The sequence below is a fragment of the Lissotriton helveticus genome, chromosome 6 (assembly GCF_964261635.1).
Source record: "Lissotriton helveticus chromosome 6, aLisHel1.1, whole genome shotgun sequence".
Classification (NCBI taxonomy): Eukaryota; Metazoa; Chordata; class Amphibia; order Caudata; family Salamandridae; genus Lissotriton; species Lissotriton helveticus.
Window position 1 is genome coordinate 2,077,212,182 of NC_136067.1, and position 288,358 is coordinate 2,077,500,539.

The window sequence follows — 288,358 nt, forward strand, 5'->3', positions numbered from 1 at the left end:
TAGATACATACATATATACATTTGACTAATCGTACTCAACTGGTGCTTCTAACCACGCCTACCCCAGTGTACCTGACCTAAGCCTAATACGTGGGCGGGAGTAGATAAGTAGCAGTTTAAGTTAAGTTTGTTTTGCCAAGGGACTGACTCAAGAATTCTCTGCAAGGGGTTATTCAGTTCTGTACCTGAGATCTAGAATGGTGGAGGGCTGGTATCTCTTATCCCAGGTCTTGATATTCCAGCTGCCTGCGAGGGCTGCTTGGAAGCGCCGGAGCTGGATTTCTCGGCAGGAGAAAGGCAGCGTTTCGTTCTCAGCGCGTCAGGAAGGCGGGGCAGCGCCTGTGGGCTTCGCTCTCTGCTGGGCTCCTCGGCAAGTCTCGCTGCTCCAATCTCGTCACCACTGCGTGTGTTTGCTTAAGGCAATGTCGGTAATATTTATACCTGAAAGGTGCCGAGATTGACGTAAGGATGGACATATATACGTCAATAGGGATGTCATACGAACGGGTTCGTTCGCACATTCTTTTACTGAAGTTCCCGGTGAAATCAAAACAATGGCTACGGGAATTTCCCAGGTCGCTGTAGGTTTGATTTGTTTTGAGAACTCCGTATTCCTTATCAGGGGCTGGAGGAATAGTGCTTGCCTAATTAGATGGCATGCGTTAGTACGTAATCAGATAATGCGCTTCTGTGCCGTGGTGTGGCTTAATCAGATAACGGTTTTTGCACCGTTGGATGGCTGCTAGTTAATTATTAACCAAACCAGGGTCAGGAATAGGGGAATCGATACAGTACCTATAGAAATACATCACAACAGGAACACTTTTACTCTTGGTTATTGATCTTCTGCTTCATCCCGGTTTTGATCCTCCTCGTCAGCTGCGACAACACTGTCCAACCAATCCGACACCTCCTCGGGATTGTCAAAGAACCAGGTCTTCCCCTTGAGCTCCACTCGGAGTCTGCTGGGAACATCATTGCATACTTTAGCCCCTTGTCCCTCAGTCTCCTCTTAACTGCTAGGAAATTCTGACGCTGTTTTTGAACCATCTGGGTAAAATCCGGAAAAAAGGAAAGGGTTGCATTTTTGTACTTCAAGGGGGGACCATTTCGTGCAGTTTGCAGGATCACGTCTCTGTCTTGAAAATTCATGACCCTTGCAGTCATGGGACGGGGTGGGGCCCCCGGTCGTGGTCTACCTCCCGGAACCCTATGCGCAAGCTCAACTATGAAGAAGTTCATGAGACCTTTAGGCTTAAGGTGATTAAGAACAAGAGTTTCGACAAACAGGTCTGGAGTCTGGTCATCTGACTTCTCGGGTATTGCAAGGATTCGGATGTTATTGCGTCTGACCCTCCCCTCGTAGTCGTCAAGCTTGCGACCCGTAAGAGTCTTAGAAGTCTGGAGGTCACGCACCTCTCGCTGCAATTCGCTCACATCATCGACTAAGCTATTGGTCTTAAGCTCGACTGATTTGACCTTCTCGTTGGTCTTTGCTATGTCCGCTCGAAGCAGACCCATCTCAATCGTGACCGGGTCCAGTTTGGAATATAAGGTCTCCATCTTCTGGCCCAACGTCTCCTGCACTCCGTTAATGGCGGCCATAAGATCTGCCAGCGTGGGCTCAGTAGGGGCGGTCCCGGTCTCTTCATTGACCTGCGCTGACTTCTTTAGCTCCACCCGTGACCCCTTTGGCAAGGTGTATCGGTCCAGTTTATTTGATTGGACGAGTCTAGAGCCTTTGGAGGAGCGTGGCGCAGGCTTATCCGAATCTGGTTTGGTTGCCATGTCGTCCTGTCCTCTCATAACAGGTCAGCGAGAATGAGCTTACAATTGCGCTCGGGCATACCACCAACTTCAATGACCATTCAGCGAGCCTCCCCTCGGCCGCAGGCCATCCCGCCATACGAAGCGCTCTCAGACCACTTCGCCTCACCCAGTTAACAAGTCCAGAGTGGAAGGGGTACATCAACATCTAATGCACTTCAGACTGGAAAATAAGGGTTCAGACCCACAGTTCAAAGTAGCACTGCTCATTTCACCAATACATCGCCCATGTCTGGCCCGCCTCCACCATCTCAAGTAGTAGAATGGGAGGATAGGGCCCCCGACAGAAGTGCAGAGTACAGCCATGGCACCTCCCTTCACCCAGCAGGGCACCAGCAGAACACTCGTGGGCAACTGTCTAAGTGAGGCGAAACCGTTCACCGTTTTCCAAAAATAAAATTCACCCCCTAATCAGCATTATAGCTCAATTACCTGTATCGGTGTGGGGTCAGCAGCCACCTTCGGCACTACCGCGGTCTACCACAACGCCGTTGTCATAAGCGCGGCTCATCGGCAGACCGAGAGTTCGCTGGAGAAGATATGCACAGCAAAGTATGAGGGGGCCAGTAGCTCTCCCACCCCGTCCACACAAAGCCGCCTCGCCAAATGCCCGCACTCCTCCTAACGAGGACGGACCTCCGTGCAGGGACTATACATCAAGGCAATGGCTCCGGGGCATCAATTCCACTTTTTGGGTCGGGCCGGCGGGTCTCGGCGGACGATGGTCTGTGTTGTGACACTCACGGGCGGCCTTCCAGAAACCATCGAGGTCCCGGCTTCAGAGCCAACCAGGACTCAAAATGCCGGGCGTTCTAACTCCGCAGCCAAAGCACAGAAAGGGTCCGGGATACCACCCAGGAGCTGCGCTCACACTCAGGTAACAGGGAGCGTGGCATGGGCACAGAATTACTTCAGGATAGGGACCCAAAGAGCGGTGATCGTCAGAGCCGAGTTTCTAGGCAGCCATCTCGGTTGCCTGCTTGGCTCCTCCGATTGACATTGTAAAGGACACTGGACTCCATCTGAACTGGGTAAAGTTCTTCCTGGATATTCCAATTAATTTAGGTGTCCCCTTTTCTAGCCACAGCAGTCAATGTAAAAAGTGTTCCTCAAGTGTCATCCTTGACACCACATCTGTTTAATAAAAAAGCTAATATACATGCTAGACTACTGATTAGGAAATTAGGCACAAGAGATTGCTGATTAGATAACTATACAGACGATTCTCAACTATGGCTCCACCAAGATGACACTGCAATCGCAAAACAGGAGTCAGAATGCTATGCATTTTTCAGGGAGTAGGAAGGGATCTAACCATCTGAAAAAAACACACAGTTAAACCAGAACGAGTAATTCTGAATCTCAAATTGAACTTCAGAAATGGGCTGCACTCATATTGCCAAGATTTTTGTTTAACGTCTTGGTGTTACTGTGGACATTCTTCATTACACCATAGATTGATCTGCAGTGTCTAAATGAATATATATGTTAAAAATGATTAGGACAATAACTTCAATTTTACCTCACAAAGAGCTAGAAATTGCACTAATATCTTCAAGGCTTGGTTATTTGGGCCTACCTAACAACATGATCCACAAGCTGCAAATGTTTCAAACAAGGTCACTCATTTAAAATGTAAAGTCTCTTGAAGCTCCCATGCCAACTGGCTGTTGAAGCAATGCCATTGATTACCTGTAAAACAAAAAGAAAATCAATGTAAAGCTTGCTGTTTAATCTTCAGGGCTTTCAAGGGCACAGCCCCACCTGGTTTAGCCAGGAGGATTATGCACTACACATGAGCTCACATTCTTCGGTCATCTTATTCTATCTAATCATAACAAGACATCAACAAAAGGTATGGGTGGACATAGCTATTCAGTGCAAATGCTATCTTTGCAAACTCAGACCATTAAGGAAAAATGTGAAAACAAAGTTCTTTAAAAAAGCTTAGCATTGCTAACATACCACTTGTCACTTATTTCTATTACAGCTCTATTCAGTTTCTACTCAGCCAAAAAAACATCTGTGAACAAGATTGATTGACATTACATATTTCTTTGTCATTCATTTCAATAATGATCTAACCAAGCAATAGGGATTGGGTTTTGAATGTGTTTTGAATGTGTTTTAAATGTGGAGTGCTAAACCTAGGTACAAAGTATTTCCTTCCTTGTGGCTGGATCCCTAGACCTCTTGTTTTTTGTTGCATGTCTATAGCAGACATGCTATTAATTCATTTTGCAGCAGTTGAGTCAGAGGTGGAATATACCCCGGTGTTACAGTCTCCCAATATTGATGATTTCTAGAGCTTTATGAAATGGTCACTGCGGTGAGTACTGTATCGCAATAAAGGAAAAAGAGAGAAGGCAGGGAGGCATTCCTCCCACTCGAATAGAACTAGGCTGACTATGGTGTGTACATGCATCAAGGATCTTCCCCCTCCCTAATTTCTCCCTCCTCTAAACTATGACTAGGCAATTGTCACTTTTGAGATAATGAAGTTCCTGGATCTTCCCCTGCTCCCTTTCCTGAACTGATATGTTTCATCTGTTGAACACCCATTCAGCCTTTCACAAGGCCTAAGCCTCCGTCTCTTTTTTCTGGAAATAGTATGAACACCTCATTGAGGTCAAATATAGGTGGAGCAGCTACTGGAAAGCTAACGCAAATTAGCCTCTAGGTGCTTGAAGCTGGGAAAATGTACCTTTCTGAAAATCAGTTTCCCAATCTATTCATTAAACATCTGACTTCACTGTTGAATTGGACTTTTTAAATTTAAAGTATATTGGAAACAAAATTATAGCATACATGGGGAGAAAAATAGTATACATTATAGAACAAAAATTACACTGTAATTAAAGGAAGGAGAGGGAGAAGGGAGAGGGGAGGAGGAAGGATGGGGGTATCATAATAAACAGTATCACATAAGAAATGTACCTGAATTATAAAATCCATTACATCAATAAGAAAACATTAATGAATTAACTATAATGTATAAATTCTAAAATTGTGAAAAATTTTAAATGCAAAGGGAGTAATACCAAAATCTGAAAATAAAGAGAAAAAGACAACAGAAGATTTATGGAGGTTTCCGAACTTCATCAGGGGTGGTAACCAAGGTGGCTGAAGATAAAGCTATGTCCGTTAGGTAGGTGGAAAGAATGAGCCATAAAAGATCCCTTTTAATGGACAGAGATATAGGAGTGACATTGCTCGTGTCTAATCTGTGATGAAAGCAAACAGCATTCCACCAAGCTTTTAAAGTAACGTTTTCAGCTTGTTTCCAATTTGAGGTTATTAAATGAAGGGCTATTGCTAATAATAAGTCGATCAAAGAGGGATTGGGAGTCGAATGTGGCCAGGAAGGCGGGAGGGAGCCTAAAAAGATTGTGGAAATAGAAAAGGGGATTCGGGTGTTAAAGTTTTATTAATTTTGGGACCAGACTAATTGCCAAAAACAGGAAAGAGAGGGAAAATCAAAAATCATATGTTTTAGATCGGCTGAGGGACCTTTACATGACCAGCAATATGAGGACAAATCAGTGGAAAAAGAGGCCAATTTGACTTGGGTGAACAGGAGGCGTTTGTAGATAAAGTAAATAGTCTGAGATATGTTAGCTGCTCTTGACGTTTTATTCATTTTTTACCATAATTTGTCCGAAAAGAGTGCAGACCAACATTCTGAAAGATCTATTTCCCAGGCCAATTCAGATTTCACTTTAACCCTATCCGAGGAAAAGAATACATTCCTATATAGAGAAGAAGCTGATGAAGTAACAGATAATAGGGGGAAGAGTTTAGAGCATCTGGTAGGAATGTTAGGGTGAGGTGGTAAGAGAAGGAGGTATTGTGAAAGAGGAGTGAGTTATATTGAGATTTACAAGAAGAAGGTAAAGAGAATTTTAATTGAAGATCTGCAAAGGATAAAGGAGTATTCTTAAATATCAATTGTGAAATCCATAGTAAACCTTTGAGCCTCCTAGTTTTACAATAAATAGTATGGCCTTTGACGCGTAATAAGTGATTGTTCCAGATAGGTTGTCGCTCTAACGAGATAGAAGGATAGGAGGATGGAAGAAGAGGAATCAAAATCTTACGAGTATGGGAGATTACGAAGAGATATTAGTAGTAAAAGCAAAAGCTTCATTAAAATGAAAAGGGGCTATAAAATGTTTTTCAATATTTAACCAGAGAGGAGGTTACACACAATGATCTAGAGAAATCCAACGAGAGGACTGCCTCAGAAAAAAAGCATAATGATATGATTTAAAGTCAGGAAATTTGAGACCACCAGAAGTTTTATCAGCTTTGAGAGCACTAAGAACTATTCGAGGAGCTTTATTTTTCCAAAGGAATTTGTTTATTATAGAATCAAGTTTTTTTTAAATAAAAATTAGGAATGTGTACTGGAATCATAGACAATAGGTAGAGAATAAGTGGGGAGAGCATAATTTTAATAGAATCTAAACGACCCCACAAAGAGAGGAAAAGTGGATGCCATCATTCAATAGATTAAGATAAAGTTTTAGAGAGATTGTCAAAGTTTCCTTCTAACGTTTCTGGAATAGTGGGGAAAAACCATAAACCTAAACACTTAATTTTAGAAGTTTTCCAAGAGAAACCAGTAGAGATAAAACCCTGTTTCAAACAGAGAACATTTAAAGGGAGAACCTCACATTTATCCGAATTAAGGCGATAACTGGACAACTTGGAGAAAGTATCAACTTGAGAAAGGAACCCCAGAAGAGAAGTAGATGGATTTGAACAGTATAAAAGGATATCGTCAGCATAAACAGCCATTTTAACCTGGGTAGCGTCAATGTTAAAACCAGTAATTCTGTCATCTAATCTAATTTTCGTAAGAAAGGGTTTTAAAGCAATTATAAATAGAAGAGGGGATAAAGGGCAGCCTTGACAGATACCTCTGAAAAGAGGAAAATAATCATAGAATTTCCCATTAACAAGAATAGAATCTTTGGGGCCAGAGTATAAGAGTGAGATAAGAGAAATTAATTTAGCAGGGAGTACAATACATTTAAGTGCTTGAAACATAAAATCCCATCCAATCTTGTCAAATGCTTTCTCAGCATCCAGTGCTATTGCAGCAATGGGATATTGTAGGGAGGGAGCTTTACTTAGAATATTAAAGAAAACCCTGGAGTTGTCTGAAGATAAGTGAACTTTGACGAAACCGGATTGTTCCGTGCCAATAATATTGCGTAAAATGGGATCAATACGAAGAGCGAGGATTTTTGCTAAAATTTTATAATCTAGATTATCTAAGGAAATTGGACGGTAATTTTTACAAAAAGAATGATCTTTATTTTCTTTGGGAATTAAACAGATAACAGCTTCTTGAAAAGAACCTGAGGAAGAACCCTCTGTAAAAAAGAATTCATAAAGTAGTAAGATGTGAGGAAGTAATAAAGACGCAAAATGGGTATAAAATTCCATGGTAAAACCATCAGGACCAGGTGCTTTTCCCTTTTTCAAAACTGATACAGCATGTTTAATTTCGGATAAGGTGATGTCCAAGTCAAGGGAAGAAAAGTCAGTTTCAGGAGCAGGAGGAGAATGAATTGATTGAAAGAAAGAGGAGAGATCATCAAGAGAGGGTTGTTGCTCCGGCGGATATACATTTTTATAGAAAGAGACAAATTCATTGAAAATATCAGTGTCTTTAAAAAACGAATCACCAATATTGTTAAGAATGGACTCAATTTTAGTCTGCTCTCGACGAACCTTTAAATAATTGGCAAGAAGTTTACCCATTTTATTCTGGCCCGTAATATCTACCACTGCATTTCAAGAGATAAGAGGTTGCGGCTTCCGTAGAAGATTTATTAAAATATATTTTTGCCTCAATAAGCTGTTTTAGGGATGTTTCCGAATTTGAGCGATAAAAGCTATATTCAAGTTCTTTAATTTTGGTTAACTGCTAGGCAGTTTTCGCTGCAAAAAATGTCTTCTTCCTTGAAACAAAGTCTATGATAAACCCTCTAGCTGCTGCCTTAAAAGAGTCTCAAATCATTAACGGGGAAGAATCTGGGGTGGAATTAATAGAAATGAATTCAGAGGCAGAAGAGGTGACTTGGCCTGTGAAATTGGGATCTGAAAGTAAAGCTTTATTAAAACGCCACCAACAGCATGAGGGGAGAAAGGAAGCAAATCAAAATCAACAAAAACAGGAGCATGATCAGAAATTAGGATATAGCCAATCTCAGCATGCGAGACAGATTGAGACAAGGGTTTACTAAGAAAAAGATAATCTATTCTGGATTGGGAGTTATGAGGGGGAGAGCAGAGGGTATATTCCTGGAGATCCGGATTACATAGCCGCCAAATGTCAATTAAAGCTTTACGGCGTATGGCAGAGGTAAATTGTGAGTGCATCTTGGTGTTGGAGAATTTCACAGAGGAGTGTCTATCCAAAATGGGGTCCATAATTTGGTCACAGTCACCTCCAAGAATAACATAATCCTCATCAAACATAAGAAGTTTAACAGAAGTTTGATTCCAAAACTTCTAATCAATGTTAACTGGTGCATAAATGTTAAACAGTACTAAGGGGATGCGATCTATAAGTAGTTTGACAATAACCCAATGACCATCCGGATCAGTCTCTTGATGTACTACTGAAGGCTGATGCTTCTTATGACATAAAATAGAAGAGCCATTTTTCTTTCCTAAAGCAGGGGAAGAAAAAACAAGCCCAACCCAACCTCTCTTCAGTTTGGCTGCTTCATCTTCTGATAAATGGAATTCTTGGATAAAAGCAATATCAGTATTTAATCTAGCTAAATGGGTTAATACACGTTGTCTTTTTATAGGATGATTAACTCCCTTAACATTCCAGGTTACAACTCTAAAGGTAAACTATTAAAAACAAACATATTCAAATGTTATAAAAACAGTAAAGTGAGTGTCTATCAATATGAACACAAACAGACATTATGCAAATAGAACAAAAATTCAGGAAACTGTGACTTGAGGAAAAAAGGATAGAGAATAGATGAAAAATTCAGGAGAGAGAAGAGGAAGGAAACAAGTAAAAGAAGAGCACTGAAAAAATAGAGGAATAAAGGGAGAAAGAGAGAAGTGAAAGGGATAGGAAGGGAAAAAGCTGAGAAAAGGAGAAACAGGAAACATGAACACAATGAAAATCGAATAATAAAAGACGAAAAAGGATATAAAAAAGACATACCACAGGACAACAATAAGACTGGGGATGGTGGAACCACCGGACATGGGATTCCATCGAAACGTGGCAAAAGGAGAAAGACCTTCAGGTATAACATAAAGGACATATAAAACGATCAAGGGACCACAAAACCTGCATCTAAAAGAAAGAAACTGGAAAGAAAAAAATTATTAATGACTAATATAGTAACAAAAAACAGAACCAGAACTTGGAATACATTAAACATCAGGTAAAATAAAAGAGCAGGTATTTTGACATAACAACTCAACCATAAGCATAAGCAGAGACATTTATGGACAATAATTATGCATGAGGGATGTCCATAGATTCAGATCTGCAGGAGTCTAGAAATTGTTGAAGAAGCATCGGATCCTCATAAGTCGTCGTCTTGTTGTAAGTCACTTTAAAGAGACAAGGATGGAACAAGCCATAGCGTGCATTCAAGGAACGTAGAGCAGGTCTCATCTCTAGGAACTTTTTGAGACGGTCTGCTGTGATTTTGGCATAATCTTGAGCAATGACAAGATTGGAACCATTCCAGGTAATTTTCCCATTCCGCTTGGCAGCATGTAAAACTTTGAGTAGCTCTGTGTATTCCAAAAAGTATAGGATAACACCTCTAGGTTTTACTGAAGAAGAAGAGGAGGAGCGGGAAATGGAACCTAAGCAATGAGCTTGTTGGATGTTTAAAGGAGGAGAAGTAGGGAGACCAAGAAGAGTGGGCAGGAAGGATTGGAGAAACGAGATGGGATTGAATCCTTCAAGGCCTTCCGCAAGACCGTAAATGCGTAGGTTTTTACGCCTGTTTTGGTTTTCTGAATTTTCAACTTGCTGCTTAAGATAAGTAATCTCCTCATGCATTGAGGGAACTTGGTCAATGACCGGTTGAGCTGAGACAAAACATTCTTCAAGAATCTCCAACCTCCTCTCAGTGTGAGACCAGTTGTCTTCAAGGCTTTGAAGTCGAGAATGTGTTTCCGTCATGTAGGGCTTGAGTGAACGAATTTCCTCCAGTAAAAGTTCCATAGGGATGGAGGAGGACGAGCTGGTGGGATATGGAGGATTCGCCTTGACTCTTTTTCCTGAAGTAGAAGCAGCCGAAGAGGGAGTTTTAGTAGACGGTTTTGAGGATGGACGAGAGGTATGAGGAGAGGTGCATTTGACGACAGATGCATCGCTTGTAGAGTCATCCATAGTATCCTGCAGAACACTAAATGGATTGTTGTCTTCCAGAGATAGTTTGAGTACATTTTTTTGTTGAGAAGAGTTCCGGTTAGAGCGTGACGTCGCCATGGAAAACTGGAAATAGAATAAGAATACAAGTTCATAAAACTCAAGATAACAATTGGGGAGAGTTCAACAAAAATGTGTTATGTTTAAATTGCGATTTCCAAAAGACGTAGCTGAAGAGGAGGAAATGAAAAATAGCACACCAGTAGTGTAAAAAATCACTGTAGTAAGTAAGTTAGAGTACAACAATGAGCTGCAGAAAAATGAAAATATCCAAGAAAGAAGAAATTCTCTGTAGCCACTAGTCAAAATGAATAAAGTTCCAGGATTGAGGTATTTTTTGAGAAAAAATACTGCATCTCATGATGGTAGCATGGAAGTCAAAAGGAGGAGTCTGCTATTAACCAAAGTAAAGGAGACCGCATAGTACTGCAACACAGCATGAGTGACAAGAAGTTGAAGCATTAAACTGAATATGCTGTGAAGAGCGTTTAATTGGTCAAAAATGGATATTTCCTCATGGTTGAGAGAATCGCACACCAATGTGAGAAGACTGAGGAGACATTCAAAATGGCAAGCACAGCACAACACAGTTCGTCATTACTTTGCACCCTGCAGTGCTGTGGAAATTTCTGCAAAAGTGAACTGAAATTCGCTGAGAAAAAAGAAGCCTTATAGGCATATAAACGTGGTTTATGTGCATAGGAAGGGTATTCTGAGGCAGAGTTCGTCGCGGTGTGGGAGAGGGCCGGAGGAGGAGTCAAAATGGCGGACGCGCCTCAAGCGCGATCTGACGATACTCAGATGAGGCAAAAAAGCATTTTCAGCTCACCCTGCATCTTCAAAAAGACATCACCCGTTGCCGCCGGTATTGCGCTCTGCAGGTCGGAGGTGCGTTGAATTGACCTGGAGAGTCTCCCGTCGCTTCACGTCTCGACGGAGCTCCACAGGTCCGCGGCCATCTTCTCCGGCACCGTAGCCACACCCCTGGTCTTTTAATACATATTAAAAATAGTGGTTGAGAGAAATCTGTAGCTGGTCCCAATCTCAAGATAGCAAAATTAATATTTAAGATCCTTTCCTATTTTTATCTATGGGCCCGTCAGAGCCTTCACAGTGAAAATAGAATTGAGTGCTAGTGTCAGTAGAAACATATTAACTTTATATTTCCATAGTATCCTACTTGTAGATACTAAGAACGCTACCTTCTAGGCTACAGGGCCTACATGTGGATTTTAAAGGCAGAACCTTCTCCTCTCCAAAGAGTTATGATAGGTCAGACTGCAGGTTTAACCAGCAGCAATCAGGCTGCAATGAGAGGCCTGACCCCATATTACCCTTGCGTTTAAATCCATGCAATTTTTCAGGTAATGGGTGGCAGCCTGTAACAACAAGCTTTATTTGTTTTTATAAAAATTGTAGAATTATAAAAGCAAAGACATGCAAAGCCATATATCATGTTTAAAACACCAAAGATGATTAAATCTATCAAACATAAAAGAAATTTCAATAACAAAATGCTTATAACATTTTTAAAAGCACTACAAAAAATATAAAAAAGTTACAATTTAATAACATTTCATGGATAATCAATCAACATCCCGCACACACTTATAACATCGGAATATGATATGCAGTTACTTCTCCACTATTTTTCTCAGTCTAATAGCTCGATTGATGAATTTATAAACCATCAAAGAGGTGTATTGAGATGACAGCAGTTGTAGTTGTTGCAGAGCGGGCCAACATTCCTTAACTTTGAGGGCCCCAAAGAGTGGAAGTAAAAATGCCTCCCTAGAGTAACACATAACTTGCAATAAAAACAAGAAATTAAGTTTTGTGGCCAGAGCTTGAGTTACAAGGATATGGCGTGAGCTTGGATCCATAAAAGTTTTGCTAGGATACAAGACCAGGAAGTGCACTATATTAAATCGTACCAACCCAAACAAAATCACTGTGAGTGCTGTAAAGGAAAAAATAGATAAATGTTCCATCTGTTCCGTAGTGACTAGTGGGATCCAGTCGGACAATTTTTGCTCCCCCAACTCCCTGGCTTGCTTTTGTTGCCTGAAAAATCTATCTTTAATTGTTGTTTAGAGAAAGATATAATATCTTGTAAACTATCAAAGGATCAGCTCTCCCTAGCTAGGCAAATTTGCCTTTCACACAAATTAACCAGGGTATAAATTGGGTATTATCTAAACTTAGACAATCTTTTATAACCTCTTGTTATAAGGCCATTTAATCTTTTGCCCACACCCAGTGTCAGAGCTTAAGTGGTGCCAGCTTAATCTGGTCTTCTAGGTTTAACAGGCCTAGTTCCATTTGACAAAGGAATGATGGCAAGGATTTAGGGACAGACAAAAGCTTTGTGACAAACATATTTTAATTCGCCTAAAGGAGGGCAGTGTCACACTAATCCACACCCCAGCGCCATACACCATAGCAGAGCAACACCAAGCTATAAAGATTATTCTTATGGCTTCCATCAGCTTGCACCCAAGCGCATTCCTGTGAAAAACGCAGCAACTGCTTTGAAAGGGGATTAGAGATCTCCTTGCAAGGGGATGTCTGGAAGCGTCCATGGGACCCCCGTACCTCCTCCAGAGGTCTATTCCAGTAAATATTCAAGTAAGCATGTACCATAAACTGTATTTCCCATAATGCTAAGGGGCTGTGCTGGGATGTGAAGCGGTCTGCTCCAACCCCTTTCAGTTTGAAAAGACATTTTTAGAATGTTTTGAATGATGGCTTGCTTAAATTGTATGATTATTTTGGGGACAGTAGTTATTTGTTTTATGGTTCAAGAGGTCATAGTAAGCATTGCTTTGTTAATTTGGCAGTAGGGCATATATAAAATACAAATGTTTTGTTTTGACATACACCATTTAGAGTATATAGCCGAGTGAAACGTTTCGGACATATTTTGAAGGGATCACTGAAATATTATCGACGGCCAAAATATCGAGTTGCCAAAATATCGTTGACTAATTATCGACTACAAAAATATCGAGTGTATATACTTATTTAACTAACTACAAAAATATCGAGTAAATAATATCGAGTCTATAAAATATCGACTTCAATAATATAGACAAACAATATATCGACTACAAATATATCGTTTGTAAGCTAAATAACCCTAACACTACAAAAATATCGACTTTCAATATATAGACTACTAAAATATCGTTTTTGTGATTTATCGACTTCGGATTATACACATATTGGGGTCGATTAGGAACGCGGACGGACTTGCGTCCGTCCGCGACCCCAGAGCAGGAGGGAACCTCCGCATGGCATGCGGAGTTCCCTCCTGTGCAATTAGGATGTGACCGCAAGGGTTGCGGTCACATCCTCTATTTTTAACATTGCGGCGGGTGGAGCTTCAAGCTGCACCCGCCGCAATGTTAAAAATGCACGCATTGCATTTGCATGCAGTAAGAGGCAGGCACCGAGCGGTGCCTGCCGCTTTCTGCATGCAAATGCAGGGGGGTACCATAGGTACCCCCCATGTGCACCCCCCACCCCCCCTTCACCTAGGGGACCCGCAACGGGCCCCGCAGTGAAGTTCCGTATGTTTTTCCACGGCGGAAAACCCGCCGCGGAAAAGCATACTTTACAGGCCATCCTAATATGGTGGACGGTGTCTGACAGACACCATCACCATATTAGAGCTTTTCCGCCGCGGTTGTAAGCCAGCCGCGGCGGAAAAGCTGCGGACGGAAACCAGGACCCACCAGCCATCCTAATGTGGCGGTGGGTCTTTGGTCAGTCCGCTGAGGTTTTTCCGCATCCTCTGGGACGGCGGTGCCTTCCGCCGGCCCCGAGGATGCGGAAAAACCGCGATCCTAATGACCCCCTATATATGTAAAATGATACATAAATAGTCAAGTAAGTATTGTAAAGTATATATTAATTTTTTAAATGTAAATTAATTGAAACTAATATAATTTAATTTAATTTAATTTCATTTAATTTCATTTAATTTATTTAATTTATATTTAATTTTATTTTATTTTTACCCTGTACCCCTGTACCCCAAAAACCCAAAACTGACCTGGCCTGAACCCTAAAAATACCCCTTTACCCAAAAACTAAAAACTGACCCTGAACCCTAAAAATACCCCTTTACCCAAAAACTAAAAACTGACCCTGAACCCTAAAAATACCCCTTTACCCAAAAACTAAAAACTGACCCTGAACCCTAAACATACCCCTTTACCCAAAAACTAAAAACTGACCCTGAACCCTAAAAATACCCCTTTACCCAAAAACTGAAAACTGACCCTGAACCCTAAAAATACCCCTTTACCCAAAAACTAAAAACTGACCCTGAACCCTAAAAATACCCCTTTACCCAAAAACCCAAAACTGACCCTGAACCCTAAAAATACCCCTTTACCCAAAAACCCAAAACTGACCCTGAACCCTAAAAATACCCCTTAAAAAAACCCAAACATATTACATTTTAAATATAATTATATACTTACCAATACTTACGTTGTAATGGTATGCGTTGTAAAGGTACCTACGTTGTAAAAACATGCCTTGTAAATACATGCGTTGTAATGGTTTTTGTGTTGTAAAAGTTTCGTTGTAATGGTAGTGCGTTGTAAAAGTTGCGTTGTAAAGGTTGTTTCCCATTATAATTTACTATTCCAACTCCAGTCAGGCATATATCAGGGTAGGTGTTGGACACTGATTCTAAATAAATGTTCCCACATATTATTTGTGATTTACACTCTAAATAATATATTTGATCATTTAGTATTTTTTATATAAAAATGTTTATTTTTGGTAATAATTTATTTTAAAAATATTACTTTTAATTAATATTTTTATTCTAAATGTTTTAAATTTATGTGACCTATTTTTGTAATTATTTTTCACATATTTAATTATTTTATTTGTGTTATAAAATAATATTTATGTTATTTACTGATATTTTTTATTTGTATTTTTATCCTTTTTATTTTTTTATAATCTGTTTTTAATGTATCTGTATATTGTTCTAAAATTAAATAGATTTAAATATTTCTTACATATTTTATGATTGTAATTCTTATATCTTTTTTCTTCTTCTTTTATTAGCAACATTTTTTTATTAATATTTGATAACATTATTAATAATTATTTTTAAATAATATTTTATTTTATAAATATTTGATTAAATGAATAATTATTATTTATAATTATAATTTTTTTGAAAGTAGTTGATTAAATTATTAATATTTATTTATAAATATTAAAATAAAAAAGTAATTTTTTTTAATAAATATTTATTTTTATTTTTAATTAGGTATTTTACATATATTATCCCATATTTATCTATTTTTTTCCTATTTTTGTGAAGATTTTTATATAATTTTTGTAATTTTTAATAAATATTTTATATAAAATAATTATATTTATAAACATTTGTATTTTTTTAATTTTATACTACATTTATAGATTTTTACACTTTTTATTACATATTTTTAAATTACTCCCCACCCTTATCCCCTATTAACCCAACATCCCGCTCCTAAACATTAACATTAATTTCTATATTTATATAAATATGTATCTAATTTTCTAACATATATTTTATTATTTTTTTAAGTTTTTTCCCAATTTTTGAGTAGATTTTTATATTTTAAAATAAAAAAAACATTTTTTCTGTAAACATTTTTTTTTAATTTTTCTTTTTTAAATATACAAATATTTTATGGATTTTTACACTTTTTATTACATATTTTTTAATTACTCCCCACCCTTATCCCCTATTAACCCAACATCCCGCTCCTAAACATTAACATACATTTCTATATTTATATAAATATATATATTATTTTTTATATTTATTAATAATATTTTATTAACATTTTATCTATACTTTTTCGATATTTTTTACTATTACTACATATCGATATTAATACTACTCGATATTTTTGACTCGATATTTTTGTACTCGATATTTTTTTCACATGAAATAATACGATATTTTCTACTTCGATATTCTTTTTTTCGATATTTTCCTATACTCGATATTTTTGACTCGATATTTTGTCCTTTCGATATTTTGGAGTCGATATTATGACTAGTTACCATTTTGAAGGCTTCATCCATCATCCATGATTTACATTGGCTAAGTTTCTACTAACTTATCTGCTGTAGAGAATGTTAGGATTTGTTTCTCATTATTTAGGTTGCCTTGTAAAAGGAAAACTTCCTTGTTATGTGTAACTGTTAAATATTCAGGCAGAGTTTTGTCTTAGTCTCTTCTGGAGGCAGTCGGGGCTATGCTCGTGGCTTTTTTTAGTTTGTGCAATTAAATGTTTTAAAGTGGGTGTAGGTGGTAGTTAGACTATTAGGTGTTCAGCTACTTTAGGTACTAAGGGGCCCATTAGGATCACAAGCGGATCGCCACCACCCGCATGGCAGTGGCGATCCGCCCATGATCTGACCCCGCCCGCCACCCATTTCCCCCGCCATATTACTATGGCGGGGGGACCGCACCAGACGGAAAGACCGTCCGCAACTTTTCCACCTGGTCAATGCGTTGACCAGGCGGAAAAGGGTTTAATATGGTGGCGGTGTCTGTTAGACACCGCCAGCTATAGTACCATGGGTGCTGTAACAGGCCTTTTCGTGGCAGCATTTACGCCACGGAAAGGCATGTGGGAAAAGACTGCAGGGCCAGTTGGGGCCCCCAGGGACTCTGGGGGTCGGGGGTGCACATGGGGGGTACCTATGGTACCCGCCTGCAGTTCCATGCACAACATGGCAGGCACCGCGCGGTGCGCCATGTGCATGGAAGTGCACAACATGCCTTCCTTGCATTGTGGTGGGCGGTGCTGAGTGCACCACCTGCCACAATGACAGGAATGCATGATGCACCCACCACTGTGGCGAGTGCATCCTAATTGCCCCCACGGGACCCCCTCCCTTATGGCGGGCGGTCCCGTTTCCCGGTAGGATGGCGGGCAGACAAAGTCCGCCCGCCATCCTAATGACCCCCTGAATCTTTAAGAATATTCGAAGTGGGCTCCTGGAGGCCAGTGTTTGCCTCCCTTATCTTATAACAATGAAGGAGGAGGGGAATCTGCCTAAAAATGATAGTTATATGGGCTCACATGGAGTCCCGAATGAGTGTAACTGGTCATAAGCCCACTAGGCCAACCCTAATCATGATATCAAAGGAAACATGATTGAAAAATTACTTTCATATTTATTGAGTTTTTTTTTAATATATATATATATATATATATATACACATGTTAATTCAGACATCAATAGAACAATATAAACATTTATATAGACATAAAAAACAACTCATTCAATCCCAGTCCCACAACTCTCTTCAGTCAATCATATCAAAACACACCTAATCACACATTCTTCATTCATCCTTCTCATGCGACAACCATGCCAGTTGTTATAGATGAATTCCAGTCCCGTAGGGTCTCAGATGGAATGGAGACTGGATGGAAAAAGTGACGAGACAATCTTCAAGCGCAGACACGCGTTTCGTTGTTAAGCCCAGACTTGAGCCACACCTTCATCAGGGCACAAAGTGGGAGGGAGGGGGACAACACTATACATCTCAAAATCCAGTTAGATGATTTTGTGAAAAAAGGATAGGTAGAACGGATCAGATTGAGGTATCAGCTTCAATTAGACAGTCTTTCATATTGTGGGCCATGGCGATCCCGCCAGCGATTTTTTTTTGGGAAATTGCACATGGGTATATTTAGAGTTGCTACACCTGAATTGAGGGAAAGTTGCAGGGCGTGTTTAGTGGAAGCTCCCCCGCAGTAGTCGGGAAGCCTCTTCCTAACAGCTGACCAGGATTTGCCAATATTGTTAGTCCGGGCTCGGACGGAGGACAGACTTCAGGTTCTTTGTCGATTCAAACCCAGCGTCCTGCTACCCAATCCAGCGTAGACTGATGCTCCCGCTCGGTGCGGATAAAGACGGGTCCGATGGCGTAGCGGGCAACTAGTAAGCGTCTAATCATATGGAGCCAGGCTGAAGACGTTAGCTATATCCTGTAACAAATCCTTTACTTTTATTTCTCACACATTTGGGGGTCATAGTGCTATTTTATATTAATTACATCATGTTTTGTATTTGTCCACCCTTAGCATGCATTATAATAATATTTAGCACATTTTCAGTTTATGTTTTCTGATGATGCACTTTCTTGACTGTAGGTGAGCCCATGTGATTTAGTAAGTGCTTTCAGTTGTGTGAATTGATATACTTTGCAGCTTCTGTCATTGTATCAGAAAGCAGTGTAATAATACAAATGCTTCTGTTTTGTACACTTACATGTATATTTTGCATTGATATTTCAAACGGTTTTGAAGCTTTTCCATTTGGGTGTTCTAATGTGGATCAGGCGTATTCTTTTCTGTTATTGAAAGAGAACATACGTTTCATTTGAAATGTCAATTTGTTGCTAGTTTGAAGAAGTTGAGGATGTTAAATATATGTTTACTTGCTGTTTGGGTGATATTATCTTACTTTCTTATATCTTTTGGGTGGTTTGTGATAGTTGTTATTTTTTAGCAGTTTATGGTTTTTTAAGTGGTAGTTAATGTAAGTGAAGAGATAGAAGTTGGAGAGTGTTTTAATATGTATTTGGTATTTTAGATTTTCAAATTTAATAAGAATTCCATTTTAGTTTAAATATACATTTTATTTACTATGTTAGGAAGTTGTTTAGATGAATATAGTTTATTTATTTATAAAGATTTAAATAGCGTGAACTTGACCCAAGAGGGTATCAGAGCGCTTTACATTTAGGATCGTTGCGTTAGAAGTTATATCAGATACAAGAGCATAGTAAGGTACCGTACACATGAACAATCTTTCAAGAATTTGAAGGAGGGAGGGGAGGAAGGAGTAATAGCGGGGAGACAAGGAGGAACTGTGCCCAATGTTCGGCTGGGTAGGTGACGGTCAAGGGGTAAACCAAGGGCCAATTTCCTCATTAGCTGACGCGACTGAAAATCACGGAGGCACTTTGTATTGTTTGAACTACTGCGGCATCTTTGGGGACGCGACTGAAATCACGGAGGCACTTTGTATTGTTTGAACTACTGCGGCATCTTTGGGACCTAAGCCCACATCTCGCAGCACCCGCTCCGCGGGTGCCGCTTCGTTTCACAAGGCTCCAGGGTAATAGCTGAAGGGCTGCATCCAGGGTAACCGGGTGAGTGTGGTCAGCGGGGCTGCGAGCGTGCAGGGGACTCCAGTTCCCAGGAGTCCCTGCAAGACCATCTGCGACCTTCCGGTCCGCTCTCCCTGCTGCCACGCCCCCGTCCCTGTGTGGCCTCAAAAACTTCCCTGACCTCTCCATCTGTGGGACGCGACTGAAATCACGGAGGCACTTTGTATTGTTTGAACTACTGCGGCATCTTTGGGACCTAAGCCCACATCTCGCAGCACCCGCTCCGCGGGTGCCGCTTCGTTTCACAAGGCTCCAGGGTAATAGCTGAAGGGCTGCATCCAGGGTAACCGGGTGAGTGTGGTCAGCGGGGCTGCGAGCGTGCAGGGGACTCCAGTTCCCAGGAGTCCCGGCAAGACCATCTGCGACCTTCCGGTCCGCTCTCCCTGCTGCCACGCCCCCCGTCCCTGTGTGGCCTCAAAAACTTCCCTGACCTCTCCATCTGTGGGACGCGACTGAAATCACGGAGGCACTTTGTATTGTTTGAACTACTGCGGCATCTTTGGGACCTAAGCCCACATCTCGCAGCACCCGCTCCGCGGGTGCCGCTTCGTTTCACAAGGCTTCAGGGTAATAGCTGAAGGGCTGCATCCAGGGTAACCGGGTGAGTGTGGTCAGCGGGGCTGCGAGCGTGCAGGGGACTCCAGTTCCCAGGAGTCCCTGCAAGACCATCTGCGACCTTCCGGTCCGCTCTCCCTGCTGCCACGCCCCCCGTCCCTGTGTGGCCTCAAAAACTTCCCTGACCTCTCCATCTGTGGGGCGCGACTGAAATCACGGAGGCACTTTGTATTGTTTGAACTACTGCGGCATCTTTGGGACCTAAGCCCACATCTCGCAGCACCCGCTCCGCGGGTGCCGCTTCGTTTCACAAGGCTCCAGGGTAATAGCTGAAGGGCTGCATCCAGGGTAACCGGGTGAGTGTGGTCAGCGGGGCTGCGAACGTGCAGGGGACTCCAGTTCCCAGGAGTCCCTGCAAGACCATCTGCGACCCTCCGGTCCGCTCTCCCTGCTGCCACGCCCCCGTCCTTTAAGCTTCCCTATATATTGTTCCAACTCTCCCGCAGCGCGGGACGCAGCCCGGGGCGAAGACCGGGCAAAGAGCGGGCCGTTTGAGGCCGTTCGAGGTCGGAGCGGTCTGGTCTGGGCCCTTCCTCTTTCGCCCTTCCCTCGCTCCTTGGTATTTGGTATTTGTGATTGCTCACTATTATTGGCCTGACTGGTTGTTTCTGTTTGCCTGCATGTGTACTCGTGTAACTCGCAATAGGGCGGCCAAGGGGGGGCTGGTCCACAATGGGCCTATGGATGATTTCATTACACGTACGAATATCGCCATAGATCATGAAATTACCAAACTTCAAACTAGAGTGTCCCTTGACTTGGAAGCTGCTAGGAAGCTGTCACTTGAATTTGCTACACGCAAGAAATCCTCTCTAGGGCACATAGCATCTGCCACCACTCCAAACCGTGTACACAACCCACAGGGAGTATCAACGCTGGCCGATGTTCATGACACGCCAGTTTTGCTTACCCCCTCAACACCTCCATGTTCATTTGTTCCGCCTGAGGGCTCGCCCTTCATTGAGGGAAGCCCTCCCCATCCCCTCATTTCCACTTCATATCGCTCAGATATTTCTGCTGCATCCACTTCTTATGGTGGTCTAGATAGCATCCCGGTCAATTTGACAAGAGAAAACGTTCCCCCAGCACCACTTCCCCACAAAAAAAGATCAAAAACCAGGGGGTTAACTTGTCTAGTGAGGGTAACTTAATAGCTGCTGGGAGCGCCGGAACGCCCTACACTCCCTCCCAGGTTTCTTGGAGTAGCAATAATGTGGGGCTACCTCCAGCGGCAGCTGGAAGTACTTCATTAACTGAGAGAGAAGACCTTGTTCCAAATGACCAGGAGGGGAGGGAAAGGGAATTCATAGGAGTGGTTTGGGACACTCTAAAAAGTCTTCTATCTCCCCTGGATTTAAGGCTCTCTCGAATTGAGAACAACCTCCTAGAGATGGAGAAAAGCATTATTGCTTTGGCCACTCTTGGCCTGAGGGGTCTTGAACACCAGGGTTTGATAGAGAATAGTATGGCTCCCCAGGTTCCTACCCCTTCCTCCACAGCTTTGCCCGGCCCGTACCTCAACCCTATTGCACCTTGCCCCACTCAGCCCATCCCTAAACCACGCACCAAGAGAGTCGTCACTACAATCCCGGTACCCCAGCCCAGGGTTGACACCCCAAGTGTTCCCACTTCACGACCACATAATCGTACTAAACTGGCTGCCCCGAGGTCACAGAATCCCACAAGCTCTAGCTTCCGTTCCACCCAGGTCCCCCAGAATAAAACCTCTATTCGTTCTTCTGGGGGTCCTCATACTAAGAGCAATTTCCGAGGGGGATATATTGACCTCCCGCCTGAAGCCAATGATTATGTGGTGGTCTTGACGGGTGTTCCGGAAATAAAGAATGGCCTTTATGAACACCAGCATTCCCTACACAACAAGGTCATGCATTGGCTTAACACCTATAGACCGATTCCTAATGGTAGGAGGAGTAGAGTTACAATGGTACGCAGAGTCCCGTGGGTGGGAACAACAAGGAAACTCATCCCCGGTGACTGCATAGTCGTAACGTTTGACGATCTGCTTACGGCTAACCATATCTGCTCCTGGGTGAGTCAAGATGGGGGCTCTTCCATTGCCCCGAGGCCCTTGTCATTTTTCTACCCACCTCGCGTTGCATATCCACAGGGGGGCAATTGGTCCACGGTTCCCCAACAGCCCAGCTGGGGGTACTCCTCCAGGGAGCAGAATCTAACTAGTGGCTGGCTTGGTATCACAACCTCCAACAGGTTTGGCAGCCTTGAGGACGTTGATTGACTCCCAACGTCTCCAGCTCCGGTTCCACAAAGTCAACCCGATGCCTCTCCGTTGGAAGCTGTCACCTGCCCTCGGTTGTCTACCCTGGGCATGGCTAGTACTGCCCCTCTGATCCAGGCTACGTCTCAGGCTCCCCCTGTACAGGGCCTGCTGCACCTTCCCAATTCTGACTGCACTACCAGTACTCTCGCAGTTGTGAGCAAGATAGCTCTTGATCCGTCGCCACCCATTGCCCCTCTCCAGCCCTCTTGGCCTGGCGGGCCTCACACTGTACTTCCAGCTCCTGCCCCCCAGTCCTGTAAAAGTCCTGCAGGCAACTCCCAGCTTAAGATTCTAAGCTGGAACGTGGCAGGGCTTGCTCGAAATTTCGACAAGCCAGACTGGAATTCCTTTGTGGAGCCTTTCGGGATTTGCCTCCTACAAGAAACTTGGTGCATGGAGCCCCTGCACAGGGTGGGTTTTACGACATATTTTGTACCAGCTTCTAGGTCCAAGGGCAGTAAAGGCCGCCCCTCTGGTGGCCTTCTTATCTGGGTCAGTATCTCTCTGGGGCTTACCGTAAGTCATATAAATACTCAATCCCCAGATCTTATGAGACTTACTATCCAGTGCCCAGGGGGCAGGATCTTGGAAGTGTTCAATCTGTATCTCAGAGGGGCTAGGGGGGGGAATTCCTCCTCCCTATCTTTAACCGGAGTCGAAGAGGAGCTTTGCGGTTGCAACATTGACTCCCTTATTGTCTTGGCTGGGGATTTTAATTGCTGTTTTGAACCGCTGGCCAGTGAAGACATTTTGGACACCTGGGAGGACGATGCTAAGAGAGGCATCCCTTTGCTCGCTCTTGACCCTATCAAAAAATGGTCACAGAATGCTATTGACATTAATTCTCTCTGTTTGGAATATGCCCTCAGAGCCACAAATGGCCGTTCCAAATCAGATACCAGGGGCGCGCACACCTATAATAGGGTGGGCTACTCCTCGAGAATAGATTACATACTGTTAAACCATAACCTTTGGGACTACTTCCAAGACATGGTCATCCAACAAACATCGGATAGTGACCATAATCCTCTGGTTCTATCACTTGCCCTCCCGTGGGAGACAGGGGTTTTAGTATCGCCTAGGTCTAATTGGAAATCATCCCACAAAGTTGTTCCTTCTAATTGTGGGAGGCGTCTAAAATGGGCGAAAGTCGCCTCGGACGATTCAAGAATGACCCAAGTTGGGACTATAATGTCAGAAGCTAAGTATCTCTTGTGTGCATTGGATCCTGATAATGCCGTTCTCACGACATTTACGGAGACCATCGCATCACTTAGCAACCTGTTCTTAGTTCCCAAGGGGAGGGCCAGGGCCAAGCGGAGATCTGTGACCAGGGGTAGAGACCAATGGTACTCCCCTGCTTGTCGCACAGCCAAAACCGAACTTATCCGGGCGGTTGGCAAGAAAGACCCCGCCCTGATCTCACTCGCCAGGAAAAATTATAAAAAAGTCCAAGCTGAGGCAAAGGTCACCCATGAAACAAACTTCTGGAGAGATCTAATGGATGCCTGCTCCAGTAAAGATTCAAGGGGTTTTTGGGCCTTGCTTAGAGGTAGGGACAGGCCGGTCGACTCGATGTTGACATGCAACATCACAGGGGAAGCCTGGTTGGCTCATTTTTCAAAACTCTATTGTAATCAATCGGGAGCTTTGGACCAGACTAGGGGGCCCAGCTACAGAACACCGGACATTAGTCCATACTTAGACCCCATTTTTACATCTAAGGAGGTCGAAGTAGCGATTAGATGCATTGTGCCTAATAAGGCGGCAGGCCCTGATGGCGTCCCTGGCGACTTGCTTCGGATAAACATGGAGGTGTGGAGCTTATTCATTGCTAAACTTTTGAATGAGGCCATGAAGGGCGGAGGCTTTCCAGATTCATGGAGGGGTGCGGAAGTCGTCCCTATTTTTAAAAAAGGGTCCAGGGACGACCCTGCTAACTACCGACCTATAAGTCTCCTTGATTCCACCCAGAAGGTAGCAGGGAAGGTTGTCCTAGGGAGGATTTTGCAATGGGCTGAGGAAATGCAGGTCTTGTCTGACTTTCAGGCCGGTTTCAGAACTGGAACTGGCACGATTGAGCAGACATTTCGTTTCCTAATGCTTTATTGGAAAGTGGTCAAACTGGGCAAAGGCAGTCTGTACCTCGCCTTTATAGATCTGCGGACTGCCTTTGACCTAGTCCCACGCAACCAACTGTGGGCTGTCCTCGAGGGACTGGGCATGCCCTCGTATTTGTTGGCACTGACTATTAAATTCCATGAAAGCAATTTTGCACAAGTCAGATGGGGCACGCAGGGCCAAAAAACACCGCGTATCTCTGTAGACAGGGGTGTCCGCCAGGGGTGTGTGCTAGCCCCCACTCTGTTTTCATTATATCTAAACGGAGTGGTGGAGCATCTTCTCCAATCACCAGCAGATGCACCGTCCCTGGCGGGCAGGAAGATACCAACTCTCCTGTTTGCAGATGATACCCTGTTGATTTCGAAATCCCCGATGGGCCTCCAAACGCTGCTATCAAGGTTCCAGGGCTTTTGTGTCTCCAGGGGCTTGGCCATTAACATCAGCAAGACCAAGTTCCTGGTGCTGAATCCCCCTAGGAAGACAGTTCACCCCCATCCCTTGACTCAGTCCCATTAGAAAGGGTAAGGGAATTTGATTATTTAGGAATCCGTCTCTGTGACTCTATGAGTTGGAAGGCGCACCACCAAAAAATTATTCTGACTCACAGAAGGATAACAGGCGCCTTACTAAAAGAACATCGTGCCTCTCCCCTTAAACCTATTGGGGCGATTCTAAATATTTATAGAGCAAAAGCTGTGAGTGCGGCACTGTACGGGGCAGAGTTGTGGGGCACTCAGAAAATCGACACACTGTCCCACCTGGAGAACAAATTTTACAAAGACCTAATGAGGCTCCCTCATAGTTCTCCCACTCTTCCTCTCTTACTTGACACAGGCACACGATCCATAGCCGAGCAGGCCAAGTTACGCCCCCTTCTTTTATGGGCCCGTATATGGAATGTCCCTGAACTCTCAAGCTACGCGGATGCACTACGTGAACTCCTCTCAACCCCGGGATGGTGTAAGATCAGTTGGCTCTTGGAAGTAAAGCGCCTCCTTTGTGAACTGGGTTTGGGAGACGCATGGGCCAATAGATCTTCACCACCTAAACAGTTGCTAAAGAAAATATTCTGGTCGTGGGTGGAAAATGAGAGAGTGAGCCACTCTAATCTATGTAGATCTGCTGCTGAGTTTTTGGTTATTAAAAACCTCCCTTTTAGAGAACCTTATCTGGATGTAATCTCCAATCCAACAGACAGGGCGTTGTATTTTAAATTCAGGGTTGGAGTTCTGCCTCTTGGCACATGGACAGCTAAATGGAAACCCTGGCAAACTATAGCAAACTATAGCAACTTGCCCTTTCTGCATCAACAGGGACGAATCCATTCCCCATTTAATGTTTGAGTGTCCAGCATATGCGGCTCCTCGCCGCAGGTGGCTGAAACCACTCTGTCTGAGCCTGGGCACTCGGTCTTATTTGGAGGCCTTACAGATGTTAAGATCAGACCCTCACCCCTTGTTTGCTTGTGGCCTGGCGAAATTTCTGGGATGGGCGTGGAGGATAAGATCGGTGAGGAAAATGATCCTCCAGTAAGGTCTCATAACCTGATTTTACTGCCCCTAGTTATTCATTGTTGCGTCCCTTTCACCTCTTCAAGGATGATTCACTATGTGTGTGTTCAAATGTATTTTTACGACTGATCCCTACAATTGTTGTATATTTTATATTGTATTTTAATGATCTGTTTGTTTTGATGGTCAAACTGCAAAACTGTTTGCATTTTTGTATCTGGTTTTATATTGTGACGCTTTTATGAAATGATAAATATTTCGAAATAAAGCTATACAACAACAACATTAGCTGACTAGCAGCTCCACCGGTCATCAGCCATGTTGCTCAGGTCTCAATGATCAGGAAAACCAGTTTTAGTCCATTTGATTTGAGAAGGCTATATAGCGCTATCTAGACCCTGAGGTATCAGAGCGCTATAACAGAGGAACATTGCGTTATAAATTACATCAGTTACAATAGGGTAGTAGGGAAAATTAAACAAACAACAAGGTTGAGAGAATTTGTAAGAAAGGAGGAGAGGAAGGAGCCATAGCAAGGAGACGGGGAAGAACTGTGTCCAATGTCCGGATGGGTAGGTGACAGTCGAGGGGGAAACCAGGGCCAATCTCCTCATTAGTTGTCTAGCAACTCCACCGGGCATTAGCCATGTAGCACAGGTCTCAACGCACGGGGAAAAACAGTTTTGAATAGATACATAGGCAATGAGGTAAAAGAAGGAGGTGGGGGGAGGGAGTAAAAACAAGCCAGAGCTGGGGCTACCACGTAGGCCGATGGGGGATGTGATAAAGGTCTGTCCGGAATCCGGTGGTAGGGAAAACTGTGGCAGCTATCTTGGGGTCAGGTAAGGGATTATGACCGTGGAGACAGCCGGTAACCATTTTTAAACTTTCACTCGAGGGGGGCCTCCGGCTGGGACATGCCTGTATCTGGACGAGTAGCGCCAGGATTAGTGATGTGAAAGAGCTTCTGGCCACCATGTTAATGTCAGGCACGTCAGGCGAGTCCCCGGAATGTCACTGAAACCCAGGAGCAAACCGGTCACTCAAAGTGCAGCCCCCCTGCCATCATTTGAATCCTCATGGGCCGGTTTAGAGATTTAATATTCTGCTCACCTGCATGGTTGCATGCTAATTGGTGCCGGGGTGGGGGAGAAGGCTTCAGGGACCCGAGACTGTTATGGGCGTTCAAGCCGCCCTGGCCGCCATGTTAAGGTCAGGTGGGCCTGAGGCAGAGACAGTGAACCAGCACGGCCTCACCAGCAGCAGTTCATGTGGGGTGCAGCAGCCTACCTCCTCACAGTGGGCAATGACCTCTAGATCCATGGCCACAGAGCTCTCCCCACCACGCCACGACCGCGAAAGCTGGCGGGCTCTATCTTAGAGTCAGGTTTCCTCCGCGGTTCCAGAAATCGTGGCGGAAGTGAGAAAACTGGAGAGCCCCCCGCTCGACGCCTCTGAGTATTAAATAACGGATCCCTCTTCACTGCGGTGGCAACATGCGGCACGAGTCGCGCACCCGGCTCCTACCAGCGGGACGAAAAGGGCAGTCTCTTGCCGCCGACCCAGCTCCCCAACACCTCCTGCAGGTTGTCTCTAGAATCTGCGCCTCCAACCATCAGGTCGGTGCCCTCCGGTCACCACCCTGGGGGCCGTGCTTCGCTCTGGGGTCGGGTTGCAGGTGTTTTACGGCCCAGGGGGAGATGGTCACCATCTTCTTTAATCTTCAATGTTCTTCTTCAATGGTCTGGAGAGAGAATCTGGCAGAGTTTCCTCATCTTGGAGTGTTTTTCGATATGGAGTATTGAGTTGTTTAAACCAGTGTGCAAATTATATTGTTGATTTAAATTTTGTTTGAATCTATTGGCTAAAGTTTATTTTTATTGTTGGTTTAGTTTTAAATTCTTTTCATCAGTTGATTCCTTTGATGATAAACCATAAATTAGATTTAACTTTTGTTGTATGATACATAGATTGATAGTGTTGAATATACGTTTATTCAAACATATTTATTTATTTATTTATTTTTTGTCCTCATCTCACCTTTAAGCGTATTGCAGAATGTTACAGCCGTAATTATGGACCTGGGATTCCCTCCGGCCAACTGCACATGCTTAGGTCCCCCGACCAACTCCTTACATTGGAGTTTTAAGGTGTAATCATAGGACTGGGACCCTTCACCCTTTACCTGCACAGTCTCAGATCTCTGCCCATGATAATAAGAGGTTGCCAGAGCCTAGTTGAAATGCTACTGGAGCTGGCAATATCAAGGCGAGCCATTTCAAATGCTGAGTTCAGCCATTCTTCCGTTCTTGGGGGGTTTGGGTCTTTCCATTTCAGACAAATTTCCCTGCGGGCTAACAGAATAAGACACAGTAAGACACAGTAGGAATCCTCTATCCTTCGCTGCCAAGTTCTTTGTTGAGGAGCAGTCCTCCGCGAAAAAGACTAGAGTCCTATTGACCATGATATTTATACCGAAAATCCTGCGCAGGTAGCCCTCACTCCCTTTCCAAAATGTTGCCAGCTCTGAGCATTCAAAAAAAACATGGATGTCATTGGTTTTAGGGGCCATGCATCTATAACATTTCGGCTTAGGGGTTGGGGCAAATTTTGCTATTTTAGCTGGGGTATAATAGATACGATTGATCACAAAAAAAAAAAATTCTTTAACCTGGCTGATTTTGTATATTTGTAAATAAGTTTTAAGGAGGGCTCTAATAACTCCTCTATAACAAATTGACTCCATACTAAAGCCTGAGATGGAATATCTTTATCGTCTGCTTCAACCAATTTCTTGTACAAAATTGATACCTCTCTCTTTAACAGATAGTCTGATGTAAAGAGAAGCTCAGTATTCCAATCTCCCATTATACCCCCACTCTCAGCCTCGAACTAGGATTTCAGTTGTAAAAACTTGAATTTAGATAATCCAGGGCCTATCTTAGCTCTCAATATTTCCCACAAATGCACCCCATTAACATCCCCCAGATCTGACCAAATAAAAACTCCAGCTTCCCTGATAGGGGCAATCAATCCATCTTTTAGCCATAGAGGAGTCCCCGGGGAGTCCTAAATGGGGGCATGGTCTGAATAGTACTCTATCCCACACCTTGTCCTTACTTTACACCAGATTTCTAGTGCGTTTTTCAGGACCTTCAAGCGCACCTTCTTAAAAAATGTTGGTGCTCCAAATTTATAAAGAAACCCTTCTGTTCTGCCCCCTTCATCATTGTTTGTCAACTCGCTAAGCAGAAACCCCCAAGCTGAAAGTGTGGGTTTTGTTAAAGGCATCCAGATACCAACTAATGTCTGGGAGAGCTAACCCGCCTTTGAGCAGCCTCCGCCTCAATTTCATCCAAGACAAACACACTCCTTTGTCCCCCATATAAAACTCCCGATCTTGCCCCGAGGGAACCTCAGGGGAACAGCATTAAAGATATATGTCAGTTTGAGGAGGATAGTCATTTTGACTAAGTTTACCTTGCCAAAAATAGTCAAAGGAAAATTCTTCCACCTTGCAAACAAACGATCCAGTTCATTGATGACTTTTTTCAAATTCAAAGGGGCAATTCTATCCAGCTCGCTGACTATAGTAATGCCAAGATATTTAAACTCTATACTGATCTGCCCAGTCCAGTGTGTTATATTCCAGCACATTACCTCCGTCTTGGAGGAGTTGGCTAGTTATCCAGAAAATGAGCCAAACTCCCCTAAGAGGGTCTTAACCCTTGGCATTGTTACTTCTGGGTCGCTAGTATAGAGGATAATGTCATGTGCATAAAGTGCTATTTTTGATGAATACTGATTAGATTTAAAAGGCAAAATCCAATTGTCTAACTTTATTGCCTAGGTCAAACAGCAGGGGGGCTATGGGCCTAGTTCCCCTCTGATTCTCAAAGCTGGAAGTAAGCGACCCGTTTACCATGATTTTTGCGGAGGCTCCCTGATAGCATTGTCTGATGGTATGAATAAACACAGGGCCTACGCCCATGGCTTCCAAAACCTCCCAAAGATAGGACCAGCAGACCCTATTGAACGCCTTGGCGGCATCTAAAGCGATTACCGCCAAGGGTTCGGATCTTGCTGTGGCCAGGTCAATATTGCTGATAAGGAGCTGTGTCTGTTCCTGGATGAAGCGTCCACTAATAAACCACTTTTGATCAGAGCTAACCAGTCCAGGAACCAGTTTGGCCAATCTCCCTGCCAAAATATCCATAAAGATCTTATAATCGGAATGTAGCAGGGAGATTGTCCGATAGGAGTCTGCTCTCAAAGGATCCTTCCCAGGTTTAGGTATTAATGCAATGGTCGCCTTTCTCCATGAACTGGGAATTTGCCCTGTTGGACTATAGATTGACTGAAATAAGGTTCCCAATGTTGGCGCTATCTCATCCTCCAGAAGTTTGTATAACTCATTCGGGAGGGCATCCAGACCTGCTGCTTTTCTATTTTTAGATAACTTTATTTGGGTTTGTATTTCCTCCAGCGAAATTAGGGAGTCCAAAAGGTCTCTACCCTCCTGCGTTAGAGATGATAATGATTTAGTACTCAACCAGGTCTGTATTTGATTTTTTGAATGTTTCAAGTCCTCCTTATAGAGGTCTGTAAAGAGGGAGAGAAGGAAGTTCTTTATGTCCTCTATATCTGTGGATTTATCCCCACTGCTATTAATAACTAACTCGCTTATATTATTTATTTTTTTATGCGGTCAGTTCTGACCTTCCATGCCAGCAAGGTGCCAGCCTTCTTGCCGTATTCATAGTTCTCCATATTTTTATTTAACCATTGAGCCCTACATTTCTCATCTAACTTCCCTCTAAAATCAGCCCTAGGCCTCTCCAGATCCTCCTGTGCTTTACCGACCCTTTCAGGTGAGCCACCTATTACCAAGAGAAGATCAACTTCTAGCTTCTTAATTTTATCTTCTCTCTGTTTTAACTCACGGGCTTCAACTTTGTTTTTAAAGGATATAAGGCCATGTAACCTACCTCTGAGATTGGCCTTTAAGGCGTCCCAGACAACCCCTATGGACGTTGAGCCGATATTAATCTCCAAAAACTCCAAGGAGGAGGCTTTAATGGTTGAGATGATTTCAGGGTCATTCAACATTTTGCTGTTAAATGTCCATCTCGTCTGGATTACATTTATTGTTCTTTTACATGAAAACAAGACAGGGGCGTGATCCGAGAGGTGGCTAGGGAGAATAGAGATAACTGAGGTTTTAGACAAGAGATCTCTACTCATAAGTATTTAGTCGATCCTAAAAAAATGGTGATGTCTTTTGATGTAAAACGTGAACCCAGCCACCTCTCCCATCACGTCCCTCCAGACATCCACCAAACCTATGTCGTGCATCAGGTTTTTCATTGCACGCCGAATATGTGGTGCCCTATGTAGTGGCATTGATTTGACCTGTCCTTACAAGGGTCCAAGAGGACATTAAAGTCCCCCCTACAATTATTGGGGGATTCTCCAGGATTAACTTTGAATACGATTTAGAAATATATGTTGGGTCATCCACATTTGGGCAGTAAAAGGAAGCACAGACTAAGTCCGTACCCGCTAGGTCCAAGCGTGCAATGACCCACCTCCCAGTTTGGTCTGTCTGAAAAGATTTTATAAAACACGCTGACCCCCGTTTTATTAGGATTGCAACTCCGCGGGTGTTTGTTGTTTGGCTAGAGGAACAGAAACTCTCGACCCCGGGGGTATTAGAAAACAATTTTCTGTATTCCTCAGCAGTTAAGTGCAAGATGCATACCTGTGCCTCAGAGAGTTCCAGGTACTTCATTACCAGTCTCTGTCTCCTTAGACATCTCAATCCATTGAGATTCCAGGAGACAAAGCTATTCTGACTACGCTGGGTCGCTACTCCAGCCATATCCTCAGAGTTCCTTGACCTAGAGCCACCAGCCCATAAAGTAAAGTCCTAAAGTGAGATGAGTATTTTTTCATTTTATCCCTTTGCCCCCTTCCCAGTGCCCCCACCCCACCCACCCATCCTTCTGTGCCCCTTCACTCCCTTGAGGAACCCTCCCTTCCAGTTAGGCTGAGCCTATTTAGTCCCGCCCACCTCAACAAGAAAAATTACTGAAAAAATAAATTAATTAACAAACGATCTTACCTTCCGTGGTTAAGAGCAATTCATACTATCTTCATACCCCTAAAAATGACACACTCCCTTAGTTAGTTCCCGGGTTTCCCTCCTCTGATCTTCGCTATAAACTCATCAACCTCTTCGGTAGTGCGAAACGGATGCATTTGGTTATTAAACATAGCTTGTAACTGAGCTGGAAACTTCAGCTGGGCCTGAACTCCTAAGCTTTTTAATTCTTCTGATCTGCTCCCAAGTTCCCATTGCCTGGTAGCTGTTGTATGGGATATGTCCGATCTTATTTGAAAAGTAATTGGTTCTTGCCCTGTGAGTGAAAGGGAGACAGAGCCCTCCTTAAGACCAGCAGACAATGTGTGTTCTTTAACAGCATAGGAGAGAAAATTAACCAAAATCTTCCGGGGCTTATGTTGGCCTGGCTTCTTCCTAAACGGGTCCCGGTGAACCCTTTGGATCTCTTGTGCTAAATTTATATCCGTACAGCTTTTGAGTACTGTCCCCTGTAACAACGAAATAATAAATCCCTTCAGATCGGACCCTTCGGGGAGTGATTCTCTAATCTTTCTAGATCATCCCTCAGCGTCTTATTCTGAGCTGCCAGCTTTGCCATTTCTAATGTGGCAGAGCGTATTGCCTTCTTAATGACTGGGATCTCTGTCTCAATTTGGTCTGTTCTAGCTACTACCTCCTCTAATTGCTGGGCCAACGCCTCACAAGAGGATTTAATTGCCGCTTGATTTGCTTCTGAGACAGAGAATCTTCTTGCTAGTTCGGCTTGATTCATTTCTGAGACCTTAAAGCCCGTTATCATCTCCCCTTTCATTGCAATCAAAATGTCAGACAAAGAATGCGCCACAGATCCGTTATCTCCAGTGGTTCCGAGTTTTTCTGGCTCAACATCCCCAAGCTCGGGTTCAGGGTCTGATTCGGTAATAATAGTCATATCATGAGAGGAGACCCCCCCAAAATTAAAGTTGCATTCACCCTTCCTTGTGCACTGTCAGTATCCAAGGGGGGGTTGTGCTGGTCCTGAACTTCCAAGGCCTTGAATCTATAACACAGCAGAACATCTGGGTGAGGTTGAGAATCAGAAAGGATCAGAGATGCATTTACATGAATTGATACATTAGATTGTTTAGCCCCCCTCTGCTTACATTGCTGAAATGGGGTCAGCAGGGGAGGAGAGTCCTTGTCGGCATCTGGTATCTTAGTTTTGGCCTTGGTTTTAGATTTAGAGATCCCACCTTCCTGCTCTCCTTAACTACACGTCTTGACCGCATGCTCGGACTAGTCGTGGAGGACATTATTCTCTGATAGGTTTTCAGCGAGGGGGTTATTCTGGTCTTTAAAACAACCCCCTTCTTTCCCTTGCTCTTCCCTCTACTTTTTGGAACCTCCCTTGATCTTTATTCCCCTTCTTTCGTGGTGTTCTGCTTCCTCCGCTGTCCCCTGATACTGGTCTCAATGATAGGGGGGATTTCCTTGGGGTCACCATAGGCTGAGTTATATCCAAATGCCGTACTGAATGGGCTGCTCTTGCTCTAAGAGTATAGCGCCCTACTTTTGGAGAAGATATAAGCCCTTTACGCTCCTCAGCCAGCGTTGGTTCTTCGTGGTCCCTTCTCCTTTCCTCCATACAATGGGAGAGATTACCAAAGAAAAAAACAGCCTCCCAATGCCCATATAGCGGAAAACAATCGTGTCTCCAAACCCCCTCCTCTAAGAAAACCAACACCGATTGGCTCACCCACTCCGAGTTCAACACTCTGGCTTTTGGTGTTATTTGCCTCCAAGAGACATTCCACAGCTTCAGCAGCAACAGCGACCTCGCAGGAGCCGACACAGCACACCGGGCACCACTGTTCCCTGCTCCAAACCGAAAGCAGAGGCAGGCAGCGTCCCAGCGCTTCCGCAGCCGCGCTGCCTCCTCCCACCTCCAGTCACTCAACACGCTTGCTGCAGTCGCTGGACAGAGCAACATCAAGAACCACCACGTATTTGCCGAAGAAGGGGAGACCAATCAAGAAAATATTCCGGGGGTAGTCGAAAATCAAAAAGAAGCCCCCACGCCTCAGTATTCAATCGTCATTCTATAATTCACTGCGAGTTGAGGTGAGCGCGACCGCGGCCGCTTAGCTGGCGGCCACCATGTTCCTCATTCATACATATTTATTAACAATTATTCAATTATATTGGTAATAATATTGTTTGCCATATTGTGCAAATCAATATGTCTGACATATTGTATTTTTATTTAACAATGATATTTCCGTTCTCAATATTGGTGTTTTTACTAGATAACTATAGGAAGTTGATATTTTTGAAATTGTCATTTATTTTCTGATATTTTAGTTTCAATATTGCATGCATTAATATTATGTAAGTAATCTCTCCTATTGTCTTGCTAATAAGGTATCCCCATGCCTCAAAATAAAATATAAATTAGCACTTAATTTAAGTTATGGTTTGGTAGGAGTGATTACTATTGAATTTGAACCTTGTGAATGATGCATTGCCTCACAAGGGGCCTGATTCACAAAGGTAAAGTTAGACCAAAAGTCTAAGGGTCTTTTTTACGATAGTCCTGTGTCACTTTTGCACCCTGTAAAGTGGTACATATGTGATGTAGGGCTCTCAATCAGATTTATGAAATCACTTAAAGCCACCCTGCGTGGCTTTGAGTGGCCTCATAAATCATGAGTAAGGTGAGGCAGTGCATATTGCTGCATCGCCTTACCCTGCTGCAAAGATGCGTTCCATGGGCATTGCAGTGGGTTTTCCCATTCATAACCCATGGAATTTGACGCTGCCCTTAATTTACAAAATCATGTAAACCTGGGGAAACACCAAATATGTACACCTCCCAAAGTGAGATTTAACAAGAAGAAATATATGTATTTCTTCTAAAAAAAATTCTATGTGTGCTGTACTCTGCAGAATACATGGAAAGAGGAGCATGCCTCCTAGGATTGTTTTTTTGCAGGCAAGTGCCCCTTCTGTACAAAAATAATCATGCACACAATGGAAACATGCTTGCACCATGGTCCAATGAGTGCCTACATTGGTGCTAGGCTGCCCAAATGGCAGCAGTGCAGCGAGGAAGAACAGGAATGTCTTCTCACTTTAGCACAGGGATTCACAGCAAGGTGCCTTGATGCGCTACTCTACATCAAAATCCCATAAACTAACCCCTACGTTTGGACCCAAAGTTAATTTTACCTTGGTGAATCAAACCCACAGTGTTTGTCAAAGTGGGAAGGCTAAATAGGCAATCCTCCTGCATCACCAAACGTGCAGGCAATTTCCTCCACACATTCAGAAGTGAGGTCACTGTTGTGTGAACTTTATAGAGGCTCTACTGGCTATGCCAATTATACATCCTGACCTATTGGTCTGTTTACCACAGGAACTCTGCATTATATTGTTACAGTTTCCATAGATGTACAGGAAATATAAAGAAAAGAACCCATGTCAGGCAGACAGGTATAGCTGCAGCAAGGCTGCATAATTTTGTTCAGTTAAACAAACTCTGATTCAGGAAGTTTGTTTTTTATGAATAAATAGGTTTAACAGGTAGGCACTTCATACACGGTACAATTCCAGGCAGTTTCTAACCATGTCTGTCCCAAGAAAACTATTGCCTAAATTAGTACGAAGTAGAACATGGTTAGTGGTGGATGATGACAGAGTGCAAACTGGAGCTCTTCAACCACAATTATGTCTTTGACAATGTTGGCTTTTCACATGCAAATCCTTCTGCAGGATTTCAAAACCAAAAGTCGCTTTCCACCGACAGGAACTACAGCACAGTTAACAGCTTGTTCACTAGTCAGCCATTCTTTGTCTCTGAGTCTATTTCCATAGATACACAGAGCTCACCTGGATCCTCCTTGGATTTAGTTTAACAGCTTACGACTTGATTACAAGTCTGGTGAACAACGGACCACCAGACTCACATGGGCACGGCAGTGTAGGTCTTCTGACTGCCCTATTACAATTGCCCTGCAGGTAGCGCTGTTCGCTGGTGGTCGTGCATAGGTGTGGAGGCACTAACATACTTGGATGGACTGCCGCGATCCATGAAAACTGAAGAAACAAAGGAGTCCCTAGAGGGCTCACTGGTGCCTCAAGCCATTTTAAGGCACACACGGGGGCAAAACATGTGCCCCCCTATGTGCATGCGCACCAGTTCATGTTGGACTTAGCAGTCCATGCTGTACGGGAACTGTTTCAACGTTCCCATTCGGTACCCATTACTACCACAGCTTTGGCGTGTGGCAGAACCGGTGCAGCACCACCAAACTCGTAATCGGGCTCTTAATGGTATCTTGCTGGAAGGCTAAAAATGGCAATATTGATGAACCCAAATGCCAATTGTTTCATCTATGTGTACCTGCAGGTTGCATAGTTTGTGGTTCGTCCTATTGAGCAAACGTAAACATTTTTAGATTTCAATTAATTTTCTTTGGTCATACTAGAATTGTATCTAAGGTTGAGTCAGACTTAATTTTGCTTTCAAAGGAATATTGCTCCTTCGCCAAAATCTTTGAACCCCTTGTTCAGTTTCCTCTATAGGATTAGTTATCTACTTTATAACCTGTCACTATACTGCTATAAAATGATTAAACATGTATTATTCTAACTACACTCTTTATTAATTTGTTATGCTTATCATTCCATCATCTTCTCTGATGATGTAAAGTGAACACAGGACACTCTTAATGTAAAGTTATTTCCTCAGTAGACTCTTCTGGGTCATGTATAGTTTAGCCGCTGCTCACAACAAGGCATTAGCATCTTCCTCTTACTCTCTCAGAGCTGGCCTGTGATGTACCTGTTTAAGAAAGCATTTCAGAGCATCTCAGGGTAATTACAATGGGTGACAAACCACACCCATCAATGTAATACTATTAGACCTATTGTTCAGGTACAGTTTGACTGTAGAGAAGCTGTTTTACAAAACATGAAAGAGGAACTATTTTTGTATTGACACCTTACAGATATTCAGTGTGGGTCTGAAAATGGACCACATATTTTAGACTGTTCTTAGATCTTAAATATTATAGTCATATTTAGGTTTCTGTAGTAATAGAATGTCAACTCTGTCAGCATGGTGGACACATATGAAATCCTTAAACCCAGAGAATGAGTTGTTTTTAACAGTATCCTAAGATAGGCTCTGGACTAAATGGCTATCATGCAGGAACACAAAGATCTTGTGAACTGAAAAAAGTCTGGTAGCTGGGAGGTAAATTAAGATGATTTATTTAGTCTTAGACGCAGGTTGGTAAATCCATAGAGAGAAGCCCCTCTAGGAGCAGGTTGCCTGTTGCTCAGCCCATAATCCAACTGTCACACCTCACAGGCACCTACATGTTCCATTCATCTTTACCACTCCAACATTCCACACAACACATTCACACTGGCAGCTAGGGCACAACGCAACAGGGAATAAGCATACATACATATACAGGATATTACATATCCTCCACCTTTATACAACACAATAAAACATTAAAATGCTAAATAGAAAAAAGCATTGACAGCATGAAACATGACAAGAGCAATTGCATCCAGAACACACAAAAACAAGTTAGAATAACACATTAACCTGGAGAACCATAATAAAGCATTCAGAGAATAAAGAAGAGGCGCAGATAAATATAGATGAAACATATCATACATCCTCCCACTTTGTGATACTCATAAACATTTAACAGAAGTAAAAACATTTTCTCTATCACACAATGCTAGATAGCAGACCGAAGAAGAACCCTAGCAGTCCCATATCAGCCATATTATCACCACCATTTACTGGCCAGACTAGCATGGGTGATGATACAACACAGCTTGACAATAACTACATTTTGCAAACCCTTACACACATAAACAATAGAGAGAGTAAAATATAAAAAAATCAAAGAAAACATATAATTACATCGAACATTTAAATAATATAGCTAACAATGTAGAAATGGGTGACTTCCACTCATAAATACAGTCCTCATGTAAAGGCAGCAAACTAAACATGTAAAACGGGTGACCTACACCCCATTCAGTCATTCCTCATGTAAGGGTATAAAATGTAAAGTGTAATGATTGGTGCTTAGCAACCCATCCAGACATCCCTCTAGGCAGGGCAAGCAACAAAATATATAGAAATGGGTGACATCCACCCATGTAATGTAGATATGGGTGACTACCACCCATACAGTCATCCGTCATGTAAGGGGTGTGTAGTGTAAAAGGTTGAAATGGATGGCATCCACCTATATTCATTGGCAAAACAATTGGAAGGTTCATCTTTGAGGCCTCTCCTGACTGTGATCGCTAGCAAAGCGCTACCCACCTTATCTTATGCAAGTGTTGCAATGCATGGCAAGGATTCTGAAATTCTTAACAACCTAATGACAAAAATGTATAAAAAGGTCCTCCAACTTCCCAGTTCAGCCTCACCAGCGCAAATGCGATTAGAATTCGGACTAATGAACGAATCACTGGGTAGACTTTACACATGCATAAAGGTGTGGTATCGAATCAAGCAAAGTGCCAGTGAAAATAATCTCAATAAAATCCTATGGCAGGAACTAGAAATGCAAAAAAAATCGGAGGCCAACAAATTCCTGACCAGTGCACTGGAGTTAACATGCTCTTCCAACCTGTGGAATAAAAATTTGCCATTTATTTCATTCAAGCAGGCACTAAATAGAGCCGCCAAACTTCATTCGTTGCTCACAGATAAAGACATTTTTTCTCATCGCTCCCACTCTTGGACTGTGATCAATAATTATAAAACTCTTATACCGGCGGCCTACTTGGACACAACGTATTCCATTTACATTAAAAAACGATTAATGGCCTTGCGTTTTGGCAAATTTCCAACTTTAGCCGATGAACCATCTTGGAAACACATTGAATCAACAGATTGCCGTCTCTGCGGAAATACAAAGGAAGACTTAATCCATATAATGTGCCATTGTAAGAAGCTGCACAGGGAGCGAATATTTTTTTTGAAGAATGCCTTTCTGGTAAAGAGAATACGTACGTGCAGGACAGCTATTATTGGTGGCCTGAATCCAACTGATCCCCAAATGAAGTGCAAGATGATAACATTTTTGCTAGCTTTTGAAAAACGCTTGAAAGCAAGCGCATCTATAACAAATTAACATTATTAAGCCCCTTTAGCACTGCGGACTAAGCCTGAAGGAACTCTCTTATTTTTAAGGTTTTAGGAAAGATAACGTTTGGAAGCAATTTTATTGAAATTTATGTTTACTGTTTGCGTTGTTTTTATTCAAGTCGTTTTAATCTAACATTGGTCAAACGCTGTCAAGAAAATTTGTTATGGTTTAATTAACTAAACAATAAAGCAAATTACTTACTATAGATCATCCCTCATGTAGGGGCATGTAGGATAAAATACAGAAATGGGCAATTCCGACCCATAGAGCAATCCCTTGTGTAACTGGCACTTTGTCTAAAATGAGAAAATATATCAACAACACATAGAATTGTAGTGTAAAAGGTGATAAAAAAAAGAATAGCAATATCACATACAAATGTAGTGTAACATGAACATTTAGGAATTCTATATACCAATAAGTGATGATGCTCTGGACCATGCAGAACAGAAAGAAACTTCACAGAACAGAAATAGAATGTCCTAACATCACCTCAGTAGCAACACCAACGCAAGGAAAAAGCACTTGCACACTGAATAAAAAGAAAACACTGAAAATAGGACTGCTAGAATGCAAGAAATGCAGCAGCAGCAGTAATGTATGACATTGCAAGGCATTTAAAACAGCAACACTACCAGGCACATAAAGCTATAATTCTACAACAGTAAAACTCTGCGCCGGTGAGTGTACTTGCACACTGCCCAAAACAATATTGTGTGCACTTCTGACCTGAAATAGTGTCCCCGGACAGACCATCACCTCTCCGATCTGAAAATGCGGGTGGCAACCCAAAGGAATGTACTGAGATACTTCTTGGTAACAGTCCGGAAAGGGAAACAACCTTTACAACGCAACTTTTACAACGCAATACCCATTGCATACCATTACAACGCATACCATTACAACCATACCATTACCCTAACACTATCCAACACTTACCCTACTGTTGCACCCCCTGGAGTTAGAATAGTAATTTGTACCCTTATACTATCCAATACTTACCAAATATGCGTTGTAATGGTATGTGTTGTAATGGTATGCTTTGTAAAGGTAGTATGCGTTGTAATGGAATGCGTTGTAATGGCAGTTTTAGGAAATTCGTTGTAATGGCATGCGTTGTAATGGAGTGCGTTGTAATGGATGTTGCGCTGTAAAAAATGCGTTTTTAAAGGCATGCGTTGTAAAAGTATGCATTGTTACGTCATACAACCGTCTGGAAATAACCTTATCTATATCCCATTACTTAGTTTTTTTGTTGTTGTTTGTTTTGAAAGTTGCCTTTTGATCCAGAACCGCAGTAAGTTTGTGCTTGCACATGTCACTGGTTTGACCTGCGGATTGCTTCATGTCAAAGTAGCATCAGTGATGTTAATCAAAGATGGCGTCAAAGATAGCACACAAGCACAGCGCTAGGTAGCTCCACCAACAAGGGGATGCGAAAGCCATGGTTCCTCAGCAAATGTCGACATCAACACTAGTCGCATGTATCGCGCTGCAACAATGGTGCATTATTTAAAGTTCAAATAACTACATCTCTAAAATGGAAATTGAAGCAATGCACTCACAGATTATAAACTTCGTGCACCAATGAAAATTTACTGAAGGTGTGAATTTCTTGCTACGTGGCTTTTAAACAGTCCATAAAATGTAAAATTGACATCATGCCACCAGTATAGGTGGTCCTCAAACTCCGCCAACTTCTGTTAAATAAACACTAATGGCTACTTTCACAAATAGCTCAGTGCACCCGACGTTGTGTCCTTTGATGTAGAAAATCAGGAATGTGTATGACAGAAACACGCCCTGGTTTTGGCCGTCTGTTTTGAAGGACACTGGTGGGGCTTTCAGGAATAGTGCTTCAGTCTTGCGGCATGTTTCTTGACCCTTAAAGTGTCTGTTAGTTTCTGCTAAGTAGTTCTTCGAATGGTTTATTTGCACGCGTAGTTCCTATAGAGTCAATCGTCGAATTGTTGCCAAAAAATCATGTAAAAGAAAGTCTGGTAAGCAAGATGTAAATTAAGATGATTTATTTAGTCTTAGTTGCAGGTTGGTCAATCTATAGAGAGAAGCCCCACCAGGAGTATCCTTCCTGCTGCTCAGCCCATACTCCAACTGTCATACCTTCCTTCACTGGCACCCACACATTCCATTCATCATCACCACTCCAACACTCTGCACAGCACACTCACACTGGGTGAGCAGCTAGGGCCAAAGCAACAGGGGATACGCATAAATACATATACAGGATACTACACCTTGCTAGGAAAAGTTGTGGTATTTACTTTGTTATGTTATGTTATGTTATGTTATCTTGGTTTTGTATAGCGCACGGCTACTCAGAAGAGTGTCCCGGCGCTTTAGTTGCACACCTATCTCACAACATAACAAGAAAGAGAACAGTAAATGCTTATACACTAGGGGCCATATGTATCATTGAAATTCGCATTCGCAAAGGCCGAAATTCGCAGAACTTCGGGCTTTGCGAATGCGAATTCTGAAGGAAATCCCGATGCAAAATAAGGAATTGCAAAATTTGCGATTCCTTATTTTGCGATTGCATTTAAGAAATCGCAAATTTTGTGATTCCTTAAATGCAATGTAAGAAGGCCAAAAAATTTGCTAGATGGCCTTAAGGAATCGCAAATTACCACCAACTTAGGTGCGAATTTCTTGAAAAATGCACATTTTTGCATTTTTCAAAGTGCCATGTGACACATATACATGCCCTTAGGTCATGTATGTGCACCACATGTGCACCTATGCTTATTTCAGGGGTGCAACAGGGTGTCCTTTGGACACCCCTGCACCCTTGAAATTATTCTCAATTTGCGATTAGCAAATTGCGAATCGCAAATTGAGAGAAAATTCCCATTTCTTCCTATGGGCCTCCTGGCCCATAGAAATGAATGGGAAAGTATTCATTAATTGCGAATTCGCAATTTGCGAATTCGCAATTAAGGAATATCAAGAAATCGATAAAAAAATGCATTTTTCTTGATACATACCAATTTGCGATTCTGAAAGTGCGATTTCCTAAAAATCGCTATTACAGAATCGCAAAATGGTTCCTTGATACATATGGCCCTAGGTGATGTGTCGTATATACCTCCTATTTGAGAAGAAAAAGTGGCATACCACTGGAGATCAGTGTTTACAACAATATGTTTGACATGGTTTGTCTTTTATTCTAGTTATTTTCCCTTAGTAAATTTCAGTAGGATTTACCAAGCAAAATCTATCAGAAGACACATGCAGAGTTCAGATGAATGCCTCAACACTAGGAATTAATGTGTGGGAATGGGTCACACTCGAAATTCGACTTGCAACCAGAGCCTAAAGTGGGTTTACATAATCACACCCAATCAAAGTAGACAAAGGTGTACCAAATTAACCCCTTCGGGGCTCATGACGAGCTGAGCTCGTCATTAGCGTAACGTGCCCTACGCTGATGACGAGCTGAGCTCGTCATGTAACGCGGGTTTTTTCAAATCGCAGCGCGCAGCGGGAAAACCGCTAGCGCGCATGCGGTTAATTATTATAGAATGATGCAATAAATTGGCAACTTACTCATATCCCGAACAATAAAGTGCTGTTTCTCAGAGCACACAATGGTAAACATTGGGGTGGTTTGCTCAGTACCACTATTTTGAGGATGTAGCATTTTCGTTTTTTCCCTCTCACAAACATAAAAAGCAAGGCACTATTTTGATATTTTCTCTGACACAGTGCTCAAGTAAGCCCTTTACAAATCAGTTTTACGAAGTACTTTCTCTTTGTGATCTACTTCAGTATCACATTTTAAAGTGACTATGCTTATATTACAACCTTTCAAGAAAATATACAAATATACACTCAACCTGAGGTGTTTCATTGCTTACATTATTTTCACTATCAAAGTTTTTTTTAAATTATATTTTAAAATGATTTCGTGAAATTTTAGTAATGACTCATTTATGTTGTTCTTTTTTGGTTTTACATAACCTTAGAAATGCGTCTTTTGGAATACTAAATCACTAACTATATCACTCACGTCTACTCATGGATAGCTGAAAATAATTTGGGGTTTTTTGCCTTTCATTCTTGAAAAAATCAACTTTGTGTGGAACATACCATCTGAGCACAACTAGAAAAGAGTTCTATGGGTAAAATTTACGAAGCAGCTGTGGCTAGCAACACACCACTCCAACGTCAGTCCTATATTTCTCTCCCCAAAACAGAATCCCACTGCTGGCCATGTGCACACACTGCAACCAGTTCAACAGTTTTTTGTCAAAATATCGAATAAAAAAACATTGAGATGCAGAAATCTTGAGTTTTTATTATCGTGATCCACTAATATCATTATACAGGAATATTGAGTTTCTAAGAAAAGTATTATTGATGTAAAAAATATCTACATTGTTAATATGTTTAAAAAAATATCTATGCTGTGAATATCGATGTTAGGAAGATCTATGTTGTTAATATTGTTCACAAAAATATTGTAGCTAATAATATGTTTTTAATTGCTTTTATAAATTTTAGTATATGTGTTAATTGTTATAAGTTGTTTATACATTATTGTTAATGTTTGTAGGTCAAGACTGAACCAGCGTGCATGTGGTGGAGTGGTGAATAGAAGCCACACCCACTCCCGCCCATATTTGCCATTGGCTTGTGTCAGTGCCTGTCCTAAATGCTGCCTTTTGATTTGTAAATAGGAATGTTAGTCCCTCCTTAGTGCCTCATCTTCATTAGCGCCTCTCATGGCACCTGACCCCTTTACTTTGAGTGCTACATAGTACGTGTTATTTAATCTGTGAGAACTCTTTTCTTTAATATTGATAATAATAATAATAACCTTCTTTACTCCGACTTTCCCCTGCCCGTACTCCCATTGTCTGTGCCTTCTCGCCCCCCTCCCGCCGGTGTCCGTGCCTTCTCCCCTCCTATTGTCCATACCTTCTCACCCTTGCCCTTGCCTTCTCTCCTCCCCACGCCCTACCTCCTATTGTCTGTTCCTTCTCTCCTCTTCCCCGCTCTCCTTCCCGTTGTCTGTGATGCCAACCATTTACAATGCAATAGGTCTTGGTAAATGCGAGACCTGTTGCATTGCAAATGCTTGGTTTTTCCAGGGTATCGGTCCACGCCCATCAGCCTGTGGAAGCTCGCCCCGTGCTCCACCTGCAAAGCAATCCCGTGGAACGAGTGCCAGTCAGGGCATGTAGGAGGAGTTTGGCGGAAGGGGCCGGAGCCCAAGTGCGGCTCAAGTGATTAGAGCTGACTCGAGCGCTGAGGAGAAAGGCCCGGAGCAAGGCGCTCGCTCAGCCTGGTGCATGTAAACTGCACCCTGGGTGACAGTGTTTCCCCTACCCCATTTGCGTCTGCCAGAAAATCCATAATTCCTGCAATCCCTGGGGAGCAAAAGAGGTCCCGGCCATCATTACTCCTAGGCAAATGGAACTGACTTCGCTGCACACCCTAAGTTGCTTGCCATAATTATAGGTCGTACGCCCCTTTTGTTATTTATAAAAACACTTTTTTTCTTATCGATAATAAATGGGATGCATTCAATCATGCGGCTGCCATATTTTGATATTATGGAAATGCTAATGTGAGCTATAGAGAGCACCTACTCCTTATCGGCAGGTCACGTGGTCTATTAGGTAGCCAGTGGCGAGCTTCAGCTCCAGTGCCTATGTAAATGTCCAACTGTACTTCAGAAAGAGGGTGGGCTGGGAATTCATATTTTTTCCTAGGCGGCAGATTGACAAGCACATTTATTTGATTCTCTCTTTGTGGGACCAAGTCAAGCGGAGGTGGTTGTAGAGGGTCCCTCTTCCCGCGCTCCCTTTTCAGATCCCTAATTGAAAGGCACTAAATAAAGACCAGAAAAGAGGAGAATTACAGGCAGACACAACTTAAAACAAGAGGAGAGAAGGCTGCCCCTCCATGCATTCAGCTGACTGTTTTTCCAACTTAAACCTGTTTTATTAATTATGTTTGACATTTCCTTAATTAGTTTCATTTACATCTCATCAGTCCCTACCAGATGATTGCCCCATACATCATCTTACCAGAAGCCTGGCACGATTGCAGAATATAAATATAAAATAAGTAGCTATTTCTTGTTTCCTTGAACCAGTACTGCCTGCGGTGCTCCTTGACTCCTGAAGCTTTAGTATTTCCCTGTTCTTGTACCAGCACTGCCTGCAGTGCTACCATGACTGCTGAGCCTTAGCTCAATTCTTGTTCCTGCCCCAGCACAGCCTTCTATGCTACTTTGTTTTCTTGATTCCTGAACCTGCACTATCCCACTGTACCCTTGAAGCCTCCCTTTCTGTATGTACTTTACCAGCCCCTGCATTTCTTCCCATTTCCTTGGCTCCAATTCTATCTTGCTGTCTTTCTATTCTGCTGTCTTGCTTCTGTTACCTTGTAGGTGTATTACCTGCGTTCTGCACAGTGTGTCCTGTGCTTTCCTTCTTTTCCTGTTAAGCACTCCTCCTTGCTAGCTCCTTGTCTATTGTGCTTGTGTTTAGTTCGACCCCTTTGCCTTGTGTGTTCCTGTTTGATCGCCAGGATCCGTGGGCACAACTGACTACCTAGGTGGTGATTCTTGTTCAGTGTGAGTATTGTCTTTGAGTTACAGTTATAACGTCACCATAGGTATAAGCTCCACAGACGCTGCCTTTGCATACATATCCTATATGTGGGTATTTGCAGTCAGTATCTGTAACAGAAATTGTGGGTGAGGAACTTACTGAGCTTCAGTCTTACCATGTGGAGCTCCTGAGTGCTTTACCCCACATTCCCTTTATTGCTAATGTTGTTTTATATTAATGTCTTGCACGTCCATCCTGGGTGAAGTTAGTTTGAATGCTAAATTGCCTCGTGAGTGCCCTTCCTTTCTAAATCTTACCCATCTTGTTCACTTGTACAAGCTTCCCCTTTGGATCCCTTTTTCTCCTCTGACTCCTTGTCTGATCCTGGGCAGCGCTGTAGTACTCTTTCTGTGCAAGGTATGTTTTTACCCAGTCCCCAGTCCATGCACAAGTCCCTGACTGTGTTCCCGACATAGTCCCGGACAGTCCCTGACATCTACCAACCAGAAGGACAACAGTTTTGTACATTCGGTTGGTAAGAAAAAAAGCTAGGCTGTTCTTGTTACCCATGGGAAAACATTTGAATGAATATTGTATTCAGTTCAAACAAAAGGAGGTAAGATACTTGCTTTCAGGTGCTGTATTCTGACAAAAAATCCATATGAGATGTCTGGGGTTGCTTTGCAATTTTTGTGTACTAAGCTCTTCATTAAATCGGTGCTGAGTGTTTTGCGCTGCTGTTAGGTGTTGCTGTTAGGCATGGGGAGATTACGTGAATTGCCCAGAATCACAGGATATTCAGCGTCATTGCCGAAACTCGAACCCGGTTCCCCACATTCGAGGTTGACCGCCCTAGCGCTTAGGCCAACTCATCTGCATGAGTGTTTAATGTTCTATAATCTAAAACAGTTGTATAGGAGCCATCAGATCTTGAGACAGGAAAAAGAGGAGTATTCAGTGATGTAAGACAGGGCTAGTATGCCCTGGTATAGCAACTGATTTCTATCCTTCTTATCTGGTTATCATCCATGTGGGACATGTAGTGTGTGCAACCTAATCCTCAGAAGTAAGAGGATAACATTCGACAACAACACCGATTGGGAGCAACACCATTTCACAAATTGCAACACCAATATCATCATATATATGATAACTTGCCCTTGCCAATCACATTATATTGGTGTGACAAAGCGAATGGTTACAACAGGCATCTGTGAACACCAAAGCAACCTACATTGTGAAAGTGCCAACCAAAATGTCTGCGCATTACATGGATAAAAAAAAACCAGTGCAGGACCTACAGTGGACCGTCATCGACACATTCCCAATGAATCACAGCCGTTTGAAAAGGAACAGCGGTGGGTTTTCTGATTGAGTACCCACACAAAAGGGTTAAATGATGGTATTCCTTGGAGCCAATTTGCGTGAACAATGACCATAAAGCCAGGTTTAATGAAATGAGAATCTCTCTACTGATAATTAACACCCTCTGTAACTCTCTCTCTTTTTTACAAGGACTAAGACTCAGCCTACGTCTTTCCTTAACCACACTAAAATCTTTCTTAAGCATTAACAACATAAGAGTAAGTCTTGTCACTAACCACATCCCTGTAACCAGGCGATTGGTGAGAAGTTTTCCTAGTCTGATTGCTATCATTATAAAAAAGCCAGTATGCAGATGTATTTGGGTTTAATACAAACCATTCCTTAACCAAGTACTACTTTTTTACAAAAACCTGGCGGCAACACATGCATCTTCAGACATCATGGGTAGTCATGTTGTGGCATTTCAACCAAGTACGTTTTTTAGTAATACATAAAGAAATTATTCATGGTGAGCACGCCTATTTGAAAAGGCTCCTTTTTTTAAGCATAATGTCCATGGGAGCACCCCATTGAGACATATACGGGCAAATTTCTGAACAAAATAGTCCACACCCCATTAAATGATATAACAAGACTATCCACTGATGCAAATATGCACACTACCAAGGCACTTTGGAAAGTCTAGGACCTTCCCAAAATGGTATTTTTCCCTAGAGTCCTTGCAGATCACGCCATACACTCTGAACATGATCTCAAAGGTAATTTTCCACGGGATAGCGATGTTCCGGAACTGCAACATGTTCACCTTGATGCTTTGTTGTAAGAACACAACAATTTCCCTCACCGGCTTGAGGTAACGATCTATCTCCTTCTCTCCATGCCTGACTAATAACACAAAGCTATTCTTCTTCTTCCAGCTGCAACATAAAACATGAGAAAGAACAAAATCCAGAGCGCTCATGACATGCAGACTATAAATTCTTAAATTGAGAGCTTCCAGTGAAATTGCATTTCAGGCTGCAAATTGAGCAAACGTAAGAAAAATGACATGTGAGCAATACAAAATTGCATAGGAAATAATGCACACTTGATTGCTACATTACCTAAGTATGACACGTCACACTTAATGAACACATTTAATAAATGAATGTCATTTGCACAACACAAGTTCTTCATGCTAATGTTTTACATTCACTTTCTACGTTAATTCTCCATGTTACTATTCAATGGCCTATACACATCACGTTACACATTATTTCATTTTGAAATTCTAACACTTCCTGTTAACACGACAAAGGACTATCGGCTGGGATCCATTCAATTACAATGCAGAGCCTAACTAGAGAAGATACAGCTGGTTTTGAGCATTTACTCACAACCCCGATGAAGTCTGTTTAGGAGAAAAGACATTAGCTGGGCTAAATTCATGTTTACATCAAGATTCCGTGACTCCTGTGTATTACTAATGTATACTCCCATAATTAAGGCTTGGATACTTTAAATATTTGGTCTATACTAATTATGATGTCAAGGCATCATCAATGATGGAAATGTAAAGTTTCTAAAATAGATTAATGATATTATCAATGATAACACTTGTGTAGATAATAGACACTCCTGTCCTGTTGGTGCTAAGTAGTTGTGTGCAGTGATTCGTTGGCAGTAGAATCACAAACAATTGAGTGTCTGAGTCAAAGTAATGAACTAATGTGGATAAATACTAGTGTGACTGTCCTATAGCCCTAATGCCTTACTTTGTCTTATAACCCTGAAGGCAGTCTCACCATTGTACACAAAAACAACCACCATTTCAAACGAATCCTTACCCCCATGGAGCATCTCCACTTCTAGAACCAGATCAACCCCAGAACGACTCTACACGGAACTCTTGCCTACAGACCTCCGCTCGCCACTACCATCACAGACCTTTTTGCACCCATGCCCTCACCTCCACGTACGACGTGCTGCTTGGAGACATGAAGTTCCACCTTGAGAACCTCAGCGACCCCCAACTCCATTAGCCTCCTGGACAACCTCACCAGCATTGAACTTAAGCAGCTCATCACCGCCCCACCCACATGGCAGAACACACCCTTAATGCCATCTTTGCAAAGAGGAACTTTATCCGGGACAGAATCCTCTCAAACTCCTGCAACTCTTATGAACTCTTCAGCATTATACAAGAATTCACCAACCCACCCTGGGAAACCTCCAACGTCCCTCCCTCCCAGGACCATTGCAACAAACTTGGCTCCTTCTTTCATCACAAGTTCAGGACTCTCTGCTACAACTTCGACGAACAGAACCACGGCCCTGACACAACACAAGCCGCTAGCACCACCACCCAGCTTACCAACACCACCTGGACCCGTCACCACTGAAAAAACCACAAAGACCATGAGGAGCATACATCAGGAGCATCCACCAACCTCTGCCCACCACACATCTTCTACAGAGCCGCCTTTGCAATAGCACCTGAATTACAAAGTACAATCAACTGCTCACTCGAAACAGACACTTTCCCCGATGACTGAATCACCCAGAAGTCAAACCCCTCCTCAACAAGCACTGCGCCGACCTGACGGACCTAAAGAACTACAGGCCCATCTCCTCCTCCTCCTCTGCGCAGCAAGAGTAACCAGGGAAATCATCAACAATCAGCTCAATAACTTCATAGACTCCAACTCAATCCTCAACACTTCTCAATCTGAAATTCTGCAGCAACCACAACACAGAGACTACCCTCCTAGCCATCACTGATGATCTCCTCGACCAAGGCCACACTGCAGCACTCATTCTACTAGACCTCTCAGCAGCCTTCAACACCATCTCCCACCGCACACTAGCCACCAGACTCCACGATGCTGACACACAGGGAACTGCCCTAGACTTGATCCGCTCCATACTTTATGCCTGAATTTAATTGAATCAGACTCCCACCCTTCCTCTCCAAACCCACAGAGATCAGATGTGGAGTGCCCCAGGGATCCTCACTCTTCCCCATGCTCTTCAACATCTACATCACAACTATTATCAGAAAACACGGACTCGGCATAGTATACTACGCCAATGACACCCAGCTCTTCCTCTCCCTCACCAAGGAGCTCGACATCACCAGATGCAGCTTCCATGAAGGAAGGAAGGATGAATGTTGCATCCTGGATGAGCAGCAGCTGCCTGAAGCTCATCTCAAACACAGAAGTCTTCGTCCTCTGTCCTATCCCCACTGTGTGAGATGATACATGGTGGCCCCCACCCTTGACAACCCTCCCACACCCACGGACCACACCTGCAACCATGGCATCATGCTCAACTCCTCCCTCACCATGAACCAACAGATCAATCAATCAATCAATCAATCAAGTGTCTCAAGGCACTGAGGGAAGGGGGTGCTGCTACTGCTCAAAGAGCCAGGTCTTGAGGAGCTTCCTGAAGGTGAGCAGGTCCTGGGTCTGCCGCAGATGAGTGGGGAGGGTGTCCAGGTCTTGGCGGTGAGGAAGGAGAAGGATCTGCCGCCGGAGGTTGTTCGTTGGATGCGTGATACGGCGGCGAGGGCGAGGTTGGCGGAGCGGAGCTGGCGGGCGGGGGTGTGGAAGTTGAGGTGATGTTCAGGTAGGCTGGTCCGGTGTTGTTAAGTGCTTTGTGTGTGAGGAGCTTGAAGGTCATCCTCTTGTTGATGGGGAGCCAGTGCAGGTCTCTTAGGTGGGAGGTGATGCGGCTGCGTCGAGGGATGTTTAGGATAAGGCGGGCGGAGACGTTCTGGATGCGTTCCAGCCGTTGTAGGTGTTTGGTCGGGATTCCTGCGTAGAGTGCGTTGCAGTAGTCCAGCCTGCTGCTGACGAGGGCTTGGGTCACCGTTGTTCTGGTTTCGGTCAGGATCCATTTGTAGATCCTGCGAAGCATGCGGAGGGTTTTGTAGCAGGAGGAGGAGACGGCGGTGACCTGCTTCGACATGGAGAGGGAGGAGTCGTGGATGAATTCTAGGTTGCGTGTGTGGTCCGTGGGTGTCGGTGATGTTCCCAGTGTGGTCAGCCACCAGGAGTCGTCCCAGGCAGAGGGGGGGGGGCTGAGGATGAGGACTTCTATCTTGTCCGAGTTCAGTTTCAGTCGGCTGCTCCTCATCCACTCGGCGACGGCCTTCATTCCGTTGTGGAGGTTGGTTTTGGTGGTGTGTGGGTCCTTGGTGAGGGGGAGGATGAGCTGGGTGTCGTCGGCGTAGGAGATGATGTTCACGTCGTGCTGACGGGCCACTTGTGCGAGGGGGCCATGTAGACGTTGAACAGGGTCGGGCTGAGGGATGAGCCCTGGGGTACGCCGCAGATGATGTCAGTGGCTTCGGATCGGAAGGGTGGGAGACGGACTCTCTGGATTCGGCTGGAGAGGAAGGACTTGGTCCAGTCCTGGGCCTTTTTCTGGAGTCCGGCTTCTTGGAGGCGTGTTCTTAGTGTCCGGTCGCAGATTATGTTGAAGGCGGCTGACAGGTCCAGGAGGATGAGGGCTGACTTTTCGCCGTTGTCTAGTTGGCGCCTGATGTCGTCTGTGGTGGCGATGAGGGCTGTCTCGGTGCTGTGGTTTCGTCTGAATACGGACTGGGATGGGTCTAAGATGTTGTTGTCCTTGAGGTGGCGGGTCAGCTGTATGTTGGTGATTTTCTCGATGACCTTCGCCGGGAAGGGGAGCAGGGAGATGGGTCGGAAGTTCTTGAGGTCTTTGGGGTCTGCCTTGTGTTTCTTGAGGAGGGCGTTGATTTCGGCATTGCTTCCAGCTTTCCGGGAATGTTGCTGTGTTGAAGGAGATGTTGATGACCTTCCGTAGTTGGGGTGCGATGGTTGCATCTGCTTTGTTGAAGACATGGTGCGGGCATGGGTCAGACGGAGACCCTGAGTGGATGGAGTTCATGACCTTTCGTGTCTCGTCGCCATTGACGTGGGACCAGGAGGTCACTTGGCTGGTGCAGGTGGCATTCGGGGTGGGGTCTGTCGTGGTCGAAGGCAGATGGGGTGTTGAAACTGTCGTAGATGTCGTCGATCTTGGGTTTGGAAGAAGGTGGCCAATGAGTCGCGCAGATCTTGCGAGGGCGGGATGTCGTTGATGTTGGCATTGGGGATGGAGAGTTCCTTCACTATGTTGAAAAGCTCTTTGCTGTCGTGTGCGTTGTTATCCAGGCGGGCTTTGAAGGAAGATCTCTTGGCTGTTCTGATGAGGTGGTGATGTTTGTGGATGGCGTCTGTCTGGTGTGCGGTTGTGGAGCCATTTCTCCTCCAGCTTCCGGCATGTACTTTTTTTTTAGGTCTGGAGTTCTTTGGTAAACCAGGTGGCTTTCTTGCTGGGGTGATTGATGCAAGGTTTCTTGAGCGGGGCGAGAGTGTTGGCGCAGTCGTCGATCCATTGTCTGAGGTTAAGGGCGGCGACGTCTGGGTCGGTGGGGTCGGTGGGTGGGTTCTGGGTGAGGGTGGAGGTCAGCTGGTCCTCGGTGACTTTGCTCCAGCAGCGGCGGGGCAGCTGTTGGGTGCGGTGGTGCGTGGCTGGTTTCTTGAAGGTGAAGTGGATGCAGCGGAGGTCGGTCCAGTGGAGTTCGGTGGTGTTGTTGAAGGCGATGTGGGTGCTTGTGGAGAAGACGGGGTCGAGCGTGTGGCCGGCGGCTTGGGTGGGTTCAGTGACATGCTGTCTGAGGCCGAGGTTGGCGAGGTTGTCGATAAGGGTGGCGGCGTTGGCATCGTTGTTGTTCTCGAGGTGGAAGTTCAGGTCCACGAGGAGGATGTAGTCCGTGGAGGCGAGTGCTTGGATGCTGGTGAGGTCGGCGATGGAGTCGCTGAACAGGGTCCATGGTCCATGGGGTCTGTAGACGAGTGTTCCTCTGAGGGTGGTGTTGGGGTCGGTGTGGATTCGGAAGTGGAGGTGTTCAGCAGAGTTGAGGGAGTTGTCTGTGAGGGTGTGGCCCTGGAAGGAGGACTTGTGGACGATGGCTATTCCTCCTCCGACTCAGGGAGATCTTGTAGCCGTCTGGGATGGCTATGGCATTGTCAGGCGCCAAGGAGTCTTCCACCAGGTCTCAGTCAGGAAGGCAACGTCTAGGGTGGAGGTGTTGAACAGGTCCCAGAGCTCTATGGCGTGTTTGCGTGCAGAGCAGGTATTGAGGAGGATGCATCGAAGGTGTTTGGGTCCGGTCCTTGGAGGCTTGGTGGTTCTGTTGCAGGTGAAGTTGCAGGTGTGGCAGGAGAAGGGTCCGTGGGTGCGTTTCGGGGCGGCCTGGAAGCAGCGGTGGTCTCGGCCGGTGTTGAGAGCGTGAAGGTTGTTGGCGTCGTATCGGAGTCTGGCATTGTGGAGAGCGTGGGGTACAGGGGTCCTGGCGCTGGGCGCGGTCCAGGCGCGGACGGGCGCAGACGGGCTTGCCTTTGGCGCGCAATCGGCACACCCACTGCGCACGTCCGCCGCGCGTTTGAGCGGCGGCCGCCATTTAAGGAGTGGAGGGAGGGGCAGCTGGGAGGTGGGAGCGGGGCGGCGAGGGGGCGTGGCCTCAGGGGCAGTGATGAAAAAAGAAGCAGGAAGAAGAGCGAAAAAGGGGCGGTGGGGGGTGTTACTAGAGCGAAGATGATCCGAGGCAGGCAGCGGGTGCGATCACGCGCAGCAAAGGAGCAGGCACTTGGCGGTGGAGTTGTCCGGCAGCGGGGGGGGTGACCTGACCTGCAAGCAGGGTCAAAGGTCACTCCTGTTGCCGGGCGGCGGCTGCCATTTAAGGAGTGGAGGGAGGGAGGGGCAGCTGGGAGGCGGGAGCAGGGCGGCGAGGGGGGTGGCCTCAGGGTCAGTGGCGAAAAAAGGAGAGGGAAGAAGAGCGAAAAAGAGGGGGTGGGGGTTACTAATGATAGTTCAAAGTTTCTTTATTCGTTTAAAATTTAAAACCATCAAAGCAGAAATCACATCACAACAAGCTATTATACATTATACATTATAAATACGACAAACATTAATACATAGACCATATTTAAAAAGTACATTTGCCGTTCATAAGTACGCTCCCCAACCAAAAATACCCCTGGCTTTCAAAATAATACATTAAAAAGTTTGTCACACACCAAAATACATGGGTTTAAAACTCTCATTTTACATAAAAAGATTCAAAAGGAAGAAGAGAATCAACACTTTGATTGAAATGTGTTCCTTCGCCTAATTGCCCCAGTAATATAGCTACCCCAAAGCATACAACCGGGGAACCGAGCATTTGCAAAAAGGCTAGTGCTGGCCTGACTTGCTCAAAATTTGCCCCTCTCAACAAAGGTAAAATAAAATTCCTGCGCAGTAGTACTTAAAAATCACAGAAAAAAACATGTGGAGGGTATTCTGCTCTGAAAAGTTATTCCAAGGGCAGGGACCCAACGACCCCTCTTTTGCAAAGCCTTTTGGGAATGACAGCAGCCAGGGGAGCATGTTATGCTTGAACCTTGTTAACACAAACAAGTGATAGGGTTTGTTTATATAAGTTAGGTATGGCTGTATCTCTCTACCTAAACTCAGCATAACAAAACTCCCCACCAAAGGTTTTACTAGCTCAGCTTCCTCCCTAGCTGACATTACCCTCTTTAGGAACTGGGACTTCAAGTCTCTAATAGCCACCTTGCCAAGAGCTCTAGGTTTTAAGAATAAATCAGAACAGCCCAATGAGTCCAATTGTGTCCTAACATAGCGAATCCAAGGAATATCAGATCCTTTATCTAAAGACACGCAATCCTGGATAATCAACTGATTCAGATTTGGTGCTGGCTGCGCCCAACTTCTTAGCCAGCATAATAGTGGGGCAACCTCAATCTGATCTGATATAAATCCAGCACCTAGGTCCTCATGGAGATTATAAATTGGGGTAGAGTTTGGCAGCGATAACAACTTGCAAAAGAAATAATTTTCTGCTGTCTGTATGCCACCAGTCTCAGTATAGCCCCATATATCACTCCGGTACGTCACCATCGGGAGACACTTAGCATTATAAATTTTCATGAGGGCCGGGAGTGGTTTAGAACCTATCCTTCTCGCGAAGCCTAATAATGACCCAGTTGCTCTGGCTAATGTATTCTTTTTATGAGCACGCTGCATAACCCAATATCGTCTTTCATCAAAAAACACGCCCAGGTATGGGAAAGCAGGGACTTTCGTAAGTTCAGTACCCTTACAATAGAATTTACTCTTTTTAGCCCGACCCTTTACAATAGTCATGGAGTGTGACTTTTTGAGGTTGGTAATTAGATCTAAAGAGTCCATAAAATCAATCAAACAATCTAAAAGGGAGTGTAACCCCCGCGACGTCCTAGCCACCAAAACCGCATCATCTGCATACAATAATGCCGGGATCATTTTTGAACCTGCTCTGGGGAGGCCCTTACAAGAAGAGATCAGGGCATCACCCAGTTTGTTAATGTAGAGTGTAAACAGCAGGGGTGCGGGAAGGCACCCCTGTCGCACTCCTCGTTTGACAGACCATGCCTCAGTTAGGCTTCCGTTCTCTTTATAGCGAACGGCCGCCGACGTATTTTCGTGGATGGCTGCAAAAAAGGAAATCAACGCTGGTTCTAACCCAATGCAATGGAGAGAAGCCCAAAGTTTTTGCCTGTTTACAAGGTCTAATGCGGTGGATAAATCCATAAAGGCTAAGTGGATGTCCCCACGCTTAGCGACCGTGTACTTCCCTATTTCTAGGTGTAGATTAAGGCATTGCCCCGTTGTGCCCTTTCCCTCCCTAAACCCATACTGCAGGCCCGATATGATGCTGTTTTAATCTAACCAGTCTGTTAGACGTGTTAGTACGGCCTTCCCCATTATTTTAGCTGCAGAGTCCAAGAGAGAGATCGGTCTATAACATGCCGGTTCCTCTCTTGCGCCCTTTTTAAAAATTGGAATTATGACAGCTTTGGCCCAGGACTTGGGGAAGCCGACCTTAGTCGCAGCGTCAAAAACGCGTGTCAAAATTCTGGCCCATACAATGGGATCTGCCCTATAAAGATCTGCTGGTACGCCATCTGGGCCTGGTGCTTTACCCTTTAATGTCGACATAATCGCCTCAGTCACTTCCTCCTCTGTAAATGTCACATTTGAAGCATGGATGTTTTCCCCTTGTACAACAAGTGACTCCTGGCTCATGTCAGTATATAAGCCACTAAAATGTTCAACCCACTTTTCTGGAGAGATAAGACAATCCTTGACAGAATTGGTGTGTTGTCAAACATTGGGCTATTAACCACTCTCCAGAATCTGGTGCTACTAGACAGGATGCTTGTTTGGCTAAGTTCCTCCCAAGCCATTTCTTTTAGCTGTGATTTTCTTGTTTTAATTGCAGATTTACACGCCCTTCTAGCCTGCTTGACCGTATTTACATCCCTTATGGGTTCCTTCAGGGCCCTTAAAAGTGCAGTGTGCGCACTAATGCACGCTATATCAAACCAATTTTTGTATTTTTTGGGCCTTGCTTTGCAGCGATGCGTCAGATTGGACGCTACCTGCTTCATTATGCGGTCAAAAGCACCTATGATTATTAGTGGGTCAGAACCCAAATTTGAGCATAAACTGAAATCCTCTGATTGCCCTCTATATAAATTTTCAAGAAAATTATCAGGGCTAACTGCCTCCCATTTTAATCTCCGATCTTGATCTTTACTAGCAATGTTAGAATTTGAAATATGTGTCAGAGGCTTCCCGGTTTCAAAAGCCTGGATACATAAGCTCAAAGTAAGGGTATTGTGATCACTCAAACAGCTATGCATAACACAAAATGTGCCCAATAGTTCAATCAACGGGCATGAGAATAGAATATAATCAATAGTGCTTCAATGTCCCTGCCCAGTATACGTCGGGACTGCAGGCGAAGTTTCTGTTTGTTCCGGGCAGAATAACTTATAAACAGATAAAAGACTCTCAAGATATGCCCCACCAGTCGTGTGTTCAAAGTGGGTTATCCCATGGGGTCCAAGTTCCTCTAAGATCCCTTGCATGCAATTGGTTGGACAAATATCAATGTCAAAATCACCAAGTATTAATATTTGGTAAGGCGCATCATTATCGGCCTCATAATCCTCCAAAAAGGTAGTTAGAGATATTAAATGCTCCAAATCATCCGCTCTTGTGTAAGAGTTGTAAAAATTCACTACTAATAGACCTGGCAGGTTGTCACCTGTAAGTTTGACAGCTAAAATATTAGGAGTATGTGTCGCTATCAACTTAGTCCTATAAAGCAGTTTAAGGCTAACCAATATCAAAAGTCCCCCCCTGGGTCTCCCCATTAGTGAGGGCACAGCCTTTTTTCTAAAGGAGCAATACCCGTCCAGGAGGTATGGGTCAATTGAGTCCCAGGTTTCCTGCAGTGCGATAATATGATGCTTTGAAAGTAACAATTCCCAATTTATGTCCCCCCTTTTTGAGCGCAGGCCAGCTATATTCCCTGAGAGGATTTTGACTTCTAATTCGGTTTCTGGCCGCCCCGATTGATTACCTTAAATTTCTGGCGATTGGACAGAAGCGGGATATGTAATATTTAAAGGGACCACTGGTGCGTCAACAGGCTTTGTCAATCGGGGTTCCTTTTCCACCAGAGTCCTCTCTTTTGGGGGCTCCTCTATCTGTATGTCACTCGCTTGCAGTCAACCCTGGTCATCTAAGTTGGACAAGGACTCAAACCTATTTGAAACTACAAAAGACAGGTTAAACTCTCCATATTATCTCAGAGGAGGCCGATAAAAGTACCCCAGTGGTAAAGCAATAATGGAGGTAGCGGGAGTTACTAGAGCGAAGATGATCCGAGGCAGGCAGCGGGCGCGATGACGCACAGCAAAGGAGCAGGCACTTGGCGGTGGAGCTGTCCGGCAGCAGGGGGGGTGACCTGACCTGCAAGCAGGGTCAGAGGTCACTCCTGTTGCCGGGCGGCCGCCGCCATTTAAGGAGTGGAGGGAGGGAGGGGCAGCTGGGAGGTGAGAGCGGGGCGGCGGGGAGGCGTGGCCTCAGGGGCAGTCATGAAAAAAGGAGCGGGAAGAAGAGCGAAAAAGGGAGGGTGGGGGGTTACTAGAGCGAAGATGATCCGAGGCAGACAGCGGGCGTGATCACGCGCAGCAAAGGAGCAGGCACTTGGCGGTGGAGTTGTCAGGCAGCAGGGGGGGTGACCTGACCTCCTAGCAGGGTCGGAGGTCACGTGCGTCCACGTGCTATAACACCCTCTGCATACTCTCCAAGACCTTCAAGTTTTTTCCACCGAATCCAGGAAGACCATCAACCACCCACTCATAACCAGCAGACTCGACTAAGGGAATGCCCTCTATGTCGGAATAATAAATATCTACTCCACAAACTGCAGACCATATAGAAGCCACAGCCAGACTCGTCCTGAGCATCCCGGCACCTACGAGACCTCCACTGGCTCCCAGTCGAAAACAGAGTGACCTTCAAGCTGCTTACACATGCCTACAAATCCTTCCACAACATCATAACCCAATAACTCAACAGGCCAACGCTTTCTACCTAAATGTAATAGTATTGGACATGCTCAGCAAATATTTATGCTTTTCAGAAAGAAAGCTCAAAGGAGGGGTGCGGTCCTAAAATTCCCTCTTTGTGACTGCCAACCTTTTCACAGTCATCCCAAACAGGAAATATACACATCGGAAGCACATCCCTAAATAGGGAGACCCTTTTAAAAGTCTTAAAAGAAAATTGAGAAATCATGTGAATAACTATGCTCTGACTAAAACTCAAAAGGTCAAGATAAAACCTTCAGCACCATTTTACTCCATAGACCTCTCAGACAACAAATGGTCCATCTGAAGGCAAGACTATGGGCCATATGTATCATTGAAATTCGCAATCGCAAAGGCCGAAATTCGCAGAATTTCAGCCTTTGCGAATGCGAATTTGCAAAATGATATGTATGAAGGAAATCCCGATGCAAAATACGGAATTGCAAAATTTTCGATTCCTTATTTTGCGATTGCATTTAAGGAATCGCACATTTTTCGATTCCTTAAATGCAATGTAAGAAGGCAAAAAAATTTGCTAAATGGCCTTAAGGAATCGCAAATTACCACCAACTTCTAGTTGGTGGTAAGTTGCGAATTCCTCGAAAAATGCACATTTTTGCATTTTTCAAAGTGCCATGTGGCGCACATACATGCCCTTAGGGCATGTATGTGCCCCACATGTGCACCTATGCTTATTTCAGGGGTGCAACAGGGTGTCCTTTGGACACCCCTGCACCCTTAAAATTATTCTCAATTTTCGATTAGCAAATTGCAAATCGCAAATTGAGAGAAATGAATGGGAAAGTATTCCTTAATTGCGAATTCTCAATTTGCGAATTCGCAATTAAGGAATATCAAGAAATCGCTAAAAAATTGCATTTTTCTTGATACATACCATTTTGCGATTCTCAAATAGCGATTTCTTAAAAATCTCTATTACAGAATCGCAAAATGGTTCCTTGATACATATGGCCCTTAAAATGGAAGAAAAACAGAAGCCTCATAGCATGAAGACAACTCATCATTAAACAAAATGCTATAACAACACCATCAACGAAGTTGCTAACAGAAATAGAACACACTTCAAGATAATCTGTGTAAGTCCTTCAAGGAATTCTCAATTGACAACTTATAGCTTGAACTCAATGGTCCTTTTACCTCTTGCAGTTTTGACATCAACATCCTTCTAAGGACTTTAGCATATTTTGTGAAAATCATGTGAACACCTGTGCTCAAACTAATACATGCAAGTTAACAAAGCAAACATTATCACCCTGATAGGCCTAGGACCTCATCAATAACAAATACTTTATCTACAGACAGGACATTAAAAGGAAGAAAAATAGAACCCCTGCAGACTTCACACCAATGCAGCATAATGCATAGTACACAGACAACTCATCACGTCCATCAAAGCACATTATTAAACCAATATCATCAATGAATCTGTCAATAAAACAAGAATGCACTACAACACAATTAAGCACTTCATGAGACCCCTGACTGACCATCCTATCCTACACTCAAAGGGAAAGTCAATGTTAGTAACTTGTTTTCAGTAAACAAAATACAGATTATTTGACAACACATCAACAACACTAAGCCTGCTTCATCTCTGTTCTTCAATCCACAATTCTCAAATCATGCCAACATTCTGAGTTCCCTCAAGGCTATCACCTATGTAGATGATGTCTTAACCTTATCCTTTTATAAATCTTCCCCGGACAAGCTCTCTACTACCGGCTCACTATTCTCAATTCATCCATCACAAAACCAACAATTAGCTCTGTAGTTTAAAGGGAGGATAGTAGAAAAATCAATCTACACACAACTTAAGCATGACATCAGTCCCACCAATATCCTGCATGACTTAGTCAAGCTTCAGACGTTCAGATGTAGATAAATACCTTACAAATTAGAGATGATAAACTATTGACCACTGATAAAGGTTATCCTTACCCCTTTGGCATCCCACCCTTATCTGTTTTCAAAAATCTCAAATGAGATTCACTGGCAATTCACATCCCTGGTTTTCCTCCTACCTATCCAACTGACCTCGGAATGATTTAATTTTACTTGAAGGGAAACATTCAAAGATGGCCATCAAACAAGCTCATCAATGGTGGATGTTCTTATTTGAAAATGTCAACAGTGCTTGTTAGATTTCAAACTTTGTGAATTTCCATCAATTGATTACATGAATGTAGAGGACATGGACGATGCAAATATTATAAATTACTTGTATTCACCTTCTCAATCCTTTTTTGTGATCAATAAAACAATCCCTTCAAAATTAATAAATGAGGCATCAAAGCAGAATAAGTCATCAACATATGAGGCTAAGTATTCCAACAATGAAGAATTAAGAATTAGGCCAAATCATTGCAGAAGCACTGCACAATAAAGGGACAAGAGAGGAGTAGGGCATGAAGGTGAACCAACTGTCATGGATCAAGGTGAATATGATAAAAGAATAAAGTTGGCAGAAATATTGATTGCTTTGCGGGATATCAAGCTGAAACAAATTCTGAGAGATAGCAAAATTCATGTGTCTCAGTAAGCTTTATGCTAATATATTATGAAAAAGATACTGTAAATCGGAGGGAGGCTGAAAGAATAACTAAAGAATGGGTCCCACTGTACTATTTGTATAATGATGAGATTGTGACCTTAAAACCCTTCATAGCTGGAAGTGTAGTGCTGATGTAAGAACAAATGTATTTTGTGGGCGTTTAAAAATATTTTATGTCAGAAAGTGGTATGAAAATAATCTACAAACGCAATCCACAAATAAAAAACAATGAAAGTGATAGATTAGATTCAGGCATGTCAAAGGATTTGATCAATTGTAAGGCCATTAGATAATTGATTTTACCCAAAAGATGCAAAAGATCTGTGGTATCTCTATCTTATTGTTTTAAGTATCTCTATTCATGCCATCCATGGCCCCTTGACTAAAAATGCCTGTATCATGTGCCTTCATTTGATGGGACATTCTTCTTGGAAAAATGCTTTGGAAGCTCTAAAAGTCTACTTTTTACAAGACCAATAAGAGTTTGGGAACAAACTTTTGTGGAGTTGGAGAAAGTGAAATTCTGCTATTAGACTAATTTGCTTTAGAGTAACGAGGCATACGGTTTACTATATGAATGCTTTATTTTGCAAGTCATTATTAAATGGAATTTCTGAGCGTGATTTACAAAGATAAACCTGGACCAAAAGTCTAGGTTTGGACCTGAAATTATGCCCTCTAACTCTTAAAACACAAATCCCAAAATGTTAAGCATATACCATTCAGATGCTGCGTGTGCACAGCAAACAGGGCAGCACATGGCAGCTATGCAGCTGCAGCTGTAAAAAAAAGCACGCAATATCAGTCTCCTCACGGAGAGTGTGCAAGAACTGACCACAGCGGTGAGGGAGAGTAACCAGCTGATTGTAGCGCAGCAGGACATCACCCGCAGATGCCACAGGCAGCCGCTCACACGGCTGTCAGCCTACACCCGTTCAAATCACCTGATCGGGAATGCCACATCCCAGCTCTCAAGAAGGTCATTGGCCATGCAAATGCAGATGGTCCATTGCTGTGCTGACATAGCAAGGGCCTTGGAACAGGTCACCAATGCTGTGGAGCACCAACAGACGGCTGACCATAGCAATGCAAGGGGGGGAGGATGATGCCAGTGAAGAGGTATCTAGCCTCCGCAGCCTTTCTGTGCCGGTGCAAACAGACAGGAGCCGCAGTGCCCAGCCCAACACTACATCCCGACAGAACGAGCCTAACGTGGAGGGTGAGAGGCGACAGGGTGCGCGCGGCAGGAGGTGCTAGTCACATTACATTGCAGGCTGTTGCATGGTGAAGCAACCATGCACATCAGCTCAGGTAACATGACCTTGGATTTTTTAAAACCGTACCCTTATTTGTTGCTGATGGAAGCACATTGGGACTGTGTGAAATAAACACAAGCTTTATTTTGCAAACAAATCAATCTCATGTCAATCTTTTTTTTTTTTTTTTGGTTAAAGACTTTTATTGAGCAATAAAATAAGAATTACAGAGATGGGCCCACAACCACACGGGCTGGCCGCTAATAGCAACGCATAACATAAGAAGCAAACGATCACTTCCGTGGCCAGGCACAAAGCATATACCAATTATTGCTCAAAGCATAGGACAGGACATAACAATTTTCTGTATTAGTCATAAAAACAACAAACTCTAAACAAGGCGAATGCACATTAATCAAGTCAGCCCAGAAGGCGGAGGGGAAAGCCACTAATCAGGAAGACAAAAGCAAATCAATGGGACTCGGCAAGGCCGGGGGGGGGCCAGCGGGGAGGGCAGGAAAATCCTAAAACAACATGAAAAATTTTCGGGAACGTCAGCCTAGGGAGATAGGGTAACATCGGGAGTGTCAACCAAGGGAGGGGTACAAGTATCTCCACGATATGCATTCCACTGACCCCAAATCTTCGTCCACGCCCTGGGCCTGCCCCTAGCCACATAGACGGTCTTCTCTCGGAACATGGACCAGTCCATGTTATTCTCCCACACCGAGACTTCGGGAGGTCTGGATGCGCCCCAGAGTTGCGCAATGTCCCGCTTCGCGACCATGTATCCCAAGGTCGCCCATCTGGTCTGGGCCACAGAATAGTCGGTGGGTTCCCATACGTTCAACAGGCATCGTCGGGCCTCAGGCCGCAGGGTAATACCAGTCACAACAGTCATCACCGCAAGCACATCAATCCAGTAGGCTGCTACCACCGGGCACTCCCAAAGAATATGCAGAAATGTAGCACTCATCCCACAACCACGCTTGCATAAGCCATCTGGGGAAAAACCCATCACAACCAGACGCGGACCAGTTACATACACCCGGTGGAGGATCTTAAGTTGAACCAAACGGAGACGGGCAGGGATGGCGACCTCTTTCGGAGAAGAGAGTGCCGACTGCCAATCCTCGTCGTCCAAGTCCAATCCGTCACCGACCCAAACCTCCCTAAGTCGGACCAATAAGTCAGCGCGATTATTAATCAGTTTCTTGTAAATAAGGGAGATAGTGCTATCGGGCAGGTGTCCATCCAGTATACGATCCTCAAGGGGGGAGGACTCGGGCAGGGTCACATCAGGAGTCAGAACTGAGGCCCGGGAATGCCGGACCTGCAAATACCGAAAAAACTCTCTATCACTCAAGTCATATTCTGCCTTAAGGGCCTGGAAAGACTTCACTCTACCCTTCACACAGACATCACCCACTTTACATATCCCAATCATATCCCAGCGGTCAAAGCCCTTAGTAGACCAGAGACACCCCAAACGTTCAGAAGCATAAAGCGGAGTCGCCATTGTCAGTCGATTCTCCCATCCCAAACTCACATTCGCGGCGCGCCACACATTGACTGCGATCCTGGACGGGCCCGCAAGATGGCGCCCGGCCGATCTGGAATAAAGCGCTCTATTAAAATCCCCTCCCGGCAGCTGGAGTCTATCCATCTCAAAGGCCGGATCTCGACCCGGGGAATACATTGCGTGGTTAATGGCAGACAGCTGGGCAGCCCAATAATATCTCTTGATATCGGGGAGCGCCATGCCCCCGTCATACCAAGGGATGGTAAGTTTCGCAAGGGTGATACGCGGACGCCCGTCCCAGATCAGTTGCCTTTGAAGACTCTCGATCTCCCGGAAATAGGTAGCGGGAATGTCGTCATAAGAATTTTGAAGCGCGTATAGGAATCGCGGCAAAGACATCATTTTAAAAAGGGCAGCCCTGCCCAGAGGAGACAGGGGTAGCTTACGCCAACGGGCCACATCCAGTCGCAGTCTAAGAAGCGGGGGGAGGAGGTTACGCTCGAACCGGAGTGAGGAGTCCAGCGTAATAAAGATCCCCAAATACTTGAAGCCTGATTGGACAACCTGGATAGGAAACCTGTCCGGTAATGGGGGCAAAACACCTGAGAGAACATACACACAGGACTTAGCCCAATTATTAACCAGACCCGAGTTAGCACCAAACGAAGTAAGAACGTCAAATAAGACATTTAAAGATTTACGCGGGGAAGTAAGATACAGAAGAATCTCATCCACGTAAAGCGAGACGCGGTCTTCAAAATCCGGTGACCAACGGATCCCTTTGAGTGAAGGTTCCCATCGAAGCCACGCAGCCAACGGTTCCAGAGCAAGCGCGAAAAGCAACGGAGACAGGGGGCACCCCTGACGGGTCCCCCTACCAAGACAGAAGGGGACAGAAACCCGACCGTTTACCACTACCTGTGCCAAGGGTTCGGCGTATAACAACTTCACCCAACCAATAAACTCAGGTCCAAAACCAAATTTCTCAAGAGCTGCCCAAAGATAGGGCCACTCTACCGTGTCAAAGGCCATCGAGGCGTCAAGCGAAGCCAAAATGGCCGGCTCCGTCAGAAGCCCCGCCCTCGCAACAGCTCCGTGGAGACGACGTAGGTTAAGAGCCGTGTTGCGATGCGGGATAAATCCGGATTGATCCGGATGAACCAAGCCACTAATGACCGTCAAGAGGCGGGTAGCCAGGAGCTTAGCCAGGACCTTGGGTTCAACATTAAACAGGGAAATGGGCCTGTAAGACGAACAAAGGTCCCGAGGTTTACCTTCTTTGGGAATAACAACTATCGTAGCCAGACGCTGATCATATGGGAGAATACCCCGTTCGCGGGATTCCAAAAACATGGTACGAAGATAGGGCGCCACCCTGTCAGTACGTAGCTTGTACAATTCAATTGGCAACCCATTCGGGCCCAAAGCTTTGCCCGAACGGAGTGAGCGAATGGCCGTCGCTATCTCGTCCGTAGTAAAAGGGGACTCCAAAGAGACTCGGTCTAAATCGGAAACACTGGGCAGAGCTATATCACGCAACAAAAGGCGAGAGTCATCAACATCCCGTTCAGACACTGGGGTATAAACCACACGAAAATAATGCGCAAAACATTCAACTATTTCAACCGGGTCTGTCACTCCCACACCATTCGAAGTCTGAATCACAGGCACCACACGATTCGCCCTCTCCTTCTTATCCAACCATGCCAGTAATTTACCCGCTTTGTCCCCCACATCATACAAACGACCCTGTTGCTCCCGAAACATCAGTTTAGCCGCATCTGTGACCAAAGACTTATAAGCAAATTGTTTCAGACCCAGGGCGTGGAGTTTATCAGATGTAACATCCAATTCTAGGTCAGCCTCTATCTCAGCAATCTCCCTCTCAAGGTCTACCACCTCCCGATTCCTCGCCTTTTTGGATTCAGCAATAAGGGAAAGGGCCTGCCCGCGAATCACTGTCTTAAAGGCCTCCCACAGGGATACCGCAGAGGAGACGGAACCCTTGTTGTCTAAAAAATAATTGTCCAAAGACTTAATCAAGAGATTGCGGGTCTCGGGGGAGGTGAGGTACCATGGGTTGATAGGAGCCACCCGGCCCGCCGCCTCCACCCCCACCTCAAAACAAAGCCAGAGCGGAGAATGATCAGAGATGCCCCGGGGGAGGTGTCTAATCTCACGAACCGCTGGCGACTGCGCCGCAGGCATCAGGAAATAATCTAGTCTAGACAGACTCCCATGGGCCCCAGAGTGGAAAGTGTATTGAAGCTGAGTAGGATGCATAAGTCTCCAGCAATCCACCAAGCCGAACGTATCCAGAAACCCACCCAGCCACTGTTGGGCCAAAGGGGTGTCCCTAGGGGGGTGACGATCATGTAGACCGGAGAACACAGAATTAAAGTCACCTGCTATGAAGAGAGTACTATCAGGGAGGTTCAACAACACACGGCCCAAATCGGAAAAGGTAGAGGTCTGTAGACCGGGGGGCACATAAACGGCAAACAAGGAAAGGGTCCGACCCTCATAGCGACCCACGAGGATGGCATAACGCCCCCGATCATCAAGGATCACATCATCAATAGCTAGGGGGAGGGAAGCCCGAACAAGGATACCCACCCCCCTGGAACCCGTGGTAAACCCCGAATGTGCGGCGAGGCGATAGCCGCACCTATTCATTGCACGACATGTATTGCCCACCAAATGAGTCTCCTGTAGAAAAACAATATCTGGAGACAAACGTCGTATACATCGCAACACCACACCCCGCTTAATACGATCCCCCAGACCATTAACATTCCACGAAATAAACCTCAACCCGCTACCCCCATCCCACACAGCAACGCCGCAACCCCCCTCCAATGAGCATGACATCAAAAACATCATTAGCAAGATAGAATCGCCTTGAGAACACAACACACAAACATCAAACTTCCCATCCACCCACCCCCAACAATCAAGGAAACACCCCCCACCCTGCACCCCTGCAAGAAGCTAAAAAGCCACCCCAACATGCAGTGTGCCTGTCGCCCAAGAACCCACATTCTACAAAAAGACCCCGGAGGAGGAAAGGCTCTGGCCCACCCGTCACCCCAACAAGACAAATAACAAGGAAAACACACAGACAGTAGAGGCACTTAGGCATAGAATCCCAGAAGAAGTTACTTTACACGAGGACCCGGGCATAGACAAATAGTTCAGCTCTCTACACCACCCTCAGCACCACCCGGGTGGGCGGCAGACTCAGCCGCAGGAGGTCGGTCCGGCAGAGAGTCCAGCCAGTCATTCACAGAATCAGGCCGATCAAAGAAAAAGGTTTGGTCATTGCACTCAACTCGCAGCCTGGTCGGAAAAAGCATAGCGTAGCGCAATCCCATGTCTCGTAGATGCTTCTTGACTCCACGGATGCCCATACGCTGTTTCTGCACCTGTTGAGAAAAGTCCGGATAAAAGTTCACCGTGGCATTCTCAAAGGCCACCGGGCCCTTCACACGTGATGCCTGCAGGATAGCGTCCCGATCCCTATAGTGGAAGAGTTTCGCAACAATAGGCCTCGGCGGGGCGCCAGGCTTACCCTGGCCTCCCGGAACACGATGGGCACGCTCCACTGCGAAGAATTTACTCAGCCCAGACGGGGAGAGGTAGTTCTGGATCAGGTCCTTGACCAGGAGATCAACAGAGTGCGGTTCTGGATTCTCCGGAACGCCAACCACACGCACATTACAGCGACGTGCCCTGTTCTCAAAGTCCTCCAAGCGCCGGGTCATGAAATCGTTCACCCTACCGAGATTGCCAATCTCCGTCTGTATCTCCGAGATGTCTGCCGTGAGGCTGGATGACTTGAGATCCAATGACTTCACCTTCTCATTGGTTTTAGATAGGTCGGCCCGAATCAAGTTCACATCAATGGCCACGGTGTCAATTTTGTGGGCCAAAGCTTCATATTGTTGACCTATTGTTTCCTTCATGCCAGAAATGGCGCCCATGATGTCCTGCAAGGACGGTTCCGTTGACGCGTCCACAATGTGGTCAACCGCACTTGGGCCAGGCAGGGCGGCTCCGGGGGACCCCTTCGCATGGGTGTAACGGTCCATAACGTTAGACTGGACCGGGCCCCCACGCAGGGGCGTCTTGGTCTTTCGTGTCTCTCGGTCCCCTTTGCCCGCCATGTCGGAAACCGCGTCACCAGGAGACTCACTCGATCCGATGGAAATGGCCACAGGAAAGTAGGGCATCGGGACCAAAAGGCCGCTGCAAGGGTACCACTAGGAGAGGACCAGCCTGAAAGGAGAATAAGCCAGCCAAAGGCCCGACAGCCGTCCCGTGCGCCGGACCCAGTCCAGGCCAGACTCCCCTGCCAGATGTCTCAGTCTGAGGCAGAATCGAAACCGAAACTTAAGAGGGGGACCCACAAGTCCAATCCCCCTGCCGCTGTTGTTCAACTCCGAGACGGCCAGAGAGCCTCACCCAGTCCCGGGCGCACCTCAAGGGCGGACCCCGAAAGTTCGAATCGCCGTATCTTCGGCGCCCCGGGTCCAAATCAAATTCCCAAAATCCCAGGAAGATCAGCCCAGCGTCCTCTACATAAATCCTCGTGAAGAATCAGGATATGTTCAGGATATCATGCCGGGAGTGGCGGGGGTCCGGAGAGCGCTGTGCTCACGCAGCCATCACGGATGCCCGCCAAGCTCCTCCCCCCTCATGTCAATCTTTGATGTGACTTGCATGAGTGCAGTGTTGTGTGAGGGATATTTATGCACTAGAAATAGTTCTGTGTGATGTGCGTGTGGCGCCTGTGACCTTCAGCAGGAGTCTTCCCGTGTGCATGATGCACATGTGCAGGTGGCAGGTGCTAATATATATTATGAAAAAAATACTGTAAATCGGAGGGAGGCCAAGCTCCTTCCCCCTCATGTCAATCTTTGATGTGACTTGCATGAGTGCAGTGTTGTGTGAGGGATATTTATGCACTAGAAATAGTTCTGTGTGATGTGCGTGTGGCGCCTGTGACCTTCAGCAGGAGTCTTCCCGTGTGCATGATGCACATGTGCAGGTGGCAGGTGCTAATATATATTATGAAAAAAATACTGTAAATCGGAGGGAGGAAGAAAGAATAACTAAAGAATGGGTTCCACTGTACTATTTGTATAATGATGAGATTGTGACCTTAAAACCCTTCATAACTGGAAGTGTAGTGCTGATGTAAGAACAAATGTATATTGTGGACGTTTAAAAAAATTCCATGTCAGAAAGTGGTATGAAAATGATCTACAAACGCAATCCACCAAAATAAAAAACAATGAAAGTGATAGATTAGATTCAGGCATGTCAAAGGATTTGATCAATTGTAAGGAATTACATAATTGATTTTACCCAAAAGATGAAAAAGATCTGTGGTATCTCTATCTTATTGTTTTAAGTATCTCTATTCATGCCATCCATGGCCCCTTGACAAAAAATGCCTGTATCATGTGCCTTCATTTGATGGGACATTCTTCTTGGGAAAATGCTTTGGAAGCTCTAAAAGTCTACTTTTTACAAGACCAATAAGAGTTTGGGAACAAACTTTTGTGGAGTTGGAGAAAGTGGCATTCTGCTATTAGACCAATTTGCTTTAGAGTAACAAGGCACACGGTCTACTATATGAATGTTTTATTTTGCAAGTCATTATTAAATAGAATTTCTGAGCGTGATTTAAAAAGATAAACGTGGACCAAAAGTCTAGGTTTGGACTTGAAATTATGCCCTCTAACTCTTACAACACAAATCCCAAAATTTTAAGCGTATACCATTCAGTATGAAAATTAGCGATACATAATGATTCACAACTACAGAATAGCACATTGTGAATAGGTAGCAATTGAAAATTGTAAACTTCAGCAGCCACTGGTAATGTTAACAAATGCAGAATAATGCAGATTTAGAGAGAGGAATATAGGTTCCGTTACTCCCCAGAAGAATACCAATCCAGTATTTCAGTTGGGAGGAAAACAAGGCAAGTTCAGCCATCAAGAAGAGATGATTCCTGTGAAGGAATGTGTAGCACAACTTGAGAAACTCTTTGGCAAAGCTTCACTCATTATGCAAGACGCTACGAAACACATTTGGAGAAGCATATAGTAGAGGATTTATGCTGTGAGGGTGACCACAAGTTTGTGGTGGAAATTCTTAAAGAGGGTACCGCCTTTCTGTCTGGAGAAAGGTCACAATAACACACAGAAGGCAGGAGGCTGCATATATAGTCAAATCACATGCATCACTCAGCATTCCACATGATTAGCCATTTGTCCATGAAGTAGTATAATGACCTCCATTTGAAGGAAAAACATGTCTACATGGAATAAGTGTGAGGGTGTGGAAATGTTACACATACTGTACCTAGTCATGACTCCGGCTCAACAAACATGAATAGATAGCATGTTTTTCACCCTTAAAGATCAACATACTCATGGGACTGAGACAGTAAGAGAAACAGAGGACAGGTGTAGAGATACTACAAAAGTGTGCCAGCTGTGGGAAGCGGTAACTTATTAAGTACAAAACCTACTGCTACAACAAATTTCATATAGTCTGTGCCACCACCAACCGGCCGACCGTGTGCTCTTCTACCTCAAATAGATCATCTCCTACCCCTCAGGATTAAGTAGTCCCAAACACTCAAACACCAACGCATCCCTGGTGCCAAATTGAAAAGCAAGTTCAGGTGCAGGACAGTAGGAATACCAACCATTGCCCATTTCCATGCATTGGAACAACCTATGCTGAAGATACAGAGCAAACAGGGAAGGGACACTTCTTAACCAGAGTTAAGCTAAAATATACAAAACCAGCCCATAGTTTCCAACACCCAATTTGCGAAATCGCAAATAGCGATTTTGCAAATAGCGATCTCGCACATTGCGAGATCGCAAAAACGTGAACTCGCATTTGGAGCACAATGATGACATCACTACCAGGAAGTAGCCTGCTCCAAGCATCATTCAGAGCACAGAGCTGGATACAGGAGGAGGCAGAGAACTGAGCTCCAGGTGCCACACCCTGCAGTGCCCATACAGGAGTGGAAATCAATCCACAATGTCCCAGGAAGATGCAGGAACAAGTGAGAAAGCAAGCAAGTTCAAAATAAAGTTCAGTAAGAAGGAACTTGAGTACCTCATTGAAGGAGTGAGCAGTGACCATGACCAACTGTTTGGGAAGCTGTCCCGGAAGGTGCCTGAGGCAACCAAGAGGCGCATCTAGCTGCGCATCAAAGCAAAGGTGAACATGGTGGGAGTCACCCACCGGTCCATCGATGATTTAAAAAAGAGGTATTATGACCTCAGAGACCGTGCCAAGGAGCCAATTGCTGTGAGACTGGGGGAGAGATTGGCCACGGGAGGGGGACACTCCACAGTCCCTGAAAACACCCCCATGGAGGAACTAGGGGAGTACACCATACACCCAGAAGCCTGCATGGGCGTCACCCAGCTGGACACCTCCCGCACCACACAACAATCTCAAGGTAAGAGGCATGCTACTACGACCCCGTACCCTAACAATGCCCATGCCCATAGTGCAATCCATATTTGTGAGCACAGTATTCCAGTCCCTGCTCCTGCCAAACGTTCAAATGCATTGTGGAACCTGCAGTGTGTAAAGGTTCCTTGATAGCCAAACACAACCAGATTAGTAAAGATGCACAGACCCCTAAAGCCAGCCAGGGAATGCTGACATTAACCAATAGCGAGCCTGCATGCATGTTGCAACATCCCAGGTGCCTTAATCATACCAGTAATCATGCACTCATTCACATCACAGGTGCAGCGGATAGTGACACGTCCGACAGTGACATCCTCCACATTGCGGAGACACCTGAAGAGACGGAGGGGGAGAGACAGCATGCAATTGCAACGACACCCAGGGCCACCCTTGCAGCTACAGCCGGAGCACAACAGCACGTCTCGGCACAAAAGGCAGTGGAGCAGACCCCACCACCACTCAGGAGGCAGACACAAACCACAGCAAGTGTGCGGGCCCACGCCAGTAGCAGGTCAAGGCAGCAGCGCTCCGTGCCCACAACAGCAGCCATGGAGCAACACGCACACAACTTGGACCTGGGCATTGAGGCTCAGATGCTGCATGTGCACCACAAACAGGTGCAGCAAATGGCAGCAATGCAGCTGCAGCTGTACAAAACAGCAGGCAATATCAGTCTCCTCACGGAGAGTGTGAAAGAACTGACCACAGCGTTGAGGGAGAGTAACCAGCTGATTGTAGCGCAGCAGGACATCACCCGCAGATGCCACAGGCAGCCGCTCATACGGCTGTCAGCCTACACCCATTCAAATCACCTGATCGGGAATGCCACATCCCAGCTATCAAGAAGGTAATTGGCCATGCAAATGCTGATGGTCCAATGCTGTGCTGACATAGCAAGGGCCTTGGAGCAGGTCACCAACGCTGTGGAGCACCAACAGGTGGCTGACCATAGCAATGCAAGGGGGGAGGATGATGCCAGGGAAGAGGCATCTAGCCTCAGCAGCCTCTCTGTGCCAGTCCAAAGAGACAGGAGGCGCAGTGCTCAGCCCAACACTGCATCCCGACAGAACCAGCCTAACGTGGAGGGTGAGAGGCGACAGGGTGCGCACGGCAGGAGGTGCTAGTCACATTACATTGCAGGCTGTGGCGTGGTGAAGCAACCATGCACGCCAGCTCAGGTTACATGACCTTTGATTTTTTAAAACCATACCCTTATTTGTTGCTGATGGAAGCACATTGGAACAAATCATCCTCATGTCAATCTTTGATGTGACTTGCATGAGTGCAGTGTTGTGTGAGGGGTATTAATGCGCTAGAAATAGTTGTGATGTGCGTGTGGCGCCTGTGACCTTCAGCGGGATTCTTCCCGTGTGCATGATGCACATGTGCAGGTGGCAGGTTGTCTCCCTCTTACTCACTGCCAGACACCTCAAAAGGTATCCTCCGCTTGGTGGCAATATTGTGAAGTATGGCGCACAAGGCCACGATGCGGCAGCAGACCTCAGGCCGGTATTTGAGGGCCCCGCCAGTCTTGTGGAGGATGTGGAATCTACACTTTAACATGCCAAATGTCTGCTCTATCACATTTCTGGTGTGTATATGCGCATCATTGTACCTCCGTTCCTGTGGTGTTGCTGGGTTGAGGTATGGGGTGAGGAGGTATTCATGGAGGGCATAGGTGCTGTCACCTGAAGGGAGGAGCAGAGGGTCAGTGCCTGTTATGCGTGGCTGCATGGCCTTAACATACTGTATGTGGGCATGTGTACTTACCTAGGAGATGTCCCTCCCCAAATTCACCCCTGACCAAGCGGGTGTGAATGCCGCTGTGCCGGAAGATAAACGAATCATGCTTACTCCCTGGGTATTGTGCCACAATGTCTGTAATGATGGTCTTTGCATTGCAGACCATCTGAATGTTGAGGGAGTGATATGACTTGCGGTTCCGGTACATGTATTCGGTCTCTGCGGGTGGACAGATGTGTATGTGGGTGCAGTTGATGCAGCCAAATACATGAGGGAAATGTGCGCTATTATAGAAGTCCAGTTTAGTTTGCATTAAGTCCTGTTGGGTTGTTGGGAAGGTGATGTAGTGATGTATCCGGCTCAGCATGGCGTCCAGAAAACTCTGTAGGCAGCGTGAAAGTGTACTCTGGGATATACCCCCTGCATATACCACTATCCCCTGGAAGCTGCCGGAGGCCAGGAGGTGCAGGCAGCACTGGACCTGGACATGGGTGGGCACGACATTGGTCCTCCGTGTTGGGTGCTGCATTAGGGGGTCAAGGTCTCAGATAAGATTCTTAATCATTGCCCCATTGAGACTGTACTTGGAGTAGATCTCCTCTTCAGTCTGTCCCAGTAGTGTAATCCGCAGCCAAACGATGAGTCCATGGATCCTGCGTCGGTTCTGGGCTGCAGCCTGGAGCCTCAGCCCCCTTGCCACGATGTAGAGACCTGCCATTGTGACTTTCCTCATGCTCCTACTGAGTCTCCTAAGTGTGTTTGATTTAGCCAACACCTGTTTGTTGTTTCCAACCAATTTTTATTTTGCCAATTTGACTTCAGTGTTACCACCTGGTTTAGCTTCTCCTTAAATTGCGATTCGTATTTAGCGATTTTTTGTATTTTCGCTATTTGCGATTGCTGATGCATGTGGATAGCAAAATATTTGCGAAATCGCTATTTGGCTTGCAAATTCATTATTATTTTTGCAATATATGTGGGGAATCGCTTTTAAGGAATCGCACTGGGGGTTTCTACGGGTTTAGCGATTCTTTGTTTTGCGAATTCGGAAATTGTTGCTTTTCCACTTGATGCATTGCGGAAGTGGAATTTGCTATCGCAATCGCTGTTTCGCAACGATTGCGATCGCAGTTTCGCTTGATGCATCTATGCCCAAGTCCTGGGACAATGTATCCTCTAGACTGGGATTCTCTAAATTGACAGTTTTTATAAGAAGTATACAGGCTCACTGCAGATGACTCATTGCAACAAAGATATCATCAACGCAATAATTATGAGAGAGTTCAGAGTTCATTTGACAGACTAGCTACAGTCACGGAAACTATATACTCCATTTGAGTCTTGACTTGACATATCTACTACTAGATAAAAGGATTTCTTTGGAGAGCTGTCATATGGCCTTGTCAACTTCTTCACACCAAGTAAGCTCTACTGCTTTCTTCAATAAACTTGTGATTGACAATACCTTTTGGGAAAATAACAGAATGTATCATCATTAAAAATTTGCAAAGCTAGGGAAGCCTTGGGCTTTTTTGACACAGGCTGATAATTATCATTCTAAAACTGCTTTCACTGTACTGGGATTCATTTCAATGTCATCCAGTGAAATACAAAACCAAGTAATTTGACATTTTACACATGAGATGGCCACTTGTCCAGCTTCACAAATAGGCAATTTATTTGTAATCCCTCTAGGATTGCTTTCACATGTAGCACATGTTTTCCCATAGTTCTTGATTAATTTAAAATCCCATCTATGTACACAACGGAGACTTTATAAAAATAATCATGAAGTATATTACAGAGCGACAAAAAGATGCTGGAGCATTGCACAACCCGGAGGGCATCACTTGATACTCAAGCAATCTGTATTTCAGCTTGGAAGCTGTTTTCCACTTGTCACCTTCTTAAATTTGTATGACATTGTAAGGTCCGTGGAGTTGGAGTTTCATGTATGCCTGAGCATCTTTCTCTTGAAACTAATGGAGTTGATATTAAAGGCAAAGGATATATATTTTTTACTATTATGCAATTAATGGCTCTCTAGTCAATAAGAGTCCTCAACTCTCCTTGTGTTTCAAGGGATGTTAGAACGTTGGAATGTTGAGAGCTCCATTGAAAACGATGGAGTGCTCTGGGCTTATAATGGCTGGTATAAGCCTGGAGCTCCAACATTCCAAATGTTTCTTTGTTCACTGCTCTCGCTGTGAACAAAGGCTTCAGGGAACCTGAGGGGATTCCAATCCCCTCACGCTCCCAAAAGGCTTTGTTTTTTTTGTTAGAACATTCTGTCCTCTAGAGCCCTTTGTAGATGAGCTATACCGCTATTAAAGTCCCTCTCCCTTGTTAAAGGCCCTCACCTTCGGCTCGGGGCCTTTAACGTTGGAGAGGGCCTTTAATAGCCGGTATAGCCCTCTACGGCGGGCTATAAGGCTATAATAAAAGAGCTTAAGAAACTGGCAATACTTCTACAAATTTCGTCCTCTATTTCAGTTAAGTCGTTAATTTGAATACATTATAATACTGCTTCTGGATCCAGATGTTGCAGTTATAAGAGCAGTGTCATAACAATTTCTCTGCTTTAGATTGATTGAAACATCTTTTTCTAAAAGTATTGACACTAAAATCATGTATGGGTATTATAATTCCAGTGGCCTTAAAGGCCTTGCTTAAACAGCACATTCAACAATGCTTTTATTTTTAATAACAATTTCAATTGTGTGTATTTTACAATTCAAAACTTTCCCTCCCCCCCTTACATCAGTCTATTTCTTTGTATGTAGGAAATGTGATGAGGGCCGCACGTGATGAGGGGAGCACATCTGTGGGTCTTTGTTGAGGTGCAGCCAAGTGTTGTGCTAATGAGCCCTCAGAAGAAGGGTTACCTGTGTCGGTTCCAGACCCTTCAAAGAGGCCTCCAACAGCTCCCAGGCCAGTGCAACGTCCATCAATCGTATACCCCTCCTAGCTTCTCTGGGTAGTATTTCTCCTTCATATCCTGCCCACTCCTCTAGTTACCTCCGCCAACCAGCTATCTGGGGCCCCCTGAGGGTTTTCGCTTTTCTTGTTATTTTGCGTTTCGCTAGTATACATGCTGGCTCTTGGAATCTGCCAGAGACCTTCGATTTAACTGATTGGGGGGACCAATTCAATGTACACGGGCCCTTAATGCAGGGGACCTTCCTGGAGATCAAGTCCGCTACTACTAAGGTTACCTCCTCCCAATATTGTATTAGTGAGGGACAGTCCCATATCATGTTTAAACTCTGCACCTAACAATGAAGTGAAAAATAATTAATCAGCTTGAGTCATGCATTTCTAGTAATTTTAGGAACTCTTGCCGGAATGTTATCCCAGTCTCTTTCAGGTATTGGGATTCCTTAATCCACTCCCACTGGATCCTCTGGGCCTCCAATGGCTGTAGCGTATCCCGGCATATCACTCTATAGAGGCAGGAAACCGCCTTAATTGTGCCCGCTGCTCAAACCATATAGTGACAGGAGTTGTGAAGGTCTGGTTCCGCCAGGCCAGTTTGCTAGCAGGCGTGGAATACTCCAGTCAACGCTCTATGTGGTAGAAAATGTCCCTTGGGGGAGAACAAATTCTTCTCAGAATTCCTCAATGAGGAGGAGCATGTCCTCCCAGAATAGGTACCCTACCTTGTCCGCACCTGCGTCCACCGGCACAGTTAAGCCCTCCCAAGTACCCCCATGTGGTAATCAGGACAGCATTTTTATAGGGAGGTAGGGGGTCTGCGTGCGTGTTTTTTGTAAGTATCAGATCCGGCAGCGCTGTATGACCCTGAATTCTTGTGTGTCCTCCTCTGAGTGCCGCAGTGTTTTCAATATTGCGCCCATAAACCTGGGGATAGTCAATCTGACAGTCACTCGGTGAACCATTACAATTGGACTGCTAAGTAATAGGATTAAAGTTCCGCTACTGCCATTCCACTATTTTCCGATGGACATTGCTAAAGCCACTCTCTTGCAACCTGTATTCCAGAGTAACGATGTGATCAGGGAGTCAAACTCTTTGACACTTGATTTGGGAATCCATAGTGAAAGTACAGTGAAGAAGGGCCACTCTGCCTGCCAACAAGAGTGGGAGTGTCCACAAATATTTGGTGCAGGTCTTAGGTTCTGCCTGTCATGATAGTCAGGCTCCCATTTGCAGGTTTCCCAACCCGGCAGGTGGTGTTACATCAGCCCTAAGGGAAAAGAATTGGGACTTCTGCCAAGTAACTTCCAGGCCAGACCATATCCAAAACACTCTCAGCATAGCCCTGGCTACCCCCAAATCCGTCCCCATGTACCTCAAAAATAATATGAGGTCATCATTAGGGTGATTTGGTGCCAATGGTTGCCTATCCGGATGCCCCCATATCCAACTCCTCCCCGTGCCAGACAGGCCAGTCATTCCATTGCTAGTGTGAACAGCAGGGGAGACAATGGACACCCCTGGCACATTCCTCATCCCACTTTACAGCTGCCTGAAATTGTCCGCCCTGTTTGAACACTGGCCGTGGGGTCGGAATACAGTAGTTTGTTCCATGATATAAAGCTCTGACTTAGTATTAGTCCCCATAAAGGAACTTCCATTCCAGGTTGCTGAAAGATTTTTTTGATATACACTGCAAAGGCTGCCTCCTCACCTTCGCCCTGATGCTCATACTCCAGGATCGAGATGAGTCGCCTAATGTTCAGTGCAGTGTTTCCGCCAGGAATAAAACCTGACTGGTCTGGGCGCTCCAATTCAGTCATGAGTGGGAGCAATCTGGAGGCCAGGATTTTTCTCAGAATTTTATAGCTGAGTTTGAGCATTGACATTGGCCAGTAGGACTCAGTGTCTCACTCCGGTGTCCACAGTTTCAGGAGAAGAATCACCAGGGTCTCTCTAGTGGTGTCCGGCAAGTGGCCCGCATCCTATGGGGCTTGATAAAGCCTCCCTAATTTCGGGTCCAGTTGCATTGCATTTGTTATGTCAATTTGGCTGAGAATCTATCCGATCCCGGGGTCTTCCCACATGCCCATCCTTTGATGGCTGCTCTGATCTCCTGTACCTAACTTAATCGGTGCCACCAAGCTCCTCTGCTTTGTCCTTGGTGAGAGCCACTCGTAGTATAGGTGCCAGATAGGCCTGCAGGTCCCCTCCGTCATATTGTGCAGTGCTCATGTATAGTCTTGAGTAATATTGTGGGAACTGTCTATTAATGTCTTCCTGCTTTGATAGCCTATCATTGTCCCAGGTGTCCAGCTCGATAATAGGCAAACCTCCCTTTGGTGGGTTTGCCAACCAGGTAAGTAGTAAGCCCGAATGGCCCAGCTCTGCATGGGCTCTTTCCATACATTGTTTGTAATCGAAGCAGCAGAGTCACTGAACCAGAATTGCCACCTTTTCCCTGGCATCTAAGAGGGCTTGATGGATTTCTGAATGTTCTGGCCTGGATTCATGTAATTCATGTTCCAATTGTAAGCCTTCATGCAATATTTCTCGTATCCCTACTGACTCCGCCATGAACCACCCCTTATCACCACCTTAAACGCATCCCATTCCACATATGCGGAATTCACTGACCTTTCATTGTCCTCAAAATACTGTAGCAGCTTGGTCCCAATCATCTCCCTTGTGTCACTATTGGTAGTTCAGTCTCTGAATTTCTGCTGGAGCTGCGTCTGCAATCTGAATCTTGACTCTGAGTCCCTTCGATCTCTTCGACCCCATTGGGGGGAGTTCCCCCACTGCTATTCAGAGATGCAACCATTTCCACCATTCTCCGCCACTCTTGTTGCACTTCTGCTTAGGATGTGGTGACTGTGTTATGTCTGCCATTCCGCTGCCTTGAATTGCTGCTCTAGCCAACTCCATACATCCTCGGGTCTGGAAGAACTGAGTCCCCTCCTTGGTTATCACTTTTAGCTGCTCTGTGATCAGCATTGCATATAGTACGTTCAATTGTCAAAGCTTGACCCAGGCTTCCCAAAAGGTGGAGCAGAGGTGCTGTACCTCCATTGAAAAGTCAGGAAATATTCACACCACATAATTTTCTAAATATTGACCCTGATCCAGGCTACCTGTAGGATAAGGTCCTGATCCTTAAAGTGTAGCTGTCTGGCCGGGACATGGCACGGCGGAGCCCCTGTTTGTGGGGGGTGAGCAGGAACTCCAAGACAAAAGACTGGGACAGCCCCATAGCTACTACTTCCTCTGGCAGCCCGGTCTCCAACTATTACAAAATGTTCTTCCTTTCCACTTGTTCCCAGGAGTCCCACAATGCAGATATTATTTTCTGCCTGGGCCTCTAATATCCACACCTTTTTGTCCATTGAGGCCATCTGTCTTGTCACGTTGGCCAGTGTCATGAGTATCTCAGTTAGGGTAGCTTCTATGGTGGTGACTTGTTCCACTCAACAGCAATGATCTCCCCTGATTAAGCCCCTCATTAAGCCCTGTCAACTACTAGTGGGTTCATTTTAGCTTCCAATGCTTCCCTGAAAGCTTTGATAGCATGCATGACATCTTGTAGGGAGGGGCCTTCCTGCAAGCCAGCTTGATCTTGTAGGACCTTGTTCCTCTCTTGGTGTTTCAGGGCCGCCTTGAAAGTTATCCTTCACGCCTCCGGTTCTATCCGTCTTGTGGACTTTCCCATTATTGCAGCCAGATATGTTAGGTGGGGCGCACCTCCTGTCTCAGGCACACTCAGGGTTCCCCCACTAGCAGACTGCAGGTCGTCACCTACCTTTTGCAGAGCTCACCTGCTTCTGGGTGCAGTGGCCAGCTGCGTCAACGAACCTCCTAGTCTTGGAGGTCCTATGCATAGAGTCTTGTCGCCGGATCTTGCACAGGTGCTCATTCCCTGGACCCCTTAATCCTCAGTGGCTTTGCAAATTCTCCTCTTAGTTTCCCAAGGAAAGTGGGTCTAAGCAAGTCCTACCCGGTCTCAGGGATTTCCAGGGGTGACCTTCAGCCCAACGCACTGGGTAGGCTCATCACCACTGTGTGCAGTCAGGCAGAGCGAGGGGGGACCATCCGACTTTGCCACTTTCTACCTTCTTTGCCAGGCCACTCAGTGCCCTCACTGTCTTCTCTGTATGTTACTGGTCACAGAGGAGGCAGGGGTCAGTATCCCCTACCCATCCGATTTGACATCTAAGTCTCAATTCCGGGAGCTTCTGCACACAACACTCTTCCTGATCCAGTGGGGTGTCGGCTGCATCCCAACTGGTCTCTTCAAGTTGCTACCACTGGTGCTCTGCCACTTCAAGGGGGGGCAGGGCCTTTTTCTCCTTCTGCCTCCCCTCTGCTTAGTTCAACCCACACGGGCCTCCTTTTATACCTGCCACCTCTGAGGTTTCTGCTGTGAGTTTGGGCTCAGCGAAGGCCTGGTCGTCCAGTCTTTATGGTAGTACTCTCTCCGCTAGGGAAGGTGTTTTTCCCAATAGCCCAGCCTTGGCCCCGGCTCATCTCCCACGTTTACCGTAAACCTGCCTCCTCCATCTCCAAGCTGTTCCTGTGGCCCCACCAAGCACCACTGCATCTCAGAAATGCAGCTAGGGCTCCCAATGGCTTTACAATCACTCTGGGCATAGCAAGGAGCAGGCTGCTCCCCACTCTGGGCACAGCAAGGCCGCTACTCATCCAGGCCCACACAGCTCCTCCACCGCAGCTCTGCCCATACAATCGCTACTTCAGGAGTCTCTACTTTTGGCCTGGGTGCTGCAGAGTTCTGGCCGCTCCAACGTCAGGGGCTTGCGACACAGGTCTCTGTCCACACAACATACCCCGCGGGGAAGGAAGGCCCCACCAAGCTTCCAGCCCCGCTTATGGCTCACTGCCGTGGCCGGTATTCATGCTGCTGCCACTTTCACACCCCCTCCGTTTCACACTAAGTTTCAGCAGCCTTGTCACAGGTCCTGCGGTTTCCCAGCACCTCCTATCGTTCCTGGGGCACATACCTATTCAGTAGCCTCCAAATCTTGTCATGGCTAGGCTCCCGTCACTCAGCCATGTAGCCTCAGCCACGACCCAGGGCCTACGCCATCATTTCATCAGCCGCCACTCTGATAAATATTCCTGACTGATATTTACCATATCGGAATGCATATACAGGTGTAAGCAAGATCTGTGTGGATCACTGCATCTGTCCTTACACTGCCTACTCCCCTGGTACTGTCTTATTGGCAGGATGGTGCTGATGGGGCTTCTTACCTGCAGAAGCGAAGTAGTCTGCTGCCTACTCCATCAGCAGCTATCCACTCCCCCCTTTTATTGGAAACATCTTCATAGGTGTTGTACTCTGGTAGAATATTTTTGGAACATGTATAATTGATGTAAGGCTTTTATCAGCGAACATTAAGGCATGTCAGATCTCAGAAGTTGAGTTCTTGTCTTGATAACTATGCTTTTGACAGTTGGAAAAATACATTGTAATTATTATTTTCTCCAAGTCAGTAGGCAGATTTTGGCTTGTGAGGCATGGCCTTAGCATGAGCTGGAACTGAGGGGAATTTATTAAGCTGAATTGTGTTTGTCAGTCCAATTCACTGTTTTGAATGTCTGGTGATAGATCCAGAACACAAAGTGACATTTTCAAAAACTCTTACACAATGTATTTTTAATGATTTTCAGTGCCCCAAGTTCAAAATTAATTTTACTCCATGAAGTAATATGCTTAATCATTGGTGTGAAGAGGCATTCATATGGCAGCTACTGATTATGTACTTTGAGTCTATTATCCTTCCTTCAGTTATGTTATGTTACTGGGTATTTGTAAAGCGCACAGCTTCTCCTGTGAGTGTCCCAGCACTGACTTAACCCTATTGACAGAGCAGTTGAAACCGGTTACGGGTGCCTTGACTATTGTTTGAAACAGGCCAGATTTTAGCTTTCTCCTAAAACTAGGAGAACCTGTTCCTGTCTCAGGGGAGGAGGCACGCTATTCCAAAGCCTAGCAGTGGTCACCTGGAACGAGCATCCGCCCATACGCAAGTGGGCAAACTATGGCACGATCGACAGCCTCTGAGTTGAGGATCGCAGGGTTCTGATTGGAGCATAGGGCTGGATTCTGCTCCTAATATAAGGAGCTCCGACTTTGTGAACGGCTTTGAAGACCAACACCAGAGCCTTGAACTTCACCCTCTTTAGCACCGAGAGCCAGTGCAAGGACATCAAAAGAGGCATCATATGAGTCCTAAGGTCAACCTTTAGGACGGCCCTTGCTGCCACGTTTTGAACCACCTGCAAGCGGCTTAGTAGATAGTCAGGGAGGCCTAAATACAAAACGTTAGCGTAGTCAAGCCTAGATGTTATCAAGGCTTGGACCACTGTTTTTCTATGTGCGATTGAGAGAAGGGGGATAAAATTCCTCATCATTTTCAGTAGTTCGAAACAAGTGACGGCCACAGATTGAACTTGCGACTTCATGGACATGTCCATGTCCATTTTTACCCCAAGATTTGTTACGGTGGTAACTGGACAAGCAGGGGGGACATGTCCTGTGGCCACCATTTGTGCCATTTCACACCGGGACTATGGCTAAAAAAGATGATTTCAGTCTTATCGGAGTTGCATAACAATTGGTTTTGGCTGAACCAGGAAAACACCTTGGTCAGGCAGTTGTTAATTTCATCTCCTCTTAACACAGCGTCTTTCTCGCAGGTAAACAGCAGCTGCGTGTCATCGGCATAGCACATAACTTTTGCCTCATAATGCTCTGCCAGGAGTGCCAAGGGAGCCATATATAAATGAAACAAAGTTGGGCTCAGAACTGAGCCTTGTGGAACTCCAACCCTCATGGGAGGGATAGGGGTGGAGAAAGGGGGGGACCATATAGTTTGCTGGTGGCTTTCCAAAAAGGAGGAGAACCACTTAAGGACCATGCCCCCGATGCCACAGTCCTGGAGTCTGGGCAGCAGCAGATCATGGGGCACGGTATCAAAAGCCGCCATGAGGACCAGCAGTATCATTACCGCTTTTCCACCGCTGTCAAGAGTGGTTTTAATGGTGTCTGAGACTTCCAGTAAAACCGTCTCCATACTGAAATTGGCTCTGAACCAAGAATGACTGGGGTGCAGTGCACAGGTTGTCTCTATAAAATCAGTGAACACATTGTTCACATACTTCTCCAAAGCCTTAGAGAAGTATGGCAGCAACGTTATTGGCCTGTTGTTGCTGGCTATAGAGGGAGCTGCCAAAGGCTTTTTGAGGAGCAGCAAGATTCATCTGCATTTCCAACACTCTGGCATCAAACCCTCGGATAGAGAAAGATTCAGGACCTAGTTAACTGTTGGATTAATCACTTCAGCAATAGAGGCCAATACTTTGGTCGGGCAAGGGTCCAAGGGGGAGCCAGATTTCAGTGCTTGCATTATTTTAAGGGACGTAGTCAACGGAATAGGGGGGAACTCCGAGAGAGTCTCATCTAAGTTGGAGTAGGCTAGAGGGTGTAGAACTGAAATGCCATCGCTGGCATGAGGCACAGTCCCAAATGCGTCCTGGATAGTTTTAATTTAATTATAAAAGTATTGCGCCATGTGGCTTGTCCATTTATCTGTGGGGGTGAAAGGGTGCTTGATTGCATTCGGGGAGGAGAAGGCCTTGACAACTTTAAACAATTCAACTCTGCTATTCCTCGCTTGTTCAATTTTTGAGGCCAGAAAGGATTTTTTCCCCTTTTGAACTTTGGCTTAGGGGGCCTTCAAGGCCAGTTTGTAAGTAGTTTTCTTTGTGGGATCAAAGTTCTTTCTCCATAGTCTTTCCAGGCAATTGCACGCGCTTTTACTTTTCCTTAGTGCTTCCATGAACCAAGGAGCAGAGGCACAACCAATTTTAGCTGCTTGCGTTTTCGGTGGAGCTAGTTGCATAGCTCGCTCCAGGAGCCAGCCTTCAAGTGAGCGGATGTCCCCCTCTAGGTGGCCACTAGAGGGAATAGGGTGCTGTCTCAGTATGGTGCTTTACGCCTCCGGCGTAAACCGCACATAGGACCTGAATCTACTGGCTCTTGCTTTGCACTGGGATGATGGCCTACATGGTTCCTTACATATTCGGAAGGTGAGAAGGAAATGATCAGACCAGATAATCTGCTGCCACCATTGATGCACAAATTCCCTAATATTATTTCCTCTTTTTTTTCCTTCATTACCAGTTTTCAAGTTCTAGCAATCTACATCGTCTTCAGTTCTGAATTGTTCTCAAGAACATTGGAAGCTTCTATCCTGAAACCCTTTCAGGAATAGTTATAGCATTCCTTCAAGAGCTCTGCGGAGCACTCTTTTCTCTAGTCATGAAGAACACAGTTATGGGATAAAAGGTGTGTGTAACTCTATGCATAGATGTGTGAATGGTTGATTGACTAGGTGTATAGGTTTAAGAGTGCATGTGGAAACAGTTGTTTGGGTGACTGCGTATATTTATTAGTGTGTTGTTAAGCGAAAATATGTTTTAGTTGTACATCTTCAACAAAGTAAAAAAATGAAAGACGTATGTGAGAGTTGGTGTATATAAATAGGTATATGTAATAGTCAGTGATTGTGAGGGTAACTATATGAATGAGTGTATAATTGTAATGGTGATTTCTTAACATATTAACTATAAGTTACTATCTGTTTAAATAAATGAGGTGTTGTGTGTATAATTGTGTAAGTGAGTAAATGTAAGTGTGATACATTTTTTTCATGAGTGAGTAGGATGACTGCATAACCGACTAAGATGAATGCTTATGTGTCAATGTCTGTATATGTATATAAGTGCATTTGATAGTGTTCTATTAATTAGTGACTGCATGAATACATTATTCTGTTGTTGAATGGGTAGTTGTGTGTGTAGTCTTAGGAATCAGTGAGTGCCTATGTAGTTACTGGTATTGGTGTGTCAATGGTTTCAAATATGGTACTCTGTATTTTACAGTGAGTGATGAAAGGATATACTAGTGTATGATGAGGTGTATCAGATTTTCACGTGGATGATGTCATCGGTGATGTCATTTGAGATGTCATCAGTGATGTCATCAGTGATGTCACTGACCATGTCATGAATGATGTAATATGTGACATCATCAGCACTGCATTGCGGGTGTGCAAGTTATAGTTAGCTGAATTAACTATAAAGGAGAAATTTCAATGGTTTTGTACGAGTGAAATGTCCAGCTAACTATAACACCCCTAAAACCTATGTTTTTTTCTGTAAATTTCCAATGTTTTTTAAATGCTAATTTCTAATTATAAAGTTTCTGAAACCTATGTTTTTTTCAGTGATTTTCAAAGGTTTTATAAATGCAAATTTTTTTGTACTGATTTTCTACAGTTTTTTTAACTGTTTATTGATAAATATTGTATTCATTAAATAACATTATATATTTTTCTGAAAATTGCAAAACAAATGTTAAAAAAAATGTCAAACTGAAATATTGTTTAAATTTTTTTACTTTTTTCATTTTAATATATTTATATTATTTTCTTTTTTTCCATTTTTTTTCGGAGTCGTGCACCCAAAACGTACACATCACAGTTGGTGCGCGGATTCTAGCCGCCATTTTAGAAAAGTCGTGAAGGTTCCACGTACGGTGTGCAACAGCTGCGTGGTTTTCAGTTACATCATGTACATTTAATATTACGTGATGTGCGCTATTGGTATGCGACCAGTCAACGACTCCTGCTCCCACGCATTCATGACACATGCGCATTACGGTACGCGACGCTTGCCTGATGGCGGGTCCCGCGTGAAGTCATATACGTGCTGGGGTGCGCTGGACGGGCGAGACCCCACTTCTTTTTTTTCTCAGTTTTTACCATCCGGATCCACTCTAATAAAGCAATATGAGGTTTTCCATCTCTCGCTTCAACTAGTAAAACAAGGATTTGCTATCACAGGGCGGAAACCATGCACCCGCCCTCTAATAGCAAACATAAATGTCCCGCGGATGCCCCCCCCTGGACCTTGGTTAGTATAAACGCCTACTAACACTACTTACACACGTGTAGTACAGCGACCAGACAGTAGTGAAGAGGAAGCGCAAAATCTAAAAATATCAATCCTACCAGAGGTCAGATGACTTAGTTCAATGAGCCGACGACCCTGGGATGAGTAGAAACAGCTACACTTAGAAAACGGGTCTTCAGCACAATGCAAGCAACTTTGAAACATTTGGATGAGTGCTGCCTTATTTTTACCTTCTCTCGCTCGTCACCAAATTTATGTAGTGAAGAGGCAGACAGCAGTGGATCCGATAAGTAGATTTATTGCAGGAAAGCAAGACACCTTAAACACCCACCAACAGGTGCAGATAGCAAGGTAACCGTCTTCTCCAGCACTGTGTACAAACTCCCCAAAGTTTCCCTCATGACAGCCCTACATTCTAACACTGCATTACGGTGTAATCCAGAGTCTTCAGACCAGTAGGAGAAAGTAGTTCGCTGCCCACTCCCTATATACTATAAACGCATACTATCACTACTTACACAGTATCCTACAGCGCCCAGAGCCCATCACTTTACAGCAATCAGCTCGGTTTCATCACCGAGTCTTCACACCGGTAGGTGTAAGTACTTCGCTTCCCACTTCCGGGATAGTATAAACACACTGTAGCGGTTAGTAGTTCGCTTCCCACTCCCTGTATGGTATAAACGCCTACTAACACTACTTGCACACGTATACTACAGCACCCAGAGCCAATCCCTTTACAGCAATCACCTGGGTTTGATCCCCAAGTCTTCACATCGGTATGCGTGAGTACTTTGCTTCCCACTTCCGGTATAGCATAAACGCATTATAGCGGTCAGTAGTTCCCTTCCCACTCTCTGTATGGTATAAACGCCTACTAACACTACTTGCACATGTATGCTACAAAGACCATCCCACGTCACTTTACAGCAATGAACTCATGGTTTAGGATCTCGGTTTCATACCCGAGTGTAGCAGCATATCATCTCAGCACCATGTCACTCTGAGCAACAGCGCACTTTCAGACCGGTAGGAGTGACTACTTCGCTTCGCACTCCCCTACAGAGGTTACAGTGCCCCTACCCTTCTTTCTTACTTTTTGGCCTTTTTTTCCCTTACTCGTTTCAACAGAATCACAAAATGGCGGCCAACACTTCCTAGTTGCAAGCGCTGGCAACCAATAAGCAGCAAGCTCGTGCTGTAACGCATCAGCCAATCAGATGGAAGAATTCCCAAATATCGATAACTGTAAATTTTAATATTTCTCCAAAACTACTGAACAGATTTACACCAAATAAACAAAAGTGTGCTTTCAAGACCAAGACCCTTCTCCCTGCCAAATTTGGGGTAATTCCGTTCACCCGTTTGATCTGTAGCCTTGTCTAAAGTTTCCTATGGAGATTAACATGGAGAAAACAAGTTTTGGGACCCCCCTTTTATCTCACCCCCCCTTGACCAATCACCCCCAAACTTTCAACATAGGAACTGATATGAACAAAGAATTCGTTTTGAGAAATGTCATGAAGATTCATCAAACAACGCCAAAGTTATAAGCAAAACAAAATAAGCTCTTCCTATGGAAACATGGGCCTAACTGTAACTACCTACTGGCGACCACCAGTAGGTAAGATATATATATATATATACATATATATCTATCTATATCTATATATTCACTGAAAAAAACCCATTGCTTTCAGGGCGTTATAGTTAGTTGGACATTTCTTTCGTACAAAACCATAGAAATTTCCCTATTATAGTTAGTTCCTCTAACTAAGACTCGCGAGCCCGCAATGCACTGCTGATGACGTCACATATTATATCACTCATGACATGGTCAGTGACATCACGCATGACAGCACTGTTGACATCTCAAATGACATCACTGATGACATCACTCATGACGTCATCCTTGTGAAAAAGTGGCAGGCCTCCTCTCACCCTAATATAACCTTTGAAAAATAGAAACTAACATTTTCAAAACAATGGGCATACCAATACCACTTACAACACACCTATTTAATAATTCCAAGATCTATACACACATCTACTCTTTCACCAACAGTCCTATACAGTCAGTCATACATGAACTCACTTATCAAATGTACTCATACACCTATACATCCAGTTACACACCAACATAGAGTTACTCACACACATAATCACACATGCAAAGTATCAAACATCCAATTTACTTGCATATACAGTTATACACACACCGCCACACTTCTACAGAAACGTACACATACTTACTCTCTTAAACCAACACTTATACAAAAACATACTTATTTATACAGGAACTCTTCCAATCCCTCACTCTCTCATGTACTCGCTTATATACACAAATACAAACAGATACATATTATAGACACATCAAGATAAAAAACATTCACATTAAAAAACATATTACAAGTTAAAACGAGAGTACACACAACCGATTAAAAATATGTAATTTAAGTGGCACACATCCAAGATCTCTTAATATTTATGGCTGGAACCTGTTACTATAGTGTTGATAAGTACTCAATGGTCCCAGTCTCTTCACCGATTGTGTTTCAATTAAAGGGCGTCCCTGTAATATGTTTTTAATGTGAACGTTTTTTTATCTTGATGTGTCTATAATATGTACATTACCTTGAATCAATTCTTCTCATGAGATTAAACTTGGGTTTAACCTTAACTTCACAAAACCTATACATATTCTTGCACTTAGATGAAGTAGTTGTCTATAACAATTTGATGTATGCAACTCCTTCCTCTTCACCAATATCATCTTCTTTTCCCATTCCAACATCCTCACCCTTAAGACTCATAAATGCCTTCTGTGAATACCAAAAGTAGTACGTTTGGCATTTTGTCGTAGGTTAGTTCTGTGAATCAGGCCGATAGAGTATAGTTTACCTATTCAATTAGAATGTTTTAATAATATCCTGTTCTTCAATGGTGTTATGGTATGGAAATAGGCTGTGGCTTCCTCACTCCCAAATGTCTGCATTGGAAGAATTGGTATTTTTTTTTTCAAAGTATTGATTTTAGGTCATTAACACAAATGTCATGTTGCGCACAAAATATATTTTTTTATCTAATATTTGTTTTTGTAATTTTTCTATCACAAATTTCGTTTTTTGGCTGTCAATATCCTAAATATGAAGATGAGTGTCTAAAAATACATTCCAAAAGTGTTATTTGCACATATTTCTTTCTGTAAAAAACGTTTTTATCCAAAATACCGTCAATAATGGTCATCAACACCGCACAACTATCACATCTTACAACACTAATGCACTACATATGAATGTTTTTTTAAAATCATGAGTGTATTTCGATTTTTGAATCTCTAAACAAAGTAGCCACAATTTTAAGTGGTGGTGAGGCACTTAACAGTCACTAACACACCATTTGACCTTCTGAAATAGCAGCTGCCTTACCTCGCCCTCAGGACATTTATAATCAGACTTCTGCAGTGGAAGGTGACTGTATTTTGGGTGTTCAAATCATGAGGGACACAGCCAAAGGCTAATGTGTGTAAAAGCAACCTACAAAGACCATGGTTGCATCTATCTCTGCTGCGTCCATCGTGTACATGTACACAACGGTTTGAAAAAAGCTCACTTGCCGCCGACACTGAATCCATCATGGCATCCTCCACTTTTCCTTCTGTTTATGACCTCTAGGAGCAATAATAACAGGTCAAGCAGGTGACAGGGTCAGATATTTGTTTGAAATGTATATATATCAATCTAACTGTTTTTTTCATTAACACAAGCTACTATGTCCCTTTGAGATCCTGAGTGAAATACACACACAGATACCCTATTTACCACCAGACATGCATGAACCACCCTCCACAGGCATCACACCCAGAACCTCCACAGCACACCCATCCACACACATGCATACATTAGGAAGCACACCCAGCAAATATAAATGCCAACACTCACCCAAAGAGTAGACTGCTAGGAAGCCACACACCACCAAATGTCTTTGACGTACACCAAACTGACTGGCACCTGCACCCTCAGTACACACATTCACTTGAAACTCTGCTACTCCCTCTCCCTTCGAAACCAACTCACTTCTGTGCATCCTACCCATTTTCCCAGGGAAATATGAACATTTGCCCTTGCCTTAAGCCCTTCCATAACCCAACCTCTCCTTGCAAAGCTACAACCCCTGTCCCAAATCCAAAATACCCATCCCAAAACCCAACCCCCCGCCCAAATCCAAAACTACCCCTCCCAAATACCAAGACCAACACCCTCTCCCAAACCCAACTTCCCTCCTAAATAAGTTCTTGAGATACATTTTCTGACCATTAGATGGCCCTTCCTGAGGTGCACTGGACTTTTGTTTTTAAATATATGGTTTGGCATTTTGCTTTTTACTTTTATTCAGAGGATCATTTCCTTTGTGGAAAAATCATATTTCAGATTTCACCAAGTTAGCCCTGGCATTTTTATTGCTTTGTAATTGTTTCATACCTAGCAATGTTTCTGACTAAAATGGAAAGTACTTATTTCTTTATCATGATGGCAGGTAAATACTTTTTTTAATGCCTAGTTTGGTAACTGCTTACGCTGGTTTTCATTGCATGTGATAGTCATTTGAATTTAGGTGCAGGCATTCATCATAGTAATGGCCACTTTCACCAACTAATTGATGTTTCAATCTTTTTGTTGAATGTGGTACTATATGTTTGTCCTGGCATTGTCATTGCTTTGCAATTGTTTCAAACCTAGCAATGTTTCTGACTAAAATGGTAGGTACTTCTTACTTTATCATGATGGCAGGTATACAACAGATTTTGTTAATGCTCAGTTTGTCAACTGCTCACACTGGTTTCTATTGTATGTGATGGTCATTTGATATTAGGTGCAGGCATTCATCATAATAATGGTCACTTTCATCAACTAATTGACGTTTCAAACTTTTTGTTGAATGCGCTACTATAGGTTTGTTTGTTTGAACTTCATTACTGATCAGTATGAACACATATACATTACACCTTCTAAACTATTCTGATTATTGAAATTGGATACAGAACAGGACGTGCACTTGACAATAGGAAATGACACATTGATATATATGTTGAATACTTGAACGTTGGAACTGATATTGATTGTACTGGTCATTTATAAGATAAAGGATGCATCTTGTCTAGTGCAATTTCTACATCATTTTACATATCCCTTATGGAAATGATGTGTGTGCCATAGGTTGTTAATGTGACAGTTTTCAAACTTAATGTCAGCATCTATATGGTGACTTTTAGTTTTTTTACTTGATATTCAATTTTTGCAAGTGTTTATTTTGTTTAAGGCAGTTTGCACAAAATGTACACATACAATGTGATTGTATATGTGTTTCTTTAACATTTGTATAGATAAACATTACAGGCATATGCATTGCAAATTGATATGCTATTGCTTGTAAGAGCAATTAAAAAATGTGTGAGTCCAGTGCAACTGTTCACAGACAAGTAAAATTGTAACAGGGAAAAATGGAGCTTATCCTCAATTCCTTCTATGATGGTAACAATTTGCTTGTCATCAAGCAGATGCGGCACTATTTGGAAGCTCGAGTCTCTGACATAAAAGGAACTGTGAAAGAGAAAAAGGGAGTTACTGGCTTATATTCCTACTGAACCGCCAAATCAGGTATGGAGGTTTGATCACCACAGTCATGCCGGCCGGAAGACCCTTCATGATTGGCCCAGCAGACAAAGTTTCGGTCCACCCTCCAACAGACGCTCTCACCTAGTGTGTCATCGATGCAGGTGAACATAGTTGGTGGGGTTAGTGGCACACCAACAGTCTTTAGTCCATCAAACCACAAGCAACTAAAGAGAGCGGGCAGATCGCCTACTAGATGGACGGAGAAAGTGTTGAAAAAGTGGCTGCAGGACCAGGTCCACCAAGATCTAAATGAGGCCCATAGTTATTTTGTTTTTAATAAAAACATATAAATATAATATTTAAGACTACTCACCCATTTTTTGTATTCCACCTTCTGGCACCCTCAATTACGACAGGTAAACCCAGATATGGATTCAGTGATCACTGTGAAATTGGAACCAGGTTACAGCATCTTGTTGAGGCCCAAATCGGCCAAAAATGGTCTGGGGTTGCTTGAGTTCTGATTCAGGGGTATCGTGGACTGGAACTTTCAGGCATGAATGAGTCAATTGGAGCAAGATTAAGACTGATTTTTACATGACCGATTCCTATCTGAGGTGGCAAGGTGGGCAAACAAATGATGGAGTGGGCTGTTGTCCAAGGAATTTCCTGTGGCTATGAATAATGTAAGCACTCCACCCAGAACTTTTTTGTATTTCCCATACACCTGTGAAACACCACATTCTGGGTCCTATAAGGCTGGAAAGACAGGGCCTGATAATGATTAGCCCAAAAGGATTTAAACAACTCAAATATTATATCTTCTAAGCTCTCAAGTAAGGCACTGTGATGAGCTCTTCAGAGAGGTGCAGAAGGATCACTCCTGCATTCATCATCATCTAAAATAATTTGGTTGTCTGTGTTTTTTAAGAGGAAGAATTTAGTTGTAGCTTGGTAATGTTTTAAGGTAATTTCAGGCTTTTAAGCTTAAAAAATGAGGGCTTCATTTAGCAGGGGCTTGCGCTGCCCGAGAGTCACTTTTATTGACAGTGCAAGCCTCTTAAGCACATCTACGAGGTCACGCAGAGACACTTTGCGTGACTTTGCACGGCCTTGTAGATATGAACTAAGACAAAATAGCGCAAGTCACTGCGTTGCCTTACTCTGCGTAAAAAGCATTCCATGGGTTATATTGTCGAGGGTGTTATCACACAATGCCCATGTATTTTGACGCATTCCCAGATTAACAAGGACCTATAAACTTGGGCATGAATGAACTATGCCTCCCCAGAGCAAGTGTAACAAGGGGGAAGATCTTTACTTCTCCTAATTTTTTCCTCTTTCTATGTGTGCTGCATTCTGCGCTCACATAGAAGGAGGAAAACACTTCCATGGATTGTTTTCGTGCAGGAAGGTGCGCCTTCATGCACACAAATAATCCTGCCTCAAACGCATTCACCCTTGCATCATGGGGTATGGGTGCCTGCGTTGGTCCACGGCAGCCAAAGCACAGTGAGAAAGTTATTATTATTATTATTATTATTATTAAAGGCTTTTATATCGCGCTCTATTACTAAAAAAATAGTATCCTGACGCGTTGAAGGCAGAGCGGACTAGGGGGGCGTAAATACCAAGGAGTACGGAGGATAAGAAGGTTTAAACTATAATATTAAAAAGATGGGTTTTAAGACCCTTCTTAAAAGAACCAAGAGTCGGGGCAGTTTTTAAATGGAGAGGTAAAGTATTCCAGGATTTCGCTGCTCTCACTGAGATTGATTGCCCGCCAAGTCTACAATATTTAAATTTGGGGACAGGAATATGTCTTGTATCATAAATAGTGTGCATTCCTCCCTTTCCTTTTGTTGCACGGCAGCGCATGAAAGTGGCTTGCTGCACTGCCCTGTGCCAAAAGCTCATAAATGATCTTTAGCTACATATAGTAACGGATGAAGGCCAATCCTACCTAACCAGAAGTGAATGACGCTCCTTTTCCCACATCGCAGCAAAGCTGTGGCAGTGCCTCCCCATGCACCCCTCGACCATCAACTCAAGTCCAAAATTTTGAATGGCCTTCAAGACCTGGCTGTTCGAATAAGCTTCTGGGATCTGCAAGCACCTGGATAGCCTATCAGGTGACAAGCCGCGCTTTATAAATCCTGATTGATTAAAGGGATAACAGATGTGGTTCTTGCAAAATGGGCTATTGGATGCAATCCAGGAGACAAGTAGAAACTCCAATGTGCAGAATCAAAATGTATAGCTACTGTGTTTCAATAATGGGTGTTTAGGGTCAGGTCTTACCATTGGTGGGGGCATCCACAGGTCCAGGGCCACCAACAGGACTGATTAGCAACCACTTCGGATGAAAAACGCACCAAAGAATCAACAGAACTTCAAGTCAAATCATGATGGTACCAAACGTGTCAACTTAATTCCAGCCAGTCCTAACCGAATAAAAATAAATAGGGCCTGATTACGATTGGCGGGAAGCTGGATTCCCTTCCCCTAACTCGACGGTCCCAAGAAGCAGACATGGTTGGACTACAACCTTATGATGTGACCTCTGGGCTGGTGGCTGCAAAGTGCTGCTTTTCACCGCGGCTTGTGCTGCGGCCCAGGAAGAGGAGCACCGAAGCCTGCCTCGGCACTTCCACCATTTGGGAGTAGAAATCTGGATGCTGCCCCGTCGCGATCACTGATCCTGGTGGAGGCGATGGTCTTCCTCCTCACCGCTATGTGTCTGACCACTGTTTTTATAATCTGGCAGTTGGACCGAGGGGCCCACCATCATAATGAGGCCCATTCTGTTATTTGAATAAAGGGGGCGGCCTAGAGTTATACTTGAACTCAGACTGTCACAATGTCATTGGGACCTCAGACTCTGCAACTTTCTCCAACTTTCTTCAGGCCAAAGTCCCTGTCCTCCACTATTTCATGTACCCAGATGCTCTCTCTCATATGTCATTACTATCGGACTATAGGTCAAGTGTCCAAGGTGAGGTGGAGATAATGGTGCATCCTCTGTTCTTTTGTGATGCAGATGTAAATCTGCTGCTAGGTGTGCTTCAGTTCAGAAGGCCTACAGTTTATCCTGCTTCCTGGGAAGGTTCTCTTATGGAATTATTCTTCATAGTGACCTTAATCAGGGCAGTCCATCTACTGCCTGGAAAGGACACAGCTGGAGGGCCTTCTCCTCTGGCCCAAGGGTCAGTGCTCACTGCTTCAAGACGTTTGTAGCTGACAAAGGCTTTGCTTATAGTTTGAGCTGTTGTTTGTATTTGTCTTTCTGTAGGGAGGTACATTTGTCAATGGCTTGGAAGATAGTTCCTTAGGGGTGCTAAGTAGAATATCAGAAGAGGCTTTGTGGAGGGCTGGGTGGGTCAAGAATTCCGCTCCGCGGTTTGGGTTGGTGGATTTTTGTCCACTCAATGCTGAGTCCTAAAAAACTCTGTGATGCTGAGTGGATTTTTCTCTCTCATGCAGAGTGAAAAATTGCATGCTGAACCTTCTAGTTGATAAATCTGCAGCTTGTGTTGAGGAGCCAGCCGCTTTTGATAATATCTACTCGAGCAGCAGAACAAAGCAGTGCCCTCTGGCTTGATGCATATTGCCGTTTGTGTTGATTTTACAGAATGGGACAAACTCCCAGCGCTAAAAATCAGCCCAAGCAGCGCAATATAACACACTCCGCTGCTCGCTGAACTCCATGTAAGGACTCGCGGAGTTCCACGTATCTGAACACTGAAAACTCCTCCCAGGCCTTAATGTTTACTCTTTCCATGTGTGTTGCATTCTGCAGCACACATGGAAAGAGGAAAGAGGCCGCCAGAATTATTTTTGGGAAGGAAGATTCCCCTAACTGCACAAAAACAATCCACAAGGGTTCCTACAGTGTCGCTAGGCTGCCAAAATGATGCCAGGACAGGGGGAACGTGTAGGAATACACCTTTTTTGATAAATACTGTGCATTCCTGATCTTTCACTTTAACATATGGCAGTGCAGCAGGGTAACTTGCTACGTTGACCTTCACCAACAATCCATACATGAGGCCTCTAATGATAACGTAGATCGTTCAGATACATTACAGTATGGTTTTAGACCATTATTCTGGTAACTCAAGATTAATTCACTTGAGCTCATCTCATGAATGCAGCTGTCTGTGTTTCCCTCTCATTTTCAATGTTTAAGATCTTAGCTCAGCAGCTAGATGCTGCAGGCATGGCTGGCATTTAATCCTGTCTCATTCTTGGGTGTGTACCTATTGACAGGGTTTGGAAGAAAGTCAACAAGCCAGTGATTTCATAAACAGAGCTGAACGACAGTCAGCCACAGGTCTGTCTTAGCTTTAAGAGCTAAAACATGAGGCGAGCTATCAAAGGATTTGCAGTTTAAATGTTATTTCTTGAATGCTTTAGGTACTTTCAAGCATTAGATATGTCACTGCATTGAAGCCAGCATGGGCATCTATTAAAAACAATAGTTTTTAAAAATGAACTTTTTCACACCCTTAGAGATGCGTCTTTGGCAGCAGCACTGAATGTATGGCTAATATTATTTGTGTATGTGGAGCAACATTATTTCTATACATAAGTGATGTGTTTAGCACACATACTGAACTGATGTACAAAGCCATTTCTGCTTGCAATGTCTGCGATTCTCAAAATGATTGCATTTGAGACTGCAAAATGGCATCTTGTTATATAATAAACTCATGCTGCATTTCGGTAAGAGGTTGCATGATCTAAAAATGGATTTAGAAATCCATTGAAAATGTATATTTGTCAGGGGTATGTTTATAGAATCAATTTGTAATGAAATGTATCAAGTTTTACTACTAAAATCCAGTCTCAATGCATTGAAAAGTTAAAGACTCGTGAGATGGGGTGGTAACTTGATCACAAAAAATGTCCTAAAAGGTTGTTAAGATTTTATTACAAAGTCAATGTCTTTTCTTAACCCCTTCGATGCTGATGACGGAGCGGTTTCGTCATCAGCATCGGTTGGGCTGTGCTGATGACGGAACCGTTCCGTCGTCAGTACAGCCCTGGGGAGGAGCGCTGGCGCTCCCCCCCTGGGGCATTGATCTTGGTCTTTTTAGAAGGGGTGGCAGCGGAAGACTTTCCGCTGCCAGCCCCTGGCCCCCCCCACGCTTCCTGGTGACGTCAGCGTGCACAGCGCGCGCCGACGTCATCAGGAAGCGCTGGACGCGCTGGAATCCATTTCATTCCAGCGCATCCAGGAGACAGGTTAGTGTTTGCTGCTCCGGTGTGGGGCGTTTATCGGTGCCTTGAGGCATCGGGGGGGGAGGAAACTGTGTTTCCTCTCCCGTGATGTCCCAATGCAGGGCATTCCTGGTGCACGATCGCTCACAGCGTCGCGATGGTGCACCAGGAATGCCCCACTAGACACCAGGGATTGTTTGTTTTGGGCAAATTGTGTGTAGGAAGCGACCCCTTGGGCAAGGGTCGCTTCCTTTGGCTGGCATATTTCAGACTTTTCTGCCCCCCCTGGGGCAGATCAGCCGTTTTTTGGGCCGATCTGCACCCAGGGGGGCAGAAAAGCCCACTAGAGCCAGGGATTACTTTTCTTTTCGAAATCGGAAGCGACTTCTTGGGCAAGGGTCGCTTCCTGTTGGGTGCAAAAATATTTGCAGACTTTTCTGCCCCCCTTGTGGCAGATCGGCCATTTTTTGGGCCGCATCTGCACCCAGGGGGGGCGAAAAGCCCACTAGACACCAGGGATTTGATTATAATTATAAAGGAAGCGACCCCTTGGAGAAGGGTCACTTTCTAGTGGCCCATAATTGTTTTTAAACTTTTCTGCCCCCCTGGGGCAGATCAGCCGCTTTTTGGGCTGCATCTGGACCCAGGGGGGGCAGAAAAGCCCCCTAGACACGAGGGATTTTATTATATTTATAAAGGAAGCAACCCCTTGGGCAAGGGTCACTTCCAGGGGGCATTATAAATATTGTAGACTGTTCTGCCCCCCCCCCGGGGGCATATTGGCTGTTTTGTTTTTTTACCGTGTCTGGACCCGGGGGGGGGGGGGGGCGATAGAAAAGCCCACTAGACTCCAGGTTATTTTTTTTTTTTATAGGGAGCGACCCCTTGGCCAAGGGTTGCTTCCTTGGGCCCATTTATTTTCAAAAGTATGTTCTGCCATGTCTTTATTTGGCCTCTCTGCCCTCCGTGGAGTTGCTTCCCGGTGGCCCACGTTTATAATGATTTATATTCTGCCCCCCTTGGGGACAGACACTCCATTTGTGACATACCCTGTGACATAGCCTGTTGTAATGTGTGTTGTTTTTGTTTCTTCTAATATGTATTGTTTTTTTTTTTCTCTTTAGATTGTTGCAGTGTGCAGTTCCGTTACTGGTGGTTCTGTTGTTTCTGTAGTTGCATGTGTTTGGTAAGAGACCTCTTTTTTGTTCAATTGTAATGTAATTGTTTATTTTGCAAAGTGTGTAGTAATACGAGTATGTTTGGTTTCTGATTTTTGTGATTGTAAAGCATGTTTTGCCTTTGTTTTTGATGTGTCCTTCTTTAGATGTAAGTTTTTTTTTCTTTTTCTAGTGGGATATCGTTGCCTATTTACTGTGTCTTTGCAGAGTAGGTGCTGGTGAGTGTAGTTGTCTCTTGTAAGTGAATTGTATATTTTTTCTAAATATAGATATTTGTGATAAAGGCTTAAATTTTGTATCTTACTTTGCACAGTGTTGGGGTTGTTGAGTTGTTTGTGCAGACTCCTTTATTTGTAAGGATAATGGCTAGCCGCCGGATTACTGCTCAGCAAGTTGTTGGAATGCTTTTTGATTCTTCCTCTGACCATGGTCCAGAGACTGACTCTGATTCTGAGCCAGAGGTGGGAGGTGAAGATTCAGGTAGTGAGTTTTCTCTACACATGGCTTCATCGGATGATAAATACACACTGAGTGCTGATGAAGCTACTTTTAGTGTGGATGAAGTGCCTGTGGTTGCAGAGGACGTTGCTGTGCCAATAGTGCGGCAAGAGACATCTGGGCTGCAGCCTGGGGCTGCTTGACTTACAGTTGGTGTAGTGAGACAAGAGGCAGCTGGGCGGCAGCCTGCGGCTGCAAGACTTGACGTTGAAAGTTCTGACCTCTGGGTTGCACCAGGCATGGTGCAGCCGGCATTGCCTGCATTTACTGGTGTTCCAGGGTGGAGGGTGAACACTGAAAACTTTTTGCCTATTGATTTTTTCTAGTTGTTTATGGATGATGTGTTTTTGGCAGAGATTGTAGAGCAGACTAGTTTGTATGCTGAAATATTTTTTGAGGGTGAACAGTGCCAGCCTTAAGCCCCACGCTAGAGCTACCCGGTGGACACCCACAAATTTGGAGGAGATGAAAAAGTTTTTGGGTTTAACTTTTTTGACGGGCTTGCTTAGGAAACCATCAATGGCTTCATATTGGCCTACTAGTCCCTTTATGGCAACAGCTATATTTCCGGCAGTCATGAGTCGTGATAGGTATTTGCTTCTGCTTCGGATGATGCATTTTGTTGACAATAGTCTTGCTTTGCCACGAGATCATCCTGATTGAGACCGTCTTTTCAAGATTCGGCCTGTCATTGACCATTTTGTTGATCGATTTCCTGAGATCTTTTATCCTGGGAAAGAAATTGCAGTGGATGAGTCTTTGCTGTTGTTCAAGGGCCGCTTGGTATTTCGGCAATACATTCCTAGTAAGAGGGCACGCTATGGAATTAAGCTTTATATGCTGTGTGACAGTGAGACTGGATATGTCTCTAATTTCAGGGTGTACACTGGTAAGGAATCCAGGATTAACCCCCCTGGTTGTCCGTCGACTTTTGGAGTGACTGAGAAAATTGTGTGGGAACTTGGTCGTGGATTTTTTAACAAAGGCCATCATTTGTATGTCAATAACTTCTACACTGGTGTGCGGTTGTTCAGGGAATTGACCAAAGTGGACACTGTTGCTTGTGGCACAATCCGCTCAAACCGTGAAGGTTTCCCAAAAGAACTTGTTTGTCGAAAGCTTGCTCGGGGACAGTGCAGTGCATTGCGCTGTGAGGAGCTTCTAGCTGTGAAGTTTTCAGACAGGAGAGATGTCTACATGTTGACTACAATACATGATGAAAGCACTGAACCAGTGACTGTTTGGGGTCAGGTTGCAGAAGCGCCGACGCTGTGTGCATTACGCACTACAATAAGTACATGGGTGGTGTTGACAGAGTAGATCAGAGGTTGGAACCGTATGCTGCTCTTCATAAGGCTTACATTTAGTACAAGAAGTTGGCTATCCATATTTTCCACTTGGCGACCTTTAATGCTTTTGTTGTGTTCCAGAAATCTTGTCCCCAGTCAAAGATGACTTTTGTAAAGTTTCAGGAGTCTGTAATAGGCAGCCTTGTTTTAGTGGAACAGGCAAGTGTTCCTAGAGTTGGAGTGGTGGAGGATGTTGCCAGATTGAAAGATCGCCACTTTGCAGATCAAATTCCTCCTACAACCTCAAAAGACTTTCCCAGTCGGAGATGTAGAGTCTGTTGGCGAAGAGGTTTGCGGAAGGAGGTTCGTATGTACTGCCCCGACTGCCCTTCAAACCCCGGGCTGTGTGTACCTGCTTGTTTTAGAATGTACCACACGCAAAAGAATTGTTGAGAGCATCCATGAGTGGTAAAGTGAACTGGTTGGTCTTTATTCTTTAAAACTTATTGTTCAGTTTCAAAGTTGGCATTTGTGTAGTCTTTTTAGATTTAGTTGTTGAGTTAGTAGATTTGTATCAATTTGCAATTTGTTTCTCTTTTATTTAAAAAAAAAACTAAAGTATGATGTTGGTTTGCGTGTAGTGTCCATTGTCTGACGGTGTGCATGGTTTGGCGCTTGGCTGCCGGTGTCTGTGGACTGGTGCTTGTCTGGCGGTGTCTGTGGACTGGTGCTTGGCTGGCAGTGTGGGTGGTCTGGTCTTTGGTTGGCGGTGTGCGTGCTCTTGCGCTTGCCTGGTGTTGTGTTTGGATTTGTCCTTGGCTGGTGGTGTGCGTGGAGTGGCGCTTGGCTGGTGGTGTGTGTGGAGTGGCGCTTGGCTGGTGGTGTGCATGGAGTGATACTTGGCTGTCTGTGCATGGAGTGGTGCTTGGCTGGTGTTGTGTTTGTGGAGTGGCGCTTGGCTGGTGGTGTGTGTGGAGTGGCGCTTGGCTGGTGGTGTGCGTGGAGTGATACTTGGCTGTCTGTGCACGGAGTGGTGCTTGGCTGGCGGTGTGTGTGGAGTGGTGCTTGGCTGGATGGTGTGCGTGGAGTGGTACTTGGCTGTCTGTGCACGGAGTGGTGCTTGGCTGGCGGTGTGTGTGGAGTGGTGCTTGGCTGGATGGTGTGCGTGGAGTGATACTTGGCTGTCTGTGCACGGAGTGGTGCTTGGCTGGCAGTGTGTGTGGAGTGGCGCTTGGCTGGATGGTGTGCGTGGAGTGGTACTTGGCTGTCTGTGCACGGAGTGGTGCTTGGCTGTTGTTGTGTTTTTGGAGTGGCACTTGGCTGGGTGTGTGTGTGGAGTGGCGCTTGGCTGGTGGTTTGCGTGGAGTGGTACTTGGCTGTCTGTGCACGGAGTGGTGTTTGGCTGGCGGTGTGTGTGGAGTGGCGCTTGGCTTGCGTTGTGCGTGGAGTGATGCTTGGCTGATGGTGTGTGTGGAGGGGTACTTGGCTGTCGGTGTGCGCTGAGTGGTATTTGGCTGGCGGTGTGCATGGTCTGGTGCTTGGATGGTGGTGTGCGTGGAGTGGCGCTTGGCTGGCGGTGTGTGTGGAGTGGCGCTTGGCTGGATGGTGTGCGTGGAGTGGTTCTTGGCTGTCTGTGCACGGAGTGGTGCTTGGCTGGCGGTGTGTGTGGAGTGCCGCTTGGCTTGCGGTGTGCGGGGAGTGGTGCTTGGCTGGTGGTGTGTGTGGAGTGGTACTTGGCTGTCGGTGCGCGCTGAGTGGTGTTTGGCTGGCGGTGTGCATGGTCTGGTGCTTGGATGGTGGTGTGGGTGGACTGGCGCTCGGCTGGCGGTGTGTGAGTAGTTACTTTCTGTTGGTCACTACACACACTGCTAGTTGAGTGACACTCCACGCAGTCCATCATTTTGTGTAGTTGCAGTGTCAGAAATGTGGGCGTGTGAAAGTGATGGGCCCTTGAATGGCGTTGTCTGCTGGTGTGAGTGTTGAAATGTGATGGGTCCGCGGCTGGCGGTATGAATGTTTTGTATGTGTCACACGTACGAAAGGTGTATGAATGGCCTGTAAAGAGGTTGGTGTCTTGACGTGGCTCTACAGCTCACGAGCTGTGAGTCAGTGGTTCAGTTTATCATACTTTCAATTATACGCAGTGTATTTCATGTTTGTGAAATTACTTGCGAATACAATTGTATGTACTGAATCATCACTCACCCTCGTGCCAAATCCAACCAGTATGTGTGTGTGCTTGCGGATTAGATGGCTGTGCAGTAATATTTGTCTTTTTTCTCTTTCTGAAGTAGGGTGTACCTTGTCCCTTATTGTGATTGTTGTAATGTGTTGCTTTTCCTTCCGAATGGTGTCAATGGTCTGGTTTGTATCATGTATGAAAGGTGCATGAATGGCCTGTAAAACCGTTGGTGCCTTGTTGTGGCTTTACAGCTCACGAGTTGCGAGTCACTGGTTCGGTTTTTATGCATTTATTTATTGACAGAGCATTTCATTTTTTTTAAATATCTTGTTAATAAAATTTTATGTACTGAACCATCACTCGCCCTCATGCCAAATCCAACTTGTATGTGTGTGTCTTTGAGGAATAGATAGCCGTGCTTGAATGTTTGACTTTTGAGTAACTCTGTTAAGGTGTACATTATAGCTATAAATAACTTACTAAATAGATATTATTGTTAAACCGTGGGAGTATATGGTCATGTCTTTCTGGTGAATTCTATTGTTGTTTTTTATCCACAATCTCCTGCAAACTTGAAATTGTGTACTATCACAATTTCCATGCAATATTGTCCCAAGAATCGCACGCTCTCAAATTGAAAACTTAATTCATTCAAAACAATTTGGTTTTGCAAGGGGGTTCCCATGAGTTTTCGGCCCAGGGCTTGACAGGCATCTTTGGAAACTACCAAACCCAAACAGTTCTGAAAACTAGACACCCGGGGGAGTCCAGGGAGGTATGGCATGCGTGGGTCCCCCAATGTTTTCCTACCCAGAAATCCCTGCAAACATTAAATTTAGGTTAAAAAAAACACTTTTCCATACATTTTTGCGTGGGTTCTCCCTGCCGGCGCAAATGTCCTACCACCCAGCATTCCCCTTGATCTCCCGAGTAAAATGATACCTCACTTGTGTGGGTCGGCCAAAGTCCTGTGACTAAGGTGGGGTGCTTAATTTGTCAAACCTAAATTCATATTTAGCCTGTTCTGCTTTGGGGCACCCACACAAGTGAGGTATCTTTTTACTCGGGAGAGCAAGGGGAACGCTGGGTGGTAGGACATTTTTGCCGGCATGGAGATCCCACGCAAAAAAGTTGGGAAAGGTGATTTGTTTACCTAATTTTAAGGTTTGCAAGGAATTCTGGGTAGGAAAACATTGGGGGACCCACGCATGCCAAACCTCCCTGGACTCCCCCGGGTGTCTAATTTTCAGAACTGTTTGGGTTTGGTAGTTTCCAAAGATGGCCACCGAGCCCCGGTCCAAAAACTCAGGTCCCCCCCCCAAAAATCAAGGTAGTTTTGCTATAGGGTATTTTAAATTCTCCACCGTACGATTTGGACCTTTTCCTGTTGCAGCCACTATGCCTACCCACACAAGTAAGGTACCATTTTTATCGGGAGACCTTGGGGAACGCTGGGTGGGAGGAAATTTGTGTGAGCCCAGTGATGCCACGCTTTCCCACACAAAAATGCGTGAAAAATCTGATTTTTTTCAGCTATAATCGAGATTTGCAAGGGATTCTGGGTAAAGGAACGTTGGAGGATCCACGCAAGCTATACCTCCTTGTAAGCCCCCGGGTGTCTACTTTTCAGAAATGTGTGGGTTTGGTAGGTTTCCCTAGATGGCTGTCTAGCACGGGGCCAAAAACCCAGGTAACCCCTCTTGCAAAAGCTAGTTGTTTTGACATTGTCACCATTGTCATACTACCATTTTTAAAAATTCCTTTTTAGCCTGCTTTGGGGCACCCACACAAGTGAGGTATCATTTTACTCGGGAGAACAAGGGGAACGCTGGGTGGTAGGACATTTTTGCCGGCATGGAGATCTCACGCAAAAAAGTTTGGAAAAGTGATTTTTTTACCTAATTTTAAGGTTTGCAGGGAATTCTGGGTAGGAAAACATTGGGGACCCACGCATGCCATACCTCCCTGGACTCCCCCGGGTGTCTAGTATTTCGAACTGTTTAGGATTTGTAGTTCCCAAAGATGGCCGCCGAGCCCCGGGGCAAAAACTCAGGTGCCCCCCCAAAAATCAAGGTAGTTTTGCTATAGGGTATTTTAAATTCTCCACCGTTCAATTTGGACCTTTTCCTGTTGCAGCCACTATGCCTACCCACGCAAGTGAGGTACCATTTTTATCGGGAGACCTTGGGAAACGCTGGGTGGGTGGAAATGTGTTGATCCACGCAGATTCCAGAACTTTCCACCACAGAAATGTGAGGACAATTATTTTTTTTGTCAATTTCCTAGGTTTGCAAAGGATTATGGGTAACAGAACCTGGTGGTAGGCAGTCGAGTCACCCCATCCTGAATTGCCCTGGGTGTCTAGTTTTCAAAAATGTATAGGTTTGCTAGGTTTCCGTAGGTGCCGGCAGAGCTAGGGTTCAAAAACAAAAGGTAGTCTCTTTGTCCAAAAAGGGCACGATTTCACTGCGAAATTGAGGTGCGACCACGTTGCGTTTTGCGCTGTTTCCTGTCGCAGGCACTAGGCAGACCCAGGCAAGTGAGGTAATCTTTTTTTTCGGGAGACCTGGGGGAACGCTGGATGGGTGGAAATTTGTTGATCCACGCAGATTCCAGAACTTTCCACCACAGAAATGTGAGGAAAATGCATTTTATGTTGTCAATTTCTTAGATTTGCAATGGATTCTGGGTAACAGAACCTGGTGGTAGGCAGTCGAGTCACCCCATCATGGATTTCCCTGGGTGTCTAGTTTGCAAAAATGTATAGGTTTGCTAGGTTTCCCTAGGTGCCGGCGGAGCTAGGGTTAAAAAACAAAAGGTAGTCTCTTTCCCCAAAAAGGGCACAATTTCACTGCGAAATTGAGGTGCGACCTCGTTGCGTTTTGCGCTGTTTCCTGTCGCAGGCACTAGGCAGACCCAGGCAAGTGAGGTACCATTTTTTTCAGAAGACCCAGGGAAACGCTGGGTGGGTGGAAATTTGTTGTTCCACACAGATTCCAGAACTTTCCACCACAAAAATGTGAGGAAAATGCGTTTTTTTTGGTCAATTTCCTAGATTTGCAAGGGATTCTGGGTAACAGAACCTGGTGGTAGGCAGTCGAGTCACCCCATACCAAATTCCCCTGGGTGTCTAGTTTTAAAAAATGTATAGGTTTGCTAGGTTTCTCTAGGTGCGGGCAGAGCTAGGGTTCAAGAACAAAAGGTAGTCTCTTTGCCCAAAAAGGGCACGATTTCACTGCGAAATTGAGGTGCGTCCATGTTGCGTTTTGCGCTGTTTCCTGTCGCAGGAACTAGGCAGACCCAGGCAAGTGAGGTAGCATTTTTTTTGGAAGACCCGGGGGAACGCTGGGTGTGTGGAAATTTGTTGATCCACGCAGATTCCAGAACTTTCCACCACAGAAATGTGAGGAAAATGCGTTTTTGTTGTCAATTTCTTAGCTTTGAAAGGGATTCTGGGTAACAGAACCTGGTGGTAGGCAGTCGAGTCACCCCATCCTAAATTACCCTGGGTATCTAGTTTGCAAAAATGTATAGGTTTGCTAGGTTTCCTTAGGTGCCGGAGGGGCTAGGGTGCAAAAACTACAGCTAGGTACTTTGCCATAAAAGGGTCAATTTGTAACTGCAAAAGTGCGGTGTGACCACGTTGCATTTTGTGCCATTTCCTGTCACAGGCACAAGGCCGACCCACACAAGTGAGGTACCGTTTTTATCGGAAGACTTAGGGTAATTCAGATTTGTAAATCAACTGTTATTACCAATTGAGTTTTCATGCATTTCTCCCTTCCCAATTTTGAAAATGTGCAATTATATACTGTTTCTAAACTCTATCATTTGTACCCAATTCAGAAATACATAGGTGTCTTTCATACAGATTTTTCCATGTATACATTTTCCAAGAAAAAGTGCTCTATACCCAGTAAATAAAAAAATACCATTGCAAGTTGCTGCTCAGTTTTTGGTTCTGGGTTCGTCGGGTTCATGGTAAAAGTACAAGTCCTATATATCCCCACAACCAGGAACATCTAACGAATGTAGCGGTATATTGCTTTCCAAGAGCTGTCAAAATTACAAAAAGTTATAGGTGAAAACGTTGAGACAAAAGGCTGTTTTTTTCAACAAATTTTCAATTACTCCAATATTTAACTGTTAGTTTCTATGAAGAAACCTTCATGGATTTAGACAAATGACCCCTTTCTGAATTCAGAATTTTGTCTACGTGTCGAAAATGTATAGGTTTCCAGGATCCATTATTGTTTTCAAACTCATTTCCACCATTAACTGGAAGGAGGTGGAAAGCTCTAAAAATAGCAAAAATAGGCTATGTCCCAGAAAAATGCCAAAACTGTGTGAAAAATGTTGGTTCTCTGACAAAAGACTGTCATTCCCTAAAAGCTGAGAAAATGGAGATTTCAGCCCCACAAACCCTTTTTTGATAACATTTGCAGGGAAAACCCCAGAGGCTTTCATTTGCAGCCCGTTTTTCCCATTTTTCTGAAGAAAAAAAACATTTCACTAATTTTGGTTAATTTCTGTGACACCTCCAGGAGAATCCACAAACCCTGGGCACCTTTAGAATCCACATGATGTTGGAAGAAAAGGACGCAAATTTGGCGTGGATACCTTATGTGGTCAAAAAGTTACAGGGGCCTAAGCGCGCACTACTTCAAATCGCAAAAAACAAAGGCTTAGCACAGGAGGGGAAAAGCCTAGCAGCGAAGGGGCTAAATGCACACTTGTTTTCTTTTGGAAAAATAGACTATTGAAATACGATCACAGGCTTGGTGGTTTGCTGATCCCGCAGGCCACTATTGCTGCAATGGCATCCAATCATAATGAGTTACCATTTGTGACCTAACTCATGAATATTGATTTAGTAGTTCAGTTCAGTTGCAGCCCCCTACAATTTGGAATTTTGTGAACTGAACTATTAGTACATGTTGGTTGACAAAATTCCTTTCCATTCGCACAAACGTAGGTGATGAATTTGCAGCCACTATTTGTGAATCAAAATTAGGCCCTAATTTCCTTCAAGATGATAACTCATTTGACAATTTAAATGAGGCATAGTGAAGAGAAGTGATTTGCACAAGATCACACAATTTGGTGAAGTGGGGAAGCTGGGAATGGAACATGGTTTCCTGGTTACACATTATGCAGATGCTACTAGACGAATATCTCCCTCTTGCTTTCTGTGGGATCATTGTAAGTCCTATTTTGTACAATATGTTCAATAAATACATATATCACATGGTAATTCATTCTAACACAATACACGTTTAAAATGTCAAAATGTGTGACTTGTAAAATGTACAAAGCTAAGCATAAGGAAAGGCAGCAAATTATTTCCTGTCAATTTCCCCTAACTTTAGAAACAGAAAAGAGCTAGAAGTTCAACCTCTCAATGGCAACATTACATTAGTTATCCAGACCAGAACCCTACTTTCTGCAAAGTATTCTTTACTCCTACAACCAGAGGAGTAAAGTAATATTTTACATTGCATGCGCAGAGTTGTCATACATTCAGTATTATTATTCCCTTTCGGCACAGCAGTTGAAGAGTAAAACATAGCGCTTGACTTTCCTATATTTTATGCCACCAGTGCTAATGAGACAAGGTTGAGCTCGAACTAGACATTCATCCCAAGCTTGGCCACCTAAAGTTTAGTACAGCAGTGTTGTTTCATCACAAAATTCTTCACAAGTCAACACAGGTAGCAGATGTAACATCACACGACATTTCAGTCCTCTGTCCTGCCTGCTAGTGAGGGGTAACTGAGGGGAAGGCATTAAAAACAAACACATGTAAATAAACACACAATATTAAAGTTAGTTCTAAAGCAGAATTAATGACATATTACAATACACCATTGCCTGAAAAAATACACTGTGCTGTCAGTATAGCAATGCCCCAGCTCACACTTAACTCTAAAGGGATCGCCAGCCAAGATTCCAAATAGTACCAGCCGCTCTGTTGAGTAAGCCTTGCACACATAGACAGCTTCCAATCTTGCCTTCTTATGTGGTGTTCCGGGTTCAGCATACAACGTCCATGGATAGAACATACTGCGTGTTGCTATGTATGTTGTTGTTCTCAGTTCTGCCTTTCAGGTGATGGGTTGTAAATAGAATGGGCATACATTGATTGCATAAATTCATTATTGATAATAGTAGTCTACTCACTTGTGGCCCTATCTGCTTTGAATCCATGTCATACAACAAGTTATCCTTCTTAATGATGTGCTGAAAGACCTTCATTTTTCATTATCAATCACATAGAACTTTCAATAATTAACATTCAGTATGGATCCAGGTTCTCCAGCCCTGATATTATGTTCAATTACATCCTACAGTAATCCATTATGTACAGGCAATAATGATGCGAGAGGGTTGTAATTTGGATTTATGTTCCACCTTTGTTTCCTTGACCCTGTATTCTCTATGGTAATCAGTGATTTATTTGTGACCAACTTATAATGTAACCTTGGCTTGCATTCAATATATGACTAAATAATTTATCTGAAGTTTTTTTTTCACATTGCTACTTCTTGATTTCAAATACTCATCTTCTGAATGGCTACTGGACAAAAGTAAGATCTTTATTCAAAATGTGCCCTTAAGAAAACATTCTTCAGAGCCATCTTCACAACCTTATTTCGTAGACTGTAGATAATGGGGTTGAGCATTGGTGGGGTCACAGTATAAAGTACAGAGATCATTTTATCCCTTTCATCAGAGTTTTTAGACACTGGCTTCATGTACATGTAGATGGCGGTTGTGTAGAATATGGTGACAACGATCAGATGAGGGGTACACGTGGAGAAGACTTTTAATCTGGCTGCGGAGGAGCGGATTCTCACAACTGTGATAATGATTCGGATGTAGGAGATTGCAGTGAAGAGGCTTGGTATCAAAAGTATAAAGATTCCAAAAGAGAAGATTATCATCTCTGTGACGTAGATGTCCCCACATGCCATCTTCATAAGAGCAGGGGACTCACACATAAAATGATTAATTTCATACCCACATAGTGGCAACCGTAGTGTAACAAAGGTGCCTGAGAATGCCATCACACTGCCACATAACCAGCAGCAGGATACTAATGTCACACAAATAGATAAGCGCATGATGACTGTATAGTGCAAAGGAAATGTGATGGCTACATAACGATCATATGCCATGACTGCAAGGAGCACAGATTCTATAATCCCGAAGAACAACCCAGTGTACATCTGAGCAGCACAGCCATTGAAGCTGATTCTACTTCTAACTAGAAGTTGGGCCAACATGTTAGGAATAACCACAGATGCATAACCAATGTCCACAAAGGATAGGTTTCCCAGGAAGAAGTACATAGGAATGTGAAGCCGAAGGTCACTGATGCAGGCTGTGATAATGCTTATATTTCCAACAAGAGTCAAGACGTATATCATAAAAAATAACACAAAGAGAATAATCCTTACAGTTGGGTCCTGAGATAGGCCAGTGAGTAGAAATTCTGTATTTGAGCTTCCATTTTTCAATTTCATTGACTCCTCTTTCATATCAGCTGTAGAAAAAGAAGACAAACCCATAATACATACATTGTGCATAAAGGTAATATTTGATCAGATAGAATGCATACAGTGGATACACATCTTGTTAACATTGACACCGCACAACCTACAACCTGCACTCGTCACCTTTTATCATTAAAACATGAATCATTCCAATGTCCCTATACATCCTATTCATTCGTGTTCCCACAGTTTACATCATGCAACATGTGGACCGTGGTCATAAAAAAGGAGGCGGCCCTCACAAACCTCAAACTTTGGCTAAAAGTAACATTTTCCTCATATATATGAGAGGTAATGTTCAAAAATCTGAATTGATCCACAAATCTCCAATCACCCTGCAGTCTCACTTGTCTCCCGATACAAGTGGTACCCTACATGTGTTGGTGGGAGCAGTGCGCATAACATGATAGAGCTTAAAACACAACATGAACACATCACATTTTTCCTATCAAAACCAACCCTCTTTTGCAATTTGGGTGGCTGTAAATTGTGGGCCCTAGTTCAACAAGCATCAAGGGGAAGCTCCCAAGCCTGGAATCCTGGGAAGTTCATGGTGGTACAACTTTGTGTGAATGTCATGAGGTTTTCTTTCCTGGAACCCCTTGCAAGCCTCAAACGTTGGTTAAAATCACCAATCTAAATGTCCTGACATTATTGATAGGGAATGTCCCAGAATCTGTGAGGATCCAAATATATCCTACCATCCAGCATTCTTACACATCTCCCAAAACAAATGGTGGATGGATCTAGTGTTAGATACTTCGACCACCTTAGAGTGGTCTTCTCCCAAACCCTTTGCCTACTTGCTTCCAATTTATGCTGGATTTTTACTTTTCTTTGCGTTAGGACTATGTGCACTGCTAACAAGTGCTAAAGTGCTTGTGCTCACCCCTCTAAATATTGTTGTTTTTGCAATTACCTAATTGGCATATTTAATTTACTTTTAAGCCAATCAAAGAGTGGTGTGTCATATCTCCAGGGGCTGATAAATGATTCTAATGGGTCTGCACCAGTTATTGTACTACCCACCTAAGTAACACTCTAAAATTTGGGGGCGCTAGAGGGGGCACATCAAGATGGCCACTCTGCTTCACCGGCCAAGTCATTCATCCACTCAAGATCCTTGCCTTCCTGCCCATGGTGGACGCCCAAATAAAAAAAAAGAAAAGTGGAGTACTGAGGACTGCTTTGGGCGAGCTAATCTACCTGCGGCGTGATCATTTGTCCGAGAATGCGACTGGTGAAATATCGGGCCCGCGCTAACAACATGGCAGCTAAGGATGTGCTCTGAGTGTGGGACTGCAGCGACCCATAAGCGCTGTCAGCTGCGGCTTGTGGGCGTCAGAAAAATATCCCACTGTTTCGCCGTCAACCTGTGCACTGTGTGGGTCGGGACGAGAGCAGCAAGTGACCTGGTGTGAGATATCCTGGCACTTGGAGAGCGGGCTCACTTTCGGTCCCGGCCTGGGCAGGGCACTGCTTGTGAACTGCCAGAGGGGGGCGTGTCTAGCCCACCTTGGTGCCAACCCTGCTGGCCCTGCTTGTGCTGCGCCTGAGAGGCCTATAACAATCCCCGGTGCATGCCCCAGTGAGAGGCTGCTGTATAGAAGGATTACCATGCAACAAGCGTGCATTGGAGCGACAGCACTCGCTACCCGGAGAATCTGACCTGCAAGTGCAGCCAACGTTGCGGCTGTATTCATGTGCCTACTCCTGCTGCGCACGGAAGGCCCTTGCCCACCTTTTCCCCGTGGCCTAGTGGGGTCTTGCCTGAGAGGAGGACTTGGTGCTTGCTTGCTGCGCTTGGGTATTGTAGCGCTCTGTCCAGAATTAAAAGTTGGTGGCTCCCCTGTAGGAATTCTCCTTTATTACCCTGTACTTTACCAACTGAGGCCACCTACACAACAACCCTTGCTAATTTTGCCCTTTGTAGCTGTGCGGAGGTGGGCGGCCCTGTGAGAGTCAAGATCTGCCTTGTCTCTTCATCCTGTCTCCGGCAATGCAGCTGTGCTGTAGCGAGAGACACACCCAAACCCATAATGCTCGGCAGAGCCTTCTATTGTCCGTATCACTGCTGGGTGTGAACCTTCCTGTGACTTGAGCAACTCAAGTTATCTTGCATTGTGTAGCAAGCGGACCCTTGCTTGCAGGGTGCCCCTCATTCTTGTGCACCTCAGCCCAGTGCTACCAGCATGGGAAAAACAGAGGGCGGTCAACCGCGTCTAACTTTCGAACCCCGCATAGCGAGTAAGGCTTCTCAGCATGCAGCCTCTGATTCAGACGCCGACACGCCCAGTGATCATTTAACTAACATTGACAAAACTCTTCTTGCAGTACAAGCCAACTTTCAATTCATCGATGGGAAAATCGATAACCTAAACTTGCAAATGGATTATATGTCTATGAAGCTGGACAAGCATGCGATGCACCTGGGGGAGGCAGACACACGCATTTCAGATGCTGAAGACGGCCTGCAACAAGTGACCTCTAGAGCGTCAGCTATGGAGAAAGTGTTGGCTGTAATACAAGCCCGAAATGAGGATTTGGCGGCCAGATCCAGATGTAATAACGTGCGCCTTACTGACCTGTGTGGGTCTACGAACACGGGCCGTCTTGAGAACTATGTGGAAAAGCTCCTTCAGGTGATTTTTGGTGCGTAACAACTGTCCCAGGTCCTAATAGTGGACCGGGCCCATCGTTTTCTGGCTGCTCGACCCCCCAGGCACTCCTCCATGCCGCATCATAGCTCGCTTATTGAATTATAGAGATCGGGACGCTGTTCTTCATGTGACTTGGGAAAAAGGCACCATCACCAATGAAGGGAGAGGATATCAGCCGGTCAAAAATCATCTCATCTAGGAACGGATACCCTACACAATGCTCTATTCAGCATGGCTGAGCATTGAGGTAGATGGAAAGCCCAGAATGTTTGCTGTTCCCCATAGCTGTTTCTTCCCTTGGCGCTGCACTTGGAAATTGTTTTGGGATGTTCAGGGTGGCTTTGGCACATTGGGGTCGCTAAAGTGGGTGGGGGTGACGGTGGGAGGGTGGGGGTTGAGGGGCTAGTTCATGTGGCTGATTGCATTTTAAATATGAATATGTCTGATTTTTTGGGGCGTGGTAGTGCACTCAAGATTTAATTGATTGTGTGTTTATTTCTTTAATATTCATATACGTCGTTGGTGCATAGGTGGGTACCCTATTAAGCCTTTAGGGTATGGAAGTATAATGGATAAGCATGTGTTTCCTGCGGACACAGGGACCACTCCTTCCTTGCACTCCTTTTTTCTTTCATTCAAATATTACTCTATTTTTTCTAGAACGTTGTTTGTAAATTTTATTTTCATTTCCAAACATTATTTCGTAGCGAGTTTTTAATCTCTATGTTTCATTTTTCATTTTTCATTTTTTTACACATTATACTGAGTCCCAATGCATTTCAAGCAAAAAGCTCTACCTCAGGGGATAACATTCTCTGAAAGTATAATACGTCATGTTGAGTATTGGGTCATTTACAATGTATATACATAATTGAGTTCTGAAATAAACATATATTCATATACTGTTATACCACATTATTTATACGTTGTGTGCCTCTTGAAATGTGTAAACACGCGTGTACCCATAACTGCTTCTGTCCACCTCATGCTTTTTTTTTACCTTATAGCCCTTTGCCTCAGTAACGCACTAACCTTGAAAACTTTGTCTCAAACTCCCAAACTGTTAAGCTGTAAGGAAACGAAAACCTCGGTAAACCTCTAGTCAATTGTAAACGTTTCGATATGAGAAGTTAAAGGGACCTGTTCTTACCCGGTGCGTGCTGTCTACGCTCTATCCTCGCTACCTTGGCGTTCGTCGCTCTATCCCTGCGTGCTGAATGCGATTCTATGACCTATTCCCAGTCACGTGGCTGCGTGCGTATGCGTGTGTTGTTTACTTCTAGTTAAAGTAACCCACACTCCATACACTGTTGTTTCTGTTACTCACGTAGTTCCGTGGGTGCTATAAACATATAATGGGGAATATTCAAGTGAGCTGTATTAAAGTAAGCTATGGTACGAGATACATGTTTATAAGGGTGTGTTCTAAAACTATATTCACTCGTGATAAATGGGTAATTTACAGTACCTGTGTTACATATTTACATTACAATTTCGGATCGTAAAACAAAATCTTGTGAAGTGTCTTTATAGAAAGCAATTTAAATCCATCCGCTCGTTGAGTCCCTTAGGCTGCATGGTACATAAGAAGTTAATCCAGAATGCTTCTCTTCTTAACAAGTGATTATTATTGTCTCTCCCTGGGATGGTTGCCACCATTTCTAAAATGCAGAATTTTAATTGACTTGCATTGTGGTGTGCTTGGTTGAAATGAACTGCCACCGTTGATTTCTGGTTATTGAGTCTAATGTTGCTCTTATGCTCTATTATACGTGTCTTTATTTTTCTTTGCGTTTTGCCCACATAGGAAAAACCACAGGGGCACCGTAGCATGTATACAACGTTACTTGAATTGCATGTGCCTGATACTTTCAAGTTTATGGGCGTGCCTTTGGTTGGGTGATTGATGGTATTGCCTTTAATAATGGCTGAACAGTTGGCACAATTATAACATGGTAGTGTTCCATTATGTTTGGTCACTGCTTGCGTTTTGGGCTGTTTGAGTAGTTCTTTTAATTTTTGTCCTCTCGTATGCAAAGATTGGTGGTTTAGAAAATATTCCTTTGAAATCTTCTTCTAGTGCCAGTAGTGGCCAATGCTTTCTGATTGTTCTCTTGATTTTGGCACTTCGAGTTGAACATTTTGATACAAACACGCTTCTTTGATCTTCTTGCTTATTCACAGGTTTAAGTGTTGGTGCTGTAATTTATCTGCTCTGTCAGCTGCAGATTCCAAAATGGGTTCAGGATATCCACTTTTTTTGAATTTTTGTAGAGTTGCGTCTTTGTGTTTGGCATTTAATTCATTGGTGGATGCTATTCTTTTTATTCTCAATAGTTGAGAAAATGGTAAATGGTGCTTCAACGGAGTTTGGTGAAAGCTGTTGTAGTGTAATAAATTCTTTCTGTCAGTACTCTTACTGTATACGCTTGTTGTAATTTTTCCGTCTCTGTTGGTCAATAACACATCCAAGAAAGAAAATTCTTTTTTGCTCATGGTAAACGTGAACTGAATTCTCTCGTTGATTGAGTTCAACTCGTGTAAAGCCTGTCTTAAACTTTCTTCGTTTCCTCTCCAAAGTACAAAAATTTCATCTATGTATCTCTTATACACAATTAAGTCCTTTTTCCAAATTTCATTATCCAGTATATGGTCTACCTCAAATCTATGCATAAATATATTTGCGTAGGTAGGCGCGGCACAATTGTCCATAGACGTTCCAGATGCTTGTATGTCGAACTTGTCTCCCCATTTAAAGTAGCTGTGAAACAGCGTAAAGTGTAGCAATTCCATGATGAATATTTTGAGGTCTTCAGTTTTCTCTTCATGTATAAGCAAGCTTTCAACTGCAGATATACCTAGGTCGTGTGGTATTGAAGTGTACAACGATTTTACGTCAATACTATGCCAAGTTAAAGCTCTGCATCCAGATCACACGTTAATTTCCTGTCTAACATGGAATGTACGGAGACTTAACACACCTAAAAATATCTGCCCGGTCTTAGCATATCTAGATTGTCATGAGGTAGAAATTGCTCTTATACAAGAAATGCACGTGACTGTATGGTGTGAAGTACACGTAGGAGCACAGTGGGCCGGTTATTGTTTAGCCTCCTCATACTCATCCTATTCCCGAGGTGTAACTACACTTATTAAGAAAAGTCTTCACTTCACAATGATGCAGGTCGATATCCCAATGTTCACGAGAAGCTGGCGGGCAGTTTAGTTACTATTGTAAACACTACAGCCCGGACGTAGATGACCCTGCCGTATTTGAATGCATAATTTCCACACTGCAGAATTGGCCCTTAGCGGTGATTTTATGGGGAGGTGACCTCAATGTACATTTAGATCCTAGTGGAGACAAATCAAGCGGCAACGAGGGTCAGTCCCCAGGGGCAGCCCAGGTCAATAATGAGGGGATGGCTGAACTGGGATTGATAGATGTATGGCGTCAACAATATGCAGAGAGACTGAAGGGCACACACATTTCCACTGTGCGTGGTCGCTGGTTACTGGCTGTTGAGTGAGAGCTCTGAGGATGGATATCCAAGGTAGAGGGTTTCCCCTGCACCCTATCTGATCATAATCCTGTCCAAATTAACCTCCTTATTTCATGCACTCTCCATCAAGCATTCATGTGGTGCTTTCGTTCTGAAGTGCTGTTGGACCCCTATATGTCACAACAATTTGCAAGGCCATGTTCGGTCTATATTGCTATGAACCTCTGGGAGGCATTTAAGGCCACAATTTGAGGCACCTCCATTGGCACGTCAGCTGGCATCTTACATGATCTACGTGGACAGCTCGCCAAAGTCGAAGCCACTCATTAGTGCCTCGAGCGTGATAGTGAACGTCCACCCTGCGCTCAGAGGTTGGCGACAATTAAAAAATCCATATTAGAATACAATGAACTAGCAGAGGGGGAGGCCTGGTACATCTCTAGCTGTCATGTAGCCCGTGTGTATGGGGAGGGGGGATGACCAGGACACCATTTAGCTAACAAGAATAAAGCTTGTCTAGACCGGCATACTATCACCAAGATCACTGACATGACTGGTCAGGATTATTACACTAATCAGGATATTCTAGCACAGTTTAGAATCGCACATTCAGAATTGTATACCATGCAAGATATGATAGATACTAACGAGTTGGACGCATATCTACTGGATGTTGCCATAGCGCGGCTTTCAGATGGACAAAGGAAGTTTATTTATTAACCAATTATGGAGGAAGACATCCGCACAGAGATTAAAGCTCTACCAAACAAGAAAGCCCCTGGCCCTCGTGGTTTTCCCAGTGAATTTTTCAGAAATACGCAGCAGAATTAACTTCCCATTTACTAAAAATGTAGAAGTGTATGAAGCAGGCATACTGCTGTCTACTCCCCGGGAGGCTTTGATTATTGCTTTACTCAAAAAAGACAAACCGCCCTCTCGTTGCGAATTGTATCGGCCGCTGTCACTTATCAACATTGACACCAAAATACTGGCCAAGATCCTGGCCATCAGACTTCAACCTCTCACGCAGGGCCTGGACCTTTCGGACCAGTCCGGATACATTCACTCTAGGTCTACCTCTCATAATTTATGCACAGTCTTCGCTATGTTTCATATTCTTGATCCTGGGCTTCAGGCAGCGGCTGTGATGCTTGATGCAGCGAAGGCCTTCGACTCCATAGAATGGAGTTATCTATTTTATGTTCTGCGGCGAATTGGGCTTTGTCCTATTTTTATCAATTGGATACGTCTGCTGTACACTAAACCTGTGGCGCAGATTCGAGTGGAAGGTAGTACCCCAGATCCTATACAAATCACCAGAGGGTCCAGGCAGGGGTGTCCCTCTTGCCACTTCTCTTTGCATTGACGGTAGAGCCACTCGCCTGCATTATTAGGCAACACCATAGAGGATCCGCCCTCCAGTTTATTCACCATCCTGTAAGCATCTTACTTTTGGTGGATGACATGCTGCTTTTTATACGGGAGCCATGCACTTCCATGGCACCAGTTCTGCGAGAATAAATTCAGGGTTACATATTAACTGGGCCTAATCAGTGGTAGTGTCATTGACAGAGAGCACCCTTCCCCATGAGCTTGGCTTTCTACTTGTATAGTCGGCAGACCCTGAAAGTACTTCGGGATGTGGGTTCATAGTGATCCTTACACAGTACATGAAATTGGAACAACAGGTGTACAGATGGGTGACGCTTCCGCTATTTCTGGCTGATTGCATAGCGCTCATCAAGATGGTTGTGCTGCCTCAATTTTTATATCTTTTTAGTAATATACAGATACCACTAACCCAACCATTTTTTTAAAAGGTGCGGTCACTGCTCCTCTGGTTAATGTGGGGGGCAAGCAAGCTTGTGTGAGAAACTTACTTTGGACTATGAAAACGGGGGCTACAGTGTGCCTTCCCTTTATTTGTACTATTTGTGCGCTCATGCACAATATGCTCTGGTTTGGCTCTCATGACTTCATCCCATATATAAAAGCATGGAGAAATGGAATGCATATCTGGACCCACAATTGACACAGCAGGACTCGAAGTAGTGCTGCCAGCTGACTGGTGCCCTAACATCTAATGACAACCTCCGAATAATACATTTCAAATACATCCATCAGGCTTATTACACCCCACATAAAATATATTATTCAAATATGGGCGCTGAGATACTGAAACATGCAAACAATGTGGTACTGTGGATGCCGACTTCTGGCATCTCGCCTGGGTATGTCGTGGTGTTCTGGACTGATGTGATCTGTAAATTATCTAATATGTTAATGTAAATGTTATTGGTATTGGTATTTGTATAGCGCAACTGCTACCGGGAGGTGTCCTGGCACTGCATCAACGTTGAATTGCAGTGTTCTCCACATATATGGTTGCTGGGCTTAGTGCCATTCTTGAAGGGTGCAACGGGTACATTTGTGAGAGTGGATTTGCGTCTGGCCAAAAAACGCGTGGCAATGATTTGGGAGGGCACGGCCGTCCTTCAGCTGCACAATGTCTTAAGGATCTAGTATACTGCTGGGAAAACCTAGTGTTCTATGCAGAGGAACTTCCTACCTCCTTGAGACCTAATGCCATTTGGGAGCCTCTGTAACAGTAGCTGAGATCTGTTGAACAAGACAAGTCCCCTAAACACGCGTAATGTTGAGTATGTTTATCTTTAGCTTTCCTGTATGATACCTCACTATGTTGCTGAAATTGGATATATGTAACATGGCCACGGGATGTTAAGTTTGTTTATCTATTACATGTACCTTTTGATGCTGTTTATGTACACTGCATTTGATTCAATAACATCTTAATAAAAAGAATAACAAATTAAGTAACACTCTAAAAGTTGTTATATTCCTGCCAGTGCAGCCTGAATACTGTGCTGCACTGCCATATCGACTTGCCATTTAAATCCCTTGCCTAGTCCTAAGCTCCCCTTTTATTACGTATAAGTCACCCCTACGTAAGGTCCTAGGTAGCCCATAGGGTGTAGTGTTGTGTAACTAAAAGATTGGACTTTATAGTTTTACATGTCCTGGCAGTGAAACATTCACAAAGGTTATTTGCTGGCCTGCTGTTCTGAGCCACTGGGATATAACCGGCTCCCACAACCTTGAACCCACACCTGGACTGCATTATGATTCACCAATGTACCTATCACAAAAGCATATCATTTCAGATGGCGTATGCTTTTTAATGAGTGCTGCAAACTATGAGATTAAACAAAAGACAGGACCTAACCATACCTTCTCAGGAGCTGCCCTGACAATTTGGAACTTTCTTTTGAGAAGATTTGGACAAACTCATCAACCATGACTTTCAAGAAAGAGGTTAAAAGAATTCCTAGCATACTTGATCTGGTCCAGAGATGACTCCTGGATATCTGGCTTACTTTCCACCAAGATGCAGTTATCTTATGTTTTGGCTGTCACACCATCAATAAGGGTGACCATGGATGACTGCTGCAATATTTAATGTAACTTGACAAGTACATTGCTCTGTTTATGTTCTACCGGTTGTCGGGCCATTTGTCCTATGGACCAACACCAATAGCATTTGGCCCCTAATTTGTTCTTCCTTGGGGGTAGATCATGCTCTCCTTGTGGGTGTTATCGCACCTACAGAGTAAAACAGCCATAAGAATAACTCCTCCAAATTGGATGATTTGCTTTGGTATTGTGCCCCTGTATTTTGCCTCTGTTTCCAGCGTTTGTCTTGCCTCTGTAGCGTCTGCTTTGGTATTGTGCCCCTGTATTTTGCCTATGTTTCCAGAGTTTGTCTTGCCTCTGTAGCGTCTGCTTTGGTATTGTGCCCCTGTATTTTGCCTCTGTTTCCAGCGTTTGTCTTGCCTCTGTAGCGTCTGCTTTGGTATTGTGCCCCTGTATTTTGCCTCTGTTTCCAGCGATTTTGTGTTATTGTTGCCCCACTTGTTGTGTCCAGCCCCTGCCGCGCTTCCCGCCCTCTCCCCGCCGCTGCTCTCCTGCGGCCCCGCCCCCTTCCTTTCTCTGACCCTTCCCATTCGCCGCCCCGCTCCCGCCTCCCAGCTGCTACTCCCTCGTCCCTCCCCCCCACTCTCCATCTATGGCAGAGTACGCACGTACGCGCAGCGTCGACGCGCAGCAGGCAGCAGGCGCGCCGAGTGTGCACCGAAGGCGCGCCAAAGGCCAGCCCGTCTGCGCCTGGACCGCGCCCAGCGCCAAACCCCCTGTCCCCCGCAGATGCCATCCCACCCGCCGGACATACAACGCCGCCTCCCTCAACGCACTCAACACCGGCCGAACCCCAGGCTGCTACCGAGCCACCCCAAGACGCACCCACGGACCCTTCACCTGGCAATCCTGCAAGTTCTCCTGCATCTGGACCTGCACCGCACCCGCCAAGACAAACACCAGCAGCAACCACCTGAAATGCATCCTGCTCAACACTGGCTCCGTCCACAGACACGCCGTGGAACTCTGGAACCTCCTCGACACCACATCCCCAGACGTCGCCTTCCTCACGGAAACCTGGATGAACGCCTCCTCAGCACCTGACATCGCCATCGCCATTCCGGACGGATACAAGATCACCCTGAGGGACCGCGTCAACCAGACAGGAGGAGGCATCGCCATCGTCCACAAGAACACCATCCGCATCACGACCAACTCCGACAACACCCTCACAGCCGCCGAACACCTGCACTTCCAGATCTACACCGACCCCAAGACCACCCTCAGAGGCACCCTCATCTACAGACCCCCGGGACCACGAACACAATTCAGCGAAGACATCGCCGACTTCATCAGCCCGCACGCCCTCCCCTCCGCTGACTACATCCTCCTCGGGGACCTCAACTTCCACCTGGAGAACAACAACGACTGCAACACCACCACCCTGCTGGACAACCTTGCCAACCTCGGACTCAAGCAACTGGTGTCCACCCCCACCCAATACGCCGGCCACACACTTGACTCCGTCTTCTCCTCCAGCAAGGACATCTCCTTCAGCCACGCCACCGGACTCCACTGGACAGACCACAGCTGCGTCCACTTCAGCTTCAGGAGGACCACGCTCCACCACCTCCCGCAACAGGTCCCCCGCAGGAACAAGATCACAGCCGACCAGCTCGCCACATCCCTGAGCCAGAACCCCCCACCAGTTCTGCGAACCCCAACCAAGCCGCCAACAACCTCACGAGATGGATCAGCAACTGCGCAGATGACCTCGCTCCACTGAAGACCCCCCCGCCAGACCCGGCACCAAGGAAGCATCCTGGTTCACCGACGAACTCAAGAGCTCCAAGAAGAACTGCCGGGCCCTCGAGAGAACCTGGCGCAGAGACCCTACTACAGACAACATGACCATCCTCAAGCTCGCCACTCGAAAACATCACCAACTGATCCACGCCACCAAGAAAACCGCATTCAAGGAACGACTGAACAACAACGCCCACAACAGCAAGGAACTCTTCAACATCGTCAAGGAACTCTCGAACCCTAGCGCCGGAAACAACGACATCACTCCCTCGCAAGACCTCTGCAACTCGCTCGCCTCATTCTTCCACAGCAAGATCACAGACATACACAGCAGCTTCGGCACACAGCCGATGCACCCCACGACCGTACCAACGCCCCCCACTACCACCCTCCGCGCCTGGACCCCGATCAACACCGAAGACACCATCCGCACGATGAACTCCATCCACTCCGGATCTCCAACAGACCCCTGCCCTCACCACGTCTTCAACAAGGCCGACTCCGTCATCGCACCCCATCTACAGGACATCATCAACGCCTCCTTCGACACCGCCACCTTCCCAGAGAGCTGGAAGCACGCCGAACTCAGCGCCCTACTAAAGAAACCATCAGCGGACCCCATCGACCTCAAAAACTACCGCCCCATCTCGCTTCTTCCTTTTCCTGCCAAAGTCATCAAGAAGACCGTCAACAAACAGCTGGCCGCCTTCCTCGAGACGAATGGATCCCTTGACTACTCACAGTCCGGCTTCCGGGCCAATCACAGCACCGAGACCGCACTCATCGCAGCCACAGATGACATCCGAGCCCTGCTCGACAACGGGGAAACAGCGGCACTCATCCTCCTGGACCTCTCCGCAGCGTTCGACACGGTCAGCCACCACACCCTAGTGCAGCTCCTCAACAACATCGGAATCCAGGAGAAGGCTCTGGATTGGATCATCTCCTTCCTCGCCAGAAGAACACAGAGAGTCCGCCTCCCCCCGTTCAGATCAGAGGCCACCGAAGTCATCTGCGGTGTACCACAAGGATCATCACTCAGCCCCACACTGTTCAACATCTACATGAGCCCCCTGCCGGCCATCGCACGCCAACACAACCTCAACATCATCTCCTGCGCCGACGACACCCAGCTGATCCTCTCCCTCACCAACGACCCCAACACCGCCAGAACCAACCTACACGAAGGGATGAAAGACGTAGCCGATTGGATGATGAACAGCCACCTGAAACTGAACTCAGATAAGACGGAAGTCCTCATTCTGGGATCTTTGTCCTCCGCCTGGGACAACTCCTGGTGGCCCCCTGCCCTGGGCAGAGCACCCAAACCAACAGACCACGCACGCAACCTGGGCTTCATCCTGGACTCCTTCCTCTCCATGACCAGACAAGTCAACGCCGTCTCCTCGTCATGCTTCAACATCCTGCGCATGCTATATAAGATCTTCCGGTGGATCCCCACTGAAACCAGGAAGCTGGTCACCCAAGGCCCTCGTCACCAGCCGACTGGACTACGGCAACACCCTCTATGCGGGAACCACAGCAAAACTCCAGAAAAGACTCCAGCGCATTCAGAACGCCTCAGCACGCCTCATCCTGGACATTCCCCGACACAGCCACATCTCAGTACACCTGAGAAACCTGCACTGGCTCCCCGTCAGCAAGAGAATCATGTTCCGACTCCTCACCCACGCACACAAAGCTCTCCACGACCAAGGCCAAAGATACATCAACGACCGCCTGACCTTCTACACTCCCACCCGCCAGCTTCGATCGACCAGCCACGCCCTCGCCGCCGTCCCTCACATCCGAAGAGCCACCACGGGAGGAAGATCCTTCTCCTACCTGGCTGCCAAGATGTGGAACTCCCTCCCCATCCACCTCCGCCTGACCCAAGACCACCTCGCATTCAGGAAGCAACTCAAGACCTGGCTGTTCGAGCAGTAGCGAACCCCCCCCCCCCCCTCCCCAAGCGCCTTGAGACCCTCCGGGTGAGTAGCGCGCTATACAAATGCATTGATTGATTGATTGATTATTCTTCAAGTGCTAACCCCTAATAATATGCTTGCCATTTTGTTTTAACTGGGGAAAACAAACATGTTACAGAATAATTGTGGCGCATCCAGGGGGTAGGCCCATGTTCCACAGAGACATACCCCCAAAACAAACCAGATATCACTGGTGTCCAGTAATATTCCTGGTGAAGGTTCACAACATGCCTGCGATCTATGGGTTGTATTGGCAGGAAATCGAGAAAGGCATTGTTGTAGACTTTTTGCTTTCCAGCGATATCTCCCTCAAACATAGGTAAGCATACAGCACCCTGAAAACACACCAGATATATGGGAAAGCACCCGCCTGATCTGTCCTTTGTGTTCAAGGAAGGTTGGTGATGTCAGTGTGCCTAGCAGCATTAAAAAAGGGTTTGGGGATGAAGCAGATGGGATTCTGATTAAGCCACGTCCTTGGCCCTTTAACAAGTAATCCGCCAATGCAGGCAACATAAGTTTATTTTTTATTTCTCCTCAGCATCGGCCTTCAGTTCATGGCCACACTGAGGAGGTAGTGTAAGCTTTGGCCGCTAGCCAACGGCTGCACTAAATGTATTAAAGCAGTTGTGGAAACTTGGCAGAGATCACTGTTAGCATGAGCTGAAGCCATTTTGTTTGTGGCATCCATTTTAGTTAGCCATGTGTTAGCCATGTGCTTCCCCGTCTTGGCTGTTGCCTGCTTCTCTATTACGCCTGAGTCATCATCTATAGTTAACTCCTTCAGCACTGAACCTGAGCACTGCACATCCTCAGAAAGACCTGTAGCTGTTGGAATGTACCTGTTACTAAGTTAACTGTCAGGCTCTTTTAACTGATGTCAGAAGTTCTGTAACTCCTCCCACTCTGTTGACTAAGTGGTTAGCATGTATCCTTATATGCAGCTAGCTATTTGTGTTTACACTTGTACTGCCTCATTTTGAACCCCCATGCTTACTCTGCAAACTTTCACAGTATACAAGCACCATGGTTTCTATACTCCATGTTCTGCCTCATACAATTTCTATTTTGCCATTTTAAAGGACTAGTGCTAAAAGAATGATGAACCCCTGCACCGGTGAACCCCTGAAAGGCTCACCCCACAAATTGGCACCCGTTACGTGGGGCTCATCGGCGACTCGGATGCCCGAAGGAGTGGTCTTGACGGAGGTTTGGATTCTCGCTTAGGATGTACACTGCATGAGGTGGCCCTTGTCTTTGCAGGCCAAAGTGCTTTTCTGTTCTTCCCGATTTGACCCTCCAGGTGGTGCCGTCTCAGACTGACATCCCTTTTGCCATTCCTCTTTTAGTGACCATTTGGTTGATTAAGAACTTGACAGTTAGAGTTTGGAGACTTTTGTTTGGTAAGGTCGTTAGATGCGACATTTTTTGATTTGTTTGGCCAAAGATTCTGGTTTGATTTGGGTATATATAAATTGCAATTTTTATAGGCAGGCAATAAGGATATTTTTCTCTAATTTTAGAATTCTTGAACGGTACAATTTGCATTAAGGACTATTATAATATTATATATAATATTTTTGGCATGCCTGTTTCAAGCATGCTCCGAAGGATGTGTTGCTTTCTTGGAGGTACCAATATGGATTTAGAACGAAATCAGCAGCCCCTCCCCGAGGGGACACACAATAGGGATATGTACATTTTACACTGTATTTCTTCCATAATGTATAGTGCACTATGGGATAAATATACTAGAATGGATCCTGATTTATGATGGCCAATACATGGGTCATTCGATATTAGGAAAATTCAGTATGTGGAACAGTGTGTGTTTAGGCACAAAATTAGACAAGATATGTTTGACTGTGTACGAATGTGGGAGAAAGAAGCGCATGGGAAAGTGAGAGAACAAGCACTAGCAGAAAAAGAACAGCACAAAATTATTTTAGCAAAAGCGCTAGAAATGAGAAATAAAGAAATGAAGGAAATAAAGGAGGAGGATAGGGAGCTTTGTTTACAGATAAATGGCCAATCCCTGTCCGGCGTCCCCTTTATCCTCTACTTAATCAACCTCAGGATGATTCAATTCTATTAGATATATCTCTGCCTCCATATACTTTTCCCTCTGCCCTGATGATGAATCTGATGATGACAAATCTTCCCCAGGTCAGAAAGGGACAGAATAAGACTCTAAATGACACACTCGTTCAATTTTGCCCGCTGACCGTGCAGCCACTCTTAGATCTGCTGCTCCTAAAGCAGCTCGTGCTGACACTTCTGCTCCGGACATTATAGTAGAGGTTCAGCAATGGCCGGAGTCAGAGCAGTAATATTTCACAGAGTCATTACTGGAGAAGTAATTGGGAGTTTTAGGAAACATTCCAATGAATTAGAGCCTGCTGAAATAAAACGTGATCATAAACAATTGAGTGGCGGTCTTTTTCTCCCTTCCCAGGTGACCGATTTAATTAGACGTGTTTTTAAACTACGAACTGATGCGGTCCATTTGCGAGAATAGAAAAAGGCAGCTGCTAGACCTGAACAAACAACTCAGACCCCCGTGTCGTAGGAGGCAGGCCCAGGGACAGATAAGGATAATGAGGTTCATGGGAAACCAATGCTTGAAGCTGCACCTTTATATGTCCTCCCTAGGGGCGCGAGAACGGATGACAGTAAAGAATCAGCTGATGCAAAGCGATATTTTGTTTACAATTGGGTTTATACTCCTTGCAGTAGAGCAGATGTCATGGATCTTAAAGCTGCTTTGCCTGACACGCGGAAAGATCCGGCTTCTTTTTATGAAGAAGTTGAAGGAGCTAGTAGTTCTTGCACTATGACTTTGCCCGATGTAGACATGTTGTTTGGGCGTATTTTACCCCCTGATATGTGGAATCTGTCCGTAGAATAGATGATCAAGGCACTTTTGGGGATATTTGGAAGGAACTAGAGAGAATAGATGCAGAAAGAGAGCCTGCGCAGAAACCGCAACAAGAGATATTAGACTTTCCAAAGGCTATAATAACTAAATTGAAAACCCTTATACCTCCTAAAAAGATAGATTGGACTATGTTAGCGTCCTGTAATCAAAAGGCGGATGAGTCACTTTCTGATTTCTTTACCCGATTTGAGGAGACATTCCATGACTTTAGTGGGCAGTCATTGACAGATGACACGGCAAAGCATCTGTTCTTTGACAAATTTGTTACGAACATGTTGCCAGGAATAGCTAGTCGCCTAAAGGCCAGCGAGAGTTTGTGGACTACGTCTTCCCCCGTTTCTCTTTTGACTATGGCTCAGTACAATGAAAAAGGCAAGGAGGATAAAAAGACTAAGGATTTAAAAACAAAAGTTATGTTAGCTCAGGTTTATGGTCCATCTTATAGAGGTGGTGGAAGTGCGATGTTTCGTCTTGGTGCACACTCTTTCCTTTAAGCTACTTTGTCTGCTGATCAATGTGCTTATTGTGAGGAGATTGGACATTGGTGTGTTGACTATCCACTTTTGCGTAGTCAGCAGTATCAGCGTGGTAGAGGACAAATAAGAAGCCGCACGAGGAACTAAGGAAATAGGGAAGGTATGGATAATCGTGCTAAGTTTGAGGCTGTAGAACATACTCAAAATTCTTCCAATACTTTTGACAGATGAAATCAGTATCAGATGTCTGAATATTTGCCTGATGAATTGAAGGATTCTAATTATACATAGAAATGTAGGGAATCAGTTGAAATGCCAGTAGATCAGAAGGGTCCCTATGTTATTTCAAACATTTTGGGTTCTACTGATCAGTTTTTGGTTGCTACGGGAGCTACTCCTAGTGCCCTGTCTAAACAATTGGTTCCTTGGGCTCCCCTGTCTGGCTAAACTGTGGTATATAAATAAATAATACCGGATCTAGGTTTTACTGGACATAGCAATAACAGATAGCTCAATAAATAAGAGTCAAGATTCGAGGTAGTAGGAGTTTGCAGGTTTAATACAGCATAAAGGACAGGAACAGGACAACCTGCACAGGAATAGGATGGCAGCGCTGCCGGGGGCAGGATCAAGGAAAAGGGCTAACTTTTAATAACAATGCACAAGCATATATACTAAAACAGTTGCATTACAATACATATGATAGGCGGAGCAGTGGGTGTGGTCAATAGCAGTCGCGAAAGATAAGGGTGAAAGTAGGTGTAACAAGAGGCGTATACATAGACATGTGATGTAAACGTAACAGAATATGTCATAAAGGGGGCAGAAACATGGAGGGGGCTACCTAAGGAGCCGGGACCTCTAACCTAGTGGTGCGCGCAAACTGACAATGACGTGTTACTAGGAGAAGCTGGGGGCTATGAACTCTGTGCTAGGAGTAGAGACTGAAGTCTGGAGAGTCAGGGCGACATGTACCTAAACCCTATCTAGTATCTAATGTTTAGAGAACATGTTGATATAAACTAAAAGTCAGGAGGGGAGAGGCTAACAGACTCTAAGACTGGTGTATGCATTATTCTACATGTAGTGCGTGATGAAAAATATTAAATGACCATTAATACAGTATTTTTCTTACATGGAGACGTAAAGGCTAGATGATGACGGAAACTATTGATGCGATTCAGTAGTTTAGGAATGCAGAGAAGGAGGGCTGAACTGATAACTAGAATCATAACATATTCTTGGCAGACTAGCAGGCAGAGCCAGGCCGAGCCGGGCACTGTGAGGCAGGAAGTAAGTGAAGGGTCGAGGATACAGGTGGGGGCTGTATCGCTCCTCAGCGAGGGTTCAGGAGACAGGAGCAGAATCTGGTGTCCAGGCCCTTTTGAGGCCTAGAAACGGGGACTTTTCAATGAAATAACGTGCACACTGAGAAACGTGGCAACGTAACTTTACATAGGCCTGATATTCGTAGTATTCACGAGAACTGGAAACTGGCATACTAGAGATGGACACAACTGTAATTGCGTCTTTAATCGAACATGGGGAATACATATGCATATTAATCATACACACATAACATAAGATGGAGGACACGTAGGGACACAGAACATGGCAAAATTTACTTTTCCACATTCCCTCCTTGTCACTACGTTTCCATCAGGAAACATCAATATTCATGATACTATCTATCATTTCATACAGTATCATTTGCTCGTCTCGAATCTTCTTGGAACGGGATTTAGAACGGGACTTGGGACTAGGAATACAAGAGGTAGCACAAATGCCACAAATCGCAGCGCCACATTGTATACATAGGCAGCAACTGAATATGATCGCTACTGCAATACCTAGAAAAGACAATACTTTCCATCCCCAGGCGGAAATTATATTCCAAAACCAACCGGACCATGTCCAGGTGCCTGGATCTTGGTGTAACATATGGGCAATTTTATGGAGTCTGGTTATAGCTGAATAAACAGACGGCGCGTTATTAGGAATGAAAATGCAGCAACTAGATCCGATGACTCTACATGCCCCGCCCCTATCGGCCAGTATGACGTCAAGGACGAGACGATTCTGGAGCACGACAATTCTCATAAAGGATTGCTCTTCGGTTAAGTTACTTAGAGCAGAAGTAGTCTCAATCACTACTGCTTCAAGGGTTCTCGTTAATCTACGTATCAGTTTACTATTTACGACAGTACCTAAATAGGGAAAGACACCTTTATTGATATCTATGTATTGTTCTAGAGCAGTTTCAGTATAATCGACAATCGGGAGGTCTCTTTTGTGTCTAGTATGTACTAGGTGGGAATTCCTATGGTAGTCAGGTGGGGCTAGAAAAACTGGTGGCAGTAGGAAGGCAATGTAACAGGTTCCCTCCCAATCGAGGGGCAGACGAACATATGCGGTCTGACCACAAACAAAATAAGAATGACGTGAAGCTTTAAAAATAGATTTCCTACTGTCACTATACTTGACAATAGTAGTACAATCACTATGTCCTACATGTACGGAACCATTCTTTCGGACACATAATTCGCCTTTAACTGGTAATACTGACATAGCAGGTAAGTCTGGAGTAGTATCAGACTGTACATTCTGGACCATGAAATTCGAAGAATAATTACCTAGATTATAAACTTCATTTTCTAGATCTAACCCTGTTCTGTGGGGAAGACCTTGCTTGTCTGGAAAACATGTACTGTTAAGAAAAGACTTATCTGTTGAGGATGACGTTAACGTGGACCATGCTCCACATGAACCATTATGTGAAAATGGACAAGGAAAGAGTGGCAGAACTCCCTTCGGTGTCTGGAAAGGGGGGAGTCGACCACACACCCAACAATTAGTGGCATTGCTGGTCTGGTGTGAGTAATGTAACATGCGGATAAAGGAATTATTACGCATAGCAAGACGATATGAGAGTTCATGAGAAGGCAGATCACTAAACGTGTGCTCTACTATAGCAATAGAAGACTTATTTACATGAGAAACTGGAAAATACAAATAAAAAGCATAACCTGTGCAGGTAGTCATAAGGCTGAAAAACAATATGAAACTTAGAAAAACGATACATCGGATTGAGTTTTGACTAACTCTCTCACTATGGGGGTCTATTTTATACATGTCAGAAACCGGTCTAACCGTTTCACCTAGGGGAGGACTTAGACAATCAAACTGGCTGACTTATTTTACTAGACCTTAATTTCTTCTTATACTCCTGTTGCGGAGTTTTCTCTAACAGGGAGGGTTCAGTATCATTGTCTTTTGCGGGACGGTCCTTAAGAATAGTACTTTGGCAGTCTTTCAAATCCTGGGAAATGTTCTTAGAAACAGGCTTCAGTCCGTAAAATCTTTTCACATGAGACAGGTGGACCCAGCCCTTCCTGCCTTCCAGCTTGACGGCAGTACGGGTGGCCAGGAGGACCTGTCGGGGTTCCTTCCAGCGAGGCTCCAGCGGACTTGAACGATCAAAATTCCTCACAAGGACCAGATTTCCGGGAACGATTTCATGCGGTGCCACCTCGGTATTGTCTGGAAATGCGGCGGCAACCTGTGAACGACAAGAGTGTAGGGCAGACATCAAGGAAGCTAGGTAATCTGTCAGCATATTACTTGAAACATCGGTAATACTTCGGGGTCTAGGTGTACCCCACATATTAGGGGGGCGGCCGAATACGACCTCATACGGGGACAGACCTGATCTGGAATGTGCGACCATGCGCATGTAAAACAAAGTGACTGGCAGAGCTACTAGCCAGTCTACACCTTTTTCTTTACATATTTTTGCAATGCGGATTTTCAGGGTCTGGTTATGTCTCTCTACGAGACCGGCTGCTTCAGGATGGCGTACACAATGGAACTTCCACTGGTACCCTAACAAAAGGGAAACATGTTTCATAAGCTCAGATGAGAATGGCTGGCCGTTATCAGAATATACGACTCTAGGGAGTCCATAACGGGGGAAGAATTCACGAACCAACTGCTTGGCAGTGGTCGCGGCTGTGTAATCTGGGACTGGATATGCCTCTGTCCATCTGGACAAAGCGCATACGACTACAAGGACATACTTGAAACCTCGACATCGCTCCATTTGAATATAATCCATCTGGAGGACCTCAAAAGGGTGGTCAGGGGGCTGGAATCCACCTTGTTCCACCGGGACACTTTTACCTGGATTAAACTGGCAACATATCATACAGGTACGGACTTTCTGCTTGGCTGCAGCTCGTAAATGCTTATTGAACCAAATGTTCTGGATACTGTCTAACATAGCTTTTTCTCCTAAATGTGCTGGACTATGTGCGGTATTGATAATGACTTGAACCATAGAGTCGGGGAGAAACCATGTGGCTCTACCCTTCGTTACCCATCCCTGATCTGTCTGGACCCCTCCTTGTTCGGACCATTTCTTGATTTCATCGGGAGTAGCATGTAACTGGATATCTATGACATCTTGAGTAGGGTCCTTAACTGTCATGCATGTAGTCGGATCTGGAGTATGTGTCTGTGTCGGATTAACTGAAATGTCTGGAGTCTGTGCTGTGAGCTTGGCTGTGCGATCTGCTAGATCATTACCTTGAGAAATAGTGTCAGTAACTTTCGTATGTGCTTTGCATTTCATGATAGCAATAGATGTCGGTAAATGTATGGCATCTAACAGAGCTTGAATAAGGAGACCATGCTGAATCTTGGTTCCATGAGAAGTCATGAAACCTCTCTCCTGCCAGAGTACTCCAAAGTCGTGTACGACTCCGAATGCGTAACGTGAATCTGTATAAACATTAACTTTCAGGTTCTTAGCGTGTATGCAGGCTTGGGTCAGAGCAACTAGCTCTGCTGCTTGAGCAGACAGGGTGTCAATACGGTGTGTTTCTATAACTTCAGTGTCAGTAGTCACCGCATACGCGGCTACTAGTTCTCCTGTACTTGTTCTATGAACCATCCACATAAAGTGTCAGGTCGGGATCTGGTAATGGGATATCTGTCAGATCTTGTCTTGGCTTAGTCATAATATTAACTACTTCCACACAGTCGTGTGTGGCAGGATTCGAATTAACTGACGGTAACAGTGTAGCAGGATTTAGAACGCTGCAGCGTCTGATTTTTATGTGTGGCTGGAACAGTGTCAATTCATAACCTGTTAAACGTGCAATTGTCAAGTGTTGAGTCTGTGTACGGTTTAAAAGAACTTCCACGGAGTGTGGGACTTGTACTGTCAAGGAATGTCCTAATACTATGGAATCACTTTGTCTGATAGCTAGAGCTGTGGCTGCAACTGACTTGAGGCACGCAGGCAGAGCCTGGGCTACAGGATCTAATGTGCTCGAAAAATAAGCACAGGGCTTGTATTGACCTGCTTGATCTTGTGTGAGAACAGATAATGCTGTACCTTCACGTTCTGTGACGAAAAGTGTAAAAGGCTTACTGTAGTTCGGTGTAGCTAGAACTGGAGCTTGGCATAAAGCTTTCTTTAACTCATTGAAACTAAGTGTATGTTCAGATGACCAAGGGAGGACAGTCGATACGGCTGCCTCCTGTGTCGTTAACTGTATCAGTGGTTTAGCTAGAAATGCATACTGAGGAATCCATTGTCTGCAATAAGAAGTAAGGCCGATAAAAGCACGTACCTCCTTCTGGGTCTTGGGCTGAGGAAGACTCGCTATTAGCTGGATACGGTCTGGTGTCAACTGCCTACCCCTCTTGGACAGTAAGTGGCCTAAATAGATCACTTGCTGGACACAGAATTGAAGCTTCGAAGGGGACACCTTGTGCCCCATCTCGGCAAGGAAATATAGGACTGTAAGTGATGCTCGCTCGCAAGCACGTTCAGAACGGGCTGTGATCAGTAGATCATCGACATACTGGAGCAGGGCAGTGTCAGTTGGCATGTGAATGTTGTCTAGTTGTCTCTTAAGTGCTTGACTATAAATACTAGGACTTTCTGTGAAACCTTGAGGAGCTCGTGTGAACATATAGCTCCTTCCATTTAAACAAAATCCGAAAAGAAACTGGCTGTCTGGATGAATGGGGACACTGAAAAACGCGTTCTTGAGGTCTATGACTGTAAAAAATGAGGCTTCGGAATCAATGGCTGTCAATAGGGAAGAGATATCTGGAACAACTGGATACTGGGGAATTATACATTTATTAAGTTCTCGTAGGTCAATCACTAATCGATATACTGGCGGTGCATTTGGATCAGTACGTTTCATGACTGGAATGATCGGAGAATTACATACATTGGAGTCAGTTTCTACAACTACTCCTTGAGCGATGAGCTCGTCAATAATTTTGGATAAGGCTGCTACAGCCTCAGGTGGCAATCTGTACTGTCTGATTCGTGGTAACACTACACCTGGCTTGAGAGTCACACGATGGGGTGTGATTTGCATATAACCTACATCAGTTGGACCTTGCGCCCATAGATGCTGCGGAACATTAGACAATCTCGGATCAAAATCTCGTAATACATAGTGACCCTTGAAGTCACGTAGAAACAGTTGTATTCCCTCTGGGGAGCAGCAAATAACTGCACCTAATTCTTTCAGTGTTTTAATACCTAACAAATTTTCTGGACATGACTTCGTAAGTAACAGATCAGTAGTGCGGGACAATGGACCTACTTCTAGAGTAACTGGCTTAGATATCTCGTTTACAATAGGCTTTCCTGAAAATCCAAGGGAAACATTTCTAGAGCCCGAGAGCGGAGCCCCTGGAACTTCGGCGTGACTGATGGTTGTCCTACTTGCCCCTGTATCAATCAAAAACTTTCTGTCTTTCCCTAGTACCTGACTATGAACATAGGGACCTTCTTGATCTACAGGAATCTCGATGAGAGGCAAGCCTACCTCCCTCTCTAGGCTGTTTCATGAATATGGCTGATACTCTGGATACTCGGACTGTGCATACTGGTACATCTGCTGTGTAACATGCTGTGTTGCAGCAATAGGCTGCGGTGCTGGAACTGTCTGTTGTGCATTCTGTGGCTGAGAAGTCTGTGAAACTTGTTCTTGTCTAGGCGGACGTGGTCTTTCTTTAGTCTTACTAGTAGCTATATTATGTTTCAGAACTGCACACTCGTTTATAAAATGACCTGGCTGTTTACAATAATTACAGGTCCCTTTAACGGGAGCTGCAGGATGACTGGCTTGATTCGTACCCCTCTTCTGACTGTCTTGAGGAACAGATTGTGCAACTAGTACTTTCATTTTCGTGTCTTTCATACGTTTTCTCTCGTGTTCTTGCTCTTCTCTGATTCTATTCTGGTGATACTGAAGCATCTGTAACATCTGGGACGGGGTACTAGCTTGCCATGTACTTTCGACTTTCAAAACTCGATTCTTAACTTGTGGACTTGAATTCTCGACTAATTTAGTAACAAAGAGATGAGGGTATGACTCACTACTTGTCTTGAGGCCACTGTTTATAATAAAACATTTTTCAAATCTAGAATAAAAATCACTAGTGTCTTCGTCTTGTTTCTGTTTACAGGCTGAGATTGCATCCCAGTCTTCCTTTTTAGTGGCTAATAATCTGGGCAAAACTTGTATTAACAATTCTGGTAATTCTTTACATTTCTCTCCAAGACCGGTACCTGGTACTCGTATCTTATCTTCAGCTTCTAGAACTGCCCAATCGATCTTTTTCTCTCCCACCTCCCATTCTTTTTCCTTGAGTTTTTCATATACCCCTGCGGGCAACAGGACCTTTAACATTTTAATTATATCGGGATACGTGTATTCTCCCATACGGAGCATGTCTTTTAATTCTCGGTGGAACCCTGCTGGATCTTTGTCGTGACAGGGAATTAATTTCTTCATCTCTAAGAGTTCCATCTTTGTAATCGGGGTGTAAACAAATACTCGTTGCATTTCACCATCTGTTGTCCTGACTGGGTGTACTTCTCGTAACGGGTTCTGTCTATCTATGTAAAATGGTTTACTTTCTGGAGGTGAGACATGAACAAAATGCGGGTTCAGGAACGTTCTATATTTGTGGCGTTGTTCTAGAATGACACTAATTAAATCGGTACCTAGACCTTTCCATCTATACTGGAGTAACTCGTTCAGGACATCGTGTAACGGACCTGGATCAGAATGTTGACCCTCATATAATGTAATGAGGTGCTGAACCATATACATACCCAACAGTCGTTGCTCGGCTGGGGGCAGTTTCAGAAACATTTGTGCCACTATTTCATCTGGAAAAGTGGTAGAATCAGTAATCCATCGGACTGCTGATCGGGCTAGTTCTTGTTCATGCATAGTACTCAACTTACTATAACCGATTCGTGATTTCAGAATTTGATCGGTAGCTTGAAATACTTGTTCTAGAGAACCTTGTTCTGGTGCTGGATGAGGAACAGTTTTCTTGTAGTCTAGACGTGAATGTCGGTCTGGAAATCTAGATTTTCCTACATACGCTATTCTGGCGGGATTCTCGTCCTCTACCTCTTCAGTAGAAGAGTCATTCTCTTTCTCGCTTACTTGTGCTGCTTTACGTTGTTCGTGTAACTTTATTATTTCCTTACGAATTCTCTTGTACATACTCTCTATTCTACTGATAGTTCTGTGCTTACCCTCGGCTATATTATCACTCCACCTTGTCAGGATTCTCATTTCGGCCGGATCTTTAGTCGGGTAATCTTGTTCCCTTATTAAACAATTAATCAGAAACTTTAATATCATGAGCTGGATCTCAGCTTTCCTTTGAGACATGGCTTCACCAATACTTTCTGGATCATCCCCTGTACGGATGAAACGATATATTCTGTCTAGATCTTCTTTCATATCTGGTAGGGTGTCCAAATACCCGGTCACCCGTCTTACACGGATGGAATATATAACTGTACTATCATCGCCTGCAACTGGATCATAGCGGCATTCAGTAAGAGCTCGTCGGATATCTGCAACGGACTTATATTTGGGCGTACGCTGTAACGCACATTCATGTAACTCGACTAATGTTAAACGTTGGTGTGGTGGCGGGGTACCAGGAGGACCTCCTCCTGCGGCCCCTATACTGGAATCGTCGACTGATACTCTTCGTGCTGGCAGAGTGGGAAATTGTAATGTGGGCTGAACCGGGGGTACCGTAACAGGTACTCCGGTGACTGGAGGAGCAGGATTTACATTATTTACAGGGACTGGCGGAACAGGATTTGCATATTCTGGAACCGTGTCGTCCAAGTAGGACGAAATAAAAATATCAGCTGCGGTCGGTTTGTGACGTAGCTTGGTCGGAACTAATGGTGGCGGAAAATTACTGGATGCCTCCGGGGTCGCTTTTGGCAAGCCCTCGGCAAGAAGAGGATACATACCCTTAATGAGGGCATGCCTCTGTCTATCTGACTGTTCGGTTTTGACTCGTTCACCTATCTCGATTAGTTCCCTTTCGTGGGCTCGTTCTAAGGATTCTCTACTTAATTCTGACTTTCTTATTTCTTTTTCGGTTCTTTTATGAGATTCTTTGCGCCATAACTCGATGGCATCTTTCTGTGACTGTCTGGCTTTCTTTTTCCATAATGCTTCTTCTACTCGCATGATGCACTCGGCATCCCATGTGCCTGATACAGGCCATCTATACTTTTCTTCTAACTGTTTGGTATACTCTACCCATAAATCTAGATATAATATGGCACTTATGCCATGCTTCTGATACATAAAGTGACCTGGACTGTCCCTAGGCGGGACAGGAACTGCTGCTTCTAACAGACCTTTTCTAGTTCTTAACTGACGTAGTCTGGAAAACCACGGCATGACTGGACTGTAATCTAGACACAATACAATACACAATGAACACGATAATTACACCACTCTCATACCACGACATTAAAATACATGAAGAACATTTAAAATAACAGGTCTGACAAAATACTACCTGGAATACGGAAAACAGAATACATGAATTTCTCGAGAACAGAACTGACTAGAACAGAAACTAGATGCACTGCTGAAACAGTACGAAACTTACCGGTCTCATAAAGAGACACGTCAGGACCCGCATCCACCAGGGTGGACACTTCGTTTTGGGATCTGTGTACCACCAAACCCCACGGACCAGAGACAATTAGATTGACCCTGTCTAGATACTACCCCAGCAACGGTACTCACCGGGCAGCAAGAACGGAAGGCCTCGGACTGGACTGGACTGCTTCGACGCCGGACGGACGAACTTCGGACTTCAGTTACGGGTGGGCCTCCGGATACCTCGGACCTTGGACTCTCGGCTTGGGCTCTGGTCGGGACTCGCCGCGTTCCTCCACCGCCTTGTCTGGATGCTGGACCGCCACCTCCGTCTCCTCCGTGGGCCTGAGGGATACTTGAAGCAGAAATATCTGCACGTGCACGGTATGGTTCCGTCACGGCTGCAGAGGGTCAGGGGGCCGGCGTGGCTTCACCGGCGCGTGGGGAAAGGGCAAGTCCCTGTTCGGGCGCCATTATGTGGTATATAAATAAATAATACCGGATCTAGGTTTTACTGGACATAGCAATAACAGATAGCTCAATAAATAAGAGTCAAGATTCGAGGTAGTAGGAGTTTGCAGGTTTATTACAGCATAAAGGACAGGAACAGGACAACCTGCACAGGAATAGGATGGCAGCGCTGCCGGGGGCAGGATCAAGGAAAAGGGCTAACTTTTAATAACAATGCACAAGCATATATACTAAAACAGTTGCATTACAATACATATGATAGGCGGAGCAGTGGGTGTGGTCAATAGCAGTCGCGAAAGATAAGGGTGAAAGTAGGTGTAACAAGAGGCGTATACATAGACATGTGATGTAAACGTAACAGAATATGTCATAAAGGGGGCGGAAACATGGAGGGGGCTACCTAAGGAGCCGGGACCTCTAACCTAGTGGTGCGCGCAAACTGACAATGACGTGTTACTAGGAGAAGCTGGGGGCTATGAACTCTGTGCTAGGAGTAGAGACTGAAGTCTGGAGAGTCAGGGCGACATGTACCTAAACCCTATCTAGTATCTAATGTTTAGAGAACATGTTGATATAAACTAAAAGTCAGGAGGGGAGAGGCTAACAGACTCTAAGACTGGTGTATGCATTATTCTACATGTAGTGCGTGATGAAAAATATTAAATGACCATTAATACAGTATTTCTCTTACATGGAGACGTAAAGGCTAGATGATGACGGAAACTATTGATGCGATTCAGTAGTTTAGGAATGCAGAGAAGGAGGGCTGAACTGATAACTAGAATCATAACATATTCTTGGCAGACTAGCAGGCAGAGCCAGGCCGAGCCGGGCACTGTGAGGCAGGAAGTAAGTGAAGGGTCGAGGATACAGGTGGGGGCTGTATCGCTCCTCAGCGAGGGTTCAGGAGACAGGAGCAGAATCTGGTGTCCAGGCCCTTTTGAGGCCTAGAAACGGGGACTTTTCAATGAAATAACGTGCACACTGAGAAACGTGGCAACGTAACTTTACATAGGCCTGATATTCGTAGTATTCACGAGAACTGGAAACTGGCATACTAGAGATGGACACAACTGTAATTGCGTCTTTAATCGAACATGGGGAATACATATGCATATTAATCATACACACATAACATAAGATGGAGGACACGTAGGGACACAGAACATGGAAAAATTTACTTTTCCACAAAACAATAACATTGATAGAATTTAATGGGACACCTACCCTTAACCAACGGTCACAACCACTTGCATTTCATGTTGATAAATTCTCTGCCAACAAAAATCAAAATTAGGGAGTGAAGAGGTGGTGCTGATCAGCACCAAGGTGGACGCACCCTCCTCCAGTATATGGTTCACATAATCATAAAGGTCCAACCTCAAGTAGTTAACTGTGAGTCCTGATATTGTTGGCATACACAGTGTTTGTTAAAATACCCCTCACACACCAAAAGGGCCCTTGGTGTCATGCTTCATCATCGGGGTCTTCCCGTTCTGCTGCGGGACGGGGCGTGTTACGACTAGCGACTACGCTGGAGCACCTTAAATAATTGTGAGTGCTATGTGAGATGGAGTGAGTGTAGGTAGGGTCAGGGGTGTTTGGAAAAGTGAATCTAAAATGATACCTTGCTTTGTGAAAGCAAAAAACAGAAATTATCCCACAACTATTGTTAAAAAAGGTTTCAAAAGAGCAAGGAATAACAATAGGGAGGCCCTTCTCGAGGACACAGTTCCTAAGGAACCAGAGACCCGCCCCATCTGCATAACAACTTTCAACTCGAACTCTACCAGAATCACTAAAATAGTCAACAGGGGTGTTTGGAAAAGTGAATCTAAAATGATACCTTGCTTTGTGAAAGCAAAAAACTATTTATTAGTCACAAGCTGGTATCGTTAAAAAAGGTGTAGCGGAGACTAATAGGCTTGAAAATGAGCTTAATCTCCTAGTGGCGTCAACATGTTTCGAGGCAGAACGCCTCTTCGTCAGGACGGGGTCTGATCCCTCTGTCACTCACTAATGTTGATTCACAGTATGTGCAATGTGTATATACAGGTGAAGATCATCTATACCTATGTGGTATGTATTAATTCCTATAGTGTACAGTCCTATCAGTATTGCTGAATAGTGGGCCTGCAAGAAACAAGGAAGAGCACGTGAATGTTGTTAGCGCGAATCCCAAAGCGCAATAGGTCTCGTAAATTTGGGAGAGAAAAATTTACAGTGACATAGAAACATGTCCATGGTGGGCCATGACAATACTAGGTCCAGGGTTTTTGTTAAGGGATGAAGAGACACACTTACATGTTGTTAATAGACACAAAACACAACATAGACATACATGTAAATAGATGTGGACACAGATTCCAGGTTGACAAATAGAGGCAAAACATTGCTAGATACATACTATCACAAGCAGGGGTTAATGCCCCATGAGCCGATAGGGATGAGGGGTAAATGGAACTTCCATCTGTGGAGATTAAAAATAGCAAGGATTTGTGCCTGGAGTAGTGGAGATTATGGCACACAGGACAATAATGAGTCCTCAGCACTCCCTATCTCGGCTGTGCCGTACTTACTAGGCCACAAATAGTTCTCACATCCTCCCTCGTCCTCGGCTTCCGTGTTGTGGCCGGTACGAAAGGGGATGCCCTTTATATACTGCTTTAAACTGGTCTGAATTGATTAATTACGTGCACCTGGGTTTGGTCAGCAGGGGAAGTAACCATGGTGACTGGCGATAACTAAGGCTGGGTTAACTTTAAGCGCCATCTTGGAATGGTGACTGGTGATAACTAAGGCTAGGTTGACTATAGGCGCCATCTTGGAATGGTGACTGGCGATAGCTAAGGCTAGGTTGACTATGGGCGCCATCTTGGAATGGTGACTGGCGGTAACTAAGGCTAGGTTGACTATAGGCGCCATCTTGGAATGGTGAAAAATGGGTGTACAATTCTACAAACTTGCCAAACAATGTGGGAAGTATGATCTGAGGTCCCTCCTTTTGTTAATGAGGCTATGTACGGTGGGTAATGTAAAAAGATAACCCATGATTTGTGACTCCAAACACGGGGGCGATCAATAAAGGCTCAGTTGCGCAGATAGTTTGTCATCGTTCTGTGTGTATGATTGGTAGTCTATAAATGATGACCCATGGTTTGTAGCTCCAAACTCAGGGGTGATCATTACAGATTAAATTGCGCCCAGGGTATGTCATCGTTAAGTCCAGTGAGGTGAGTGCCCAGACGGAACATCCATCGCTGTTCTTTTTCCAGAAGGTTCTTATCAGTTTTGAAGGACTCAACCACTGTCCAGTGTAGGTCCTGCGTACTGTGTCCCATCAAGAGGTAATGGGTGGCCATTTTAGTAGTTGTTTTTTGCAACGTAGGTTGCTATGGTGTTCCCCTATGCTTACCTTGACGGGTCTAGAAGTCATTCCAATGCCTTCTTTTGCACACGGGCAAGGAATGAGGTAGATCATATTACGACTATTGCAGTTCGTGAATGCCCGTTGTTCCCAGTTTGTTCCGTTAGAAAAATGGTTTGTCCTACTCCTACTGGTCAGTTCGCAGTGGGTGCAGGTACCACAAGGATGGTGTCCACCCACATCCGCTAGTTTGGGTGGACCGTTTTCCACAGGGGTTCTAGGTCTGCTATGGACCAATATGTCTCTAAGATTTTTCCCTCTTTTGTGGGAGAACATAGGTTTTGGAAAATTCAAAGAACCCCCATCAAGAAACCTCCAATGTTTGTTGACTATTTTAGTGATTCTGGTAGAGTTCGAGTTGAAAGTTGTTATGCAGATGGGGCGGGTCTCTGGTTCCTTAGGAACTGTGTCCTCGAGAAGGGCCTCCCTATTGTTATTCCTTGCTCTTTTGAAACCTTTTTTAACAATAGTTGTGGGATAATTTCTGTTTTTTGCTTTCACAAAGCCAGGTATCATTTTAGATTCACTTTTCCAAACACCCCTGACCCTACCTACACTCACTCCATCTCACATAGCACTCACAATTATTTAAGGTGCTCCAGCGTAGTCGCTAGTCGTAACACGCCCCGTCCCGCAGTGGAACGGGAAGACCCCGATGATGAAGCATGACACCAAGGGCCCTTTTGGTGTGTGAGGGGTATTTTAACAAACACTGTGTATGCCAACAATATCTGGACTCACAGTTAACTACTTGAGGTTGGAGCTTTATGATTATCTGAACCATTTACTGGAGGACGGTGCGTCCACCTTGGTGCTGACCAGCACCACATCTTCACTCCCTAATTTTTATTTTTGTTGGTTCTTTAGACAGCGTACAGCTGTGGGAGTCTTCTGTTTCTTTTCTGAGCCAGAATTTCTGGCATAAAAAGGATACATCCATTTGCTTGTCTATCCTTTTCCATGACACTCCTTTTATGATTCTTAAGGGAGTTGGTTACATTCACAAACACGACACATAACTACACATGCCTAGCACACAAACTTAGTCTGAAGATGGAGGAAGCAGGCGGCCTAAGTTTTGTGATGAGGAGGTCGACAGGATTTTAGCCACTCTCCACCCATTTGAAGGATTGAGTAACTCAGACCCAGGCCCGACCACAGGGGACTGGGATGAACTAGCCAATTTGAGAAGGACACAAATCAAGACAGCTTTACATGGTCTAATGATGACCGAGTACCTGAAAGTTAAGACAGCCCCACCCTATTTGATAGTGAGAAATGAACCGTTCATTTTCACACACGACATGGCATTTAAGAAGGATTGGTCCTTGATAAGCTGGCGCTGTACCAGGGACTGGCTAGTCCTTATTATAAAAACAGCGACCAGACTCACCCAGGAACTTAAAATAGACATCCAGAAGCTGGAGGTCCAGATCAGGAGTTATCAAACACCAGCAGTATTAAAGAAAAGACTAGACAAACTAAATCAAGAAATGACTGAATTCGAATTAACCCTTAAGAAGAGCAAGTACAAGAAACATAAAAAAGACACTGAAGGGTTCAGCCACGAGCACGTATATATCCATACACCAAAAATAATTATGTGTCTAGGAGCAATAGTAGCGACCAGGACACTGACCCTTCGGACACAAGTTCCAATAGCTCAGGCTCGAGTAGGAACAGCAACTAAGGAACCAGGGGAGGTGGACGTTTTTTCCACCAACCACATACACATGGAGGGAGAGGCTGGCCACCGTACCAAGCCACCCCAGGGTATATGCACTATCCTCTAGCGCCACCTTACATGAACAATCAGTTCCAACAATGGAACCAACAGGCACCCCCTAACTTCAACTACTATGGTCCACCGCCTTTTTTAGGCCAGCGCCATGGTCCAAGAAGAGGCAGGAACAGAAGGGGCAACCAGGTCCACTGGAACCCCAACCCAGAGAAACCTCCACACGTGTCAACAAGCAGCATGGCAGCATCAACCAGCCGGGGCACCTAGTGGTCAATTTGTCTGAACTACAACTGACCGAACCACAACACCAGGTTCTGGAAAAGGGACTGGGTCTTGTACCGACAAATAAAATGGACAAGTTCAAGGTTTGCCAGGAAATTAAAGAGTTCATGAGCAAACTGTAATTAAAAGCTTTCTTTGCTAACCAAAACGAAATTTTGACTAATCAGAAGGAAACAACAGACACCGGCCTAAGGAATAGGTCCACGTTTACCCCTCCAGACTCTGCCATGCCAGTTGAGTTACTAGCTTTTGAAAAAGCTGTCATGGAGGAGTTGATGACTTTACCGGATAACAACAATACTACATTTCAAAATACCTCACAGAGGGATAGAGAGGCTCTGTCAGCATTAGCTAACAACCCAGAGATTGTCATAAAACCGATAAAGGCCGAGCGTTTGTCATTCAATCCCAGACCAACTATGACAGGGAGTGCCAGAAACTCCTAGATGACAGACGCAACTATGAGGTATTGAGAGAGGACCCAACGGAGGAGACCCGGATCCAAATCTCAGCGCCAGGAAGCCTGTAAGGGATAGCTGCGCTATACAAATGTTTTAAATAAATAAGTAAATAAATAAATCCTCATGATGGTTGAGGAGGCCACCGCCCATGACCGGATATCTAGTAAGGAAGCAGAATTCCTCATTAAGAAGAACCCAATTACACCGTACTTTTATACAATACCCAAAATCTACAAGGAGACAGCTTACCCCCCAGGCCGACCTATGGTGTTGGGGTTCGGCTCCATACTGGAACCTCTATCTAAGTTCTCAAATGCTTTTCTAAGGCCGCTGGTACAAGCAACCAATACCTACTTGAGAGACACCAAGGCGGTACTTCAACTCATTGAAGAAATACTTTTTGACCCTGAAAATGACCTCTTATTGGGGTTGGATGTAGAAAGTCTCTACACGAGTCTACCACACCAAGAGACTCTTGAGATAATTGAGGAAGTACTTTTTGCATCACAATGGCAATACCAGACCCCCAGGCATGTGGTTCTGGAATGTATCTCTCTGGCTCTAAAGAGTAACTTTTTCATGTATGAAGGCACATATTACCTCCAGAAACATGGGACCAGCATGGGAAGCACATTTGCTCCTAGCCTGGCTGGTTTCTGTGTCCACCACCTAGAGATGACCAAAAGTCTGCTCACACAGAACCCCTTCCACAATCATGCGGTCACATGGAAAAGGTACATCGATGATGTGCTAGTGATCTGGAAGGGTGATATGCAATCAGTAAACAATTTCATGACCTGGTTGAACCTGCAAGATCCGTTTTTGAAATTTACACATTCTGCATCCAATGAGAAACTGGTATTCTTTGACTTAAACATTTACCCCAAACAGGGTAAACTTCACACATGTACGCACTTCAAGCCAACTGCTAAGAACTGTCTTCTTCTCTACAATAGCTTCCACCCGAGACACCTACGGGATAATCTGCCCTACGGGCAATTCCTTCGTCTCAGGTGTAACTGCTCTGACATCACGGAGTTTAAGAACCAGGCAGTGGATCTAGAAAGGAAACTACTAAACAGAAATGATCCCACAACTATTGTTAAAAAAGGTTTCAAAAGAGCAAGGAATAACAATAGGGAGGCCCTTCTCGAGGACACAGTTCCTAAGGAACCAGAGACCCACCCCATCTGCATAAAAACGTTAAACTCGAACTCTAACAGAATCACTAAAATAGTGAACAAACATTGGAGGTTTCTTGACGGGGGTTCTTTAAATTTTCCAAAACCTATGTTCTCCCATAAAAGAGGGAGAAATCTTAGAGACATATTGGTCCATAGCAGACCTAGAACCCCTGTGGAAAATGGTCCACCCAAACTAGCGGATGTGGGTGGACACCATCCTTGTGGTACCTGCACCCACTGCGAACTGACCAGTAGGAGTAGGACGATCCATTTTTCTAACGGAACAAACTGGGAACAACGGGCATTCACGAACTGCAATAGTCGTAATGTGATCTACCTCATTACTTGCCAATGTGCTAAAAAATACATTGGAATGACTTCTAGACCCGTCAAGGTACGCATAGGTGAACACCGTAGCAACGTATGTTGCAAAAAAAACAACTACTAAAATGGCCACCCATCACCTCTTGATGGGACACAGTACGCAGGACCTACACTGGACAGTGGTTGAGTCCTTCAAAACTGATAAGAACCTTCTGGAAAAAGAACAGTGATGGGTTGTCCGTCTGGGCACTCACATCACTGGACTTAACGATGACATACTCTGGGCGCAATTGAACCTCTAATGATCACCCCTGAGTTTGGAGCTACAAACCATGGGTCATCATTTATAGACTACCAATCATACACACAGAACGATGACAAACTATCTGCGCAACTGAGCCTTTATTGATCACCCCCCGTATTTGGAGTCACAAACCATGGGTTATCTTTTTACATTACCCACCGTACATAGCCTCATTAACAAACGGAGGGACCTCATAGCATACTTCCCACATTGTTTGGCAAGTTTGTAGAATTGTACACCCATTTTTCACCATTCCAAGATGGCGCCTATAGTCAACCTAGCCTTAGTTATCGCCAGTCACCATTCCAAGATGGCGCCCATAGTCAACCTAGCCTTAGCTATCGCCAGTCACCATTCCAAGATGGCACCTATAGTCAACCTAGCCTTAGTTATCACCAGTCACCATTCCAAGATGGCGCCTAAAGTCAACCCAGCCTTAGTTATCGCCAGTCACCATGGTTACTTCCCCTGCTGACCAAACCCAGGTGCACGTAATTAATCAATTCAGACCAGTTTAAAGCAGTATATAAAGGGCATCCCCTTTCGTACCGGCCACAACATGGAAGCCGAGGACGAGGGAGGATGCGAGAACTATTCGTGGCCTAGTAAGTACGGCACAGCCGAGATAGGGAGTGCTGAGGACTCATTATTGTCCTGTGTGCCATAATCTCGACTACTCCAGGCACAAATACTTGCTATTTTTAATCTCCACAGATGGAAGTTCCATTTACCCCTCATCCCTATCGGCTCATGGGGCATAAACCCCTGCTTGTGACAGTATGTATCTAGCAATGTTTTGCCTCTATTTATCAACCTGGAATATGTGTCCCCATCTTTTTACATGTATGTCTATGATGTGTTTTGTGTCTATTAACAACATGTAAGTGTGTCTCTTCATCCCTTAACAAAAACCCTGGACCTAGTATTGTCATGGTCCACCATGGACATGTTTCTATGTCACTGTAAATTTTTCTCTCCCAATTTAGGAGACCTATTGCGCTTTGGGATCGCGATAACAACATTCACGTGCTCTCCCTATTTTCTTGCAGTCCCACTATTCAGCAATACTGATAGCACTGTACACTATAGGAATTAATACATACCACATAGGTATAGATGATCTTCACCTGTATATACACATTGCACATACTGTGAATCAACATTAGTGAGTTACAGAGGGATCAGACCCCGTCCTGACGAAGAGGCGTTCTGCCTCGAAACATGTTGACGCCACTAGGAGATTAAGCTCATTGTCAAGCCTATCAGTCTCCGCTACACCTTTTTTAACGATACCAGCTTGTGACTAATAAATAGTTTTTTGCTTTCACAAAGCTAGGTATCATTTTAGATTCACTTTTCCAAACACCCCTGACCCTACCTACACTCACTCCAACTCACATAGCACTCACAATTATTTAAGGTGCTCCAGTGTAGTCGCTAGTCATAGCGCGCCCCGTCCCGCAGTGGAACGGGAAGACCCCGATGTTGAAGCATGACACCAAGGGCCCTTTTGGTGTGTGAGGGGTATTTTAACAAACACTGTGTATGCCAACAATATCTGGACTCACAGTTAACTACTTGAGGTTGGACCTTTATGATAAATTCTCTGCTTCATGTCCATTCTTGCTTTCTCCTAACACACAGGATAATATTATGGGTCTCGATATGCTCAAACATTTTCATGCCATGATACACTGTTCCCCAGAAGGTGCGCGTGGTATTTTAAATGACAACTATCCTATGTCTGAGAGGTTTCGTCTTCTTAAAGAAGATTCTGCTTTGGCTTTACTACCTAGTACTCTGTGGGCTATATCAGATACTGATGTGGGGCAAATGGTTATTTCCCCAGTTCGTATTCAAGTGAAGGAAAGCGCTTCATTGCCTCAACTGCCTCAATATAAAATATCTCGAGAAGGCTTTTGACAGGATATGATTTGACACTTGTGGCCCCTCATATCACCTTGAAATGATGTTTGACTCTTAATCCGGCTACTTTATTGCCATTCCCAGCTACTCAGTCCCAGTCACAAGACTCCCATGACTGTATATTCCTTACTGAGGAACAAACAAATGCTCATATTGACATGCAAGATACGCCCCTTTTGAATGTTGATGGGGAAGTATGTTTGAAACTACCAAATGGCATAACATCAGCTGCATATGCAATCACAACACTTCAGATGGTAGTTGAGACAGCTCGCATCACACAGAAGTTAACTCGGGCAGCTGAGCTGATAGCATTGATGAGGGCATGTGAACTTAGTACTGACTTGTCTGTTAACATCTACACCAATAGCCGATATGCCTTCGGAGATGCACACGATTTGGGCTACTCTAGAAGGAAAGAGGCTTTCTTATATCACATGGGACACAAAGAGTGCATGGAGAATTAATGCATAATATTCTTACAGATCTGTCATATCCTAAGAAAATAGCGATTGTTAAATGTAGTGCACACAAGAAAGTGTCTGATAAACTAGGACGAGGCAATGCCTTCGCAGATTACACAGCTCGTGAAACAGCAATGCAGCGAAACACTACATCTATGTATGTGGTAAAGTCACAGGCTGAGCGTTTCTCATGATGTCAGACAAGAAGTGCTGGACATACAGTGATCTGCCTCTGCATATTAACTAGAGCAATGGGATAAGGAGGGAACACTGGATGATTAGGGCTGTTGGTGAAATAAAAACATGACAAAATGGAAATTGCCCACAGCCTATTTACACCCTATGATTCATATGGCACATGGGCCGGCACATGTTGGAGCATCCTCAATTGCAAAGCTACTTATGCAACTGTGGGATCATCCAGAAATTGCTGGCACAGCTAAAAACATAGTCCAGTCCTGTCTGATTTGTCTTCAGTATAATCCTGAAAGGGAGCATGCACTCCAACAGGATGGTTTGCCACACCAACTGCACCTTTTGAGGTTCTGCAAACTTAAAGTATGTCCTAGTAGTGGTATGTGCCTTCAGTGAGTGGATAGAAGTGTACCCTATGAAAGATAATACAGCTCTTACTACAGCAAAGGTGCTTCTGAAGGAGTTTTTCCCTAGATTATGCGTGTGCCGACTTTTGAGGAGTGACAATAAACACATTTTATTGGGCAAGTTGTTGAGTATGTCTTGAAAGGATTGGGAATCAAGCAGAAGTTTCATGCTGCTTTCCACTCACAATCAGCAGGGCTAGTGGAGTTATACAATTCCACCCTCAAACTTCAGTTAGCAAAAATCGAAGATTCCATATCTCTGAAATGGCCTGATGCATTACCCTTGGCTTTGCTATCTATTAGATCGGTGCCACATACACAATCTGGCCTCACACCGTAAGAGGTGGTATTTGGAAGGCCCATGAATATTTGGGGGATTCCTAAGCCACGTCCTATACATGAGGTACCTTGTGTCCTGATGACTGACTACTTGTCACAGTTGACTGACAGTTTGCGTTCTATTCATTAACAGGCTTGAGAAGCTCTTCCTGACAGGTCGCAAGGTAAGGGCCATAATCTCCGAGACGGAGATCAGGTGATGGTACAAGTCTTCCAGAGGTCGAATAGCCTGGAACCGAGGTGAAGCGACCCTGAGCAGGTGCTCTTGGCGACCAGAACTGCGGTCCGAGTGACCAATAGGAAAGCCTGGGATCGGAGTGGAGTGGAGTACCCATTGTAAGAGTGTGCCATCTGCCCTGGTGGAGCCAGCCGCACTCACTGGCCATCGAGAGATCTTGGACAGAGAGAGAGGCCAAGCAATATGACCTGAAGAACCTGAAGAAGTCTTCCTGGACCACACGATCCCTGGTGCATCTCGATATCAGCTGTGACCCCGAAGAGAAACTGCATTGCCGAAAAAGACTGATTGAGCAACCGTCCTGGGTTAGTGAAAGACTGAGCCGACGAGGGGCGGGGTGGTCTTTTTCTTAGGGACACCCATCTTAACTCTCAGTGAAGAAACCAATGGCTGCCGAGGGCTCCATCAGCTTTGTTGTTTCAACGTCAAGATAAACATGCCTATGAAAAGATATTGACTGCTGCGAGAATTTGCGACAGAAAAACTATGTTTATTGCTGGGTTTACTTTCATTGTGATTATTATGGCAATAATAACTGGGGTTTTAGAAGACGTGGCTCCTGCTCAACAAACCCTGAATGCCACTACTCTAGCCCCCATTGAGCATCATTATTTTGCCCTTCCCTAACATGAGCAGCAGCACAGTATCTCCTACCTCAAAAATACGTTAATTCAGATGTTGCACCACACCCACAATGCTACGAATATCACCAACTGTTGGGAGTGTGGAATGATGCCAGCTCATCAGAAAAAGGGAGGAACACCTTTCATTTCTCTGCCATTCTCACACAATGGTTCTTGTAGAGCCTGGTTTGCACTTCTGAGGGCCTCTGAGGTTGCTAATATTTTGGTGCTGATGTAGGGTGACAAAATGTCCAGCTAAATAAGGTATGTTTTTGCTGATGAGGAAGGATATCCACAGGCTATAGGAACTGTATGGGAAATGGAGGCGTATCGCCGAGGAAACTCATCTATGCACTATGTTTTCCCAAACCCTCAAATATCGAAGGGTAATGGACCTCATGTTATAGCTGTTACTAGAGTTCGAGCAGAGGTGTGTGTGAACAGTGTTGGAAAAATTCCCGTGGGGAAAAGCGACTGTACCCTAGTACTGAACATTACTGGGGTCAATACCAGCAGTTTTATGTCCTCACACAATACCTACTACATCTGCGGGAATAAAAGAGACTACCATCTGCCCATTGGATGGTCAGGAACTTGCTATATGTCCTTTTTGTTGCCACCTGTGTTTTTGGCTCCTGCATCCTACCATAAAGACTACAAACTGTTTAATAACATTTCCAAGATCCAATATAAGAGGACAATAAATCACGAGGAGGTGGATCAGATTGACACTGCACTGCAGCAATATGTTGACTTTAATTTGGGATTGTTATTCTTTGTTGGTGCAGCTTTGAACAGCAAGAAAATCAAATGCTTGACAAGTGTTATAGAGGCTGTGACCGACCAGACAGCTATGGCACTTGGAAACATCACAGAAGAACTACAAATTGCGTGTGTGGCTCTCCAAAACCAAATGGTCCTCGACATTGTCTTGGCTGATCGAGGTGGTGCATGTCGCATCACCGGGAGCAGTTGCTGTGTTTTCATCCCTTATCACGCCCCTTCTGTTTTTGATGCAATTTCTAAACTGCATGAAATTGCTGCAGAGGTTCACCCTGATACCGGAACGTGGACTTTAAACGGTTGGCTGTGGACACTATTTGTTACCTGGGGCTGGAATCTGTTTACAGCACTATTTATATTCTTAGCGATCCCACTAATATTTTGCTTATGTCTACAATGTGCTCCAATGCTTTACTCCCTTTGTATCACTGCGTGTATGCCTATCAAATGCAAAGTTGAGAAAGTAACCAAGAAGTTAATGAGGTGATGCAGATAGATGTGAAAGATGTTTTCTTTGTTCCTTCTAGATCATAAATGCCTTCAGCTAATGCTAAAAGGGTTGTCTGTGAAAACTTGGCAGAGATCACTGTTAGCATGAGCTGAAGCCATTTTGTTTGTAAAAACAACAAGTGATGGACTGAATGTGGATCAATGTCACACACTCCCCCAGTCAAAAGATCTGGGCCCAAATCCATCGTTTTTTTGCACTCCACACCACCCTGGGTTAGACAATGGCGATATGCAAATCAGCTCTGACCCTGTTGCCCCGTGGGAACAGTCCAGTCCGAACTACAAAAGCCATGTCCTTCCCAGAACGGAATCAAGCATCCGAGGACCGGACCGGTTTCGAGGTAACACCTCTCTTCAGCCCGGCTAGCTTGATTCCAGTGGTGTGGAGTGCCTGGGACCCACGTCTGGGCATCCCCAGCGCACTTAGGGCGGCAATTGCAAAAACAACAAGTGATGGACTGAATGTGGATCAATGTCACACACTCCCCCAGTCAAAAGATCTGGGCTCAAATCCATCGTTTTTTTGCACTCCACACCACCCTGGGTTAGACAATGGCGATATGCAAATCAGCTCTGACCCTGTTGCCCCATGGGAACAGTCCAGTCCGAACTACAAAAGCCATGTCCTTCCCAGACCGGACCGGTTTCGAGGTGTTACCTCGAAACCGGTCCGGTCCTCGGATGCTTGATTCCGGTCTGGGAAAGATATGGCTGTTGTAGTTCGGACTGGACTGTTCCCATGGGGCAACAGGGTCAGAGCTGATTTGCATAAAGCCATTATCTGACCCAGGGTGGTGTGGAGTGCAAAAAAACGATGGATTTGGGCCCAGATCTTTTGACTGGGGGAGTGTGTGACATTGATCCACATTCAGTCCATCACTTGTTGTTTTTTGCAATTGCCGCCCTAAGTGCGCTGGGGATGCCCAGACGTGGGTCCCAGGCACTCCACACCACTTGGAGTCAAGCTAGCCGGGCTGAAGAGAGGTGTTACCTCGAAACCGGTCCGGTCCTCGGATGCTTGATTCCGGTCTGGGAAAGATATGGCTGTTGTAGTTCGGACTGGACTGTTCCCATGGGGCAACAGGGTCAGAGCTGATTTGCATAAAGCCATTATCTGACCCAGGGTGGTGTGGAGTGCAAAAAAACGATGGATTTGGGCCCAGATCTTTTGACTGGGGGAGTGTGTGACATTGATCCACATTCAGTCCATCACTTGTTGTTTTTTGCAATTGCCGCCCTAAGTGCGCTGGGGATGCCCAGACGTGGGTCCCAGGCACTCCACACCACTTGGAGTCAAGCTAGCCGGGCTTAAGAGAGGTGTTACCTCGAAACCGGTCCGGTCCTCGGATGCTTGATTCCGGTCTGGGAAAGATATGGCTGTTGTAGTTCGGACTGGACTGTTCCCATGGGGCAACAGGGTCAGAGCTGATTTGCATAAAGCCATTATCTGACCCAGGGTGGTGTGGAGTGCAAAAAAACGATGGATTTGGGCCCAGATCTTTTGACTGGGGGAGTGTGTGACATTGATCCACATTCAGTCCATCACTTGTTGTTTTTTGCAATTGCCGCCCTAAGTGCGCTGGGGATGCCCAGACGTGGGTCCCAGGCACTCCACACCACTTGGAGTCAAGCTAGCCGGGCTGAAGAGAGGTGTTACCTCGAAACCGGTCCGGTCCTCGGATGCTTGATTCCGGTCTGGGAAAGATATGGCTGTTGTAGTTCGGACTGGACTGTTCCCATGGGGCAACAGGGTCAGAGCTGATTTGCATAAAGCCATTATCTGACCCAGGGTGGTGTGGAGTGCAAAAAAACGATGGATTTGGGCCCAGATCTTTTGACTGGGGGAGTGTGTGACATTGATCCACATTCAGTCCATCACTTGTTGTTTTTTGCAATTGCCGCCCTAAGTGCGCTGGGGATGCCCAGACGTGGGTCCCAGGCACTCCACACCACTTGGAGTCAAGCTAGCCGGGCTGAAGAGAGGTGTTACCTCGAAACCGGTCCGGTCCTCGGATGCTTGATTCCGGTCTGGGAAAGATATGGCTGTTATAGTTCGGACTGGACTGTTCCCATGGGGCAACAGGGTCAGAGCTGATTTGCATAAAGCCATTATCTGACCCAGGGTGGTGTGGAGTGCAAAAAAACGATGGATTTGGGCCCAGATCTTTTGACTGGGGGAGTGTGTGACATTGATCCACATTCAGTCCATCACTTGTTGTTTTTTGCAATTGCCGCCCTTAGTGCGCTGGGGATGCCCAGACGTGGGTCCCAGGCACTCCACACCACTTGGAGTCAAGCTAGCCGGGCTGAAGAGAGGTGTTACCTCGAAACCGGTCCGGTCCTCGGATGCTTGATTCCGGTCTGGGAAAGATATGGCTGTTGTAGTTCGGACTGGACTGTTCCCATGGGGCAACAGGGTCAGAGCTGATTTGCATAAAGCCATTATCTGACCCAGGGTGGTGTGGAGTGCAAAAAAACGATGGATTTGGGCCCAGATCTTTTGACTGGGGGAGTGTGTGACATTGATCCACATTCAGTCCATCACTTGTTGTTTTTTGCCATTTTGTTTGTGGCATCCATTTTAGTTAGCCATGTGTTTGCCATGTGCTTCCCCGTCTTTGCTGTTGCCTGCTTCTCTATTATGCCTGAGTCATCATCTATAGTTAACTCCTTCAGCACTGAGCCTGAGCACTGCACTTGCTCAGAAAGGCCTGTAGCTGCTGGAATGCACCTGTTACAAAGTTAACTGTCAGGCTATTTTAACTGATGTCAGCAGTTCTGTAACTCCTCTCACTCTGTTGACTAAGTGATTCTCATGTATCCTTATATGTAACTAGCTATTTGTGTGTACTCTGGTACTGTCTCTTTTTGAACCTCCATGCTTACTCTGCAAACTTTCACAGTATATAAGCACCATGGTTTCTGTACTCCATGTACTGCCTCATACATTGCCTGAGGGTTATGTAGAGATGAAGCTCCACTCATGAGTCCTAATAAACTATCTCTTTAATATTACAGCTTCCGTGCTGATTTCTTTTGTGTCAGTCTAAAGGACCAGTGCTAAAAGAATGGAAAACCCCTGCACTGGTGAACCCCTGAAAGTCTCACTCCACACAGCCAATTTGTTTGTTCCTCACACAAGCAATATTTATGATACTTCACATGCTCATGACTTTTGCAACAATCAACCAAACTAGTTTATGATGAAAATTTACACATGCGGGTCTCATCACAAAGGTAGCTTAAAATTATTATAATTAGTAGTTAGAGGTTGGGATCTATTACTAGTAATACTGTGAAAATAAAAAATTCCATTGCTCAACAATTGGTAGCTGCCTGCTAACAGGCAGCTTAACTTATGAGAATTATGTAAAGCATTTGAAAATATCAATGCATTAAATAAGTAATACACAATCGATATAAATAAAAATGTAACTGTTCGTTTGTTCAAAATCTCAAATCTCCAAAAGTTCTTGACCGATTGCTTTGAAATTTTGACACAACTTTGCATTCGAATACGTAAGTGTTTTATATACACAACATTGGATTTGAATACACACGTGTTGAATACACTCGTGTTTTTAATCGAAAAGCACAAACAGACACATACAAATGTCAATGTGCGTTTAATAAAAATCTTAAATCTATGAAAGTTCTTCCCCGATTCTTTAGAAATTTCGACACAACTTTGCATTCGAATATGCGCTTGTTTTTATATACACAACGTTGGATTTGAATACGCGCGTGGCAAATATGCGCGTGTTTTTAATCGAAAGCACAAAGAGACACATAAAAATGTCAATGTGTATTTGATAAAAATCCTAAATCTACGAAAGTTCTTTACCGATTGATTTGAAATTTTTACATAACATTGTACTCGAATAAGCGCATGTTTATATATACACAACGTGGGATTCAAGTACGCACTTGTCAAATACGCATGTGTTTTTAATCTAATGGACGAACAGACCTTAACGATTGGGTTGCTGCGCAACAACTACAATTGACGCATAGAGACAAAAAGCCTACATATATTAGGATGGACAGTTGGTGTCAGGATGGCAGACCGGGAAGTGGGTGGAGGGAGGGGGGAGGAGTTGGTTCACTTTGCAACCTGAACAGACCCTATCGATTTGGTTGCTGCGCAACAAATATAAGGGACGCATGTAGACAATGTTCTACGTATATTAGGATGGACAGTTGGTGTCAGGATGGCAGACCGGGAAGTAGGTGGAGGGTGGGGGGAGGAATTTGTTCACTTTGCAACATTAAGAAAGGACGCATAGAGACAATAGTCTAAATAGATTAGGATGGACAGTTGGTGTCAGGATGGCAGACCGGGAAGTGGGTGGAGCGAGGGGGGAGGGGTTGGTTCACTTTGCAACATTAGCGCATGTTTATATATACACACAATGTTGGATTCGAATACGCGTGTGTCCAATACGCGTGTGTTTTTAATCGAAAGGCCGAACAGACCCTATCGATTTGGTAGCTGCGCAACAAATACAAGGGACGCATATAGACAATAGTCTACATATATTAGGATGGACAAAAACATATTGTATACCCACAAGCACTGTGAAATTAAACATATTAGAAACGTGAGTTTACTCTTTTCTTTCTCTTCCATTTAACCAGACTGAGACACAGCAACGCGTGGCCGGGTACAACTAGTACACAATAAAATCCACCACCAATTTATACATATAGGGTAAACATGCATGACCAAATTGGCACCAAAACATCAAAAATCCAATGTAAGGAACTAGTGATATGAGTTTTTAAAGAATAAACACTAGATAGTGCTTAAAAACCTATAGTGCCAAAGTGGGACATCTGGTCGCACGTGAAAAGGACAAAGTCAAACTTTAAGGCTGACTGTGATGGAGCCCTAGTTGGATACATTAAGTGGGAGGCCTCAGTCAAAACTTTACCCTCAAACTTTTTCAGAGCTTTTTCTCTCATCGCTGAGCAAGCCACTCTTTCAGGCCCGATTTGCATTGTTCACTTGCTCCAGCGGAAGCCCCTAGTCAGCTCCTCGAAGTCTCATTGAAGAAGATGTGCTTGAGTGCTTGAGCGCAACAAACATGGATGTCAGGCCAGGTTGCAGTTTGATGTTGACAGCTTGGCTCTCATCAGCAGAACGCTCACCTTATGGAGCTTTTTATCAAACATTTCCCAAACTTCAACGAACACCTGGAACTTCCTCCTAAAGTTCCCTTTGTGGGTTCAAAGTGTCCAGAACACCAATCCAAGGATCTGGAAACTCTGAGATGGTCCTTGGGATGTTGGGACTATGTTTCTGACAATGCAAAAGGCCACATTTTTAAACATCCATTGGACGCACTCCAGGATGAGGATTTCTTGTTGGCGATGATGCAGGTGAGCTTGGTTAGCCTGGTACTCTCAGGTAGTCCGCTCCTTAATCCTTGTGAAGTACCTTCAATTCCGAAGTCAAATTTGTATATCTAAGGCAGGGCTGACTTTTAAAATGACAGCAGATATCACAAGAGTGCACACTTGCCGCTAAACCTACATGCCCAATATATACTAGGGAAGTATAGCTAGGCTGTCAGTACCAATTGTAATGAACCTAATCACCATGTACTTTCAATCAGAGCACAGGCCCTGGGTCTTGTTGTCAGAGCCCAGCGCACCAGCAGAGTAAAGAAACCAGCATTTGGTAGTTAAAATGAGGGCAACAAGTGGGGAGACACTACAAACATTTCCTGATTTCTCACACATGACTTTACTTATTTTGGCTATTCACAAAATCTGACTGTAAAGTTCCTCAAAAGTATAGGCTTAGATTTATCAACCCACCTAAAAAGGGGTTGGAGCCAAATGTATGAGTGTAAGCTACTACTTCCCCCCAAACAAAACACTACACCTGGGATAGGGAGTTGGTGAGACTTGATAGGTACACATATAAACCAGCCATACTGAGAGGAAAAAAAAACTTTGAAAAAACTGCATGTAGCAACACAAAAGGCCATCAAGGATCCCTAAATGTTTTGGAAGACTGTAAATGACCACTATTTCAAAGATTACCATAATAAACACATTGATGTCACCATTCCACCACAACACTGAGTTGAGCACTTCTCTAGGGTATTCAGTTGCTGAGATGGAACTGATAGACACCAGGAACTAGGTATCCCCACAAAGACAGAATCCAGTATGAAGATAGACTTGACCACTTATAAGGAAGCTGGCTGGGCACTAAAAAGTACCCACAGAAATTAGAAGGAAATATTGCCCAAGGCCCTAACAGGGTACCAGCTGATCTCTTTTTAGACAACCCCGACCTAGGGGCACCTTTGTTGACAAATATTCCCAGAAGTGTGGCATTAGAGGGCCACTTTATGTTCAAACATAATACTTATTTTTTTTAAGTGGTAATATATCAAACTCGAACATTTGGAAACGTTGTTGACGGATAAGGGGTGCTTTTTGGAAGTGCAGTATATGTTTAGACAAAGCCTCTGCACTGTGGAGCAGTGTCTTAATCTCCATCTGGTCATATCTAAATACACAGCGGCAAGAGTGGCACTATCCACCTAGGTTTCATGGACCTAACATCAGGTTTTGACTGGGTAGATAGTGGGAGGTTGTGATCAAGCATGCTCAATGTGGGTATTGACTCTGCACTGGCCCGTATGCACAAGGGAGTGACAAGGCGGTTAAGGTACAGGAAAAATTGAGAGCTTACTGACCCAATTGAAATTAAATGTGGCGTGAGGCAGGGCTTCATTTTGGCCCTATACCTATTTTGCCTATTTATTACCAACCTAGAGAACCATCTTAATGTATATGGGGCTGATGGACTGAATGTTGAGTTGGGTCTAGGACACTACCTGCCTTCATGTACGTGGACGAATGTGTCCTAATCTCATAAATAGCGGTAGACTTGAAAAAATTATTGAGTAGATTTGACCTTTTCATAAATGGTTTCAGTTTAAAAATGAATATTACCAAATCTTATGTTCTGGATATAGGGAAGCCCTGAACAATTGTATCACACTATATTAAAAGTGGCCATGATCTTCACCTGCCGCAGTATGTTGATGGCCCTGGGACTTAGTGCCTGGAGCCTGGAGCCTTGGTGCTATCTGGTGTAGCATTTGGACAATGAGCCCCCACTCATGAGCCATTAGTAGGTAATTGTTTCATCCACCTTGAGGTCAATTAGGGTGGTCTGCTACTGATATAAGTGCTCCTTCCTCTGTGCTGCCTTCGTGGTAGTGAGGGAGAGAGGTGGTGGTGGATTCCTAGCGACTCCCAGCTGCAAAATGAGGAGCCCCACGGCTTAGTTAAGGTTGCCAACCTGTTCCCTCTGGCTTTTCTTTGTGTACCGTCTTTGTGGTTACCTATGCGCAGAAATTCTGGTGAATTTCTGTGTCAGAGTACCACTTGCCAATAATGCATCATTTTCCGACATACTCATACATGACGCAGCGCCAGTTTTGTGGTAGAAAATAGAAGGGTACTCCTACCTTGCATCTCACTGACAAAGCTGGTTCAGGCACAGGGGGAAACCAACGCAGCGGGGTGAAAAGTGACAAATCAGCCTTGATGCGTCTCTTTGTAAATATGGAGCACTGACTCACAAATTTTGGAGCATCAGCTCCATTTTTTTTGTAAATGAAATGAAAAATCCTTCCTCTCTGGGGGCCTCATGTATGAGGCAGTGCGTCACTTTTACGCCACTGATGCGTCCTTTTTTGTGACGCATCGGTGGCGTAAAACATGCCTCCTGTTGCGCTCTATTTACAAAGTGACGCATCTAAGCAGATGCGTCACTTTGTAAACCCCTGCGCTACATTATACCTGCATCAGGTATAATGTATGCAGGGGGGGCGTTTCCCCACAAAAAGCTTCGTAGAAGTGACGCAGTGAAATCTATGAGATTTCACTGCGTCACTTCTAGGACACCGTTGCGTCAAAATCTTGCGCCTGCACCACAGCAGACGTAAGACTGACGCAAGCCCTTTCACATGGGGCTTGCCCCATTTGAATGGAAGCATTGCTGGAGTTGCGTCACTTTTGACCTTACAGATACGTCAGAAATACTGACGTATCTGTAACTCCTTGCGACATGATGCGTCATACATTAAATATGACGCATCGGGTATGTCGCAAGGAGTGCGCACTGAGAAGTGACGCATCGCTGCTTTCACGCAGCGATGCGTCATTTCTCATGAATGAGGCCCCAGGTGTCTGGTATCTGATTTAGTAATAAACACGTATGTACTGAGGGAGCACAGCTTTTGCACAGCATATGGGATCACATTTAAACGGTCTGTTTAGCATGCCGTTCAGGACTGGACTGGTATCAGATTTTGTATGATTTGTTGTATTGTTAATTTTCCTATTATCAATGGTAAGTTGTTCTGCTTCATCCTCCTGTCTTGATTATATTGCTATTTCAGATAATATAATTTGAAATTAATAACTTTTTTTTTAATAATTTTGAATGCATCTTAGAGTCAAACATTCCAAAGAAAGTAAAAATAATGTTTCTGAAGTTTAGATTAAAAAATAAATTCCAACTAAAAGAAAATAAAGCAGATTTAAATTATGCATGAGTAACAAAAATTATAATTACATAGAATGTTAAAGGTTGTGATCAGTTGCCTCTTGAGTCGTACAAGTCCCCTATGTTTAAATGGTAAGCATTAACTCCCGACAGAGCTCACCGCATCAGACAGGTCTTCGCGGCATGTTTTCCCACACCGGTAGCTTTGTTTCATCTCATGCAGATTGGTCTTTTTACCATACAAATTCCACTGCATCAGTTTGTTCTTCACTCAAGAGCTACCAGTACCGGTTGCCCCTGGTCGGTTCACTTCATTTTTCGGTATCACACCAAGTCATTATTCTACACCACTTCCCTTACTCTAATCACTTTCACTTGAGATATGCTAGACTGTCCTGCTACATGATTCTTTTACAGTAATCTGCTTACTAGAAGTTGTCACCAGCCACTCGACATCTGCTTGATTCTCATCTCTCTGCATCTTTTAATTTTAAACATCCTGATTATACCCCCTGTTTCCTATTTTTCCTCTCCCCTCTCCTTCTTTCCTCGTATCTACAGGTATCTGCTCGCAGGCATGTTGCTCCTCACACTGCTGCACGGCTCTGCCAGTCTGTGCCTGACTCGCAGCCCATACCCGCATAGTTGTGCTCTTAAACTGTTTCTCACTGCCTAACTTGTTTTTTCCTTTTGCCTAACTTGTTTTCCCTTTTTTGCCTAACTTGTTTTCTTTTGTTCCAAATTATCCTCACCTGTTTCCCGCCACTGCGTCCCTGTGCCCCCGCCCTCCTGCAATCCCATTTGCCACCCCGCTCTTTCCTCCCAGCGGCTCCTCCCTCCCACATCCCCTCAAATGGAGGGTGCGCCGAACTCCAGCACCCTCCACACACTCTACACCGGACGATCACACACCTGCTGCCTAGCCGCCCCGAAACGCACCCATGGACCCTTCTCCTGCCGTAACTGCAGCTTCACCAGCATCCGGCCCGCCAAACCACCTACCAAAGTACCCAACTACCTCAGATGCATCATCCTCAACACCCACTCCATACGCAAACACGCCATGGAACTCTGGGACCTACTGGACTCCAAAACCCCAGACGTCGCCTGCCTGACAGAGACTTGGCTGAACCCCTCCACGGCACCCGACATCACCATAGCCATCCCGGAAGGCTACAAGATCACCCGCAAGGACCGCACCAATAGAGTAGGAGGAGGAATCGCCATCGTCCACAGGAACACTCTCAAAGTGTCAACTAAACACCGACAACATCCTCAGCACGGCCGAACACCTTCACTTTCCCAAGCACAGTTCAACAACTCCATCACAGACCTCGTCAGCACACACGCCCTCGCCTCCACGGACTACATCTTCCTCGGGGACCTGAACTTCCACCTCAAGAACAACAATGACACCAACTCCACCACCCTGATTGACAACCTCGCCAACCTCAGACTCAGACAACTCGTCACTACACCCACTCTGCCGGCCACACGCTTGACCCCATCTTCTCTGCAGGCCCCCATGTCTCCTTTAACCACATCACCGAGCTCCACTGGACCGATCACCACTGCAACCACTTCCGGAAACCCACCATGCACCACGGCACCCAACAGATGCCGTGCCTCTGCTGGAGCAAAGTCACGAAAGACCAGCTTTCCACCACCTTCGCCCGGAGCCCACCCGCTGACCCGACTGACCCCACTGACCCCGCCGCTCACAACCTCAGACAGTGGATCAGCAACTGCACCAACACCCTCGCCCCGCTCAAGAAGCCCTCCAACACCCACGCCCCGGTCCGACTCGGTATCCAATACCGTTGAGCGGAGGGCGGGACAGGCAAGAGCCAGAGAGACACGCCCAGGCACTTCCTGAGAGGTTGAGTCGAGCGGTTAGCGCTCTAGCCTTTTAGCACACAGGGCTATTTAGCCACTCCTCGGCTCTAGCGCGCAGTGGTTGCACGTAGGGGGGCACCTAAATCAGCGTCTAAGGCGAGCCAAAGACCAGGACGGGACCAGGGGCCATGGGGGGAATCCATGGTCAATGTCCACACTCCTCTCCCCTCCAGGACAACTTATTCTGCACAGGCACTTCGGATCTTACAAGTAAGCCCAAGAAAAGTGTGTGGTAAATATAACAACAACTCATTGGAGGGTCCTTTCTCATGTATTCATTGCAGAGCTCAGTTTACCACTTGTTGCCAGGTAGCCTGCGTTGAGAGAAATGTTACAGCCTCTACTCCTTTCCCCAAAATTAGGGAACATAGTACCCATACCCCCACTCTTATTGGAAGGAAAAACATCCTTTGCAATATAAGGTCATTACCCAAACACACATCTGAAGTCTGGGACCTTATTTCCTCCAATGAGCCAGATCTGTGTTTTTTCACCGAAACTTGGCTCAAACCCCACTCGACCCCCACTATTGCATTAGCAATTCCAACTGGCTATAAAATAATTCGACTTGACCGCCCTACGAAAACAGGAGGAGGGATTGCGATTATTCATAAACAGGAAATTATCTGTACCACAGTAGCAGAACTAAGTACTCCTGACATCGAATTACTCATTTTTAAAATTTCCCTCTCCCCATAACAAACCAGAATGGGTGCTCTAGTGTACCGCCGTCCAGGACCCAGCACGAACTTCTCAAATATCTTACTTGAGAATCTTGCACCTTATGTGGATAATGACAGAGACTTTTTACTAGTTGTAGATTTCAACATACACAGTTAACAGAAAGACTGTAAAGAAGCACAATCTATTCTAAACGACCTCTCTCTACTAGGGCTAACACAACGAAATATAGGCCCAACACACCAGGCTGGGCACACCCTAGACTTAATATTAGCCAATTTCCCTACAGTCACCTGCTCTCTCCCTATTCAAGTCAGCTGGACTGACCATTTTATCATTGAGTTTGACACCCCTTATCCTAAACCTAATCCTACAGGGCCGATTTCTCTTCCTAGCGAACGACGTCAATGGTATAAAGTCAATGAAACTATATTTTTAGAAAAATTCATTAAACCCTCTTTTTCCAATTCGGAAAACATTGAAAACGCTCTAAATAAATTCGAAAGAGCCTCAAAGACTGTCATAGACATCATAGCCCCTCGGAAAAAATGTAGACCTCGGCCGGCAAATAAACAAGAAATATGGTTTTCTGACAATCTCAGGACATTAAAACAAACAGCTAGGAAGTTAGAGAAAAAATGGAGAATATCCCACCTAGAAATCGACAGAAGTCTTTATTGGGACTCATTAACCATCTACCACAAAGCTATCCGTACTGCACGAAAAACCCACATAACATCCCTGATTACAGCTGCAAACAATTCCCCCAGAGTCCTGTACCAAGTAATACAATCTTTCGTCAAACCGACAGCCTGTGAAAGTCCTGATACTTCATCACAAAAGCTTTGTGATGAGATATCTCAATTCTTCTCAAATAAAATAGACTCTATCTACGAGAAGATAATCCACTCTAACAACACCATGACCAGTGATGCAGGTCTTGCCTTTCAGGAAATACAGCATAATCAAAATTCTCACACATTAGAGATCTTTCCCCCTATCACTTCAAAAGAGCTGTCAACACTCACTATTCAGATTAAAAGTGGCAGCCCTGATGACATAATTCCAGCCAGACGTATGCCGATTTTACTGAAAGCACTAGGTCCCACAATTGAAAAACTTGTTAATTTGTCACTAAGTACAGGCTCTGTTCCGAGACAATGGAAACAAGCGCTAGTTAGGCCTATTAGGAAAAATACTGCAACTCCGTGGACCGAATTAGCAAACCTCAGGCCCATCTCCCTGCTTCCATTTTTGGGTAAGCTTACAGAGAAATATGTAAATCATCACTTATCCAACTATGTTGAAACCACCGGCGGCCTAGACTATTCTCATTCTGGTTTTAGGCCGAAACACAGTACAGAGTCCACCCTCCTGTCTGTTACTGATGATTTACATATGTACCAGGACAAGGGCCACTCGGTGATTCTAGTGCTACTAGACCTGTCGGCAGCGTTCGACACCGTGTCACATAACATCCTTGTTGACCGGTTGTCGAACGTAGGAGTTAAGAACAAAGCCCTTGACTGGCTAAGGAGTTTCCTAACCGATCCCACCCAGACTGTCACCATGGGTGCTTATCGATCAGTGGAGGTTGAGATTTCCAAAGGGGTGCCACAGGGCTCTTGTCTGAGCCCAACACTTTTTAACATCTATGTGGCAAAGAGTGATGCGCAAATTTGGTTTCATCCCCGTGTCATACGCGGATGACACGCAGCTCCTCTTCCCTTTTAAAACTCTCACCGCTGAATTAAAGAACTCCTTCTCTGCAGGCATGAAGGCCGTTGCACAGTGGATGTCTACCAACTATCTACAGTGCAACGTCAGTAAGACTGAAGTTATGCTATTCGGAGAGGCCAAACTTCTGTGGACCCCGGATTGGTGGCCCTCTGATCTTGGTATGGTCCCAGAACCCAAACAGGTCGTGAAAAACCTGGGGATCCGCCTCGATCAGGATCTGTCACTAAAACAACACAGCAACTTCGTTGCAGGCTCATGCTTTCATGTCATTAGCATGTTGCGAAAAGTTTTTCCTTTACTGCCAGACTCCTTCAGAAAGACCCTAGTGCAAGCCCTGGTTTTGAGCCATATTGATTACTGCAATGGCCTGCTTCTCTCTGCTAACGAGGGCGTGTTGGCCAGACTCCACGTAGTCCAGAATACGGCGGCTCGTCTAGTTATGAATGCCCCTCCAAGAACAGCATCCAAACCTCTTTTAAACCAACTTCATTGGCTCTCCATACGACAAAGGGCAAAATTCAAAATATGCTGTATCATTCATAAGAGCATAAATGGACAAGGCCCTACCTACTTGAAGCAGAAATTCACTCCCTACATCCCTTCCAGATTGCTTAGATCTAGCACAAGCCATCTACTGGTAGTGCCTCGTGCCAAAAAAGCCAGGCACGGAGGTAAGGCGCTATCTGTAGTAGGACCCACATTGTGGAACCGACTCCCCCTGACTCTCAGACAGTGTATGGTACACCTCAAATTTAGGAAACTCCTTAAAACCTCGCTGTTTAAAAATGAGATCTAACTCCAGCCCTACTCATTCCCCTGTGTCTGTAAACCGGCCCATAAGCGCAGATATACTCCAGATGGAGTCGATTCCAGCGCTATACAAACTCGCAATTAAATAAATAAATAAATACATTAATCCCTATGTTTTTGGCCCATCCCATATACAGGCTTTTGGCCTACCCACGCAAGTGAGTAATAATTTTACTACAGAGGACAAGGGGAATGCTGGTTGGGAGGAAATGTGTGCTGACATGGTGACCCCACACAACAATGTGTAGAAAAAGTGATTTTACAAGCTAAAATTAAGGCTTGCAGGGGATTCTGGGTAGGGAAACGTTGGGGATCTATCCAAGCCATACCTCCCTGAACTCCCCTGGGTGTCCAGTTTTCAAAATGTTGGGGTTCGGTAGTTTTTCCAAGATGGCCACCAAGAGAAGGCACAAAAACGCAGGTGCCACCCTTTGCAAAACTAGGTAGTTTTCTGATGGATGGGGTCTTCTGCGTTTCAGGTCCCAGGGTCGGCAGCCATTACTGGAAACCTACCAAGCCACACATTTCTGAAAACTAGACAACCGAGGGGAGTCTAGGGACGTGTGACTTGCATGGACCCCCTAAAGGTTTCCTACCCAGAATCCCCCGTAAACCTCAAATTTTGATGAAAAGAATTACATTTTTTGCTAATTTCTGTGTTGGAAAGTTGTGGGATCACTGGGCTGACACAAATCTCCTACCACCCAGCGTTCCCCTACGATCTCCCCAATAAAAATGGCACCTCACACGTGTGGGTGGGTCAAGTACCCGTGACAGGCTAGGTCCTAAAACGTATTGGGGAGACATCAAAATGACCTATCACAAAGCAACCTGTTTTTGCATGGGGGTCACTTATGTGTTTGGCCCCGGGCTTGGGAAGCCTACCAATCTCACACATTTCTGAAAACTAGAGACCCGGGGAGTCCAGGAAGGTATGGCTTGCATGGATCCCCCAATCTTTCCCTACCCAGAAATCCCTGCAAACCAAGGTGGATCCACAAACCCATGTGGGAATCCAAAATCATTTTTTAAAATGCTGCTAAACAGTTTCACTTACACCACACTTGGTATTAATGTCTACATTTATACCCAAGAATACCTAATTTCCTATTTCTTCTGCTATCACTTACCCTTTACATTTACATTGTAGGATTTTACTAACTTTTCAGCCACGCTCCTGTTGTTATGGTAGGCAATATTATAAGATTCCCAGCTACCAGTAGGTTACAAGTTTACATCCCTTTGGGCCCGGTTCCCATGTCATTCGAAAGGCATCCAAATCAGATTTGGTTTTCTCCTGTCTGAATCATAGCCCTTGTTTATGACCGAATCATACACAGGTCCGAACACCCAAGTATGATGTGAAGATTGTGTATGCTCTGACCCAATAATTTCTGGGACCTGAGTCTGTCCATATGACTCGTTCGTAGCCAAATCGTGCTGCGCTAAAGAGCCGAATTCCGAATGAGCAAGTACGATGCATGATTCGGACAGCCGCTTCGCCTCATTCCCAGGAAGACAAAACGGCTGTCGGAAGCGTACTTCAAAGGGGCTGCAGCAAGCCCCCATTTTACCCCCTCCGAATCTCGAATATGTCAAGGGGTGTGCCCTTTGGCCCCCCGAACCAGGCATGCACAGTATGGTGGGCACCGCTATACATTTTCCCCCACCCACCCCTTTTCTTTAATGGGAACCTGTGTACGCGTCTGTACACGGGGTCCCATAGAGTTCAATAGGAGTCAGAGCGAACCGAAACGGTAAGCATAAAGCATCATCGTACTCACTTGTTCAGACTCCCGGAGCACATCTGACTCAGAAAGCCCTCCGGATCCGAGTCATACGGGGGGCTTTCCTGGCGAGATCGGAATCAGGCCCAAAGTAGACTAGCATGCTAATTCCAAAACTAACTGTAGCAAGAGTGGTTGTGTGTTTGGACTTTGAACTAATTATTGTTTATAAATGTATTTATTAATTTATTTTATATAACATTTGTAGCTTTTTGTTATATGTAATTTATATTATAATATGTGTTCTTTTGATATGTTCACTATATTTTTGTAATATTGTTTAATTTTTTTTTTTTTTTACAATTATTTCTATTGTTTAAATGTTATTAGCAATGTTTGTTTCTCCACTTTCCCTAATGTTGCACTCACTAGAGTAGGAATAGTAATTTTTACCCCTCCACTATCCAATACATTCCCTACTGTTGCACTCACTGGAGTTGGAATAGTAAATTGAAATAATTCGCTATCCAACATTTTCCCTACGGTTGCATTGCGAAATGTATGTTTTATTTGATAATGTTTTACTATATTATAGAATGTTTGTTTATTTTAAATTATTGATATATATACAAAATTTGTATTTAATTTTTAAGTTTAAAATGGTGAACTGAACGGAATTATGTCAAACTTTGCAAAATTGTAGGGACTGGTACGCAGATGTGCCTTTGCTATATTTGGTGAAAATTGCTCAAGTGGTTTTTTCGAAAATTAACTTCAAAAGCACATAGATATCTATAGGCGCACCCGGCGCGCTACGGGAGTGCGCGAGCGGAAAGTTGATTGGCTGTCGGATGTCTGTCAACATTCTAAACAGTCCGGAGAGTCCGCCATCTTGTGTCTTGGTAGAATCGAGACACAAGAGGTGAAAAAGAAAGGGGAGTATAATTAAAAGGGGGCAGAGTAGACACATCCTGACACCCTAGGTTTTCTGAGGGGGTCCTAGAAGGACCCTGAAGGGCAAATAAACTTTTTTTTTGTTGCAATTTTCGCGGTGTAAGCGCTGGGTGCGTTCCCAGGTGCGCGCTCCGGTACGCGCACCCTGAGCGCACCACAGGGAAAAACAGTGTAAAAAATTATAGTAAAAAAATAAATAATTTAGAGTGCTTAGAGGTAGGGTAGCTCTGAAAAGAGCTGTTGTGTTATGTGGGTGTTTTTTGTACCTACAAGTAGGTACCAATGCAGAGTCTCAAATTCAAGAGGAAGATTCTATTCCCCTCATCTGTAAAATGTACACCATCTCTCCTATAGATGCCTTGCATGCTGTAACGCAAGTTGTTGTGGTAAATGGAACCCATACCATAGTCTCTGAGGAAAGCAGAAACAGTTTTATTTACATGTTTCCTTGCTTTCTCAATCTGTGGACAAAATTGGTTGGACCAGTTCCATTTTTGCCTTTGGCATATATTAGAAAATACCAAGGCAGTTTTTGGAAAAAGTGACATCAATTGCCCAAAGATGTCCTTTAAAAGCATTTCCAGACCTACCCCAGTCAAAGTGCCCAGGTCATTGCCACCACAGTGCACAATTATGAGGTCAGGGTGTGGTAGATGCATGAAGGATTTTATCAATGGTATCAAGTGGTGACTTCCTAATCCTCTCTGTCCAATCCACACAATGTCCACATTTGGTAAATCAAGGTTGTAAATACCTCTGTTACTTGCAAATTGTTCACTCCAGAAGACATAGCTATGACCCACAAACCAGACTTTTGGCATCTTGAAGGTAGATGTGCTTGTATTCAGATGAGTTGTGGAAATGAAATGGCAGTATCAAAGTAGAAATTATGAAAAAAAGTGGTTGAGATTCAGTGCACTTGAAAAACAAGAAATGATTGGTGCTTTCTTAAAATTCACCACTGAAAATTAGGGTGCATGCTTTTTTTTAAAGAAGTCATTTTAATGGTTGAGAAAAAGTCATTTAAAGAAACATTGCACATGATTAGCTAGTACATTGAGAGGTCAAACACCCTTGCTGGATTCTTTTGCAACATAGTATGATGAACTTTTCAACTGTGTGCTGGGTTAGGAGGGAGTTACCATGGTAACAGGGTGAATGAGCACTGGGGGGGATGGGTGAATATTATGTGAGTTTCAAAGTGTTAAAATGTACAACCAATTAAAATGTGCAGTTTGGTTTTGAATTTTTGTGGGAAGAATTATGATTGGTTATGTACAAGAATATGGGTCTGAAATGAGAAAGAATCTGTGCCATTATTCTGAGGCTCCAGTGACAGAAGCATTATTCAGAGATTCTGCTTAAGAAAATCTGGTGTGTGCGACTGACACTGTTCAACATCTCTCAAAGCATTTTTAAAGGTAAGTAATGATTCTTTTAATAAAGATAGACTGCTATATGCACTATGGGGAAGATTAAGAAGCATATTGTGCTTCTTTATTCTTGCATTTTGTGTCATGTTTTTTTGTAATGCTGTTTAAAAATAGAATGGTGCATATTGGAAATGTATTTTGAAAATGAGTTAGGTTTCTGCTTTGTATTTGTAGTGGTCATTTAAATGAGATGTGCTTTGTGTCAAAAACGATTTACTATGGAAAATGTTTTCTGGTAAAAAGTCTGGCTTTAAAATTTTGGTCAAGGATCACACTGAGTGTCTGTTTGAAATAAGAGATTGCATTTTCAAATTTTTCAATAATGTCACCTGTGCCTTCTAACAGTTTGCCTCTCTTAGCGTAAAGGGTAATCTTTGCTTGTGTCTCACCTTACTCTCTGCCTGTGTGATATCTGATATATGATTCGTTTAATGAAGAATACACTGCTGTATGCAGTATGGGAAGATTAAGAAGCATATTGTGCTTCTTTATTCTTGCATTGTGTGTCATTTTTTTTGTAATGATGTTTAAAAATTGTATGGTGCATATTGGAAATGTATTTTGGAAATGAGTTAGGTTTCTGCTTTGTTTTGTAGTGGTCATTGAAATGGGCTGTGCTATGTGTCAAAAACAATTTACTATGGAAAAGGTTTTCTGGTAGAAAGGCTGGCTTTTAAATTTTGGTCAAGGATCACATTGAGTGTCTGTGTGAAATAAGAAATTATATTTTCACATTTTTCAATAATGTCACCTGTGCCTTCTAACAGTTTGCCTCTCTTAGCTTAAAAGGTACTCTGTGCCTGTGTCTCATGTCACTTTGCATGTGCATAATCTCTCTTTTTCTGTGTGTCATTTCTCTCCTTGTGTGTGTGTCATGACATGTGTCTCATGTGCCTAAGATTACACTGTGAGTCAAGCTTGATTTTAAATGGATCTGGGTGAATAATTTGCTTAGTTGATGAGTTTAAAAATATGGAAATACATGTATTCTTAAAGTCAGTTAGGCTTTAGACATAACATTCATTTTTCATTTCAACGGCACACCCTGGATCTTCATTGCACAGCTTAAAGTCTACTTGTAAAGTAAGAGGCCTAACAGACATGCTGCCTCAGATTTCCTAGTAGTACATATGCTAAAGTCTAACTGACTTTAAGAAAATATGTTTTTCCATATTTTTAAACACATCAACTAAGGAAATTATTCACCCAGATCCATTTAAAATCGAGCCTGACTCACAGTGTGATCTTAGGCACATGACCAAGATGTTGCATGTAATGAGAAACGAATGTTATATCTTGCTTATATATATGTGGCCTGTTTTTTGCCAGTAGAGACAGTGAAATAATATGAGCAGAGACACACATACTGCTTGCAGAGACAGACATGGTAGATTACATGTAACATCCTGGTCATGTGCCTAAGATCACACTGTGAGTCAAGCTTGATTTTAAATGGATCTGGGTCAATAATTTGCTTAGTTGATGAGTTTAAAAATATGGAAATACATGTTTCCTTAAAGTGAGTTAGGCTTTAGACATAACATTAATTTCTCATTTCAACGGCACACCCTGGATATTCATTACACAGCTTAGAGCCTACTTGTAAAGTAAGAGGCTTAACAGACATGCTGCCTAAGAGTTCTTACTAGTACATATGCTAAAGTCTAACTGACTTTAAGAAAACATGTATTTCGCAGTCATACTGCCATTTATAAGAAAGGCCAAAAAGATTTTCTACATATACACCTTCATCTTGCAATACAACAAGCATATACATTAGAAATTCCTGACAATCTTGCTGAATATTCTGTGAAAAATGATTTACACCAGAACATATGTCTAAAACATTTCAAATTTCAGAAACACTTTGTATTTTTGTTCTATCACTGCTACATGTCTCAAACACAGAATTCAACAAACAACAAAATGTTTGATCACGATTTTCAGCAATCTGTTCTTGTACAGTTTAGAGAAAAAAAACAATGTTAACCACTACATTAGCATAGCAGTTGACACTAGAACTGTTTTCAAACTGAAATCCAACAACATCTTTAACTGAATCCTTTTCGTTTCTGTTTACAATTACTGGTTCATCTACTTTTTTTTCTTTTTGCTACAACTTCACTACAATTTTTCTAATTTCTTCTTTACATGATCTCCTGTTTTAGAGTGGCAGTGTGTGAGTCTCTGTATAGGTGTATGAGTGCATATGATAGTGTTGTATTGATGAGTGTCTGTATGTATAAGTGATTGTATTTGTGAATGAGTGGATGTGTGTGTAGACCTAGGAATCAGTGAGTGCGTATGTAGTTACTGATATTGGTGTGTCAATAATTTCAGGAATGGTAGTTTGTATTTATCACTTGGTGTATCAAAGGTTAGATTAGAGTGTGAGCAGGTGCATCGTATTATCACATGGATGATGTCATCAGTGATATCATTTGAGATGTCATCAGTGATGTCATCAGTGCTTTCAGTTGAGATGTCATCAGAGATGTCATCAGTGATGTCACTGACCATGTCATGAATGATGTAATATGTGACATCATCAGCAGTGGATTGCGGGCGCGCAAGTTATAGTGAGTCCAACTAACTATAACGTGGGAATTTCAATGGTTTTGTATGAGTAAAATGTTCAGCTAACTATATCTGGTGTGAAACCTATGGTTTTTTCAGTGAATTTCAAAGGTTTTTTAAATGCTAATTCCTAACTATAACGAGTGTGAAACCTATGTTTTTTTTTAGTGAATTTCAAAGGTTTTTTAAATGTTAATTCCTAACTATAACGTTTGTGAAACCTATGGTTTCGGCTGCCCTGCAGGCCGGCACCATCTCTGAAGGTGAGAGGCTGCGCGATATGGAACTTTACCTAACTGCAAACAGCACAGTTAATATGGAATCACTGCAACCTACCTGGCATCCTGGGGCCCACTGAAGGGTTGTGGAAAAGAGACTATGCTGAGAAGCTTGAATATAGCACGGAACCCACTGAGGGTATTTAATGAATTTCCAGGACCGCATGTCCCAGCATACATCGTGAAGTTTACCGAATTCAAAGCGGGCCCACTGGGGGCAGTACAAAAAAAGATGTATGCGGAGGAATTCTGTGTAATATTCTTCCGCTGCCATGAGTAAGAGGCTGTTGCTTTGAAACGCGTAGGCATAATAAAAGAAGAATAACCTGTGATGCAGAGGCTGGCTTTTCCCTTTTAATGCACCAGGAGGTGAATTAACTGTCGTGTGCTGCCTGAAAAGGTTGTGTGATGGAACAACCCATGCCTGAACCACGCGGTCTTAACTACTATTGTGTATTGATCACGCATGCCTTTACCACACAATTTTGTGGTAAAGACATGGGCGCCTATTACGATGGCAGGTGGACAAGTTCTGCCCGCCACCGTAACGGTGAACGGGACAATCCACCAGAGGTACGGCAGTCCCGCTGTAACCATTAGGATGCCACTGCCACAGTGCCCATGGCATCCCCATCCACAACATTATGGCAGGTGGTGCTCACAGCACTGCCCGCCAAAATGCTATGGATGCAAGTTGTGCATTGGCATACACAAGGTGACAGGCACCTTGTCCACACCAATGTAGGGGGTACCATAGATACCCCCAATGTGTACCCCTCACCCCCTAACAATCTGGGGGCCCGAGACAGGCCCCCAAAAGCAGAAACTGCATGCCTTTCCATTGCAGGCACATCTCCGCCTGCATGTTAATATGGATGGCGGTGTCTTGCAGACACTGCCACCATAATAAGCCCCTTTTCCGCCCGTTAACTCGTCGATGGGCGGAAAAGCGGTGGATGGTCTTCCCGTATGTCGCGGACCCCCCCAGCCTTCCTAATATGACGGTGTGTCATTCAGGGGTAGATGGCGGGCGAATCACCCCCGCCGGGCCGGCGGTGGTTACTGCCGGGCTGGCGGGGGCGATCTGCCCACCATCCAAATAGACCCCTTGATTGGTAAAGGGACATGTGTGATAGGATCACACTCCTGACCCTCTGCCCTGCGCCCTAAAATGTGGCCCTCCTGCGCTCAATTTACCTGCCTCAGCCTAGAAACATCAGTGACCCCCTATCCTGAACCTTAATACTACTCTGTCCACATATATCCTCCCATAGCACTAAAACTAGCACCCACCCCTTTACACCTACACCCACTTGCCTCCTGCCCCAGCCCAACTGCCCTGAGCCCTAAAACTCAACCCCCTTAACACTCCTATGACCCCAGCCCACTCTTTGAGCTCTAAAACCAGCCCCTACCCCCAGTCCAACTGCCTCTTTCCTGTCCCAGCACCTGAGCCCTAAAACTCCCTTCCCCCGCCCAGCAAACTACCCCGACCCCAAGCCCCCAAAACCACCCCATCTCAAACAATCCTCCTCATCCCCTTCTCCTTCCCTGCACCCTAAAATTCCTGACCCCCTAGCTCTGAAAACTACCGGGACCTCACCTGCTCTCAAATCTACCCACAACCCAAACAAACTACCCCCACACCATCCCTTGCATGATCCCTAAAACTCCCAATCCCCCCAAGCCCTGAAAACTACTCCAGACCCCACAAACTACCTCCCATCCTCCTAAAACCATATTTACCTCATTGCCTCACCCTGATCTGTCCTCTTCCTGCTTCCTCCTTTTCCACCGAGCTGCAGCCAGGATCAATACCACGCATATGCCTTAATCACATATGTGTGTTTAAGGCTAGTGTGGTTACCCTTGCGATATTGCACATGCAGTACTCCGATTGTTTCCATCCTGATCAATTTGAAAGACTACATTCAATTTTATGTTTAGCGATAACATACATATAATAAACACACAGGCTCTTTTCAGCCACCCTATTCCCTAAACAGTTAATTATTTTCTTTATAAATACTTTTTTTATTTTCTGAATTCTCGACCCTGCAAATCCATTACGGATCTGCAAACCAAAAGCACACATTCAATGCAAAATTGCACATCATAAGTGTTTTTGAAGAGAATTCTCAGTGGATCTATCAGTGTGTTAGTGTCTGAGTGGGTCTGCAAGTGGGTGCCTGAGTGTCTGTATGAGTCTATTAGTGGGTGCATGAGTCTGAATGGGTCTGTGAGTATGTGCATGAGTGTCTGAATAGGTCTATGAGTGGGTGCATGAGTATCTCAGTCGGTCTGTGAGTGAGCGTGATTCTCTGAGTGGCTGTCTGAGAGGGTGCATGACTTAGTGGGTGTGCGAGCGGGTGTGTGAATATTTGAGTGGGTCTGTGAGTAGGTGCATGAGCATCTTAATAGCTCTATGAGTAGATATGTGAATGTCTAGGTGGGTCTGTGAGTGAGCCTGTGACTCTCTGAGTAAGTCTATGACTGGTTGCATAACTTTTTCAGTGGCTCTGTGAGTGAGTGCATCACTGACGGAATATATCTGTGAATGGGTTCATACGTCTCTGACTGGGTCTGTATATAAGTATGCCACTGTGTAAATTGGTCTGTATGTGGGTGCATGAATCTGTGAGTAGATCTGTGAGTGGGTGCGTGAATGTCTTAGTGGGTCTACGACTAAGTGAATTGGTCTCTGAGTAGATCTGTGTGTGGGTGTGTGAGTGTCTGAGTGGTTCTGTAAGTAGCTGTGTGAGTATCTGAGGGGGTCTGTGAGTGGATGTGTAAGTGTCTCAGTGGGTCTGTGAGTGGGTGAATGAGTGTTTGTGTGAGAGTGTGAGTGGGAGCAGAGAAATGGGGGGCCCCACTTCATGGATCATCTTGAAACTTTCCAGACAGCACCTAAAGTGAGGGTCAACTTTGTTTGGAAATTGAATGTAGTATTTCCATACAGCACCAAAGTTATGGGCAAAAAAAAGATTTTCCTATGGAAACTAGGCCCTAACTATAACTACCTACTAGTGACCGCCAGTTGGTAATATATATAGAACTTAGTAGGTAGATATAGTTAGAAACTAGCTTCCATAGGAACAAGTATATTTTGACTTGCCTATATCTTTGCCCTCAATTGATGAATCTTAACAAAAAGTTCCCAAAATAGTATGCTGGTAATTCCTCAAGCATGAGTGATAAAAAGGGTGGTCAGAAAAAGTGTGCTGTTCATGTTAATTCCTATATACACTTTAGACACGCCTGCAGCCAGAACCACTGGACAGAATAACACAAAATTTGGCTGATAGGTTATTAATTTCACACTATCAGCTTTTTGGTGTTAATCATTTCAGTAGTTATCAAGAAATGTATGGAAACCCACATTTGTTTTTCTGGGGCCTCAGATCTTTCACAACTAATGGGCGATTTGCGCAGCTAATTCATGAATGCCTATGCCAACAGGAATGCTGTGATTGTCTGGCACAAGGATTGGGACATTGTCCCGGGGTCTGAAAGTTAAAAACAAAAGTTGTATAGCGGGTCAGGGTAAAGGTACCCTAACTCTATGTTTGGAATATAGGGCCATTTCAGGGATCCATCTGTTGAAAATTGTTTTTTCATGCACAATGTTTGTGAATTTGCCTTGCCCATCTGCATAATCCCTGCTCACAAATATCAGTGAACATTTTAAAAAAATACAATCCCAGACTCATTCAGACACTAATGCATTCACTTATACACACTCAAACACTCACTCACACACCCACTCAGACACTCATGCATCCAGTCATAGACCCACTCACACTCATGCAGCCACTGACATACTCCACTTATATAGTCATGCACCCACTCACGGACCAACTGAGAAACTCATACATGTATTCACAGTCACACTCAGAGACACATGCACCCACACACAGACCCACTCCCAAACACAAGCACCCACTCACACACCAACTTAAAGATGCATGTGTTCACTCACAGATATACTGAGAGACTCATGCAACCACTCACAGACCTGCTCACACACTCATGAACCCATCCACAGACCCACTCACATACCCACTCACTAACCTACTAAAAACTCGCACACCCATTCACTGATCCACTCAGAGACCCATGCACTCACTCAGTGACCCACTGAGACACTCATGCACCCACTGTCAGACCCTCTCAAGCACTCAAATACCAACTCAGGCACTTACACACCAACTCAAAGATCTACTCAGAGACTCATGCTCTCACTCATATACCCACTGAGACACTCACACACCCATTGACAGACCCATTTTGAGACTCATGCACCCACTCACAGACCCACTCAGGCACTCCCATTCCCACTCATAGACACATTGAGACACTCATGCAACGACTCACATATTCATTTGAGACCTATGCACCTACTCACACACCTACTTAGAGACTCATACACTCACTCACAGTTCCATTCAGAGACTCAAACACCTGCTCACACACCCACTCAGATATGCAAGCACACACTCGCTCTTACTAACACACCCACTAACACACTTATGTACCCACTTACAGACTCATTCAGACGCTCATGCTTTACGCCGAGACCCACTCACAGACTCAAACATCCACTCACACATCCACTGAGATACTCATGCACCCATTCATAGACCCACTTAGATACTCACACACCCACTCACAGACCCACTGAGAGACTAATGCACTCTCACAGACTCCACTGATATACTTATGAATCGACTCACTGACCCACTCTTTGACTGTTGCACCCACTCACAGACCCACTCTGAGACTGATGCACCTGCTCACTGATCAACTGAGAGTCACGTTTACTCACTCACAGACCTATTCAGACACTCATGCGCCCACTCATAGTGCTACTCAGAAACTCATGTATCCAGTCACAGTCCTACTCCTTCGGGCACCCACTCACAGACCCACTCACACACACATGCACCCACTCACAGACCAATTCAGACATTCATGCACCCACTGAAAGACACACTCAGGCTCATAGCCCCACTCACAGACCCACTCTTGCTCCAACTCATAGACCCACTCAGAGACTCATGCACCCACTGGCAAACCTATACAGACATTCACATACCCACTGAAAGACCCACTCAGATACTCTCCCACCCACTCACAGACCTACTGCCCGACATATGCACTTACTCACACACTCACTGTCAAGGGTTAATGTTTACAGTTAGGAAACAAAAATCAAAACACCTTAGGAATTCACTTGAAATACAAAGGTTACAGGGAAGTTATAGTTAGGCTCACAATTCACTAATACAAAACTAGTGAAATTCAGCAGTTATAGTTACATGAGCTTACTATAACGCATGCCCCCTCAATGCACTGCTTATGGCCTCACACATTACTTCACTTCTGCATACCTGGCATTCAATTTTTCAGCCAATGGCTTCAATTACCACATGTTTGGGTCTCTATGAAATATGTTATTCAGTCATTCAATATAAACACTGTTTCTTGGCCCTATTTTCTTCTTCTGTTACTTTGCTATATGTACTAACAAAATCCCTATTTGCATGGCCTCAGGATTCTGTGTCTCTGGGTGGTTCCCGCACTTCAACAAAACTGTTTTGGAATTGTGTCTCAATGCACCCCTGTTACCCCTGTCATTATACAGGCAGTGGCAGATTTGAAGGACCATGTGACGGTCCCCATATAAGAGAAGGATGTGCTACCCATTCAAATCCACCAGATGTTATCTAAGCTGTAGTTGTTGTCACAATTTGCTCCCTGTGCTCACATGCCCACCACCAGGGGCCAAATTGGGGGACTTTCCACTGTCATAATATGCTTCTGGACCCTCCCCTTCATGCATATACCGACTTCCAGCCATTTGGACACTATTTGGGAATTGACATCCATTCCAAATCCATGTCGGGTTTTGTGGAAGCCAGCCTGCTTATGCCTAAAACTCCATTACCTAGAATGCCATACTCACTACTTCGTATTCAACCCTACAGGCCAAGGATGAGTAGAGGAATTCAAGTCAACTGTGGCTGGATGCTGCTAGCCTGCTCACACCTGGTGCATGTGATTGCTGTAAGCTCTTTTAAGCTTTGTAGTTGTGTACCAGTTACACTGGCCCTTGTACCCTGAATTTATGTTATTCTTGTTTCCAAAATTCCTGAGCTATAGCTATTCCTTGTGGCTGAATTAGCACTACCTGCAATGCTACATTGTTTCATTAGCTCCTGAGCTACAGCTATTATCTGTTCTAGTTTCTGAGCTGTAGCTATTTCTTATTCCTGATTTACACTGCTAGCAGTGCTCTCTTGACGCATTGTTTCCTTAGCTGTAGCTATTTCCTGTTTCCAGTTTTCAGAACTAGCACTGCCTGCCAGTGTAACTTAGATTCCAGAGCTATAGCTATTAATTGTTCCTGAATTAGCACTGCTTGCAGTGCTTCTTAGATGACTGGATTTCAGATCTGTTGAGCTTCAGTCTTACCGTGTGTTTTACCCCACATTCCCTTTATTGTAAATGTTGCTGTGACCAACCCACATTTCAAGGATCACTAGTGAGGTTTATTTGCATTCACTTAGCAACCATTTTTTTTCAAAACCCACCGAGTCGGTTCTTGCCAAGATGTTTAGCATCAGTTCCAGAAAGTCTGCGTATGTTGGCAGAAATCCATTGTCAGGGCATCAAAGTTCTGTACACCCTATTAGAAAGTCCTTAGACTCTAGAGAACCATTCGTGGAACAAAACAGACTTTTACGTGCTGAATATTATTCCCTGTGGTTAGCTGATTCTCTAGTCTTGATTTTCATTCTATCTGTAACCCTGATCCTCACATATGGGCCACCAGTCATACATGAAGAGGTTTCCAAAAGATATGCACTATCTTTCATCTTCATTGATAATGTGCTTCCGGGTGCATGTGAATTCCGGTTTGAGCACGCCCGATGTACTTCTTTAAAATAGGAATCCCCGGCTCCCGCAACATGAAACAGTCCCGGTGACTGCCACTCTGTTAGGAGAAGGACCAGCTTCCACGGGAGCGAGGAAGAATCCCTCCACCTCCAGGACACAGAAGCAAGAATGCGATGTATATAACACACTCCTGTCTACTGTCCCCTAAAAGTATGAGGGAATTTGCCCAAGGAGTGTCCACCACTCTCCTCATACGAGGGGCAACGAATAACAGAAGGCGTCTCAGGGGATGGTCCAGGCTAGGAAACAAAACCAAGTCATAAACAGTAACAATCCCACTGGTACTCTGAGTACAAAGAAGTAAACATTGACATGTGTGATTAACTCCAATTGATCTTACCCCTACTGTAGGTCGGGCGAGCTTCAACGATGGGTTCAGGAAAACAGGGGACTGCAGGAGGCCCCTGCACTGGACAGGATAAGTAAAACTCACGAAGGACTCACCACACCTCAGACATAAACCAAAGGAATGAAGGGAGTGAGGTGCACCGACCGGCTGCAAGGGGGCAAACATAGCGGAGCAGTACACCCACACAACAAACACAAATCAAAGTGAATGAAGGGAGTGAGGTGCACCGACCGGCTGCAAGGGGGCAAGTACAGCGGAGCAGTACACACTCAGGAGGTGAGTCACCCGGCCCCAAGGGAGAACAAGGGCGGAGCGCTCACTCTCAAAGGAGTAACCCAAAAAGAACGAAAAAAGAAAAGGATGGAATACAGCCACCAGGAGGGAAGTTAATGAAGGCAACGAGCTGCAGACACCCGCAAAATGCGTGAGCTTTGGTAGGGGTGTCGCATTCACTAGCTCGCGGAAAGACGGGGAAATGCCGAAGACCGGCAGGCATTCAAACACAACACTTTCAGGGTTGAACTCACACGGGAGAAGGTGGCAACAACAGGATATGAGCGAAGGGAGCCTCCTAGAACAACCGGAGGGTCCACAAGACGCCAGCAAACACACGAGCAGGAACCAGGAAGTGGAGAGGGGACGTGGTCACGGGGAAGTAAGCCAAGCAACGGCTAGAGTCTGCCGCTCCTCCTTATTCTCATTAGGGAACGTCTACAAATGTACCAGCTCCCAAGTTAAGGGGCAAGGAAAAATTATCGGACCATCAATCACACAAGTCAAGGTTGCTAAATCCTAACAGTACCCCTCCTCAAAGGCCTATTCCCAGGACCAGGTTTCGAGGGGTGTAGTCTGTGAAACTGTCGGATCAGTCGGACTGCATGTATATTTTCCGCAGGTTCCCATGATCTTTCTTCGGGAGGATATCCCACCCAATCTATGAAGTACTGGAGTTTACCTCTGATTTTCCTGGAATCCAAAATTTTGCGTACTTCATATTCTGCTTCCCCATCTATCTGTACAGGAGGGGGAGGGATTTCAGGGACACTGGAAGGTATGTATTTTTTGATCAATGAGCTATGGAACACGGGATGTATTTTCATGCACGGGGGTAGTTGCAGTTTCAAGGTGACAGGGGTTAGCATTTTCTTTATTGGGAAAGGCCCTATAAATCTAGGTTGGAATTTTTTCGACCCTTCCATTCTAAGGTTTCTAGTGGACAGCCACACTTTCTCTCCTATCGTGTACACAGGCTCTGTTCTCCGGTGTTTATCAGCTTGTTTCTTCATGGCTTCTTTAGCCTTCCCTAGCTCTGTCTTTGCTGATTCCCATATGTCCTGGATGTGGGCATGGTGTTACTCTAGTGCAGGCACTGTAATGTCATCTGGGGGTAACACAATGGGAAGCATTCTAGGGTGCTGGGCATGTAAAAAGAAAAAGGGAGAGACCTTTGTGGCTGAGTGGCTGGAGTTGTTGTATGCGAATTCAGCCAAAGGAAGAGCTTGAACCCAGGTAGAAGAAATAGATGTTAGTAAACAACGCAGGAATTGTTCCAAAGTTTGGTTAGTTCTTTCTGTTTGCCCATCTATTTGGGGGTGATAAGCGGTGGAAAGCCTATGATCAATACCCAAAACAGCACACATTCCTCTCCAGAACTTAGAGACAAACTGGGGACCTCTGTCAGAGATTATAACGGTAGGTAACCCATGTAATTTCACAACCGTGTCTAAGAAAACAGACGCTAGTTCTTTAGAGGAAGGTACTTTCTTTAAAGAAATGAAATGTCCCATTTTGGACAACAGGTCCACTACTACATAAACAGTGGTATAGCCCTGACAGGGTGGCAAATCTGTCATGAAATCCATACTGATAGTATGCCAGGGAGCGGGGGGTATGGCTATATGCTTTAGGAGCCCTGTGGGTGCACAATGTGAAGCCTTTTGGCGGGCACAAATCGCACAAGATTGTACATAGTCTAATACGTCTTTGGACAGAGAGTCCCACCAAAACCATCTGTGGCATAGGTCAATAGTCTTACGACCGCCTGGATGTCCTGCCAATGTGCTATTATGACACCAACCTATGATCTTTTGTCTCAGGGTAGAGGCAGGAACAAACAGCTTGTTCTCGTGGTAATACAACCCTTCTTTGATGGAGTGTAGGGTATTGTGCAACCACTCATCTGGTGACATATCTGAGAGTAGTTCCTTGATTTCCTCAAGAAGATTGTGGTCCTTTTCCCCCACCCCCAGGATCTTGTTCTCAGGAATGATAGGAAGGGGTTGTTCGATGGTTGAGCTTTTTTCCTGTCCGAGACGAGACAAGGCATCAGCTTTTCCCTGTTGAGTACCAGGCCGATATGTAATCAGAAAGTCGTATTCACTAAAGAACAACAACCACCTCATTTGTCTTGGCGTAAGAGCTCTAGCAGACCTAAAGAACTGAAGGTTTTTATGGTCAGAATAAATGGTAACCACATGGGGAGACCCTAACAAGTGATGTCTCCATTCTTGAAAGGACAACTTGATGGCCAACAGTTCTCTTTCCCCGATGGTATAATTTCTTTCCGCAGGTAGTAATGTTTTTGAATAATAAGCTATAGTATGCATTTGACCTGTCTCAGTATCTCGTTGGGAAAGTATACCCCCTACCGCATATTGAGAGGCATCCGCCTCCACATAAAACGGTTGAGTATTGTCAGCGTGCCGAAGAATAGGGGCTGATGTGAACTTGTTTTTTAAGTCACAAAAAGCTTGTTCAGCCTCGAGTGTCCATAAAAAAGGCACCCCTTTTTTCAGAAGCTTTGTGATTGGGGAAATAGTGACGGAAAAACGGTCAATGAATCGCCAATAGAAATTGGCAAATCCTAGAAAAGATTGAATTTCCTTGACTGAAGTGGGACTTTTCCATTTCACCAAAGCCTCTACTTTCTTGGGATCCATCTGAAGGCCACTAGGTTTAATGGTGAAACCCAAGAAGTCCACTTCTGAAGTGTGAAACACGCTTTTATCCAATTTGGCATATAACTGATTCTCCTGTAACTTGTGTAAATTTTTTTGGACATGCTCAACATGGTCGGTTTCGTTTTGAGAGAATATAAGAATATCATCAATATAGACGATCACAAATATATCGATATATTCTCTCAAGATGTGGTTAATGAAGTATTGAAACGCCGCCGGGGCATTACACAAACCGAACGGCATGACGCAATACTCAAAGAGTCCAAATTTGGTGCGAAAGGCGGTCTTCCATTCGTCTCCCTGCTTTATACGGATCAAATGGTAAGCACCCCTGAGATCTATTTTCGTAAAAATCTTGGCTCCTTTAATCTGGTCAAGGAGGACAGGAATCAAGGGAAGAGGGTATTTGTTCTTTATCGTGATTTTATTCAAGGCTCTATAGTCCAGGCAAGCCCTGAGCCCTCCTTCCTTTTTATCAATAAAAAACAAAGGGGAAGACACAGGTGAAGAAGAGTGTCTGATAAATCCTTTGGCAAGCATCTCATCTAGGTAGTCTTTCAGGTAGTCATTTTCTGAGGGAGTCAATGCATAGATACGACTGCAGGGTAAATCTGCGCCAGGTATTAAGTCAATCCTGCAATCATAACTCCTATGCGGAGGTAATTTGGTAGATTCTTGTTCACTAAAGACATTGGCAAACTCTGAATACTGATCAGGCAAACACAAGTCTACCCCTGATTGAACTGCACAAAATAACGGTAGATCTGGTTCTCTGGCTTCCTGGTAACAGTGAGTTTTACAGAAGTGGGAACTCAAGGTGACGGTTCTTTTCACCCAGTCTATAGAGGGATTGTGAATCTGTAACCATGGTACCCCCAAGATAACACCAAAATTGGGAGCATCAATTAAATCAAACACAAGGCTCTCAGAATGACCGTTATTGAAAACGATAACCAAAGGCGGGGTTTGATAACTTATCATTCCTGAAGATAATTCAGATCCATCCACGGCCCAGATGGATTCAGGCTGTGGTTTAGTGATAAAAGTAAGACCCAACTGGTTAGCGAGTTGAATGTCAAAAAAGTTTCCAGTCGCTCCGTAGTCTAAAAGAACAGACATGGTGTATTGTCGTTTGTTCAAGTAAGTGAGGGTAATGGGTAATGTAAAGTGTTTTACCACTAGTACCTGACTGGAGGAGATCTGTGGAGGTGTAGAGCTTGGGGAATCGACCTCTCTGTTCCTCAAGCTTTCAAGTTTTCCGAACTGGAAAGGCTGCTGACTGATTGTTTTGGTGTTTTAGGGTGCACTGGACAGTCTCTAGCAAAATGCCCGCCTTTTCCGCAATAAAGGCAAAGATTCAGTCTCCTTCTCTTCTCTTTTTCTTCTGTGGACAGAGGCCCGCGGATTCCCCCTATTTGCATGGGTTCTGGGGCATCTTTAGGTAGAGGTTTCTCAGGTCTAGCAAACAGCATTCTGGGAACAACATTACGATTCCGTTCTCCTTTTCGCTCATGCAGTCGATGATCTAACTTCACTACCAGGTCAATGAAGGAGGCACAGTCTTCTGGAGGGTTCACTATCTGGGAGAGTAGGTCTTTTATTTCCTCGCATAACCCACGGTAAAACAAGGAGGTTCGCTTGTCTTCGGGCCAGTGGGTTTCTGCCACCAATCGGTTGAAGTTAGTTATGTAGGAAAGGAGGTCCTTAGAACCTTGTTTGAGATTGAGTAGCTCGGTGTCGCTAGCTTGCATGTATGAATGCTTAGCGAAAAGACTCCTCATCTTTTCTTTAAACTGATCAAGATCATATAACAAGGGATCATTATTCTGTATTAGAGGTACTGCCCATTCCGCTGCATTCCCTGCAAGATAAGAAATTATAAAAGCTACTTTGGCCGAATCATCTGGAAATGAGGCCGCTTTGCATAGGAATTGGAGTTGGCATTGATTCATAAAGACATTGAATTTGGTGCTATCTCCTGTGAATCTTTCGGGCATCGCTAAGGGAACAGGGTTAGGGGTGTGTACCGTGACTTGAACAGGGGAAACAGTGGAATCACCACTAGCTCTTGTGTCTTTTTCTGTTGGAGCTAGTGTAAATCTGGCGGGTTGTATATAACTTTTGCGTGTTTTAGGGATTGTACCTGTATCTCTATCACTTGTTCTCAACTGATGTACTTCTGCCACTAATCTCTGGTTTTCTGTTCCTAATCTGCCTACTTCTGTCTGAAGGGCCACTAAAGCAGCAGTTAATTCCTCCATAGTAGGGGTCTGGGGTTCAAGGCCAGTAGCCTCCATAGAAGGGTCAGGATTCATCCTCACTCAGGGGGAAGGTTAATTTGTGGGCTTGGCTTTCTGTTAGGAGAAGGACCAGCTTCCACGGGAGCGAGGAAGAATCCCTCCACCTCCAGGACACAGAAGCAAGAATGCGATGTATATAACACACTCCTGTCTACTGTCCCCTAAAAGTATGAGGGAATTTGCCCAAGGAGTGTCCACCACTCTCCTCATACGAGGGGCAACGAATAACAGAATGCGTCTCAGGGGATGGTCCAGGCTAGGAAACAAAACCAAGTCATAAACAGTAACAATCCCACTGGTACTCTGAGTACAAAGAAGTAAACATTGACATGTGTGATTAACTCCAATTGATCTTACCCCAACTGTAGGTCGGGCGAGCTTCAACGATGAGTTCAGGAAAACAGGGGACTGCAGGAGGCCCCTGCACTGGACAGGATAAGTAGAACTCACGAAGGACTCACCACACTTCAGACATAAACCAAAGGAATGAAGGGAGTGAGGTGCACCGACCGGCTGCAAGGGGGCAAACACAGCGGAGCAGTACACCCACACAACAAACACAAATCAAAGTGAATGAAGGGAGTGAGGTGCACCGACCGGCTGCAAGGGGCCAAGTACAGTGGAGCAGTACACACTCAGGAGGTGAGTCACCCAGCCCCAAGGGAGAACAAGGGCGGAGCGCTCACTCTCAAAGGAGTAACCCAAAAAGAACGAAAAAAGAAAAGGATGGAATACAGCCACCAGGAGGGAAGTTAATGAAGGCAACGAGCTGCAGACGCCCGCAAAATGCGTGAGCTTTGCTAGGGGTGTCGCATTCACTAGCTCGCGGAAAGACGGGGAAATGCCGAAGACCGGCAGGCATTCAAACACAACACTTTCAGGGTTGAACTCACACGGGAGAAGGTGGCAACAACAGGATATGAGCGAAGGGAGCCTCCTAGAACAACCGCAGGGTCCACAAGACGCCAGCAAACACACGAGCAGGAACCAGGAAGTGGAGAGGTGGCGTGGTCACGGGGAAGTAAGCCAAGCAACGGCTAGAGTCTGCCGCTCCTCCTTATTCTCATTAGGGAACGTCTACAAATGTACCAGCTGCCAAGTTAAGGGGCAAGGAAAAATTATCGGACCATCAATCACACAAGTCAAGGTTGCTAAATCCTAACACACTCTGCATATGCCTGAGTCCTGCACAGCTTGTTGATATCTCCTCTTTCTCTTAAGGAACATTAGCCCTAATTTTTGTTTGTGACGTAAACCAAGGATCACAGGCACTGGACCTCTTATCCAACTCCTAGTCCCCCACCTACACTCTCTAGGAAATCCATTGAGAAAAGATATTATTTACACCTACAGGCATGGTTATGAGCCCCTTGAGCTGCTGGTGCCTCACTTTCTGAGACTCTCTAGTGGCACAAACTACAAAATCATGTTTAGCAGGTCACACAAAGCCAGTTTGAATGGCCTCATAGATATGGTGTAAGACAAGGCAGTGCAAATTCTGAGTTGCTGTAGCCTGTGCTGGGGAGGCATTCCATGTTGACTTGTGGTGGGTGTTCACATGCACCATACGTAGATTTTGATGCTTCTGCAGATTTACAAAACCATGTAAACCTAGGGATGCGCCAAAACCTTATGCCTCCCCATAACTTTATTTCTCTTCATTTTTTCTAAGTGTGGGCAAATAATTCTGCTCCACTGGCAGAGTTCACATGTGCGTCTCACCAAAGTTAAGTTGGTGGGAGCAAGCTTGCAAAATCGCATACTATACCTCCTCTTGGTGGGATTTCTGAATTCGGGTGAACAAAGCAGTTTGCAACAGACCACAACCTCTCGTGTGGAGAAATCTGCCGTTTGTGTTGTGGAAAGATGAGCTTGAGTAGTATATCTACTTAAGCAGCAGAAAGAAACAGCACCCTCTGGTGCGAACTGTAGTGACGTTTACACTGATTTTACAGTCTGGGACAAATTCCTGGCACTTAAAATGAGTGCAAGGGGCGTGATGTACTGCTCTCCAGTGCTCGCAGAACTCCACGTATGGAGTCAGATTTTGTTTGCACTTTTCAGAGTTCTTTTTCTTTGTGTGATGATTGTGCAGCACACATAGAAAGAGGTAAAAGCCTCCCAGGATTGTTTTTGTGCAGGAAAATCCTAACAACAACACAAACACCCTTGTATTATGGTGCAAGTGTGTCTGTGTTGGAGCTAGGCATCTGAAACGGCACCAGCACGGGAGAAAAGGAAAAGGAATGCAACCTTTTGGATGAATACAATGCATTGCTGTCCTTTCATTTTAACACAGGGCAGCACTTCAAGGTGACTCATCAACCAGGATAGCTGTCCGTGAGGCACAGGGTGAAGACTGATGTGCATATGGCCAGGTCTAAACTGGGGTGGCATGGTGAGCAACAGAATGATGGATTTAACCCAGATCTCTTAACTGGGGGTGAATGTTTTGCATTCCGTCCATCAATTGTGTGTCTATTACTTTCAAGTACTAAGTGAGCCGGGAATGACCAGACGTTGGTCCTGGGCTCACTGTGCCACTGGAATCAAGCTATCCTGGCTGATGAGGATTGAAACCCCAAAACTTTTCCTAGGATGCTTTTTTATGGACCAGGGAGGACCTGTCTTGGCAGTTCGGGCTGTACAGTTCCAATGATGCAAATTAAACAATATGATGGAGGTAGAGTATAGGGGTAGGATTCTTACTCCACGGGCACTGTTACATAAACAAAAGGAATCCTACTCACAGTGACAAGGGAATGTGTCTACCACAGGTGTGGGGACACACAGTGTTGTGTAAAATACCCCTCACACACCAACAGGCCCCTTGGTGTCATGCTTCATCATCGGGGTCTTCGCACCCCTCTATCGGGATGCAGCGTGCTGTGACCTACGACTACGTGGGAGCACTGAAGGTTGGACTATGTGTGGTGTGTGTGATGTATGTGATAAGGGTATTGAAAATGTGAGTGGTGGGATATAGTGAAGGTTTAAAAAGTACCTGGCTCGTGGGTGTACAGGAAAAAACTTTATTCACAACCCCGGGCTGGTACTATTAAAAGAAGTGCAAAGTGAAGTAATCAATTGTCGTAACTATGGACAGTACCTCTGGTGTGCGTCGACATGTTTCGGAGCGTATGCTCCTTCTTCAGGACGGGGGCACAACTTCCCCACCTTACTCACGTATTTCTATAATTTGTGTATATAATTAAAAGTGCACGACTATATACAGTGAATTAATACTAATTTAAGGCTATAATGTGCCTACAGCGGTTTTGTGACCATGCATTTGCATGACCTACAAAGGTAGAAAAGATAGGAAAAATTAATATGGTTACCCTTATTAGGGTGGCTCAGACAGGTGCAGTCACCTGGAACACCACATGGCATATTGGCCCTGAAAAGTAAAAGGACTGACAATACATACAACATTGATAACACACATAGAACTAAAATGAAACCTGTTGGTCATACTTATTATACAGAGATGTCTTGCTTCATGAGCATTCAAGTACGTCTGGGGTTGATTGCTAAAGTTGCAATCTGGAGGGATAAAGGATCTTTTAGTATTATACTCACTTTTGGATGGAGAATGCTGTTTTTAGTTTTACCCAATACTCACAGACTCGGGACCAGTTTGCTTCCGTGCTACCCCTCGCGCTGCTCCGCTGGAAGTGACTGAGGATGTTGCCGTGTGCTTTTTATACTACGATTCCCTTAATTGGTTAGACAATCATCTACTGATTGTCGGATGCGTTTAATGCCCAAACATGGGCATTCCGTCAATTAATGGGCACACGGAGCTCGGTACGCCCGGCGAAACTGATCGCGTGAGTAAAAGGGCCAGGTGCCGTCAAGGACGGTCGAAACTCGCATGCGCGAGTGTTCAGCTGCCTGCACTCGCCTATGTTAACTGAATTGTTAGCGTTTGTTTACACGGCGCATGCGCGTTGGAGTGCCGTCATGGACGGTCGAAACTCGCATGCGCGAGTGTTCAGCTGCCTGCACTCGCCTATGTTAACTGGATTGTTAGCGTTTGTTTACACGGCGCATGCGCGTTGGAGTGGTGTTTACGCCTGGAGCTGTATGCGGACAGAGGAGTCTCTGTGCATCAAGCTACATGCGGTGATGCGTGTTATAATTTATACATTTCCCGTGATTGTTCGACCAATTTTTATTTTTATTTGGAGACAGAGCATTGTGAATCTTCCCCAGTTAGTATGTTGAGGACTCCAAAATGTGATGCCCACAAACGCTCGCCTATGCTAACTGGATTATTAGCGTTTGTTTACACGGCGCATGCGCGTTTGGCGAGGCGTCTGAGCTTGGAACTGTATGCGGACAGGGGAGTCTCCGTGCATTGAGCTACATACGGTGATGTGTGTTATAACCTGCACATTCCCCGTGTTTGTTCTTCCAATTTTTATTTGGAGACAGAGTATTGGGAAACCTCCCAAGTCAGTATGTTTAGGCCACCAAAACGCAATTTACCAAAGGATTGCATGGACCGGCAGTTTTTAGATGGCTACATACTTGAACCCTAGGGAATTGTGGGTGTATCAGTAATTGGGCAGCTATATTACCATATGCGGCCTTATAGACATCAGTACCCAGGACACATACTGTCGGGGATGTCTTAGGTTAACCGGACAGCTGACCCCAGGGGACATCGTCATTCAGACCTTCGATATGTGTTCCCAGACGGAACACCCACCGTTGTTCTTTCTGAAAGAGACCTCTTTCAGATGGCGATTGTTCGATTACGGTCCATTCCCACAGTTCAGTATTGAGGTATGATAGCTTCCATTCCATCCATCCACACAGTGTTGTTTTTCCAAATAGTGGGTTGCCATTCTCGTTGTGGACTTTTTGCAGCGGACATTGCTTTTGTGTTCACCCATTCTTGTTTTCACAGGTCTTGTGGTCATGCCCACATATTCCAAACCGCATGGGCATGTAATCATGTATATGACATTTTTTGTATTGCAATTTGTAAATTGCCGTTGTTCCCAAGTCGTACCATTTCTGAATGTTAAAGTGTTGCTCTTCTGCGTGAGATGACAACTACTGCAATTGCCACAAGGGAAATGTCCCTGTATTCCTATTGTGGTCTGTCTCATTGTGGTACTTGGTTTGGGTCTGGTGTGGACCAGTAGGTCTTTGAGGTTCCTCCCTCGGCGATGTGCATGCATTGGTTTCTCCAGATTGAGATTCCCACAGTTCAGTATACTCCAATGTTTGTTTATGATTTTGGAAACCTCATTGGATATTGTGGAATAGGTGGTGACACATATTGGTCTTTTGTTGTCATCTTGAGTAGGTGGTTTGTCCTCCAGAAGTGCGCCCCTATGGTTGTTTTTGGCCCTTTTGCAGGCTTTGTCAATAATTTTTGTGGGGTATTGCCTCTGTGTCAATTTCTCTTTTAGATCCAAGGCTTGTGATTTAAATTCGGAAAGTTCTGTGCAGTTACGTCGCAGCCGCCAGAATTGTCCATATGGCAAATTCTCCCTCAGATGTCGAGGATGGAAGCTATCATACCTCAATACTGAACTGTGGGAATGGACCGTAATCGAACAATTGCCATCCGAAAGAGGTCTCTTTCAGAAAGAACAACGGTGGGTGTTCCGTCTGGGAACACATATCGAAGGTCTGAATGACGATGTCCCCTGGGGTCAGCTGTCCGGTTAACCTAAGACATCCCCGACAGTATGTGTCCTGGGTACTGATGTCTATAAGGCCGCATATGGTAATATAGCTGCCCAATTGCTGATACACCCACAATTACCTAGGGTTCAAGTATGTAGCCATCTAAAAACTGCCGACACATGCAATCCTTTGGTAAATTGCGTTTTGGTGGCCTAAACATACTGACTTGGGAGGTTTCCCAATACTCTGTCTCCAAATAAAAATTGGAAGAACAAACACGGGGAATGTGCAGGTTATAACACACATCACCGTATGTAGCTCAATGCACGGAGACTCCCCTGTCCGTATACAGTTCCAAGCTCAGACGCCTCGCCAAACGCGCATGCGCCGTGTAAACAAACGCTAATAATCCAGTTAGCATAGGCGAGCGTTTGTGGGCATCACATTTTGGAGTCCTCAACATACTAACTGGGGAAGATTCACAATGCTCTGTCTCCAAATAAAAATAAAAATTGGTCGAACAATCACGGGAAATGTATAAATTATAACACGCATCACCGCATGTAGCTTGATGCACAGAGACTCCTCTGTCCGCATACAGCTCCAGGCGTAAACACCACTCCAACGCGCATGCGCCGTGTAAACAAACGCTAACAATCCAGTTAACATAGGCGAGTGCAGGCAGCTGAACACTCGCGCATGCGAGTTTCGACCGTCCATGACGGTACCTGGCCCTTTTACTCACGCGATCAGTTTCGCCGGGCGTATCGAGCTCCGTGTGCCCATTAATTGACGGAATGCCCATGTTTGGGCATTAAACGCATCCGACAATCAGTAGATGATTGTCTAACCAATTAAGGGAATCGTAGTATAAAAAGCACACGGCAACATCCTCAGTCACTTCCAGCGGAGCAGCGCGAGGGGTAGCACGGAGGCAAACTGGTCCCGAGTCTGTGAGTATTGGGTAAAACTAAAAACAGCATTCTCCATCCAAAAGTGAGTATAATACTAAAATATCCTTTATTCCTCCAGATTGCAACTTTAGCAATCAACCCCAGACGTACTTGAATGCTCATGAAGCAAGACATCTCTGTATAATAAGTATGACCAACAGGTTTCATTTTAGTTCTATGTGTGTTATCAGTGTTGTATGTATTGTCAGTCCGTTTTTTGTTCAGGGCCAATATGCCATGTGGTGTTCCAGGTGACTGCACCTGTCTGAGCCACCCTAATAAGGGTAACCATATTAATTTTTTCCTATCTTTTCTACCTTTGTAGGTCATGCAAATGCATGGTCACAAAACCGCTGTAGGCACATTATAGCCTTAAATTAGTATTAATTCACTGTATATAGTCATGCACTTTTAATTATATACACAAATTATAGAAATACGTGAGTAAGGTGGGGAAGTTGTGCCCCCGTCCTGAAGAAGGAGCATACGCTCCGAAACATGTCGACGCACACCAGAGGTACTGTCCATAGTTACGACAATTGATTACCTCACTTTGCACTTCTTTTAATAGTACCAGCCCGGGGTTGTGAATAAAGTTTTTTCCTGTACACCCACGAGCCAGGTACTTTTTAAACCTTCACTATATCCCACCACTCACATTTTCAATACCCTTATCACATACATCACACACACCACACATAGTCCAACCTTCAGTGCTCCCACGTAGTCGTAGGTCGCAGCACGCCGCATCCCGATAGAGGGGTGCGAAGACCCCGATGATGAAGCATGACACCAAGGGGCCTGTTGGTGTGTGAGGGGTATTTTACACAACACTGTGTGTCCCCACACCTGTGGTAGACACATTCCCTTGTCACTGTGAGTAGGATTCCTTTTGTTTATGTAACTGTTCCAATGATGCACAGGGTCAAGACTGATTTGCATATGGCAAGGTCAAAACTGGGGTGGCATGGTGAGTAAAAGAATAATCAATTTAACCCAGATCTTTTGACTGGAGTGTGAATGTTTTGATTTGTTCTGCATTCCATCCATCAATTGTGTGTCTTTTGATCTCATGAATCCAGCTGTCAGTGTATCGCCTTCAGTTTCAGTGTTTACGTTTTTAGCTCTACAGCTAGATACTAAAGGTAGTGTTGGCTTTCAATCTTGTCTCATTCTTGGGTGTGTACTTATTAGCAGAATTAGGAAAAAAAGTCAACAAGCCAGTGGTTTCGTGGACAGAACTGAACAACAGTCAGCCCACAGGTCTGTCTTGGGTCTAAGAGCTAAAACATGAACCGAGCCATCAAAGGATTTGCAGTTTAAAAGGTAAGCATTAAGTAAATGAATGAAAGATACTCTTTCTGATTAAAATTGTTATTTCTTGATTGCTTTATTTACTTTAAAGCATTAGATTATGTCAGTGTATTGACTTCTTCACTTGCATTTACTAAAAGCAATAGTTTTTAAACATGCACTTTTTCCCACCCAATAGGTGACTAAGAGATATCACTTTGACACTTTGGTAGCAGCACTGTATTTGTGACTGTTACAAAAGTATGATGTGAATTCCAAATGTGGCTGAAGAAAACATTCTTCAGAGCCATCTTCACATCCTTATTTTGTAGACTGTAGATAATGGGGTTGAGCATTGGTGGGGTCACAGTATAAAATACAGCGATCAATTTATCCCAATTTCCAGAATTTTTAGACACTGGTCTCATGTATATGTAGACGGTGGTGCTGTAGAATATGGTGACAACGATCAGATGAGAGGAGCATGTGGAGAACGTTTTTAATCTGGCTGCGGAGGAGCGGATTCTCACAACTGTGATAATGATTCGGATGTAGGAGATTGCAGTGAAGAGGCTTGGTATCAAAAGTACAAAGATTCCTAAACAGAAGAATATCATCTCTGTGTCATAGGTGTCCCCACATGCCATCTTCAGAAGAGCAGGGGACTCACACATAAAGTGATCAATTTTAGACCTGCGTACTCGCAACCGTAGTGTAAGAAATGTGACTGAGAATGACATCACACTGCCAAATAACCAGCAGCAGGATACTAATGTCAAACAAATATATAAGCGCATGATGACTGTATAGTGCAGGGGAAATGTGACGGCTACATAACAATCATATGCCATAATTGCGAGGATCACACATTCTGTAATCCCAAAGAAAGCTGCAGTGTACATCTGAGCAGCACAGCCAGTGAAGCTGATTCTAGTCCTACCAAGAAGCTGAGCCAACATGTTCAGAACAATCACAGTTGCAAAACAAACGTCCACGAAGGAAAGTTGTCCTAGGAAGAAGTACATAGGAGTATGAAGTTGAATGTCACTGATGCAAGCTGTGATAAGGCACATATTTCTAATTAGTGTCAACATGTATACAATCAAGAGTAACACAAAGAGAAAAATCTTCACAGTCGGATCCTTAGATAGGCCAATGAGTAGGAACTCCGTAATCAAGCTTCCATTTTCCATTTTCAAGGACTCCACTATCATATCAGCTATAGAAAAATAAGACACACCTTTATTAAATACATTGTGCATAAAGGTAGTATTTGATCAGATAGACGCAAACAGTGAATACACATCTTGTTAACACCCACACCACAAACTCTTCAACTTGCACTCTCTGCAGTTCTACATTCTTCCTGCTCCAGACATAACAAACCTCATCACTTACCACAACATCAATCCACTTTTCATCATTGAAACATGGTTCATCCCAATGTCCTTGTACTTGCTATTCATCCTTGTTCCCACAGGTTACATCGTGCAAGATGTTAAGTTCCAGAATCTGCATGTATTCACAAATTTCTAACCACCCAACAGCTTCATATGTCTCCTGATAAGACTGGTACTCCACTTGTGTGGGTTGGGACTGGCACCCATAAATAGACAGTGCCTAAAAGACAACATGGATTCATCACAATTTTTCACGCAAAACCAACCCTTTTTTGCAAATTGGGCAGCTGTAAATTGTCGGCCCTAGCTCAACAGGCATCCATGTCCTGGTAGTGTTTAATTCCCCAAATCGTTTTTTCACTACCCCTCCCTTAGGATAATATTGAGAATTTCTTATAACATTTAATAAGCTGTAATTCCTAATTGAAAGGAGGTAGGACTATTATATTTGGCACCTATCGAATTGTAATGAAAACCCCTCATGATAAAGTCGGATTTTTCATGACAATTTTGAAAATGCCACTTTTAGAAAGTTGCCATGTTCCTGCCCTTAATACCTGCAGCCTGTCTTGGGTCACATGACTGAGTTTAGCTGACAGTTAGACTTTGTGAATTCTCCTAGACAGTCACATAATAGGGGGATTAAGTGTGACTCCAGGGGCCATCAATGGCAGGATGGGGGAGCAGAGCTATGCACAGCCTCAAGTACACCTGAATATGCTTTGTCCTATTTCCACTCAAAAGGCTTAACAACCCTGTGTGCCACTGCAGCCAGCTGTGTGACAGGGTTAGGGACTCCATGCACTCCAAAGAACCTTTCCAGAGGCTTCTTCTACCTTCCAGTAGAAGGGTAACTGGGTATTAAAAAGGGCCTTCAAGACCCACTCTTCGGTTCACGACTTGACCTGCGGAAGGACTCTCAGAGAATGTCTGCTATTTCGACCTGCTGTGCACCAAGCCAGACTGCTGCTGTACTTGGAAGGACTGCTACGCTGCCTTGAACCCTCAAAGGTCAGCCCTGCATCTACATTCGTACCCAGGACCCAGGACTCCTGATCAGAGCCACAGGGACATAACAGGCTTTCGCAATCTTGGAGCCAGCCTGAGTGAGTCTTAAACCCACAAGAGGCCTCCATCCACTCCTTGACCCTTGATTGTGGAGCTAATTGTCGAGATGGCCACTATCCAAAACTGAGGATATAGACAAAATTTGGAAAACAAAATGCTCTGAGAACCAGGAGGAGAACAAGACCAACCTGCTTACCTATCTGTCAGAGGTACATTGCTGGTTGGAATGACTTTGCTGCTTCTCCTGCTACGTTCTTCTCCACAGCAGCAAATCTGTTTCAGTGGTCCTTTGCCAAAAGGGTATCTGACTTTGTAAAGCTTTCTTCAGCTACAGCGTTTGCTTCACGGGCATTTGACTAGGACCAATCTACTTACTGTATCCAAACCACAATCGATTGTGGTCAGCCTTAACTCGTGGTACTAGGTGTCCACAGTTGGTGCTTTGATCTTTTAAGCACCTTTTTTCATATAAAGCTTTAAAAGTTCATAATTCTGGTTCTACTGATTGGATTTTTGTCATTGAGATTAATTAAAATGTACTCTATTTTTCTAAATTGCTTTCAGAATTTTCTTGAGCTACGTTTTCACTTTATTACTGCTTGTATGCTACATACATACATTACACAATGCCTCTAAGTTAAGCCTGACTGCTTTTTGTGCCAAGTTACCGTCTGATAGTTGACCCCAGTCAACAAACAAACTATTTTCTCAAACACTATCTCTTAATTCCCTCCACTGGCTCCCATTCTAAGCCAGGATCTAGCTAAATGTATCTTGCCTGATGCTCAAAACCCAGCATTATGATTCACCCTCGTACCTATCACAAAAGCTTATTATCTTAGGAGGCAGCAACTTTCTAAGGAGATTCAGAAAAAGACTGGACCTATGACCACACCTTCTCTGGAACTGCCCCGAAAACGTGGAAAGATTTGGACAAACTCATCAACCATGACTTTCAAGAAAGAGGTTAAATAATTGTACTAAACTAGTTCCTTGCATAATTGAGCTGGCTCTGAGATGACTCCAGGATTGCTGGCTTAATCCCCACCAAGATGCAGGTATCTTATGTTTTTGTTGTTGCATAATCAATAGGAGCGACCATTGACGACTGATACGATATGTAATGTAATAGGACAAGTACAGCACTCTTTATGTTCTCCCAGGTGTCAGGCCATTTGCCCTGTGGGCCGACACCAATAGCCCATAATTTATTTTTCTTTGGGGGTAGATCATGCCCCCCTTGTGGTTGTTATCATGCCCCAAGGGAAAACAACGATGCAAAAAACAAAAACAAAATGCCCCCAAATGGGCCAACTTTTCTGCAACAAGTGCCAACCCCTTGATAATATGCTTGGCATTTTGTTTTCCCCTCCAGAACACCACCATGCTGCAGCAAAATGATGTACCACCAAGGGGGGTGACCCCCGTATTCCAGAGTGGCCTACATCCCAAAAACTGGTGTCCAGTAATATTCCTGTCCATGGATCACAGCATGTCCTCTATCATTGAGCAGGAACTTGAAAAAGGCATCATTGGAAAAGGAGACTTTTTTTTACAGCAATGTCCCCCCCAAATATGGGGCAGCATACTGCACCCTGAAAACCCAACAGGTCTTTAAGAAAGCACCCACCTGGTCCTTCTTCATGTTATGGGGGTGTTTCTGATGTCAGACTGCCTGGCAGCACTCTGACATCACAAAAAGGCTTAGGGAGGGATAGAGGTCGAAGCAGATGTGGTTCTGCTGCACCCCCACCTTTTCCCTCTAAGAAGCAATCATGCAGGGCAGGCAGCAGAAGTGTCTTTTGTAATCCTCCTCAGCATTGGCCAATGTTTTAAAGCATCCAATTTGTTCATTCACCACAAAAGCAATATTTATGAAACTTCACAACCTTATGACTTTTGCAACAGCTTACCAAACTATTTGTTATGAAAATTCACACATGCGGGACTAATCACAAACGTGAATAACACTTCTTGTAGTATCAGTTATAAGTTGGGGCTTACTACTAGTAAAAAGGCCTCAAATACCACAAAAGGATCAGTAATGTTCTCAATAAATTATTCCCTTGGCCAGCCCTTGAAGGCTGACAGCCAGCAGGCACGCTTAGCTTAGGGGACATTTGTAAAGCATTTATAAGCACCAATACATTAACTAACTATGGCACAATGCACAATAAAAATATAACACCAATTCATAGAAATAGGGTAAACTTTTTAGAGCAAATAGACACTAAAATGACAAACATCAAATGTAGGGAACTGGAGATAAATGCTTAATTCCTATAGCTGCAAATTGGAACATCTGGTCGCTTGTGACCAGGACAAAGTCAAAGTGTGAAGCTGACCACGATGTAGCCCTGGTTGGATATACTAAGTGGGAGGCCTTGGTCAATATTTTACCCATCAAACTTTTTCTGAGCTTTTTCTTTCATTGTTGAGCGAGCCACTTATTTAGGTCAAATTTGCGTTGTTGGTTACCATGGGCAGGAGCCCCAGATCAACTCCTGGCAGCTGAATCAAATCAAACAAAGCTTTATATGATTTAATAAAAAATGTATATGATTTAATAAAAAAATGCAATAGAACATACATATATTTAATCATAAAAACAAATTCAACCAAGTGCAATTTAAAAAGACAGTAATGGAAGCATTGATTATTATATACAATCATCAATACAATATATGCATCAATATAATATGGGCCATTATTATATAAAAACTATGAGTGAATCTGAATATAAAATGTCAATATTTAAAATAATTAAAAGCAATCAATAACAGCATTCATCTACCAAACCTTATCCACACCGCTTTCCAATTACAATGCCACCTCTACCACAGTTTAAAACCACAGACCAAAAGTCATTAGACTCCAGAGAAAGCAGATAGTTGAAAACGTCTATGTAGGAACAGGGGCGTAGTGCCCTCAACAGTGGGGAAAGAATGCAGCTTTCACTGACTTATACAAAGGACAGAATAAAACAAAATGTATGGTATTTTGTTTTGTCATATTGTTACATGGACACACCATAAGGTTATTAGACCAACTGCATTGCTGCAGGAAAGCTACAAAAAAGTGCACCAAGGACAATCGAGATCTAGTCAAGTAGAATATATCATGCTGATTCCTTGTCAAAACTAAATAAAATTGAAGTTGGGTTGTCAGAGCTGCAAGTCTCATCAAAGAGGATGAGCTCCAGATCTTCAGCCCAACAAACCTGGATTTCAGGCGGGGTCGCGGTTTGATGTCTGAAGCTTGGCTCTTTTTGATGGGACAGTCACCTTATGGGGCTTTTTACTCCAAATGTCTAGAACTTCTTCCCGAAGTTCTTTTTGTGAGTTCATAGTGTCCAAAACACCAAGGACCCAGGGCACCGTCAGAGTCTAAAAAACAGCATCTGGTAGTCAAACTAGGGAACACTGCAAACAGGTCCTGATTTATGACACGCAACTTTACTTCTTTTGGCTATTCACAAAATCTGACTGTGAAGTTCTTCAAGAGTATAGACTTACAGGTATCCACCAAATGAAATAAGGTTTGGAGCCAAATGTATAAGTGTGGGTTACTACTGCCAAAAAAACAAACACTATCCCCAGGATAGGGAGTTGGTGAGACTCTGTAGATATAAATATAAACAGGTCATTATTGAGAGTAACAAATAGATTATATAAGAAGCTTGGAAGAAACTGCATGTAGCAACATTTTTAAGGATTCCTACTTATTTTGGGAGGCTGTAAATTACCCATATTTCAAACATGACCATAATACACACATTGATGTCACCATAACACCGCAAGACAAGTTTGAGCGCTTCCCTAGGGTATTCAGTTACTGCAATAGAACTGACAGCCACCCAGAACTAGTTATCCCCACAAAGACAGTTTCCAGAATGAAGAAAGACTCACCCACTTATATGGAAGTCGGCTGTGCACTTAAGAGTACCCAGGGAAATAAGGCCCTTGGCCCTAACAGGGTACCAGCTGATCTCTTTTTAGACAACCCAGACCTATGATTCCCTTTGTTGGGAAACATTACCAGAAGTGTGGCAATAGAGGCCCCCACAAAAACTTGGTAATATATCAGACCCTTCATGTTATCGCCCAGTTTCCCTAATTGACACCACAATTAAGCTTATGGATAAGGTGTGCTTCTTGGAAGTAAAGTGTGGGTTTGGGCAAGACCTCTGTGGAACAGTGTCTTAAACTCCATCTGTTCATATCTAAATATACGAAGGCAACAGTGGCACTATCCACCTAGGTTTCATGGACCTAACATCGGCCTTTGACTGGGTGTATAGAAGAAGGTTGTGGTCAAATATGCTCAATATGGGTCCCCGACTCTGCATTGGTCCCCTTTTTGGCCCAGATGCTCAAATGAGTGACAAGGCGGTTGAGGTACAGGAAAAATGGAGATCTTACCCACCCAATTGAAATAAAATGTAGCATTAGGCAGGGCTGTGTATTGGCCCTATACCTATTTTGCATATATAACCATCTTAACCTGGATGAGGCTGATAGACCGAAGGTTGGGTCTAGGAAATGATCTGCCTTATTGTATATGGACAATTGTGTCCTAATCTCAAGACTGAGGGTAGGCTAGAAAACATTATTGAATAGATTTTACTTTTTCATGAATGTTTTAGGTTTAAAAATGAACATCATCAAATCCCACATTATGGTTATAGGGAAGCCCTGTACAACTGTATCAAAGTATATTAATGGTGAGATTGCTATCATAATCCATTGTTAATGGCTAACATGTCTAAAAATCAATTCAAACAACATTTTCTATCTGTATGTGCACACCAATGTCAAGTTAAAGAGATAGGTAAGTAGAGGGTAACCAGATATCTCCCTCTTGTCACCATCAGCACTAGGAAACCATATCTCATGTTTTCATTAACCCACACACTGTGACACATCTAGCAGGAAAATATTGACACACTTCACAGAGTTCAACCATGGAGTAGGAGGAAGCAGCCACGACAGCAACACTAACAACCCCAGCACCAGCCAGGATGTCCACATAAACTCACAGGGAAAGAGAAGAGAAAGTGCAATTTCATTGAGGAGGAGAATGATATCTTGATCATGGAGGTGACAAAGCACAGACCAGCTCATCATCAGCTCCAAATTACCATTAGGGAAGAACGAGCTCATATGGCAGTCCATATTTGCATAGATCAACAGTGTGGGACAAACAAAGAGGACAGTCACTGACTAAACGAAACGCTGAAATGACGACAAGCGCTGGACCAAGGAGAAACTAGAGGGGGCCCTGTGCCCCAGGAAGAGCTGGATGAATTGGAGGAGAGGGTGGCAGCTGTAATCCCAGCAGAGTTGGTGGCAGGATTACCTGGACAGGACAGTGCAGCTTTTGAAGACCCGCCAGACATACACGGTAAGTAGCAACAAGAGGCAATGTGGGTAAAAAAGGACATGTCAGGCAGTGCAGCATCCATGTCTCTGAAAAACACTACGCTGGTTACAAGGTAAACAGTAGGAATTATAGAGGACTGGAGCGAAGGTGTATGGACACAGTAGTGTGTCAAACCTGTGTTAACCCATGTCACCTATTTGTGCAGCACTAGCGTGTGTGGTTCAGCTTTACCCATAGCCCTCAAATACAGGCATCCATGTCAGTCAAGGGACATGGGAGAGGTGTGGTGCAGCGGCCAGGGCAGCTGACTCTGTAGCACAGGGCTCACAGTTCGATGCATAGTGCTGGCCGCTGCTCAGCACAACACCATATGACTCTGGCCAATAGTTCCCTTAACTTCCAAGACTCCCCCCGCTGCCTTGAGACCCTTAGCGGCGAGCAGTTTGCACTTTACAAATACCTCATTTTTAGCCAAGTGTAAATGGACAAGAAAAATTACACTGTTGCAGGCACATGAGAGTCAATGTATGATGTGGCCCCTTCATTGTGTGGCATTATTATCAGTACCTTGCTCAAAATAGCATTTCCAGAGGAGCCATGTACACTGACAAATGAGTGGGCCTGAGTCTAATGATGTCTGATGTTCCTCAGGGGACTATGAGTACTAGCATTCTCCCTGGTATGACTGGAACCATACCGTCAGAGTCAGAACACAGTACTCACTGTCCACAACTATGGAGCCAGCTGTGTGTCAACGGAAGCACATGAGAGTACATAAATAGGAAACCTGTGGTTGATACAGCCTCACACATTCCTGCAGTGCAGCAAGCTATTCAGCTATCTACAGATGTGTGGATGGAGCTGTACAACTAAACCCAGGGCCACATGAGTGTACAATGTGCTAGTAAGAGAGGACAACAAACAGATTGCTGTGGTCTGCTGGGTGAAAGGCAGACTGCAATTCCTTCAGTGAATACCTGACCAAACACACTTCATCCTCACAGAGGCAGTCGGCTGAGTACTGGTCACAGGCAATGTAGGCACCCTGTTAACTAGGTGCAATGTGCACAGTTGTAGTGTCACTACATCAAAGCATAAACAGTACAGCCATCATCAAAAGGTAAGATAATAATCCTGGCAGTTGAGTACCTGACTTGAAATAGCACGTGCAGGTAGGGCAGGCCCAGCAGGCTGTGTTACTGGATTGCACTGTATCCATTTCTATGACTAAAAGGCCTTACACATCTATTTTGAACTGAAGGTTAATCTGAAGAAAATATGTGTGTCAGCCTGATAATTAATTTCATCATAAATCATCAATAACATATCTTGATTTCATTGCAGAGGGAGAAACAACACCTCCTGGACAACTGTCTTTTATGGATGAGGAATCTATTGATGGTGACATCCTGCCAACCCTGGACCAACACACCCAAAGACAAATCCTCTTTTTTTTTTGGAAACACCTTGTCCGGTTGCTTGAAGGGTCTCCCGAGAATAAGCCTACCACCGTACAGACACTGTCTGCTAGCCCAAATTCAGACATGGACTCCAAGGACCCCCAATTAGATTTTGCAGTGGCAACTGGTAGATGTAGCATGAGCGGGGATGGAAACCTCTACCAATAGGGACACATCAGAGAAAATAAGAGGCAGCTCCCGCCCCTAGCTGTCATTGCTTGCATTGCTGGTGTCATGAGGCAGATGCTTGAACAACTGCCCTGCCGAAGCGACACCAATGAGGTTGCCAACCAGCTGGGGCCATACACAACATCCTTGAATCATGGAGCAGAAGCAGGACTCCTATATAGCAATAATGGATGACCTCCACTACAACATGTTGCCATGTTGGCAAACCACCAGGCCCTTCTCAGCTCCGTGCTGTCTTCATTGTTATCAAAGGCAAATGTTGGTGGGGACAAGGCACACACATCTCCTTCCCCTGACATGTATGTGCCTCAGTCACCTCCTGCACTAACACCACCCCCTGCAGTGGAAGAAGAAGATATGGACTCTGATATCCATTTTAGGAAAAGTGACCTGTAACATTTCTCGGTGCAACTTGGCCAATTTCTCATTAGACTTGTATATATGAGTGAACGCGTCAACTGGCACTGTCCTCAATTGGTTTTTCTACCTATTGATCTCACCCAATTAAGGGCTGTTGATGTGGCCTACAATCTCTAATGGCAAAGTGGACCTCCTCTTCACTGGAACACTCCTCTCCTCAACATGGGACATATCATGTGTCCCCCATAGACTCTGTCTGGACATCCAATGGCACACTGATAATGTTGGGGTTGTTGCTTCAATATCTGCTACTGTGATCCTCCTTTTGACACAGATGTAAATACATGCACTTACTTCAACCTCAGGATTGTCTGTCTGTTGAGGATTGTACTAAGTAAACCATGTTGGATCTTGGGACACCAATAAGGCAAACTAACAACTGAAGTGATTTGTGTCACATACACCGATTGTAAAATCTAGACAGGACAGGCCCAATAGTCAATGTGCTATGCAAACAAATTATCGATGTAATGTTGAATAAATCATACATTCACCCCCAGTCGAGAGATCTGGCTTAAATCCATTATTTTTTTGCTCACCATGCCACCCCAGTTTAGACCCAGCCATATGCAAATCAGTCTGGTCCCTGTGCCTCATGGGAACTGTCCAGACTGAACTGCCAAGCCAGGACCTCCCTGGACTGGAAACAAGCATCCTGGGACCGGTTTCTGGGTATATCTTTTTGCATTTGTCACCCCAAGTGGGACGGGTATGCCTAGACGTGGGTCCTTTGCTCTCCATGCCACTGGAGTCAAGCTATCCTGGCTGATGAGGGCTGAAAGCCCGAAACCGGTCCTAAGATGCTTGTTTCCAGGCCAGGGAGGACCTGGCTTGGCAGTTCGGGCTGGACTATTCCCATTGGCTGCAGGGTGAAAACTGATTTGCATATGGCTGGGCCTAAACTGGAATGGCATGGTGAGCAAAAAAACAATGGATTTAGTCACAGATCTCTGTACTGGGGTGAATGTATGACATTGCTTTGCATTCTGTCCATCAATTGTTCTTTTTGCAATAGTCAATGTAAACCATATATGCATCTCAAATAGAAAGTACTTACCCAGGGTCACATACGTGAAGTGCAACAAGTAGCATTATTTCAGTGCTAAGTCTCAATAAAGTTCCTGTCCAGGTGGGTCCTATCTCTATGTACACGATGAATCAAATAACACTGATATGACAATTAAATGATGCTAGGCTGTGTGCAAGAACCTGACATCCTTCTCTGAACCAACACATCCTTGACTAGTTTCAATGGTTCGTCATAATCATCCATACAATGCATGTTGCATCACTTACACACAGTACAACATTCAGTCAATACCTGTATTGAGTGGAGTCCATTCCCAGCAAAAGCGCCCCTCTCTTTGCAGATTCATGTTCCAAGCTCACTTCACTTACTCCATAAAAAACTTGACTGGAGATACTCCATAGGAATCTCACCTTGTTATACATGTATAAAAACACAGCCTGTAATTCCTAAAGCATGTCTGACATAGTTAGATGGTGGGTACCAACCATTAAAACAACATACACTGCTTCACTATTGCCTCATGGAAAACCATGGAACCCTAGTGCATAGTATATGTAATGAAATGTACCCTATACCATTGGACCTTTTACTTATCCTAGTTTCTATCCACGCATTTCAGAATGTAATGTTACCTAGATTCACATGTAGTCATATATTATCCATGTAAATGAGTGTGTGCATGCCTGCTATGGAGTTCCTTGGCATGACTGCCTTGATCTGTAGTGTGCATGTAATAGCTAAAACATGCCCAATTGAGAGAGGCAGCATGGCTAACGGCAGCACTATGTGGACAGTGAAATATCCTGGATGCCAATAACACAATGCATACATGCCTGTCATACGTTACACATTGCATTTTTGGATCAAACAACAACACAGTCAATTATAGGCCATATGAGTCAGGCATGTAACTGCATTGGCATGTGAGAATGCTGCAATGAGTCATATCTACTCATAGCTAATCTGTCTGCACTGAGGTAGGAATGCTCATCAGCTTTGTAAAACTGCCATACAAAACTGTCCATACATTGCCATGTGCACAAAAGCACCATACATGGGCATCAGTCTTTTGACAACATTCTGTACACCATTATGACATTTTGTAAATAGTGCCTCCATCACCCCATCTCACATGTCACTGATATTCAGCACTCTGAGGAGTGCACAGGCTCCCATGATGCAGGATATCAGTTGACACAAATCATGATAAATGTGGGGTTCTGCCTGAAATTAGGTAAATCATTGATATGGGCGATGGACTCACACACTTGCAGCTAATATTAGGGATTTGTAACTTGAACACTGGTATTTGAATAATGAATGATACATTAGAACTGTGTCAGTTCTAAAATACAGAGTCAGCATCTATACTAGGGAGGGAATAAGTTATGGGATGCGGAGCCTGAACACAGGCTCACAAAAGCCCATTGTAGTCTGAACTTTGGCAAGTCCCCGACCTACAGGTACATGTATAGATCCCAAGAAATGTTGCTGTTTGAATGACATGGATGTCTGACCTGCATTCATTCATTTACAGTGTACCAAGGTTGATAGAGATGAGGAGTGTATATGGCATTGCATGGGCATGGTATGAGGTTCTGCACCCCTTACACACCTGGGAATGACTCAAATTTGATATTGGGGAAACATGCTATGTGGGTAAAATCACAGACTATCACTCTGTCTACATTTCAAAAACAGTACATTGACTTCACTAATGTCTGATCAACTCTGTAATTTTGACATGTTGCAAATGGCAAAGTGGAAATGTCATAATGATGCATATATGTCTGCCATGTTGCAGGGTTGTCTGGTAATGCCAGGCACAGCGTGTATCTGGTGCAGATATTGAACACAGAGTACTGTACAACCCTAACCTGCAGCATGGTGCAAGGGTGCCTGGCTTAGATGTTTATATAAACCAATCTATTTGACAGACATTACATGCATATTTAGATATTGTTGGGGCCAGTCATTGACAGGTCGTATACTCCCTATATGTCAATTGTTCAGGGGATAATCTGCTTACCAGATAAAATTAGCCAAATCTCTTCTCTATGTGCTCACTAGATCCCCACCAGCTTAACCATCTACCGCTCATACTTTAGTAGTCAAAGACATGTTTCAGTATCAGGGAATGACGATTTCTAGGACAGACACTGAATTCCTAGAGGACAATCTATTCCCTCAATTGAATAAGCTTCAAAGGGATGTGATACACTGGAGACAGCTGTCAGTGTCTCTAATAGTATGGGCAAAATGTTCAAAATGATAGCTATGCCACGGTTCCTATAAGTTTTGCAGACTTGTGCCACCAGACTTTTTCCAAAAAGTCGACTTTGAAATAAGGCTGCTTCTATGGAAAGGAGGAAGCTTTTGAATATCACTTCACAAACTACAAAGGGAGTGTGTGAGGAGGTCGCCTCCATGACCGATATACCCCTCCTTCCGACCGTCCCTGAGCAGGGCAACATTGTCACACAAAGACAGAGAGAGAAAGAGTTAATCCCTTCCACAGCCTCTTTTGTACAGGGAGAAGCCCTGCCCAGGGTATACAAGAGTCAATCGGATGAAGAAGAGGCGGGACCAATGACGTATGAAGGAATCCCGGAAGAACATCGGGGCGTTGTTGAACCGAGAACGCCGCTGCACCACGAGGAAGAGGACAGCATACGGGAGCAGTACCCAGCAGACCGAGGACAACGAGAGGACCCAAGTCCAGACGCCGACCCTGAAGACATCCTGGAGCCGGGAGGAGCAAAGTTCTGGTTCGAAGAGTGGTGGACACCCCCGGAGGTCGCTAACGAGCCGCCGCAACTCTGGAGAGTTATGGCTGCCGCGGTACGTGATACGGGAGAGGGGAGGGAGTAATTGTGGGCTAAAAGTGGGCACTGAAATATCCTCTTAGGACACCGATTACCCCCGTTACTTGCACCCCTGCACCGGGACAAATTGTGTTGTCTCGAGCACTGCCCATCACCTCTTGTTCTCTTGCATATTCCTCGTCCTTCCCTTGAGGAACGGAAGGTTTCCTTACCTTCTCCTCATATTTTCGAGCTTCCCATTTTGTTTTCTACAAACCCTCACACCCACTGTCGACTACTCCTCTGTACAGCACAAAGGGTGTATCTTGAAACCTGTGAAGGGTTCTCAGCAGATCATTGAGAACAGGGAACATACCGCTTTCTCACATTTTCTGTTTCACTTCCGAGGCTACCGGGGGGAGAAGTTCAACCACCTCAAGAGAAAACTACCCGCCAGAGATTGCTGATTAGATTTCGGTGCAGATGATTCTCAACTACGGCTTTACCTAGATGACACTGCAGCCACACAACAGGCGTGTCAGAATACTATGCATTTTAAAGGTAGTAGGATGGGATATATCCATCTGAAATTAAACAAAGTTAAATCAGAAACAGTAATTCTGAACCTCAAAGTGAACTTATGAAATCAACTTTACAGGCCTTCAGAAATGGGCTCCACTAAGTTTCTCAATATATGTGTTGAACGTCTTGGTGTCACGATGGATATCAACTTCTCTATGAAACCATAGATTGATCTGCACTGTCTGAATGCATATGTATGTTAAAAGTGATTAGGAAAATGTCCTCAGTAAGAGCTAGAAACGGCAACAATGGCCTTAATATCTTCCAAGCCTGATTATGTGGGCCTACCTAACAACATGATTTACAAGCTGCAAGTGTTTCAAACACGCTCATTCATTTAAAATCTAAAGTCCCTAGCAGTATCCATGCCAACCCACTGTTGAAGAGTGTCCATTGGCTGCCTGTAAAACAAACAATTCAATTTAGAACTTGCTATTTATTCTTTATGACAGTACATCTGCCCATTTTGTAATCAGAGGATAATGCACCATTCATTCTTTGGTAATCATATTCTAACTATCTCCCTATATTTAATTATTTATGTATAAGGTTTTATATAGCGCTTTCTTGACCCAAGGGGTATCAGAGCGCTTTACAGGAGTATGAGGTACAATAATCGATACATTTGGTCAAAGAAATTGCAATACAAGCCGGAATAGGGAAGGCAGATAAGTATGAAATTATTTACAATGGACAAATAATGATCAGCTCATGTGGGTAGCGAGTAGTTTGGGTCGGGTGGGTGCGAGGAGGTGGGCAGGGTGAAGATAAAGTAGGGGGATAAGGAGAGTGGGATATTAGGGGGTGGGAGTTCAGGGGAGTGGGGGATGGGAGGTCAGAGGGAGGCCATTTGTAGGTTAGATGTTAAAGGTAAAAGTGGGGGCATGGAGGGGTTGCTAGGGGAGGGGGAAGGGAGTAGCATGAGGGAGGGGAGTTAGGGGGGCAAGTGAGGGGGTGAGAGAATTGGATGTCAAGGGGAGCCTGGAGGGGTGCAGGGTTGGATACTGTGACAGAGGAGGAAATTATTGACCCCCAGTATTTGTTGAGGAGACACAATTTGAGGTCTTTTTTGAAGTTGATGTAGGAGGGGTTGCAGCGTAATTCTTTAAGCAGGGAGTTCCATATGGACAGAGCGTTACCCGAGAAGGAGCGAGCTTGTGTGCATTTCTTTTTTAGTAGAGGGGGGGATGAGAATTAGGGCGTTTGTGCTCCTTGATGGGCGACTGTAGCCCGCTTTGTGAAGCTTGTTTGAGAGGTAACGTGGGGTGTTTTGGTGAAGGGCTTTGTGTGTAATACAGGCAATCTTATAGGTGGATCTGCCTTTGATGGGAAGCCGCTTGAGGGTTTTAAGTGCAGGAGAGATGTGGTCAAAACGTTTATAGTTAGAGATAAGTCTAGCAGCTAGAATGAGTGGTGCAAGATGGACTTTGGGAGTTCCAGCGAGGATGGCGTTACCATAGTCTATTCTCGACAGTACCAGCGTTTGGGCAACAGTTTTGAAGTCATCTATTGGTATGTAGGTTTTGATTTTTTGGAGTTGACGGAGAGGGAAGAGTGCTCCTTTGGCTGTGTTTTTTATGTGGGCGGTTAGGGCAAGATTGTTGTCCATAGTGATGCTTAAAGATTTAACTGAATTGGAGGTGGTGAGAGACCAGTTGAGGGCATTAAGGTCAGATATCCAGTTTTGTATGGGGAGTGGGTTGTTTTTAGGGGAGAAGAGAATGATTTCTGTTTTTTAGGGTTGAGTTTGAGGTGGTTTTGGTGGAACCATGATTGGATCTTAGGCTGTCATTGAGGTGTAGCACATCAGAGTGGGATTTGATCTTATAGTAGAGTTGAGTATCATCAGCATAGAGGTGGTAGATGATTTCAGCTTGTTTGAGAATGAGGGTGAAGGGTTCCATGAATAGGTTGAAGAGAGCAGTGGAGAGAATGGATCCCTGAGGGACACCAAGAGGATTTAGGAGTGGGGTTAGAAAGGCAGTTCTTGATTTTGATTTGTTGAGTTCTGGTGTTGGAGTAAGGAGGTGAACCATTTGAAGACATGACCATTCAGGCCAAAACGGTCTCAAAGGCGGCGGAGAGGTCGAGGAGAATAAGAAGGCAAGCTTCGCCATTGTCAAGTAAGTGATGAATATTGTCTACTATGTTGAGTATGGCCGATTCTGTGCTGCATCCTTTTCTGAAGCCGGATTGCAGCAAGTCAAAGTGGTCGAAGGTGTTTATGTGATTATCCAATTGAAGCAGGGTACATTTTTGAAGGGCTTTGGAGAGAAGGGGGAGGTTAGAGATAGGTGGGATGTTAATTGGGGTCGTTGGGATCTGCTTTGGGGTTTTTGGGGATGGGTATGATTGACCTAGTTGGAGGGAGGCAGGAACATACCCTGAGGTCAGGGATGAGTTTATAATGGTGGTTCAGGATGGGGTATATGTTTAAGGTCTTGAACAAGTTTAGAGGACATGGTGTCTTTGATGTAAGAGGATGGTTCAAGCTTAGAGATGATATTATAGACTTCGTGTTCTGTAACTGGGTGAAAATTATGCCAGGAGGCATTATTTTTTAGTTGCTGGGGGTAAAGGAGTTACGGTGGGAGGGAGACGGATGAGAGATGGGAAGAGACCTGGGGATGATTAGATGGAGATGGAGATTCAGGAGAAATAAGAAAGTAGTGGCTTGGTAGGGAGGGAATTTAAGAGGAAGAATTGATGTATTTTAGTGAGTTTATCAGTGAAGAATTTGCAATTTCTTCACATTTCTCATTAGTGGCCATCAGCTTTTAGGGGGCACTAGTCCTATACCTTTTTCTCTCATCGGGGAGTAATTTGCACGCCTCATTGAGGTCAAATACAGACGGGGCAGCTACTGGAGAGCTAATGCAAATTAGCCTACAGGTGCTTCAGGCAGATAAAAGGTAACTTTCTAAAAGTCAGTGTTCCCAACTATTCATTAAACAACAGACTTCACAGTAGAATTGGACTCTTAATATACATTAAAAATAGTGGTTGAAAGAAATCGGTTGCTGGTCCGAATTTCAAGATAGCCAAATTAATATTTAAGATTCTTTCCCATTGTTATCTATGGGCCAGCAAGAGCCTTCCCAACGAAAATAGACTTGAATGCTAGTCGCGGTAGAAAAATATAAACTTTATATTTCCATATTATCCTACTTTTAGATACTAAGCATCCTACCTTATGGGCTACAGGACCTACATGTAGTTGATATTAGTGTTTTAAAGGTAGGCTATTTTCTACTCAAAGAGTTAAGATAGGTCAGACTGTAAGTTTAAACTGCAACAATCAGGCTGCAATGGAAGTCCTGACACCATGATTTCCTTGTGTTGTAATCCATGTAACTTTTCATGTAATGCATGTCAGTCAGTCATAACAATCTTTATATGGGTGACAAAAATAATATAAGCATAAAAGCAAAGACATATAAAGTCATATATCATGCTTAACATAGCAAAGATGATTCAAAATACCACATAAAAGAAATGTCAATTAAAACATGCCTATAAAATGTAAAAAATACAACAATAAATGTACAAAAAGGTACAATTTATTATAATTTTACTGATGATCAATCAACGTCACACACACCACACACGTATAACACCGGAATATGAGCTATACCTGGTGCAGAGCGAGTCAATATATCCTAACATATTGGGCCTTTAAGGGCGGGGGGGGAAACCTTTCCCTAGGAATAACACCTTGCTTGAGCACTTCTGGCCTCTCTAACATTCTTCCCTGAGTTACCAACTAACCCACAAATAGGTCCACTGTATCATGCTGCTAGCCGGGCATTGCTCTGCCTCCTTCATGTCCTTCCATCAGCACACAGCACCCATTTCCCCCCTTACCCTGTGCTGCTGCTCCAGGATGAGCTTCACAACCTTCCAAAGGAACCTGGCTCTAATCAGTCAATCAATCAATAAATCAATAAATAAATGAATCAATCAATCAATCAGTCAATCCAATCAACTTCAATGTAGTAGTACGAAATGGCACAAGACATGTTCTGAGAAGCAGTTTTACTAAGACTTTGTGTGGGAGATGCATCACTTCTCTGGTGCAGCTTCAATGCGGAATTATTTTAGAAATGTATTAAGACACACAATAAAGCACATATCAGTCCCATATTTAGTAAGCTGAGTATACCTGGGAATATGTCAAAGGTTATGGCTCTCTGAACCTTGGAAATATTTGTATTTCTCCTAGGGATTTCCTCTTTAGAACTCCACAAAAAGTATCCTGCCTGGAATGCAGTCACCCTTGCACCATAGTGCAAGGTGCCTGCATTGGTGCTATGCAACAGCCAATGCACCAGAGCTAGGTGCATTTTTAGTAGATATGATGCATTTCTGTCTCCCCTTCACATAACGTAGTGCCGCAACTTTTCTTGCTGCCCTGCGTTGTGTGAAAAAATTATTCAATATGCCCCAGAAACTTTACCTGAAACCATGACATTAAAATTCAGTTCAATTAAATTAAATTCAATTCGATTCGATTCATAAAGCTTTATTCGGTTTGTGTAAAAACAACCATAAAAGCACATAGATAATACATCGTTATATGGATGGAGATTAGTACAGAAAGAAAAAATTCAATTAAAAAAACAAGGATTAAAACATCATACTTCTTCTTACATTAATACATCTAAGTAGATAAGTAGCGGTAAAAAAGCATACATCAGGTTCCTGCATCATAAAAAGCAGCCTCATAGCTGCGTCCACACTAAAAATGCCATATTTTAAAAACATGGGTTTCAGATAATCAATTTGAAAATTCATATAGAAATTACAGGTGAATAGAAAGTGCTCTGTGCTTTGCTTGGTTTGACCATCACAGGGACAGGGACCTACCGGGCGCTTTTTAGGATGTGGAAAAGCTACCAGGTGGTGCACCAGTCCAAACCTTAATCTGGTAAGAACATACCTATGTGATATTCTTGAAACCTAGCTCAAATATTTCTGAAATCCTTTCTCGGCTAAGTATCTGTTATAAAACAGACAGGTCGACATTTGCTCGCTGTTATGTGACCGCCTTTTAGCTCTGAATAGCAGGAACATGTTTTTTAATTCTGCTTTAGTTATTTCTACTACAGCACAGGGGTTGGCCAGAATATTTATGTCAAGTATTTTTTTAAAACTGTGTACTATATACTGTAGTCAATGTATCTTAAGATAGTTATCCTGTTCAAGGCAGTCTTCTATTATCAATCTATTAAAAGCGGTCTCCTCTATTAACCAAATGGAACGCCATATCATTAAAGGCATTAAAGCTATCAGATCTGACAAGTAACTAATTCCGACTTCTCTATGAATTAGTTCAGTAGGGGCAGAGGATGGTAAACTTAGTAGTTTTTTGAGGAAATTATTTTCCTCTGTTATTAAGCTACTATCAGGACAATATCCCCAGAACCCCGCACGATACAATGCGTTCGAGACGCATCTGGACTGGTAGATCTGTAACATATCCCTTATGCATCTGTCGCCTAACTTAGATGAAAATCTGAAAACTCTGTGAGCACTTTTGGCCATTTTGGCTCGTACGTTAGTTATTTCATGGGTCCACTTTCTATCTCTTGAATAAGTAATCCCTAAGTAACAAAATGTGTCCACTTGTTGGACTTTCTGTCCATCTATAAAGAAGGCATAATACTTATTACGGCCACTGCCACAAACCATCGTATAAGTTTTTCTCTTATTAATCTGCAACTTTCTGTTATAAAATCTGCAAACCTATCTATTAGTTGCTGCAGACCATTCGGGGTCCTGGACAATAAAACAGCATCGTCTGCATAAAGCAGTATTGGTACCTCTGTCCCTTTAATTTGAGGGGCATCTGATTTTACTCTTTTTAATACAGCATCTATCTCATTAATAAAAAGAGTAAATAACAGAGGGGCAAGGACACAACCTTGTCTAATGCCACATCTCACATCGAATTTTGGCGTGCAGTCCCCTCTGACCCCATACCAGACAGAGGTCTGTAATTTTTCGTACAGCCGTGCTAAAAAATATATTATTTCTTCTGGGGCCCCAAGTTTCAATAAAGTTTGCCATAAAATTGAATGATCAACTAAATCAAACGCACTGCTTAAGTCCGCAAAGCAGAGGAAGATGGAACCTTGTTTGGCATAGGTATATTTAGCAATGATTAAATCTAAGTTAATACATTGTTCCAATGTTCCTCTTCCTTTCCTGAAGCCATATTGAGTATTGGCTAGAATTCCATTAGTCTCTGCCCACTCTTCAAGCCTGACTAACAGAACCCTGCTCATTATTTTGACAGAGAAATCCAAAAGGGAGATTGGGCGGTAATTCCTAGCTTCCGATTTATCCCTTTCTTGAAAATGGGAATAATGATGGATTCTCCCCATGTAGATGGGGCTCCGTTGCTTACAGCAGCATTAAAAACAGTCGTTAATAAAGGGCCCCATAAAGCAGGAATAGCTTTGTATACGTCTATAGGCACCCCATCCGGGCCCTGTGCCTTTCCACCCTTACTTGCTTTAATTCCCTGTTCCACCTCATCTAAGGTGAAATTTACCGGGACTATAGGTCAGTTACCGGTATTATCAGAGGGTGTGTTGTTAGATTGAAAAATTCCTGAAAAATGCGTTACCCAGGCCTCACAGCTTACTTGGGATAATAACTCAGGGGCCGAGGCTTCTATTAAAAATGGTGAGTTAACAGTAGCCCAGAACAGTTGACAGTTCGATGTAATTGCCGCCTGAGTGAGTTTTTCCGATGCCAACGTCTGCAACTCCTTTTTCCTCCTCTTTAGGGCCAATTTATAATCCATTCGCAAATTAGCAACATGCAAAGGATCCCTACGGCTATTTGTTAGCGCCTGTTTTAACTGAGTAAGTAGAGTGGTACAACCAACCAACCAACCTTTATTATGGCCAATTTCCCTATCACCAGACCGTGTAAAAATGTTATCAATACAAAGGATAATCTTATTAAAATTCAATACAATTGACAGAGGATCACTGTCTATTTTTAAATTTTCATTAATCTCCATGAAACAGGACTTCACTATATTCTTTAACGCTACGTCTGCTTTCTCCCCATTCCATCTCATCCTGGTGCCATTAGATCTATATGGAACAATATTATCCACACTTCTCGCAATATTGGCAGGCCTAGATTCCCAAATTACAGTAGTAGAAGTAATACAATTATGGTCACTAAGTAGAGATTCCTCTATCCTAGGTGTCATACAGAGGGTGAGATATTCGAGTATATCAAGAAGTGATCAATGGTGGAGTTCGAGTTTCTACCAATAAAGGTAGGAATGATTTTTCCGCTTCCATCACTTGCGGGTAGCAATAATTCCAGGTCGTAATCTGCCATAATTTTGTTTATTGACGCACCATATAAATTGTGAGGAAAATAGGAGTCATCTTCACCTGCGACTCTCTGCACCCCGCAAACCCTCGAGGTAGACAACTGACATATTGGAGTGTTAAAGTCTCCAACCCAAATGGAATTAAAAATAACATTTTCATCTGCACTTCATTTCTCAATCACGCTTTCTGATTCCTTAATAATTTTAAACCGTGTATTATCAAAGACATTATTATAATAATTGATTAAAAGAACATCCCGGACATGTTTTTGAAAAAGCCAAAGAATCTGCACGTGTGTCCCAATATTCAAAGACCTTTTCAGTTTCAGTGGCACATTTGTCGAAACAAGAACTAAGAGGCCACCCTTAGCTCTCCCAGACGCCAAACCTTGTGCTTGTAAATTACAGGAGACATACCCATCATAGCTAACAGTTTCCGGTAGACATAGACTCTTGGAGGCATATTATATCATGGGAATGTAGAAAGTCCGCCCACCCCAGCAGTTCAATTAAATTAAATTCAATAAAGTAGTAAGCAGCACTATAAGCTGTAACATGAGTATATGCATTAAAAAGGGTAGTTCTGCTGAACACTTGAGAGGCAACCTATTCACTACTGGAGCCCACATTACTATTTTTGCTCCTGAGCAGCCCCATCCTTTGCCTCCCACCTCAACGAAGAAGCATATTGTGTGAGGATCCTGACATCATCAGAACCCCCTTACATATCTTTATCCATTGATGAGAGGCCGAAGTCAGTATCTACTTGAATAAACGCACATTGGGAAAACGTCAGCTAAAGAGTTTGTAGTTGTCTCTTCACATAGGTTGGGCTACCCTTCTTGTGGCCTCTGATTCCCTTCCTTACAACAGGCAACAACAGCAACTGCTGCTCATTTGAGCTAGGTTACTGCTCTTTTAAATATTTACCATATAAAAAATAGAAGGCACCTGCATGTAACACCAAGGGCCATATTAGCAAGAACCTCGTTAAAATTATCGCAGTTTTAGCTGCAGGAAACTGCCGGTAAAACGGCGATAATGGGCTTGCTATTATGCGTTATAGAATCCCAGGTTAGATGTGCAGGACATCTACCCTGGGTTTCTTTTGGAATTGTATAACGCATATTAGCAAGCCCATTATCACTGTTTTAGCGGCAGTTTCCTGCCGCTAAAATGGCGATCATTTAAGGGGGTTCTTGCTAACATGCCCCCAAATCTTCTAGAAATTACCTCAGAATTAACCCCACACACACTAATAACCTCCCCCTGCAGACTTTCTACCTCTTCCTTCCGGGGGAATCCAATACAAGGGCCACCTGTACCATCACAAGTGAACAGTTCAAAACACCACAATCAAGTCACAGACCCCCCAACCAGTAGATAAACCTCCCCTGACTGTGACCAACAAGTGTGATATGGAGTAAGCTACTGTGGTCTATGGAAGAATTGAAAGCAGTGTGTTTAAGATACATCATGTGAGCTTTTAAGCAAAAACAATGTGAAGCTGAAACAGCAGGTACACAACGGATTATTGTGTTGCATCCTGCTTCGAAGTAGTTATTCTGCTTGTGCTAAACACACTATTCTAACACTTTCAGGGCCCACAGAACCTCTTGTTGACTTACTTGAAGTAAGGCGTCCATTCCAGCTGACTCCATGAGGACTGACAACAGATGGCAAATTAGAGAGCAAAATAAGCTTCATATTTTGAAATATTTACTCTGGCTAATCACTTGTTCTTCACAACTTTACTACTAACACCCTGTTTAGGATGATTTACACTCTAAGTGCATGAACGTTACTGAATAGCATGCAGATGTATCTAGTGGTTAATTTACAGAGAGAACAGTCTCCTTTATAAAGGCTCCAGCCCTCGCTATCCATGTCTGATGGCCCAGCCAGGATGCCCCAAGGGAACTTTGGAATCTCAGAAGATCTTCTTCATACGGAATAATGAGGTATTTACATCTAACAAGTAAATGATGGGATTCATGTACACTGGATTTAAGTTGCATGTTTAATATAGTCTGAACTGGTGAAACTCCCTTCTTTTCATGCCACACATTTTCCTTACCTACCTCTTGCTATGAAGATGTATATCAGTGCCTTGAAAACATCGCTATTTACACACCAAAAGATGTTTGAAGTCAATAATTTGGCAGAGGAAGAAGGACATGCATCCTCTAAAATGCTATCTTTGTTGCCTCTCAAGTGAGTTTATAAAAAAGGTGTAAGGGTCATGATACAATCAAAGAGGGATCATGTGTTGAGTTGGAAAGCCGAAGAAATGTAGGAATTATGGAGGAATAATTATTCTGTGCATTGCATATTAGCTATTCACCGCCACAATCAGAAACCAATTTGAAAACAATAGAGTAAATTGTAATAAATAAAATTACATCAATATAATCAAGATCTAATTAGTAGAACCAGAGACTTGGGTGTTTAAGTGCCAACTGTGTATCTGGTCAAAGTCAAAGGACCATAGGCCAGGTCCAGGACCAATTTCAGCCCTCTAAGAAAGATAATTTATGTTCTTGATGTAAGGACTGTGCAGAGTTCTCTTGGAAAGTCTTTGTGGCACTCAGCATCAGTTTCAATGAAGCTTTGGCTAGGTGGTGAGGCTTTGCTGGGCTCTGCATCACTAGGCTTCAGATCCGTCCAAGCAGTCAGGTAAGATCTGCACTGCTCTTTAGGGTCTAGTGAAAACGTTGGTTATGTTCTGCTCTGCATGGTTCTGTGTAGCTTCTTGTTGCTCTGTGTCACATCCAATGAACGCTTTGCGATGGAGATGCACAGCTTTGTGGGCCTTGTGCTGGATCTGATGGAAACTTCAGTTAGACAAGGAGTGGTGCTCTCTGATTCCAGCCAATGGTCCAGGACTTGGAGGGGTCTTCTCTTGGCAATCATGTATCAGTCCATCAGAGGCCAGCAGGATGGCATAGGCAGGGCCACTGAGGTCCATTTGGTGTTGGTCAGATGGGCAGTTGCAATCCAGGCCTTTAGGAGCTTGTTGTTTCCGAGAAACTCAAACAATAGGTCATACAAATAACCTTTGGAGTCACTCTGGGTAGGCTGAATCAATGCAAACAGCCCTAACCTTTCCTCTTTAAACAGCAAGGCAGTCCTTCAAGCAGCAGAGCAGTCCTTCTGGCAGCAGGCAGACCTTCGTCCAAATCTTCCACAGATCCATAAGTGTTCTGAAGTGTGGCTCTGGAGGTCCCATTTTTATACCTGGTGCCAGAAATTGAGTGGGGGAATCCCTTGACCTGTACCCAAAACTGATTCTGGTCAGTTTTTCCCTGGTTTGGCTCCAAACTACCTATGATGACGAAAGGCATGGCAGGCCTGATGTCAGGTTCCCCTGTGTGTGCTGCAGGCAAGGTCCTCTGAAGTGTAATCAGGCCAGGGGATAGCTCATATACAGCCACTCTGTCAGGAAGGCTTACTGCATTCACACATTTGGCTTACTATCTGGAAGCAATACCCAACTACAACAGCAGGGCAAATCAGTGATATGACTCATGACATTGATAGAAAGGCACATTGGTTTGGGTAAAAAAATGCCAATGTTCTGTAAACAGAATTTTCATGAATGCCAACTTAAAATCTGACTTCACCATTGAATAGATTTTAAAACTCCAAACAGTGAAAAGCAAGTTTTAGAGTGTAAGGGGGTTTTAATTACCATACACCCCACCTAATAAGCATTTAGGAGTGCAGTGTGTCTGTTTGTAATGAGTTAAATATAGAAAAGCTTCAGTGATGAACACTGTGAGCAGCCTGAGTGTGTGTGATGCATGTTTCGGTACTACTAAGGGTACATTGCATGGAGGAACATGGCTGGACTGAAAGTATGCTGTGAAAGTGCACTGAGTGAGTGTGCCTTCAATGGTACTTTCTATAGACAAATCTGGGTTCCATTTTGGGAAGCCCATCCCTGTCTGGTAAAAACATGAGGAGGAGAGGACTGCCCCCAGACAGATGTGTGCATTGCTGCATTCCTGTGAGCTGGATGGGGGCACACTGGAGGGAATGGGTGGAGACTCCATTTACATTTTAAATGTCTGCTCTTTGATTCAGTGATCAATCAAAAGGAAGGGGCCTTGACACCTACCAGGAAGGGAAATAGTGCTGATAAGAGAATCACAAAGATTATAGCTGTGGGTCAATGATGAAGCTTTTGATGAACATATTACTGTGGCTGACATACAGTTGTGAACTCTGGACATTTCCATGAATTGTGTTGTGGCCAATCAGTTTCAGAGTTGTGCCTGCTGTGACAGACATCATTGATGAAAGAATATGAAAATGAGAAGTGCCCACTTCAATAGAAGCAGAACTCCAGCATAGAACTTGAAATAACCAGACCTTAATTCACATTTGGTGTCTGGAAAAGGACTATAAGATGGGAGATTGAGTCCTCAAATATTAGGCATCTGTGAAGCAGCCAGACAGACTGAGTAAGAAGGGGAAGCTGTGCAGGAATTCTGCCTGTGACCATGACAGGAGCACAAGCTCTGCTAGTATCCCTGTTGGGACGCCATATGCCACAAGGGGCCAACAGTCAAGACGTTGTGGGGCCAGCATTCCAAATACTCGTAAAAGTAGGAGTAGTGATGCCAGGAGATGCTGGCGTGTGGTGCATTACTGCAACTGAGGAGTCTCTGTTGAGTCCGGAAAGTATCACAGCAACACCATATGCCAAGGAAGGTTACCAGTAAGGGTGGGCAGAGTTGGCAGAGTGACACTGCGTGGAATTCCACATAGTTGCCTAAAAGCTCAGCGGAATTCTGCTCTGCCCTAACTATGCATGCAGGCAGCAGACCTGGAGGGTTCCTGACCCTCCAGGTTGCTTCTATCATTTATGGGCTCAGTATGCTGAATGCTGGTAACTGATGAGCCAGAAATGTGAGGCTAAGAGGAGAAAATGCATTTAACGTAGTTCAACTGAGTCGAGACTGCCATTGTGGAGATGGAAGTGTCCCAGAGGGCGAAGTGTGGGTAATTAATGAATAGGGCAGGGCTTTAGACCAGTGTAGGAATGGCTAGTATTGTGGGTGGAGGTGTGCTAGTAGAGAGGGCATCTGATAGGGGTGGGGGCTGTTATAGTCTGCATGAGGGAGGGGAAGGGGACAGCCTACCAGGACTGATTGAAGAAGTGCAGAAGGAGGAGTGTGCATACAGAGTAATGGAGAATGAAGATTCTTTTAAGAAAATGATACTTTGGCATACAGGGCAGAAACACATGATATTCTCATAGTGAAGGGGGCTCGGTCTCTAAGTTTGTTCACGCAAGTGAGTGCTAGAAGGGAAATCTGGGTGAGTCCATAAAAGACAGGTTCTTTGACTAGGATGCTACAAGAATGCAAAATTTATGGAGAGAAAGTTCATCTCATGCATTTAGAAACATTTGCTGGAAAAGGTGCTCAAGCTTGAAAGGCTTTTAAGTTCATGGATGGAGTTATTTTCCGGAAACTATCCTTCAGATTATTGTGTTTTTATCTAGGAACCTAAATCGATATTTCTATTTTATGCCCTTGTACGGTTATAATAAATAATATCCCTATAAAGGCATAAGGAATCATATCCATATTTAGTCGTAGCCCATGCAGTCACATTAAGCAAGGCTACTTCCCCGGACTCCTAAAAAGCACAACGAGTTCTCTAAACAAACCAAACCTCCAGCAACCTGGGAAATCCCCATTGCTTTTGTTTCGATTTCATCCTAGAACTCCTGTGAAGCACTGTAAGAACGGCCAGTTCTTAGTGACATCTTTATTGACGTCTTATGTCCAACCTTAAATCAAACCCGGCACCTTTCAGGTATAAATATACCAACGTTGCCCTAAGCAAACACACGGTGGTGGTTTTGGAGCAGAGCAGCTATCTACTTGCCCGAGAGCCCAGCTGATGCGAGAGCCCACGGACGCTGCCCCTCCCTTTTGACGCACTGAGAGAGACGCTGTCTTTTCTCCTGCCGAGAAATCCAGCTCTGGTGTTTCCAGATACCGTCGCGGGTTACTGGGATATCGAGTCCTGGGAGAGAGATACAAGACCTCCTGCTTTCTATTACCCAGGTACGGAGCTGACTAAAACCTTAGAGAGAATTCTTGAGTCAGATTCTTGGCAAAACCAACTTAACTTAAAACTGCTACTTACTAACTCCTTCCCACCTATTAGGCTTAGGTCAGGTACACCGGGGTAGGCGTATTTAGAAGCACCAGTTGAGTACGTTAGTCAATGTATATATATATGTATATATTTTATCTATTTTAAAGTATCTTATGGCTAAGAAACCATATCAATTCTTTTACAGTATTATTTCTTAATCCTCCTTTTACTGTACGTACTTTACTTTACGCTAAGTATTGCAATTGTGGCAATTAATTTCTCTTGCATGAGAAAGAAGACTGCTCAATAAATAACACCTTTTTATTGAAAACGCCCGTCTCTCTTTTCTCTGCACTCTGGTGAAACTAAGTATGCACACTTGACTGAGTGAAATAGCTCTCTATTGTTTTCACACGACTCTAGAGATACACTCGTTTTCTGAGGGAGCAAAGTTGTCATGTTTTATGGTTGTCAGAAGCTAATCCCTTCTTGTCTATCCAGGGAGGTTAAACTCCTCCTCGTTTATTCGAGAAAGTTTCTAGTGACCTCTGAGCTAGCTGGCAAACCTTACGTCTAATATAGTCAGTAGAGACCTAGTCAACCTCAGTCCTACGTCTACACTGCTGAATATATTATTCTAATGCGCAGAGCCTATTGGGAATATAGGAACTACACTACATGGCGCCCAACGTTTGGTAAGGCGATAAATCTAACGCAAGACGTTAGAGTAACTCAGTCGTGCTTTTTCACACAGACCCTTTTTCCCGTAAATACTCCAAAAGACATCTGGAGTGGGTAAAAGGTTAAAATCCGCCGGAACTTAGTAGGAAGAGATTCCTATGTATAGTTTTTGGTTTAGTCAACGTTGAAGGATACAGTGTTCCAAAATATTGTGCACCTAATCTTTGTTTCCTTGAAACTTGATCTGCATATTAAAAAGACTTTCTGTCAGTAAAATGCCTGATGGGGACGAAGAAAATAACAATATAATAATCCACATTTGTAAAGCGCACAATCACCCATAAGGGTCTCTAGGCGCTGGGGGCCGTCGGGAAGATTAAGCAAGCTATTGCCCAGAGTCACATGGTGCTGGGCTAACCTGCCGCCGGAACCGGGGATCGAACCCTGATCCCCAGATTCCAGCGTCAGTCGCCCTGGCCGCGGCGCTACAGCGTCTCAACTGTTGTTGGAAGACACAACTCTCGAACAGAATGACCCGAATGCTATACTCATTCCGGTCAACATAAGAAGAACTATAACTATTAAACTTATAGAAAACGGACTGACATCACAAGGTGGTATAGTCATATTTGTGATAGAGGCCCATGAATATCGGCAGACAGAGGTATTCTATTCATGGATAAACTTTCCAGCACCAAACGCTGTCACACACGACTTCCACTATTACAAAATAGAGGAACCTCTGGAAGAGTACACCCCTTTCGAGGAGGTGGAAATCCCATTAAATTACCAAGGGCACCTGCTCTGGTTTAAAGGCGCCCTAAAACATCAAAATCACATCACCAGGCTCGGTCCACTAGGTAGACCAGGAGCAACGTGGCCGGTTCTAGCCAGCTACACACCACATCCAGACATAGAAAAAATGTCAGACCGGGAACTATTAGCACAGCTAAAACAACTGATTAAAATACATAGACAATTAGTCCAATATGTAATGCAGACTACAACAGTCCAACCAGCAATTAACATTCCACAGCTGACCCCTCATCAGGGGAACACAAACAAAATAACACCACAGAACATACAATCATGTCTGGGTAAAGTACCCGCAATACGGGAACAAATTCCATTCTGGTTAGCACAAAAAATAACTCAAATAGAGGCAGTATTTCCGGATACTACCCCTACTGAGAAACACAGAATTCTGACTATCTGTCTTCCAATGGGGATCGCACCACATGTGGAGGACTGTGACACGTGGGGCACAGTCTTTGCTTCCATTTACACAAAAACACATGGTGTTCCGCCCATGGCGGTAATACCAGATGTACTAAGACAGATTCAAAATGAATACGGTCCAGAACCTGCTTTAACTCTGGGTATGAAACTACTGGAAGGCTTCTAGCAGGTCTCAGCTATAATATTGGCCAACATAAAAGGAGAAGCAGCATCTGTGGCGATCCGCCAGAAATTGAAAGAAACAGATATAGCAGAACAACCATTTGAACTTGCCAGAATCATAGAAAAATCCTATGAAGAACTAGGAAGAGATAGTTTGGGTGGGAAACCAGTAAAACCCCAACTAATTGAAAATTCTGAAAAGATATTTATTAAAAATAATCTAAACACTCCAAAAAAGAGCTGGGATGGGAATAAACAATCCACTCCCAAAGAAAAAAGATTCCAGTCCAGAGGAAGGTCTCCTCGGCGGAGAGAAAGATCTCCGGACCAAGGACACAAGTCTCCCCAGAGGGAGCCCTCTGAGAAAAGATTCAACCTTAGAAATAGGGATAATTTGAAAAAAAACTGATAGATATCAAGATATTGATACACGCCCCTCTCGATCTTTTCAGACTTCCTCGCAGAAATCGGAAAAAAGAGGACGGTCAGAACAGAGGGAAGAGCACGTCAAGTCCAAAGACAAGGAAGCTGCTCATCTAAATAAAAAATTACAATTTCCAAGAAAGAAGGTAGCCAGTATTAAAATAATTTAACATGCCGAGGATACTGAGGACACAACTGAAAAACGGAGAGTGGGCACAGACAATGCTAGACAGCGCAGCAGAAGTGACCATAGCTCGCAAGATCCTAATGAATCATCTGGAGACAGTGGACACGAATGAATACATTCAAGTGGAAACTTCAGATACCAGAGTTAGCAAACCTCATAAAATATACTAAATAACATTACGTATAGAGGGAGATAAGACTAGGAAAGTAAGGGGACTATTTTGGGATAACCTTTCAAAAGGCTATGACATTCTTTTAGCTGAGAAAGACTGGCCACTAGAGTTTGTCAGGGAGTGCCCTCATGGCGAAGACATGATTATGCCTGCCTTCTCAAATCATATTCCAATGCATAGAAAGTATACATATGCAAGCAAATGGGCAGTAGCCCAAGCTCCTGCATTATATAAAAATCATGTAGGATGGGATGAGGACTCTCCTCCTCACAAAATCCAGTTAAAATGTCAACCAACTGCACAGAGGCAGTACCCAATTAAGCAAGAAGTTAGAAAACAAGTCAGGGAGATCTTAGATCAACTTGAATACCAGGGGGTGATTGAAACATGCACCTCACAAATGAACAATCCTTTGTTTCCTGTCTCCAAGCCAGACGATTCATATCGTCTAGTTTTGGACTACAGACACCTTAACTCATGTTGCAAGACATTTGCAGTACAAAACTCACACAGTGCAGCACTAATGAATAACATTGTGTACAAAAAATACAAAACGACATTAGACATCTCTAAAGGATTCTTTTGTCAAAACATTGCACCTGAGAGCAGGTATTTGACCGCTTTCTCAATATTGGGGTCACAGAAAAAAATTCTGTCGACTCCCACAGGGATTCAAGAATAGCCCAGGATTATTCTCAGCAACAGTAACAGAGTTACTACAAATATATGATGACGTGGCATTATCATATGTCGATGACATCTATCTAACAGATGATGACTTGGATACTCACTTGAAAAGGGTAAACACCATAATACTTGGGTTTGCTGCAGAGGGTTACAAATTCAACTTTAAAAAGTCACGAATTGCCCATCTAACAGTCCTGTTTTTAGGATACGAATTATCAAGTGAAGGCAAAAGCCTAGCGGACAATTTCTTAGAGAAATGCGCTGTCCTCCAAGCACCAAAAACGCTGAAGAACTTACAATCAATACTAGGTTTCCTGAATTTCGGAAGAACTTACATTCTAAATTATGCAGAGAGGGTTAAACCTCTCTATGAATTAATAAAACCTGATTTCAAACCAATCAATTGGACTCAAAAACACACAGAAATTTTGAGATCATTGCAAACAGACATGTTAGCTAAAACAAAATTACAAACACGCGAAAACACACGCAACCTTGTAATCAGAATCATCCCAGGAAGATACAGATTCACGTACCTGACCTCTAATGAGGGAGAAACAGTACCAATAGCTTACAAATCACATTTGTACACACAAGCTGAAGTGAAATTCAGTTCTACTGAAAAATTCTAACTGCGGTCCAGACTGCTGTAGCAAAAGAAAGAGTCCTAGCACAAGTTAAACGAATAATAATCATTACACAAGTACCAGCCCTAGAAGCGGTAACAAAAGCAAGCATTCCAAATGCTAAAGCACTACATCCGAGATGGATACAATGGGTTAATTCTCTTGCTGCAACAGACGTAGTATACGAATTTGATCCTAATTTGAAAACACAAGAATTTCTACAATATGAATATGAATGTCTGCTGCCGACCGAGATTCTGCCTCTAGAACACTACGGCTGTATAATATATACAGACGGATCAGCACAACACGCAGTTGGGGGTAAACAAGCTTACAGTGCTGCGTGCACGATTGTTAAAGGTCGTTGGCACAAAGGAAAATTTAGACCACTGGTCACTAAAACGCAATCTCTAGGAGACTGTACAGCTCAGCGAGCTGAACTACTAGCATTTAAGATGGCGCTTGAAAATACCGATCGCGAATTCCCCACACTAATAGTGTGCGATTCATATTACTGCGTTCAGTCTTATAATGAATACTTGCAGAACTGGGTTCAAAACGGTTTCAAAGATGCGAAAGGTGGCACAATCAAGCTCAAAACGCTTTGGGAACAAGTAGTTCTTTTGCAGAAGGAACTACAAAAGACTCACGTGATACATACACTGAGTCATCAGCGTGATGGCGTTCACGTTGCAGGGAATTCATTGGCTGATGAGGCCGCGAAGGCAGCTGTGCAAACGGCTTCCGTAGCTGCTATCACCCGGTTAAAAACAAAAATAGACAGCGATATATTGCAAGCTGTCAGTGCTACGGTAAAAGATGATATAAAATCACCCCCGAAAGGCTTTCCAGTAAAGTACTCATACATAACTGATGCGAATAATGTTCCATTTGCTCGAATCCCTGGAGTGGGGGATAGGGCAATTCCAAACATGGAACACAGATTAGGACTAATCACAGCGGCACACGAAGGGCTGGCTTCTGCACACGCTGGTGTTTCCGCCACAATATCGTTATTAAAACAGAGATATTGGTGGCTGCGCATGAGAAAACAAACTAGGAACTATGTTCTAGAATGTGAAATATGCCAAAGAATGAAAGTATCAACAGTGAAACGACCAGCACAGATGCCCCTTCTAATCTCAGATAAACCATTAGCCTGTGTTTTACTGGACCACTGTGGTCCCTTACAAAGGGATGGCAACTATAAATATATCATGGTAGCAGTGTATTCCTGCACGAGATTAATTTGGATGTGGCCCCAGCGCTCGGCTGACGCCAGAACTGTTATAAAAGATTTGATATCAAAGATCGTTTGGCTATTTTACAGGACTTAAATGAAACAAGAAAAGACCTGAGCAACGTAAAGTTAAAACAGCAGCCAACAGCCACTGAAGATAAACCACCTGTCCCAGCAAGGCCTGTCTGGATTCCAAAGATTGGGGATCTAGTCAGAGAAAAGATTGCGGTGAAGAAGGAATTTGGGCCTTCTTACAGAAAAGCAGTACCTGTCTTAGCTGTCAGCGGAACAAGATCAGTTGTACTACCGCCCCTTGCTGGTAAAAAGGAGAACCGAGTTGTATCCATCGACCTGGTCAAACCACAATCATGTGGCCAATAATAAGTAGTAGGCCCAGTGGACTCCCAAGAAGTAGCAGAGTACCAAAACTTGCTACAATACAAGAGGTTCAAACTGAGAGACTAATCACATTTGATAAACCTGCAGTGAATAAAAAAGGACTATGCAACAATGCCATGGAACTTGTGCCTCTTGAAACCCAAATTTCAACAGTTCGTCAAGAAACACCAGTCTACAACGATGTAGCCTCAGACTATGCTAATGAATCAAAAAATGCAAAAGCAAATGAAAATCCGGAAGCAATTCCAACAATTGACAGAACACCATCTGGCTACTTCATTAATTTCGATAACTTTTCTGAAGATCCAAGCGAACCAGAAGAATCGCCAACAACAAAAACTTTTAAAGACAAAGTAACTGAACTCTTTCATCAACTTAAAAAAACCTATCTGATTTCTCCATGGATTGAATTTTGGATTGTGTTAGGTGTACTTTTCCTCCTGCTTTGGCTCATCATGGTTCTTTGTTTGGGAAAATTCATTGAGGGAAAATACAGTATAATGGACACAGGAAGTCAGAACATAAACTTGGTCCTAAAGCCACACAAGTCATCTTACATCGAGAAAAGAGAACTATCATAAGTGAATGTCACAGCCAATCCAATACCCGGTGGGGTAGCATGGGACAAAACGGATTACGAAATCTATGGCCCAGTCGAGCTCTTGAAATATCCACACCAGTTCAAGGTTTCATTAAGTGACTTTGTAAAACCGAGTACATTCTCAGATGATTGGGACTTTGAAAGTATTAATGATATGATGTCAGATTTAGTAATGTCAGCAAAATTTACAGAACATGATTATTTAAGGGTTCATCAAATTATGAAGAAATATATTGTTATAATCACTTTGCACATCACTATTTGCATAAATCGGCTCAGCCTAGAAATGTTTTTAATTATAATCAATGGGAACATTGTGCAACTCCACCAAAAGGTAGTTCAAAAACATTTTACGGGAAATTCCCGTACTTCTCAGGATTTAACACAAGTGATGCAGAAAGGTTTTATTTCAAAATGTTAAATAAGACAGGAATGAAAACAATGCTGACAAATACTAAATTGATCTATTCGGAAACATTTTATGAAAAAATTATTACATTTGTTTTGATTTCTGGAAAAATAACATTGAAACAAAAACCATCTGGGTTACCAAAGATTGGCAGGTCCAAGGTTTAGAAGCATTATTTAGAGCCTGCATGATCCCAGAACAAATTATATTCTTGAATGATACCATTCAACAGACAACCTGTCTTGGCCTAGCCAAAATTAAAGACTTAAACAAACCGTCTATTCCAAAGCCCATACCTGATGATAATAGCACTACAGACATGGAGATAGGCGTATCCCATATTTTTAACCAAAACAGAACACATCCTGATTGGAAAAAATGGTTGATCTGGCCCACAGACACAAATAACTGTCAAGATAGATTCCTGAACAAAATACAGGGGTTAAAAATGACCAGGCCAGACCCAAGATACTCCCAGAGACAACATCCAGGGATAGTTACAACATACAGTGTAGGGAAACTCTGCCTCGAATGGCTACAGAAATCCACACTGGCTAAAATTAAGCAACACTTAACTTTACTTAAAGATGGTGCTGACTTGCGTGATTTCATAATGGGACCACGCAAACAGCGTCCAAAACGTTTCATAGCGGCCGGTATATACGCTGCATACATCGAAGCTTGGAAAGAAATGCAAATTAATACAGCAGAAAAAATACGAGAAATTGATCGTATTAATTTGGAAAAATCATTTTCTGTGTGGACAATGGGTTAATGACTCTGTCCTCCAGGATATATTCACTGGACAGTATTGTATCATCTTTTATTGATATAATAGAGCAGGACTTACTAATGTTACAACACGGTCAGTCCCAATTACGTTCTATTGTACAGCTTGGCTGGACGTTGCAAAATCTGCGTTCAGGCTACGTGCCCTGGCGTTTAATTAACACAACGTCATTATTCTCTATCTTTAACCTTACTGATACACAAATCAGTTTGGCACAAAAAGGAGCAGACTATACGATTCTGAGCATTGAAAAACTTGAGAGATTACCATTGACAATGTCAGAAAGACCTGTCATTGAATGAATAATACATGGAATAATTACAATTCCGATAACAACTTTCCAATTTAAATACTGCCAAGAGTATATACCAGCAGGCCAGTATGAAAGGTTGGGTAAAGGGTACATTAGGTCATCATGGAAATTGCCTTACACACACACATGTTATAGTGAAAAGAAACAGAATGTATTTCTTAGTAGGGACAATTGTAAACAATCACTAAGCGGTATACTTCTGTGTCAAGGTATTAATCTGCATGGGGCCTGTGAGGGGAATTCAAATAACCTTTCATGTCACCAACACGGCACACCTGCAACACGAATAGAGCCATTCTTTAGACGGCTATCTAACAGGAGTTATATTCTAATAGTGGACCACAGCTGTTGTGGCATGGTGCCAGGGAAAGCCTGTCTCGTAAGCGTGAGTTCCATGGTCACTTGCTGTATGCAAGTATTGTATCCAAACAGCACTCCAGATACGGAGGCAACAATTTGGCCTTCTTTGAATATCTCTTCTATTCGAATTGATACTTTAAGCAGAATAAAGTCTGTTCTTTTACAGACAACTGTGCCCTTAACTTCATCAAAAGAAACGTATGATCTGCAAGTTGGAAGGACAACGGCAGGAATACATAGCCTTTTATCAACAAATTGCCCCGTGCATTTCGTAGAAATGCTAAGCCAAATTCTAAATATGTCAGATACCAGTGGTATCCCACATGTATTTAAGACAATTTTTTCGGGACTGTTAACACCCTTCAAAACTGTTCTGGGCATTTTTCCTAATTTTGTCCATTCTGTCTTTTGCGGCCTACCACTTCTTTTGGGTCTCGTAGCAGGAATTTTATTTTTGATCCTTCTGCTCCGATATGGCAAGCCAAGTCGCAGACAAGACTCCAGCAACAATGGAAGAAACAATCCTGGCTATACGCTATCGGGACCGCATAACTAAAGTCCTTGGATTAGCCCGGCTGCGAGATTTGAATATGACCTGGTTTCTTTCATTCAGACCCATCTGGCAGAATTGCATCTTACCTGTGCTTCGCTGTATGCTATGCGGAGAAGAATGCGTGTTGGACGTCTGTCTTACACTACCATCAGCAGTACCATTGGATACAGATACTTTGCTAAGTCCTGTAACGGCTCATGCATTGTGTTGTCCCCAGTGGCTACCCATTCTGATGATGGCATTCGTTGAAACTTCGCCACTACAATTAGGTGGTAGTGAAGTACGAGATGAAAGCGGCATCACCCAGGTACGACCTTCTGTGAGCATTGCTGATCCTGAAATCGATGATAGCAATCATTCTCACAACTGCACTGCTGCGGCATTTTTAAACTTGGTCGAACTTTCACCTGAAGCGGTAGACCAATTTTTTGCGAGTCTATCTGAAATGATGTTCTCCCCTGAACAGAAAGAATAACTTGCTTAAGCAACGAGCACACAGCGTTCCCTGAACTCTGAATTCGGCCTTCAGTTTTGATAAACAAAAGCTACTGAAAATATTTGGAACTATTTTTTCTTCTTCCCTGAAAGCAAAATTATTTTTTTTTCCAATTCAAAAATATTTACCTTTTTTCTGGCACATGTACTCTGCTTGAAGTAGAACTATTCTTAAAGAACAGAGCTTCTATTTTTAGGAACTCTAGAGACAATATATTACCTCAGCCTCTAGCACATTTACAAACAACTGTTTTTATATGTGATGGAATGGTCTCGATCTTCTTTTCTGTATTAAGAGCCATTTCATGTGTAAATTTCGCAAATCATTCAGCTGATATATATATGCATCCTTTTAACTGAATGATTACACTGCTTGAATAGCGTACAGTACCAATAATCATTTTCGTGTATTTCGTATACACCATTTCAAATGCAATAAATGTATTTTGGGGTGGGTTGGAATACACATGCACCTTTATATGTTTACTATTGCTTAGTTTTAGTAATTATGGACATTAGATCGTGGAGTGGGTATTGTGTTTTTATCTAGGAACCTAAATCGATATTTCTATTTTATGCCCTTGTACGGTTATAATAAATAATATCCCTATAAAGGCATAAGGAATCATATCCATATTTAGTCGTAGCCCATGCAGTCACATTAAGCAAGGCTACTTCCCCGGACTCCTAGAAAGCACAGCGAGTTCTCTAAACAAACCAAACCTCCAGCAACCTGGGAAATCCCCATTGCTTTTGTTTTGATTTCATCGTAGAACTCCTGTGAAGCACTGTAAGAACGGCTAGTTCTTAGTGACATCTTTATTGACGTCTTATGTCCAACCTTACGTCAAACCCGGCACCTTTTAGGTATAAATATACCAACGTTGCCCTAAGCAAACACACGGTGGTCGTTTTGGAGCAGAGCAGCTATCTACTTGCCCGAGAGCCCAGCTGATGCGGGAGCCCACGGACGCTGCCCCTCCCTTTTGACGCACTGAGAGAGACGCTGTCTTTTCTCCTGCCGAGAAATCCAGCTCCGGTGTTTCCAGATACCTTCGCGGGTTACTGGGATATCGAGTCCTGAGAGAGGGATACAAGACCTCCTGCTTTCTATTACCCAGGTACGGAGCTGACTAAAACCTTAGAGAGAATTCTTTTTTTGTTGTTTTTTTGTTTTGAGAACCTTTATTGTCACTTCAAGTAAATACAAGTATGGGCCTACAACCACCCCGGCCGGCCGCTAGTCAAGTCGTAAGTACAGCAAATCAATGTAGAAAAATACAGCAGCCTGAAAATCAGGGTCCAAGAAGTATCCAGGATATAACTTGTATTCAAGCGTACTGTGCGAGATTCAGGATTTGGGAAGGTTCATTTTACAATAAAGAAAAACTCAGAATCAATGCCTTATGGTCATACATGGTCCTACAATAGCAAGCATGAAACAGGAAATCCGCAAATAGTGCAAATACGTTTGAAGTATTGGGGGTAAGGCACACGAGTCAGGATAAATGTAAAAACAAACATGTTACATAGCAAAGCTGCACCCCACCCCTCAAGACGAAACATACTGTAGGAAACACGAAAAACGACGACACCAAAAAGGAAGAAAGACAAAGGGCCAGAGAAACAAAGAAAGGACAAATTAACAAACCCCATCCCCCTACCCCCACCCTGCACCCCTGCAGAAGGCTACGGCCTATCCCCCCCAGCAGCGTGCCTGTCGCCCTAAATAAGAGACCCGAAATATAGAGAAAGAGAAAAAGAAGAAAAAGAGGAAAAATGTGGGGAAGGGCCATCGATCTGGCGACCCGGCCCCCCCCACCACCGCGCACAGTAAACATCCTAAAAGCAAGATCAGATTAGCCATGGAAAACATTAATCACCGATAGCACAATCAATAACATCCCCGTTGAGTGTCCCCCAAATCACAGTCAGCCAACAATAAGTTCCACTATGTCCTAGACGGTCTCACCCCTGGCCTTTCCTATCAGTAGTACCAACATACGGCCACTTATCAATCGGCATACAGAGCAGCGTGGAGGGTCCAAGGGATCCGGGCGGACCGGGCAGTGTTGTTATTCCATGGGACTTCAGCCACCAAAACCCAGCCGAGTATGTATGGCGGAAATCCCCGGAGTAGAGGGTGTTCCTGGAGCACAGTAAACCTTTGAACATTTTTTAGAATTCATTGCAGTGCTCGAATCACTAAACTTGTTTAATTATTATTGGTACCTACTCAGTTAGGTTCGAGGCACGCCATACAAGAAAGATGCAGTATGATGATATTACCCATATGACCGAAAGTAGGGCGGATACTTTCGCCTTTGATGAAGATGCAAGTGCACGTATTTACTCTTTAATACAAGAAGATACCACTGAATTCGCAACCAACAAAACTAAAGAGCAACATATCAAACAATTGTTATATTTAACAAGAAAGACCATTAATCAAAGACTTCATGCGAGTACCCTCATCAGGTACCATAAATCACAACGGATCCCAAGAGGACTCAGGATCCCTCTGAAACCTTCACTATGTAAAAATAGCAAACAGTTTGTCGACAAATGGTACGCAATCTTGAATAAGTGTAGCCTGGATTTGATCTTGTTAATTATCGAGGAGTTATCTAAAATCTTAGAAGAATTGGCTATTGAAATCACGGGAGTTCAGGAAGAGCTCAAGAAATTTATGAGTACTGAAGAACTCGCTAAGACACTGGAAGATATTAACCAACAATTGGTTAAACACACACAAGAAGTGAATGAGCGTAAAATTAGGAAGTACCGTCGAGATACCCTCGATTACAAACTTGAGGAAGTTTACTCATGGGCGGAAGTCTATGCAAAAAGAAGGATTAATAGAGGACAAAATTCACAGACAGATTCATCCTCCACAGGGAGTGAGGCATCCACACGAAGTGGACAACAGAAGACACAGTCTCAAGACCCAAAAGAAACCCCATCTACCTCCGCACAAACGTCTTTTTTAGAGTCAGGCCCAGACAAAAGGGCAGACCCAGGAGGGGCAAAAAACATAGAAAAAGAGCAAGATCAACCGACAACGAGAGACAAACCCAAGAGGAGGAAATAACTACAGGAGAATTGGATGAAAATAATCTTGTTATCAATATATCAGATAAATCCTTGACCATCAAAGAATTGCAAACGCTACAAAAAGGTATGTCCTTTATTCCTACCACGGGAACTGATGTTCTTGAACTTGAAGTGAGCCTGTTCAAGCTCACTCGGAAATTACGCCTCAGAAACTTTTTTGATAATATAGTCACAGAAACCACCAGTATAGAACCGGATGAATTGAAAGGCCTTAAAACATCCAGTAAATATATGGCCCCAGTTAGCCATAAAGCCATTGATCTTTTTGAAACCCTCTGCAAGCAGGATTTACATATGATTAACCCGGAGCGTAAAAAACACAGCAACATATCATCAGGAGAATTAAAGATTATTCGAAACATTAGTCAGGATGAAAGCATACTGTGTCAGAAAGCCGACAAGGGTGGCGCACTTGTCATTATGAACCGAGCTTACTATGATTTAATGGTCAACCAACATCTTAATGATACAGACCTATATATGAGTATCACATACAATCCAACCAAAGAAATACAAGACATTTTGATTCAAATATTGAAGAAAGCAGTAGAAAATGGCACTATTAAAGAGAAGACCAAACAATACCTCATGCAAACAGACCCACGGAGCCCGTCATTTTATATGACGCCCAAAATACATAAAAATTTATATCAACCTCCATGCAGACCCATTGTGTCAACTGTTAAAAGCATACATGAGCCAGTGGGGAAATTCCTTGATAAATATCTACAAACATTTGCAGTGAAAGCCCAGTCATATATCAAGGACACTACAGATTTTTTGAAAAAATTGGCAGACGTGAAAATCAGTAAAGAACAACTTATTTACTTAGCCACTATAGACGTTCAAGCATTGTACACGTCGATACCTCACTTATCAGGCATTGAGGCAGTAGAGAAAGTCCTATTATCTAGCACTTATGAAGACACCATGAAGATTTTTTTGTTGGAGCTTCTTGAGTTCACCCTCATGCACAGTTACTTTAAGCATGGTGAAGTATGGTATATTCAAAAAAGTGGTACAGCCATGGGAAATTCGGCTGCGCCGACGTATGCCAATATTTTTATGAGGATTTTTGAAGAGATGAATATTTTGAATCAAGAGGTCTGGAAAACGCATACTAAACTCTTTGTACGCTTTATCGATGACATTTTTATTGTATGGGAAGGTGCTAAGGAAACTTTGTCTTCTGAAATTTCCAAATTGAATCAGATTGATGAACGCATCAAGTTTACCTGGGATATTCAAGATGAATCTATTAACTTTCTAGATGTGAAGGTCACCCGTGGTGAACAAAACTTTGATACTACTCTGTATAGGAAAAGCACAGATCGTAATAATCTTTTGAGCTTCAAGAGCTTTCATCCTCCAGCACTCAAAAGACATTTGCCATTCTCTCAGCTTATGAGGGTGAAAAGGGTCGTCTCGGACCAAGAAAAAGCAGTCATTCAGATGACAGAAATGTCCACACGTTTTGAGAAAAGAGGTTACCCTCAAGCAGTCCTGAAAGAGGCTACAGACAGAATTCAGGAAATTACAAGAGAATCCCTGTTGAACAGTAAACCGAGTTCTAAGAAACAGCGGATAACATGTGTAAGCAAATTTTCCACTGCAAGTAAGGCTTTTAAAAACATTATTAGGAAGCACTGGTCTATTTTGCGGATTGAACCTGATTTTAAGGGAGCTTTTGAACTAGACCCACTATTTGCTCATACACGCTCCAAAAACATTGGTCAATTGTTGAGAACAGGTTCTAAAGGTAACCCATTCACGATCTGGAGAGGAACTTTACCATGTTTAAATTGTAGCAACTGTGGGAACATCAAGAAGGGCAATAAGCTATCACCCCCAGAATATAGAGATAACATCAATCTACAAGTGAATGGTACATGTGACTCGATTAATTTGATTTACATCTTAAGTTGCCCTTGTAAATTGCATTATGTTGGCCATACAGAACGCAAACTTAAAACACGCTTGAATGAGCATAAAAGTAACATTCGCACCAAACAGCTGAAATCAACGGTTGCCGCACATTTTGTGGAAGCAGGTCATCAAATCAGTGATCTGAAAGCATGTATCCTGGAAAATGTGGAGAGACATGAAGGGATCAACAATAAAGTCCAATTGTTGAAAAGAGAAAATCATTGGATATATCGTCTCAGGACCCTGAAGCCGTTCGGCCTCAATGAAAGGGTGGAGTTTCAATGCTATCTGTAAATATTATGACTGTTGTTATCATTATTGTGTGATGTACCTTTGCATGATGTACTTTGATTTCATGTTTGAATACATTTTTTCAACTTGTAAAGTATAGCGGATAGTTTAACCTTCGTTTTGTACTTACACGCATTAACATTTGGTTTTAGTGGTCAGATTTGCCTACAAGTACCAGAATTCAGAGCGTTATGCCATTACCTTAACTCCTCCCCTATCATCATTTTTTTAACCGTCCCTGCAACCGTGCGAAGCAAGCACCTGAGTCTAGCAGACCTTTGTAAGCGGCGTCCTGCTTTTTTCCGGTAAGCGCGACCATATTTAACGTTCCTATGAGCAACTGTATAGGGCGTCACCTCTCAAATACGCAGTAAAATCTGTTGAGTAGATATTGCGGTTCCTTGTTACAATGTTTGTATTATCGCCTCTAGCCGCGTAACGCGCATAGAGACAGAGGATTGAGCCTTTGAAACACGCAGTGAAATCTATCGAGTAGATATTGCGGTTCCTCGCTACAATGTTGGCATTTCCGCCTTTAACCGCGTAACGCGCATAGAGACACAGGATTAAGCTACACATTAGGTAATCAGCGCATCATGTTTCGCTATGTTTTAGTTGATTTATACAGGAGATTCGTACAATCCATCCCTCGAGGCAAATGAAGAACGTTTGTAAACAGCTTTACGTCAGTCACCATTTAACTAACGATGTTTGATAACTTGTTATTTTGGAAATGTATATTGGCAGGATGTTTGTACTGCATATAGTTTTGTTTGTAGTTCACGAGTTGGTGGTAACTATCATTGTTTATAACTTGCAGATCCCTTGATAAAGGCGCTGGCTTTGCGCCGAAATGCATTGGGAGGCCATTGGAGGCCATGTTTTGGTAAAATGAACAAAAAGTAAAGAAAAATATTGATGCAGACAATTGATGTGAAGCAACATTAAAATGTCGCAATAATCTATGGATTACCAATAAAAAGGAACACACAAGAACTTTTCGTCAACTAATTTTCTTACTAACATATTTCGCTGGATAACAGCACACACTTGTGCCCAGGTATACGAGTTGATTGTGAACTTGTTAGTCCCTTTGGAAATCCGTCTGTGTCAGTATCGACCCCGAAAACATCCTCCAGTCCGGACACAGTCTCACCAGCCAGGGAGAGAGAGTCACACCATCCGGTAAGCGCCGAAACGCCACCGGGGCAGCCCAAACCATAGATCGGCGTTGTTTCCCCAACCGCCGAATAGATAAGTGCCCCGACGAGTCACTCACATGTACAACAGATCTGTCCAAAGCGATCTCATGAACCGGGTCTTCCAGCGTCTCCACGAACATAGGCGTAGCTGGAGCACTCATCACTGACGCAGAGGCGGGCACATCAGCGCTTCCATGAGATCGAACTATGCCCGTGTGGAACGGTGGGACAACAATGGCGGCCATCCTTCTTCCCAGATCCCGTGCGTCCCGGAGCAGGGTCGTATGCAGGGTTGTTAGCGCAGCCAGTATATCTCTGGACGTGGGCTCTGTCTCGTGTCGCCAGACCCCAGGACTCTCCCGCACAGCAGCTTCTCTGCCTGGATGTGGTCTACGTAAGAGGGTGCCGTCCGCCATCTTAGCTGATCCGGCCTCGTCCTTCTCCACCACACCTCGGGACTGGGCCCCACACCAGGGCGCAACAGGAGTCACCAAGAGGACCCCGAAAGTCAAGGCAGGCTTCCCAGCGAAGGGTCACCAAAAGGCTAAACAAAATCTCGGCCGCTCCCTGGGAGCCGCCCGTCAATTCCGGTAGAAGTCAGTAATCATGCCCGGACACAACACTGGAAAGGGGGCCAAGTATCGTGCACTCCCCTCGACCCTGCTTCACCGCACATCCCACAAGGCACTCCACTAGATGGACTGGGTCGGCACTGTAGCCATCGGCCCATCAGATCTCCGGTGCCCTCCGGCCGACTCCTCACCCCCATCAGAGGCCGCTGTTGTCGCAGTCGCGGCCGGCCACACTCCTCACTCGACACCCCGGTCCCAGCTCCGTGAAGGCCTCAAAACAGTCGGGGACATTTCCACGGGTCTGCCGCACGTAAAAGCCTCAGGAGCAAACGGTCAGTGGAAGTTGTCCTTCGCCTACTTAAATATGCCGTTATGGCACAGGATAGTTGCCAGGATGTATGCGCGGGGTGAGAAGGCTCACGGAGCCGAGCGTCTATGCAGCCATCTCGGTCGCCAGCTTGGCTCCTCCCCCTTAGAGAGAATTCTTGAGTCAGATTCTTGGCAAAACCAACTTAACTTAAAACTGCTACTTACTTACTCCTTCCCACGTATTAGGCTTAGGTCAGGTACACCGGGGTAGGCGTATTTAGAAGCACCAGTTGAGTATGTTAGTCAATGTATATATGTATGTATATATTTTATCTATTTTAAAGTATCTTATGGCTAAGAAACCATGTCAATGCTTTCACAGTATTATTTCTTAATCCTCCTTTTACTGTACGCACTTTACTTTACGCTAAGTATTGCAATTGTGGCAATCCATTTCTCTTACATGAGAAAGAAGACTGCTCAATAAATAACACCTTTTTATTGAAAACGCCCGTCTCTCTTTTCACTGGTGAAACTAAGTATGCACACTTGACTGAGTGAAATAGCTGTCTATTGTTTTCACACGACTCTAGAGATACAATCTTATTCTGAGGGAGCAAAGTTGTCATGTTTTATGGTTGTCAGAAGCTAATCCCTTCTTGTCTATCCAGGGAGGTTAAACTCCTCCTCGTTTATTCGAGAAAGTTTCTAGTGACCTCTGAGCTAGCAGGCAAACCTTAAGTCTAATATAGTCAGTAGAGACCTAGTCGACCTCAGTCCTACGTCTACACTGCTGAATGTATTATTCCAATACGCAGAGCCTATTGGGAATATAGGAACTACACTACAAGATATCCTGTCAATTCCCACTCCCACTTCTGACTCTGGCCCCTGTGTTGCTGCCTTACCCACACAGCTCTAGTTTTCTACAATTCCATCATCAATGTGTACATCATATCATAACTCCACCCCCAACTCATTTCACTCACTTGACTATGGTCCAATAGCTTCATCTTTTTCTGCCATTCCAATCTAGACCCTAATCTTCTGTTGGATCTGGCCCTTAATGCCGGGTCACTCCTGATACTTACCTTCCTCTGACTTCCTTTGCTGAGCTCATTTTTGTTGTCTTATAGGCATCTATATACTTTCTCACTGATAATCAGAGGTAAAATAGCTGTGCTTTCTTTCCATTAAGCATGGTTAAATAGGTCTATACCTAACTTACATATTTAATTTACTTGTAAGTCTCTAGTAAATGGTATTAGGTGTATCCAGGGCCTGTACATCATAGATGCTGATAGTTTGTAGCAAGAATCATTGGGCCAACCACTTTATTAGCCTTTAAAAACATGTCTCAGGCCTGCCACTGCACCCAGTTGCATTGTTCTAAACTGCCATTTCATCCTGATTAAATGGACCTTTTTCCTGGCCTAAACCATCCCTTTTAATGTTTTTAAGTTACCCCTAAGGTAGGCCCTAAAGGAGACATACAGATAGCAAATGTGTTATTCACAAATGTACTGCACAGCACTATATCTGTCATGTAATAGTTCCTTCTCATCATGCGTACACTCAGTGCATGTACTAACCGCAAATGAACTGAACTGTACATTCCATCCTTGTACTATACCCTTACCAGGCACATATATATATATATATAGAGTCACTTCTCCTTCACGCTATGCAGCACTCTACAGAATACCCATGTAGGCCAAGGGTGAGTTAAGCACACAGCATCAGAACTTTAAAAACGATGAGAGAGCCTGTAGGTCTCACTCCAGGGGCACAGGATAAAAGATAATGTTGTCTACCAATGATCATGACACAGTATGCTGCAAACACCACACTTGTGCTGCTTATCTTCTGGTGATTGTGGTAGCCTTTTCGGCACCCCTCCTGGTCCAGCAAAACTGCAATCCAATGACAAAAAAGTCATCTTTAGTGGTCCAGATAACAATAAAGCTTGGTATTCTTGGCAAAGGTACACATTTTTACCAAATGATGGACATTTACATTTCAACAACTCATAAATGTGGATACAAATCCCGACAATCCATATATTTTCTGCCACTTATTCTTTTTTTCAGTAACCAATAAAAAACAACATTAATGAAAGGCATCTTATCCTGCATTTCCTTTCTGCTTCTGTCTGTGTCCTGCTGAGAGGATATATTTGTTTATTTACTCATTTATTTATAGTTATACAGCACAGACATTACCCAACGGTGCTGGAACTCCTTACTGTAGAAATATTTAATTTCATGGAAATCACAGCTGGTTTTAAATTAACAAAATACAACAGAAAAATGTTACAGCAGTCAACAACATGTGCAAGAGATACATAGGCAGAGAAAAGAGCATAAGCACCTGATGAGAAGTCTGGTTACATGTCTGTGCCAAGATTAATTGCAATGTCTTAGTCAAAATATTGTTGTAGAAAGAAATGGCTTTCAGGTCCTTTTTAACTTTGGGAGGTAATCAGCTTCAAATTCTGGCGTTGGTACATGAAGAGTATTAAGCCAGTTGTTTCTTTTTAAAGGATGAGGGTTCTACCAGCAGACTAAATTTGTTGTTTTTCATGAGCTGATGCACATGCACAACCAGCTCAGCCATGACTCAACATTTGCAGGGATCATGATCTGAAAGACCTGGGGCTATGAGGTTATCAGTCTGGCAAAGCTCTGGCCTCCCCAAGAAGTGTCCCTAGCAAATGCAGCCCAGGTGTTTTGTCTTCAACTCTGCAGTGGCTGATGCTGTGCATCAATAAAGGTACTGGAGCCATCACATAAGGGGTCAGCAAGCCTCGCTAGCCGCACCCCACCACACCCTGGAATGAGTTGGGTGATAGTTAAATCAGGAGATCCCACAAGGATGCTGAGCACTGGAGCCTGTCAATTCATCAGCTCAAAAAGTGCTGTGCTATGTGACAAAGTCACGTCCCCAGGAGATGCACAGCTCTCAGCTTCTCTATGCTGAGGGCATGAGTCAGTCCACCATTACTGGACTGTGCAGCTGGCTTTCAGCTTGTCACTATGAGTCTCAGGCCTAAGAAAAATGCAGACAAAAGGCAGGTAAGAAAGCAAGTGAGAACCTTGGAAGGCAGCAGTGCAGTGAAATGGAAGAGAGAAGAGGATGAACATTTGCCTTGACTGAAGTATTGGGATGAAATAAAGAGTTGGGTAAGGCTACTTCTGAAGGGAGGTGGGGAGGGGTGGTATTGTGGAAGGCACAGAGAACTCAGACACTTGTTACATGTCATACTCTGAATTAAGATTGCAGGAAGCCATGTGGCAATTTGCAAAGAGCTTAGGGTCATAAAGATGCTTTTTTATGTTCAGAATGTGTGTTGCTTTGAAGGGAATCTGTAAGGGGATCATACAAACTGTGAATGTTTAAGGAAGACCCTAAAGTGCTTACATAGTGCTTGGAGTATTGTGCTCTTAGTATAGTATATGTAGAGTCCAAGCAGTTGACTGTATGTTGTATAGAGGGTAGGCTGCATACAGCTCAGATTGTGAAACATTGAGGAAAGCCTGCAGGGAATACATTTCTTGGGGTTTTCTGTTTATGGCTGTGAGTGTAGTAGAGCTAGCTTGCTGGAGCTCAGAACCGTATGTGCTAAATATTTTACAATGAGGCTGCTTGGAGTTATAACATTATTTTAAACATGGCCACATACATATTAAATTATTTATTTACAAATGTTTAAAATCACAAATTGCTAGTGAAAATGAGAAAATATGGTAGGCGAGAGTTGCTGTAAGAGTGGGGGCTGTTTGTCTTAGGCTTTTAACTTTGAATAGCCAGTGGAGTCTGCAGTGAAAACCTCAGGCAGTCATTTTGCCCACTGAAGGGGACTGCCACTGACTTTTCTATGTATTCTCCAGCCTGGCGACCAAATATACATAAAGGTTTGCAGTGACAAAAAATCTGAGTTGGAGAAAGACTGGTTTTGTGACCACAAAAACCCTTTCACATATGCACTAACCTAATTTTGCAATACAGGAAATACATTTGCCAAATCAAAAACAGGGTTTAAAAACCGTCCTTTTGGAAGAGCTATTAGGGTTTGTGTTGTAAGTTAACACCATACTAATTAAGGTGTATACATGGAGTTTATTCTTAAGCATAGCAGAAAGGACCCAGCGCCTGCTGACCAGTCAACCAACTGGCTCTGCAGAACTTGGAGTCCACAACAGATAACAATTCTAGAACAGATCATTGAGAGCATAGAGTACAACAGATTATTTAGAGCACAGAATACAATATAAACCATAGAGAAAAGCAAATACATAGTTTACAACACATCTCCCATCTTTATAAACAAACAAAAACTTGAAGAAAAAGACTAGCACAAATAATCATTCAAATAAGAAGGAGGTTTACGATACCTTTGTACCCTAGGAGTGGAGAGAGAAGGGGGAAGGGAAGGAGGAGAAGCAATGGTGGTGTCATGAGTAGGAGAGGAACCTCGTAAACCAGAGTAACAAGAATCCGATGCATCACCAGCTCCAAAACATAACCTGTCAGAGGAGGAAGGAGAAGGAGCACACTCTTGAGATAAGAACATGTAACCACTACCCCCCTCCTCATTTGAAGAAACAGAAAAAGAATTGCAAGGAGTGAAAACAGAGGCATCAGGAGTGGATTGGACAGATGCTTGCCCACATTTCTGATAGATAGCAACCCGCCTCAAATTCCACTTCTCGCCATTATCAAGAAGTACATAATTAGGGAAAACTTTTTTGACAGAAAAAGGTCCCCTAAACTTGGTTAAACCTTTGGCACACCTCCCTGGTTTGACCTTGACTAAATCTCCTTTAGAAATCCTTTTGCTAACAGTGGAGGAAGGCAAAACGAGCTTTGAATTAATGGGATCACCACTGCACTGAAGCTGCTTGACCCAGGAAGGAACAAGCTTTGAGCCAGGAGACCTCCCACGCAAAATTTCAAAAGGAGATTTGGTGGAATTCCCATGAACAGTCGTTCTATGGGCACAAACCATTTCCTGAACAAGATCAGTCACACAACGACCACCGGAGACAGCCAGTTGGATTGTTCCCTTGACTAACCTATTGACCCTCTCACACATACCATTTCCACGAGGGTTGTAAAGGGAAGTCCGACGGTGGGACACTCCAGAATGAGAAAGAAAAGATTGCATTTTCTGAGAAACTAACTGGGTCCCATTGTCAGTAACAATAACACTGGGATAACCCTCAGAAAGAAACAAAGATTTTAAAAACAAAATAGTGGTCTCGGTGGTGATATCCTTGACAAATTCAACCACAATCCACTTTGAAAAAACATCAACGCAGACAATAGCGAAACGCTGATTCAGACTCAATTCAGACATAGGTCCAATAAAGTCCAAGCATATGGTATGCCACGGTACACCTGGACAAGCAATCTCTCCCATGCTACTGCCCAGAGCCACTTTCAAACGTTTTTCCCCTTCCTTACACATATTACACTGCTCAACCCACAAAGCAATCTGCGCATCCATCGCAGGCCACCAAAAATTAGATTTGAGTCTCTGTTGAGTCAGAGTTTGGCCAAGATGCCCCTCATGAGCAATATCAAAGAATTTACGCCGAAGACCACAAGGCGGAACAAATTTGTCATTGCGCAAAATAATGTCATCCCCACAGGCAGACAATTCGTCCAAAATCTTGACAAAAGGACGAACAGAGACTTGCACACAACTCTCTCTCCTAGAACCATCCTTAAGTAATCTAACAACATCCTTGAGAACCTCATCACTTCTCATGGCATCAACCCAATCCTGGTGCGAGAAAGAGCCAACACCAAAAGAAACAAGATCTTGCACCCAAGCAACACTTTCATCCAACAAATCAAGAGAAACATCCGAAACCAGAGACTGCTGAGGCAATCTGGAAAAACAATCTGCCTGGACGTTCCTCCAGCCTTGAATATGTTCAACCTGAAAGTGGAAATCTTGCAGTTTTGCTGCCAATCTTGCCAACCTGGGAGAACCTCTAACAGCACCACCAGGAGCAAGGATCCTAAGTAAAGGCTTGTGGTCAGTTTTAATGACAAAATTGATCCCCCAAAGATAAGTGCGTAAATAGTGCGCACCCCAAACAGCAGCCAAAGCCTCCTTTTCGATGACGCTATAATTTCTCTCAGCATCTGACAAAGTTTTTGAAGCAAAGGCAACAGGATGTTCAATATGACCATGTTTCTGGACCAAAACAGCACCCAGACCAAACGCACTCGCATCAACCATAAGAATTGAAGGAAGTCTAGTGTCAAAAGGAGCTAGGACACCAGCCTTACAAATTTCATCCTTGACCAAAACAAAAGCTGAATCTTGTTTAGGACCCCAAACAAATGTGCATCCTTTTTTGAGCAAAATTCTTAAATCAATAGTTTTTTCTGAGAAGTTGCTAACAAATTTGGAATAGTATTCTATAAGACCCATAAAGGACCTCAACTGGTCCTTATCACTCGGGCGGGGAGCTGACCTTATCGCCAACAACAAATCCTTCTTTGGCTTGATACCATCCACAGAAATCTCATGGCCAAGATACTCAATTTGCTGAACAAGGAAGGCACACTTCTCCCTGCGCAGAGTAAGACCAGCATCACCAATCCTATGCAACACTTGTCTGAGAATCAGATTATGCTCAGAAACAGAACTGCCAAAAACAAGGATATCGTCTTGAAAGTAGACGACTTTTTCCAAACCTCTGAACAACTCATGAACCATACGTTGAAACACGCTAGCCGCTGAAATCAATCCAAAAGGCAAGCGTGTGAACTGGAAGATACCTTCAGTGGTAATAAACGAGGTGATATGTTTACAGGAATCATGCAATTTGACCTGATGGTAAGTGCTCTTGAGATCAAGTTTTGAGAAATATTTTGCTCCCTCAAGCGTAGACACCAATTCAATAATGTTCGGGAGGGGAAAAATATCAGCAACAACACTTTTGTTCACAGACCTGAGGTCAACACAGAAGCGCAACTTGCAATCAGATTTTTTTGAAATGACTACTGGAGAAACCCACGGTGACCCCTCCACAGGTTCAATGACACCACTCTGCAGCATTTCTTCCAACAACTGTTTCACTTCACCCCTAATAGCAAGGGGAATCCTTCTGAGCTTATGTTGAATGGGTACACAACCTTCTTTCATCTTTATCATATGTGAATAACCCTTAAGCTCGCCTAATTCGCTTCTGAAAACAGAATTAAATTCACTCAAAATGATATCAACAGAATCATCCTCTAGAACCATGACTTGATCAGGAGCCCTTGGGTTTATGATGATATACAGGTCATATTGGTGAACCCACCGCAAAATTGGTGGACCGTCAAAGGACACATATATTTTCCCAATCGTAGACCTATTCTTGAATATAATGTCAGATTCAAAATATCCAAGAATGTCTATAACCTCCCCTTGGAAACCCTTAGGAGATATGTCACTCTTGAGTAAAGGCATGTTGGACCAAAGCTCTTTAAACGTAGACCGAGGAATGATAGTATGACGTGATCCTGTGTCAACCATCAATAGAACCTCACGCCCATCTATAGTAAACATAGCTTTAGGTCTGTTCAGTCTTTCATCACTGACATTAGCCACATCAGAGTCACAAATTACCAACAGCCTTTCACCAACAGAAGAACTGTCACAAGAGTAATCCTCAACCACAGTAATTTTCTGCTTGTTCTTTGCCTTGCACATTTTCGAAAAATATCCAAGTTTTACGCATTTCAAGCACTCTTTGTTAGCTGCAAAGCAGAACCTTGCCTCCGAAGAATGTGAATTACTGCCACACCTATTGCAAAACTTGCCCGGAGATGAAACTTTCTTCGGAAAAGTTTTAAATTTATTCTTGATGACAGCAACTGCATCATCAGAACAAAAATGAGAATCATGTTCCGCATCTCTGTCTGACACTACTGATACTTCCTGTTCTGACTGTTTTTTCTTTGAGTTTTCGATAACTCTGATGCATTTCTCAGACTCTTCTATAACTTGTGCAAGTTCTATGGCAACCTTGAGTGTATGATGTTTGGCAGCCCAGAGCCTTTCCTGAATTTTGCGGCTGCTACACTGCACTATGAGCTGATCACGTATAAGTTCTTCTGCCATAGTACCAAACTTACACTTAATTGATAACTCTCTCAGGCGGGTGACAAAGTCATCAATATTTTCTTCGGACCTCTGTCTCTGAGTATAAAATTTACACCGATGCATCACTAGATTTTCCTCTTTGGAAAACTTAACTTCTAGACGAGAAATAGCTTCTTTGTAAAGATCAGGAACTGCTTCACCATTTCCCTGCAGAGCGATAGGCAAAAACCTAAATACTCTTTGTCCTTCCTTGCCAAGATTACTTAACAGAATAGCCTTCTTCCTCTTTGAAGAGAATTCTTGACCATCGATTGCCTCCAAATAATTGTCGAACATAATGAACCAGTCTTCCCACTGCACTGGAGGATTTCCAGGTTCATTCAAAAACGGTGGGGGAAGAGTTATGTTGACATTCTGTGCTACAGCCATTATAAACAATGATAAAATCAAAACTATTTTTGTAATTACCTCTCAGTCAATAAAGTTTCACTCGTGGAACCAATGCTGTGTTGATGCTGATGTGAAGATAAAGCGATTGGTAAACACTGCAAAAAGTGTAATTGACAGACCTCTAAAATGGCCGCCGTATCAAAACGAGGCTTGGAAGGCACGTTTGTGACGTTCAGGTGAGAGGAGATACAAACCCTAGAAACAAATGTCAAACAAAATGGCCGACAATGGAAACGAGGCTTGACACGCACATGAAGTCTTAGCGTTGAACAAATACGTCACTGGCTCTTAGTGAGTGACGTTGGTTGAGGCATCAGATGCTTGCTCTAAGTCACGTTCGCTCGCACAGGCAATTCAAATAGGTTGCTAGGAGACACGGGTACTCACGGATCAGAGTAAAAGTTCCTTTAAATAATATAATTAAATACGAATATCGTCAGGAAGCTTTCCGATGTCTACCAAAGATTTCCGATGTCTGTGATCACAACCGCTGAGATCCCAAGACATCACTGGGTTCGTCGTTGCTGGATCCAACTGCCGACAAGTGCTTCGACTGGAAACCGCTCCTTGTGCACTCTCTGAACGTAAGAAGTCAGGAATCAGCAGGCTCAAGTCACCAAAATGTTGTAAGTAAACACCATACTAATTAAGGTGTATAAATGGAGTTTATTCTTAAGCACAGCAGAAAGGACCCAGCGCCTGCTGACCAGTCAACCAACTGACTCTTCAGAACTTGGAGTCCACAACAGATAACAATTCTAGAACAGATCATTGAGAGCATAGAGTACAACAGATTATTGAGAGCACAGAATACAATATAAACCATAGAGAAAAGCAAATACATAGTTTACAACAGTTTGCCTTTGTAATTCCAGTTGCAAACCACTGACTCCCAAGTTGGAGTGATAACTGGATCCCATTTGAACTACTCCTTTTGGAATGGAGTGGCATCTTCCAAGGTACACCCAGGCCCAGATTAGGCTGACCCTACAAGTCTGCCACCCTTTTCATGGCGGGTCCCCACCATTGAAAGTGTGGTAACATGTGGGCCGTAATTTGCTTGGCAGTGCCGGCATCAGCACTGCCAATATATTCAGGCTCTTGGGAGACCGCCGCTTCAGCAGGATCCTGGATCTCAGTGGAGGCAGCAGTCTTGTGGTGGTTCCACCACCACACTGATAATATGGGGGGCTGACCGCCATGGTGGTGGTGCTTCAGCCCACCACCATGAGTAAAGTGGTCCCAGGACCGCCGTACTCTTAATAAGGCCCTAAGTCACTGACCGGCTAGCTCCAGACAAAGATTTTATAAATGCATACATGAGCACAACCCGTGGTAGCACAGAACAGCTAGTTTTTTGTTAGATCAAATGTGTAAAGCATATAGAAGTACAAAAACAGTTAACAATTCAAAAATACAACACAGTAAACAAATCCCCAAAAATTACACCAAATGAACAAAAATCCTACAAGGCAAAGCCAAGTAAATAATTTTTAATGAACTAAGGCAAAAAGCTCAAGAAACAATAAAGCTCTAAATAGAGGTTACTGTTCGTGGTTCGCGATTTCAGGCCAGTCACGATGGAGAGTGCTTTCAATACACTAGGCAGGTTTATTGTATTCAAATATTTTACCTTCTGGCTTACACTATATAACATAAACATTGGAATTCTGTGGAGGAAGGCCTGTACCGGAGCCGGTTCATTGTCTTCAGAGGATCTCTATACTTTCCACTGCTATAAAGCTAATGACACCAGAGAACACCTCCAATGCATCTCTGCTCCCCCCAGGGGCACTTACTTTTATGCCACTCTCTGCTCTCTACACACTTCCAATCTAGTGTACTGTCTAGCTCTGGAAATCTGTTCTTCAGGTCCACCAAACTTTTCTTTCTGGGATGGCGGCCTGCTGGGGTAGGCAGACCACCATGTCTGTGATTGTTTTTTCAATAAAGACGTTTTTTTTAAAAAATGCATCGCATTTTCCTTAAAGGAAAACAGGATGTATTTAAAAAAGAAAAATTAAACTTTTCAGTTAATTTTTTTTAAGGCCAGGTCCCTGGGAACACTGCCTGCTCTTAAAAAATATTCTTGCACCCATTCACAAAGGGGATGGGGTCCCCTGGGGACTTCTTCCTGTTTGCGAGAGGTTTACCACCTACTCAAAGGAGGTGGTAAAGTGCGAGTGTTTTGCGCCCGCAAATGTGGTTGGAAAACAACAGTACATTGGTATTATAGTCGCTATTAGGAAGTGACGCCCTTGTCACGCCGCTTCCTAATAGCGAGCTGCAAACGCTAATTTGAGAGTCAGTGACTCGCAAAATAGCATTTGAACTTAACACCACAGTTGATTTCCCTTTTGCGACTGCAAAAAATGGTCGTACTTCTGGGCCTTCGTATCTTCCGGGGGCAGGGGGGTTTTGCTGGTGGCTATTTTAGTTTGGGCGATTAAAAAACGTTTAAGTGGGTGAAAGTGATAGTTGGCCTAGTATATGTTCAGTAACTTTGAGTAGTACATCTCTACGGTTATTGGTTGTGGGTTCATAGGAGCTAGTGCTTGCCTTGCTTATATTATATCCTGGAATATACCTGTTATTTTTATTTCTCACACATTTTGGGGTGTTTTTGCTCCATTAAATGAAATACATCATCTTTTTATAGTTGCTCTCCCATAGCATGCATGAGAATAACACGTAGCACATTTCCAGTTTAGGTTTTCTGATGATGCACTTTCTTGGCGATGGGTGTAGCCCATTTGATTTAGTGGCTGATTTTTGTTCTGTGAAATTATATACTTTGCAGTCTCTGACATTGTATCTGAAAGCAGTGTAATAGTATAAATTCATTTGTTTTGTACACTTACATGTATAATTTGTTAGGAAGTTTCACACAGTTTTGAAGCTTTTCTATTGGGGTGTTCTACTTAAGGCTTTAGACTTTAGATCTAAACTTAGACTTTTGGTCTAATTTTATGTTTGTAATTAGGGCTCATACTGTTTAGTAAACTGGGAAGGCTAAACCAACAGTACTCCTGTACCCTCAAACCTACAGGCAGTTTCCTCCATCCACACAAAGTGAGGTAATTTGGAGGCTCTACTTGCTCTGCTAATTATAGATCCTGACCTAATCGTCTGTCTACCACAGAAACTCTGCATTAAATTGGAACATTTTCCACAGATGGACAGGAATTTGACAGAAAGGCCCCCAATGTTCAGGGAGGCAGCAATCTCTGCAGCAAGGCTGTATAGGTGTATTCAGTGGAACAAACTCTGATTCAGGTACTTTGTTTTTTATGAACAAATACGTTTGCCCATTAAACATGTGCCTGCTCAGCACAGCACAGAGATTATTTACAGGAAGGTGCTATCTATGTATGTCACAAGAAAGCAATGGCTTGAATTTGTACATCAACATGGTTAGTGGTGGATGGTGAAGGATTTCAGAACCACAAACCAAACAGACAGATCTGTGATGAGCAGATCTAGAGTGTCATTGGTGTTGAGAGTGCTCTACACAGAAGCTGCTTTCCACCTAAACTTGAGAACTACCCAGAGTTCTCTGCTTCTTTTTTGTGTGTGTATGTTTGTATATATATATATATATATATCACAGTTTTCTTCCGTAAGTTGCAGGATGCCTCCAGAAACAGAAACGTACCCAGGAATGCTACAAAAACAGATGTTTTATTCCTCACAGTCACCGTTATGCATTTCAGCTCACCTGAGCCTTGATCACATAATTTGAGATTTTATCAGTGATGTCATCAGTGATGTCACTGACCATGTCATGATAATGTAATATGTGAGGTTATCAGCAGTGCATTGCAGGGGTGCAAGTTATAGTTAATCAACTAACTATAATGGCCACATTTCTCTGGTTTTGTACAAGTGAAATGTCTAAAACTATAATATCCCTGAAACCTGTATTTTTTTCCAGTGAATTTCGAAGGTTTTTTAAATGGTAATTTCTAACTATAACGACCCTGAAAACGATGGTTTTTTAAGTGAATTTCAGAGGTTTTTTAAATGCTAATTTCTAACCATAACATCCCTGAAACCTATGGTTTTTTCAGTGGATTACAAAAGTTTTTTAAATGATAATTTGTAACTATAACGTCCCTGAAACCTATTTTTGTTTTTAGTGAATTTCGAAGGTTTTTTCAAATAATATTGTTTAAATATAATGTCCCATAAAAATTTCTTTAGATTTTTGGTTATCATAAACATATTATAATGTTTTCTCTTTTCTGATTTACAAATAAAATTTAATGGATTTGCACACCCATCGTGCACGTATCATGATGGGTGTGCAAATCTAAGCATTTGACCGCCATGTTGCTAAAGTCGTGTAAAATGTGCGTTTTATCAGCAACGGGTGCGGAGTCCCGGCCCCGCGTAACGCCACGTACGTGGCTGTGATGGTTGCGCTGTGTGCGCTAATCCACGGTAAATATTTAAGTTTTAAAACTATATCTATATAATATTATTATATACATGATACTAAGACATGATTTAAGATAATTCTAAATATCATGTATCTGTAACAGGAATAAAGATATATTATTTTTAAATGTATTTTTCAGAATTTGCGCTGGGTATGCCTACGTTTTGCGACCAGTGTGCGAATCCCATGTGACTTCAAAAGAAACAGGCTTTGTATTCTAGAACTTGAAGGACCCCACCTCTGCTCTCAGTTGCATCTCTTTGGTGTTTATTTTGCGGTTTAGAGAAATGGCAGCTGGACAACCACCACCGCAGCTTGCACCAGAGGATGAGGAAGATCTGGAAGAACCTATGAAGAAGAGGTACGAGTGTGTTATCTGGGCATTTTTTACCTTCCCACCTAGTGAAAAAAAAAGTTCATGCCAGGAAGGTAACATGCACGATCTACACAAATGTGCTATCATGTGGGTCTTTAAAAAAGTACTCTTGTGGCACATCGTTGATGCTAAAACATCTGCAGACCATGCACCCTCGACAGCTCGCACTAGAGCAACTGCCATTTCAGAAAAAAAAAGAGACTGCAGATAACAACAGTGCTGGACCCAGTACCTCTTCTGGTGGTACAAGTGCCGTGATTAATGTTCACCTACTTTTTGCTTGAGTGGAGCAGCGCTGCCTGAAGTGCTGAAAATTGTTGTGTTTGGGGAGCAATCCGTTAATGCAATCCTCATTGCAATTGAGAACCACAAGAGTTTTTTCTTTCATATTTATGTTTTAATTGCATAATATTTTTTTCAATGTTTTTCTTGTCAGTTTTGTATGTTTGATTTTTTTAACAATAAATCCCCCCAAAAATGTAAAAAGAGTTTAAAAAATAACTATTTGTTTTAACCCCTTCGCTGCTAGGCCTTTTCCCGACCTGTGCTAAGCCTTTTTTTGGCTATTTGGGGTAGAGCGCGCTTAGGCCCCTGTAACGTTTTGACCACATAAGGTATCCACGCCAATTTTGCTTCCTTTTCTTCCAACATAATGGGGATTCTAAAGGTACCCTGGGTTTGTGGATTCCCTTGGAGCGTTTCCAGAAATTAAGCAAAATACAGAAATTATTTTGTTTTTTTCAGAAAAATGGGAAAAACAGGCTGCAATGAAAGCCTCTGAGTTTTTCCCTGCAAATGTTATAAAAAAAGGGTTTGTGGGGCTGAAATCACCATTTTCCCAGGTTTTAGGGAATGACAGTCTTTTGTCAGAGAACCAACATTTTTCACACAGTTTTGGCATTTTTCTGGGACATAGCTTATTTTTGCTATTTTTAGTGCTTTCAACTGCCTTCCAGTTAATGGTAAAAATGAGTATGAAAGCAATAATGGATTCTGGAAAGCTATACAATTTAGTAAAGTAGACACAACTCTGAATTCAGAAAGGGTTCATTTGTCTAATTCCATAAAGGTTTCTTTATAGAAACTAACAGTTAAATATTGAAAAATGCTAAAATTATTTGAAAAAACAGTCTTTTGTGTCAACGTTTTTACCTGTATCTTCCTGTAATTATGACAGCTCATTGAAATCAATATAGAGTTACATCCACTAGACCTTCCTGGTTGTGGGGATATATAGGACTTGTAGGTTCACCAAGAACCCGACGAACCCAGAGCCAAACACTGAGCAGCAACTTGCAATGGTATTTTATTATGTACCGGGTATAGAGCAATTATTCTTGGAAAATGTATACATGGAAAAATTGGTATGAAAGACACCTATGTAGTTCTAAAATGGGTACAAAATATAGAGTTTAGAAACAGTACATATTTGCACATTTTCAAAATTGGGAATACTCATACTAGCATGAGAATTATTGGTCATTTTTCAACATGACTTCTTTTTTACACACTGTCTTTCATTTGGAAGGGAGAAATGCATGAAAACTCAATAGGTAATAACAGTTGATTTACAAATATGAATTACCATAAGTCTGTCAATAAAAACGGTACCTCACTTGTGTGGGTCTGCCTTGTGCCTGCGACAGGAAACGGCGCAACACGCAACGTGGTCAGACCTCAATTTCGCAGTGAACAAAGACCCTTTTTTTAGCAGATTGCCTAGCTGTAGTTTTTGTACCCTAGCTCTGCCGACACCTAGGGAAACCTAGCAAACCTATGCATTCTTGAAAACTAGACACCCTGGGGAATCCAGGATGGGGTGACTTGACTGCCTCCCACCAGGTTCTGTTACCGAGAATCCCTTACAAACTTAAAAGATTTACAAAAAAATGCATTTTCTCTACATTTTGTGGTGGAAAGTTCTGGCATCTGCGTGTATCCACACATGTCCTTCCACCATGCATTACCCAAAGTCTTCCAAGAAAAACGGTACCCCACTTGTGTGGGTCGGCCTAGTGCCTGCGACAGGAAATGGCGCAAAACGCAATGTGGTCACACCTCAATTTCGCAGTAAAAAATGACCCTTTTTTGGCAAAGTGCCTAGCTGTATTTTTTGTTCAACAACAATAACGATGCATAGGAAATAATAACAATCAATCTATTTCAAGGACCGAGAAAAATTAATTATCCCTTCCTACTTGAAATTTATCATATCAGAAAAAAATCTGTGCTTTATATTCGTCCAAAACCAAACTATATGACGCAAAAAAAGCTTTCTTAGTGACTATTTTATTATTATTATTGTTTTTTTGATTACTGTTCTATTTGTTCATAGACAGGAGTTCTTTTTTTGATTTTACAAAAAAACTACATATATACAACAAACATATATATATATACACCACATTTATTTTCATCACAAAACTATACACAATATTTACATTGACAAACTAACACATATATTCAACATTTTATGTGTTATAGCCAAATTTTTTAACAACAAGGATGCTTTACTAAAGTATAAACAAGCATTCCTATGAAACAAGATCTACCAGAAAACAATATCTACCAAAAAACTGAATAGGAGCCTAACAGGTATACATTATTTGAACCTTTCTTATTCAAGTTCTCCTTGTTGATCTATTTCTACAACATAAACTTTTTTAATGGCGTCTTCTTAGTAATGTCGACCCGTTTCAGCCCAATAGATACGGGCCTCATCAGGACAAGGGCTATTAAAAGTCCGTCTATAGAATCAGAAAAAACAAATAAAACATTTCTACGTACATATTCACTAATATTGTAGTGTTTTTGTAATCCAGGAACAAGGGGCATAATCTATATATATATATATTTTACATATATACACTTATTTACAAAACTTCCTCGGAGTGGTGCGGCACAGAACAAATCCAAAAGCACCCAAGTAAAGTGTAAACCGAATTAGGAAGGACATGTATTCCAGATAAAATATCAGAATAACGTGTATTCAAGAAAATAGGGTGAAAAATAAAAGACCCCAACCAACAGTTTTATTCTCAATAGCACATAAGGCATTTACCGTGATCTACATCCTCCGGTAAATGAGGGTGGTGTGAATCTAGAAGCGTCTTAGTTCCTATAACAGACAGCTACTAGAAAAAAGAAAAGCGCTGTCAATCTGGCGCTAAAACGATATTTATAATGTCACGCCAAGTATACATTTGGTATGGCTTACCCGAAAAAACTCTCTCTGGCTCTACATATATTTATATCTCTCGCCAAATTCAAATATTAAACAGATGGCTGTTTGTAACAAGCTTGTGTTTTCTGCAAATAAATGTAAGGACTGCTTATATATAATGCCTGTAACAAAATATTGTAACAAGAGGGGAAGAAATATCTCCCAAGTGTCTTACCCTGTTTAGAAAGTCTCATAAATAAATCGTCTAGGAGGGACACTATTTCACCTTGTTATCTAAAAAAACAATAGACAAGGCTATAAGGAAGGAGCCTACTATGTAAAGACCGTTCCTTCCCCGATTGCGCAACCGGCCAAAGCTCCACTTACCCGGCAAACACGAGTACGCATGTGTGATCTACGCCATTCTGTTTCTTCCAACGTGCACCCATGTCACATGATACTGAAGTTAAATACATTAGGATTAGTGATTCATAAAAACCAAACAAAGGACTAAAAAACTGCAAACAAAACCCACGGAAGTAAAAAGAGGACCGAGTGCCTCTATCTATAACTATTCACAAAAAGGAATAAAACGACCTAAAAGAGATCGTCAGCCAGTGGCCTCATATAAATGTTGAATAGCGCCGGGCTTAAAGAGGAGCCTTGAGGGACCCCGCACCTTAAAGGTCTGCTGGTGGACACTGATTCACCGTCGAATACCTGAAAGGATCTGTCTTTCAGGAAGGACTCGAGCCATAGCCAAGCCTTGTGCTTGACACCAACATTTGACAGACGGTTCAGCAAGATGTCATGGCTGACCGTGTCAAAGGCTGCGCTAAGGTCCAAGATTTTGCTAGATTCCTCGGTGACCATGAGGAGGGCGGTCTTGGTTCCGTGCTTGGGTCGGAAGCCTGTCTGGGTGGGATCTAGTAGTTGGTTGGTTTCTAGGAAGGTGACCAGATGGCTGTTGATGTATTTCTCCAAAACCTTGCTCAGCCAGGGAAGTAGGGAGATTGGCCGATAGTTGCTGAAGTCTAGTGGGTCCAAACTGGGTTTCTTCAGCAGCGCTTTAACCATGGCCCGTTTCCATCCATGCGGGACCGTGCCGGAGGAGATGGAGGCATTCAGGAGGTCCATTATGATGGGCAGGGTGACCTGAGATGCCGACATTATAATGTCAGGTGGAGCTGGGTCATTGGGGGAGCCAGATTTGACTTTCCGGGCTACAGTTTCCAGAGATACCAGATCTAGGGGGGGGAAGTGATCTAGTGTAGAGGGAGTATGTGGGGAAGGGTGTGCCAAGGCTGTGTTAGTCGAGGCTGGGACGGGGGCGGCCAAGGGGGGGAAGGAGGCGTAGATTTTGTCAACCTTTTGATGGAAAAAGGCTGCCACCTTGTTGCAGTGCTCTGAGGATGTGGTTTCAGGCAGGCTGGGTGGTAGCTTGGTGAGATTTTTTACTATTTGGAAAATCTCCCTAGGTTTTGATTTGGCTAAAATGATTTTATTAGAAAAATATGCCGCTTGAGTAACCAATACCAAATACCAATCCAAAACTCGAAAAAGTGCCACCACTCCTCACAATCTCAAAAAAATTCAATTAAATTCAATACATTTGTTATGCTATACTGATCTTTTCTCTCAGCAACCAGCAATTAATCATTATATCAATGCCCATATTTCGTCTCTATCATTAAGGCCAGATACCGCAGTACGATACTTTCTCCTGATTTGTCTTGCCCAAAGTGCACAAAACTGTCCACTCAATATTATTTTCCGTATGTTTACTGGCTTCAAAATGATGTACAAGAAGGGCTCCTTGAACTTTACATTTTACCCGTGATTTGTGCTGTAAAATACGTCACTTAACAATTTGGGTAGTTTGTCCTATATAGAACTTGTTACATGGACACTTAATAAAGTAAACTGTATTTTTTGAATTCCAGTTAGAGAAAGTTCTTTATTGGTGTAACTGACCATTTATTTCTACCTCTTTTGAGTCCCTCGTTAGACTACATGCAGCGCAGTTTTGACATCTATAATATCCAACTACTGGAGGCAAATTTAATAGCCCTCTTAGGTCATTGTTAATCAAATCTTCCTTTCTTGCTGCTCTCACTAGATATTGTCTTACATTTTTCCCTTTTTTAAAACCAAAAAGAGGTTTTGGAATACCTAGATGTTCAATAAGTTTCCAATTCTTTTGGATCCGTTTTTTTATTTTATTCGCATTTGGATCATACGTGAGAACACACGTTAATAGAGTTTCTTTCTCTTTAATTTTTGGCACCAATAGGACTTCTCTCGGTGTGTACCAAGCTTGTTTAAGGGCAACTTTAACCAATTTTTTCGGATCACCCCGAGCCACAAGTTTATCTTTCAATATCTCTGCACTTTTAAAACAATCCTCCTTTTTGCTACAATTTCTCCTCACATGGAGAAATTGACCATATGGCAAGTTCTCTTTTAACGTGCAAAGGATGACAACTCGAGAAATGTTCCGGTCTGTCGGTTTTGTATACAGACTAACTTGTAGATGACCATTTTCTTGTTGGATGTACACATCCAAAAAATTAAGTTTCTCTCGATCACTAGACAAGGTAAAGTTGAATTCCTTAGTTCTCATGTTTAACCAATTATGGAAGTCTTGTAACGAAAAATCATCTCCATTCCAAATCCAAAAAATGTCATCTATATAGCGACACCAAAAATTCACCTGGTTCTTAAAGGGATTGGTGTTGCTATATATCCACTTTTTTTTCAAATTCTGCCATCACTAATTTAGCTATCTCGGGTGAAAAACTACACCCCATAGCCACTCCTGAGGTTTGAACATATAGATGACCTTTGAAATCGAAAAGATTATTTTTTAGGCAAATTGTAGCTAAGAATGTTAAGAATCTTGTATGTACCTGGTGTGGGCGTTCTCGTAAGTCTAGAACCTGTCTCATTACTGCCAGAGCCTCATCTTGGGTATGTTAGTATAAAGGGATTCGATATCAAACGATACCAATAGTTGGTTTTCCATGTTGTAAGGCAAATCTTCTATCTTTGATATAAAATCTATCGTATCCTTAATGTATGATTGGGTCTCTTTTAACAGGGGAAAAAGAAAGAAATCTATGTATTGAGCCACAGGCCGATACTATAGGCCTGCCCAGCGGGTTAGTAGTTGATTTATGCACCTTGAGCAGGACATAGATATTCGGTATTTTATTCTGCTCACTGTTTAAAAAGTCAAATTCACTTTGGCATAGCCAACCTTGGTCTAGTCCCTCTTTTGTTATGTTAAGGTTTTCTCCTTTCAATCTCAATGTAGGGTTATTCTCCAATAGTCTATAGTGTATTGTGTTGGACAATTGTCTACTTACTTCCTGATCGTATTTGTCTTCATCCCAAAGGACTATTTCACCCCCTTTATCTGCCGGCTTAATTATTAAGGACGGATTATTAGATAAATCTTTAAGGACGGCCCTTTCAGTTTTACTGCAATTTGCATTGAAAAAAATCTTCTTCGATTGTAAAGTGTCCAATTCTCGAAAAACTAAGTCTATGAAAATTAACATTTTTGCTGGTAGTAAAACGCTTTCAGCGATAAATTTAGATTTATTCCTTAAACCGCTTATGTTTATCTGGTCTTGTAATTCATGTTCTAAAAAGAATGCTTTTAATCTAACTTTTCTGAGAAAGTTAAGAATTTCTATTTTAGTCTCTACTGGATTTTGCAGTGACGCCGGCACGAATGAAAGTCCCTTGGATAAAATTGAAAGTTCTGACTCTGTTGGTGTATAGTTAGACAAATTGTAATTAGGTATAGTATTTGCCTTTTCACCACCTTCTATCATGGTGTTATTTGACGTCTGTAGGTTTTCTTCCGTGTTCGGAGAGGCTCGGATTCTTGGTTCTGGTATTGCTCAGACTGCTGGAATTGGCCTTGTGGGGTGAACAATGCTACCTGTTGGTTGTACCCTCTCCATCTGGTCCCACCTCCCCTTGCTCGATACCTGCCTCTGCCTAAAAAAGGTGGAAACGATCGTTGATATTGGGTATAGGCTTAATGACCACTGTATGGCCCTTGATCGGAGTCCGATGAACTTTCTGAGAACGTAATAAATGTATTACGAGATCTACCTCTATATTGGAGATTCAACGCACTTGGGTTGTTATTCAGATAGAAATCGTCTTTCAAGAAAGGATATACTCCATCTAGTTTGCAACTCTTTATGTCTCTTGCTACTTTGACACTCGGCTCTCCATGGAACTCCAGGTCAATAGGACGGTGGCCACCTGCTGGGGTGTCATTAGGACTTTGAAAAGAATCGTCCACTATCTTTCCCCTCAGGCACGGAAGCAGGTTGTGATCGCTCTTGTTGGCTCAAGGCTCGACTATTGTAATTCACTTTACGCCGGGGCCAACAAGGGCCTTCTGCAGCGCCTGCAGGTTGTACAAAATGCGGCGGCGCGTTTTGTTCTGGCCCTGCCTTGGCTGTCCTCTATGACCTTGGCTAGGAAGAATCTACACTGGCTCCCTGTTCCTTCCAGAGTCCTGTTCAAACTTCTCTGCCTCACATATAGTGCTCTGATGGCAGGCCCAGCTGATGCCCTTGGATCTCTGCTCACTAGGTATGTTCCGAGCAGATGTTTACGCTCGCTAGAGCTAAACCAACTGGTTATTCCGCGAGCTAAGAAGGCTAGATGGGGGAGTAAGGCCTTCTCCATCCTGGCACCCCAGATCTGGAATACACTTCCCCTGGAGATCAAACTACTGCCTTCACTTGATCTCTTCAGGAAAGCGTTGAAAACTTGTTTTTTCACTAAAGCATATCAGTAAGCTCCTGTTTCTGACTGCCGTCAGCTAGTTGTTTTCGTTAGGCGCCTTGACGCCCATTGGGCATAGTTGCGCGTTACAAATTACAAATATCATTTCATTCACTTTGGTGATTTTCAAGTTTGTATTATGTACCGTGAAATCAGCAATAGTTTTTTTCAACTGATTCTGACAGTTGTTTAGAGTCTTTGATGGTACTATCTCCTAATATTTCGTGTTGTCAATATTACTATTTATTTTAGAGCCTATTGTAAACGCGTGGATCGATTTGGATATTGGATATTAATTGCTTTAATTACCAAAGGTGAATGGTGTTATTTTTATAGGTGACCCTTTACCTGGTGGAGTTGTGCACTTTAGTGGTTTTCTATACCCTGGTGACTTGCTGTATCCTTTGATATGTTCTTTTTCACTTTGTTGTGTTGTTCTTTCTTGTTTAACTGGAAAAGATAATTTCCTTATATCCTAATTTGTAACTATTTGCAATGCATTTTACTTTGTAATTGGAATTAGTATATTACTTTCCTCAGTATATTTATAATATACTATTGTTTGTTTTCTACAGCCCTGAGGAAGTCAATTGCTAAACCTTTTGCTTGACGAAACACGTGTTGGCTGTTTTTGTTGGATACTATCCGTCTGACTGCTTAACAGATATTTATGTGGATCAAAAGAATCAAGAAGTATTGAACAAAATAAAGAAGTATTGAATAAGATGGACTTGAAGAATATAATTCGAACAGCACCGATAACTGAGATTACTGTGATTTACAACTGAATTTGTTTGACAATCTACTGTTTCGAGTTTTATACTTTTATGAAGACCTGTAAAATTGTGATATTTATTTTGCTCAGGGAGGAAGAACATTTTCTAACTGCAATTGTATATAGCACTAGAATACCCCAAATGCTTCCCTTATATTTGTAGAAATATGAGTAAAATATATCCCCTGAAAATACCCCCAAAAACTTTAAAGTGAATGCTTGCATTGTAGATCAATAGTCCACAACATAAATGTTGTCCTTTATGGTTTGTTTGAGTGAACTCAGACTGACCGTCTATGAATCGCATACACTTGAGGCTGCTCATAATGTTATGCCTTTTCTAGCAAATATGAATACTTCCGTCAAAAACTTTGAAGACGTTTCAGCTCATCTCAGTGTGCAGTGAATACAATAAGATGTGGCCTTTATAAGTCATTGTGTTGTGTCCAGAGAAGAGAATTATGAGCTGTTTTACAATATTCTATGGATGAAAAGGTTTCATTGTGAAAGAGTTAAATGGGATTCAATTCACCAATAAGCCATAGTACCAACCCTTGAGCGGCGTATCGTTATCAAAACAGACATGTCGCGGACAATTTATCAACTGTTTGCTGTAGATTTGAATTGTAAAAGTGATGCAACCCCAGTGGAAACTGATGTGCTGGGATTGAAGTTGCCTACATTAATTCAAAGGAGCCCTATTTTGCATTAAAAGGGTGTTCCACATGAATTTTCAGGTTTGATGCAAATTCCTGTAGTAGGTAGTGTGTTCCTTCTTGAGGCTGGCGTAAGGTTTGAGAAACATTTTCTGTTCTAAAAACATTTTAAACTTTGCTTGTTTACCACACAGTACAGCATACATTTGAATGGGGAAGTGTGAAAGGTATTCAAGTAAAGGAAGGGTGCATTTCCAGAACAAAACCTGTTCTTGACACAACACAACACTCTTACATCACGGTGCACAGGTGAATGCTTTGGTGCATGACAGTCAAAATGTCACCAGCGCTGAGGGAGAGAAAAACAGCTCCATATCTTTGAAGGTATGGTGCAGTTTTTGATTTTCCCATTGACTCAACACACAGCAACAACTTTGTTTTCTGAGCTGCAATGCACCAAAAATGGTTAAATCTTAACTTTAGTATATAATTGTCTTGGAATTATCATGCACTACAATATGAACACAACGAAAGAGTCTTAGTACCAACAACAACAATTTTGTATTGATTTACACATCTGCATAGATCAACATTTTAACATATATATGTATATAATCAATGTAATTTATATAAAATAATTGAATCTTAATATATCTTTTAAAACCAAGGGATTGTACAGATCAAATATTTACAACAAAATATCCTAATCAGTGCATTAAGTGTGTACATCTTATACCTGGCATAGGTGTGGTATTGGAAGGACTCTTCCATTCAAAAGACAATGCTTAGACATAGTTTAAAATTTTTGAAAGTTTGCATGTGTGCTGTTCATTATTCCACACAAGAAAGTTGGTAGAGTTTGATGAAAATATGTTTTTCTCTGTGTTATGCCTAGCTCAAGGGGGCATAGATTTTGTTGCAAATGGCTATGTACCATTTTACCAGATAAAGCTTTGGGCCAAAATTCAGGAGCTGGGAGTAGTTGTGTGGGAACACCCATGTACTACACAAGGGACACCCCCTTGACACAGCTAGTTTTGTGATACTTTAGGCCGACTTTCCAAACCAAAGCAGGATTCACATTGGAAATTATATTCTAAGTCATTCTTTGCACTGGATAGCATCACTTTTTGTGACAGTGCCCACGAACAAAGGCTTGATAATTCTGACCATGTGTATTTTCGCTTATGAGAAAATATTTCATTTGGGAGCCGTACTTGGGAAGCATGTAAAGCAAACAGATCAGGATTAGAGAGAATAGCAGAATCTAGTTCAGCTGCACAGGGCTTGTTCTGTAAAATTTGAGGTTGATGCACTAATTCATTACCCAGCCACTCCAGTCAGAAATACAACCTGTGAATTAAGAAGTCTTGCATTCCCAGGATCCTATTTTCTCTTTTAATCTTTTTTAACCAAAAACTTAGTATAAATGGTGATATAGTAAGGACGTCAAACTATAATTTCACCTTGAAACCTTTAATATTTGTACTACTATAAGGAACATGCAAGCACACACTGGCACTAAGCAAATCATCCATTAGAAGTACATGTATTATTGCCCCCAGAACATAATCAGGAAGTGGGCAATTAATACACTTGATTGCTCTCAACTAAGGGCAATAATGCTAACTGCAGAAGCCAAGCCTCATGTGTCCCATTCCACTTCTAGTAGTTCTCTGCGGTTACCCACCAAGCATGTTTCCTGGACTTCCCCCACTGCCGACTGACCGTTCCCTACACACGTCAAGATCAATTCATGGGTTCACCCAGCCTAACACTGCACATATATTCCTCTGTACTCCACACATGTCCTTCTGCCCAGTTCTCAAGAATGGTTGTCTGCTCTTGTTGACCTCAGTACTTCTGGCCTCTCTCACATTCTTCCCTGAGTTACCACCGAATCCACAAATAGGTCCACTGTATCATACTGCTAGCCGGGCATTGCTCTGCCTCCTTCATGTCCTTCCATCAGCACACAGCACCCATTTCCCCCCTACCCTGTGCTGCTGCTCCAGGATGAGCTTCACAACCTTCCAAAGGAACCTGGCTCTAATCAGTCAATCAATCAATAAATCAATAAATAAATGAATCAATCAATCAATCAGTCAATCCAATCAACTTCAATGTATTTGTATGAAATGGCACAAGACATGTTCTGAGAAGCAGTTTTACTAAGACTTTGTGTGGGAGATGCATCACTTTTCTGGTGCAGCTTCAATGCGGAATTATTTTAGAAATGTATTAAGACACACAATAAAGCACATAGCAGTCCCATATTTAGTAAGCTGAGTATACCTGGGAATATGTCAAATGTTATGGCTCTCTGAACCTTGGAAATATTTGTATTTCTCCTAGGGATTTACTCTTTCGAACTCCACAACAACTATCCTGCCTGTATTGCAGTCACCCTTGCATCATAGTGCAAGGTGCCTGCATTGGTGCTATGCAACACCTAGTGCCCCAGAGCTAGGTGCCATTTTAATAGATATGATGCATTTTTGTTGTCTCCCCTTCACATAACGTAGCGCCGCAACTTTTCTTGCTGCCCTGCGTTGTGTTAAAACATTATTCAACATGCCCCAGAATCTAGACCTGAAGCCATGACATTAAAATTCAGGTCAATTAAGTTCAATTCAATGAAGTAGTAAGCAGCACTATAAGCTGTAAAATGAGTGTATGCATTAAAATGGGTAGTTCTGCTGAACACTTGAGAGGCAGCCTATTCACTACTGGAGCCACATTACTATTTCTGCTCCTGATCAGCCCCATCCTTTGCCTCCCACCTCAACAAAGAAGCATATTGTGTGAGGATCCTGACATCATCAGAACCCCCTTACATATATTTATCCATTGATGAGAGGCCGAAGTCAGTTTCTACTTGAATAAACGCACATTGGGAAAACGTCAGCTAAAGAGTTTGTAGTTGTCTCTTCACAAAGGCTGGGCTACCCTTCTCGTGGCCTCTGATTCCGTTCCTTACAACAGGCAACAACAGCAACTGCGGCTCATTTGAGCTAGGTTACTGCTCTTTTAAATACACGGGGTACACGGCAGGGCTGCCCATGTTCGCCGTTATTGTTCGCTATGTATATCGAACCACTTCTACAGATGTTGGCGACATCTCAGCGTATACAATCTATGGTGTTGCCTGGGGGCAGTATACGTGTGCTAGCATATGCTGATGACGTTGCTGTTATATCATCTGATCCCGAGTCAGCACTACTCGAGATTGAAAATTTAACACAAGAGTTTGGTAATGTGTCCGGGTACAAAGTTAATACATTGAAAACCCAGGTCATTAGTTCTACAGGACTTTGCTATAATGACTGTCGTGTTACTCCCGAGGGTAAATACCTTGGCATTAAAATCAGGCTCTCGCTTCAAGAGTTGGTTATGGTGAATTGGACAGATATACTGCAATCTGTTAAAAACCAGCTACAGAAACTTGAATGTTTACACTTGTCGCTGGTTGGGAGACACAATGTCTTAAAAATGTCTATTTTGCCTAAAGTGCTGTACTGTTTCCGGTCGGTACCATTGGAGTTATCTGCTATACAACCGAGGAAACTGCAATCTATAGTTGAAAGGTTTTTATGGGGTTGGAAATCTCCGCGTAGTGCCTCTAAATTTATGACACTTCCACTTTTGCGTGGTGGGTGGGGCGTTCTAAACTTTGCATTATATTATCTGGCTTGTCTTTTGCAAAATATGAAATGCTCTGTGATTGGGGGGCTCCACCTGTATTTGAGAGCCCGGCAATTTTCTCTCTGCTACTCGGTCCTCAATCACGACAAATGCTGCTTTCTTTTTCAGGACCTAGCTACTATAAAAGAACCAGATTCAAATTAGTACTAGCGGCCTTTAAAGGATGGCGCTCAACTCGGAAAATTATCTTTTTGGGATGTATTAATTTCTATACTCCATGTAACTCTACAGAATTGTTTCCTCAAATATTTTGGGATCGTACGATGCGTACATGGGGGGAGAAAGGCATTGTGTCTCTTGGTTCTATGTTTAAAGACGGTACAATGGCTACATTTCATGAGTTGAAAGACAAATATACTGTTTCTCAGCACGACTTTTTTAAGTATTTACAACTACGTGACTTCATTTTTAAACACCAAAGTATCTTACCTCTATGTCCTAATGATTTTATGGAAATTCTAAAAAAGCCGTCACGGATAGGGACTCTATAAAATTATTTGTTGAATACTCAGCAGGACGATATGGGGTAACAGGAGTCTAAATGGTGTATTAGATTGGGTATTCCTGTTGTACCCTTTCAAGATTCTATTAATACAGCTGCTAAAATAATTTTGTCTGCCAATTTACGATCGCAGCATTACAAAACTTTATTTAATCTTTATCATACACCTTCTAAAATGTTGAAATGGGGCAATGCCTATAATAGGAAATGCTTTAGGTGTCAATCGGACATGGCAGATAAGGTGCATATTTTTTCTGATTGCTCAGTGTTAAAACCTTTCTTTACATCTATTCCTAATATGCATTAAAGAATTCCAGTAGAAGCCCAGGTTAGCTGAGCAGGACATCTAACCTGGGCTTTTACTGTATGTTGTATAGAGGGTAGACTGCATACAGCTCAGATTGTGATACATTGAGGAAAGCCTGCAGGGAATACATTTCTTGGGTTTTTCTGTTTAGGGCTGTGAGTGTAGTAGAGCTGGCTGCCTGGAGCTCAGAACCGTATGTGCTAAATATTTTACAATGAGGCCGCTTGGAGTTATAGCATTATTTTAAACATGGCCACATACATATTAAATTATTTATTTACAAATGTTTAAAAACACAAATTGCTAGTGAAAATGAGAAAATATGGTAGGCGAGAGTTGCTATAAGAGTGGGGGCTGTTTGTCTTAGGCTTTTAACTTTGAATAGCCAGTGGAGTCTGCAGTGAAAACCTCAGGCAGTCATTTTGCCCACTGAAGGGGACTGCCACTGACTTTTCTATGTATTCTCCAGCCTGGCGACCAAATATACATAAAGGTTTGCAGTGACAAAAAATCTGAGTTGGAGAAAGACTGGTTTTGTGACCACAAAAACCCTTTCACATATGCACTAACCTAATTTTGCAATACAGGAAATACATTTGCCAAATCAAAAACAGGGTTTAAAAACCGTCCTTTTGGAAGAGCTATTAGGGTTTGCCTTTGTAATTCCAGTTGCAAACCACTGACTCCCAAGTTGGAGTGGTAACTGGATCCCATTTGAACTACTCCTTTTGGAATGGAGTGGCATCTTCCAAGGTACACCCAGGCCCAGATTAGGCTGACCCTACAAGTCTGCCACCCTTTTCATGGGGGGTCCCCACCATTGAAAGTGTGGTAACATTTGGGCCGTAATTTGCTTGGCAGTGTCGGCATCATCCCTGCCAATATATTCAGCCCCTTGAGAGACCGCCGCTTCAGCAGGATCCTGGATCCCAGTGGAGGCAGCAGTCTTGTGGTGGTTCCACCACCACACTGATAATATGGGGGGCTGACCGCCATGGTGGTGGTGCTTCAGCCCACCACCCTGAGTAAAGTGGTCCCAGGACCGCCGTACTCTTAATAAGGCCCTAACTCACTGACCGGCTAGCTCCAGACAAAGATTTTATAAATGCATACATGAGCACAACCCGTGGTAGCACAGAACAGCTAGGTTTTTGTTAGATCAAATGTGTAAAGCATATAGAAGTACAAAAACAGTTAACAATTCAAAAATACAACACAGTAAACAAATCCCCAAAAATTACACCAAATGAACAAAAATCCTACAAGGCAAAGCCAAGTAAATCATTTTTAATGAACTAAGGCAAAAAGCTCAAGAAACAATAAAGCTCTAAATAGAGGTTACTGTTCGTGGTTCGCGATTTCAGGCCAGTCACGATGGAGAGTGCTTTCAATACACTAGGCAGGTTTATTGTATTCAAATATTTTACCTTCTGGCTTACGCTATATAATATAAACATTGGAATTCTGTGGAGGAAGGCTTGTACCAGAGCCGGTTCATTGTCTTCAGAGGATCTCTATACTTTCCACTGCTATAAAGCTAATGACACCAGAGAACACCTCCAATGCATCTCTGCTCCCCCCAGGGGCATTTACATTTATGCCACTCTCTGCTCTCTACAAACTTCCAATCTAGTGTACAGTCTAGCTCTGGAAATCTGTTCTTCAGGTCCACCAAACTTTTCTTTCTGGGATGGCGGCCTGCTGGGATAGGCAGACCACCATGTCTGTGATTGTTTTTTCAATAAAGAAGTTTTTTTTTAAAATGCATCGCATTTTCCTTAAAGGAAAACAGGATGTATTTAAAAAAGAAAAATGAAACTTTTCAGTTAATTTTTTTTAAGGCCAGGTCCCTGGGAACACTGCCTGCTCTTAAAATATATTCTTGCACCCATTCACAAATGGGGATGGGGTCCCCTGGGGACTTCTTCCTGTTTGCGAGAGGTTTACCACCTACTCAAAGGAGGTGGTAAACTGCGAGTGTTTTGCGCCCGCAAATGTGGTTGGAAAACAACAGTATATTGGTATTATAGTCGCTATTAGGAAGTGACGCCCTTGTCACTCTGCTTCCTAATAGCGAGCCGCAAACGCTAATTTGAGAGTCAGTGACTCGCAAAATAGCATTTGAACATAACACCACAGTTGATTTCCGTTTTGCGACTGCAAAAAATGGTCGTACTTCTGGGCCTTCGTATCTTCCGGAGGCAGGCGGGGTTTTGCTGGTGGCTATTTTAGTTTGGGCAATTAACATTTTTTAAGTGGGTGAAAGTGATAGTTGGCCTAGTATATGTTCAGTAACTTTAAGTAGTACATCTCTACGGTTATTGGTTGTGGGTTCATAGGAGCTAGTGCTGGCCTTGCTTATATTATATCCTGGAATATACCTGTTATTTTTATTTCTCACACATTTTGGGGTGTTTTTGCTCCATTACATGAAATACATCATCTGTTTATAGTTGCTCTCCCATAGCATGCGTGAGAATAACACGTAGCACATTTCCAGTTTAGGTTTTCTGATGATGCACTTTCTTGGCGATGGGTGTAGCCCATTTGATTTAGTGGCTGATTTTTGTTCTGTGAAATGATATACTTTGCAGTCTCTGACATTGTATCTGAAAGCAGTGTAATAGTATTGATACATTTGTTTTGTACACTTACATGTATAATTTGTTTCACACAGTTTTGAAGCTTTTCTATTGGGGTGTTCTACTTAAGGCTTTAGAATTTAGATCTAAACTTAGACTTTTGGTCTAATTTTATGTTTGTAATTAGGTCCCATACTGTTTAGTAAACTAGGAAGGCTAAACCAACAGTACGCCTGTACCCTCAAACCTACAGGCAGTTTCCTCCACCCACACAAAGTGAGGTAATTTGGAGGCTCTACTTGCTCTGCTAATTATAGATCCTGACCTAATGGTCTGTCTACCACAGAAACTCAGCATTAAATTGGAACATTTTCCAAAGATGGACAGGAATTAGACAGAAAGGCCCCCAATGTTCAGGGAGGCAGCAATCTCTGCAGCAAGGCTGTATAGGTGTATTCAGTGGAACAAACTCTGATTCAGGTACTTTGTTTTTTATGAACAAATACGTTTGCCCATTAAACATGTGCCTGCTCAGCACAGCACAGAGATCATTTACAGGAAGTTGCTATCTATGTATGTCACAAGAAATCCATGGCTTGAATTTGTACATCAACATGGTTAGTGGTGGATGGTGAAGGATTTCAGAACCACAAACCAAACAGACAGATCTGTGATGAGCAGATCTAGAGTGTCTTTGGTGTTGAGAGTGCTCTACACAGAAGCTGCTTTCCACCTAAACTTGAGAACTATCCAGAGTTCTCTGCTTCTTTTTCGTGTGTGTATGTTTGTATATATATATATATATATATATATCACAGTTTTCTTCCGTAAGTTGCAGGATGCCTCCAGAAACGGACACGTACCCAGGAATGCTGCAAAAACAGATGTTTTATTCCTCACTAGTCGCAGTTATGCATTTCAGCTCTCCTGAGCCTTGATCACATAATTTGAGATTTTATCAGTGATATCATCAGTGATGTCACGGACCATGTCATGATAATGTAATATGTGAGGTTATCAGCAGTGCATTGCAGGGGTGCAAGTTATAGTTAATCAACTAACTATAATGGCCACATTTCTCTGGTTTTGTACAAGTGAAATGTCTCAAACTATAACATCCCTGAAACCTGTATTTTTTTTCAGTAAATTTCGAAGGTTTTTTAAATGGTAATTTTTAACTATAACGACCCTGAAAACGATGGTTTTTTAAGTGAATTTCAGAGGTTTTTTAAATGCTAATTTCTAACCATAACATCCCTGACACCTATGTTTTTTTCAGTGAATTACAAAAGTTTTTTAAATGATAATTTGTAACTATAACGTCCCTGAAACCTATTTTTGTTTTTAGTGAATTTCGAAGGTTTTTTCAAATAATATTGTTTAAATATAATGTCCCATAAAAATTTCTTTAGATTTTTGGTTATTATAAACATATTATAATGTTTTCTCTTTTCTAATTTACAAATAAAATGTAATGGATTTGCACACCCATCGTGCACGTATCATGATGGGTGTGCAAATCTAAGCATTTGACCGCCATGTTGCTTAAGTCGTGTAAAATATGCGTTTTGTCAGCGACGGGTGCGGGGTTCCGGCCCCGCGTAGCGCCACGTACGTGGCTGTGATGGTCGCGCTGTGTGCGCGAATCCACGGTAAATATTTAAGTTTTAAAACTATATCTATATAATATTATTATATACATGATACTAAGACATGATTTAAGATATTCTAAATATCATGTATCTGTAACAGGAATAAAGATATATTATTTTTAAATGTATTTTTCTGAATTTGCGCTGGGTGTGCCTACGTTGTGCGCCCAGTGTGCGAATCCCATGTGACTTCAAAAGAAACAGGCTTTGTATTCTAGAACTTGAAGGACCTCACCTCTGCTCTCATGTGCATCTCTTTGGTGTTTATTTTGCGGTTTAGAGAAATGGCAGCTGGACAACCACCACCGCAGCTTGCACCAGAGGATGAGGAAGATCTGGAAGAACCTATGAAGAAGAGGTACGAGTGTGTTATCTGGGCATTTTTTACCTTCCCACCTAGTGAAAAAAAAAGTTAATGCCAGGAAGGTAACATGCACGATCTACGCGAATGTGCTATCATGTGGGTCTTTAAAAAAGTACTCTTGTGGCACATCGTTGATGCTAAAACATCTGCAGACCATGCACCCTCGACAGCTCGGACTAGAGCAACTGCCATTTCAGCAAGAAAAAGAGACTGCAGATAACAACAGTGCTGGACCCAGTACCTCTTCTGGTGGTACAACAAGTGCCGTGATTAATGTTCACCCACTTTTTGCTTGAGTGGAGCAGCATGCCTGAAGTGCTGAAAATTGTTGTGTTTGGGGAGCAATCCGTTAATGCAATCCTCATTGCAATTGAGAACCACCTTTTGGAAGCAAGATGGCGGCCGCTACTGCAGCCGTGTGAGGAGCTGCGCGAGTTCTCTCCAGGGATCTGTCCCAGCCTGGCGTGAAAGAGGCGTTTGCTGCTGCTGATTATCTGCGGAGCTGAGCTGTGTGCCGGGGTCTTTTCCGTGGCGCCAAGGAGAGAAGATCGATTGCCCTCTTGTGTTTTACACGCGATATTGGAGCCGTTGGTCCGAGTTGCCGGACCGTGCTGACTTTTTTCCCTGCTGGCTGACGGGGGACCTAGGTGTTTTCGAGCGTCCGCGGCGCTCTCAACCGCGGCGCTCGCAAATTGGACTCAGCTGCAAGACCAGGCTGAACCGCAGCTGAGTGTGTGGAGGACGCAGCTTGGGCGTCCGAGCCGTCGGAAATATAACATTGTTATATTGTGGCTACTTTTGTTGCCAATAGTATTTCGAAGGAGGATTCGAAGGATTCGGTCGGTGCTTTTGGTTGCTGTGTGGTTTAAGGACGCGATTAAGGCGTTTATTAGCAGTACTCGCACAAACCGCTTCCCAGCTAGCAACTGTAGCAGCTTGCGATTGTAGCAGCTTTCTTCCTCCTGCTGCATGCTCAAATTGAGGCACTTTTGGTGAGTGGGGAACACATTTTCCTTTGAATTTGCTACATTGTGGAACTTGTAGTGCTTGAAAAAAAAAAAACTTTTTCTTAGCAGCCAGCAAAACCCAGAAAGTATCGTACTCCCAGAGGTGATTTAAGTGTACTGGAAAAAGATTCCTCCTATATTAAATACTTAAATACTTAACATGGCTCCCAAAGGCAGAGTAACAAAAAAATGCCTCTAATTTAGCTAATTCTACAAATGCTTTGAATTCTGCAAATGCTGCTAATAGTACTACAGCAGCAGATCCGGAACACCGTAATTCACAAACAAAGGGAGTTTTTAAAGAGCCCACAATACCTGAGCTATTCAAGAAAAAGCCTACGACTATCCTTAATAAAAGCTCTACGATTGAATTGACTCCTTCAAGGGCTATTGAACGCTCTAACCCTGATAAAACCAATTTGAACCAATCAGCTAAAACTGATGCTGGCTTAGCTGCAGCTAATGCTAATGCCAATGAAGATGTTGGTGTAAGGGGGGAAGTCAACGATGACGATGCAGTATCTGAGCTTTGCCTTGCTGTAGAGGGAGTTAGAGTCTCACCCAGACCAAATGACCTACAACAACAACATGATGCAGAATCGGTAGAGTCTGGGGGCCAATTCTTTTCAATGTCTGATTTATCTGTTGCTTCAGAAGGTGATATAGAGGAGGAGCTCCTTAGCGAGGAACACCCTCTGGTTAAAGACTGGGCGGAGGAGTGTAATCAAATTACAGAGGAAGACATGTTAGGCCCTGACTTTCTAACTAATGAAGGAGTTTCAAATACAGTCCGCAAGGTCATAGAGGAAAAATTTAAGGAGAACATAACAGCGATGAATCAACCTCAATGGGATGGGGCCGGTGCTAAAAATAATGAATCCGATCATGAAAATTCTGAGACTCCTGAGTTACTAGAGGAATCTGAGGAGATCACCTTAAAGTCCATATATAAGCTACAGGCCTCAATGTATCGTATGATTCTAACTCACAGAGAAGAAACCAAGGCGGAAAGTCTTCGGACTCAGGGAGCAGTTCGAAAACTTCAAAATGTAGTTCTACGTTTGGCTAAGTCTAGTACGGATACCAACTTGAGAGTGCAAGAGACTGAAACGCGTATTTCAGCAGTAGAAGATGAGTTAACGCTACATAAGAATTCAATCAAAGATTTGGATAGTACTAGGCAAGACGTGGACTGGAAGCTAACCGATTTAGAGAACCGCGCTCGGCGCAATAATTTGCGCGTCCTGGGAGTTGGTGAAAAATCAGAAGGGAAAGACACTCGACGCTTTGTAATAGACTTGTTTGTGGATGCTTTTCAGGATCTCACTGGATGGGACTGGGATAAGGAAATTATAAGAGCCCATCGGTTCCCATTTAACCAAAAGACAGACCAGGAAGGCAGGAACAAACATCCAAGAGCTATTCTCATCTGTTTGCAGAATTATCTTCTCCGCGAGATTCTGTATGATTTGGCAAGACCTTCGAAACCTAGAAAAGGCTTGGGGCACGAATTTTTTGTGAGACCAGATTTTTGTGCCGTAACTGTTCAACAACGTTGGAGACTAAAACAGCTTATGGCACCAATGCAAGCTAAGGGGGGTCAAACCTTCTTACTTAACCCTGCTAAACTCAAAGTTGTGCATAAAGGAAGAACCATATTTTTTGTATCGGAGATAAAAGCGCAACAATACTTAGAGACTATGTAGTAAAATGCTATAGGAACAAGGTTATGTTCAATAATGCAGTTAGTTCGAATAGGTTGACCCCCTTAGTATTATGCTTAGATACTCAATTGATCTCTTTTCTTTTTTCTGTATTGTATTTTCTTTGGCTACTTTTACCAGGAGGGTCAGATCCGGGTGGAACTCACAGCTGATACTCACATTCCATCAATGAGGGCACTAGCCCTTACGCTTCTGGTCGGGGGGCGGTGGGGGAAGGGAGGGGTGGGGGGGAACCAAGGGGTGGGAGTGTGGGAAGAATTTTTTTTTTGGGGTGCAAGGTCATACAGCTGGAATATGCATTTGTCTTTTGTTTAAGATTCATTCTCGGTAGATATCGAATTTCGGCAGTTGTTGCTCATATGTTTGTGTTTAGTCTAGTTTACTCAAAAATGTTTTATAATGGCTAAATTGTCAATATATTCCATTAATGTATGTGGTTTGAATGATAAAAGGAAAAGAGGCATAATGGCCCAGATGCTATCAACTATGCGGGTGGATGTAGTTTGCATTCAAGAGACCCATATTGCTTGGTCCAATAGAGGGACCCTAAGAGATCTTGGGTTGGAAGTGGTAGGATGCACTCGTCAGGGTTCCACAACACGTGGGGTTGCAATACTCAAGAGACGGGGAATGGGGGAAGTTAAAAGAGTTAAAGAGGATTTATCTGGACGGTGGGTGATTGCAGAACTTAAAGTTGGAGGCTTGATAGTTACCATATGTTCCTTGTATGGATCTATATTGGATGATTCTGGTGAACTTGATTTTTTAAGTGTAGAGCTGGCACAATGGTCACCCAATATTATTTTTTGTGGAGACTTTAATCTGCATCTGGAAGAAACATTTGATATTCATAGTAGGATTCCATACAAGGGGAGGAAGAAGAAGGTATTTTCAGCACTTAAAGGGATCATCGAAGAGTATAGACTAACTGATGTAGGTCATGAGAAGCGAGGAAGTATGTTTGGGCACACTTTTTTTTCTGCACCGCACCAAAGATTTTTTAGATTAGATTACTTTTTTGTATATAAGGGATTATATGATGATTTAGCACAAATGGAATTTGAGGTCCTTCCAAAAGTTATCTCAGACCATAACCCTTTAATACTCAAGTTTGCACTGAATATGGCTAATACTACCCGCGCATGGTCTTTTGACCGCAAACTACTGTATGACCCAGTTTATGTTGATCGTATGAACGTTTGGATTCCAGATTTTTTTTTAACAATAAAGGTACTGCATCACTAGAAATAGTTTGGGATGCTTTCAAATGTGGGGTTCGGGGTGAAACACTTAGTTATTCATTGAATAAACAAAAAGAGACCCGAAGCCAGGTAACTTCTGAATTTAAAAATCTTAGAGCTTTAGAGGTTCAACTTATGCAGTCATGTAAGCAAGGGTTATCTACGGAAATCATTACAAAGAAACTAGTAGCTCTAAAAAATACGATTTACCAACGATATGCTATGAAATTTGCAAAACAAATGTCTGCATTTAGGACAGAGTTATATGAAGTGGGAGAAAATTCGGGCAAAATATTGGCAAAGAGGGCAAGGCAGAAAGCAGCTTTCGCTAGTATCAATAAAATAGATAACTATCTAGGGATAACAGTTAGCAAAGTGGAAGATATTCTGAGAGTTTTTAGAGATTTCTATTCCCAATTGTATACGGACGATGATCGTCCTGAGTGTTTAGACCAGATCAATCAGTTTGTCGATCCAGTATTGAACACTATTCTATCTATTGAAGAGAAGGAGAAACTAGATCTGCCATTTACTTGGGAGGAGATCGAACTCTCCTTAATGTCCCTAGCTTCAGGAAAAGCTGCAGGACCTGACGCCATTCCGTTAGAATTTTATAAACTTTTTAGGAATGTATTAAAAACAGAATTATTGGATTTATGTTTAAATGCACAGCGAGGTAACTCCCCTCAATCATGGCACGATTCTATTATTACGGTGTTTCTTAAAAAAGGTAAACCTCCTTTATTGCCCTCATCTTTTCGCCCTATTTCACTTATAAATTCTGATAGCAAAATTTTTTCTAAAATCCTAGCGGGTAGACTTTCTAATATTATTTCCCCTTTAGTCTCTAAATACCAACATGGGTTTATCCCAGCTAGAGACACCGCCGATCACATCCGACGTGTAATTTCTTTCTTGGATTGGTCCCAAGCAACTCGGTCTAATATTGGACTCGTATTCTTAGATGCTGAAAAAGCTTTTGACCGGGTTGCTTGGGATTATCTTTGGGAAATTCTGCTCAGGAAGGGATTAGGTCAGGGGATCATCAAAGCTTTGAAAACTTTGTATATTACCCCAAAAGCATATATTTGAATTAACGGACAATTATCTTCACCTTTACTAATTTCTAGGGGTACCCGTCAAGGATGTCCCTGCTCTCCTTTACTTTTTGCTTTTTATATTGATCCCTTAATTAATCGTTTTTTTCGGAAACCTATATTAAACCCATACATCTAGCCAATACTAACTACCGAGTCCTTGCATATGCCGACGACATCGTGATCACTACTGCAGATGTCCAAACAGCCTTACCTATTATTGATCAGATTGCTAAACAGTTCGGGTTCTTTTCGGGCTACAAACTTAATTTGGAAAAGACTCAAGTTTTGTGCTCCGGAGAAAACCCACCAGCTAATATCCCCACTACTTTAGAAGTTACTTATTTAGGAATTAAAATTTCGCTACCTATAGAAAAGATTCCAGAGAGTAACTTAAATCCTATTATTACCCAAATTAACACTTTATTACAGCGTCTTGATCATCTACGGTTGTCCCTCTTTGGCCGAACCAACATCTTAAAAATGCTGGTTTTACCGAAGGTTTTATACCTATTTTGCACAATTCCTCTAGATTTCCAACTACATTCCTTCAAAATTTTAGAAAGAACCACATTTCGCTTCCTTTGGGCTATAAACGCCATAGAAAAGCTGCAAAAAAAATGATTCTTAGCAAGGAATGTGGCGGTTGGAACGTACCGTATTTTCTTTTTTATTATTTTTCTGCTGTCCTACAATACATTGGTCCTCTCATTTTGGGTGAAAGAATTGAACTTGCAGAAATCCAGACCCCATCAATTTACAAAATGATTTTGGGCGAGAAAGTTAAGGGTAGTTTTTTGAGAATAGTAGAACCCAGTTATCACAAAAAAACTAAATATAAGACTTTGAAATCTGCTTTTGGAGTCTGGCAGAAAATTCGAAAACATATTAAATTAGCGAAATTAAATTTCTACACTCCTCTTATATCAATGGAGCTATTTCCAGAAGTTTTTTATGATCTAACTATGTATAGGTGGCAGCAGAAAGGAATAAAGCACCTGGGTGATTTATTTTGTAATGAGCAAATGATTTCGTTTCAGGATTTAATGACCAATTTTTCTGTGGGAAGAAATAATTTTTTTAAATACTTACAACTTCGTAGCTTCTTACAGGGCCATCCCGCTATTCCACCGAGTAAAAATTCTTTATTAGAGCTTTTACAAAGAAAACCTCGGATAGGTGCTATATATTCAAGCCTAATGCAGGAATTTGGTGATGATTTAGGTCAATGTCAGACTAAATGGCTGCACCCGCCGCAATGTTAAAAAAGCATGTGTTACATTTACATGCACAAAGCGGCAGGCACCGCACGGTGCCTGCTGCTTTGTGCACGCAAATGCAGGGGGGTACCATAGGTACCCCCCATGTGCACCCCCCATTCACCCAGGGGGCCCGCAACGGGCCCCCAAAGTGAATGTCCGTATGCTTTTCCATGGCGGAAAAGCCGCCGTGGAAAAGCAGTTTTACACAACCATCATAATATGGCGGACGGTGTCTCATAGACACCGCCTGCCATGTTATAGCTTTTCCGCCGCGGTCGGAAGCCGACCGCAGCGGAAAAGCGGCGGACGGAATTCCAGACCCACCAGCCATCCTAATTTGGCGGTGGGTCTTTGGTGACTCCGCAGAGGATTTTCCGTCTCCTCCGGGCCGGAGGTGGCTTCCGCCGGCCCGGAGGAGGCGGAAAATCCTCCATCCTAATCGGCCCCTTTATGTGTATTCACAACCTTTATTATACTCCTAAAAAAGTAGCTAAATGGAGTTCGTCAGCAGGTACGAATTGTAGCCGATGTGGATTGTATGCAGCTGATGAATTGCATATGTTTTTTTTCTGTCCTAAATTATCATCGCTGTTTCAACAAATTGAAACTTTTTTGTCTATTATTTTGAAATGTAATATAAAGGTAACTAATGATTTAGTATTGCTTGGTATAGATCACACTACTACTCGGCCTAGACCAATCTCTTATTTTCTTTTTCTATGTATGGCCGCAATTAGATCTTGTATCACCAAAGAATGGATTAGTCAGGATCCCCCCACGTTCTTTATGTGGAAGGAAAAATTACTATTTATGTTTAATATGGAATCTGCTATCTATAAGCTCAAGGGGGTAAAAAAAAGAATCATGGGGGAAAAATATGGGCACCAATTGCCGAGTGGATTTGATTTAATTTTATGTACTCTATAGTTGCTATTCTAATCTGTTTTCTGCTAAAATCTTGTCATATAACTTGCTCTTCTTTAAAAAAAAAAAAAAAAAAAGAGAACCACAAGTGTTTTTTCTTTCATCTTTATGTTTTAATTGCATAATAATTTTTTCAATGTTTTTCTTGTCAGTTTTGTATGTTTGATTTTTTTAACAAAAAATACCCCCAAAAATGTAAAAAGAGTTTAAAAAATAACTATTTGTTTTAACCCCTTCGCTGCTAGGCCTTTTCCCGACCTGTGCTAAGCCTTTTTTTGGCTATTTGGGGTAGAGCGCGCTTAGGCCCCTGTAACTTTTTGACCACATAAGGTATCCACGCCAATTTTGCTTCCTTTTCTTCCAACATAATGGGGATTCTAAAGGTACCCTGTGTTTGTGGATTCCCTTGGAGCGTTTCCAGAAATTAAGCAAAATACAGAAATTATTTTGTTTTTTTCAGAAAAATGGGAAAAACAGGCTGCAATGAAAGCCTCTGAGTTTTTCCCTGCAAATGTTATAAAAAAAGGGTTTGTGGGGCTGAAATCACCATTTTCCCAGGTTTTAGGGAATGACAGTCTTTTGTCAGAGAACCAACATTTTTTACACAGTTTTGGCATTTTTCTGGGACATAGCTTATTTTTTGCTATTTTTAGTGCTTTCAACTGCCTTCCAGTTAATGGTAAAAATGAGTATGAAAGCAATAATGGATTCTGGAAAGCTATACAATTTAGGAAAGTAGACAAAACTCTGAATTCAGAAAGGGTTCATTTGTCTAATTCCATAAAGGTTTCTTTATAGAAACTAACAGTTAAATATTGAAAAATGCTAAAATTATTTGAAAAAACAGTCTTTTGTGTCAACGTTTTTACCTGTATCTTCCTGTAATTATGACAGCTCATTGAAATCAATATAGAGTTACATCCACTAGACCTTCCTGGTTGTGGGGATATATAGGACTTGTAGGTTCACCAAGAACCCGTCGAACCCAGAGCCAAAAACTGAGCAGCAACTTGCAATGGTATTTTATTATGTACCGGGTATAGAACAATTATTCTTGGAAAATGTATACATGGAAAAATTGGTATGAAAGACACCTATGTAGTTCTAAAATGGGTACAAAATATAGAGTTTAGAAACAGTACATATTTGCACATTTTCAAAATTGGGAATACTCATACTAGCATGAGAATTATTGGTCATTTTTCAACATGACTTCTTTTTTACACACTGTCTTTCATTTGGAAGGGAGAAATGCATGAAAACTCAATAGGTAATAACAGTTGATTTACAAATATGAATTACCATAAGTCTCTCAATAAAAACGGTACCTCACTTGTGTGGGTCTGCCTTGTGCCTGCGACAGGAAACGGCGCAACACGCAACGTGGTCAGACCTCAATTTCGCAGTGAACAAAGACCCTTTTTTTAGCAGATTGCCTAGCTGTAGTTTTTGTACCCTAGCTCTGCCGACACCTAGGGAAACCTAGCAAACCTATGCATTCTTGAAAACTAGACACCCTGGGGAATCCATGATGGGGTGACTTGACTGCCTCCCACCAGGTTCTGTTACAGAGAATCCCTTACAAACTTAAAAGATTTACAAAAAAACACATTTTCTCTACATTTTGTGGTGGAAAGTTCTGGAATCTGCGTGTATACACACATGTCCTTCCACCATGCATTACCCAAAGTCTTCCAAGAAAAACGGTACCCCTAGTGCCTAGTGCCTGCGACAGGAAATGGCGCAAAACGCAACGTGGTCACACCTCAATTTCGCAGTGAAAAATGACCCTTTTTTGGCAAAGTGCCTAGCTGTATTTTTTGTTCAACAACAATAACGATGCACAGGAAATAATAACAATCAATCTATTTCAAGGACCGAGAAAAATGAATTATCCCTTCCTACTTGAAATTTATCATATCAGAAAAAAATCTGTGCTTTATATTCGTCCAAAACCAAACTATATGACGCAAAAAAAGCTTTCTTAGTGACTATTTTATTATTATTATTTTTTTTTGATTACTGTTCTATTTTTTCATAGACAGGAGGAGTTCTTTTTTTGATTTTACAAAAAAACTACATATATACAACAAACATATATATATATACACCACATTTATTTTCATCACAAAACTATACACAATATTTACATTGACAAACTAACACATATATTCAACTTTTTATGTGTTATAGCCCAATTTTTTAACAACAAGGATGCTTTACTAAAGTATAAAGAAGCATTCCTATGAAACAAGATCTACCAAAAAACAATATCTACCAAAATACTGAATAGGAGCCTAACAGGTATACATTATTTGAACCTTTCTTATTCAAGTACTTCTTGTTGATCTATTTCTACAACATAAACTGTTTTGATGGCGTCTTCTTAGTAATGTCGACCCATTTCAGCCCAATAGATACGGGCCTCATCAGGACAAGGGCTATTAGAAGTCCGTCTATAGAATCAGAAAAAACAAATAAAACATTTCTACGTACATATTCACTAATATTGTAGTGTTTTTGTAATCCAGGAACTAGGGGCATAAGCTATATATATATATTTTACATATATACACTTATTTACAAAACTTCCTCGGAGTGGTGCGGCACAGAACAAATCCAAAAGCACCCAAGTAAAGTGTAAACCGAATTAGGAAGGAGATGTATTCCAAATAAAATATCAGAATAACGTGTATTCAAGAAAATAGGGTGAAAAAGAAAAGACCCCAACCAACAGTTTTATTCTCAATAGCACATAAGGCATTGACCGTGATCTACATCCTCCGGTCAATGAGGGTGGTGTGAATCTAGAAGCGTCTTAGTTCCTATAACAGACAGCTACTAGAAAAAAGAAAAGCGCTGTCAATCTGGCGCTAAAACGATATTTATAATGTCACGCCAAGTATACATTTGGTATGGCTTACCCGAAAAAACTCTCTCTGGCTCTACATATATTTATATCTCTCGCCAAATTCAAATAGTAAACAGATGGCTGTTTGTAACAAGCTTGCGTTCTCTACAAATAAATGTAAGGACTGCTTATATATATTGCCTGTAAAAAAATATCATAACAAGAGGGGAAGAATTATCTCCCAAGTGTCTTACCCTGTTTAGAAAGTCTCATAAATAAATCGTCTAGGAGGGACACTATTCCACCTTGTTATCTAAAAAAACAATAGACAAGGCTACAAGGAAGGAGCCTACTATGTAAAGCACGTTCCTTCCCCGATTGCGCAACCGGCCAAAGCTCCACTTACCCGGCAAACACGAGTACGCATGTGTGATCCACGTCATTCTGTTTCTTCCAACGTGCACCCATGTCACATGATACTGAAGTTAAATACATTAGGATTGGTGATTCAAAAAAACAAACGAAGGACTAAAAAACTGCAAATAAAACCCACGGAAGTAAAAAGAGGACTGAGTGCCTCTATCTATAACTATTCACAAAAAGGAATAAAACAACCTAAAAGAGATCGTCTCTGTACTAATGGACCTTTTCTTATTTATGGTTCTGATTGAATAGATCACTCACATATTAGTAGTAAATAGAGGGACAGATGAAAAATAGGAAAAATTATAAAAATAACCATAAAATGAATACAAATAATAAATACCAATCCAAAACTCGAAAAAGTGCCACCACTCCTCACAATCTCAAAAAAATTCAATGAAATTCAATACATTTGTTATGCTATACTGATCTTTTCTCTCAGCAACCAGCAATTAATCATTATAGCAATGCCCATATTTCGTCTCTATCATTAAGGCCAGATACCGCAGTACAATACTTTCCTATTAGCCTTGCTTCCAATCTGCTCAATTTGGTTTCAACTTCCTCCTGATTTGTCTTGCCCAAAGTGCACAAAACTGTCCACTCAATATTGTTTTCCGTATGTTTACTGGCTTCAAAATGATGTACAAGAGGGGCTCCTTGAACTTTACATTTTACCCGTGATTTGTGCTGTAAAATACGTTTCTTAACAATTTGGGTAGTTTTTCCTATATAGAACCTGTTACATGGACACTTAATAAAGTAAACTGTATTTTTTGAATTACAGTTAGAGAAAGTTCTTTGTTGGTGTAACTGACTATTTATTTCTACCTCTTTTGAGTCCCTCGTTAGACTACATGCAGCACAGTTTTGACATCTATAATGTCCAACTACTGGAGGCAAATTTAATAGCCCTCTTAGGTCATTGTTAATCAAATCTTCCTTTCTTGCTGCTCTCACTAGATATTGTCTTACATTTTTTCCTTTTTTAAAACCAAAAAGAGGTTTTGGAATACCTAGATGTTCAATAAGTTTCTAATTCTTTTGGATCAGTTTTTTTACTTTATTCGCTTTTGGATCATACGTGAGAACACACGTTAATGGAGTTTCTTTCTCTTTAATTTTTGGCACCAATAGGACTTCTCTCGGTGTGTACCAAGCTCGTTTAAGGGCAACTTTAACCAATTTTTTCAGATCACCCCGAAACAATCCTCCTTTTTGCTACAATTTCTCCTCACACGGAGAAATTGACCATATGGCAAGTTCTCTTTTAACGCGAGGATGACAACTCGAGAAATATTCCGGTCTGTCGGTTTTGTATACAGACTAACTTGTAGATGACCATTTTCTTGTTGGTTGTACACATCCCAAAAATTAAGTTTCTCTCGATCACTAGACAAGGTAAAGTTGAATTCCTTAGTTCTCATGTTTAACCAATTATGGAAGTCTTGTAACGAAAAATCATCTCCATTCAAAATCCCAAAAATGTCATCTATATAGCGACACCAAAAATTCACCTGGTTCTTAAAGGGATTGGTGTTGCTATATATCCACTTTTTTTTCAAATTCTGCCATCACTAATTTAGCTATCTCGGGTGAAAAACTACACCCCATAGCCACTTCTGAGGTTTGAACATATAGATGACCTTTGAAATCGAAAAGATAATTTTTTAGGCAAATTGTAGCTAAGAATGTTAAGAATCTTGTATGTACCTGGTGTGGGCGTTCTCGTAAGTCTAGAACCTGTCTCATTACTGCCAGAGCCTCATCTTGGGTATGTTAGTATAAAGGGATTCGATATCAAACGATACCAATAGTTGGTTTTCCATGTTGTAAGGCAAATCTTCTATCTTTGATATAAAATCCATCGTATCCTTAATGTATGATTGGGTCTCTTTTAACAGGGGAAAAAGAAAGACATCTATGTATTGAGCCACAGGCCGATACTATAGGCCTGCCCAGCGGGTTAGTAGTTGATTTATGCACCTTGGGCAGGACATAGATATTCGGTATTTTATTCTGCTCACTGTTTAAACAGTCAAATTCACTTTGGAATAGCCAACCTTGGTCTAGTCCCTCTTTTGTTATGTTAAGGATTTCTCCTTTCAATCTCAATGTAGGGTTATTCTCCAATAGTCTATAGTGTATTGTGTTGGACAATTGTCTACTTACTTCCTGATCGTATTTGTCTTCATCCCAAATGACTATTTCACCCCCTTTATCTGCCTGGTTAATTATTACGGACGGATTATTAGATAAATATTTAAGGGCGGCCCTTTCAGTTTTACTGCAATTTGCATTGAAAAAAATCTTCTTCAAATGTAAAGTGTCCAATTCTCGAAGAACTAAGTCTTCGAAAATTAAAATTTTTGATGGTAGTAAAACGCTTTCAGCGATAAATTTAGATTTATTCCTTAAACTGCTTATGTTTATCTGGTCTTGTAATTCTCGTTCTAAAAAGAATGCTTTTAATCTAACTTTTCTGAGAAAGTTAAGAATTTCTATTTTAGTCTCTACTGGACTTTGCAGTGACGTCGGCACGAATGAAAGTCCCTTGGATAAAATTGAAAGTTCTGACTCTGTTGGTGTATAGTTAGACAAATTGCAATCAGGTATAGTATTTGCCTTTTCACCACCTTCTATCATGGTGTTATTTGACGTCTGTCGGTTTTCTTCCGTGTTCGGAGAGGCTCGGATTCTTGGTTCTGGTATTGCTCGGACTGCTGGAATTGGCCTTGTGGGGTGAACATTGCTACCTGTTGGTTGTACCCTCTCCATCTGGTCCCACCTCCCCTTGCTCGATACCTGCCTCTGCCTAAAAAAGGTGGAAACGATCGTTGATATTGGCTATAGGCTTAATGACCACTGTATGGCCCTTGACCAGAGTCCGATGAACTTTCTGAGAACGTAATAAATTTATTACGAGATCTACCTCTATATTGGAGATTCAACGCACTTGGGTTGTTATTCAGATAGAAATCGTCTTTCAAGAAAGGATACACTTCATCTAGTTTGCAACTCTTTATGTCTCTTGCTACTTTGGTGATTTTCAAGTTTGTATTATGTACCGTGAAATCAGCAATAGTTTTTTCAACTGATTCTGACAGTTGTTTAGAGTCTTTAATGGTACTATCTCCTAATATTTCGTGTTGTCAATATTACTATTTATTTTAGAGCCTATTGTAAACGCGTGGATCGATTTGGATATTGGATAATGATTGCTTTAATTACCTAAGGTGAATGGTGTTATTTTTATAGGTGACCCTTTACCTGGTGGAGTTGTGCACTTTAGTGGTTTTCTACACCCTGGTGACTTGCTGTATCCTTTGATCTGTTCTTTTTCACTTTGTGGTGGTGTTCTTTCTTGTTTAACTGGAAAAGATAATTTCCTTATATCCTAATTTGTAACTATTTGCAATGCATTTTACTTTGTAATAGGAAGTAGTATATTACTTTCCTCAGTATATTTATAATATACTATTGTTTGTTTTCTACAGCCCTGAGGAAGTCAATTGCTAAACCTTTTGCTTGAAGAAACACGTGTTGGCTGTTTTTGTTGGATACTATCCGTCTGACTGCTTAACAGATATTTATGTGGATCAAAAGAATCAAGAAGTATTGAACAAAATAAAGAAGTATTGAATAAGATGGACTTGAAGAATATAATTCGAACAGCATCGATAACTGAGATTACTGTGATTTACAACTGAATTTGTTTGACAATCTACTGTTTCGAGTTTTATACTTGTATGAAGACCTGTAAAATTGTGATATTTATTTTGCTCAGGGATGAAGAACTTTTTCTAACTGCAATTGTATATAGCACTAGAATACCCCAAATGCTTCTATTATATTTGTAGAAATATGAGTAAAATATATACCCTGAAAATACCCCAAAAAACTTTAAAGTGAATGCTTGCATTGTAGATCAATAGTCCACACCATAAATGTTATCCTTTATGGTTTGTTTGAGTGAACTCAGACTGACCGTCTATGAATCGCATACACTTGAGGCTGCTCATAATCCTATGCCTTTTCTAGCAAATATGAATACTTCCGACAAGGACTTTGAAGACGTTTCAGCTCATCTCAGTGTGAAGTGAATACAATAAGATGTGGCCTTTATAAGTCATTGTGTTGTGTCCAGAGAAGAGAATTATGAGCTGTTTTACAATATTCTATGGATGAAAAGGTTTCATTGAGAAAGCGTTAAATGGGATTCAATTCACCAATAAGCCATAGTACCAACCCTTGAGCGGCGTATCATTAAGAAAACAGAAATGTCGCGGACAATTTATCAACTGTTTGCTGTAGATTTGAATTGTAAAAGTGATGCAACCCCAGTGGAAACTGATGTGCTGGGATTGAAGTTGCCTACATTAATTCAAAGGAGCCCTATTTTGCATTAAATGGGTGTTCCACATGAATTTTCAGGTTTGAAGCAAATTTCTGTAGTAGGTATTGTGTTCCTTCTTGAGGCAGGCGTAAGGTTTAAGAAACATTTTCTGTTCTAAAAACATTTCAAACTTTGCTTGTTTACCACACAGTACAGCATACATTTGAATGGGGAAGTGTGAAAGGTATTCAAGTAAAGGAAGGGTGCATTTCCAGAACAAAACCTGTTCTTGACACAACACAACACTCTTACATCACGGTGCACAGGTGAATGCTTTGGTGCATGACAGTCAAAATGTCACCAGCGCTGAGGGAGAGAAAAACAGCTCCATATCTTTGAAGGTATGGTGCAGTTTTTGATTTTCCCATTGACTCAACACACAGCAACAACTTTGTTTTCTGAGCTGCAATGCACCAAAAATGGTTAAATCTTAACTTTAGTATATAATTGTCTTGGAATTATCATGCACTACAATATGGACACTGCAAACACAACAATGATGGACAGAATGTGGATCAATGTCACACATTCACCCCAGTCCAAAGATCTGGGCCCAAATCCATCGTTTTTCCACTCCACACCACCCTGGGTTAGACAATGGCGATATGCAAATCAGCGCTGACCCTGTGCCCCATGGGAACAGTCCAGTCCGAACTACAAAAGCCATGTCCTTCCCAGAACGGAAACAAGCATCCGAGGACCGGCCCGGTTTCGAGGTAACACCTCTCTTCAGCCCGGCTAGCTTGATTCCAGTGGTGTGGAGTGCCTGGGACTCACGTCTGAGCATCCCCAGTACACTTAGAGCGGTAACTGCAAACACAACAATGATGGACAGAATGTGGATCAATGTCACACATTCACCCCAGTCCAAAGATCTGGGCCCAAATCCATCGTTTTTCCACTCCACACCACCCTGGGTTAGACAATGGCGATATGCAAATCAGCGCTGACCCTGTGCCCCATGGGAACAGTCCAGTCCGAACTACAAAAGCCATGTCCTTCCCAGAACGGAAACAAGCATCCGAGGACTGGCCCGGTTTCGAGGTAACACCTCTCTTCAGCCCGGCTAGCTTGATTCCAGTGGTGTGGAGTGCCTGGAACTCACGTCTGAGCATCCCCAGTACACTTAGAGCGGTAACTGCAAACACAACAATGATGGACAGAATGTGGATCAATGTCACACATTCACCCCAGTCCAAAGATCTGGGCCCAAATCCATCGTTTTTCCACTCCACACCACCCTGGGTTAGACAATGGCGATACGCAAATCAGCGCTGACCCTGTGCCCCATGGGAACAGTCCAGTCCGAACTACAAAAGCCATGTCCTTCCCAGAACGGAAACAAGCATCCGAGGACCGGCCCGGTTTCGAGGTAACACCTCTCTTCAGCCCGGCTAGCTTGATTCCAGTGGTGTGGAGTGCCTGGGACTCACGTCTGAGCATCCCCAGTACACTTAGAGCGGTAACTGCAAACACAACAATGATGGACAGAATGTGGATCAATGTCACACATTCACCCCAGTCCAAAGATCTGGGCCCAAATCCATCGTTTTTCCACTCCACACCACCCTGGGTTAGACAATGGCGATATGCAAATCAGCGCTGACCCTGTGCCCCATGGGAACAGTCCAGTCCGAACTACAAAAGCCATGTCCTTCCCAGAACGGAAACAAGCATCCGAGGACCGGCCCGGTTTCGAGGTAACACCTCTCTTCAGCCCGGCTAGCTTGATTCCAGTGGTGTGGAGTGCCTGGGACTCACGTCTGAGCATCCCCAGTACACTTAGAGCGGTAACTGCAAACACAACAATGATGGACAGAATGTGGATCAATGTCACACATTCACCCCAGTCCAAAGATCTGGGCCCAAATCCATCGTTTTTCCACTCCACACCACCCTGGGTTAGACAATGGCGATATGCAAATCAGCGCTGACCCTGTGCCCCATGGGAACAGTCCAGTCCGAACTACAAAAGCCATGTCCTTCCCAGAACGGAAACAAGCATCCGAGGACCGGCCCGGTTTCGAGGTAACACCTCTTTTCAGCCCGGCTAGCTTGATTCCAGTGGTGTGGAGTGCCTGGGACTCACGTCTGAGCATCCCCAGTACACTTAGAGCGGTAACTGCAAACACAACAATGATGGACAGAATGTGGATCAATGTCACACATTCACCCCAGTCCAAAGATCTGGGCCCAAATCCATCGTTTTTCCACTCCACACCACCCTGGGTTAGACAATGGCGATATGCAAATCAGCGCTGACCCTGTGCCCCATGGGAACAGTCCAGTCCGAACTACAAAAGCCATGTCCTTCCCAGAATGGAAACAAGCATCCGAGGACCGGCCCGGTTTCGAGGTAACACCTCTCTTCAGCCCAGCTAGCTTGATTCCAGTGGTGTGGAGTGCCTGGGACTCATGTCTGAGCATCCCCAGTACACTTAGAGCGGTAACTGCAAACACAACAATGATGGACAGAATGTGGATCAATGTCACACATTCACCCCAGTCCAAAGATCTGGGCCCAAATCCATCGTTTTTCCACTCCACACCACCCTGGGTTAGACAATGGCGATATGCAAATCAGCGCTGACCCTGTGCCCCATGGGAACAGTCCAGTCCGAACTACAAAAGCCATGTCCTTCCCAGAACGGAAACAAGCATCCGAGGACCGGCCCGGTTTCGAGGTAACACCTCTCTTCAGCCCGGCTAGCTTGATTCCAGTGGTGTGGAGTGCCTGGGACTCACGTCTGAGCATCCCCAGTACACTTAGAGCGGTAACTGCAAACACAACAATGATGGACAGAATGTGGATCAATGTCACACATTCACCCCAGTCCAAAGATCTGGGCCCAAATCCATCGTTTTTCCACTCCACACCACCCTGGGTTAGACAATGGCGATATGCAAATCAGCGCTGACCCTGTGCCCCATGGGAACAGTCCAGTCCGAACTACAAAAGCCATGTCCTTCCCAGAACGGAAACAAGCATCCGAGGACCGGCCCGGTTACGAGGTAACACCTCTCTTCGGCCCGGCTAGCTTGATTCCAGTGGTGTGGAGTGCCTGGGACTCACGTCTGAGCATCCCCAGTACACTTAGAGCGGTAACTGCAAACACAACAGTGATGGACAGAATGTGGATCAATGTCACACATTCACCCCAGTCCAAAGATCTGGGCCCAAATCCATCGTTTTTCCACTCCACACCACCCTGGGTTAGACAATGGCGATATGCAAATCAGCGCTGACCCTGTGCCCCTGTGCCCCATGGGAACAGTCCAGTCCGAACTACAAAAGCCATGTCCTTCCCAGACACAGCGAAAGAGTCTTAGTACCAACAACAACAATTTTGTATTGATTTACACATCTGCATAGATCAACATTTTAACATATATATGTATATAATCAATGTAATTTATATAAAATAATTGAATCTTAATATATCTTTTAAAACCAAGGGATTGTACAGATCAAGTAAAGCAAACAGATCAGTATTAGAGAGAATAGCAGAATCTAGTTCAGCTGCACAGGGCTTGTTCTGTAAAATTTGAGGTTGATGCACTAATTCAATACCCAGCCACTCCAGTCAGAAATACAACCTGTGAATTAAGAAGTCTTGCATTCCCAGGATCCTATTTTCTCTTTTAGTCTTTTTTAACCAAAAACTTTGTATAAATGGTGATATAGTAAAGACGTCAAACTATAATTTCACCTTGAAACCTGTAATTTTTGTACTACTATAAGGAACATGCAAGCACACACTGGCACTAAGCAAATCATCCATTAGAAGTACTTGTATTATTGCCCACAAAACATAATCAAGAAGTGGGCAATTAATACACTTGATTGCTCTCAACTAAGGGCAATAATGCTATCTGCAGAAGCCAAGCCTCATGTGTCCCATTCCACTTCTAGTAGTTCTCTGCGGTTACCCACCAAGCATGTTTCCTGGACTTCCCCCACTGCCGACTGACCGTTCCCTACACAAGTCAAGATCAATTCATGGGTTCACCCAGCCTAACACTGCACATATATTCCTCTGTACTCCACACATGTCCTTCTGCCCAGCATACAAGAATGGTTGTCTGCTCTTGTTGACCACAGCACTTCTGGCCTCTCTCACATTCTTCCCTGAGTTACCACCTAACCCACAAATAGGTCCACTGTATCATACTGCTAGCTGGGCATTGCTCTGCCTCCTTCATGTCCTTCCATCAGCACACAGCACCCAATTCCCCCCCTACCCTGTGCTGCTGCTCCAGGATGAGCTTCACAACCTTCCAAAGGAACCTGGCTCTAATCAGTCAATCAGTCAATAAATCAATAAATAATAGAATCAATCAATCAATCAGTCAATCCAATCAACTTCAATGTATTTGTACGAAGTGGCTCAAGACATGTACAGAGAAGCAGTTTTACTAAGACTTTGTGTGGGAGATGCATCACTTTTCTGGTGCAGCTTCAATGCGGAATTATTTTAGAAATGTATTAAGACACACAATAAAGCACATAGCAGCCCATATTTAGTAAGCTGAGTATACCTGGGAATATGTCAAACGTTATGGCTCTCTGAACCTTGGAAATATTTGTATTTCTCCTAGGGATTTACTCTTTCAAACTCCACAAAAAGTATCCTGCCTGTAATGCAGTCACCCTTGCATCATAGTGCAAGGTGCCTGCATTGGTGCTATGCAACAGCCAGTGCACCAGAGCTAGGTGCCTTTTTAGTAGATATGATGCATTTCTGTCTCCCCTTCACATAACGTAGTGCCGCAACTTTTCTTGCTGCCCTGCGTTGTGTGAAAAAATGATTCAATATGCCCCAGAAACTTTACCTGAAACCATGACATTAAAATTCAGTTCAATTAAATTAAATTCAATTCGATTCGATTCATAAAGCTTTATTCGGTTTGTGTAAAAACAACCATAAAAGCACATAGATAATACATCGTTATATGGATAGAGATTAGTACAGAAAGAAAAAATGTAATAAAAAAAACAAGAATTGAAACATCATACTTTTTCTTACATTATTACATTTAAGTAGATAAGTAGCGGTAAAAAAGCATACATCAGGTTCCTGCATCATAAAAAGCAGCCTTATAGCTGCGTCCTCACTAAAAATACCATATTTTAAAAACATGGGTTTCAGATAAGCAATGCGAAAATTCATATAGAAATTACAGATAAATAGAAAGTGCACTGTGCTTTGCTTGGTTTGACCATCACAGGGACAGGGACCTACCGGGCGCTTTTTAGGATGTGGAAAAGCTACCAGGTGGTGCACCAGTCCAAACCTTAATCTGGTAAGAATATACCTATGTGATATTCTTGAAACCTGGCTCAAACATATCTGAAATCCTTCCTCGGCTAAGTATCTGTTATAAAACAGACAGGTCGACATTTGCTCGCTGTTATGTGACCGCCTTTTAGCTCTGAATAGCAGGAACATGTTTTTTAATTCTGCTTTAGGCATTTCTACTACAGCACAGGGGTTGGCCAGAATATTTATGTCAAGTATTTCTTTAAAACTGTGTACTATATACTTTAGCCAAGGTATCTTAAGATAGTTATCCTGTTCAAGGCAGTCTTCTATTATCAATCTATTAAAAGCGGTCTCC

The 288,358-nt window shown here is 43.4% G+C and overlaps 2 protein-coding genes across 2 annotated transcripts; both read right to left on the reverse strand.

Annotated features, from left to right (window-relative positions):
- Positions 1-108,838: 108,838 nt before the first annotated feature.
- Positions 108,839-109,768, reverse strand: LOC144763008 (olfactory receptor 2D3-like). Its single transcript, XM_078648320.1, has one exon. The coding sequence runs from the start codon at positions 109,766-109,768 to the stop codon at positions 108,839-108,841; it is 930 nt and encodes a 309-aa protein (XP_078504446.1).
- Positions 109,769-191,556: 81,788 nt separating this feature from the next.
- On the reverse strand, positions 191,557-192,567 carry LOC144763010 (olfactory receptor 2D2-like). Its single transcript, XM_078648321.1, has one exon. It carries the CDS (start codon positions 192,565-192,567, stop codon positions 191,557-191,559), a length of 1,011 nt encoding a protein of 336 aa, XP_078504447.1.
- Positions 192,568-288,358: the final 95,791 nt, after the last annotated feature.

Coding starts and splice junctions, on each gene's coding strand:
- LOC144763008 (XM_078648320.1), bottom strand. CDS start 109,768: ATGAAATTGAAAAATGGAAGCTCAAATACAGAATTTCTACTCACTGGC.
- LOC144763010 (XM_078648321.1), bottom strand. CDS start 192,567: ATGATAGTGGAGTCCTTGAAAATGGAAAATGGAAGCTTGATTACGGAG.